The following is a 288,358-nucleotide window of genomic DNA, read 5'->3' as shown; positions in this document are numbered from 1 at the left end:
ATCCAACTCACCCAGGTCCTCCTGTGAAGATCTGTCATCTTGATCCGCCAAAGTCCTGGAATCTTCTGGCACCTGCCGGCAATTCCTGCAGCTCCCCGTATCAGACTTTGGAGAGGCGCAGAGATACCGCCATTAGTTGCATAACCTGCAAGTAAAAACCTGTACAGTGTGCCCCAGATTGTTACCTCAGATGGTTTCTAAGTGGACAGGATGATGTGCTACATGTAGATCTCCATGTGATGTGCTACTTGTGGATCTACACATGGATCTACCTGGCAAACACTGGGTACACACTGACACAGCAAACATAGGAGATGGCTGCAGCAATACCGCTGCTTTGCGAGAACCAGAATTAGGACCTATGTGCCCAAAAATGACCATGGACTGCCGGGGAGTTGAAATGAAAGTTGGACACAATCATGATTGTAAGCAGGTCTTTCTGATGTATGGAAACCTTAAGAGCAGCAGGCTCTCTTATCATTCTGCAGCTGCCCACTCTGTGTATCTGACAAAAAAAAAAAAGGTATGAGGAACCCGCACACAGAATTTTCATTACAAATGTAACAAAATATATATTTTTTTTCTGTTCTGTTCTGCTTTCTCGCGGACATGATGTGCAGTTCAGTTTTCCTGAAATATGAACACAACCAAACTTAGCGATCCAAGAAGAATCAAATCCCAGTTTGGAATCACTTTGGGGTACTAAATTTAACCAAGTCCAAGTCCCAACTTAGGTCTGTCGTGCGTTGAAAACAAAGATTAAAAAACTGAGCTCTGCTTATGAACTGCATTGCACAGGGCAGGGGGATAGCCGCTCAGTGTGTATGCACTGAGCGGCATCCCCCACCAATGATGACAGCAGTCATTGCTGTCCATACACGCTGGGCGATTTGCGATCGCCCAGTGTGTATGGACCTTTACAGACATCAGTATGAAACAGCGACAAGACAAACCCAGCCAAATTTGATAATTATAGCAGCAAAGTCACACCCAAAAGTCACAATCTATCCGTGCATGAATAAACCTGACTATTACTATTGCTATATAATGCTACATACAAGGGAATCTCTATTCTATATGAAACATCAAGATCTCTTAGAGGACATGTCCCTTTTATGATTAACAAAACACGCTGTAAATGAAAGCAATAGAAAATTATTCTAAGGAGGAAACACTTATTTGGAGACATTTGCGTGTCTGGAATTCCAGGTACCAGCTCTGTGAGACAACACTCTATGCTGTTTGAAGACATTAGTCACACAGGTTTTTACAATGTTTTTCCCATTTCCTTTCTCCCATCTCCTCTGTGGTCAGCAGTATAAGATTCCACAGAACTCCCACCTAAACACACGCTTCCTGTTTATATTCTCTCTGTTACACTCAGGTCCAGGAGGCAGTTTCCTTCAGTAATGTCACCAGTTACCATCCCCCAATTACAGGTGACCTGAACTATGTATTCTTGCATAATGTGTTCTCCAAAGAAAAGCTTGCTATAGAGGAGAGAACACAGTGTAACATTCTCACACAGCACATAAGTCAGAGCTTCCAGATTTTTATGGTCTGATGGAGAGTTGGCTACAAATCGAATGTATATGTTGTTACAAAACCATTTACAGCAAATTACACTGCAATCAGGGGTGTCACTATGGTCCTTACAGACCCCACGGTGGCTTGGGGGAGCTAGCTCCAGCTTTCCTGCCTTCCTCCACCTCCTCTCTCCTATTTGGGCTGATTTCACGGTCCAATTGGACGGAATCAGACGAAATCGACTTGCTTACTGCCTGAAATCTAGCCTGGTCAAAACTAATACTAAGCAGCACTGAAGTGTATAGACACCGTGGACACATAGATACATCAAGTCAGCTAAACCACTGGAGTTCATGGACATAGTGGATACACAAATAGGTCTGCTCAGCTCAGCCACTACAGTGGATGCACACAGTGGACGCACAGATAGGTCAGCTCAGCCTGGACTGGCATAGGTGGACACTGTGTGGAGTAAGCACAATATAGCTTTCTCCTCAGTCTTCTATGGAATACAACTGAATCACCACCACAGGTACTCACATAATGATGTTTTGTCTCGTTTTGGAAACCGGCAAGGCTGGAAATTCTGAGCAACAGCTTGGATTCACTTATACCCCTTTCACACCAGCCTAAATTCCCGGATTGGGCCCGACAAGCGCTGGTTTGTAAGGTCCCGGGACAAAATCCTGGGAAAATTTGCCAGTATTTCAACCCTGCTATGGAGCAGGGTTGTTCTCGGGTTCAACCCGGGGTCCTGGCTGGTGTGAAAGGGGTACTCACCCCGGGTTGCCGGTCCTCGGGGCATGCGGTCAGGCAAGGGATCCACACAGGTGGTGGGCGCAGATGACAGGACAGGCGGCGGATGAAGATGATGCAGCTCTCTGGCGCCCTCACTACAACCGGAGAACTGCATCATCTGCACCCACCGTCTGACCTTTCATCTGCGCCCGTCGCCTGTGTGGATCACCGGCCTGCAACGAGCACCGTCAACCCGGGGTGAGTACTGTCTACCAACTCCATTGCCATCCTACCTCCTGCTCGCCTCTTGCCTGCCTCCTTCCTGCCTCCTACCCGTCTCCTTCCTAAACCAGAAAATGCAGGGACTTTTCTGGTGTGAAAGGGGCTAACCCAGAAATGCCCTGGCATGATCCCTGGGCTGAATTCCCAGGTGCGCCTGTGGGTAGGCCTGGTTTTTTTAAAACAGTGTCCCCTCATCTCTAGTTACAATTTTTTAAAAACAAACCCTGACAAGAAGCAGGAAGTTGCTGGAGCCGTAGGTAATGGCTCCAGCAACGCTCCAGTGGGCAGCATACCATCCCAGGACCACCTGTTGCCCATTACTGTTGCTGATGATCAGGGCCCTCAACAGGGGTGCTATGGGTACAACTGTCCCGGGCCCGGACACTCTGACTGAGGGTAGGGCCCGGGTAGAAACCCCATTCACTTCAGCTGCCCTCTCCCGTGGGTCAGCTGGCTGCCATCCCCCACTACACAGCAGCAGGCCATGGGGCCTCCACATACACAACCCCCAGGCCCAGCTGGATCTTCCTGCTGCCAGCTGCCCAGAGACATACATGGGCACTGCAGCAGGTAGCAGGAATGCTGAGTGCCCGCACTGTAATGCTGGGTACACACCAGGATGACTAGGGCCCGATCCCCACAATCTAGATCCAATTCCGATCAATTGGATGTAGATTGTGTGCTGATTGGGCCCTTTTCTGACCTGCTGTGGACCGATACCGATCCGATGCGCGGTCCCGCGGGTCGGTCGGTCGTTATTGAGATCCTACCTGCTGCAGGTAGGATCTCAATAACGACCATACAGCCGGGTGCGGGTCGCCATCGGATCGGACCCGCTCACGGTGCACATCGTGAGCGGGTCGTGCCCCTCCGCGTCACCATGAGCGGGTCGGACGAGCCACTGACGACCCGCTCACGATGTGCATCGTGAGCGGGTCATCCTGGTGTGTACCCTACATAAGTCTCCACCGCGAGATGATGTCACAGCACACGCACCAAATGGAGAAGAAGGGCGAGCCTGAGGAGCCAAAGCCGCTGCCTCTGCTGCCATCCTGACTGGGCCTCTATCTAAGGGTATCAAATTTAATACACCAGAGGTGGGGGGGGAGAGGAGGGGAGGGGTCCTACAATTTCTGATGGCAGCCCTGATGTTGATGTCTACTATATTGTGGCTCTTAACCAGCTTTTACACCAACACACTGCAATTATTTTCCCTTGCACAATTTCAGGTAAGTATTTAAAATGTATTTATTTTGGTGCCTTATACCCAACTTTGTTTTTATTATCATCAGTGACGGCTCTTACATCTGCGGAGGAAAGGTGCTGCCACAATGCCGGGCCCCCTGCTTCGGCTGCTGCCACTGCTGTTCACCGCCACCTGCTGATCCCGATCCCCATCAAAGGACCGGCGCATGCACTGGTTCCCAGCCTCTATGGCCTGCTTCAGGAGCAGACTGTAGAAGCGTATTGATGGTCCCAGGTCCGGTGCATGCACAGTATCGTCCTCGGTACTGCGCATGCACAGAACCCATTTTTATGGGCAGCCCAGCAGCAGCCCATACAGAGGCATCACGGAGGGAGGGAACACCTCCCAATGGGTCTGCCTTGGGTGACTGGCAGGTCAGACTTCCAATAAGAAGTCACTTTCAGTCACAGCGAAGCCAGTGCAGTCTCACAGTCCTGCAGTCTATAGGTAAAAACTGCCACTGAATATCATTATTATTTGAGAAATGTTAATGTAGCAGAAAAATTTCCATTAATAGAAGTTAAGAACATTTGTTCTTCAGCAATAGTTAAAGCACGCCAATAGTTCAGAGTGGACATGGTATGCAGAAAGGACCTTTCTAGGTAATTAATTAAAGTCTAATGCGTCTATTAACCTTACGTGGATTGCAGACACTGCTGTTTTGCAGACATGACTTAGCCTTGTCTAGTTCACAGTGTAATTAGGAAGTAATTTGGCATGCAGATGAAGTTCCAGTATACTTTTGGCACTCCTTCAACTTGCTACTGGCAGATCCACATACAATATACTTTCCCTATAACTGTCCTTCCCTATGGTGTACAGCTCACATATACCTCTGCGGGAGAGCTGTGGTCAAGTCTGTAACAGGTCTTATGCCCATTAATCGCTATACAGGAGACAGATTGATAATTACAGCCAAGGCACGCAAAATATATTCCCCGATAAACAGACGCCGATATCGATAACACATGCGATCAGGGACTTATTCCCAATCAGTCATTAACTGCAATATCCGGATGAAGCAGCTTCGGGGATAATAGGATATCCGCCTATGAAAGCATTCAGTCACCTTGTACAGTATACACAATATAAATAGGTAGTCACAAAGAGAAAGCTGCCTAGGCTCAAAGTCTTTGAGCATCGTCCACGGTGATTGCAGATCATCAATGTAATAATTGTCTTAAGTGATCCCCAGATGGCTGAATGCAATACAAGTTCACCAGATGCATAAATAATCATTATGATAAATAAGATGATGGACAATAGCATTTGGATAAAAATAATAATAATGTGTAGTGGTAATGAGTCTTTTTAGACCCCAAAAACACCACCAGAATAATATATTACTGCAAGTTAAAACACCTGGAGGTTGTGCTGGACATTAAAGAGATCCTGAATACATGGAAATATATCCAGAACTCTGACTAGACAGGATTTGTTATGACAGGCAAAGCCAACAATGAGGATGCTCCATCAGTGCTACAGAGCAGAGCTGGGGAAATAGCAGCAACATTTGTTTGTTTGCTGTTAAGCCAATGGGTCACAGTTTCGGAGGGCTCAAATAGTGCTGATGCATCAACAAAGTCCCAGTTGAAGCTGGAAGATGAACAAGACCAGGGCTTAAAGTGGTCATGCAGAGGTGGGGGGAACTCATTTCTCTATGCCACCTAATTACCCCTCCCCCAATAAAACAGGGCCAGTGGTAAGGTTTTTGGCATCCCCCTGCAAACTAGAATGCTTTTCTGTGAGAATTACTGTGCAGGGCCAATGTGGAGGTTAAACTTTTCCACCTCACCATTAGAGGTGGTGGAACTCAGTTCCACCGCGTTTCCCCTCACTATAACCCCTGAACAAGACAATCTGGAAGATAATGCTGTAAGGTTCCACTCATGAAACAATTGTAAGAACACCTAACCAGTTTCTCAGCCCTAAGTAAACTGGGTGTAATACAGAAAGATGATGATGAATGGGTAAGCTCCTTAGTAATGGTGGAAAATAAAAATGGACAATTTAGAAAATATCTAGAGCCAAGAGATTTAAACAAAGCTATTAAAAGAGAACATTTCAAACTACCAATCAGAAATAAAATCATGTTGCAACCTGAGGGAGCAAAGTGGTAAATTGAATGCATTTTCTGGATTATGGTAAATTAAGCTAGATGAAGCCGGCTCAAAGCTGTGTACATATAATATGCCAACAGATTTATACAGATTTTTTTGCCTTCCATATAGTATGTTGCCCCTCATTCTAATTGCAGAGTGTTTGCACAGGGGACCGATGGTGAAGTTGTGCACATGCGCATATTGTCATATGTGCATGTGCAGGGCTTCTGTGTGAGCTCCCATGCCAACCTGCTGTTACGATGCCCTGGGGACAATAGCGGGTTCCAGAAGGCGAGATGATCAGGCGTGAGCCCGCAGCCAGGACCACCGGTTAGGATGGCCACAGCGGGTCCTAAACTCACTCTGTTGAGTCCCCGTGGCAGATGGCAAACCCCTGCGGAGCTAGGCTTCACCTGTGGCCGCCGCGTCCGAAGGAGCGAGTTAGGCCCGCTCCGACCCCGATGCAGCCAGGTCTTATGTAATGACATGGGGTAAGCGATCGCCACGGGGTATCCCAAGAGGATAAGCTGACTAATGGACCTAACTGGGAAAAGGCCCCTAACTGCCGGCACCAGGCCAAGACGGGGAGTGCGACCAAGTCGCAGACACCAGCAGATGGAAGGGAGTCCCCAATAACACACCAGAGGGACCGTGACTCCACTGGAGCACTTACGTGACCCACGGAAGATGGAGGCTCACAGGCTGAGGATGGAATTCAGCAGAGGAGTCCAGGGAAAAGCAGGAACAATAAGATCCACAGGAGGACACAAGCTGGCAAGCTGGGAGACCAGGAAGGCTGAAGCGGAGAACCACAGCCAGGGAATCTAGGACCAAGGACCTAGAGGACCGGAGGGAACAGCAGTATGCTGGGGAGCAATAAAGCTATAACCGGTGTCTGTGCCCAGACGCCGGCTATTTATTCAAAATTCGCGCCGCCTGACTAAACGTCAGGTGCGCGCGCTCCCGGCCGCCGGGCGGAAGTTTGGGGACGTTGCCTAGCAACGCCCCGACGCTTAGCCTCCGAGTGAGGCTTGGGACGCTGCCTGGCAACGTCCCCCACCGCGTCAGATGACGCTGCCTCTGCCGCGTCAGATGACGCTGCCGCGTCAGATGACGCTGCACCCACCGTCCGTCCGGGTGCAGGGATTCCCGGACGGCGGCGTGTAACACCTGCACTGTCCGCATGGCGCTCGCACAGTTGGAGGGGGAGGGGCGGGGGGGCGCTGGTGATTTCTCCAGCAGCGGGCACATGTGAGGGGATGTGTTTTCATAACATATCCCCTCGCATGGTTGTGAGGGGTTATGGCCGCAGGGGGTGACAATTTGACGGGGCGGCGCAAAAACTGCTCGATAAGCTGCGAGCTGCGCAACTTACCGAGAAGATAAGAATCAGGGCCATTGTCCACTCTAGAAGTATACCACAAAAGAATGCACATGATTTTTGAACATCTTCCGGTTGTAACAATGATGGATGACATTATTATCTGGGGTTCTACAAAGGAAGAATTTGTATCTAGATTGAGACAAGTGATGGAACTTACCAAGAAATTTAAAGCTAAACAAGGACAAATGTTAATTTGATGTGAAAAAAAACCCCTACATTATGGATGGCGTAGTCTCAGATCACGGTATGAAGCCTGAACCAAAGAAAATATCAGCCATAGTGAGTATAGTACAATCTAACAACAAAGATGACAGAAGAATCAGAAGATTCCCGAGAATGATTACCTACCAATGAAGGTTTATTTCGCAACTCTCAGGACGATCCAACCCTCTTATATGGATTTTGGACAAAGACAATGAATGGATGTGGTCACATAAACAGGAAGACAGGTGGCAGAAATTGAACCAGGCCATTACAGAGCAACCCGTACAAAGATTCTTTGATCCTTCAAAAAGAGTAAGGATTTCAGCAGATCCTTTGCATTTTGGCCTAGAATCTGTATTGTTGAAAGAACATGAAGGTACATGGCAATCTGTAGTCAAGAATGGAATAGAAATGAAACAAAGACAGAATGATCAAAGTGTTAAAAGACATTATACTGTGCTACTGTATGTACTCACAAGTGTTTATTTGGTATTTATCTATGATACATTGTTGTGTTTGTATCTGATTACCTTTTCCTCCTCCTTCGATTTTTTCCTGTATCCATTCCCACCCATGTTTATTTGGACTAAACTTTACTAAAAATACATTGATGAAAAAAAAAAGACATCATACTGGAAGGATGGCCTGCAAGAAAAATGCTTGTACGCTGTCTATTCATGATTATTGGATGTACCAAAGTGACTTTACTCTTGTCAATGGCAATAGGTTTGTCATACCTGCATGACGGTCCGTTTTGTACTTTTAAAGTACACATCATATCGGATTGCATGCCTTGTGCATGCCTTGTGCAACACATACTTTTTGTACCGAATAGTACAGAACGGAGCCGGCAAAAACGGAGCGTCTATGGGCTCCTTTAGAAATATGATGCTGTATAGGATACATGAAGACCATCTAGGAGAAGAAACTGTAAGTGGGGGGGGGGGGGCGCGTTAAGTGATGTATTGACCAAGAATGAACCAAGACATAGCACAGACAACAGCTACAGTACAAGTGAATTGTGTCTATAGACCGTACGCTTGCAGCAGGGCCCTCCTATCTCCATGTCTCTCTGTTTTTACCCAGTTTGACCTATCACAGTCTACAATCGTAAAGTGAAACAGAATCTGCTGCGCTATATAAGAAACTGTGAATAAATAATGTACAGACACAAGTTAAGCTGCAGTGCCATAGAGACCATATCAGTAGGTAGGTGCAGATGTGTTTGATTGTAATGAGAAGGGGTACTGTACATTGTCATGATTATTATTCTAATTACCCTGAGGTGAAGACACTACATACATTGATTAGTAAATCTGTAATCACTTGGCTGAAGTCATTCTTTGCAAGGCATGGTGGTGTGGATGTGTTCACTGACAATGGTCCTCAGTTTTCAAACGCTTAATTTAGACTAATGATTGGGAATTTGTCTATACTACATCAAGTCCCCACTTACCAAAGTCTAATGGATTGGTGGAAAGGTAATGACATCACTGTGGCAGGATATATTAAGTCACTAGTTCCCTAAAGTGATTTGCAGAATATCACTTCAGATCACAAAACAGACCCACTTTAACCACTTCTCTATAAAGATTGATTCATCTTCATAGAGTAACCAGTAAGAAAGTTGGAGCGACCGATATAGAAATAGGGAGAAAGGAAAGGATGACTCTTCTTTGTACTCAGCAAGACACCGTTTTCATACATGAGTAAGAATTATTGATGGAAGCTAATATGGCTTTTTGCTATATTCCTCTGGAGAATAGATAATGGAAAGGAGTGCTGGTAGCACAATGTCACTTTATTCGTTTTTTTTTCAGCACCGAAGGAAGGTACAGTGACTGTCACGTCCTTGAATGGAAAAGTTCCAGGTTTATTAATTATAACAATTTATTTAAAACAAGCTGTAATTTTTCCCAAGTTCAACGAAGGTGGTTTCAGCCGAAACAGAGCCTAAAATAGTGCAACGATGAACACTGGGCTGAATCTCCCAGCCTTGAAAGGTAATTTATTCAATTCAATGGTAATATTATACATTCACATCTAAATACATTTTACCATTTAATCAAACCAATGTCAATGACTTAATTGATCCATACAATACAATAGATGCAAACTACTGTATGAAGCCCTTCATGGACAAAGATTTAGCGACGCAGTAAGTGCTTCCTTCTTGGCACAGAATGGCAGTAAGCCCTGTAATCATTCTCTGCAGCTGCTGAGTGTATTAATCCGGATAAGTTCATTGTTGCCTCTCTGGGATTTATCGGAATTATCCAGTCATTTTATGGAGAGAAGGGACAGGTAAAATTTCCCTTTTTCTAAAATAACTTTAACATCCCCTGATTTGATTACATTGACTCCTTTTCCATCCTATTCCTTTTGTGTTAAGGACATTTTTGATAAAAATAGAATGGACTATTTAAATAAATTATATGGCACAAATGAAATTAAAGATTTGCTACATTTATGGCTTGTGATGCTGAAACATTTCAAGAATTATTATTACTATTATTATTTACTAGTTATTTTTATAGCCCACACATATTCCGTAGCGCTTTACAGAGAATATTTGAACATTCACAGAGCTTAGACTCTATGGGTGACATTTAATAGAATGCGATTTTTTCGTACTTTCAAATCGGCCCATTTTTGCACTTTTTAAAATTATAATTTTTTGCCGCAAATTCGCATATTTAATGAGGTGCATATTCCGGGGGGGGGGGGGGGAAGTGCGATTGAATGTGCAAATTTTAGGCATGAAAATGTGCGATTTTTAGGCATGAAAATGTGCAAATTTGAGGTAATGTGCTTGTGTTTATAAAAAAAAAAAAAAACAGCGTGAGGTCCCCCCTCCTGAGCATAACCAGCCCTGGGCTCATTGAGCCGGACCTGGTTCCAAAAATACGGGGGACAAAAAGCATTTTTGTCCCCCGTATTTCTGAAACCAGCCCCGGACTCTTGGACCGGTCCTGGTTCCAAAAATACGGGGGACAAAATATCTGGGTGTCCCCCGTATTCTGAAACCAGCACCGGGCTCCAACAGCCCGCGGTGTCATGCCACAGCCGGGGGCCACTTTTTATATAAGGTCCACCCGGCCGAAACATAAGCACCGTGGCTGGTCAGCCTTGGGAGGGGTACCTGGAGGAGTGGTGACCCCCCCCCCCAATAAAAGGGTCCCCCCAGGCTTCACCTGTCCAGGGGCTGAAGCCCGTGGCTGTCACCGGCATCCGTGGCCAGTGGACCACCATTTCACATACCTAACATTGCTTTATGCAGGAGAACTACAAGTGCCAGCAGACCTCCCCGCATGCTGGGACTTGGAGAATTACAAGTCCCAGCATGCGGGGCATTAATGGGCCCACTTGAACTTGTAGTTCACTTGTAAAAAGAATGTTAACATAAAACACACACACACAGAAAAGTATAACTTTATTTCACACACAAACACATACCTCACTTTTACACCAATATACTTACCAATCCAGGATCCAGCGCTGGTCTGTCTCCTGCATAGCCAGCTCACCCTGCACTGACAGCGGGGTGAGCCCGCTTTCTCCTGCACAACTATCACCTTCTGTAGCGCTGTCAGGGCTGAGCTATGCGTCTCCATGGAGATGCATCGGCCAATCACGCTATCAGCCTCTATAGCGCTGGGACAGCGCTACAGAAGGTGATAGCTGCGCAGGAGAAAGTCGGCTCATCCTGCCGTTTTTCATATCTCATTAAATATGCTAAAAAGTGGGGAAAAGTGCATTTTCGGACGTTTTTGGCGAAAAAAATCGCAAAAATCACATTTTCGCATCTCATTAAATTTCACCCTAAATTCCCTACCACATTTTAATCGTACACAATTTCATGCTAGAGTTAATTTTTCTTGGAGCCAATTAACCCAACCATATATTTTTATATTATAGGAGGAAAACAGAGTACCTGGAGGAAACCCGCTTAAGCACGGGGAGAATATACAAACTCTACACAGTTCGTCCATGGTGGGAATCGAACCCCATGACCTCAGTGCTGTGAGGCAGTAATGCTAACCATTACACCATCCTGCTTATCATATTTAATAGATAGAGGAGCAAGGATTTATCAGCAAAGCGCACATCCAACTTACTCAGTTTCCATCCTTAGTATACAAAACAGAGGCATGTACTAGCTAGCAGCTGGAGTCACCTTGTCTGTGGCCGAATATATGTCTGTTTCAAAACTCTCACCACTCTTTGAGCACCCTTCTTGACCCCTATATGTGTGCCCTTCTGGATTGCGGCCTACTCACCTCCATAGAACTGTGGGATCACCCTACCCATTCTGCTGGATACGCACTCCAGAACACAACTGCACCTTGGAATCCCCATCCTAAAATTATCCCATCATTACGTAACACTATTAAAGTTTGTGGCATAGCGGATTCAGTTTCTAATATGTAACTTAAATAACCCTGGAATAATTGTGTGTGCATGTACTGGTGGTATGGAATATAGATTGTAAGCTCCGCTAGGGCAGAGACTGATGTGAAAATTCAAATAGAAAAATTGTAAAGCACTGTGGATTATGTATGTACTAAATAAATAACTGGTAATAAATAAAATAAATAAACTTAAGCAGTATGTTGCAGACCTCTTTATGAAGCTGCTCCTCATGACTCCTACAGTATAACCGTCATTCTTCTGATCCTTTCTACCTGGCCACTAGAGCCTTACGGAATGCTGACATCCCCTACAAATAGGTTTTTCCAATTAAATTATTGCTCAGATTAAATGGATCCATGACCGTGGATTCTACACCTGAAGATGGTATCCATCTCCTTGTCTCCTGGAACCCGGAGGACATATCTGCAAAGGTTCCAGTCAGTGTTTGTTTTATTCCTGCTAACTGGTAGACTTTTTCTGCCAGACCTTTAACCCCTTCCTGACACAGCATGTTTTTGCCTTCCTGACAGAGCCCTTTTTTTCAAATCTGACATGTATCACTTAAGTGGGGATAACTTTTTTTTGCTTTTACTTATCCCAGTGATTTTGAGATTGTTTTCTCGTGACACATTGTACTTCAAATTAGTGGTAAATTTGGGTCGATACAGTCTGTGTTTTTTTTGTGAAAAATACCAAAATGTCGTAAAAAAATGGAAAATTTAGCAATTTGCAAAATGTTAAATTTTCTGCTTGTGAGACAAATAATCATACCACTCAAAATAGTTAATAACTAACATAGACCATATGTCTACTTTATGTTTCCATCATTATTTCAACTTCCTTTTAATTTTTTTGGACACTAGGAGGCTTACAATATGAATAGCAAATTTTCAAGAAAATTTCAAACACTGATTTTTTTAGGGACCAGTTCAGTTCTGATGTGACTTTGAGGGACTTGTATGTGAGACACCCCCATAAATGATGCCATTTCAAAAACTGCACCCCTCACAGTATTCAAAACAGCATTTTGGAAGTTTGTTAACCCTTTAGGTGTTTCACAGGAATTAAAACAAAGTGTAGGTGAAATTTCAAAATTTAATTTTTTTTGCAGATTTGCAATTTTAATACATTTTTCTAAGGAACACAGTAGATTTTACTAGAGAAATGTGACTAAAAATTGATTCCCCCAATTCTTTTGTTTTCATAAATATCCTATATGTGGCCCTAGTGTGCACGTTGACCAAACCACAGGCTTCATAATAGAAGGAGCACCTACTTGATTTTGGAGCCTCCTTTTTATGAGATTATTTTTTAGGCACCATGTAGGTTTCTAGGCACCATAAGATGCTAAAAGTTAGGAACCCCCCCCACAAGTGACCCCATTTTGCAAACTACACCCCTCAGGGAATTCATCTAGGGGTATAGTGTACATTTCAAACCCCCAGGGGTTTCACCAATTGTGGTACAACTGGGCAGTGAAAATTAAAAATTAATTTTTTTACACAAAAATGCAGTTCTGGCTCCAAATTTTTCATTTTCACGAAGAATGAAGGAGACAAAGCACCCCAAAATCTGTGCCCCAATTTCTCCCGAGTACGGCAATGCCTCACATGTGACCAAAAAATACCATTTGGGTGCATGGCAGGACTCAGAAGGGAAGGAGTGATTTTTGGATTTTGCAGCTCAGATTCTGGTGGAATGTTGGTGGGTGCTATGTCGCATTAGCAAGACCCCCGAAGCACCAATACAGTGGAACCCCCCCACAAGTGACCCCATTTTGCAAACTACACCCCTCAGGGAATTCATCTAGGGGTATAGTGTACATTTCAAACCCCCAGGGGTTTCAACAATTTTGATACAACTGGGCTGTGCAAATGAAAAATTACATTTTTTACACAAAAATGCAGTTCTGGCTCAAAATTTTTCATTTTCACAAGGAATGAAGGAGACAAAGCACCGCAAAATCTGTGCCCCAATTTCTCCCGAGTATGGCAATGCCTCACATGTGACCAAAAAATACCAGTTGGGTGCATGGCAGGACTCAGAAGGGAAGGAGTGATTTTTGGATTTTGCAGCTCAGATTCTAGTGGAATTTTGGTGGGTGCTATGTCGCATTATCAAGTCCCCCGAAGCACCAATACAGTGGAAGCCCCCCACAAGTGACCCCATTTTGAAAACTACACCCCTCTGGGAATTCATCTAGGGGTATAATGTACATTTCAAACCCCCAGGGGTTTCACCAATTGTGGTACAACTGGGCAGTGAAAATGAAAAATTACATTTTTTACACAAAAATGCAGTTCTGGCTCAAAATTTTTCATTTTCATAAGGTATGAAGGAGAAAAAGCACCCCAAAATCTGTGCCCCAATTTCTCCCGAGTATGGCAATGCCTCACATGTGACCAAAAAATACCATTTGGGTGCATGGCAGGACTCAGAAGGGAAGGAGTGATATTTGGATTTTGCAGCACAGATTCTGGTGGAATTTTGGTGGGTGCTATGTCGCATTAGCAAGACCCCCAAAGCACCAATACAGTGGGACCCCCCCACAAGTGACCCCATTTTGCAAACTACACCCCTCAGGGAATTCATCTAGGGGTATAGTGTACATTTCAAACCCCCAGGGGTTTCACCAATTTTGATACAACTGGGCTGTGCAAATGAAAAATTACATTTTTTTACACAAAAATGCAGTTCTGGCTCAAAATTTTTCATTTTCATAAGGTATGAAGGAGAAAAAGCACCCCAAAATCTGTGCCCCAATTTCTCCCGAGTACGGCAATGCCTCACATGTGACAAAAAAATACCAGTTGGGTGCATGGCAGGACTCAGAAGGGAAGGAGTGATTTTTGGATTTTGCAGCTCAGATTCTGGTGGAATTTTGGTGGGTGCTATGTCGCATTAGCAAGACCCCCGAAGCACCAATACAGTGGAACCCCCCAACAAGTGACCCCATTTTGCAAACTACACCCCTCAGGGAATTCAACTAGGGGTATAGTGTACATTTCAAACCCCCAGGGGTTTCACCAATTGTGGTACAACTGGGCAGTGAAAATGAAAAATTACATTTTTTTACACAAAAATGCAGTTCTGGCTCAAAATTTTTCATTTTCACAAGGAATGAAGGAGACAAAGCACCCCAAAATCTGTGCCCCAATTTCTCCCGAGTATGGCAATGCCTCACATGTGACCAAAAAATACCAGTTGGGTGCATGGCAGGACTCAGAAGGGAAGGAGTGATATTTGGATTTTGCAGCACAGATTCTGGTGGAATTTTGGTGGGTGCTATGTCGCATTAGCAAGACCCCCAAAGCACCAATACAGTGGAACCCCCCCACAAGTGACCCCATTTTGCAAACTACACCCCTCAGGGAATTCATCTAGGGGTATAGTGTACATTTCAAACCCCCAGGGGTTTCACCAATGTTGATACAACTGGGCAGTGAAAATGAAAAATTACATTTTTTTACACAAAAATGCAGTTCTGGCTCAAAATTTTTCATTTTCATAAGGTATGAAGGAGAAAAAGCCCCCCAAAATCTGTGCCCCAATTTCTCCCGAGTATGGCAATGCCTCACATGTGACCAAAAAATACCAGTTGGGTGCATGGCAGGACTCAGAAGGGAAGGAGTGATTTTTGGATTTTGCAGCTCAGATTCTGGTGGAATTTTGGTGGGTGCTATGTTGCATTAGCAAGACCCCCCGAAGCACCAATACAGTGGAAGCCCCCCACAAGTGACCCCATTTTGCAAACTACATCCCTCTGGGAATTCATCTAGGGGTATAATGTACATTTCAAACCCCCAGGGGTTTCACCAATTGTGGTACAACTGGGCAGTGAAAATGAAAAATTACATTTTTTACACAAAAATGCAGTTCTGGCTCAAAATTTTTCATTTTCACAAGGAATGAAGGAGACAAAGCACCCCAAAATCTGTGCCCCAATTTCTCCCGAGTACGGCAATGCTTCATGTGTGACCAAAAAATGGCAGGACTCAGAAGGGAAGGAGTGATATTTGGATTTTGCAGCACAGATTCTGGTGGAATGTTGGTGGGTGCTATGTCGCATTAGCAAGACCCCCAAAGCACCAATACAGTGGAACCCCCCCACAAGTGACCCCATTTTGCAAACTACACCCCTCAGGGAATTCAACTAGGGGTATAGTGTACATTTCAAACCCCCAGGGGTTTCACCAATTGTGGTACAACTGGGCAGTGAAAATGAAAAATTACATTTTTTACACAAAAATGCAGTTCTGGCTCAAAATTTTTCATTTTCACAAGGAATGAAGGAGACAAAGCACCCCAAAATCTGTGCCCCAATTTCTCCCGAGTACGGCAATGCCTCATGTGTGACCAAAAAATGGCAGGACTCAGAAGGGAAGGAGTGATATTTGGATTTTGCAGCACAGATTCTGGTGGAATGTTGGTGGGTGCTATGTCGCATTAGCAAGACCCCCAAAGCACCAATACAGTGGAATCCCCCCACAAGTGACCCCATTTTGCAAACTACACCCCTCAGGGAATTCAACTAGGGGTATAGTGTACATTTCAAACCCCCAGGGGTTTCACCAATTTTGATACAACTGGGCAGTGAAAATGAAAAATTACATTTTTTTACACAAAAATGCAGTTCTGGCTCAAAATTTTTCATTTTCATAAGGTATGAAGGAGAAAAAGCACCCCAAAATCTGTGCCCCAATTTCTCCCGAGTACGGTTATGCCTCACATGTGACCAAAAAATACCAGTTGGGTGCATGGCAGGACTCAGAAGGGAAGGAGTGATTTTTGGATTTTGCGGCTCAGATTCTGGTGGAATGAATGGTGGGTGCTATGTGGCATTAGCAAGACCCCCGAAGCACGGTGAAATTATGAACCTAATAATCCATAGATGTGTGGTATATTTTAAAACACTCCTTTATACATAGGCCGGGTTTGTCGGGGCAAGTGTCACACTGGAAAATAGTTTGCTTTCTTATTCCCTTTTTATAGCAAACTTTGCACCTTTTTTGTGTCCTGCCCTTTTTTCCAGTGGAGGGGATTTCATCAGGAAAATGCTGCCCTGGTACAATACGGGGGCCAGTACTAGAAGTACTGGGGCCCTCTGCCTGCTGGTTCCCAAATATTAGGCCCTTTATGACTTCCTCTTGAAAGTGCATAAATGTCCCCCTCTGGCTGGTAGAACGGAATAGCACGTAAGCGTTATACAGTGCCATCTGGATGATATACACGGCCAGCTTCTTGTACCAGATTTTTGTTTTCCGCAGGGCACTGTATGGCTTCAGTACCTGATCTGAAAGATCCACTCCGCCCATGTACCTATTGTAATCCAGGATACAATTAGGTTTTGAGGTGTGGGTACTGGTACCTCGAACAGGGACGGAGGTGGTACTGTCTCCGTGAATTGTTGTCAGTATAAGGACATCCCTCTTGTCCTTATATTTGACCAACAACATATTTTCGGTGCATATTCCCCTGCTTTCACCCCTTCTCATTACTTGGGCAATGTGCGTTTTTGGGAGGCCTCTTTGGTTCTTGCGCACAGTACCGCAAGCTGCTGTACCTCTTGAACCAAGGGCCTTAAACAGGGGGATGCTGGTGTAAAAGTTATCCACATAGAGGTGATAACCTTTATCCAGGAAGGGGTGCACTAAATCCCAGACAATTTTTCCACTAACACCTACGAGGGAGGGGGGGCATTCTGGCGGTTCAATTCTTGAATCCTTCCCTTCATATACCCTAAACCTGTGAGTGTACCCTGAGGTGCTTTCACACAGCTTATACATTTTTATGCCATACCTTGCCCTCTTACTGGGAAGGTACTGGCGGAATTTAACCCTTCCTTTAAAATGTATAAGGGACTCGTCTATGCAAATGAATTTATCTGGGATGTACATCTCTTCAAATTTGGCACTGAAGTGATCAATGACCGGCCTGACTTTGAATAGCCGGTCAAAGGTGGGATCATCTCTGGGTGGGCACTGTGCATTATCGTTGTAATGCAAAAATTTAAGGATTAACTCAAAACGAGTCCGGGTCATGGCCATACGGTAAAGTGGGGTACTGTTCAGAACATCTGTACTCCAATATTGCCTAATTTCTGGCTTTTTTACTATGCCCATATGAAACACCAGACCCCAAAACGTCATCATCTCTACTGCATCTACAGGGGTCCACCTAGCAAATGATGACGTGGGGTTTTGAGCAATAAACTGCTGGGCATATAAATTAGTTTGGTCCACCATTAAATTTATGAAATCATCAGAGAAAAATAATTTGAAAAAGTCAATTTCTCTGAGACCTGTGGAATCAAATTGGATTCCTGGGATGGCCAAAAACTCAGGAACCTGGGGCTCAAAATTGTCTGGTGGTGGGGTCCATACGAGATCAATTATTGGGGGGGGGTCTCAGCTGCTCTACGGGGGCGTCTTTGAGGGGGTCCCTCATCACTAGAGGAGGAAGAGGAGCTTAAGATGAATCCTTCAAATTCCCCGCTTGCCTCACTGGCTGTGTCAAAGTCAGAGGCAAGCATGGCATATGCCTCCTCCGCTGAATACATTCTTCTGGATGATTGGGATGACATTTGGGATGCCATTTTTATTTTTGTGTTTCTGGTAGTGAAATGTTTCAACACGTGTATAGTGTAGGGGGGGTACAAACTTTATTTCAATGTAGTATGTAGTGTGTAGTGTGTATGTAGTGCAGAAAAAAAAAAAAAGGTCCTGCGCCAAAAATTGAGCACAGATGTTGGTCAGTAACGTCCGTCACTGAACAGCGCTCAAAGGCAACAGGAATTTGATCAAAAAAATTTTATCCAAAAAAATTTAAAAAAGACCCCACAGCACCCTCAAAAAAAAAAAAAAAGGTGATCAGTGATGCGACACTGATTACCAGTGAGGGGCAGCAGGTGCACAACCTTTGGTGCAACTGACAGTGCAACTGGCAGGTATATATAAAAAAAAAACCTCTGCACCCCCAAAAAGTTGCTGATCACCTCAGATATAGTGATCAGCACAAAAGGGGGGGGCAGCAGACACAAAATATAGCACTCTCTATCACTCTCTGTCACTATCTCTCTCTATCTCTCTCTATCTCTCTCTATCTCTCTCTATCTCTCACTATCTATCACTCTATGACACTGCAGCAGCAGCACTGACAGTTATATATATAAAAAATAACCCCTGCACCCCCAAAAAGTTGCTGGGGGTGCACAAAAGGGGGGCAGCAGACACAAAATATAGCACTCTCTATCACTCTCTGTCACTATCTCTCTCTATCTCTCTCTATCTCTCTCTATCTATCACTCTATGACACTGCAGCAGCAGCACTGACAGTTATATATATAAAAAATAACCCCTGCACCCCCAAAAAGTTGCTGGGGGTGCACAAAAGGGGGGCAGCAGACACAAAATATAGCACTTTCTATCACTATCTCTCTCTATCTCTCTATCTCTCACTATCTATCACTCTATGACACTGCAGCAGCAGCACTGACAGGTATATATATATAAAAAAAAAACCTGCGCCCCCAAAAAGTTGCTGATCAGTTAATTTATACTGATCAGCACAAAAGGGGGGGGGGCAGCAGTCAGTTGCACACGCAGAACAGCTGTATATATATAAAAAATATATAGCACAATCTGTCACTATCTCTCTATCTCTCTCTATCTCTCTCTATCTCTCTATCTATAACTCTATCACACTGCAGCAGCACAAAATATAGCACTCTCTGTCACTAGCCCTCTCTATCTCTCTCTATCTCTCTCTCTCTATCTCTCTATCTATAACTCGAACACACTGCAGCAGCACAACACAGCACAGCACAACACAGGAAGTCACAAGAAGTAACAAGATCCAGGAACGCTACAAGCAGTGATCAGGTAAGTGTTTGCAAGGATCAGGTCAGTATATCGCGGCAGATAGGCACGGTGACCGCACTGCACGCAATTCCAGACCGGAATGGCGTCTGCAGTGCAGTCACCGTTAGTTTAAATCACCCTCCATGGCTGTGATTGGTTCGTCGGTCCGACGAACCAATCACGGCCTTTGGGGGCGGGTGGGGTGAGGTGGGGTGACACCAGTGTCACCCTTACACCCCGTGGTGATTGGTGCTGTACTTTACAGCACCAATCACCACCGATCCCTGTGTCACCGGCGAACGTTATTCGCCGGTGACACAGAAAACGCTGTAATTGGCTGTTCACACTGAACAGCCAATCACAGCGATCGCCGACGGGGGGGCGGCATCGCAGCCCCCCCTGGGCATGCAGGGACATGTCTGCTGTCAGGGACAGCAGACATGTTTAAACTGTCACCGCGTCTATAGACGCGGTGACAGTTTAAAGCCATGACGTACATTTACGCCATGTGTCGGGAAGTACATCCCGGCCATGACGTAAATGTACGTCAAATGTCGGGAAGGGGTTAAACTCAAGAGTGTGTTTGGGTAACTGTAATTCTAAACTTTCACTATGATCCCCCAGTTCTGCCTGGAGTGATGTAGGGCTACTGCTAACTCCACATAGCCTAATGGGCTGCCTTCTGAGTTTGGAAACAACAAAAAAAATAGAATAGAAAGTCCCAAGGCGCAATATAGGAGTCCTTGCGGCCTCAATGTTGATGGAGAATCACTGGAAATGTCTCCTTCGAAGAATACTGTAGCTAGGGAACAACAATGATGGCGCTTGACTCCAAACAATTGATAATGGTGAAACGATTGGGGTGATGTTTATTAATGGAAAAATCAAAAGATAATGTGTATAAAATATCTTCAAAAGATGAAACCAACAACTCCTTTGGGAAAGATGTAATCAAATTGTACCAAAATCACAAAATGAATCTTGAGAGCCCATATATAAAGGTATCTTTATAGGGTCACCCGTCGTGCTCAATCCTGGATTGTAGATGGACTGCATACCATACTTACTGGAATAAAGCAACTGCCTTCTGAGGTTGCCCCATTTAGCCCCACCTGAGTGCTGTTTTTGTTTTTTTTTTTCAACTCCATGGGCCAAATGTAACAGCTTCCAAATCCGGCAGCCGTGTGTGATGTGGGCTGAACTGAAGTTTTGTTAAAGGAGAAATCATTTACAAAGCAAAACTATACCTTGTAAATGATTGCCCACTTTAAAAAAAAATCTTTGAGTTCGGCAGGCATCCAACATGGCTACCAAACTCGGAGGCTGTGACATTTGGCTCCATGTCTTACTCTTCTATCCCCATTACCCCTTCTGCTGTCAAGTTTTATTTGACCATGTGTATGCCTTTTCGCATCCTATCCCCTACATGTGAGAACACAAAATGTTACCTAGGTCATTTACAATGAGATACAAAAGGATGCAAAAGCAGCTTCTGTATAGAAAATGTAATGATATAGTGTTTTCCTGCCAAACTCTGTAACAAAATTTAGGCTGCAATTACACGCACAAACTAGGCATTTTAATCACATGAAGCTGCTTCTACATCCTATTGCATCTTGTGATTTATCTTTAAAGAACAGTTGTATTCTGAAACTCAGCATGATACAATAAAGATACACATTTTGTTCAATGTGAGGTATAAATAAAAAAACAATAAAGGGAATCAAACCAATAGCCCATCAGAACTGTATTCATATTTTTCTTTCTAAAAAAGAAAACAAGTAAAACAACAAAGAAAGAAAAAGATAAAACATAAAATTGGCAAGGAAGAGAAAGGAAGAAAAAAAGACTCACTGGGATGCACGTGCATCTCACGCGCATGCGCGTCCCAATCTTTCGGCGGCGGGGCAGCGACATCCTGCCTGTCTCCACTTCAGGGAGATAGGCAGGGATTGGGGGGGGGGTGAGGGGGACCGGCGGTGGCAGCGGGAGAGGCGGTGGGTACCCGGGGGGAGATCCGTTGCCATGGGATCCTGAAAAAAGCCATGACACGCCAGCGTTTTCCCAGTCACTCCCTCCAAATGGCTACTTCCTGTCAGTCTCACTGCGAGTATATTTGCATCACATGTGCAGTTTGCCATAATGGCTCTATTGCATGAACACTGACGATTGCGTAAAATTGTGTACTGAATTAGGCCCATAGTAACTATTTTTTTCACAGCCAACAGAAGCTGTTAGTTTTTAAATTGACAGACGCGCCACATAACTATACCGTAAACACGTTGTTTTTATATTCAGCTGCCATGTTTAGTACTCATTATGCAACATCTTTATCTCCTATATATTAAATCATACTTCCACATATTGTCCCCATTAAGTGCTACTAAATTAATTGTTAGAAGTGTTATTTCCATGTTCTTACTGGCCCAGAAATCACAAAGGAAATAAGACTGCTTGGTGTTACTTTCGATATAAGACTATACTAAATAATGGGAAATGGATTCCATTCTGTGCTGGTTACATGATGAAAGACGTTGTAAATTAAGAGGATGTTTCTCCTTTGGTAAAAGTGAGTGCCAGACTCTCAGAGTAATGAATTTAAATTAAATGTAGTATAAAAATATGACCCTTATGTCTGTTAAAGGTCAGAATAGATAATAACCAAATTGAATGGCAATGAGCAGCTCTAGTTTGTCTAATTTCTCAGTACATAAAAATGACTGGAGGAATGCCAAAAATATATCTTATTCATGTAAAAGATAATAGTTATATATTATGAAATATACATAGCCACAAGAGAGCGATCCATTTCCTACATCCTAGTACTAACACACATTTTATTGTATATGATAAAGTCAGGGAGAGAAGTCAGACATAGTCATTTCCTCTTCATCTATGTGTAATGGCCCTCTGGCTGTATACTATTTAGTGCAGTGGTTCTCCACCTCAACCCTCAAGTACCCTCGACAGGTCATATTTTGAAGATTTATGTCTGTGAAAGTAGGTGGGATAATTACTGATACATCACCTGCACGTGATCAAAGAAATCACCAAAATATGACCTGTTGGGGACACTTGAAGACTTATGTTAAGAAGCACTAATTTACTGCACTGTGAGTACCTCACTAGAGCAGGGTTAAGACTTATGCTGGCCACACATCAGACCAACTTTCCTCCAACCATCCAACCAGTTGGTTGGTTGGACTGAAAATCTGTTACTGTATGGGGGCAAATGGCAATAAGCAAACTCAGGAGAATGGGCAAAAACATTCAGTTAAATTGTTAATATCAAATAAGTCCAATTGAGTACATTGAGTGACAGTTGTTGTCAATTTTCCGATTTGGGAAACAATGACTTAATTACAAATTACATTTGCTTCTATCCAGTACCAGGTTTTTATTCCATCCAACCAACTATTTGTATGGTTGGAGGAAGGTTGGTCTGATGTGTGCCCAGCATTAGTGGAGGGATTGAAGGATTCAAACGGTCTTACTGATGCATGGAATGACCCATTTATGTCTCAGGAGTCCGTTTGAATGAGTCAGGCCAATAGGCAAATTTATGTTAAAAAAACAAAGGAGGTAGGCGTACCACAAGGCCATTGTTACTGCCATCACATGTAAGGAAGGATAATTATTTGAAAATATTTTTTTTATAAAACAATATATCGCAGTTCTTGATAAAATATGATAAAATATTATCATACAATTATACTGCCCAGCAATACCATTTAAATAATTGAATAAACAAATCCTATAAACAGGATAATAAATATAAGATTATAATGGTCCCATAAAATGTCCAAAATGTAATGAAAGTGCAAAAGAATTTATACACTATAGGTTGCCAGTGGGTAAGCAGCAAATCATTTATCATATGTCAGAGGTTCCTGGCAGGAACAAAATGGTTTCAAATGAATAGTTGAGTATTAAATATAAAATATGTGACATAGCTATAGTGCTTCAATATTATGCATGGCCGTTGGGAGTTGGCTATCCAATGTTAAGCTATCCAACCAGTGTACGTGTTCTGAAAATCTATATAGAGAATATTTGCCCATTCACTGCAGTCCCTGCCCCAGTGGAACTCACAATCTATTCACCATACATACTAGGGTTCGTTTTCTCTTTTTCTTTTTTTTTTGTGGGGAGCCAATCTTCCAATGAATCTGTTCCTGCAAGAATCAAGTATGGGGTATTTACTAAAAAATTCCAATCTTATTGGGCCTACACATGGAGCGAGCTTCGCCAGCAATCTGAGTTATGCTAGATTTGTCAGATTGCTCACTAAGACCGCTCAGTACACAGCGATGCACCAGTGATGTGTGCTGAGTGCTCTGGCAGGGTGTGTGTTCACTGGTAAGAACACTGGCGATCTGACAAGATTTACATTGCATGCAGTATAAATTTAGATTGTGCCTCAGACAAGTCGGACCAGTGTAGGGGGCCGTAAGCCTGCTAGGAGCTTTACCTTTTACAGGAGACAATCATATGCAAGCTCCAGACCATGGTTATCATGAGTTGGCAAAGGATGGAAACTTGTAGATTTGCAGCTCCAGAGGGATAAATTGACAGCGGTTTTTGGAAACCCACACACATTTAGCCATTTTGATAAGGTTTTGCAAACCATCTTCATTGTTCATCTGGTTCATCTCTCTTACGAGAGTTCCTTTTTTTTTTCCTGTGGGTTTTTAGCCAAAGCTTCCATGAAAAGGCTGCAAAAACAGCCATACAATTGCTGTATCTATCAAACCAATCAGAAGAAGAATCACAATACACTTATAATGAGGCAATCATCACTGACAGGGCCCGATTCAGATCTGATCGCACAGCAGTGAATCTGCAGAGGCCAGCAATCAGGTAAACGCCACCCCGCTAGATGTCACACACCCTCCCCTAAAACGCTTGGGCATGCCTATCCTAAATGACTTGGAGAATTTCCACTATGGCCTCTACTTCCAATTTGGACAGAGGATACTGCCTAGCAGTAATCACACTCTCAACTCGTGAGTGGCCTCCCGTTCCCTCTGCAGCCCCACTCAACCAGTAATATCAACATTGTATAGCAGAGGCGTGGCCAGGATGACACAACCAGGAGCACCACTCCCCCTGTAGTGCCTCCTATCTTGGGCCCTGCCCCTGATGCTGTGCCAGTGCCATCTGCCCTCCCCCTGCTCCACAAAGCTGGCTGCCAGAGGGCAGCAGGAACGAGGGCAACCCTGGCTTAACATGCTTCTCGACCTTCCCAGAATGTCAGACTTACTGAATTAGGGATGATCACATGTGGTGCAACACAGGGAGGACATGATTACTTTCTACCCACCACAGAAAGAAACAGGGGAGACTAATTTAAAGTATGTGTGCCACATCCCACTTGTCTCAAATTAAGAAACTTAAGTGTGAAACTGGAGATGTGTGCTCCATGTGTGTAGTTTACTCTCAAGGATCTGTGCTGCATTACATAAATTGCAGCATATTTTTAATACACCGTCATGCTTATGGTAAAACATCTCATGTAAGAGGGTTCATGGGCTAAAGAGCAGACATATTGGCCATGTGTACAGGCTCTTTCTGTGGCAGATTTTTTTTTTTTTTACTCTGTCAACTGCGCATAGTTTACAAAATTCAAACACTTGGCTGAAAGCACTGTCTCCTGCCACATGTGCACTCTACCCACATTATATAGCTGTTATATAACAGAAAAGAAAGAAAGAATACACATCAAAGCTCTGGCAGTGTTTCCATAACGGAGACCTGTTGTCCACAGGGTAAAACTTGTGTTATCCATAAGGAAAAAGTATGACCTATTGGATGCCACTAACGACAATATTATAGTATTCGCAGGGGCTTCGCTTGCACATGCAACCCTGTATAACAGATTTATCTATATAACAATTAACAAACAGAGTGTTAAAGACAACAGACACACTGTCTGTAAAAATGTTGCCATAATGGCAAGGTATTTAGTACCCTGCCTCACAGCACTGTGTTATGGGCTCAAATCCAATCATGTATGATAGGTAGGACTTCATTAAATGTTGTCTACAAAGTATGCACAGGTATAATATATAAATAAGTGCAATAAATATAAATAATATGAAGTCAAATTATATATATATATATATATATATATATTTATAAACTTGTTTAGTTGGCCGGGCACGACCACTGGATGAAGTTGCTTGTCGGGTGCCTTGGTACAGACTTCTAGGGTGATGAACGCGGCACTCCAGACCCATGTCGATTCAAAGATAGACTTTATTGGGATACAGCAACGTTTCAATACTTGCATATTTTCATCAGGCTCATGGCTCCACCTGATCTTTGAGAAAACCGCCGAGACATGCAGGCGGCGAAACGCGTCAGAAGCCAAACACAGCAGTGATTATCTGCACGCCGGACGGCCGCTGCAATTCACCCGATCCCTTCACTCCACGGGAGACTGGTGTTGGGTTGAACCAGAGGATCCATTGGGGTATTAAGCCCGACGTAATTTGAAGATGGTCTCTAATCCTCTGGACTGAGTATTTATCTCTTGGCATGTATCCCATATACAGAAGACCTAAAGCACCTCCTGGAGTGGTAACTATATACACCTGAGCAATACTAAAGGTGCCCATACACGTTAAGGTGCCCACAGACGCTACAATTGTACTGTGCTATGCGTTTTTGACTGTACAATGGTTCTATACAATTTTTCTTCCAGCTTGCTATGAGATGTGCACTTGGATGCATGTGATGAACCCATGTTTGTAATGTTAAATTTCAGATGTAGTCTAAAAAGTACGTGCAGCACATACTTTTTTAGACATACAATATCGGGCTCCAGGGAACATAAACACCATCCAATAATTGTACATAAGATGCAATTTGTGCTTAAAAAGTACAAAACGCATTCGATAATTGTAGTGTCTGTGGGCACCTTTACAATTATTGTATACAATATTGTATACAATATCGCATCTCATAGCATATCGGTTTTGCGATGATATCAGATGACATGAGATCTAGTACAAAAAGTATGTGCTGCACATACTTTTTGTACTAGATCTCATCTCATCTGATCTCATCGCAAAACCGATATGCTATGAGATGCGATATTGTATACAATATTGTATACAATAATTGTAACGTGTATGGGCACCTTAACAAAAAAGCTAACTAACGCTGTCCAGGCTTCTCTCAGCCTGTTGAATCCTACTCCCACTAAAATTTAATAAGACTAACCGTTTGGGGAACCTCTAAGCGAATTATCATCTCTCGCTGGGCTAAGTTTATTACAGTCGGTCTTCATAATTCAGTGAAGTTTGGAATGATAATTTTTATCTGGACTTAAGCATTTGTTCTCAAATCATTGTGTTATAGTATTCCTTGTGTTTTTATGTACAGCTGACCGGCCGGTTATTAGCTGAATCCTATTGTAAGGAGTTTTGTGTGATTATTCATTTATTCTTATATATATTTTTCTATTGTTTTTCTTTTTTACTACTTTGCCGTTTGTCTGTCTCATTTTTATGAATAAAACTGTAACTAATTTTAGCTAAAATTGTGTCAGCTTACACTCTATTGCAGCACTACTAGCGCTGTCTCCAATTTTCTATAGATGGTTTTATGCGTAAAAGTTAAATAAAGGTCTCAAATTTGGTTCTTTGAGCCAGTGCTAGTTCCAAAAATACAGGGGACAAAAATGTAGGGATCCCCTGTATTTTCAAAAACAGCGCCCCAAACACACACTGTGACAGAATAACTTTAGTAAACATACATGCACACACTTGTCCATGTAGAAATCCAATACGGACAAATTAAAAATATGTGGAAATTTTACTGATAGGTAAACCACAAAGGTCAATTAGGTCAAATGTGTGGTCTGACTAATTTACCTTGTTGTCAGACAACACACATGACCTAATTAACCCTTTTTAAGACTGTGGGTGCCTACCTGGACCGAAGAGGAGCGATCTATACTGGATTTAGGTTTTTATTTTGTTTTTTTAATTGGATATATACTCGACAAGTGGTCCAGGGCCTACGTATCAACATAGGTAAACGTGTGTGTAAGTGTGTGCATGTATGTTTATTAAAGTTATAATGTCATGGTGTATGAGTTTGTGTTTTTATTTGAATGTGCCAGCATAACCTTTAATGTTCCTCATGCTGGTACTTGTGGTTCTCCAAGTACAAGCAAAAGAAGGCTTGCTGGACTTTCAGTTCCACAGCCAAACTAAATATTTATTCTATTTTTTACACAAATGCTATGAACCCAGCGTCCACTGCCCAGAGGATTGCCCTTGGCTTCAGCCTTGGCCCTTGGTCGTGCTGGAGGTGTGGACCCCATTTTTAACTTTTTATTTATCTTTTACACACAGAAAAACTGCACAGATCTTACTGATCCGTGAATGCTTCTGCAAAATCGGTTTGCAAAATGTGGTTTATTTCAGTTTCTTGTTTTTCATTGAATTGTCAGCCGGCTTTTCTCATAAGAATGATAGTAATTTTTTGTGTTGTCCAGGTGCCTATGGAAAGTTAGGCCAAGTTAGACCGATGATCTATTGATTCATACTTATGTTTTCTACCATGATTTTCATTTGTAAATGAGCAAAATGGGCTGATTTGACAGATTAGTACATATCCGATGTGCGATTCTTGGCTGAGAATGGGAGATTCTTACCCTTTTAATCTCATTTTATCCTAGTAAATTTCCCTATCAGTGTTTTCAATAAAGTAACATTTAATACACCAAAACATACTTATATGCTTAGGGATGAATTCACACAAGGTCCAATTGTATTTGGAAGTATTTGCATAGGTATCACATTAATCATGTGTTTTGTGCTGAATGAGAAGAAAATAAATATTACAGTGAATTTATAGTTACCAACAATAAGCCCCATGTTGCAGACAGGAATGCTAGTGTCAATACTTACAAAATCTCCCAAATACAGTATATGTTTAGTAATGTTAACTACACATCCCAGCATTTCCTGCTACAGTTTTGCTATTTGGCCATGCTAAAACTGTTGCAGGGCAAGTTGGGATCAGAGCCGGCCCTAGCCTAAATGACGCCCTAGGCAAGATTCCGCCTCTGACCCTGCTCCCCTTTCCCAGCACCATCAACCCTCATCATAGCAGTCATCATTTTGGTGCTCCCACCCACAATATTGTAAATAGAAACAGTGCACACATTCGGTGCGGGAAGGGGCATGGCCATACAATAGTACCCCCAATTCAAATTATGCCACACAGTAGTGCAACTTTATTCACATTATATCATGTGATGGTGTCCCTTATTCACATTACATCACAGTAGTACCACTTTACCTTATATACATTACTCCTCACATTATACCCTTAGAAAAAAATTCTGAGAAAATATTGTATTTTAAGCACCTCCATGGCCACACTGCAACCCAGCACAAAGCAGTGTGTGCTGGGCAGAGGAGAAGAGCTGCAGCTGCTGCTGTCACTTAAGGGAAGGGGGCCCGGGACCCCCACTGGGCCCTTCCATCAGACTTTGGCCTGGGTAATTTGTACCCCATACCCCTTTCTCTCTGCACCCCTGATAATACCACACATTAATGCCCCTTACACATGACACACATTATTAATGTCCTTATAAACATAATGCCCTTTACACATATGTTGCACATTATTACTCCCCTTATACACATGACACACATAATGCCTGTTACACATATGTCGCACATTATTAAAGTATTTATACATGACACACATAATGCCCCTTACACATATGCCGAACACTATTGCACAACCAACCCACCCGCAGACAGCACTCGCACAGCCGCTAACACTGTGACCTCTGCCTCTGCTTGGATACAGATGTTTCCTCATACATCTTGCCTCAATAGGCCAAGCAACTCCTGGCCAGTTCTGCTAACGTTGGGTGCCTTTTTTGCTGAAAATTCGACTTATTTGCACTGTTCTGTGACCAGGACACACAAGGAGCATCCAATGATTAAAATGGTATGTGGCATGCCTATATTCTGTGTGCGACTGTGGCTGTTCCTGCATACGAATGCTATGTTAGTGATTTTCATGAATACAGTATTTCATATGCAGATACAGCCTCACTCACACACAAAATATAGGCATGCTGCATATCATTTTAATCAGCAGAAGCTGCTGGTGCCCCTAGGCATTCCAAATGCCCTAGGCATTTGCCTAGTTTGCTTATGCCTAGGGCCGGCTCTGGTTGGGATGTGTAGTTCAACAACAGCTGGAGTGTCAAGGTTAGCCATCAATGAAGTAGAGTGTGACACACCCTCGACGACACTCCTGCTTCATTCAGTACATCCCGCTGTAATCTCCCTGATTCTAGTTTCAAAAAGTTGGCAAGTATACCTCAATATACCTCATTATACTGCGGATTTATAGCAACATGTTTGCCAAAACAGCCTCTTATCGATGATGCTATTTTGCTATTTTTTTTTTACATTGAAACAAATATTTGTAGCGAATGTAAATTTTTGGGTCTGCATTGCATTTTCTACAGCGGGTACCCCACAACTGAAAATATTGCTAACAAAACTGTCAGTGCAGTTGGAGACCTCAGCAGTGACTTGCGGATCCATGAACAGCGGGTATAATCACTAAAAGAACTGACACTATCCGCGTGCATTGGCAATCACAGCATATAAGCAGCAAGGAAGATATTAAATATCAAATAAATTAAAACGACACTTTACTTGTGATAAGTAGAATAAGCAGCAGTACAGCTGCACTCTACCTGTGACAATGAGAATAAACAACAAAGGGGACAGGGGACAATAGTACTCCATAAGAGGAATATCCGCTAATTGTTACTGTGTATAACATCTCGGATTATGCAAATTATCAATATGAGTGACACCTGAAAAAAAAATTTGGGATTAAAAAAACAATGTTTATACTCCATTTGGAGTAAATAGAGAGTACTCAGTTGGTACCTATCTTTCCCTACCTTCCAGTTAGCCGGCAGTGCAGCTCAGCGGCTGTCAGATTAATATTATATTCCCCGCGGCTCCGTTTCACCTTGTCACAACGGAGTTGCAGCTTCCGGGTTCTGTTCAGCCGACGTCCCGGCACAGTCTCCAATTCTGTGGCTGCTTGGTGTAGGGATAGTTGATGGGGTAGTTTCTCTATTCTCTGCTCCAACGCGTTTCATGCCGCATGGGCACTTTTTGAAAAAGTGCTACAGTAGAAGAGAACAAGCAGGAACCCCTTATCAATACAAGATATATAACACAATCAGTTGATTCACAAACAGAAATTCCTGAGCATACTGTATAGACGTGAAAACACTTATTCCTTCACTGATGAGACTCAATTAGTCCTTAAGAGATATACATGGATTAAAAGTGTCACGTAACACTGCTCACAGGACTACTACCTATCCGCTACTTAATTGATGGTGACCCTGCTTAACCTGAACAATATAATAGGACAACAGAAGAGAGACATACCCAGTAGAAATTAATCCATTGGTTATAATTAGAGACAGGATTATATGCAACATAAAAAGCTTGAAATATGCATGCAAATATGCATGAAAAATACATAAAATATGCATAAAAAGTGTTAAAATATGCTACATTAAATAATAAAAAAAGTAATTTTTAACTTATTTATTTAAAAATCAGGATACAATTAGTTGCAAATAAACCTCAAAAATAGGCCCACAGCATCTGCAGATGTTTAGTGCTGTACACAGGATTTTTTTTCTTCCTGGCTGCTACAGCAGACTGCAGCATCCAAAGCTCATCTTGCATCAACTACACGGACCCTCATCTCCAGCGCCGATGGATTAAATATGAGCATAGTGTGTGAGGGCGGCGCATTGGAAGGCTTCCTCCCTGCGCTGCATATTCACTGTGACACGGCATTTCCTCTGTGCCGCATGATGTCACAACCCTTCCGCCCACCTCCTCTGCTGCAGAAGTCTGTCTCTTGGTGTAAAGTCCCAGGCCAGGGGCAGGCAAAGGTTCAGGAGCCCTGTAATGGCAACCGCCCTGACTGACTTTTATCAACATGGATTGGCAGCCTAGAGCAGTGTCAGTGTACATCCAAGGTTCTCCACACTGTGGACATATTGCCCCAGCATGCACACTCTACCACTACCTGGCCAGCAGCAGCAGCAGGGCAAAGCAGTGCTGTAACTCGCGGGTGGGAAGAGGACGGGGCCTAAAATATGCACCATCACTAGATTTTAGGTAAAATATGCAATAACCAGTGAGAATGGGCAAAATATGCAAATGCATATGCAAATATGCAAATGCATATAATCCTATCTCTAGTTATAATAAAGGATAACCAAATGATTTGTAGGAGAAACTGACAGTTGAAAGGATACATAATATCAAATGAATCTCAGAATTCTCAACAGCCTTTGAATGTATTTAAGTTTGCAACAGTTACAGAATACCTGTAGCAATATACAATAATACAGACTGTGAATACAAGATTAGAGAGAATTCATTTGATTTCAACACAGAATACCCAATAATATGGGTCTAAGTGATAATTCATTTACACAATCCTTTTCATACATATACTGTCATATTTGTACACATTAAATAAAGAGAATATTCTTCTTCTTTGTCTCTATAGATAGGGATTTCTCTTCTTCTTTAGGACACCGACAACAAAGACCAAAACGAAAGAAACAACACACATAAATGCACACAGTTGCATATATATATAATTTAATACTAATTTTAATAAATGTTTCAATATTTCACGTAACAAAATTATTTTATTTTTCACATGAAATAAAAGATAAATCTTATCCAATAATAATTTTTCACATACTTTCTTTCTTCTTTGATAGTGCGCCAACAAAGAGACAATCTTTTCCTTTTCCTCTTGCTGTATTATTAATGTTTTGGCAGCACCCCCAAAAACAATAACTGAACACAATATATAATATTAATTGGGGGACGTCCTGGGTACAGTGAGTGCCAACCAGTTCAAAAGCTTCCAATTCCCCTTTCCCTTGACAAAGTTGCATTTTCTAGAATATGGTCCCCTTAGTCTAATGGGGCCTACACACATGCCGATTTTGTGCCATTTTCTAAGCGATTTAGCAAGGTCGCTTAGAAACTAAGCATACATCGGTGTGTGTGTGGGGGCTTAACCGATATAGATGCGCGGCCCCGCGCGTCTAAATCGCATTAAGATGAAGAATGAGCATGTCCCATCAATCTAGCAAAATCGTTTAGCAAGACCCTGCATATCGGGCACCTTTTGTGTGGTGTCAATCTGGCATGCTTAAATCGCTAAGCAGAATCACTGAGGCATATCGTTGACACATTTTGCACGTTCTAAGCAATATAGATGATTTTGTGCTCAAAGGAAATCTGCTATGCTAAATCTGGCATGCTATATCTCTGGCCAAAATCGGGATGTGTGTAGGCCCTATAAGACTATAAAATATATTGAAAACTATATTTAGTGTCAGACTCAGCGGCAAACGCAGGATTTTCATGGGGGGGGGTTTCCTAATATATACATACGTGCGTGCGAGTGTGTGTGTGTATATATATACACACACACACACACAAATTAAGCATATATATGCACTGCAAACACAAACACATATACAGCATATATATATATATATACACACACACATCATACATACACATAGCATGTACATGAACACAGAGCATGTATTGTATACACACACACACACAGCATATACACTTCACATACATATATAAACACATGCACAGCATATACACATACATAGCAAATATATACACATCTTGGACACATATCAGGGTTGACGCCTTTTTAAATCTCCTCTCCGGGAGAAGGCTGGAGAGGAGACTATCAGCTGGAGTTCGAGGGCGGGGCTTGAGTGTGGCTTCATTAAGCCCCGCCCCCATGATGGAAAATGACCCAATTTGCCGATCCCCACAGAGGGGGTGGAGCTAAAATGCCGCGATTCAGACACTTTAGCCCCACCCCCTCATCGGAGATCCACCAATCCAGTTATTTAAACAGCGTGGGCAGGGGTGAGGTAGCCCTAAACATGGGGGTGGTGCAGTGGGGGTCCCCCAGAAACCGGGATGGTTGCCCACCTTTCCGGGAGGCAGGGAGGGGGACCCGATTTCCAGGAGGGTAGGCAACCCTGACACATATGCACACCAGCATAGTTATTAGCCCACAGCCCATAACACACTTACCTGGGGATCTGAGTCCCCCCCCCCCCCCCACAGCACAAACAGCCTGTCAGCCCCCCCAACAAGACAAGATAACTGTTTGCCCCCACTCACTAGTTTGTATACAGCCCGGCCGCGGCGCCACTGATGTGCTCTTCAGTCCTCTCCCCTCAGGCTGTAAGTTACATCATCAGCCTGAGCTGCTCCCCCTGGCTGCCAGTGGCTGCATCTTCACCTCACACAAAAACGCAGCTGCAGCAGGTAGGAGGGAAAGAGCAGTGAGCACTCGGCAGGTGACCCGCCGCCCGGTAAACATTGGAACCAGCAATACTGATACATTGACGGCCAGGAGGGTTTCTAGATACTCAGAAATCCCCCCTGCGTGCACACCTTTGACTGGGGCACAAAGGGCCAGCAGAGGAATACTGTGGAATGCTTTAGGGTTCTAGCCAGTCTCCAGCCGGGGAGTGGCCAGCTGCCACGAAGGCTTGGCTAACCATTATAGAGCATATGATCTTTATAAATAAAGGTACTTGTTTCCTAGCACGGCCACAACGATCATAATCGCGGTCATCGGGGGTAAAATCGGGGCCATCGCGGGCATCGCATGCGCAAAAAAATCGATTTCCCCATAGAGAACAATGTTAAATGCCTCAATTTACCCGCGATTACCACGATTTCCCATAGGAAACAATGTGAAATGGCTCAATTTACCCAAATTATCATAGGAACAATGGTAAATGGGCCAAAAACACCCCTGAACATTGAAATGTCCCCCCAAAAGTAGTTTACGCCACCACGTGATCAACGTGAACCCAAAGCGTGGCGAGCACAGCGAGCCCGCGAGGGGCGGCGGTACGCGTCCTCCGACCTTTTCATACCCCTACTATCCACTAGGGCGTGGAGTGAGAATAGAATAGTGTGGCGAGCGCAGCGAGCCACCGAGCCCGAAGCGTGGCGAGCGCAGCGAGCCCCGCGAGGGGACGCGGATACCTGTGAAGCCCGCGAAGGGACGCGTTTACCTGTGAAGGTATCCGCGTCCCCTCGCGGGGCTCGCTGCGCTCGCCACGCTTCGGGCTCGGTGGCTCGCTGCGCTCGCCACACTATTCTGAATTGCTAGCATTGTGGGGAAAAAACATATCTAATAGCACCTGCACATATTATAATATCATGGTGCATATTATGTCACGACACATAAGTAAATCAATTTATTGACAGTTACAAATGCAGTACAGGAATACATGTATAATAGCATATGAGCAGCAGATGTTGACATCATACTGTCCTGTCTTCTTCCTGGTCTACACCACATGCTGCTGGCACAGTATGGGTTATAAGTACCTCCAGGCAAACAGGAAACACAGAAAGAGGCAAGACAGTCGAGGAAGGGGGGTCTGAGTCTGTTTTAACAACAACGAACCCCTCAAACACTTAGCAATGTTCATGTACAATTCACATTTCAGATGAAAAAAGAGAGAAATGTAAGGCTTACTATACAAAAATGCCAGTGTTTTTACGTATTTAAAGTCACATGTTCTCCTACTTTGCAAGTCATTGAAACATGTACTCCCCCGGTATAAAGACTGAATGCTTTTGTGTTTAGGTGCCAAATGGATATTTAGGGTGACATTCTATGCTTTGAGATAAATGCGCATGTTTTTTTTAGTGCACCACATAGCCGCAAATCGCACTTTTTCAAATCGCACTTTTCAGTCAAAATTCGCATATTTAATGTGATGCGTTTTGGAGGCTGAAAAGTGCGAAGTGGTGCGATTTGCGGCAAATTGGTGCGCTGTCTTTAGTCCTGAAAATGTGCGAATTTCATGTCTGAAAATCGCACGTTTGCAGGAAAGCGCAAAGTAAAAAAAAAAACGCACGCGGGGTCCCCCGCCAGAGCATAACCAGCCCCGGGCACATTGAGCCGGTGCTGGTGACATAAAATCAGGGTCCCCGACAAATAGGGGTCCCCTTGATTTCATGAAACCAGCACCAGGCTCAAGGTCCGGCGCTGGTTCCCAAAATACGGGGGACAAAATGAGTAGGGGTCCCCCGTATTTTAAGAACCAGCACCGGACCCAACCAGCCAGCAGGGTAATGCCACAGCCGGGGGACACTTATTATATAAGGTCCCGCGGCCAAAGCATTAACCCCCTGGCTGGTCAGCATGGGCAGGGGTCCTGGGGAAGTGGGGACCCCCCCAATGAAGGGGTCCCCCCCTCCAGGACTTACCAGCCCATTCTGATAGTCCGGGGCTGTCCCCGATGCCCCTGGGCGGTGGGCATCGGGCTGATGAATTGTGTAAAAAAAAAGAAGTAAAACTATTTATTTCTACTGGCGAACTATGAGTCCCAGCAAGCCTACCCCGCATGCTGGGACTTGGAGAACCACAAGTCCCAGCATGCGGGGCATTAAAGGGCCCGCTGGCACTTGTAGTTCTACAGTACAAAAAATAGTTAAAGAAAACACACTGACACCCTGAAAAATAAAAGTTTAATACACACAGAACACACACACACTGATACTTACCTACCTTGAGCCCGTAGGTTGGTCCCTGGATCCTGGGTCCGGGCTCCGGGGCTCCAGGGCAGAAGAGTCCGGTTCCGGGGCCTTGGTCCTGGTTCCGGGGCTGGTCCGGGGTTCCGGGGCTCCTGGCCTGAAGAATCCGGGGTCCGGGATCCGAGGTAGTCCCCAGGGGTACCTAAGGAAGGAAATCCTACTCACCTGGTCCCCGGCGACGACCTCGGCATCCTCTCCGGCTGAAGCGCTGCTCCCATCTGGTACCCGGCTTACAGGACTTTCACCGGCGCAGAGATGTTTCTTCCTCGGCGTCTCTAGACAGAATGATTTCTGGCCAATCAGGAGCCGAGAAAGTCGGCTCCTGATTGGCCAGAAATCATTCTGAATACAGACTCCGAGGAAGAAACATCTCTGCGCATCTAGAGCAGAGATGTTTCTTCCTCTGCGTCTCTAGTCAGAATGATTTCTGGCCAATCAGGAGCCAACTTTCTCGGCTCCTGATTGGCCAGAAATCATTCTGTCTAGAGACGCCGAGGAAGAAACATCTCTGCGCCGGTGAAAGTCCTGTAAGCCGGGTACCAGATGGGAGCAGCGCTTCAGCCGGAGAGGATGCCGAGGTCGTCGCCGGGGACCAGGTGAGTAGGATTTCCTTCCTTAGGTACCCCTGGGGACTACCTCGGATCCCGGACCCCGGATTCTTCAGGCCAGGAGCCCCGGAACCCCGGACCAGCCCCGGAACCAGGACCAAGGCCCCGGAACCGGACTCTTCTGCCCTGGAGCCCCGGAGCCCGGACCCAGGATCCAGGGACCGACCTACGGGCTCAAGGTAGGTAAGTATCAGTCAGTGTGAGTTCTGTGTGTATTAAACTTTTATTTTTCAGGGTGTCAGTGTGTTTTCTTTAACTATTTTTTGTACTGTAGAACTACAAGTGCCAGCGGGCCCTTTAATGCCCCGCATGCTGGGACTTGTGGTTCTCCAAGTCCCAGCATGCGGGGTAGGCTTGCTGGGACTCATAGTTCGCCAGTAGAAAACAATAGTTTTACTTCTTTTTTTTACACAATTCATCAGCCCGATGCCCACCGCCCAGGGGCATCGGGGACAGCCCCGGACTATCAGCATGGGCTGGTAAGTCCTGGAGGGGGGGACCCCTTCATTGGGGGGGGTCCCCACTTCCCCAGGACCCCTGCCCATGCTGACCAACCAGGGGGTTAATGCTTTGGCCGCGGGACCTTATATAATAAGTGTCCCCCAGCTGTGGCATTACCCTGCTGGCTGGTTGGGTCCGGTGCTGGTTCTTAAAATACGGGGGACCCCTAGTCATTTTGTCCCCCGTATTTTGGGAACCAGCGCCTGACCTTGAGCCTGGTGCTGGTTTCATGAAATCAAGGGGACCCCTATCTGTCGGGGACCCTGATTTTATGTCACCAGCACCGGCTCAATGTGCCCGGGGCTGGTTATGCTCGGGCGGGGGACCCCGCGCTCGTTTTTTTTTTTTCATTTTAACCGTTTTTTATTTTTTTAACACCAGAACCCTGCACAGAACATTGCGATCTGTGCAGGGTTCTGGCTATTTCGCCAAACAGAACCTGGTCTGAAATAAGTGCGCTAATTAGACACCTAAAAAGTGCGATTTGCAAATGCGCATTGCATTAAATAAGCGAGTTGTATACTGTTCTGTACGAAAACATCTGGATGCGATAAAAATGCGAATTAATCTCGCACTTTTGGTCAGCATGCATTAACGCACATAATATGCGATTTCTGTCCCTTAGCGCATCCTATTAAATATGCGTTTTGAAGGACAAATGCGATATCGCCATTTTTTGGACTAATTAACGCAAAAAAAAGCAAATCGCGGCACATAGAATGTCACCCTTAGCGTTTAGTAAGATCTATTGTACTTGTTGAAGAGAAGAGACTGATATTTGAGAGACTTGTAAAACACAATGCATGAACAAACCCTGTCATATAAGTGGCCTTGAGAAACCTTATTTAAAATGCATTCAGTCATAGGGATCATTGTGCCTTATAATAAGCCAATGCAGGGAAACGGTATTGATGATTCCATGTGAATGTATATATCTCAGATTTCTTTTTTTTTTCTCCCAAAAATGTAACCTCTGCATAATATGGGTTAGTTGAAATCAGGGAGATTGCTAGATCTTTCAGGGAGAGAGGGAGATTGATGATATTTCAGGGAGTCTCCTGAATATTATAAATTTTTTTATGAATATACAGTATTGAGTGATGTAACAAGCAGAGGTCCCTAGAGAGTAAGGGGCCTGCAGGGTCCCCTGCGTCTGATTGGATCATCAGACACTAGTGAGTTTAAGGGGTATGGCTCATTGGGTCGACCACTGATGGTCGACAGGGCTTAGGTCGACACTTGAAATAGGTCAACATGGCTAAGATTGATAGGGTCGGGGAGTCGACACAAGCATTGGGTTGACAATGGGAAGGTCAACAGTCAAAAGGTCGGCATGAGTTTTTCATGTTTTTTTGTCCCAAATGTCAACATACTGTAGTCGACGTGGACACCGAATAAGTGTACCATGTCCTCTCGCATGGCCCACTGCACTCATCATGCTTCTGGCATGGTGCCTTGCTGCGCTCGGCACACTATTTTATTGTATAAAAAACACACAAAAAACTCATGTTGACCATTTGACCTAATGCTGGTATTGACCTTCTGACCCCTATCGACCTTAGTCATGTCGACCAGATTATTATCACATACAGGGATGCTGCCATGTGGCCCACTGCTGTGTGGCATATTGGAATTTACCTTGGGGCCTAGAAGAGAGGGCGCCCATAGTATATTTTTGCACCTGTGCCCATTGTTTGTAAAATCTGCCACAGGTCACAGGTGCTCTTTACAATTTACAAAAACAAAATGTTTAATAAAACTTTTTTCTTTTGTTTATTTCAAATCTAAATACTGGGGGGTTTTATACTCTCAGACACAGTATATATAAGGGATGGACGCAATCTGCTCTGTCTATAGTTTTATTTTCTATTGGCACATGCATTCAGATTTCTGAGAGTAAAAATGTCTCTCGTAAACATATGCTCAAAGAAACAAGTAATTATAAATCTGGAAACAAGTCATTATACATCTGCAACAAAAAAAATACTTATTTTCATCTTCGAACTAAATAAATCTATGTGAAAATCAAAAAATTATGTTTCAGAATAATAAATTCTTTCTCTGAAATAATAATAAAAAAAAACATTTTAAATCACAATAACACCTTCAAAATAAATGATAAAACAAATACAAATTCTCTTGCTTGAAGGTGTTATTTTATTTTACATGCCACTGTGACAGTACTGACTGATTGTTTCTGAGGAGTATGTATTATTCTGGAATTATATATTTATTTTTAATGTGAATGATATTTTATGTTCTATGAATATGATTTTTGTTATTATAATTATTATTATGATTTTTATTAGTATTAGTATTATTGTTCTTATTTATAAATTGGTCATATTTATATTGGTATCTCTCAGATTTTGCAAGGGTGTGGACAGTTTTATTTCCACTTTAATTTCAATTTATAAATAAAGAAGTGAGTAGATTTGTTTTCACATTAATTTAGTAAAGTGACAAATTACAGTTTTGAGGACTTTATTTGAAACCTGTAGATGTGATATTTTTTTTTCTCTTGGCATTAGGGATTAGTCCTAGATACACACTATGCAATCTTTCAATGAATCATTCCTATGTGAATTGGAACAATACAGTATATCGTACACATCCCATAGTGTGTTCCTCCAATCCGTCTTTCCCATCATTCATTAAATTGGGTACTTATGTAGTATCTGGGCTGCCGATTTTTTGATTGTATGCCTTAAGTTAAGGCATACAATCAGATGCGATGCGATGCGATATCGCATCGCATCGCATCGCATCGCATGCGACCATCGGATGCGATGACCCGATTTTTCCATAGGAATCAATGTTAAAATGGACTGAGTCCATTTTAACATGGAATTCAATGGGAAAAAGGGGTCCTTTTCATACCCCTACTATCCAAGTGGGCATGGAGTTGGATATAAACCTGTGGCGAGCGTAGCGAGCCACCGAGCCCGAAGCATGGCGAGCGAAGCGAGCCCCGCGAGGGGCCGGTATTCTGTGTCCCCTCGCGGAGCTCGCTACTCTCGCCACGCTTCGGGCTCGGTGGCTCGCTACGCTCGCCACAGGTTTATATCCAACTCCATGCCCACTTGGATAGTAGGGGTATGAAAAGGACCCCTTTTTCCCATTGAATTCCATGTTAAAATGGACTCAGTCCATTTTAACATTGATTCCTATGGAAAAATCGGGTCATCGCATCGCATCGCATCGATGGTCGCATGCGATGCGATGCGATGTGCCCGATTCGACCCGATTTAGAAATCGGCAGCCCAGATACTACATAAGTACCTTAAATTGTCCCATTAGATGTGCTGCTGATCCAATGGGATGATTCCATGGACAGTACAGTTTAGTTACATGCATCATGTTATGATGCATTGTACCCCCATACTGAGCATTGTATAGTGTGCACAGCAATGTAATGTACTGTATTATCACATTGGTGGTACCATCAGACGATGTGTACCCAGCTTTAGGTGTTAGTCAGCTCAGTCTGGGAATGGCTGAAGCATGTGGGGGAGGGGCTTCATTTTCTTTTTATTATTTTGAATGATTATTTTTAAGCATTGCATTGTGCATGGGGCCTGTTTATTACAGTTGGTGAGTGCTTCTATGCTAAATGGACCCCATTAAAATAATTCACTTAAAAAAGATTTATACATACAAAACAGATGTAAGAAAGATGTTCCATTTATCACCTTATTCTAATTATTTATTAACATAAAAAGCTAAACTGAGAAGATTTTTATAAGAAAACATGGATTCAGTACTGAATCCCGGCGGTCGGGATCCCGGCGTTCAGAATCCCGACGCCGGAATCCCGACAGCCGAAATGCCGACAAGGGGGGGACGTGGATCGCCCCCCCTTGCGGGCTCGCTGCGCTCGCCACGCAGCGGGCCCGGTGCCTCGCTACGCTCGGCACGCTAATTTATTCTCCCTCCAGGGGTGTCGTGGACACCCACGGAGGGAGAATGTGTCGGTATTTCGGCGGTCGGGATTCTGGCGTCGGGATTCTGAATGCCGGGATCCCGACCGCCGGGATATTAACTGCATCCCAGAAAACATATATTCAGCTGAAGTGGGTATTGCTAAATGAGTGCAATGTTGGATGTGAAGTATAAACTTTAGCACAGCAATGCATCTTCTAAAGTTCCTGTTCCTTGCTCAGAACAGGGTTCGACTAATCCAGAAGGGCACATAGAAATCTCTAGTGGGCACCACTGCCTGGCACACCCACTCCTCTACGGAGCAGGTTCCAGACTGTGCACTTGAATTATCCATTATACAAATGTTACATTATAGTCAGGGCTTAAAGTAGTCCTGAAGAAGTGGTGGAACTTATTAATTTCCCCTGCCACTGCCCACTCCACCCAATAGGAGGAACCCATGCCACGGCCAGGTTTTATAGCACCCCTTGCAAACTACAATGTTTGTGCCCTACCTTCCATACTATATAGCCTCACAATAGGACCCCCAATTCAAATTGTGCGACAATGTAGCACATTGATATTCATTTTACACCACATGTAGTGACCCTGATTCATATTACTCCATAAAGTGCCCCTTATTCATGTTATGACACACAGAAGTGCCCCTTATTCAAGTTACACTACACAGTAGTATCCTTTATACATTTATTCCACACAGTAATGTCGCTTATAATAATATCCACAGAAGTATTGCATATACACATAATGCCAACAGCAGTAGTACCCGTTACACAAAATGTCCACAGTAAGTGCCCTTTATACACTTATCTATCTCTATCTATCTCTATCCTTCCAGTAGCTTCTTCTCCTCTCTTGTTCACTTCACCGAAGGAGACGGCATGACATCACAAGCAACGTGCCAGAAGAAAAAAGCCGCTGGGACAGACTTTTCTATTGTATTTACTGTGCAGGGCTGTAGTGGAGGTGGAACTGAGTTTTCCCTACCATTCCAGGTGTTCCACCCCACTTTAACCTCTGATTATCGTGTAATGCACTACCACAGTCCTTATGGCACACTTCTGTCACCCATACATGGTGCGATGTACAAGTGCAATGCGATGCCCGTACTTTTTTAACTAGATTGCTTCACATCTAGTTTAAAACGCACGCTGCTTTAGCCCATCACATTCATTTTGAACTAGGTGTTATGGAATCTAGTTCAAAATGCACACTCTGTGTATGGGCGGCATCACAGTCCAGGTTTAGTGATATCCATGCTTGAGCACAACTCAACTTAATACCTCAGACACTTTAATTTATCAATCTTTGTTGAAGCCTGGATTTCACTATTAGTGTGCCTGCTCTAATAGATAGCTGCAGGTGTTGAAATGAATGTCTGAAAGTGATAGAACGGTCAGTGCTATTTATCGCTCACATATTACCCAGCGTATCGGCACGCTACCTTAAAGATAGCAGCACCGATAATGACAAGGGCGCATAGTTCTCCTATCATTTGCTGGAAAGTACTGCTGTCATACATGGGGTAGAAGCCATATCAGCACTGATACTACTCCACATCTACCCCGTAGAGTGATCAATGTCTCCAGGCAAAGTACGTGGTGTGGGTGGAGCAGTGCTCGTGGCTCCATGCTACTAGTAAAGTAGCACTGATTACTCTATAGTTATATTTTTAGCAGATAAACCTTGGTGTGCTGAGATCTGTGGCAGTGTGTGTGTGTGTGTGGGGGGGGAGGGTCTGTGCAAGGGCGCAGTGTGGCTGTGTGGAGGTGTCTGAGTGAATGGGGAGAGCTGTGGGAGGACTAGAAAGCTAAATGAGAGGGAGAGTTTTGTGAGGCCAGGCACTGCGGGGAGTATTTGAGTGGGCAAAGTTGTGTGTGTGTGTGTGTGTGTGTGTGTGTGTGTGTGTGTGTGTGTGTGCAGGGGAGGGGGGTTGTGTGAGGGGGAAATCTAAGTGAGGGAGTTAGCTGTATGTATTTGTATTTATGTATATGTTAATATGGGGTCCCCAGGTGGTATATTTCCTAGGATCCTGTTGGGTCTATCTGGCTGTGTACAGTCTCCACAATTTTTTCCCACTCCACTTTCCAGCACCTGACTACTGGGGGGCTGCACCAAACTCTTTTTGACCTCATTTAACATCTTTACACATGCTGTATTCTCAACTGTACTTATACCTCCATCACTTCATACATACTGTATGGCTCCAGGATTTCTATTTATACCTCCATCATTCCTACTAATACGTATCTCCTTCCACCTTTTTGTGGTTCCAAGAGTGAAACATAAATTTATGTGAAAGGTATAAAAGATGACCATAGTCCCATCAGTGTTTTTGCTGTAAAAGACAGAGGAAACAATTATGTGAATGATAAAAGAATGGCACCTAACCGTAGTTTTTTTTCTCAAATGGAGAAACAAAATTGATATAATTAATTTACATAACTCAGTAGAAAAACTGTTCAATAAAATTATAATTACTTCAACGCCCTATACACCTTTCAGACATGCTCCAAAATCCCAGGTTTTTACACATGACCGCGTATCAACCCGGGATTTTGATATGTCTGAAACATGTTCCCGGGTCCCCCACCCTACAATTGACCTGGGTTTTTACCAGGTCTTTTTTCCCGGGTCAGCAACCCGGGTTAAGTGTGTATGACATGATCTGGGATTCTGCTCTCTGGTCACCTGAGAACAATTTTAATTGGCCAGGAAGGGTCACCTGATGTCTGCTGATGACATCATCATCGGCAGCCGGAGGGAAACAGATGCCAAAAATGAGAGGAACACAGTGCAGAGAAGTGTGCCAATGGCAGAGGGTGCCAGTGAAGAGCTTTGTTTACAAAATATATATTACAGTAAAGACTTTAACACGTTTTACTACTTCAACAAGAAACTTTGATTATGTGAATAAAAGTGTTTAAAAAGGAAAATCAGTATGGTATTTTTAGTGGTATATGATATTATTACATTCCTAACATGGAATGTAAATTATTTTACAAAGCACTCCTAGTCTATTTATGGGCTGTCCCTACCTTTGCATACCTTCATTATTGTGTGCTTGCAAACCATCCCCTTATGTTGACACTGCCTTAAAAACTGAAAGAAAAAAACCAGCTTATTTTTGTAAAGGGCCAACTCGGGCAATTCCTGGGTCTGAGGAGTAGTGTGAAAGTGGGTCTCAAACAAAAACCCCGGATTTTACAGAAAGATCCCAGGTCTGAGTAGGGAAATTCCTGGGTTGCCTGTCTGAAAGGGGTGTTAGTTACATATGTTCTACTGTACTAATGGGACAGCAGTATGTAAAAGTAATGGTAGGTTGCACCACTGTATTATGTACTCTAAACTATAGGATTGCCCTGTTCTTTTACAACTAAATCTCCTCTGGTCAAGTGGTTTTCGTGGCAAGAATACCTGACATCAGGAGATGGCACCAACTTATTACTTGATGCAATCTGATTATAAAAATCCAACTGTATTTTAGCGGATTCAAGTCATCCAAACTATGCAGTTTTTTATATATTGCCGTCGCAAGTTCAGAAGTGTCCGTGCACGCACAAAGCACATGCTAAACTGTTTTTTTTCCAACTGCTGTTCGCATGTTAAATGATCAACACTGAAATGGGAAAATGTTTTTGTTATTTTTACTGTACAAGTGCTTGCATGTAACTTTCGTTGACAGAACGTTGCTGTGTTGTTAATGACAAATAAACTATTCTATTCTATCTGTGAATAGTGACTGTAATTTGTTTTTATATTGCTAGGTCTTTTCCATTACTGTTTTCTTTTTTGCTTTTATCTTTTGATTTATATGTATCATATGTCCTATAAGCTATATGTGTCATTGCTTCATGTATATACATTGCATTGTGACGTTTGGTTTTGGACCCCTTCCCCCTATTCTCTTTTCTGTACCCTCCCCTTCCGTGTGTTTAACGGAACACAAATAAACTATTGATGGAAGATATTTGACTGGGATGAGCCCAACTTAACACAAAGTAAGTAGCAGGTTTTAAAGTGGCCTTCAATGACAAGTTATTGGGTGAAATTTAATAGGATGAGAGATTCAGACAGAGAGAGATTTGGGAAGAAATCTCCAGGTTTTTTTTTAAAGCAGCAATCATTTACACTTCTAAATCAAACTGGTTTTGCAGTGTAAATGATTGCCGCTTTAAAAAAACGGGAGATTTCTTACCAAATCTCTCACTTTCTGAATCTCTCATCCTATTAAATTTCATCCATTATGCCTTAAAGTTAGTACTAAGTAAATATTTTGTCTTATATATCCTAAAATGTCATTATAAATGCATTTTATGACGCATCTTATAAGGGAAATCAAGGCATGTCTTCCAAGCAAACTGGTTATGCAAATGATTACAACAGCCTTGTAATGAGAACAACTTCTTAATTGTTAATAAATGTGTGTGCTAAGAAAAAGTAGTGAATGTAAAGTCACCACGCAGGCAATTCCCATGAGGTTGTTTGGGTTTAAAGGACTTCCTCTTTAAATGGACTGAGTGGCAGAGGACGACAATGGCTATTATGTACATGAGTACATTTAGGAACCCCCATGATGATATGCCCTGCAGAATTCAACTCCATTAATAATCAGACCATCATTTTCTTTGTCTCCACTGCCCTAGTATTCTATTAGAATTTCATGAGTTGTTTAAGTTCTACTTGGCTAAAAGAAGAAAACAAGGGGTTTCAACACACAGTGCTAATATCTATGCATAAATGTGAATAAAGACTTATGTTACAGCTGTTTTTCCTCTATTTAAAAAAAAAATTAAATGGAAAGGATTTATGTGAACCTGTCTACTATATAAATAAATTATTCAATTAGACACATTAAAAATATCCTTCTATCCCCCTGAGTTTGTTTCTTTCGTAAATTATTAACACACATTAGCTCTCGGTTGCTGATCAATTATATATTTAATGTTCCGTGTGCAGGCAGTGTCACATACAGTACATAAAATTATTTTCCATGCTGTGTACACTCACAATTATATATATATGTATATATTACAAACGGCAATGATCTGGCACTCCTCTGCTGTATGGAAACAAGTGGAAGGAGTTAACGCACCAGCCAATCAGCAGTGTTGGAAATATGACTTCCGGCTTCCACACGGGTGCCATTACCATAGTATTGCTCCATGTGCTGTTCAAACAGCGTTTCCCACCTTTCCTGAACATGGGAGAAGCCATGTTCTTCCTAGTCACATGGCATTTCTCTGCCTATCCTGTGAGCCTCCCAGCAGTGCTAATTGCCCAGCCAATCATCACTCCTCTGCTGGGTGAGTAAGGCCAGTGGCCAGTTCTACTGATCAAATTGTGCTACCTGTACCATGTTTTCTCTCTGTGTCTCTCAGCTGCTTCCAGGTTACCAGGAAAAAAGGAATGTACCAGCGCGGGCTGAGGAATGTGAATAAAAAATCTATATATACAGAACGGTATCCTTTATAATGTAATTTATTTGTTAATAGAATTATTACTTAAAAAGCTGTATCTTTTATATATACTTGTAAAACATGATATAAAAAGGGGGGTACAGTAAAATGAATGTACATTCAATACACATCACAATTATAATGGTGAAGAGGCATACAGGTATGCATATTACCACACGGACATCTCGAATTGTGGTCCCATGATAGCAGATAACCAGGTGGCCAATATAGTCCCGAAACAGAGTCCAGTTGATGAATTAGGTTCCTCTGATGGGGAAGATGGTATGACCTGGATGGCTTGATGGAAATTCCAATGACTGCCTCGGATAATGGGTCCGGATGGGATGGTGCAATTGCTCCTGAAGAAGCTGGGAGTTTGTCCCAGAGAAACGCGTTGAGCCCCCACATTGTGGACATTTCTTTCAAACGCATCACCACAATCCGGTACAAATCCACACATTAAGGACACCACCACGTGCAATTGCACCATCCCATCCGGACCCATTATCCGAGGCAGTCAGAGGCAGCTAATATAAGCTGAAGGCCACTAATTTATCTTTTCTTAGACAGTTAGTATAGATAGATGGGGGGGGGGGGGGGGGTTGTTAGGGATCCAGGTATACCTAGGTTGGGGATAGGTCATACTTGGTTGGGTGGTTCTGTTCAGGTTTGTTTTGGGTCCTTCTGGGGGGTTTTGCTTTGGGTAGCATAGATATATAGTATAGATAGTGGGTTTTGTAGTCTGGCAGTGGTGTTTTTGACCGATGACTGTTCAGTATTATAATCTGACGGTGCGTAATGGTTATTCGAGAGATATGATGTTATACTTGTACCTCCTTTCAAACTGTTGATCATGAAAGCCCGGATGGCGCTTCTGGGTGTTGGTGCACTTCTCTTTGCTTTATATCCGCTATATCCGATGTGTATATCCTTATACTTGTTTACGTGAATATATATGTATATTCCTATGATTTTCCACTAAGTATTTGATCTCAGATATGCCATATTTGATGTATGCACCCTATGTAACACCCCTGTTGTAAGGTTTTAATTGTCTTTTCTGTAAAACCAATAAAAATCACTCAATTTAAAAAAATGAAATGATTATACATTGAACATTTAAAAAAACAATTGCGGGTGGTACCTTTAAAAAGATTATATTAATAGCACAAATATTTAAGCTCCATAGATTTGGGAAAGGCAGTTCACTGCACCAAAGTGTATATTTACCAGCAGGAGGCGTATTTCAAATGGATGAGTCTCCTTATAGTAGCAGCCGTGGTGTATTATATTTAATCCGGAAAAATGCCCAGTGAATCCAGGTTCCTTAGAGGTGCAGCGTGTTTGAAGGCAGTCTTATAGGTATAAATTACCTTGCATGGTGCTGCAAAACATTTGCTGAAATAGCGGAGGTTCTGGAAGAAGCAGATGGAAAACTGGTCTGGAATTGAAATTGGAATGCAGGCTTGTGTAGATTGTAGGCTGGTCTATGCAATGTCGACAAGTCGGTTGATGCGATAGAACATTGGTGCAGTGGAAGAAAGATGCCAATGGGATTGTTCAACGCATTTCAACATGGTAACACGTCTTCTTCAGGCTCCTGAATATAATACACCACGGCTGCTACTATAAGGAGACTCATTCATTTGAAATATGCCTCCTGCTGGTAAATATACACTTTAGTGCAGTGAACTGCCTTTCCCAAATCTATGGATCTTAAATATTTGTGCTATTGATATAATCTTTTTAAAGGTACCACCCACAATTGTTTTTTTAAATGTTCAATGTATAATCATTTTAAGAAATTCTCAGTAATCATGTTATATAATGTATAATAAATAAGTATAATTTTATTACTGGTAGTGTATCTCCTTCAGTCAGACCCCAGCACTGTATATTTTTTCTTTTCTACATTGTCCCTACTTCGGGAGATTTACACACTCCCTATACTGCAGCTTTGGCAACACCAGTGGTTCTTTCTTTTTCTTTACATTTATTTATCTACCCCTTTTAGCCCAATTTATGACTCTTAGCAAACAATGGATTTCTTGGATGGGTTGCCTGGCTTCTATCAAAATTATGCTTCTTCCTAAAATCCTTTAATTATTTCAGGACATCCCTAATTTGGTTCCTCTTAGAATAGAACTTATTAAGAATATTTTTATGTCCATTTTCATTTGGAAGAATAAAAGACCACAAATAGCCAGAACTCATTTATACAGGTGTAAGTGTAATGGTGGCCTTCCCTTTCCAAATCTTGTATTATATCAAAATGCCTCCCTACTAGACTAATTAAAATATTGGCTATCGTTGGGTCCTGTGAAACCTTGAGTAGACATTGAAAGGTATTTATGTAAAGGTTGTCCTCTCTCTGACCTTATTTGGCTTAATCCCTCTAATACACCACCCCCCGCCTCATCCACAAATCCTATTTTCCACATTCTCCTTGTTTGGGACAAATTAATTGGTGCACTGGGTGAAATTCCCCTCCCTTCTACTAGGCTATCGCTTCTGGTGATCCTGAAATACCTGATCTCTCACTACAGGGTTGGATAGAGTTTGGAATTTTAACTGTTGGTGACCTTTATGATAACTCAGGTTTCCACCAGCTCCAAATATCCTGACGAGGGATTTCTACAAATGATTACATATTAGGCATTGGCTCATGACACAGTTTCATGCCCCACTATTTCCTCCCCCACCCCCCATGTATTTAAGATTTTGGGTTATAAAAAGAGTATTTCTGGTATTCTACTGTCCTTTCCCCGCATAATGAATCGAAGCTTCCAATCCAGATGGGAGTCAGATCTTGATATCTTTTTGTCATATGATGAATGGAATACTGTCTTTTTTAACGTGTTCAAAATGTCCAGATGTATAAATCATGAATAAATGAATTCATGGACTTTATCACACTCCAGAAAGACTCCACAAAATCTGGCCTGAGTCATCTAAATATTGCTGGAGACAATGTAGGTCGGCGGGAACACTAGTGCATATATTTTTGTCTTGTCCCATCATTAAGCAGTTCTGGATAAAGATTTTTGACTTGATTAAAAATATTACTAAGGTCTCAATCCCATTGTCACCTGAAATTATATTCCTGCATCGCTTTCCCCCAGGATCCCAGAACACCATAGCTACGATGTAAGGTATGTTCTCATAGCAACTTGCTATTGCTCAGTATTGGAAGACACCTGACCTTCCTCGATTATCTAAGGTCATTGCAGCTGTCCAACGCAGTTACGAAATGGAAACTATAGGATTTAAATATTCCATGGCTCCTAACTCCCCCCCTGACTAAATGGTTTTCCTGGTCTAATTATTATGAGTCCCAAATAACATCAGCATCCATAACTTGCAATAATATAAGAAATCCCTGTTTTTTCCTGTTGCTTATAATGGTCTTCATTTGCGAACTAATTGGATCCTAGATCTATTATTCACTTACTTTTATTGGATTTTGCTATACTAGAAATTGATTTAATGTGCTAGTTTTCAATTTTTTACCTAGGTATTTTATGTTTTTTTATTTCATGAGATTAAAATACCTATTGATTTTCTGAGGTTTACTTTTGCATCGCCTCTGTCTTGTGTCTCTTTTATTTTTTCTACTCTCCCATCTCTTTATTTATTTATGCTTTTTTTTTATTTCAATGTAATTTAATTTACAGTATGCCATAGTTTTGTGTGTTTTATGTTGAATGCAGAACTGCTATTTACGTATTATTGTTTTTGTACACGTTTCTGCATATTTTGTACTGAAAAAATTCTTTAATAAACATATTCAGTTAAAATAAGAAACTAATATACTACACTAGAGGGCGCTATAGCTATCATTTGAGTCCAGCAATGAACAGCCGGCCTGTTGGATATAAGCAACCGCCCTGTAAAGAGATGTGTTTGAAGACATGGTCCTTAACCGTTCAACAAAATATGACGTAAAGGACTGCAGCTATATTTCATTGGTTACAAAGGGTGTTGTACCATATACTATTTTGTTTAAAAATATTGAAAAAAATCCAAACCAAAGAGGTAAGGAGGTACTAAGGAGGAGTCTACAGTATGTACTAAGCCTTGAATAGAGATAAAGTAGACAGAGCTAAAATATCAGCTAATCAGCCCCTAACTGCCATGTTGCAGGCTGTGTTTATAAAAGGAAAGTTAGGAGATGGTTGGTTGGTTCTTTGGCCTGATTCTAATTTACTCGGTAAGCTGCGAAGCTCACAGCTTACCGAGTCCTTGTGATGGCCCGCTGCCACCATTTCCCCTCGCAACCATGCAATGGGATGTGTTAAGAAAACACATCCCCGCATGCGCTCATAGCAGGAGAAATCATTTGATGGTTGCCAACCACTGAATGATTTATCCTGCCTTTGCAAATATAAGTGAGTGGAGACTGACTTAAACTTGCAGGCACCGTAGACTTTGTGCCACCGGCATTCCCATGGGAACATCCAGCATTTTAATGGGGATGCCTATAAAATGCAGGGTGTTCCCATGGCCCAGCACCGCCACCACCCCCGTCCCCCCCGTTCCTCCCTCGCCCAGTGACATTGTAAATTACCAAGGCTGTTCGCGGGCAGGGTTTGCACATGTGCAGAAATGCGCATGGGCAAACCCCGACCATTGGGCATGGGACGAATTCAATTCACTAAGAGTGAACCAGAATTATCCCCTTTATCTCTATCCATCTTATAACTGTAAATTTTATCTCTCTCCAAGGCTTGATACGTAGACCGCTGAATACATTTAGTCATGTGGCACAATATCTAATTCTGGTCACTTTAATTTGGGACCCTAAAACCTTTGATGTGTTCAAGAGTCAGTCTGGCTTTAAGATCCCAGAAACTTTGTCATTTTTGAACAATGATTGACAATTGGATGGGATTTACAGATTAGCGCCCCATTGCAAAAAACTTTTGGTGGCCCTTTCCCACCTCCATTTCTCAAAAAAAAAAAATTTCACTCACACAAAAAAAAAGTTAGAGAAATATTTTCCAATCCATTAATGGACTCCAGCCTAGTTTGCAAAATGAATCTTTTGAATCTTTAGGTGGAGCATTTGTGTGATATAATCTACCAGAATTAAATGTGGGATGATATACAGGAAGGCAGGTAGTGGAAGTACGGCTGTACTTGTCTTTTATTGTCTTCAACTGTAATTCGGGTGCACACTAATTCGGTGGCGTAAGTTTGTCACAGTTGCCCTGAGGCAAGATATACAGTATACTGGTGCCCCCCCCCCCCCACACACACACACACGCACACACAACCTAATATAATATGTGTCTGCTCTGAAATATTGTGTTTCATACACACACACACAGACACATATATATATATATATATAGAGAGAGAGAGAGAGAGAGAGAGAGAGAGAGAAGGAGAGAGAGAGTACACATATATATTTCAAACCTTATCTGCAGAAGGGATATCAATGGTTTTCAAATAACTGATTTAAACTAGCAGGGGAGGAGAGGTGCCCCCTTGGGAACAGGAGCCCGGCGGCAGATGACTCAATTGCCTCCCAGAGTTCTGCCCCTACACTAATGCCCCTTTCAGACCGCACTTTGGAAACGGTATATTGCCGTTTTTTTACCGTTTTAAAACGGTAATCTGTGCGGTCTGAAAGGTGCAGATCCAATTAAATGGTTTGAAAATACCGTTTTTTCAAACCGGTTAAAATGCAGGGTCCTACCCGTTTCAGACCCGGTATTTTGGGATAAAAATCGGGTCTGAAACGGTATTTAGGACCCAGCCAATGAGCTGGGTCCTAAATTCAGCGCAGTGAATATTTAATGAGCGCTCATTAAATATTCATAGCACTGGAGCCACCCGCTGCCGACCCCCCCGCGCGTTAACATTACCCGATCTCCCGGGGTAACATCCCCCGATCTCCCAGTGCAGTCTTCAGCCCCCCCTCCCCTCCGTGCAGCCGGTACCTGAGTTCGGTTGTAGATCCCAGCAGTAGTAAGGACCGATGTGCTTATAAAAAAAAGTGACTTTCGGAAAATGTCTGCCCCATAGGAAAATCCATTTTAAAAAACTGTCTTTCGTGTGGGGGCAGCCATTTTCCGAAAGTCACTTTTCTTATAAGCAGCAGGAGCACGTTTTCAAATACAGGGTCAAAGCCATGTTGTCTAGTCACTGTACCCAGTTTTAGGGCCAGATGTATCAAGCTTCAAAAAGTGATAAAATGGAGAGTGATAAACAACCAGCTAATCAGCTCCTACCGGTCATGTCACAGGCTGGGTTTCAAAAATGTCAGACAGAAGCTGATTGGTTGGTTGTTTATCACTCTCCACTTTATCACCTTTGAAGCTTAGTGCATCTGGCCCTTAGTCACTGTTTCCTATTTAGCTGAGTTGTTGTACTTGTAATTGGGCACTGCGGATCCTTTGTGCCACCATATAAATAAAGTAATAATAATAACAATAATAATGATAGCGGGTGCAAGAGGTGCCGCTGCTATGGGGCCCAGAGGCTTAGGGGAACCTAGATCCAGGCTTTTATAAAATGAAAACTTCTGTGGAGAGGTGTCTATCAAGAAGCACTGGGACAGGGGCCTCTTCAATATGTTGCCATGTGCACGGGCTTACCTAGATATGTATAGGACCCATAGCAAAAGTTTGTAAGGATCCCTACGTCCAAACTAATAAAAATATTTATATAGCATATATAATGTACACATAAAAAATAGCCCCCTTCAGCTCTGGGCCCCATAGCAGTTGCACCCCTTGCACCTATGGTAGTTACGCCCTTGGATATGTGGCCTACAAAGTTCTAGTTATGCATCAAAAAGGGTGCAATGGTAAAAACACACATTTACTAATTTCCTTGCAGCCCTGTGGCCATTGTAACTATATAGCGGAAAACCTGTTTCTTCCTATTATGAGCTCACTGTGTTCTCCTGAGAATGCTGCCTTGAGTTCTCCTTCTTTGCTCTCAGTCAGGGGCCAGTGTTACAAAGGATGGGGGAGAAACGACATACGCAACAGACTGGCAGTGCTCACCGGAAAAGGTTAATGAGCTCTACTAAGTGTATCTTACCATTCCTGCCTTCTTTTTATCATGTCACCATTTTTAATTTAAATGTAATACCAATACAGAACATTTACAAATTGGTTTCGATTTCTTATTTAAGGTTATTGCGTCAAAGATGAGAAACTCTGAAAATGATTTTCTTCCTTTACGGGAGGATATGCTGGAAAAAGCTGGACACTGAGTATTTCCTGGTTTTTGTACCAGCTACAATGGCGTGAAGGAAGAACAGTCAGTAAATACACTTTTTTACACCACAGTATAATAATGTATCTGTATACTTTGCAGACAGCGCTATAAAATATGCCTGTGGTAATGAAAGAGGGTTACAAGGGCTGCTCATGTGTAGACTATAGGCACTTGGATTCTTTTGCTGTAACAAAGTGAGACATTTCTATAGCCTGTAAGTTGCTTAAGTCTGGCTTGGGCAGAGAACTGACAAAGTTGGCACGTCTGAACTGAAAGGCAGGACTCCTCAGACACGGATACATGATGTGCATAAGTAATTGCCTGTTTCATTCAGATGGAAAACATCTACATGACAACTTAAATTCAGGTTTCAAATAGTACATTATGTTTTTAATACCTCCACCTACCACCTTATTTTATAACGTTTAAAAATACAAAGCGAATAAACGGAATTCATTTGAACACAAATTACAGTTTGACACTGCATAAATACAGCAATAGAACAGTATATTTGTAATGCAGGGTAACACAATAGTAGTCAGAGAATATAAGTCATATGATTGATAAAAAGAGTTTATTTTGCAAAGATAAAACATTAATAGGCAATATTAAAATATTTACATGAAACATTAACTATAGAATTGATAACAGGTAGATACCACAATGTGGACAACGGCCTAATTCAGGCTTGATTGCAAAGCTGTTATTTTTTTAAGCAAATGGGTAAATCCATGCTGCACTGCAGGGGGGCAAATGTAAGGTGCAGAGAGAGTTAGATTTGAGTGCGTTATTTTTGTTTCTGTGCAGGGTAAATACTGGCTGCTTTATTCTTATGGTTTTGCATATATGCTAAAAAAGCAGCTTTGCGATCAGGTTTGAATTAGGCCCAATGGCTAATTTGTAGAGCCCTGAATGAAGGGGTTTATGTACTGTAAGTAGTGGAGAATACTAGTCAAATACTAGTGCAAATGCCAACAGAAGCCTCTATTAACACAGCTATTTAAAAAAAAAAAAAAAAAACCTTGATCCTTCTTAACCCACTGGCTACTGCCCCATTTCTCTTCTCCCATTTGCCTTCAAACTACTTGAGTGGTTGTTATACTGAAATTGCCCTAGTCAAAGTCACCAATGACCTGCTTTCTGGCAAATCCAGGGCAATCCTTTCTGCTCATCCTTATGGACCTCTATGCACCCTTGACACTGTGGATCATCCTTGCATTTGACACACCCTCAGGACAATTAAACTCTCTAGCACTGTTCTGGTCTGGTTCACTTCTTACCTTGCTACTGCTCTCTGTCTGACCCTGGCTAAACCTCACCCCTTTCCATCCTTATGGTTGGTGTCCCCCAGGTTCTGTCCTAGGTCCCTTTCTCTTCTCACTGTACACCTCTTCCCCAGGTGTGCTCATAAGTGCCTTCAGCTTTCAATACCACCTCTATGCTGACGAAGCACAGTTACTACTTCTACTACTAATACTGCTCCTCTCCTGACCTCTCCCCCTCTGTTATTATCCACTCACTGGTCATCTCATGGCTCGAATATTGCAACTTTTTCATCACTGACCTCCCACCCTCCCCTCTCGCTCCTATTTAATCTGTTGTCACCTCCGCAGCTAGATTTATCTTAATCTCCCGCCTCTCCACTTCTGCCATTCCCCTTCAACAAAACTGCACTGGCTCCCATTCCCCTACAAAATACTCTTCAAATTTCCTCTACCTCCAAGCTCCTTGAGGCAGGACCCTCTTCCCTCCCGTTCTCTCTGCCTTCTTCTCTAACTCAGCAACCCGTTGCTCTTCTCACTCGTAATTGTTCATCTCTTCCAATAGCAGCCCGTCCCTAGTAATAAGCGGACAACTCCTTTGCTTTCCTACATGTCAGATGAATTGTGTTCTGAGAATTTTGTTGCTAATTGTTAAGTTGTGTGTACCCTGTATTGTCCATATGTACGGCTCTGTGGACCACTTGTGGCACCTTAACGAAAGAAAGAGCCAAGATGTCACAAATGTTACCTGAGGTACTGAATGCCCATCGAAGCAGAGTGTTAGCAAGTTATTAAACAATAGAAGCAGAGGACCAGAAAACACAACAAGGCTCCTCTGGATACCTGCCAGGGTCAAATAACTATGTTTACGTGCAGTCATAAGTACATAGCGCTTCATTCTATCACTGGCAGCAATAGACCACCAGTGGAAGGGAAGCTAAAATCACGTCAGTGGGTGTGAGGCATCAAACAGCCATGGCATGGTAAATACTGGGGGCACATCATTATTAAACATCAGTGCAGTATGCAACGATACATATTGATATTACCACAGCCACTTAGCCACCAATGATAAAAAGAGCCCTAACTGTGAATGCTCTCACAGTGCAAACATGATGACAAGTGCCACCAATTACTACATTTAAGATATTGGGGGCTATTCAATCCTGCCCGATATTTCGGATACTGAGGAATATCGTCCGGGACTTGTAAGTGCAGATTCAGCTATTTTAATAACTGAATCTGCAATGTCAGAAATGGCCACTGAATTGTCGAATCAGTGCCCGTTTCGGACTAAAAAGACCTTGATTCGCTGATCCACGTTTTTGAACTATCCTAGGCAAAAACTGACAATACTTCCGACTATTGAATAACCCCATAAGGGTAAATTTACTAAGAGGCAGCTTTTTAAGGGTGTCGTGGTTCTGGCCATGGGATTTTAAAGGTTAATAATATAAAGTGCACCCCCCCCCCCCCCCCTTCCATGCCCCATTGTGTAGTTTGTGGTGTCATGACCTCAAGTAATCATAAGAATATATCAGCTACAGCTTTTAACATACTATCCCACAGATGAAGGACAGGTTTGTTTAAAATATGCAGTATACAGTAGTTTATTGTACCAACAAAAAAATATGTATGAATGATTTTGCTGTGTAACAAAATAAGGTATAATAAAGGTATGGATTACCTCAAAGTGACATCAGCCTACATTAAAATGTATGTAATTTCATATGAATAATTTATTACATAAAATAAAGAATAATAAGTATGCAGAGTGTATTAACGGGCTGACAATAGAGGAGAGGTCACATGCGCACACATTTGCATATAAATTCCCATGTAGACCATAAATCCCTATTGATTAGGTAACATAAATGCTCCTACTGTGTATTTGTGATGCAAATCCCGGCTGGTGAGTATAGAAACTAGATTTCACTGAGTAGTTTTTATAAAGAAGTGACATTTATTATTGGGCTTCATTTATTCCAAATGAAAGTTTACAATCACAATTGTTTGAAAACCAAAAATAGAACTTAAGATGTTATTAGAAAATATTTTGTCCATTTTCAGGTCTCTTATTTCAGGTCTCTTAATAAATATACACATTGAGGATAATGGGTATGGATCATTAGGTCACCAGCATGTTGGTTGATAGTCATTAGGTCGACATGCAGGAAGGTTGACATGGGTCTTGGTCGACATGCAGGAAGGTCAATATGAGTCTAAGTCGACATGGGTTAGGTCGACAGGGTCATTAGGTCAACAGGGTCATTAGGTCGACATGGGGTAGATCGACAGTCAAAAGATCGCCATGGACACTGAAACGTAGCACCGCGTCCTCTCGCTAAGCTTCGGGCACGGTACCGCACTATGCTCGGCACACTATTTTATTCTTTCACCACGCTCCCTGGTGGATGGTAGGACATGACATACCACCTGTTGGCACATGTCGGTTAAAAAAAAAAGAAAAACCCCATGTTGAACTTTTGACTGTCGACCTAATGCCCCTGTCGACCTAGACCCAACATGCTGGTGGCCCAATGACCGTATCCTGGGGAAAATGTAGGAAAACAAAACATGAGTCCTAGTGATAAGTACATGGGTAAAATGTATGAACAGCACCAGTAACTCTTAAGCCGTGTACACACGGCAGCGATATGGGCTATAATCGCTGGAAATATGGTCGCTGGCGACCATATTGCCAGTGTTGGGAGTGTACCCCGGTAATAAATCGCCGGGTGCGCGCTCCCGTTTTCAGCCCCATTCTAATCACTGGTCACAGGACCACCTGTTGATTACCTCTGTAACCTCTATAAAAAAGTATGTTTTATAGTTGCATTTGCATTATACTCTTGTTAAATAAAGTTTGTTTTCTAGATAAATTTGATTAAATGTGTTTTTGATAATAAAATTGATGTGCAGGGTGCTGCGACTTAATGGTGTGCAGTGGGCAGCAAAATGGGCTGCACATGGGCCAGCAGGTGCCGGACGACTCACCGACAGTCGGGATTCCAACAGTCATTACCCAGACGTCGGAATACCGACTGCTCCCTCGTGGGGGTCCACGACCCCCATAGAGGGAGAAAAAAATAGGTGGCGAGCGCAGCAAGCCACTGTGCCCGCAGCGAGCCCGCAAGGGTCTTCGTTGCACTCCCCCACTGTGCAGTCTGGTGTATAACTGTTGGAATCCTGACTGTTATACCACACCCGGGCCAGCATAATGGTGTGCATTAGGCCCAGTGGCATAACAATAGCGCCGCAGACCCCATGGTGGTGGGAAGGCGCTGAGTAACGTGGGCTCCTAGCCTCCTCCTAGCTCCTTATGACAAAATGTCCCTCAAAAAATGGCTGCCCCCTTACAGCAGACAGTATTTATGATGCTAGAGGGGCAGCAGCGGCCTCCTCTAGCATCCATCAAAATGGTCTGCTGCAAGGGGGCGGCCATTTTTTGAGGGACATTTTGTCATAAGGACTCGTAGCCCGGAGGAAGCTAGGAGTGCAAAGTAGATCTGCGGTCCCGACTCCCGGCCACGAACGCAGACAGGTAAGACAGAGGGGAGGGGGGGGCGGAGACGGACAGGCGGACAGGGGGGGGGGGCGGACGGATGGGTGAGGGGGGGGGCGGACGGACGGGTGAGGGGGGGGGGCGCCAACAGTTTTTTGAGGCGGGGGGGCGCACATGGGGCAGCATAATAATGGACAGGGCATGGTCAGTGGGGTAAAATAATAGTATGCAGGGTGCAGCAGCTTAATGGTGGGCAATTGGGCAGCAAAAGGTGTGCACATGGGCCTGCATAATGGCGCACAGGGTGTGGCCAGCAGCTTGCAGAGGGGCAGCATTTTGGGCAGTGGGCCAGTATAATGGTAGGCAGTGACGGTTAAACAGCATAATCATAAGTGGTCAGTGGTGCAGCGTGCTTACCTTTTCCTCTGCCGCTTGGGAGCCCAGCAGCGTGCTTCCAGCCTCCTCTCCAGTCATGTGCACAGTGGATGAAAAAGGAATGGCCAGGAAGTGAGCAAAAATCTTCAGGAATCGAACGTCACAGTTAGAAAAATCAAATTCATACAAAACAGCATTCGGCCGCACGTAGAATTCGATAAATAGAACATAAGATCATAAGATATGAGATTCGACAGGCGTGCATGGTATACAAAATGTGCATACAATCATTTGATTTATCGAGCAGATGTGGTTGAAATTGAATCATTGCATGCTATATCTTACAATTGAATGGGCAGCATTATGGTACTGGGAATCAAGGCTGAAACAGCTAGTTTCTATTTCTAATTATTGCTTAACCCTTTGAGTGACAAGTGAATTTATCAAAATGTGTGTGAAAATTGCCAAGCAAACATTTTTATCCATTATAGTAACCTGTAATTTTGACCTTATATAGGAAATATAAACCTTTTTTACACATTTTTTATTTGAACTTATATAAAAAATGTGAGTGACTGGCATTTTTAGCGGATATCTTGCACATCGCTCACAGAGATGTTGACACTCAAAGGGTTAAAGTTAATATTTTTTATGTATATTTTTATTTATATTTAATTTATAAAGTGATATATATTTTAAACTATACAGTGTGTCATTGTGATCAGCATGTGGTAATTTACAACTACATACTAACCCACCAGCATAGTGTAAAAGTTTTTTGTTTTTATGCTGTACATTACTGCATGTAACCTACAGTAAAGTACTGTCATTTTTGTTCATTACTGCATTTTATTGGATACCTTATGCATGCGCAATGGTGATTTTCCAAAAGCGACATCTGGTGGATGAAGGAAACATTACACTCAACAGCACACATACCTCCCAACATGACCCTCTCCAGGAGGGACACATTGCTCTGTTTCTGGACTTCTCCCTTAATTAATGATTGCCATTACCTGTGTTGCAGCACCTTTCTTATCAATTAACCTGTGTGGAAACAGGTGATGGCAATCATACATATTGAGGGAAGTCCAGAAACAGAGCAATGTGTCCCTCCTGGAGAGGGTAATGTTGGGCGATATGCACTTAAACTCCTGCTCTAGCTGTGCAGAACACTAATGAGGCATGCTGGGAGTTCTAGTTCATCAACAGCTGAAAAACCACTAATGTTCTAAGCATGGCTTATTGAGTAAACACACTATAATATATAATAATGCTTTTTTTGAACCTTTTGTACTGTTCTTCTTTATATATAAATATATTGTTTTAATAATATGGCACATTTCTCAGTATACACAGGAAAAATAGCTTTAGCAGTGATTCATTTCCTGATCGTATTATAAAAACATTACACATATATATCAGCTCAGGCTAAACTCGTACAACTATGTTGGTTTAATCTTGGACTGAAAGGATTTTCCCTGAACAAGGTCAATAGCTAAACACTCGTGGCAACTGTTCCAGATCGATTCTAATGAGGCACTAATTAATTAATTATCTAAATTAACAGACCAATGAGTGCAGATGCATAACCTTCAGGCTCATAAATCCAGGTGCCAGCCAAGCAAAGAATCTCTTGAAATTTTTTGTATCAGTGATTCTAATTCCTTTGACTTTTTGCTATGACACGAGCTGATTGTCCACTTGTATTTCTCACACTCTGGAAATAAGGGGACACTGTATTCGGCTAAATCTGGAAACAATGCTATATTCAAGAGACTTCCTACACATGGAACCGGCAGCTGCAAACAGACAAGATTTCACATTGAATAATTTTTCAGTACAGGTGTTTTTCACACAAAGTCAAAGCTGGCAAAATTAAGCAAGACCTGGCTCCAAATTGAGAGCAAATTGCCAAATAGAAAAATCAATTCAATTGTGTAGTTAACAAATTTGTTAAGTGACATGTTAAAGCTTTCTGTTGTCATGGAAAGATTAGGCAAATGAATGTGTAATTTGACAAAATTTGCTCACAGACAAAATAAATAAATACTCTGTCAACAGAGTTTATAGTAAGGACATAGAATAAGCAAAAAAAAAAACCCTTACAATGAATACTATAAGCCAGGCGTGTCCAAACTATGGCCCTCCAGCTGTTGTAAAACTACAAGTTCCATCATGATTTGCCACAGTTTTGCTATTAGGGAATGCTAAAACTATGGCAAGGCATGCTGGGATGTGTAGTTTCACAGCAGCTGGAGGGTCACAGTTTGGACATGCCTGCTATAAGCATACCTCCCAACATGACCCTCTCCAGTAGGGACACATTGCTCTTCTTCTGCACTTCTGTCTTAATTTATGATTGACATCACCTGTGCTGAAGCACCTTTCTTAGCAATTTACCTATTCAACACAGATCAAGGTAATCATACATTAAGAAGAAAGTCCAGAAGCAGAGCATTTTGTCCCTCCTGGAGAGGGTCATCTTGGGAGGTATGTATAAGCCATACTTGCCTACCTGACCCTCTCCATGAGGAAGGGAAAACTGGTAGTCATTAGGACATGCCCAGCCCACCCAAACCCTGCTCCGGTCCATTCAAACCATGGCCATTTTGTGTGTGCCAAGTCCCTTTTAGGTTCTGGCCACACACTTTTCAGAAGGCAGATTTCAGGTAAGTTATATAGTATACTAGATACTTTACAGAGTGCATTTTCTTTGCATAAAATGACAGCGTGCTAAGAAATGATTGTGTCTAGATCGACTTCTGTTTTGTGACCAGGATGTGACATTAGGTATACTGGGATCAGTATGAAATCCCGGTGGTCGGAATCCCGACGGTCGAAATACCGACACTGGAACTCCGACCGCTGCAATGCCGACAAGGGGGGGGGGGGCGTGGATCGCCACCCCCCCTTGCGGACTCACTGCACTCGCCACGCAGCGAGTCCGGTGCCCCGATACGCTCGGCACACTATTTTATTCACCCTCTATGGGTGTCGTGGACACCCATAGAGGGACAAAGTGCCGGCATTGCAGCGTTCGGGATTCCGGCGTCGGGATTTCGACTGCCAGGATGTTGACCGCATCCCGGTATACTTGCCTACCCTCCTGGAATGGAGGTTATGAATATTGTGTCCCCCTCCCAGCCCCCCAGGAGGGTGGATGAGCCTCCTACATTTAGCAGGGCTCCCGCATCAGCCCCCACACCCCCTCTCTGTCAGTCAAACGCCGGAATTCACTGCTCTTTGGGGCTAAAATTATGCAAATTGCATCATTTAGTACCACCCCCTCCCTGAAGAGCAGTGAATCACTGCATTTACAGGAATGGGGGTGGGGCTTAATGGTGGCAAGCCCAACCCCCTGAAAAGCTCTAGGCTTCTTCCAGAGAGGAGAATCCTAAGGTAGGCAAGTATGACATTAGGTGAGGGCGGAAGTTGTTAGATGCCCTCACATCGTTTTATTTTTTTATTTTATCTGTAATTTACGTAGGTGTAGGTTATTTTTCTTTTATTGCAGCTGGATTGTACCCTTTCCGGCTCGCTTGGCTCACCACGCTTCGGGCACAGTGGCTCTCCTCACTTGCCACAGATTTATATCCCCCTAAAGGTACATGTGGACCCAGTGCATGATGAGAAAAGACCAAAGTCCCCAGAAGTGGATTGAGCCGCAACTGCTAAGAAATTGCTAATGTGCCGGGCATTTTCACAGTTCACGCAGAGGGGATCCTGCTAGGGTTTTTACTGATAGTGTCAAGGCACAGGATCTAACAGAAACCCTGAGTCTCCAACTTGAACGGCTGTATGGTAGTAAGCAATTCTGGTAGCCTGCAGAATGAAGCTCTCTGCTGTCCCCATATGTGACTAGTTGGAAGTTAGGTGTAATGAAGTGAGGTACAAAACCAACTGAGGGAATAATGGTCAAACACTGCTGGACCTATAAAGGTCAGGTCCCGCTGTTTTGTGACCAGGACAAGTAATTTGCAATTCAGCATATCACATTTTATTTAGTTTAAGCTATTCATTTTTATTAATTTATTTTTTACATATTACTTCATTTATATGGAATTCTGCAATACGTGGTACCTTTGCGTCTGCAGGGTTCCTGCAACTACAATTGTCTCCTGAAGTCACATAGGTAACAGGGGTAGATGTATGAAGCAGAGATAAGGGAGGAGAAGTGGCTCATGGCACTGAAGTAACATCTATAATTTGCATAATATAAAATGATACAGAGCAGCTGATTGGTTGCCAAGGGCCACTTCTCCTCCCACTGCTTCATACATCTACACCTGAGTTTAACTTCATTGCAATATGGCGGGAATAAACCATAGAACATTTTTTCTATTCCTAATTGATTGCTCACGTGTATGTAACAATCCTACGCTTTGATATACTCTTGTCTCATAATTACGGTATGTCCTTACAATTTCTATGTCAAGTGTTTATAGTTATGTGGTAATCAAATCATTATTAATTGGCAAGAAGCCTATCTATAAATTAGGAACCAGTACAATCATTAAGAGGAGGAGGTTATACTTTAAGGTAAAATATTCCGTAATCTTTAGTTTCTAATGAAACAATGCCCTACTATGTGAATTATCAGGACCGACTATAATCTATTAAGCTTCAAAAGTGATAAAGTGGAGAGTGATAAACAGCCAGCGAATCAGCTCCTGCCTGCCATGTAACAGACTGTGGGGCCCATTTAACAAACAATATTTCTGGCTAAATCCCCGAAAACACCCATTTTCGGAGGTTAGCTGCAAATATTAAGTATCCCCTGAATGTATCGAAGGGGGGCCTCAGCAGAAATCTCAGATCCCTTCTGCGGTCCCCCCTGCACTGCCACCAGCCATATCCCCCATAGGTTTCTATGGGGGATGGGAAGCTGCCCGATGTATCAACATTGGGCAGCCCGACTTCGCATCCCTGGGGTATAGCCATTCTGAGATGGCGATAGCCCATTGTAGCCTATGAGCCTATGTAGCCAGTGCGGTAAGCGGGGTCGCCGGGGGTCAGCACATATACAAAAGACCCCTTGGCTTCCGGGTCAGTGCTTTGCAGACACTGGCTCCGAAAAAGAACGGGCTTCTTTCGGAGCCCTGTCCCTACACCCTTAAAGTTGATACATCTGGGTGATATGATCGCATTTTACAATGCGATCCTGGGCAGTAATATTCCGCCCAGATCGCATTGGAGATGCGATCAATGATAAAAGGGCCTCTGTGTTTAAAAAAGGTAAGGCAGGAGCTAATTGGCTAGATGTTTATCGCTTTCCATTTTATCACTTTTGAAGCTTAGTGCATCTGGCCCAATGAACTGTCACTCCTAAGGAAGCCATAAACAGTGGTCACCTTATATAAGAGGTGTGCAAAGGATTTATTTGTGAAATACATCTTGAAACTATAGGTATAAGTAAAATAAAGAAATAAGTATGTTGTATGGCGCAGGCTAAACAATTTAGCTACTCCTTACCTGGTGATAAACACATCAGAAATCAGTTCCCCGAAAATAGATCCTGTTCACAGGAAAGGCAGTGAGGGAGAGGTGTTGTTTTTGTTTTCTGAAACTGACAGAACCTATGCGCTGTAATAGTATGACTATGACTTACTTTGCCTCCAAACAGGGGAACCTCAATGTTTCTAGGTTGGGGAAAAGGGCAAGATATAACTTCATTTTGGCACCCCTAAGCCATTGAATAACCCACCACCTTACCTACCTTATGACAGAGATAGATAGATATATCTGTGGGGCAGATGCATGAAGCAATGATAAGGGAGGAGAATGAACCAGTGTAGAAGCTGCCTATGGGCAACCAATCAGCACTGAAGCAACATCTATAATTTGCATACTGTAAAATTAAAGCATAGAGCAGCTGATTGGTTGCCATGGGCACATTCACCACTGGATCACTTCTCTTTTATCACTGCTTCATACATCTGCCCCTAAGTTCCACCACCTGCAATGGTGGGGGGAACTAGTTCCACCTCCACCACAGCCCTGCACAGTAACTCCAACAAATGCCTGTTACAGCGGCTGGACATATGTTATGTCATACCGCTACTGCAGCTGAAGTGAAGAAGGGCAACTTGATGACATGGGCCTTGTCCATGCTGAAGACAAGATAAGGTGGGCTGAAGGGACACAGGAGGGAAGCTGCTTGAGGGACACAGGTCTTGGGGAAGAATTCACTGACGCAAATATGCAGTAAAAAGTCTATTGTCAGGGTTTTTACAGCATTTTGGAATGCAATAAAACTGATTGCTGGGTAAATGTGATTGGGATTATCGCCAGCAAAAGCTGGTGATACAACATAGAAGCCTTGGGGCTTCTTATCATGACCAACGCTGCCCCACACCGACCCCCGCTGCCCTGCAGCAATGCATGTGACCCCCACCTATCACCTGAGTCCAGGCAGCCTCCTCCTGTGCTACCCAGACCAGTGACCTCCTCCCTAGTCCATACTTCCAATTCCAGGTGCAGGGAGGAGGAGCCAGTGGAGTCCCTGGCCTGCAGCAGCGGCCAGGTAAGGGAGGAGGTGGAGCCACCGGGAACTGCTGCCTCATCGCCGGCACATCACAAAGTGCAACTCTTAATACAAGAGCTGTCCTTTGCAATTGTAATCACATATGTTAGTGCATATGTAATTATTATCTTTGCGATAGCCGGAAATGTGTGGTGGAGAGGGGCTGCAGATGATAGTGCATCCCACCCATGGAGCTGCTGAAGTGACAGAGACAGATATGTATATAATGGACACTTACTGTGGACATTTTCTGTAAGGGGCATTTACTGTGGGAATTTTGTGTAAGAGGTAATACTGATGTAGGCATTATGTGTATAAGCTGCAATTCTACTGAGGGCAATTGTATATACCTAACACGACTGTGCGGCATATATGTATATGGAGTACTACTGTGTAGCGCAACTTGAATAATGGGTACTACTGTGTGTCATAACGTGAGTAAGGACCACTACTTTGTGGAGTAATATGAATTGGGGATACTATTGTATGACCACACCCCTTTATTGTGAGACCACTTTCTTTTTATAAAGTATGAAAGGTAGGGCACCAATGTAGAGTTCGCCGGGGATGCCGAAAACCCTAAGGGAGGGGTCAGTGGCAGGGGAAATGAGTTCCACCAGCTCTCAAGAACCACTTTAAGCCCTGCATATATTATAAGTATTGTAATCAAACTTAGTAAAATAAAACAGTCAGGTGCTTACAATAATCATTTATAATTCATTGAAATGGATTGAAGACCTGATTAAAATTGGACACTGTTCTTAAAACATTAGAATTTTGTATTAAGTATTTTGTATTACCCACCCACGTGTATTCTGATGGATGCAAAAACACAGTAACATTGCAATCTGCATAAACTAATTACTTGAATGAGTTTTGATACAGCTATAAAGAAAAAAAATCATAAGACTGCTAATTTTTGGAGATGCTTTGTACTGAATGCTCAGAACATAAACACAGAAGACATAACAGTGCTCTGAGCATACCCAGTGACTACTACAATGGATGGGTCTACAATGCAAATATAATATGCATTAATAATGATAATAAAAAGATCATTATTTTCATGTGGCAAAAGTTATTAAAACAAACCTGACTAAAATAACAACCAGAAATGTAAATCTGATGGTTATTTAGAAAATATTATAAGTACAGCACATTTACCTGTGTATTTAGGCATTATGAAGCAAGATACAGGATGATAATTGGGGTTGTCCCATGAAACTCTGTGTTGTGAGCAAGTATGGAAATGGTACCAAAACATAAAACTACACATTAAGCACTAAGAATACATTAAGGGGCTGCTATGTAAATATAAATAAATATATATATATATATATATATACACTGTATATATAGAGAACGGCAAAGTTTCGAGCTATTTATTGCTCGTCATCAGGCTCAGCAATAAATAGCTCGATTGCCAAAATTATGACTGTGGATGTCCTCCACTGTCTAGTGCACCACGGCCATTATCGAATACAGCAATTGGAGTGCCGATCTCTGGACATTATATATATATATATATATATATATATATACAGAGCTATTTTTCGTCAGGATCACGATTCCTGAAGCTCTTTTGCAAAATGATGTCAACAGGAATGGTGGCCCTCTGCGGCCTGCCCTGCTGTCTGTCTCCTCCGCCACTGCTGCCGGCGCTGCTGCCACCACCGCTTCCCTTCTTCCCTGTGACTGGGCCCTCAGCCAATCAGAGCTTGCTGGCTCCTGATCCTCGCTGGCCGGCAATGAGCTCTTCTCCCCTCTGAAGGGAAGCAGCGGCGGTGTCAGCTGTGGAGGAGACAGACAGCAGGGGGACACTGGACTAGGGTGAGGGCAAAAGAGGAGCGTGCTGTGCTCTCCTCACCCCGACAGCAGCAGCAGATGGCTGATCAATTGTATGTAGTGATTGATCGATTGTATGTTGTATGTAGTGATAAACGTGATGGATTTATCGTCAAGTGAATTTTGTTTGGGTTTGATTTGTAATATTGTTGTTCTATCGAGTGATGTAACTTCATCGAAGGCAGATTTGACTATGTGTTTATCATACAATTTGTTATGGAACTGTTCCATGAATTCTGTGCCTTGTGATTTGTATTCCTCTAGTTTGGAGCAGTTGCGTCTGATACGGCAGAACTGTCCCTTGGAAATATTTTGCAGCCGTGGTTTGTGATGTGCACTGGTGTAGAGGATGTAACTGTTCACATCGACATTCTTTTTATATGTCCTTGTCTGGACAAGTATAGGCACACAGAATGGACTCACTAGTGTGATTGCCACCCCTAACCGCCAATGACACCACAGTCCCCCGACCAATGGCGACACAATAGGAGCATATGTGTATCTGGCACTATTGGGTTATATGTGTATCTGGCACTCTTGGGGGCATATATGTATCATGCCCCCATTATCATCGGCTGCACCCCATATGGCATGTGGGCACACCCATTTTTTGCCATGCGCCTTTGGCACGTGCACACAGAACCACTAAGTAGTTTTTTTAGACTTGCAACACTAGCTGGGGGCATTGTTTATCTGGCGCTGCTGGGGAACATTGTGTATCTGACATTACTGTGGGTATTGGGGGCATTGTGTAACTGGCACTGCTGGTGGCATGTGTATTGATGGCATTACAGATGGCATTATGTGTATATATGGGCACTGCTGAGGGCAATGTGTATATATGGCACTGCTGGGAGCATTATGTGTTAAAAAAAAGTTTATACAACAGTTGATGCCCCACCCCTTTGTTAGCTCCGCCCGCATCATCACTCACTTCTTGGTTCTCATGATCCTACCACTTTCTTAGTTCTCATCCTACCAATCTAACCACTCTTTCAGTGTTCACTTCTCTGATTCCACCTCCTCTTCTCCTTGCCTCAAAATCATGTTACATACATCTAAAAAACATATCCAAAATATGCCCTTACCTTACACAAGATCCTGCTAAAACTCTTATACAGGCTCTCATCATCTCCCACATTTATTATTGCAATAGTCTCCTTACTGATCTTCCCCAATACAGACTTTTACTACAAAAAGCTATCATGAATGCAGCTGCGGGGAAAATCTTCCTTGCTAGATGTTCATTGTCTGCAAAACTGGTCTGTCAATCCCTCCATTGGCTACCTGTGTTCTACCGTATTCAATATAAAATACTTTTACTTACACACAAGGCTATAAGCCACACTACACCAACGTACATCTCCGCTCTTATCTCAAAATATCTCCCAGCTCGTCCTCTTTGCTTTTCACAAGATCTACATCTCTTATCCACACAAATTGCGTATTCCCATTCACAATTGCAGGACTTTCTTTATGTATATGGATTGGTGATGGTTACAGCGCTCTAATCACCTAACGATGGGAGCTGCTCGACTGAGTGGTCAAATCTCAGAGTGAGGGTAAATAAAATATTGTCAAGGGCTCACCTAATGTGGGTAATAAATATTTATTGGTAAGTGTGTAAATAAGGTAGGATGCAGTTCAGTGTAAAGAAAACTTGTTTATTAATAAACTGTACAATGTACAAGAAGTCAGTAACCAGGAAACGTGTCGACAGGTATGTCCAGTCAGTGTCACCTGAGATGAGCCCTTGTGGGTATGAGGGTGTCAACAGACCTCTTTTAACCATAAGCCCTCAATGGTTTATGTCTCATTACAGGTGAAGATACTGCGTGGGGTTGGGGAGTGTAATCAGATGGTACTTGATTGTCAATGTTGGCATTTGGTGGTTGTAAACTCCTTGTGGGGTAATTGGTATGCAAAGTCAAGAGTGGAGGAAGGGGGTGTCAGTTGGGCAAGGAGCGGCGCCCCACTCACTTGCCTCTTACCCTGTCCATGCTTTGGTGGGGCACTGCGGTTTTCACTGCAGTGCTCCCGCACCATTGCTGTCTGGTTCCTCTGGTGGGTCTAAGTGGACCTGTAAGCAGATTACGGTCTGCTCTGGGCTCTGTATTCGACTGCGTCTGTCCAACTCCTTAGTATGGCTGTGGTGTCTGGCGGCTTGGCGATGTTGTGATACGGCTGCAGAGGACTTCTGCCAGCCATTCATTTGATGCCCGGTTCCACAGATCCTGCGGCCGTGACGTGACCTCCAGGTTGCAGTTATCGCGTGACCGCCGCTGCTCCCGGAGGGACATCACCAGGGATCTGTGCGCTCAACTCTGCGCAGAGAAGACTTTGCCGCTTGAGGTGAAGACTGGAATTGTAGTGTGTGGAATCACAGTTGTATTTACCAAGTATTATAAAAAAGGAGTCTGTTCACATATAAATGTATATAGAGGCTAAGGCATATATTCACTTGATGCCGGATCCATTCCGAAATACTCTTGCCAGAATGGAATCGGCATCCATTAAACAATGCAGCAGCCAAATCCGATGTTGGATTTGGCTGTTGATTGATGCTCACCCAGCTGGTGCGGGGACCCGGTGAGCGCAGCGACGGTAGGTGGTGGCAGGAGCCGTGACGGGGCCGGTGAGCTGCTCACACCAGGCAGCGGTAGGTACGGGACCCTTCCGGTATAGGCTGTGTTTCCCTCAAAAGTAGGTGGATTAGCGGCTATTCCGTCAATCGACCTGGTTTTTGGCATGTCAAAACATTTCGACCTGCCGAAAAAAAAATATAGCATTAAATAGATCAGAACCTCTTCTGATCTATTCATGACGAAAACTGTCATCTTTTCAGCAAGACGGCAGTTTCAACATGCATTGAATATACGAAAAAGTCTCTTCAATAGATCCTTTCTTTATTTATAGGAAAGGACCTTATCAATCAGTCCCATAGTCTTATGGTGTGTACACACGTTAGATGTGCCTTAAGATCCTATCCACGCTCTGATCAGATAGGATCGTGGATAGGATCTTAAGGCACATCCGATTTGCATCCTATCTTGACTATATAGTGCAGATCTGCACTATATAGACAAGGCAGCCAAAACTTTCTGGCTTCCGATACATGAACGCGCATCGGGATCGGGATCGCAAGGGATAAAACCCTTGCGATCTGCATCCGATGTTGATCTGATGCCGATCCGATGTTGACTATATCATCAACATCGGAAAGGAAATCGGACCGTGTGTACACAGCATAAGTTTTTTTTTAGTAGTGCACAGAAAGTGTTGTTTACTAGATGCTGCTCTATACTCTGGCTCTTTTGAGACCAGAATGAGGTCCTATGGGGAATCTCAATCTCCAGGCCCAGAAGCGTGTGTACCAAAATAAAGTAAAAATAAAAAAACAGGCGTGGGGTACCCGAACCAAACACCTGAACCATCGTGAACTGACAGGAGGAGACACAGGATGTTTGTTAACATCCTGCGGCTCCTGCTCCCGAATGGCACTATTGGTCGGGTTGCGGCCTAGCGGCTCCTGATTGGCTGCTAGGCGGCCAATAGCAGCATTCAGAGTGAGAATCGCTGAATGTAAACATCCAGCACTTCTCACTCTTCACGATGGTTAGGTTGTTCAGTTTATTTTTTTGCCAAGTAGGCTGGACTACTTCAAGAATGAAGAGGACCAGATCTACGCCGGAGGAGACCAGTGAGTATAATTTCCTTTCACGGGTCCCCCTATGGATTTCTTCAGACACCGGACCCCAGGGGAGCCGTGCCCCAAATCCATCCCCAAGACTAGCAATAAGTGTCAATTTTTAGGTCTTACCGGAACCCCAAAAAGGCCAGCATAAGCAAGTCACCCCAGGGCAGCACACAAGTGAAAAAACTAAGCTAGAGGTGTGTTAATAAGAAAGTAGCAGAAGCTAGAGGTTAAAATGTGTAGTGCTAGAGAGAGTATAATATAAGTGAAAATTAAATAGTGCTAAATAAATGTTAGGGTGTGCCACCCCGAAAGCAACTCGGTTACACCAACCCGAGGGGAGCCGCGCCCCAAATCCATCCCCAAGACTAGCAATAAGTGTAAATTTTTAGGTCTTACCTTCATTGTGCCTACAGTTTGCAGTCTGTGGCTACCAGGGACCAAGCTGGTGAAATAATATTCAGATCAGGTGGGCGGGGTGCTACTCTAAGTTGAAGGAGTCCCAACCTTCAGGTGTACAGGTGTACACAATTTTAGCTTATGGGGGGGGGGGGATCTTAGAATGCACACCCAATATACATGAGGTGCTATCATGCTGGGACTTGTAGTTCTGCAAAGAAAAACATGTGGTGCAGATGCACACTCCATATTATTAATCAATCAATCAATCAATAACAGAGGTTCTTGGTATATCAATTGGCCAAGAAATATTTGCCCACCAACCAGCTTCACGGTAACCTCATTTCTGGTGGGTCCCTAATACTAAGTTTGGATCTGGGGCACGGAACCCCAAAAAGGCCAGCATAAGCAAGTCACCCCAGGGCAGCACACAAGTGAAAAAACTAAGCTAGAGGTGTGTTAATAAGAAAGTAGCAAAAGCTAGAGGTTAAAATGTGTAGTGCTAGAGAGAGTATAATATTAGTGAAAATTAAATAGTTCTAAATAAATGTTAGGGTGTGCCACCCCGAAAGCAACTCGGTTACACCAACCCGAGGGGAGCCGCGCCCCAAATCCATCCCCAAGACTAGCAATAAGTGTCAATTTTTAGGTCTTACCTTCATTGTGCCTACAGTTTGCAGTCTGTGGCTACCAGGGACCAAGCTGGTGAAATAATATTCAGATCAGGTGGGCGGGGTGCTACTCTAAGTTGAAGGAGTCCCAACCTTCAGGTGTACAGGTGTACACAATTTTAGCTTATGGGGGGGGGATCTTAGAATGCACACCCGATATACATGAGGTGCTATCATGCTGGGACTTGTAGTTCTGCAAAGAAAAACATGTGGTGCAGATGCACACTCCATATTATTAATCAATCAATCAATAACAGAGGTTCTTGGTATATCAGTTGGCCAAGAAATATTTGCCCACCAACCAGCTTCACGGTAACCTCATTTCTGGTGGGTCCCTAATACTAAGTTTGGATCTGGGGCGCGGAACCCCAAAAAGGCCAGCATAAGCAAGTCACCCCAGGGCAGCACAAAAGTGAAAAAACTAAGCTAGAGGTGTGTTAATAAGAAAGTAGCAGAAGCTAGAGGTTAAAATGTGTAGTGCTAGAGAGAGTATAATATTAGTGAAAATTAAATAGTGCTAAATAAATGTTAGGGTGTGCCACCCCGAAAGCAACTCGGTTACACCAACCCGAGGGGAGCCACGCCCCAAATCCATCCCCAAGACTAGCAATAAGTGTCAATTTTTAGGTCTTACCTTCATTGTGCCTACAGTTTGCAGTCTGTGGCTACCAGGGACCAAGCTGGTGAAATAATATTCAGATCAGGTGGGCGGGGTGCTACTCTAAGTTGAAGGAGTCCCAACCTTCAGGTGTACAGGTGTACACAATTTTAGCTTATGGGGGGGGGATCTTAGAATGCACACCCGATATACATGAGGTGCTATCATGCTGGGACTTGTAGTTCTGCAAAGAAAAACATGTGGTGCAGATGCACACTCCATATTATTAATCAATCAATCAATAACAGAGGTTCTTGGTATATCAATTGGCCAAGAAATATTTGCCCACCAACCAGCTTCACGGTAACCTCATTTCTGGTGGGTCCCTAATACTAAGTTTGGATCTGGGGCGCGGAACCCCAAAAAGGCCAGCATAAGCAAGTCACCCCAGGGCAGCACACAAGTGAAAAAACTAAGCTAGAGGTGTGTTAATAAGAAAGTAGCAGAAGCTAGAGGTTAAAAATGTGTAGTGCTAGAGAGAGTATAATATTAGTAAAAATTAAATTGTGCTAAATAAATGTTAGGGTGTGCCACCCCGAAAGCAACTCGGTTACACCAACCCGAGGGGAGCCGCGCCCCAAATCCATCCCCAAGACTAGCAATAAGTGTCAATTTTTAAGTCTTACCTTCATTGTGCCTACAGTTTGCAGTCTGTGGCTACCAGGGACCAAGCTGGTGAAATAATATTAAGATCAGGTGGGCGGGGTGCTACTCTAAGTTGAAGGAGTCCCAACCTTCAGGTGTACAGGTGTACACAATTTTAGCTTATGGGGGGGGGATCTTAGAATGCACACCCAATATACATGAGGTGCTATCATGCTGGGACTTGTAGTTCTGCAAAGAAAAACATGTGGTGCAGATGCACACTCCATATTATTTTTTTAATTTTTTTTTTTTTAATATTTCTTTATTAATTTTACATTATAAGACATTTTTCCATACATTTGACCCCCCGCCATACATAAAATACAAAAACGGATACATTAAGATCCTACACTGTATTAGCAGAGGTCATCATAAGACAATAACAATACATACATACCCACAAAGACAATAGCGCCTGCAACCCTATACCCTACGCCCACTATAAAAGAAGGAGAGAGGAAGTGGAAAACCAAGAAGTTTACCACCTCTCTTCTACCACCCTGTATACTTTCAGTAGTTCTCCTCCTCAACCAATTCGCTCTTCAGTAGCCAAATCGCAAGTAATCCTAGGTTCCTCTGCTTTACTCATATTTTGTGTACCTTAGTTGTCATATCATCTTTACATCTTACATGAGAGCTGGCTATTGAGGAAATGGACAACAGGTCTCATTTAGAGTTGTTCACATTCATATACACGATAGTATTCCTCAAGGGAAGAACATACAGATAAGGAAAATAAAAAAAAAACAATTGTGATTACATAGCGTGTTCTACTTTGTGTATATTTACAACTAAGTCTACTATTTTTCGATATAAGCACAGATACCAATCTATATACTTCTATCTACATATTGCACCTCTTTATGCATATTAATATAACGTAAAACCGTGCAAACCAGCGACTTTCCAATAGTACTCGCATATTATAAGTGACAAAAATTATGATTTCACACTTCCCCCCCCCCCACCCTCCCGCCCCTCCCTCCCCTCCCCCACCCTCCCCTTGCCCTACTTCTTCCTAAATTTTATTATGAACTTATGTGAACTAAGTATTTTAGAAAAATAAATATATGTATATTCTCATTATTCTAAATGTCGTGAAATTATTTCTACCTCAGCTAAGAGTCGGCTATATAAGATGCTCCTTTATAGTATATAGAGTGAAACCACCTCCCCCATATTAAGTGAAATTTTTTTATATTATTCCTTAAGAGAAAGACTTCCCTCTCATGATCAAAGATCATATTGACTGTGTTTATCCATTTCATCTTATCTGGCGCATTCTTTGCCATCCAGGACCTAGCAATACACATTTTGGCAATTGAACCGAGATTGATGGCCAGTTGCCTTAGTTCTGGAGAATTCCCTAAATTGTGCCAGATGCCCAATATCAGGGCCCAAGGCTCTAATTCCTGATTCGGGATTCCCAATTCTAGAAAAATGCCTATTATATCCTGCCAAAATTTCTGCACAGACTTACACTGCCACAATAGGTGCCAGAAACCGGAGCCCCCTGCTTTGCATTTTGGGCAGGAAACCCCATTTTCCCGTGAGAACTTATTAATTTTTGTGGGTGTATAGTAAATTCTGTGTAAGATATTGTATTGTATTTGTTGAACCCTTACTGAGGCAGTTGCCAATCCGGGTGTTCTAAGAGCCTTTTCCCAATCCTCTTGGGTTAGTTCTGGGATATCCCCAATCCATTTTTCGAGGAGATCATCTAGCTGAGATTTTTGTGCTAGAGTGGAGATAAATTTATAGCACTTAGATATGCATTTCGTAGTGTTTAGTTTCCTTATAAACTTTTTTATTGGGTTATCTTTAATTGATATGGGAGGCTCCTGCATATACTTCTCAATAGCACTTCTCAATTGCAAATACCGAAAGAACATATTATTAGGCACATCATACTCTTCACGTAGTTGTGAAAACGATTTAATTCTGTTTTGAGTTGTTATGTGCCCCATGTTATTTATTCCATAAATTGACCAGACAGCAGCACCCTGCTGTTTTTCTAATTCCACAAAGGAGGATAACGAAGAGAAGTTGACTTCTGGGTCTGTGTCCCTATAATCCATTTCCCTACTCAACCATTTCCATATTTTAATCGCTTGATTGAGTATCTGTGGGTGATTTTTACGGCACCTATTAGTGAGAATGGCTTGAAAAGGGGAATGGCCAGGGGTGGCCTTATTTATTAAATTTAATAGCTCGGGAGATTGAGCCTGTTCATTTATCCATTCTCGAAGATGCACTAGTTGCGAAGCCGCATAGTACATCTTAAAGTTTGGAAGAGCAAGTCCACCCTGATCTCTAGGTTGCATCAAAGTATTAAGTTTGATTCTGGGGATTTTATTTTTCCAGATAAAAGAAATTAGCACTCCGTTTAGCTTTCTGAAGATCGTATCACTAATGTAAATGGGGGAATTTTGTAGGAGATAGAGTAATTTTGGTAGTATTAACATTTTAATAAGATTGACCCTACCTATAACAGTCAAGGGTAGTTTGAGCCAGTTTTTACATTTAGATCAAATTTGCTCTATAACGGGGAGAATATTATATGTTATGAATTCAGTTGCCTCTTTCGCAATCACCACTCCCAAATAGTCAAGTTTTTCCACCCTGGGAATAGCCACCTCATCTCCACTACCCCAGAACAAATCAGTTGACTTTTCATCTATCAGCAGTTGGGATTTTTCTTTGTTAATTGTTAATCCTGAGTATAAACCGAATTCATTTAAATTATTCAAAACTATAGGAAGATCTACTTTATAGTTGACCAATCCCACCATAAGATCGTCTGCATAAAGAGAGACAAGGTTGCCCAATATACATGAGGTGCTATCATGCTGGGACTTGTAGTTCTGCAAAGAAAAACATGTGGTGCAGATGCACACTCCATATTATTAATCAATCAATAACAGAGGTTCTTGGTATATCAATTGGGCAAGAAATATTTGCCCACCAACCAGCTTCACGGTAACCTCATTTCTGGTGGGTCCCTAATACTAAGTTTGGATCTGGGGAGCGGAACCCCAAAAAGGCCAGCATAAGCAAGTCACCCCAGGGCAGCACACAAGTGAAAAAACTAAGCTAGAGGTGTGTTAATAAGAAAGTAGCAGAAGCTAGAGGTTAAAATGTGTAGTGCTAGAGAGAGTATAATATTAGTGAAAATTAAATAGTGCTAAATAAATGTTAGGGTGTGTCACCCCGAAAGCAACTCGGTTACACCAACCCGAGGGGAGCCGCGCCCCAAATCCATCCCCAAGACTAGCAATAAGTGTCAATTTTTAAGTCTTACCTTCATTGTGCCTACAGTTTGCAGTCTGTGGCTACCAGGGACCAAGCTGGTGAAATAATATTCAGATCAGGTGGGCGGGGTGCTACTCTAAGTTGAAGGAGTCCCAACCTTCAGGTGTACAGGTGTACACAATTTTAGCTTATGGGGGGGGGGGGGGGAATCTTAGAATGCACACCCAATATACATGAGGTGCTATCATGCTGGGACTTGTAGTTCTGCAAAGAAAAACATGTGGTAAACATGTAAACATTCAGCACTTCTCACTCTTCACGATGGTTAGGTTGTTCAGTTTATTTTTTTGCCAAGTAGGCTGGACTACTTCAAGAATGAAGAGGACCAGATCTACGCCGGATGAGCCCCGTGAGTATAAATTCCTTTCACGGGTCCCCCTATGGATTTCTTCAGACACCGGACCCCAGGACCGATAGACAGGGACCTACCTACGGACTCAAGATAGGTAAGTATCAGTATGTAAGGGCTATGTACGTATTAAAGTTTTATTTTTCATGTGTGTGTCAGTGTGTTTATTTAACTATATCTGTGGAACTACAAGTTCCAGTGGGCCCTTTAATGCCCCACATGCTGGGACTCGTGGTTCTCCAAGTCCCAGCATGCAGGGGAGGCTTGCTGGGACTCATAGTTCCACAGTATTAGACAATACTTTTTATTTCTATGTTTTACCACTTTCATCAGCCTGGTACCCAACTCCCAGGGGTACCTGGGACAGCCCCAGGCTTCAGCCTAGGCAGGGACATTCTGGAGGGGGTGACCCCTTCATTGGGTGGGGTCCCCACTCCCCCAGGACCCCTGCCCAGGCTGACTGCCAGGGGGACTTGTATAAAAAGTCTCCCCCTAGCTGTGGCATTACCCTGCTGGCTGGTTGGACCTGGTGCTGGTTCGTAAATACGGGGGACCCCTAGTCATTTTGTCTCCCGTATTTTAGGAGCCAGCACCGGCCCTTGAGCCTGGTGCTGGTTGTAAAAAATACGGGGAACTCCTACTCCATTTATTCCCTGATTTTTTTACAACCAGGACGGGCTCTGTGAACCTAGGGGTCGGTTACTGCCGTGAGGGGGGACCCCATGCCGTTTTTTCTTATTTATTTCTTTTTTTTAACCCTTTTTTTTTTCACTGAAGCCTGCACAGATCTGACTGATTCGTGCAGGCTTCTGGCAAATACGCCAGGAAAATGAAGTCAATTTTCCTGGCGTATCTGCCCGGCAATTATCGTCTGTTTACCGATAAGCCTTATTTTAATACGGCCGCTTAGTAAATTAGGAATCACCATTCTTTTGAATGGTGATTCCTGTCGTATTCTATCGATGGTGTATCCATTCGTATTTGTAAATACAAATACGATTGTGCCATCAATACGAATACGAATTGCTGTATTTTCGGTATGGTAAATTCCGAAAATACGAATGTGTAAAAAATAGGTGTATTTCTGGATATACGAATACACCTATTTTTTACAAATTTACTTTAGTAAATTTCCCCCTAAGTGTTAATAGTCGAACACCTGTATTTCATCTGAATCTGACCTGGACCAATTCTGCATTATTTATTTATTATTAACAGTTTCTTATATAGCGCATACATATTCCGCAGCGCTTTACAGAGTATAGCTGAACATTCACATCATTTGGCAGAGCTTGCAGTACGTTCAAATGCCACCAAACACGCCAGATTAATTTTCTGCAGAGTATGATGCACCAGCTTATATTCCTGATGTTGCATAGATGGGAACAGTTGCGCTTGTAACAGGCTAGCAGTCTCTTTATGGGCCTTAACTCGCATCACTTGTAGTTGTTGTGCAGCAGAGACTTCCAAATTAGGCTGCGTCTACACATTGCGTTTTGACAGGTCCCTTTTATAGGGATCTGTTTGGCAGGAAGGAGGAGCCTGCACATTTAAATCAAGGGCTGCGCCTACACATTGCATTTTAGCAGCATGGTGTGGAACAGGAGCTGTTTAGCAGGATGCTTACTCAAGGGGATATATACACAAGCCTGCTGCATGCTCCTAAAACACAATGGCCCTTATTCTGCTTGGTACGGTGGGACCGTACGCGGCCGGTTCGGGTTTTTTTTTTTCAACTGCGCATGCGTAGCTTTCGCTATGCGCATGTGCGGCGACCTCACACCACTCACGGACGGGTCTCTCCGTGCGAAAAAACCTGTCCGCAAGAGCACGGTCATTGTGGGTGGCATGGGGGCGTTTTTAGGGGAGCGGCCGGAATAATGAGGAAAACTGGGCGAAAACATGGGCGTACACGGGGGTGTGCACCAAAAATGTACGGTGCTACAACTGCCTCGATCGGCGAACGCACGTGCATTTTGGCTCAAAAACAGACGGACGCCAAAGATAGCTCCAGACCACCCCTAGAGATACCGCATGAGAGCGGACGCCTGGGTCTGCTAATTAACGCTGATTACTACACAAACACATACACCTGAATGTAATAAGCAATGCTGCAGGCTATTAAGTGAAAACCATTATTTCACTACCTGCAAGCCACACACAGCCCTCAAACACATTGGAAGCATATCTTTCTACACTTCAACATGTAAAGGTTGGTTTAATTTTAGGTAAGATTCTTTTAAAGACCTGCTTATATATGTCAAGGTAGTTATTTTATAACCATATACACCCATTCAGAAAGTGTTTTTTTATACTTTAAAAAGCAGGACACTCAATTCACAGAAGTCGACATGTGTCAATTTTTTCACTGTAGCACAAACATACCAGTTTTTTATATGGAAAAAGACACATAAACCACTTCTAAGAGCAACAATGATGTTTTTGGACTCAATTTCTACTTGCACTGTGGCGTACGCTCAGATATACGGAAGGTGTCGGTGTGAAAACGGACGAGACCCGTCCATATACGGTGGCGTACGCTCTGTTGTACGCCAGTTAACGGTGGCTAAGAGGAGATCCGTCCGTGCACGGTGGCGTACGCTCAAGTGTACGCCACTCCCCATTGTTTGTGACCGTCTGTGTGCGGCTGTTCTGTGGGCGGACTTTCGCTCACCGCCTGCGTACGGGAAACGTACGGTGAAACGGACCGTACGTCCGTTTCACCGACCTAACCAGAATAAGGCCCAATGTGTAGACACCAGAAACTGCATCCTGCTAAACGGGATCCTGTTCAACTGCATCCTGCTAAAATGCAGTGTGTAGACACAGCCTTAACTTGTTATCTGATTAATTGAAGCAAAGAGGAATCTTGCTCCTCTAAGCACCCCAAGTTGATACCTCCAATGATGATGCTCACTATGAGGTTTATTTATTAAGATGAGAGTTCTACTGAAGATGGGATTTTGCTATGGGCAACCAATCAGATTCTATTATCTATTATCTTGTAGAAAGTGCTAAATAAATAAGAAGTAGATACTGGTTACTATGGGCAACATCCCATCTTCATTACAATTCCAACCTTAGTAAATAAACACCTATGTGTGTCCCTATATAAAGTTGACAAGCCTAGATGCTTTGTTTGGCCTGACTGACTGCACTCTACCAGTAAGAACAGGAGAGCTAAAATGCCTTCAAAGGTAGTGGTAAGTCGGTACTCTTTACCTAGAAGGGCGCCCGCGATTAGAATCGCGGGCGTCGGGAGTAAAAAATCGCGGTCATCGCGGGCATCGCGGGTAAATCGCGGGTACATAAAAACGGGTGCCCGCGATGACCGCGATTTTCCCATAGGGAACAATGTTAAAAAGGATGATTGACCGCGATTTTACATTCAATGCTTCAATGGCCGCGATTTGGCCATAGGAATCAATGTTAAATGGGCTACAGAGCCCAAATAGGCACAATTAACACTTAAATGTCCCCCCAAATTTTTAACGCCACCCCACGATCCACGCCAACCCGAAGCGTGGCGAGCGCAGCGAGCCCGCGAGGGGCGGCGGTACGCGTCCTCCGACCTTTTCATGCCCTACTATCCACGTCGGCGTGGAGTTGAGAATAGAATAGTGTGGCGAGCGCAGCGAGCCACCGAGCCCGAAGCGTGGCAAGCGCAGCGCGCCCCGCGAGGGGACGCGGATACCTTCACAGGTAAACGCGTCCCTTCGCGGGCCTCACAGGTGTCCGCGTCGCCACGGACACCTGTGAAGCCCGCGAGGGGACGCGTATAACTGTGAAGGTATCCGCGTCCCCTCGCGGGGCTCGCTGCGCTCGCCACGCTTCGGGCTCGGTGGCTCGCTGCGCTCGCCACACTATTCTATTCTCAACTCCACGCCGACGTGGATAGTAGGGCATGAAAAGGTCGGAGGACGCGTACCGCCGCCCCTCGCGGGCTCGCTGCGCTCGCCACGCTTCGGGTTGTCGTGGATCGTGGGGTGGCGTTAAAAATTTGGGGGGACATTTAAGTGTTAATTGTGCCTATTTGGGCTCTGTAGCCCATTTCACATTGATTCCTATGGCCAAATCGCGGCCATTGAAGCATTGAATGTAAAAATCGCGGCCAGGACTAAATTTAACATTAAACCCTATGGGAAATCGTGGTGATCGCGGGTATCGCATCGCGGCCGTTAATGTACTGCCCGCGATGCCCGCGATCACCGCGATGGGCGCCCTTCTAGGTAAAGAGTACCGGTAAGTCATTCACTTTACCACACAGGAAAAGCATAGAAAATAGTAAATCTTGGAATAAATTATAGCACGCGCCATTTAAGGCCACTGGCATTGGAGAGGGGCTAGCATAAGTTTAAAAAAAGGGTTAATAGCTAATACTGAAATTAGATATTATCAGTGATGGAATTTAGCTAGTTACTGCAGGACTGCAGTGTCCCAAGTATAATCTGTCACCCGCAGGAACTGCCTAGCACTGCCAGGTAACCCCAGGTATGGGGCCACAGCTGGTTATTGTTACAATGCAATGTTTAATTTCCTGAAGAATGAAATTGTCAGTTCTATACATATGATTCAATAATTTTTCGCACATTTGAGTTTGCCACCTCAGGAGGCTGTTTCTTGAAATGTTTTGCCCCATTACTATTTGTATCCGAACAGAGCAATTTGGTCATCATCTAGTGGTAGCCTTGAGGAAAACTATTGAATTCCCCCCTAGGTGAGAAGATCCTTTTAAAATACATAATGTATTTTCATCTAGTGTTGCAAAACTGTTTATTTCAGGCATCTGTGATTAGCTGGCACCTGGGAAGAAAGGGACTTTTAACAGTACAGTTTTTCTGTAAATAAGATCTAGATTTATAGTCCACAAGTGTTCAAAAGAGGGATGGAAAAAGTATGTTATTGTCTGTATTCATTCCCCTCAATTACAATGACTATTCATGAGCTGGCAGATGCAGTGTGGATCCAGCAAACACATGACCACTATTCTGTCACTGTGAGCATTGACTCTCTTCCAGATCTCATACAAGATTCTGTCAAAGACATATTTGTTGGCTAGCTTGTATGACCTTAGGGAAAGTGAAACTATGTCTGATGATTCAGAAGATAACTAAATATCACAAATACATCCTGGCCCAATGCTGTAGATGCTAAATTTCATTTATTTCCAGCATATATACAGTATATTTATATTTCTTTATTTTTACATACACAATGTCAATAATCCTAATGTCAGCAGTTTTGATGTCATTTGCCAAATGTCAACAACAACTTTTGGCATCAAATGTCATTAATGTTCACAATGTCAAAATTCTCCACAGATGAAATAGATAGCTGTAGGCTGAGGCAGCAGAGGATTATGCTGGGTACACACCAGGACGACTAGGGCCCGATCCCCTCAATCTAGATCCAATTCCGACCAATTGGATGTAGATTGTGTGCTGATTGGGCCCTTTTCTGTCCTGGTGTGGACCGATACCGATCCGATGCGCGGTCCCGCGGGTCGGTCGGTCGTTATTGAGATCCTACCTGCTGCAGGTAGGATCTCAATGACGACCATACAGCCAGGTGCGGGTCGCCATCGGATCGGACCCGCTCACGGTGCACATCGTGAGCGGGTCATGCCCCCCGCGTCACCGTGAGCGGGTCGGACGAGCCACTGACGACCCGCTCACGATGTGCACCGTGAGCGGGTCGTCCTGGTGTGTACCCTACATTAGGGTTAGGCTATGGTAGGGGAGTGTTAGTATTATGGAGTAGCATAGCGCTGTGAAGGAACACTAGCGGGCAGTGTGACAGCAGAATTTAAAAACACTGGATTCAGAGGGCCGCCCAGTGTTTAAAGCAGTTTTTATTTAATTCTGCCACCACCGCTGAGCCCCACCGCCCGGTACCCGTCCTTCACAGCACTAAACTACCAAAATGGATGCCGCCAGTGGTCCTTCCAGCCCCCACTCCCCCAAACCCTCCCTCCGCCCCCCACCCACGAATTGCATTCGAGCGATCACACGTGGTTAAAAACCACATACAATCGATAGATATTATGTGCAGCACATACAATCTATCGATGTGACATTCGACCGGAAGGCCCTTGCATCGTGTCGAATGGTCCCTAAAATATGCATACAATCATTCGATTTATCGAACAGATGTGGTTGAAATCGAATGATTGCATGCAATATCTCAAAAGTGTATGGGCTACATTAGGCTAGGGGAGGGGAGTGTTAGACTATGGGGGGGGGGAGTGTTAGGATTAGGCTATGGGAGGGGAGTGTTAGGATTAGGCTATGGGAGGGGAGTGTTAAGCCCCATACATACTAGAGGATATTGTGATAGATATTGCTCAGAAAGGGCATTCTGACCTATATTTCTCACAGTATCATCTAGTGTGTGCGCTCAGTATCATTAATGATGCGCACTCCCGCGCATCGTTGATGAAAATAGATGTCTGCTGAACATACAGTACAAGCAATGTTCCCTCTAATTTTTGGAAGACTGTGTGCGGCAAAAGATTTTGGCTGTGCAACTTTGGAAGGAAATTTAAATGTTTGTGCGTCACTTATATATAACTGGAAAATGACATTCAGCATTTGTGTTAACTTTACTTCAAAATAATATTAAACATTTAAACATTCAAAACACAACACACAATGTAGTTAATGGGTGAAACATATTAATTGAGTCAACAACTGCAAAAAGGGACCACTGCTGCTTTGTGCGCTCTGTTGTAATGTCTGTGCGCACACTCGTCAAGTTGTGTGCGCGCGCACGTGCGCACAGCTTAGAGGGAACACTGAGTACAAGTCAATTTGGCTATAATGCAATGCCAAGGCTGCAAAGCATGTCAACAACATATACCAAACCCATATACACTTACCACAAAAAGTATGTTAGGTACTTGTTTCCTAGCACGGCGCCACCGATTTTGATTGTATCCATCGGGTCGGAAAAATCGGGTTGATCGCATCGCATGCCAACCAAATCGCATGCGATGCGATCGCCCCGATTTTTACATTGGAATCAATGTAAAATGGTCCCTGAGACCCGATTTTACATTGATTTCAATGTAAAAAGTCCCAAAACCCCCCATTTTAATACCAACCCCCCCTCATGTTTCAAATGCCCCCCTCCCCATTGTTAACGCCACCCCACTATTGGCGCCAACCCGAAGCGTGGCGAGCCCGCAAGGGGCAGCGGTACGTGTCCTCCGACCTTTTCATACCCCTATTATCCACGTCGGCGTGGAGTTGATTTTATGTAGTGTGGCGAGCGGGCTTCACAGGTATCCGCGTCCCCTCGCGGGGCTCGCTGCTCTCGCCACGCTTCGGGCTTGGTGGCTCGCTGCGCTCGCCACACTATATAACATCAACTTCAAGCCGATGTGGATAGTAGGGGTATGAATAGGTCGGAGGACGCGTACCGCCGCCCCTTGCGGGCTCGCTGCGCTCGCCACGCTTCGGGTTGGCGTCAATACTGGAGTGGCCCATTTCACATTGTCACCTATGTAAAATCGAGTTGATCGCGTTGATCCGTGCATCCGACGCGATCAACCCGATTTTCACTTTAAAAATAATTTAACATTGTTCCCTATGAGAAAATCAGGTTGATCGCGTCGGTCGCATCGCGGCCCCTAATAAGGGGACGCGATCAACCCGATTTTGTCTTTCACCGGCAAATTAGCTGGTGATTGACACAAAATCGAGTCCATCGCGTTGATTGTATGCCTTAAGTGCCTTAAACTTAAGGCATACAATCAACGAGATGAGCGCCGTGCTAGGAAACAAGTACCGTATGTTAACTCCAGGTGCCAGTTTGCAATAAATATACAGTACCCTTGTGTACCAATAATGGCAAGTGGTGCTGAGAGGGGGGTACTCACTGCCTCAGGACTGTACCAGGCTCTACTGGGATCAATAGCTACAGCTATAAAACGTGCAAGCACAAAAACCAAGCATGCATTTAACCTTAACCTTTTGCCGACAGTGTTTGGCTGTTGGCACCAAAACGAAGGACATTGGTGAGGAGGAGTAAGTATTAAAAAAATGGGTGCAGTGTGCGGAACTCAGGGGCACGTGTGCACCAATGACATTGCAGATATAGCTATACCACTGCCTCCCGTACTGCTCAGGACATTTATGACTTTATCAAAGTAATGATTCCCAAATTTGACCCTTTCGTTAGTTCCCTGCAATGGTGTTTCTTATCATGTTTTATCCCCTATCCCCCCCCCCCCCAACTATTTACTTCTGCCCCACCATGTGTTGTTATTCCTGTAAAGTGTACCTTCGCTAATTGAACATCCTGCCAGCAGTGACCTACGCAGTGCACCCCAGCTGGTTGCATCAGATGGGGGCAATGAGCTCCTACCTGTCTTTTTCAAACCAAGCCTGTAACTTCACAGTTAGGAGCTGATTGGCCAGTGATAAAAACCAGACACTTTATCACTTTACCAAGCTTAATAAATCTGCCCCACGGTTCATTGGCTGTGCTTTATCTCCGTTCACTTTAACTCCACTTTATCTCCAGTTTATCTCTTCTCCAGGCTTAATACATCTGTCCCAATGCTTGTAACTCCAAAGTCTCAATTTCCATGAACTTTAAATTTAAGGAGCTTTTCCCTTTTAAGTATCTGAACATGTATTTAGTGGTTCTCCAGTGTTCTTTTCCTGGATTGATTCTGGTTGTATTCCAACGCTTGCATACATTAAAGTTCCAATGTCACTTTGGTAGGGAACTTTCATCATTTCCTAAAATTCTGCCACTTATTGGACACATATCTTATGAGATTTTGACACATTTGCTAATTGGCATGCTGACTGGCAGCGCCTATATGATCCTTCAACCCAACTTTACATCCGCTATTTAGCTTTCTTGACTGTACATTGCAACAGGCGTGAAGATCCCTGGATTGATTTGAATATAATAATTGGCAACAAGTCCATCGGTGTTGAGTTTCTTGCAAATTACCAACTCGTTCTTTACTGTTTTATGGTCACTTGGCCTGTCTACAATGGTCAATGAGTCATTGTTGCTTAATGCTGTAAGTCTTTTATCTGATCTTCACTTTTTCCAGTTGTTGCTTGACTTGATTTTATGGAATAATGTTCACAGCAGACATAGTTTAAAATATCTTGGCCCAACTGCTTGGCCCATCTAGTATGCCCATTTTTTAATCCTTAAGGTTACCTCAACCCTAGTTGATCCTTAGTTTTTTTGTAAGGATATTCATAAGTCTATCCCAAGCAGGGGTTAAAGGGTATACGGGGTGAAACTGAGTTCCACCACCTCTAATGGTTAGGTGGAACATTTTAACTGCCACATTGGCCCTGCACAATAATTCTTACAGGAAAGCATTCTAGTTTGCAGGGGGATGCCAAAAACCCTACCACTGGCCGTGTCTCTGCCTAATAGGGGGAGGGGATGGGGTGTAATTAGGTGGCATAAAGAAATGAGTTCCCCCACCTCTGCATGACCACTTTATGCCCTGATCCCAAGCAAGTTTAAACTGCTGTAGTGCAGGCGTTCTCTAACTCGGTCCTCAGGACCCCAGACAGTTTACGTTTTCCAGGTCACAGGTGCATTCACTCATTATTCATTGACACAATTTAAAAGATCCACAGCCTTGAATCAGGCCCATAGAGTAGGAGACTCGGATTATTCCTTAAAGGTGCCTACACACGGAACAATTTGAAGCACAATGTGGGCGTTCTCGATCGTTCGGAAGGACCGCTTGTTGAAATTGTTCCATGCATCGTTAACGATGTGCGTACCTGCTGATCGTTAACATTGGTCTATGATCTTCCATGCATGCAGGAAGATCATAGAGCAATCTTTTATGAAGTGTATCAAATCATTCTGTGCGTGCAATGTTGGATCTTTTCCAGCATTGCTACGTGTGTATGCACCTTTAGGTCCATACACACTGGGCGATTTTGGCCAGCATGTATGGACAGTGATGATCACTGTAATCGCTGGGCTGAAAATCGCTTAGTGCATACACACTGAGCAATTTCCCCCCTGACCAGTGATTTCAATGCTTTGAATGGCTTTCCATAGCAGGAGGCTATAGAAAGCGCATCATTACACACCGCTCATCGCCTGCATATACATACTGGGCAGCTTCGGAGCTGAAAGCAGCTCAAGAGACAAAACTGAGCTGCTTTCAGCTCAAAGTCACCCAGCCTTGTATGCCCCTGTAAACTATTTATTTTTATTGTTTCAGCTGCAATGTAATTTTTTTCCAAACCAACAGAAACTTTTCACAGTAAAACTGAAAGTGTATTTGGTACTTGTTTCCTAGAACGGCCACAATCGGGGGTAATCGTGTACAGGGGCGTAACTAGAACCATGTGGGCCCCATAGCAAAATCTTGAAAGGCCCCCCCCCATCCCATTGTCACTACAATGTCCGTGAGGGGGTGTGAGACAGAAGAAAGTGAAAGAGTAATAAACAGAGGGTGTTGGGGCGAGAGAATGAGGGAGAGGGCTTCATAGAAATATAGGGAGAGAGATAAAGGGGGATCAAGAGAGAAAAGTAGGGGCGACTAGGAGTGAGAGATTTGCAGGGAAAGTGTGCCAGCCAGAGACGGGGAGCGAGCTACAGATGGAGGGAGTCAGTAAGAAAGATAACGAAAGAGAGAGTGCCATGAAGAGTTGGGAAGAGTTGAGGAGAGACAACGCAGGCGGCAGGTACAGGTGCCGCTGTATACCTTTTAATCACCCCCCCATCCAGTACAGGTTCTGCTATGTAGTACATAGTACAGGTGCTGCTATTTACATATTTATTACCCCCCACCTACCCAGTACAGGTGCTGCTATGTACCATCCCCACCCCTCCCAATAAAAAGGCACCTCTGTGTACCTTCCCAACCCCCTTCCCAGTAAAGGTTCCACTGTGTACCTGCCCTACCCCCCTACCAGTGAAGGCGCCGCTTCAGGACAGATGAGGATACCTCTGGCAGCTCCACCGAGTCTCACCCTGCTGGGTCTCTACACCGCACCGCCCGGGTCTCCGTACATACCTCCATGTCACCACTGCACACCGCCCAAATCCCCGGCCACAGCACACCGCCGGATCTTCTCACCGCTGCGTGGAGTCTGCACACTTAACACTGTCTCCTGTCATCGGCGCCAGAAGCTTGACCGGAGGTCAGGTGCTTTGTATTGCGCCCTGGGGCAGGTCAGTACAGTGACGTTGCGCTTCTGAAGAGAGAGGGGGAGAAGAGAGGCAGCTTCAGGAATAGCTGCTGAAGCATGGATCAGACCTTCAAGTGCTGCGCTGCCTGTCACTGGGGCACTGGACAGCGACGCTGCCAGCCGGCCAATGCCTGCATTAATAAAGTTAAAAGGGTGCAGGGAATGCTAGCTTGGCCTCGGGCCCCTGAGGCTCCGGGCCCCGTAGCAACTGCATCCCCTGCACCCTCCATTGTTATGCCACTGATCGTGTACCTTAACTTAAGGTTGCCGGCAAAGGCAAAATTGGGTCCATCGCGTCGGTCAGGTGCATTAACATGGCACGCGACGCGACCGACGCGATGCACCCGATTTTCCCATAGGGTTCAATGTTAAAATATTTTTAACATTGTAATCGGGAAAAAAATGGGAAATGGGCCAATATGGCCCATTTCTCATTGTATATGCCCCCCCCCCATTGTGAACGTCACACCACGATTGACTCCAACCCGAAGTGTGGCAAGCGTAGCGAGCCCGCGAGGGACAGCGGTACGCGTCCTCCGACCTTTTCATACCCCTACTATCCACGTCGGTGTGGAGTTGAGAATATAAAGTGTGGCGAGCGCAGCGAGCCAACGAACCCGAAGCGTGGCAAGCACAGCGAGCCCCGCGAGGGGACGCGTATACCTGTGAAGTTATACGCGTCCCCTCGCGGGGCTCGCTGCGCTCGGGCTCGGTGGCTCGCTGCGCTCGCCACACTTTATATTCTCAACTCCACGCCGACGTGGATAGTAGGAGTATGAAAAGGTCGGAGGACGCGTACCGCCGCCCCTTGCGGGCTCGCTACACTCGCCATGCTTCGGGTTGGCGTCAATCATGGGGTGACGTTGAGGGGGTTAAAATTGGGGTCAGGGGAGAATTTTACATTAAATCCAATGTAAAATAGGGTCCCAGGGACCCTATTCACATTTCAATCAATGTAAAAATCGGGACCATCGCGTCGGTCGCATCGCATGCGATGCGACCGACCCGATCAACATCGTTGTGGCCCTTCTAGGAAACAAGTACTGTGTATATATATGTCCAATGACAAACAAAGGCCCTTATTCATCTCTGTTAGCAGTAGAAATTTGTTCTCAAAATGGGCAAAACCATGTGCACTGCAGGTGGGGCAGATGTAACATGTATAGAGTTAGATTTGTGAGTTATTTTGTTTCTGTGCAGGGAATATACTGGCTACATTGTTTTTACACTGCAATTTAGATTTCAGTTTCAACACACCCCACCCAAATTTAACTCTCTCTGCACATGTTACATCTGCCCCACCTGCAGTGCACATGCTTTTGCCCATTTTGAGAACAAATGTGTACTGCAATCAGATATGAATAAGGGCCAAAGCTTTATACACACAAAAGTGCAATACAGACAATGTCAATGTTGCGCAGTCTCAATTAATTTAAGGCAGAAATCATAAAACAGGAGTGGGAGAATGAATGTTTCTTTTAGTGAAAGGGGTGGTTGTGGTAGAAGGGGGAATCAAAAAAGGGTTATTGGAAAATACTACCTTGGTGCGGAGAGATAGTGGTACAAGGACTGCTAGACATGCCCACAGGGTGGCACTAGACATGCCATATGTGGATTTGTTTTGCAAGAACATTATTGAATTATTTTTAAATAGACAATATTTAACTAATTAATTTCCTATTACAATTTTGAAGACTTTTTTTATTATTATGATGGGTACAGTTTAAATGGGGCTGACCTGGGAATAACTTGCGTATAAGGTGCAGTCTAAATGGGGACTAACTTGGGTTGGAACCGTGACTGAAAAACTTGGTCAGACATGGGTTTTTGGTGGAAAAGTAGATTAGATTGTGAGCTCTCATGAGCATTGCCCTAATATTTCATGTGCTTTTTATTCCCCTTGTTTTGTTCGCACTACTGTTTATGTACTATGGGCCCGATTCAAACCTGTTTGTTAGGCTGAGAATCTTTGCAGTCTAGCGAACAGATAAATGCCGCCCGACCAAATGCCTGACCCCCATTTGAATGCAAGGGTATGTGTACGCATACTCATCCCCTCGCATGCGGGCGCACAAGTTTTTTTTTCCTTTTTGAAAATAAAAATCAGTTTTAACTGACTTTTATTTCCGATGGAGAAGGCCAAAAAGGCGGTCAGACACCTGTCCCAAACAGGCATCAGCCCCCCAGCATTTTCAAGGGGACGTCCATAAAACACTGGCCGTTTTTCTGCACCAGCCCTCTGTAGGCCCCTTTCCTCCCCTGCCCGTGCAAATGCCTCGGCGAGTGTAATACTCGCTGTGTGAAGGCGTTTGCACAGGGAGTCTGAACATGGGCATATTTGAGCATGCGCAGACCCGCACAATCAGAAATGGGCCCGAATTCCCTTACTGAACCTGAATCAGGCCGTTTGGAAGTTCTGCGGACCTCTTCTGAAACTAGAGGATACAAATAAATGAAATTGTGTAACAGTGACATTATGTAATAATACATACTGTAATAAGGATAGATAATGGGAAATTCATTCATTCACATAGGTGTGCGCACATTGAGTCTTATGGGTGCACAGGCACCCCTAATGCTGTGCCCACCCTTATGAACACCTCCCTACCAACAATACCTTTTACCAAAGACTTTTGCTTTTTAGAACTGTATTCCATTGAAAGAAGCGCCCATCAATCAATTATGTGTGTTTTGCATTGTTACTTGTACCAGACCATTGTCATAACACTACATATCATCCATATATGTTTTTTTACTTTATTTGCATGTATTATTACACTGAGAGCCGTTTTATATTGTAGCGAGTACCAACAGATGATGGTAGACACGCCTGATTGGCGCTGTTAGACACACCCAATGGGCGGTGTTATACATGCCCAATATGTGGTGCTAGGCACACCCCTTTGACGGTGCACCCCCTAATAAAATGTGCTGCGCACGCCTATGATCATTCATTTGTATATGAAACTGATATTTGGCATGATCATGCAAATATTAAAGTATTTTTGCAATAAAGTGAGCATACTGTATACTGTAGATGTCAATAATTAGTCATGAATTTTTTTTTACACAGCTACTCGAATGGTTCTCTTCAGGACAAAGGGACCAATCTAAGCGTGAACATAGGTAAGTATGTATGTATGTGTATGTATGTTAATACTATTTTACTATCACGGTGTGCATGCTGGTACTTGTGGTTATCCAAGTACTTGCACGCAGGGTTGCTGGGATTTTTAGCTCCACAGTCAAATACAATATTAACTCTTTCTTTTACACCTGAATGCTAACTTCTCAGCTCCCATCACCCAGGGGTGCCGGGGATAGTTCGGAGTTCAGCCCTGACCCTTGAATGCCTGGAGGGGGGGTGACCCCTTTATTGGGGATCCCCACTCCCCTAGGGACTTCAGCCAGGGCTGAACAGTAAAGGATTTAATGCCTTAGCCTCAGGACCTATATAAATGTGCCCCCCTGCTGTTGCATTACCTTACTGACTGGTGGAGCCTGGTGCTGGTTGCAAAAACATAGAGGACCCCTACTTCTTCTGTCCTCCTGTATTTATGACAGGTCCAAAAGCTTGGTGCTGGTTCTTTAAATATGGGGAACCCCTATGTGATATTTGTTTCCCATATTTTGAGAACCAGAACCATCTCAAAGATAATTTGTAAATTTGCTGATGTTTCGATTCAGTCATGAATGGGATCAAACGGGTAGCAATGGATACATTTGTACCCATTTGATATTGGTCAATTTTCCTATTAGTGTATCTTCTCCTTGAAATCTCTATAATAAAAAGAAACTAAAAAAAAATGGGAAATCAATAAATGTGCAGTTCTGGTTATTGCAAGGTAACGGAGACAATTCTAGAAGATTCAATACAGTAAAATAATAACTTTACCTGAGACAACCTTTAAAATGAACAAACTCGCCAATGTGTAAATGGCAGATCCTGACATTATTTTTTCCTCTGTAAAATGAGACCATCTGGGTCAGGAAACATAGCAGGTACACATCAGACAATGGACAGTAAACATGAAACAACAGCTACAGGATGTTCCCTATAACCATGTGATGTATGAAATTCATTAAATAGTTGCAGCAACAAACTTTATCACAGGGGAAAATGCTGGCAGCCTTGGTTTAGTAACACCTAAAAAAACATAATAATCTTATATCTTATTCTTATTACCATGACCTATACTCTGCACAACCTGATAATCCGTCTCTTCGCTAACCTCCCCTGGCTTGCCAGTGCCCAACGGGATATGCTGAATGCAGATATTAGGTAACTGGCTAATAATAAAATATTCTGGCCTAGATGCATTTAGTGGGAAATCCTGGCCTGCTAAAGGCTTCATATACAGAAGTGGGAAATTCCTGGCCTGCTAAAGGATTCATATACAGAAGTGGGAAATTCCTGGCCTGCTAAAGGATTCATATACAGAAATATTCTAGTACCTAAGAATATTACACATATTTACTAATATATTGAATGCGATTATGGAGATGGAACTATCTAATGCTATCTAATTTAGGGGTTTTGTATATGCAGCATGTTGACCCTGTAGAAATGTCAACATGCTCAAAAACCACAGAGTACCGGGGGTGCAGCGATCACTTACCTCCATTCAATTCTGTCAGTGTAACGGAATCTTCTGCTTCCGGCAGTGTCAGGTGATGCAAGATTTGTGCGTTGTCATCTGATACAGTGAGTACGACTACTTCTAACTGTTCCTCGGCAGCCTATATCTAATGTCGGCATTCTGCAAATATTTTAACAATGTCGACATTGTGACTTTTGACATTTTTAAATGGGGGGTTTTTCAGACCCTTTTCTGCTAATGTGCAGAGCACTGTGATCAGATAGCAGTCCCACCAGAGTGAAATCTCTGTGCAAGGCTGGGAAAGGCTTGAAAATCTATCCATTTTCTGCTCACTCACCATGAAATTATTTTTCCACTGTGTGCAGTCTCTGTGTAGCCCAGGACCTACTCGGTGCGATAGAAATAGGCTGACGTCCCACGCCTTCCATGAAAATACCTGGGTACGCCTGCATTTTATCTGACACTCCCCAAATGCCAGCTTCCTGTGAACTTGCAAATGGCTAGCAATCAGAAAAGACGGTGGATTTTTCACAGAATGGCCTTGCGCATGTGCACTATGATGGATATGATGGATATGCATGCACTGTCGATGGATAATTTGCCAGCCTTCCAAATCAAAGGTCTATGATCAGGTCTGAATTACCCCCATTGTGACTGCATCCTCGCCAAACTTAACCAAATAGAAATATTCTCCAAGCTTCTGTATCCTCTACGGATGTCACCTTCCTTGCTTTCTGTTCAAGATGAACACCTCTTATATAATGAATTCTGATGGTTTACTTGGCAATCCTTGTTGTCTGTTACATATGGGACTTGCTGCACGTATGTGATATTTTTTGTTGATCTTTAGAGCAATACTTGATACTGATCAGATTGCCTTTCACCATTGCAAGAGATATCCTTGATTCCACACAGGACACAACAACAGGACACAGGTCAATACACCATTTACCAATGTTAGTTTCTACAAAACACAATTGTAATGCACTTTTCAAACAGAACACCTTTTGGGCAGCGTATTTGTAGAAGTCCGCAATGATCTGAATGATTGGCTGGCAGGTTCCCAAGTGACATATGTCATGTGGAAGCATGCCATTTGGGAAAGGGAATCCAGGGGCCTAATTCACAGGACACATTTGTTCTCAAATGGACAAAAACATGCTGCAATGCAAGTGGGGCAGATGTAACATGTGCAGAGAGAGTTAGATTTGGGTGGGGTGTGGTCAAACTTAAATCTAAATTGCATTTTAAAAATAAAGCAGCCAGTATTTACCCTGCACAGAAAAAAATAACGCACTCAACTCTAACTCTCTCTGCACGTTACATTTGTCCTACCGGTAGTGCACATGGTTTTGCCCAGTTTGAGAACAAACTTGTCCTGCAATCAGGTCTTAATTAAGCCCCATGTGTATATTCAAGGATTCTCCTAAATGTGTCTGGATCGTGATTTTTTTTTTAAACACCTGGGATGCCAAAGTGGACTGAAGAGTACCAATTTACACTGGATTAAGGGGTATGTTTCCTTTTTTATAGGTTACCTATGGATTTTTATTGGAATGGGGACATGAATAGCTTTGGGGGATGTAGGTAAGTATTTGTAAGTGTGAGTGAAGTTTGTAAGAGTGTGTAATAAAGCTGTATTTTCACGTCGTGAGTGAACTGTATTTGTTGTAATATTTATTTTACTGGTGGAACTACAGGTATCAGTGGACCCTTTTTGATGGTTCTTGTGGTTCTCCAAGTACAAGCATATGGGGGACACTTGCTGGTACCTGTAAAACAACATTATTTCTTCTTTTTACACCTCAATGCTATGAAATCATCACCCACAGTCCAGAGGTGGCAGGCATAGTGCTGACCCTCGGGTGCCCTAGAGGTTGGAATCCACCCACACACCTCCAGTTAACTACGTCCAGGGCTGACTAGTTGGCTGCAGAGAGCAGTATAAATGTATCAAACCCCCCCCCCCCCCCCCCATTACCGTCTTGGCTAGTGAAGGCCAAGGTTCTAAAAATTTCGGGGAACCCTATATATATATATATATATATATATATATATATATATATATATATACTTCTTTTCCAGTATTATTGGAACCAGGACCAGGTGCCCTGTTTTGAACTTTTTAAATACAGGGGACCACAAATAATTTCCCCCTTCTATTTTTAAAACTGAAATGTAACTATTTCATTTGCTTTCACACAAAGAAGCACTGCATGGATCTGACTGATCTGTGTGGACTTCATGTTTCTGCAGTGTTTGTAGTCATTACTCCTTGGATTTACTTCTACTAGGAAATTCCACTTTTTAAATTGTCAGGCTCATTTGCCTTTTACTTATTACCTTTCCCAACATTGGGGGTAATGTATCAAGTTAAAAAAGTAGAAGAGTAAACCAGTGGAGAAGTTAACCTAGATCACCTACCTGTCATTTTTATAGAATGTACTTGACAAATGCTACCTCAAATAAGACTAGTTGCTAGGGGCAATGTCTCCACTTTTTTTCTCTATAACTGAACATTACTCCTTTCCCTTTTGTCATTTCTATGCAGTCTTTTAAGCTTAGTATTAATGAAAATGTAGCACTTAAGCTACTACCTCTGCTTTGAAAATACAGGGGGTTCCAGAGATTGGGTGCTACTGATTGCTGCAAGTCGCTGTCAGCCAATACAGCGCTACAATCGCTGTCGAAATTCAATACTTTTCCATTATTTTGTAAGTTCTCATAACAAGGTGTGGCCATTAAATAATGAAACTGATGCTATCATTTATGGTTACTTATATTAAGTACATTGAAACTCTGTTCCCCTTCCATGTACTCCCCTTCTGCACGAGACACCACTGCATTCTTATTTTCCATTGGTCAAAACTGTGCTGTAGCTTATTATATGTCAACTGTCTTTAACAACTCCATCGTTTTCTTCCTTACTGTAGTGCATCTTTTAAACCAAATATCTTCTTTTAAACCAAATCAAACAAGCATCAAATCAGGGTCAGGTATTAATTATGGGGGATTTTAATTTACCCGACATTGATTGGGAAAACGAAACAGGTAAATCAGCAAGAAGCAATGGGTTCTTAAGCTTACTTAAAGACCAGTTTATTACACAAATGGAAGAAACTCCAACTCGTGATGAGGCACTCTTGGACTTAGTATTAACAAATAACACAGACATAGGCCCTTATTCTACTCGGCTCGGTACGGCCCGCGTGCGGCCGTACCGCCGATGTTTTTGTTCTGCACATGCGCAGAGGTCATTCTGCGCATGTGCAGCCCCCTTCGCCGCAGACGGATTTCGTCCGCCGCAAAGGGGGCGTATAGGGGCGTGAGGGGCTTCAGCCCCTCATTACCCTATGTGTACGCCCCGCGTTTCATGGGCGTTCCCATGCAAACGCGGGGCGTATGCATGGTAATGAGGGCATGACGCCCTCATTACCATGACATGGGGGCGGAAAGCTGACGTCGCCGGATGTCAGCTTTCAGCCCCCTTTCAAGCTCCCACACGGACGATTGTCCGTGTGGTCTGAGCTTGCGGGAGCTGCCGCGGCGTGCGGGCCTGCCTTCGATGGTCGTCGACCATCGAAGGCAGGGGGCAGCTCCCACCATGGTGGAGGCGTAGCCTCCACCATTTTTGTGCGGATCGCCAGCCGTCCGTGTACGGACGGCCGTGGCGATCCGTCGGGTGGGCGGCCCTTGGTTTGTGCGGTCGGAGCCCCGTGTGCGGCTCTGACCGCACCAACCAGAATAAGGGCCTAAGTTTCAAACACAAAAGTAATTGAACAATTAGGGAACAGTGATTACAATATGGTTTCACTGGAAATCAACTTCAGTAAATTACATCAAAAAGGATCTGTAAAAATACTAAACTTCAGAAAAGCGAGCTTTGAATTATTCAGGGAAGCCCTAACAGGAATTGGGTGGGAAACGGTTATGGAGGGAAAAAATGCAGAGGAAATGTGGGATACTCTAAAAAAGGTGCTTGATTCACTAACTATTGAATACATTCCTAAAGTAACTAAAGGTAAATTCAACAAAAAAAAAGCCACCATGGTAGGACAAAGAAGTAAGGTTAGCTATCAACAATAAAACCAGAGCCTTTAAATTCTATAAAAATAAATTGAATGAGGAGGCGTTTGCAAAATACAAAGAATCAAACAAAACTTGTAAAGGGATAATCAAAGCAGCTAATATATTATATGAAGAGTGCATAGCCACTGAAAGCAAAACCAACCCAAAGAAGTTTTTTAAATACATAAATAGTAAACGTTTAATTAAGGAAAACACAGGCCCACTAACTGATACTAGTGGTAAAAGTGTTACTGAGGACAAGGGAAAAGCAAAACTGTTAAATGAGTTCTTCTCATCAGTATTTACTAAGGGAGAGCAGACTGTGGAACGAACATTTACCACAAACTGGACAAATAAGCCAGATCTCATTGTGGATTTCACGCCGAAGGAAATAATACTGAGGCTAAGCAAACTCAAAACAAATAAATCACCAGGGCCAGATGGGATTCATCCGAGGGTATTAATGGAATTAAGGGATGAACTAGCTACCCCCCTACATTATATCTTTAGCAAGTCACTATCGTCAGGTATAGTACCAAAAGATTGGAGAATAGCAGAGGTAGTGCCAATATTCAAAAAAGGAAAAAAGGAAGAGCCCGCTACTTACAGACCCGTTAGTTTAACATCAATTGTGGGTAAACTATTTGAAGGATTTTTAAGGGATGGTATCCAGGAATATTTAGACCATCAACATCTACTCAGTACTAATCAACATGGGTTCGTGAAAAATCGTTCATGCCAAACTAATCTACTAGGGTTCTATGAAGAGGTTAGCAAAAACCTCGATAATGGAAATGCTGTAGATGTGATTTTCCTAGATTTCGCTAAAGCATTTGATACTGTCCCACACAAGAGATTGATTAATAAAATGGAGAACCTAGGATTGGGTGAAAATATCTGCAGATGGGTAGGGAATTGGCTATGTAATAGAGAAGAAAGAGTGGTTGTGAATGGCGCCGTATCAGATATGATACCGGTACTAAGTGGAGTGCCCCAGGGTTCGGTTTTGGGGCCCATTTTGTTTAACATTTTTATTAACGATATTGGGATAGGGTTACTCAGCAATGTATCCATCTTTGCGGACGATACAAAACTTAGCAAAGTCATCAAATCATCAGAAGATGTCACCATGCTTCAAAATGATCTTGAAATTCTAGATGAGTGGGCAAAAAAATGGAAGATGAGGTTCAATGTAGATAAATGTAAGGTTATGCACCTTGGGAGACACAACCAGTGTGCAAGTTCCAACCTTAGCGGAGAGGAACTGGGTAATTCCATACTTGAAAAGGATCTAGGAGTCCTAATAGACAGCAAACTGGGATGTAGTGCCCATTGTAATGTAGCTACAAAAAAGGCCAACAAAATTCTGGCATGTATTAAGAGGGGAATGGAAACTAGGGACTCAAGGGTAATTATGCCACTGTATAAAGCATTGGTGAGACCTCACCTCGAGTACGGAGTGCAGTTCTGGGCCCCACACTATAAAAAGGACATCATAGAATTAGAAAAAGTCCAAAGGCGAGCAACAAAGCTTATTAGGGGAATGGAGAATTTAAGCTACGGGGAGAGATTAAGCAATTTGGGACTATTTACATTAGAAAAGAGAAGTTTAAGGGGGGACATGCTCAACATGTACAAGTATATCAAGGGCCAATATAAGGAACTGTCACACACCCTCTTTTCTACTAGAAAGGAATCTAGGACACGAGGGCATGAGTATAGATTAGAAGAAAAAAGATTTCATTCAGCTAGTAGAAAGAATTTCTTTACGGTCAAACTCTGGGACTCTCTTCCCAGAGAGGTGGTAACGGCTGGCTCATTAAATGCGTTCAAGGCAAAGTTGGACAAACATTTACTGGAGAAAAACATCCATGAGTAATTTGTCTGTAAAATATCAGAACCTACCAAATCAGCAATGGATATCTATACCAGGTTGAACTAGATGGACGCAAGTCTTTTTTCAGCCTTACCTACTATGTAACTATACATGATGCAAAACGGTTTCCCTTGAGTACTGATTTGACTAGGTAAAAGACAGAAGTCACAAGGTGCTAGATCTAGCGAGAATGGAGGGTGTTGTAGCACTGCAATCTGTTTCTTGGCCAAAAACTGCTTCACAGAGAAATCTGTGTGGGCTGACACACTGTCCTGATAGAGATGAAAATATTTTTCCACAACGCTGGCCTCTTTCTTCTGAACCTTTCCAGCAAAGTTTTTACAGCGTTTTTATAGAAATACTGATTCACTGTTCTGCCTTCTGGTACCCAGTCTGTTAAAATAACACCATTGATATTATAGAAAACAATTAACATAGCTTTGCAGTTGGTTTTGGTTTCATATGCTTTCTTCATTCTTGGTGATGATAGCGCTTTGTTTCAAGACTGTACTGGAAGATCCATGTTTCATCACAGGTAATAACTTTATTTAAAAAAATGTGCATCTGCTGGAATTTGTTCCAAAATGTCTGATTTTCTTTCTGCTCAGCGGTGAGAATCCTTGGAACGCCTTATCACAAAATTGTGCCAGATTGTGATGCAAAACTTGGCTAACAGGATATCTATCATATCTGTGGATATTTATCATATCTGTAGACATTCAATTTGATCAATAAAAAAAAAAAATTCCCACAATTTTATTTGCTTTGATGTGCATGACCTTCCGGAACGTTCATCTTCACAACCATGACTAAATCTTTCGTGCACTAAAATACAGGCACATGTGACATGCAATCTGCCCCATAAGCCTCAGATAACATACAGAAACATTCATTGGGTGTTTTGTTCAATTTAACTAAATATAAAGTCAAGATAAGTTGCTCAACTTTTGAACTAAGCATTTTTACAACACAGGAAACTGAATGTTGTCACAACAAACTATCTACATGAGAGGGGTGATACTTCAAAATGCTCCCCACTCCCTGTTAACTCACGCAGAATGGTTTATTACAAGCATGGTCTCGTTATTTAACATCCACACCTACTTGGAAACCTTTTCTCACCATTTTCCTCTTGTACATTAGTTTGTAGCATGGAACTATTTTATAATATACAGTATATAACAGATGATACCTACCTCCACGGTGCAGTACTGCAATGACAACATGCTATGATATGGCTTATGTTTATAATTTGTGGGACATCTAGTGTGGAAGGAAACTGAGTATCGTCGTGTTCTCTGAGAAGCAGTGTAGGTTCGGCTACAAAGGAAGTCTTTGGCATTGTTGGTTGGCTTAAACATACGGCAATATGTGGAATTAACAGTTCCCGGAGGGTGCCCACAGGGCCGTATAAACCTATGGTCAGGCCCCTAGGCTTTCTGGTATTTTTAGCTTCTTCTGGGATTTCAATCTCTCACCCCACTATAGCTGTAATGTAAGAAGCAGAACTTCCTAATTTACAGTTCCAGTATTCACATGGACACCAATACCAGGTTGAATTGTTTTTTTGTAGAAATGCTTGCAGGGAAATAAGGTCTATGGAGATAAAGTACCAACAAACCAGCTCCTGTCATTTTTTAAATACAGCCTGTAACATGACAGTTAGGAGCTGATTGGCTGGTACTTTACCTCTCTCCAACACTTAGCACAAGTGCCCAATGGCTGCTGACCCTCTTTTATCACAATGATTCTTCCTTTTCCTTGTCTTGTAACTGTGCTAATGCTTTATTGGTCTGATAACCCCCCCCCCCCCTCATTTTCTCAAAACAAACCTTTAGATGACTAAAGGACCGCATCCACTAGTGTGATATGGCCGCTTTTTATCAGATTCCGACCTTCTGGAATGAGGGATCGGATGAAAAGTGTCCATGTTGAGGGGCGTTCCATTGCTTCTGGGATTGGAGTCGCATATTATCATCGCTGCCATGAATATTTATTGTATTCTGCGGCCATGACTGGGATTTCATACAATACATTGTATGCAGGAGCTGCCAGGTGAGTTTGGGGGTATCACACACGAGGAATTGCATGTGATACCCCACTAGTTGATGGAGGCCTTAAGAGTGCAAAGTGCCAATAACCATTGAAGCTCCAGGGCACAAGTAACTGAGTCTGAGCAAAAACAAATTGATGGGCCCCTAATCCCTGCTGGGCCCCAAGGCTTCAGTTTACTCAGCATTATGAATTAAAGTCCCTTGGCACCCATCAGCAATGGGCACCTTTTCAATCCAATTGTTGCTCTAATTGGGCGTAAGTGCTACACGCGCACACACTTCTTCTCAGTCTGCTGAGGTGACCAAACCAGGACTTTAGACATGTTTATCAACATTCCCCCGAAACTTTTGTGTACGATAAGCATGATAATTAATGAGCGCCTAAAACAATTCATATGTTCCCCCTTGATTTTAAATGGAATATAGTTTGAAGTGTAATAGGTGAGTGGGGAGAGAGTTCAGCACTAAAAAGGGTCAGACCTATTAAGCGTGAGTAAGTGCTACTATGTCGCACTTACAGTAACTCTGGATGTGCTGATTTTTGTTTGTTTATATACTGTATATATATATATATATATATATATATATATATATGTCCACCTAAAACAAATATATATATATATATATATTTAAGAACCCAAAACAATATGTACTCTATGTACATATAACATCTATATGTTCATATATTATTATAATTTATTTTCACAGTTGCTATGCAGGAAATATTTGTCTTGACACCTATATCTAGATTAGATTAGAATTTCCTTTCACAAAATGACTAGGGTGCTTAACTCAGCCACCAAACATGCATAGAACCTTGGCACTTAGCTTACCTGAAACTACCATTCTAGAATGTTGATTTTGCCAGCACAAATACAGCAAATGACAGTATCCACTGTGACAGAAGTAAACCGGCCTCACAGCTACCAAATTTAACTTAGGTGGTTTTGGGGACAACCTGATTCAACAAAGATCAAACATAAAAAGGAATGACATACTGAAACCAGAAGAACACAGATGTTCACACCATGTGCCTGTAACAGCACTGAAATACGTTGAGTTCGGAAAACAAATGGCACTGCTAAAATTGCACATTTGCAAAAACATATATGTATTAAAGTATTAAAACAAGAAACTATAGTTACCATCTAACCACTGTATAATAATAGCACTGAATACAAGCGTTTGTGCATCTTTTATCAGAGGTCTTTCCTGTTTCAGGTTGACATTATGGTAAAGCAATGTTGGTTTAACTTACATGAAAAAGTATATATTATTTATGCCCAGCCCTTATACTATAAAGTTGTAGATAGCTGAAATTTAGTTCATATTCCACTTATTTGCAAACAGGTAAGCCCGCTCAAAGCAAAAGCTTCGAAAGCTAGTATGCTACCTTCTATGTTTATGCATGTGTGAGAAAGAGATGTAGTTTATAGCCTTATACTATAAAGTTGTAGATAGCTGACATTTAGTTCATATTCCACTTATTTGCAAACTAGTAGTTTATAGTGAAATGAATATCACAAAGTGTACTAAGAAATCTGCAACATTCTGTGTTTGTGCATGTGTGAGAATGAGATGTAGTTTCACACTCTGCCAACAGATGGCAGTGCTTTGGAGACTCACAGACACTAGACAGAAATATATAGATGATAGGTCCAGAAACAAAAGTATCTCTATGGTCTAAGATTCTAGATCAAGATCTAAAACAGTCTTTATCTGAATATGTTTATAGTGAAATGGATATCACAAAGTGTACTAAGGAATATAAGTTTCCAATAGATCCAAACTGGAGGCACAGTAGGTCATTCTCTAAGGCTTGTCTCCTCCTGTAATGCAATAGGAAAAGGTGCAATACTTTACATGGAGCTGTAAAAGCTGTAAGTGCTGTTCTCCTGGCAGAGAAAGGGTCAACAGTTTGCAATTTCAACCTGCTCATTTGCTGGTTTCAAAACAGTTTACATTGCTTTCATTCAATTAAATCTGATTAAAATATGTGCGGTAAAGCAGGTGCTCTTTTATATCTGACCATTATAGTACATTGCAGTGACAATAGGTATGCTAATGAATTTACACAGTGCAAGAGGGGAAAAAAATCTCTATAGTCCATAACCTGCTATCTCTGACATAGAGAACAGAAAGCTGACCTGGAGCCACCAATTCCCCCCAATTATCTATTTATCTATCTATCTATAGATCCACCCATAGAGATATGCATACAAATATACAATAGATAAAACACCTAAAATGCCCCCACTGGTTATTCTGCAATGAAGCGATTGTTTCCTTTTTGCATATGTTGTATTTTCCATTTGTTGCAGCTCTGTTACTACCTCCTCGCTCACATTACTTCCTCTGCCTGTGTGCGTGGAAAAGCAGTGATGATGACCCTGCTCCGGGGGAGGCTGCAGCAGCCCGGGAGACCCCTCCCCACCTGGTTACGTGTCTGGCAGGTGGGCTGAAGCTCTGGCAGAGGATGCTGAATAGACACGATGCGACGTTTGGCAGCAGCAGCTCCTGTCACATTGTGTCACTCAGCAGCAGCAGCAGTAGGCTAGGGTAGGAGGAGAGTGGGGATGGGAGGCTCCTCCTCCAGCATACCCTAGTGAGCCATCAGACCCATAGCTGCTGCTGCTGCTGCTGCTGAACAGTGTGTAGTATATGTAATGTGTATGGGAAATGTTGACATGAATAAAGTGGCCCCAAACCACAGCACAGGAGATGTCCTATGATAAAGGTTTATTATTATTATAATACTGGACAGGACTGATGTCCAGGGCAATTATATCTTATTATATATGAGACACTGCCATTACAACTTTAGTGACAGCTTTCTCACTACACACGTAATGTTACGTTGTTGCCTACACTGCAACCATGTTACCACTTAATTGGCTAATATTTTTTCAAAAATTGTCCCCAAAATTGTTGATAAAAAAAAATTATATAATAGCTATTTAAATTGGATTATATATGATTTTATTGTCAGATGTGTTAAAAAGTATCCTATGTAATAAAAGGCGAACAGTGCTTCTCACCTCTATTGGGGGAATTCAATGGGTTTGCGCATTGGTGCCCACTAGATGGCGTCCAACAGAGCAATTTAAGTGGTGCACCTTTCAGCGTGCACAGCCCCCGGTTCTCACATCACTGTTATGTTGCTCTGTCATTTTGATGGGCTGGGAACTAGTACTGAATAAAAGTTAAATACCTCTTATTTATTTATTTGGGGATATTTTTGGAAACAATATTAACCAAATAAATGGTGTTTTAGTAATTAGCGATCCCTCTATTGCCCCCAATTGCAGCAGGTACCGGCGAATCATGCTGCGGTCCCTTCTAAATACATTCAGGAGGTACTTAACATTTTTGTGGAATTAGCTGCAAACATTGAATGATAAATGAGGAACAGTACCGTTGAGAAAGCCTCAGTGTGCGGGTATTCCAGGAGGTATGGCCACACCCTCTAATGAAATAAAAAAGGAAAACATTATGCTTACAACAGAGTGGCTGCTATTGGCTCCTCACTTAGAGCCTCCATATGCTCTACCAGGTTACTACTTTCTTCCCTACAGCCAGCATGGCCAGTGATAAACACTGAGGGATACATTTGCTAAAATGGGAGTTCTATTGAAGATGGGATGTTGGCCATAGTAACCAATCAGATTCTACTTCTTATTTATTTAGCGCCTTCTAGAAGATAATAGATAGAATCTGATTGGCTGCTTTGGGCAACATCCCTTCTGCAATATAACTCCCATGTTAGTAAATTTACTAGAGATGGCGATGGCGGTAGCCCATTGTAGCCTTTGGGCTACAGACCGCACTGCCGCCGGGGTCATCGGGAGGTGAACACTGACAGTGCATGGGCAGATTTCCGGGCACCCAGCTAAGCGCATTGCAGGGACGGGGATACATGCCCATGATAGGATGGCATATTACAATGTGTTCCTGGGCGGTAGTATTCAAACCCAGATCGCATTGTATATGTGATTCATAATAAATGGGTCCAAGTTGCAGCAGCCAGCTGACTGTTGATTACCATGCTATCTACCTCTACTAGCCCCCACCTTCTCTGCGTCCATGGGGCCGATCTTGTAAGCATAGGTGCCGATTCTGTGGGTGCTCAAGGGCCCGAGCACCCACGGAAATTGTTGAGCACCCACGGGCCCGAGTCCTGCTGCTGGGCCGCCATATTAACTTGCTAATTTGCAGCTGCAGCACCTACAGAGTGTTTTCTGTCCACGGAGTACCTGCACTGTAGGGGCATTTATGTACCTTCACGGTGGGGCCATTTTTGTACCTGCACTGATGGGGCATTTATGTACCTGCACTGTGGGGGCATTTATGGATGTGGAACTTTGTTGCCGTAATTTGAATATTGGAGACAACTGTGCTTATATAAATTGGTATTATTTTGTGGCCACACCCCTTCCCCATGAAGCCACTCCTCTAAATTTTTGGCTTGAGCACCTCCCAGCAAAAACATAAATCGGCACCTATGTTTGTAAGTTTCCTCCCTAGTTTCACAACTGTCAGGAGTGGTCTGGGGAGAGGTTGCAGCAGCAGCAGCAGCAGCAGCAGCAAACAAGGGCCCCGTCGGGTAGCCAGAGCCTGGAAGCTGCTCATTCCAGCAGCCACTGGCACTGCCGCAGCGGGGGTAGAGGAAGCTAATACTAAGGTGTACATTTACTAAAGCTTCTAAAAATTTAGGGGCCCATATATCATATAATATTTGCAGCTAATTCCCTTAAAAAAATGGTCGGGGGTTAGCCGCAAATATTAAGCATTTCCCCGCCCAGATCACATTGCATATTACGATCCTATAATAAATGGGCCTATAAAGAAGGTGAAATTGCCCATAGAAACCAATCAGATTCTGTCTGTCTAGGATACAATAGAGAAATGATAGACAGGATCTGCTTGGTTGCCATTGGCAACAGCAGCCTTTTTTAGTTTTTAAAAGCTTTACAAAATGGACTCATTACCTGAGCCCGAGTCTGATAGAGGGCCCGGGCAGGGGTCTGCAGCTGCCCCTTCTCCCCTAACCTGTCAGCAGCAGCTGTTTATATACACAGCCAGCAAATGCTTTTGTTTTCTGCCTGAGTTGCAGTGTGTGAGTGTGTTAGGTTTAGGTGGGAGATTGATCACACTGGCACCCCACCCCCCCCCCCCCCCCCACCCAGATTTGTCCCTCCTTGCTGAGGGGCACAATTATTTTTATAGGGGGGCATGGCCACGCTTCCGATGATCAGGCCATTCCCCTCACAAAGTACCTGGGCCTGGAACACTTTTATGGTGACATATATCATCTTATAGTGAAATTCCCCATTATCCAGCGACATACTGTACATCGCCATACAGTGACACCCTGTCATACAGTGACATTCCCCCATTGTCCAGTGACATGCACCGCCACACAGTGATACCCTATAATACAGTGACATACCATATCTTCCAGTGACATACACCACCATACAGTGACACCCTGTCATACAGTGACATACCACATCTACCAGTGACATACACCACCATACAGTGACACACTAAAATACAGTGACATACCACTTCTTTCAGTGCCATACACCACCATACAGTGACACCCTATAATACAGTGACATACCACATCTTCCAGTGACATACACTGGTACTCAGTGACATACACCACCATAGAATTACACCCTATAATACAGTGACATACACCAGAACTCCATGACTTGCACCAAACACACAGTGAAGTACACCTTCTTAAAGTTGCATGCACCAACATACAGTGAAACACACAAACACAAGCAGTTATTCTTTCTCATGTGTGATTATGCCAGAATTCAGTAGCACTTGCCAACTCAGACCACCCCACTCCCTCCATGCTGTCTGGGATGGGCACTCAGAAATGCCAATCATCACAGATCCAAACTTTACTTTTCACAGTACAACAGCAGCTACTAGCAGCCCTGGCATCCTCACATCCTGATAATGTAATGCCACCCCCAGCCAGTGCCCCACACCCCCATAGGCAGTGCCAGGGGCAAGTCATTTGTCATTATCCAGAACAGTAAATAGCAGTGTGGAACTTCGTATAGTTGCCAATGTACATATTTAGTACACTGGCCCCATCAGGACCACCAGCCACCAGGATAGCATGCTGGGACTTGTAGCACTACAACAGGGAAGATGGTGGTATATGAGAGGTAAACATATTAGATGTACACATATGAGGTGTATGCAGGCAATGACACTCCTGGCTAGGTATATCCCCTATACACCTCCCCCCCCCCTCCCACCCCCACCTGAACCCCGGCCCCTGGCCCATACACCCATGGGGAGGAGACCCCCTAACTCCACTGAGGTGCTGAGGGCTAAGGGGGGCTTAGGTGATGTCGTAAACGAGGAGTGTCGTAAACCAGGTGCGGACAGAGGCAGCAGCAGGCAGGGAAGGGGGGTGAGAGGAGAGCAGGGAGGGAGGGGGGCAGAGGAGGGGCGGGGAGGGAGGTGACTCCAGCATTTAGACACAAGAACGAGAGGATCATGGCGGATGGCCCCAGGTGTAAGCGCAGAAAACAGGCGAACCCGAGGCGGAATAACGGTGAGTGGCCAGAGGGTGAGGGGCGGCCGGGGCTCTGAGGTCCGGGAGCGGGCTCCTGGGTTGGCTGGCAGGCGGGGGCAGGGGCTCTGGGCCGGGGTTGTGTGTACCGTTACATTACCTGCTGCTGCTGCTGCTCAGGCTCCTCCGCCTAGCGGCTCCCTGGACCGTTATCCGCATCTGATCACATGCTAATATATGGGGGCAGCTCATCCCCCCCTGCTCCCCCCATCTGTCTCCCCTGTCCCCCCCATAGACAAACTTCCTCAATACCCCGCTCCCCCCTGGGGCAGGTAACGGATCAGCAGCGGCCACGTTATGGAGGAAGAGGTGGGTGCTGTGTGCATGGCTGCCCCCCTCTCCCATGGTCATTGTCACTTGCTCATTCCTAACGCCCAGTAAGTTAGTTTATTGGGGTGTTTGGGGGCAGTTGTCACCTGGGCGCCAGGCAGCCGGGGCAGGGACCCTCCTCCGGGGCAGGGGCAGACACTGTTGCTGCTGCAGTGTATTGATTGTATGTGTGTGTGTGCTGCTCTCTCTGCATCTACATACAGCTAGGTGCGAGCCGCACTCTGCCACACGCACAGCACAGGTATCTCTAGCCATTCATTATTATTAGTATTATTATTATTAGTATTACTCTGCCCATATTTCTTGGCATCAGTAATGTCACATAGCTATCCTAGCCCCACTCCCTCCCTGAACAGGTTATACGTGGAGGTAACACGCAGCTGCTGCAGAACCTCTTTGGATGCATAACTATGAAATGCATATTGGTGCCAGCGGGACCTGAACTATGCAGCAGCAGGGGGCGGTGATGGGTACACCGGTTTGCAAAGAGGTTCCGCAGCAGCAATAGTGTTTTTGCTCACTCTTTACCGCAATGTCAGCTTTGATTGACAGCCCATGGAAAGTCACTTTGAGAAGTGCAGCAGCAGCATGCCCTGCTTCTCAGTAGTGGGTCCAGGTCTTAAACTAGTTGCCGCTCTAATGGGCGAGTGACCTTAAATGGTGGCCTTAATGGGAAAGGGGGGGGGGGTGTTATTTCCCCCCCCCCCCATTTCTACATAGTGACGCCCCCTTCACCGATTGGCTTAACCCCTTGGTGCTGCATAGGACCCTGCTGAGACTTTGCCCATGGCAGAGCTGGTGCTGCAGAACTGTCCATACTCAGCCAGCAAGGGGTTAATGCAGCGCAGCTTATTGCATCTTATTTCCAGCCACTTTGAAGGTAATGTTCCTGCTTGCAGTCACTGGCTTGTGTACAGGTTCCCATCCCCAGCTTAGAGCTCTCTGTAGCTGAGCCCAGTCCCCTGTAGCTGTGCTGTATGCAGGTACATAGGTACTGTTGGACATTCTGACCTGGGAGGGTATTTGGGTTGGATGTTTTCTAACGGTAGGGGGGAGTACTGCTGCTGCTGGTGATGATGAATTTGGGTGCGGTGAAGGGAATGGCCTACGCTACGTTAAGTAAAGTTTTTTTTTTCTTATTACTTGGTCATCTTTCCCCTCCTTCTAGCGAGAGGTACCTGCCTGTCTACAGAGGGGAGGTGTCTGGGTGCAGGAGGGGGCCCTGCTCTGTCCAACAGCGGCTGCTGCAGCCTATATAAGGGAAACATTTACATTTCACACTCACTCAGTCTCAGCCAGGCTGCCTTTTATTTATATCCCCCCTCCTCTCCTCTCGCCCCTCTCTCATTAGCTACAGGAAGATATTCAGGAGTTCCATCCCAACACTGACAGAGGCTCACCCCCAGCCTCCTGCTCTGAGACCCCCCTAGAATCCCCCCACCACCAACACCAGCCCTAGAAATGGGTTCAAATAAAGATATATTGTCCCATTCCAGGAATACACAGATGAAGGGAGGGATACTTTGTTTTGTGGCACATCTTCTGCTGTGTACATCTTGTAACCTTTATCTTTTTGTTTGTACATTATTATTGTTATTACTACTATTATTATTATTATTATTATTATTATAATTATTATTAATCTGTTTTTGGTTAGGGGAGTGTATTGGGATTTCCTGTGTTGGGAAGGGATTGTTACTGCTGATCTAAGATGTTACATGTATACTTTCCATGTATACCTGCACCCTGTGTTTAACCCTTCCATGCCCACAGCCCCCATAGGGCATTAGGCATTAAGGATTAGTTAGTGCTGCACACGTTACCCCCCTCCCTCTCCCCGGAGCGCTGCGATGCTGGCAGGAGTATTAGGGGGCACTTCTTGCTGCTCCTGCCGCTGCTGACGACATGCGTGTGACATGTGGGTATGTGCCACCCAGCGCCTGTGCAGGAGCGCTGCAAACATGTATTACCTGCGCAGGGAGGAAGGAATCCTGGATGCTATGGGAAATAAAAGGATGGTCCATCTGGAGTCTGCGGCGATGCATTAACCCTCCAGGATCTCTCCCAGCCTATTGACATCTACAGGAAAGCGCTGCGCCAAATGGCAACTTGTGCAGGTAGAGGAATAATAAGAAGCTGGTGTTTAGCCCATTCCTGCATTGCTCCCTCCTGCCTTGCCTGGCAGCCCCCGCCTGCCTTGCCTGGCAGCCCCCTCCTGCCTCCGTCCTCCAGGGAAGCATCATTTACCTCTGGCGAAGGTTTCTCCCCCACCCACCCTGTAACCAATCTGTAGAAGACGTGGATCCGGGGCTGACACATGGACGGTCTGCATCCAGCTGCCGCCCACCCAGGACACAAAGGTGCACTGGGCAGGGGCAGCAGACACACATAATACCTCTCCACCATCGTCATACCTTCCATCACACTGACACACCCTACCTCTCTGACACACCGGGCTATTGCAGCCTTTTATCCCCTTAAGGTGATGTGAGTTTAAAGGGGCTTATATTTTGTCATACAAGATTTAGTGATGGATTCAGTGAAATAAAACACATTTTGATACTTTGATATGGATATTGTTTAGTGTGTGTGTTGGAGGGTGGGGGTGTGTTTATTTGCGATGTAGCTTGGCTGGTAAATGTGGATTTGTATTGTAGACCTGTAAATAAAAGACATGATTTTGGCAGCCTGTACATGTGATGTGTGACACTTTGCAGTAAGGTGCATTGCAGGAGGAGGGGCTGCTAGGCTACTAGGTAATGGAAGTTGACAGCCTGTAAACTAATTGAGAGCAGTTGGCTGGAGCGGCCAAACTGTATGCATTCAGCTTCATGTTAATGCTATTGCTCATGCATTATAGAGCTGCATTACAGATACTGTTTTATTACTCATAAGGCTTTTCTTTCCATCTGACTGTATGTATGGAAACAGAATTCTGATAAGCTTTTAAGCCCTTTTGTGGTGTGGTGCTGTACAGTGATACACTGTTGAAGTGCAGAATTATCTGTCTGCCCAGTCTAGTTACAGTCAGGACAAATGCTATTAAAGGTCTGTACAGATACAGTGGGGGAGGAGTCCGCTCTTAAGAATGACTTGCTATTTTCTCCTTTCTAAAATGTCATTCAGTGGGTGAGGTGATGCTGACCTCTAGATTCAAACATGTCATCTGGTCACAGGAGAACAGCCAGAGGTGGTCTTGTAGGTGATCAAAGCAAACATATAGAACTGCGCGGGCAGTACATGCACAAATATTGAGTGAATTAATGAATATATATATATATATATATTTATATATTATTTATTTATTAACAGTTTCTTATATAGCGCACACATATTCCGCAGTGCTTTACAGAGAATATTTGAACAGTCACATCAGTCCCTGCCCCAGTGGAGCTTACAATCTATATTCCCTACCACATATACCAATTAGCCTACCTGCATATTTTTGGTTTGTGGGAGGAGACCAGAGTAGCCAGAGGAAACCTATATATATATATATAGCACTTTTCTAAATCCAATTGAGTGCCGCCTCCTTCCTGAACATGAATGTGTATAAGAAAACCCTGCTATATATATATATATATATATATATATAAAATGTCTTCATAAAAACAATACACAGTCAAATTAAGATATGTAACAATAAAAAATATTTATTTAAAAAGTTCTTCCAAGTGATGGTGAAATGCCAACGCGTTTCGTCAACACCTTGACTTCATCAGGGGCATTGATAGCTGTACAACATAGTAGTATCGCACCATATGGAATCAATTATTTTGCACAGCAGATAATCTTATAGGATGACGAAGAGTCACAATATAACATATGGGGTATTTATTAAAGCTCAGAGAGAGAGATAACATTATGACAGGTAATGTACTGGCCAATCAACTTCTACCTTACAATATACATGCTGTATTTGAAAAATTATAGTTGCTTGTTATAGTTGACAATGACAGTAGGAGCTGATTGTTAGTACTTTATCTCTCTTTGATAAATACTCCCCATAGTGTGTATCTGTGTGTGTGTGTGTGTGTGTATATGTGTGTATATATATATATATATATATATATATATATATATATTCCTATGGTTAAGTGAAATTAGTGAAATTTGCACATATTTATTAAGCAATTATTTTCCAATTTCATATTCATATTATCACCTTGAATGTTTCCTGGTCTACATGCAAGTATTGATGAGACAGGCAATCATGGCACATGTTTTCTTAACTTACAAAACCAGCAGTATACAGTATATGATAAGAAAGCACACATTGCACTGTTCCTGTCTGCTATCTGTACCTCCCAGAATAAGCCTTGCCACAAAATGTGCTTGAGTCCGTTAACTTAAAGGTGTTAACAAGTGTCAGGATGTCAGGTGGCGCTGACGCCTGGGATACTGCATTCTTTGTTACAGTGTCCACCCCCATTTTTACTTCTACTTTCAACCTGGTATCATGTTCACTCTAGCTGTATTTTAAACTTTCATTTGGGGAATAGAGGAATTCGGCCTAAGTTAACATTCCAGGCTCAACGTGCACATTATAAGGCCAACTAATTCTCTGGTTTGAAAAGAATGAAAACGTAATGAAAGTGAGAAATAACATTTCCTCCTTGGGTTTATTTGAATACAATGCAAATGCTGATTAATATTAGAATAAGTCACGTCTTCTTCAGAATATTTTCCATCCATGGCTAATTTATGCCTGCACTACACTAGCAAGTCGCACAGGGCTAACATTGGTTTTGTTATGATAAAATACACTTATATTCTTCAGAGAAAAAAAAAAAAAAAATATATATATATATATATATATATATATAATCTTTTTTTTTTGTAGTGCTGTGAATAATTGGATATCACTTTTGATGACCTATTTTGGCAGTTGAAGGAAGCTTTGTACTGGACTAACTTAAGTCTCCCATATAGTCATTGCTAACTTTAAAATTATTTTTTTTCTTCTCTACCACTTTGCTATGTAATCTCTGATCTCCAAATGTTGCAGAAGAATTTGTAAGCACAATACTGTACATATATATTGTACATTACTGAGCTACATATTACACCTGAAATCAATGAAGATCTTAAATTCAATGTAATCTGTCCAACAGGCTATCTGTCCTATGATGTAATAAGTAGGTATGGCCATCGACCATCGATGATTCGAAATCATCGATGGTTCATGGCCGATGTCGAATACTTTTGCCATCGATGGGGGAGAACCAGATGGTTTCCCTCCATCGATGGAATAGCAAAACAATGTTTTGCTTTTTTTTTTTTTTTTTTAAAGTGCCGGGACACGGAGCATAGCTCCGCCCCGACACCCACGAAGCCCCGCCCCTGCATTTTGATTGGCCCACAGGCCAATCAATCAAACACAATGGATGACCATCGATATGTAAAAATATCGATGGTCATCCATTGCATAGTTAAGCACTATCGATGGCCAGTTGCAGAATTGCCATTAATGGCAACGATGGCCATCCCTAGTAATAAGCAGTGAAAAGAATAGAGAAAAAGATGCCCATACCAACCAATTGGCTTCTACCTAATATTTTATAAGATGTAAATGATAAATGCTACCTCCTAGCTAATTGGTTGCTGTGAGCAGCTTGCCCATTGGTCCACTTCTCTTCTTTTTTCACTTCTTGGTACATAAACTACTATGGGGTACATGTATTAAGATGGGAGTTCTTTTGAACATGGGATGTTGCTCATAGCAACCAATCAGATTCTACCTATTACCTTCTAGAACAGGGGTGTGCAATAAGTGGCCCTCCAGCTGTTGATGAACTACACATCCCAGCATGCTTTACATCAGTTTAAAAGAAGTAGAATCTGGTTGCTATGGGCAACATCCCATCTTTAATAGAACTCCTATATTAGTAAATGTACCCCTATGTGTTAAAGGCAAGGATTCTCTACTTTGCGCAGCTTCGAAGTAGTACATAACATTTTCTTTGAGTTACGTACTTGCAGTCTCCCATTTAAGATAAATGCTTTGTACTGCTTGGTAGATTGGTATACAGTAGCATTGCAGGTGATGTCACAGTGAATGTAACTGACATACTGTGCTATGGCTTTTGTACTTTTTGCTCTTTCTAAGCATGTATCTAGTCAATGTCTAATGACTTTGGGTTGCGTCTCATACTGTTGTGGAAGTACAAGTAAGATAGCAGTACATTTTACATTCATTCACCATACATGAAAACTTTTATTTGTAGATTTAGTTGTCATTTAAAAATACCCTAGTGCATTCACAAGATCTCAAGACTCAGTAGTTTCTGTGTAGGTGTGTTTCAGTTGCACCCTCCTGTGGCATAGCCAAATAGCATTAATTTAAATCCACCGGCTGTGCTTGCGTTCCAGGAATAGCAACATACCGGAGACCAGAGGACATATTAAAAATAGAACAGTGATGGAGGCAATCAGAGAGGAGGACAAGTTTTCTAATGGCTGCTTATGATTATTCATTCCTATACCTCAACGTGCTGCACGTGTGATTGGACTCTTATTTTTGTTTTCAAACATTTGCAGTGTGGACACCAAAGACCTATAAACCTGTCATTCACTTTGATTGACACAGATTTTGTTAAACTGTGCTGACAGAGTAAAGTAGATTTCCTCCAATATTTTAGCATGGTTGACCCTAACTCACTCCCAAAGAGAATGCCAAAACTTTGTTTGCATGTCTTTACTATAAACACGCACACAAAGATTTTAAATCATTCATAGTTCTCCATGAGTATAAGGCACATAGATATAAATGGGTCTCAGGGATGGCTTGTCTGATCATATTATTAATCTGAATATATGCCTATTCAGTTATGCTTCATTAATGTGAATTATTTGATACATGTCCATTATTGCAACCAAGTGATGTTGTACTAAAGCTGCGGATTGCCACCATTTTGCTCAATTACATAATCTTTTATTAAATTAGCCTGTTAACTAACATGTATACACACACAGAGGTGTCAGTGGACAATATGCCATACCGCCAATATTGCTTATTTAGTAGAAACCACAGTGAGTGAGTTATTTCCAAAATCTTTAGTGCATTTTGGTCTCCAGGAAAATGTCTGCCAGTCATCTAGTGCTAGACAAATTGAAAGACACACATATTCTGACCTGAAACTGATGTTCTAGCAAAACTTTATTTAGCAACCTTGTGACAGCATAATGAACAAACCATGGGTCCTCCTCACATCGCTTCACACAACATCAATTGCAGTCTCTCCTTCAGGGTGCAATTGGAAGGTGGAATCTGGCCTAAATTTGTATTATCGCGTGTGTGAGCATACATGAGCATACCTCGCAACATGACCCATTCCAGGAGGGACACAATGCTCTGTTCCTGGACTTCCCTCCTAATGTGTGATTGCCATCACCTGTGGAGAAACACCTTTCTTATCACCTAACCTGTTCAAAGCAGGCAATGGCAACCATACATTAGGAGGGAAGTCCTGGAACAGAGCATTGTGGCCCTCCTGGAATGGGTCATGATGGGAGGTATGTGTGAGTGTTGTGTTGTATGAAGGAAACCTCATATAATTTTTGTTAGAATTTTACTAAATTATATTAACATATCTAGATTACAGATTAAAATCAATTTAAACTATTCCAATCCCAGACAGTCTCTGATCATTTAGCTGTGGAGCACTTGCACTGTGTGCATGTAACTAATTATTCAGACCTGTTAGCAAGGCTCCAATTGTTTGCAATGGACAAAATGCTGCACTGCAGGTGGGGCAAATATACAGATTTTTTTGTCCGATCTGGCTGGCTGGAACAAAAACTTGGTAATGGATAAGAGCAAATGACACTTGATCATTTGCTGCGAAATACTGGAAAACTGTCACTCATAGATTACCAGGGTTTTCGGTCCAACCAGCCAGATCTGACAATAAATATGTAGCTTTATGGCCAGCTTTACATTTGGGCGGGGTGTGTTCAAACTGAAATCTAATTTGCAGTGTAAGAATAAAACAGCCAATATATACCCTGCACAGAAACAAAATAACTCTGTCTACACATGTTACATCTGCCTCACCTGCAGTGCAGCATGGTTTTGTCCATCTGCAAAATATTACAGCCCTGCTGCCAGATCTGAATCAGGCCCTAGATGCATAGTCACACACGTCTGGCTACATTGCCTTTATTCATCCAATTGCTAAAATAATCAGCACCGTTATCAGCATACACTGAGGGGTATTCAATGAATCCTTGCCTGTTCCCTGAGGTTAGGTGGAAGAGGCGAGTGTGGCCAAGAAAATGGCGAGGCTTGTCACAAAAGGGTGACGGACTCGCTGCATTTGCGGCAACTCTCGCCATGTAAGGGGATCCTCATCGGCCTCTAACGGCGAGGATTCAGCACCGACTTTGAAAACAGAAAGGGGGTTTCACTGCGAGGATGGCTTATTTTCAGCGACAAAAAGCCATCATCGCCGTACAAACCCCCTCGCGAGCGACACTGAATTCGGCCCAATTAATTTGCTCCCACGTGTAGCAATTACTTTGGGGGCCTGTAAAACCAATTGAATCAGTTTTTTATTCATATTTTGCCTTCTCATAAATTCCATGTTGATCATACAAACATTGTGTATCTTAAGCTGGGTACACAGTACACGATTGTTTGGGTGATTTGTGGCTCAGCAACAAATTGTATCAATAAATTATCAACAATGTCCATACTATTATTCCCGTGAGTCATTCATTGCATATGTTACTTGGCCCGGCCTACATGCTGCTCAATCTGAGGATGTCGTTAATTATGTTTAGCACTACCTACACTTGTACCTGATATATCGTTAACAACTAAACTACCAAATGACACAGAATATATTGTTCGGTTGTTTGTAAGATTGCACGGTGTGTAGCTACTATGTAGTCTGGGAGTTTGTGGGAAATCAATGATGACATTGCATCATTTGCCCGTCGTCTAGTGTGGAACCAGTTTAAGGGGAGTGAATTTAGATGCCTTGTATGTTTTTTGTTTTTTTATTATTATTTTTTGGGTACTTGTTTCCTAGCACGGCCACACCGATTTACATCGGGGTGGTCGTGTCGGAAACATCGGGTCGATCGCATCGCACGCGACCGACCGATTTTGGACCCGATTTTTTTTTTTAATGAAATGTAAATCGGGTCCCTGGGACCCGATTTTACATTGAATTCAATGTAAAATATTCCCAACCCCCCCAAATGTCACGGCGTACACCCCACCCCACGATAGACGCCAACCCGAAGCGTGGCGAGCGCAGCGAGCCCGCGAGGGGCGGCGGTGCGCGTCCTCCGACCTTTTCATTCCCCTACTATCCACGTCGGCGTGGAGTTGAGAATAGAATAGTGTGGCGAGCGCAGCGAGCCACCGAGCCCGAAGCGTGGCGAGCGCAGCGAGCCCCGCGAGGGGAAGCGTATAACTTCACAGGTATACGCGTCCCCTCGCGGGGCACGCTGCGCTCGCCACGCTTCGGGCTCGGTGGCTCGCTGCGCTCGCCACACTATTCTATTCTGAACTCCACGCCGACGTGGATAGTAGGGGAATGAAAAGGTCGGAGGACGCGCACCGCCACCCCTCGCGGGCTCGCTGCGCTCGCCACGCTTCGGGTTGGCGTCTATCGTGGGGTGACGACGGGGACATCTATAATGTGAAATGGGTCATATTGGCCCATTTCACATTTTTCACATTTTTTCAAGATTTCAATGTTAAAAAATATTTTAACATTGAAGCCTATGGAAAAATCGGGGGCATCGCGTCGGGACCAATGTTAATGGTCCCGACCGACGCGATGCCCCCGATATTTTACCTTTCCCGACAAGATTTCAATGTTAAAATATTTTTTAACATTGAAGCCTATGGGGAAATCGGGGGCATCGCGTCGGTCGCGTCGGGACCATTGTTAATGGTCCCGACCGACGCGATGCCCCCGATATTGTCTCCTAGCCGGCAAAATGGACCTGATTTCAAAGGAAATCGGGTCCATCGTATGGATCGTGTACCTTAACTTAAAGGTACACGATCCATACGATTGTGGCCGTGCTAGGAAACAAGTACCATTTTTTGAAACTGTATTTACTATATTGACTCCAGATTTCTGTTTAAAAGTATACTCCTTGCTACATATAGTAAAAGATCAGGGGTGAGATTTAATGGGGTGAGAGATTCAGAAAATTAGAGATTTGGTGAGAAATCTCCAGTTTTTTTTAAGCGGCAATCATTTACACTGCAAAATCAAACTGGTTTAGCAGTGTAAATGATTGCCGCTTTAAAAAAACTGGAGATTTCTCACCAAATCTCTCATTTTCTGAATCTCTCATCCCATTAAATCTCACCCCAAGTTTCTAGTGACCTCATAGGCGGGGTTCTGACAAACATTGGTCTATCCCACAATGTGGCATTTTCACATGGTTTGTAAGCTCTCACGAGCAGGGCCCTTTCTTGTCATGTGCTTTTCTAAGATTATATCTGTTACTTTTATACTTGTATCAGTTTCCGCTGCTGCAACTACCTTTTACTTACCATGTGCTTGTCCTTACTTGCATTTGTACTGTAAATCACTATTTTTTTTTTTTTTTTTTGCTCATCATGTTTTGTCAGGGGCTGCGGAACCCTTGTGGTGCCATATAAAATAACGATAATAATAATTCCTTATAACTACATATTTGGAATATTTTCCTTTGCCAAGTTACAGATTACGATTATTTACGGATTTGGATCCAACTTGCCTAAAGTGCATGTGTGGCAATTGCAGATGTAAATGTAACTGGTACTGTACAAGGATTCAGTACTGAATCCCAGCGGTCGGGATCCCGGCGTTCAGAATCCCGACGCCGGAATCCCGACAGCCAAAATCCCGACAAAGGGGGGACAATGGATCGCCCCCCCTTGCGGGCCCGGTGCCTCGCTACGCTCGGCACACTAATTTATTCTCCCTCCAGGGGTGTCGTGGACACCCACGGAGGGAGAATGTGTCGGGATTTCGGCGGTCGGGATTCCGGCGTCGGGATTCTGAACGCCAGGATCCCGACCGCCGGGATTTTAACTGCATCCCCTGTACAATAGCTCTTCGAAAGCTAAGCTTTTACAATCTCAGTAAACTTGAAATTTTGCTGTCCCATAGAAAGTTGTTGAGATGAACGTCAGCAGATACCCCGTTGTTAAATAGCCTTGATGCTCTAAAATGCATCAATCCTCAGAAAACAGACATTATTTTAGGTTTAGTAAATCGGTCCTTTAACCCGCTAATTAGCTAAATTGACACATATATAATATTACTTTGTTTCGTTATTGCTGGGATGTAAGGGGGTCAAAGTGTGAGCATCCTTGTATGGAAATGAGGAAAGTATGCACAATGTTTATGCTGGTCCATGCAGGCTTTCAAGTGACCCTCCAGTTAAACTCATTACATTGTATTGTGAATTCTGATCTCATCCAGGTCTAGTGAGCCATCTGCTATGCTCAGCCGTCATCCAGCTTATGCAGGTCACAGTACATGGCGAGTCGATGCTACCACAGCCATTGTACTCTGGATTTGTTTATCCTAAGCAGAGAGCACCCGTTTAGGTGTTGTTTTATAGGAAACACGCACCAAATAAATATATAAACATTACAATTCATAGCTGCTACAAATTACAACCCTAAGCATTGTCTAAGAATGGCCAATGATTGTAATTAAATAAAGGTTAATGTTGGATGCAGCTATAAACTTACCATACACTAATGAGTAAATTTACTAATGCTTGTAAAAAGTGGTGATGTTGCCCAGAGCAACCAGCAACCGGCACATGTCGGCACAACCAGATATCATTTTGTAAGATACATTAGAGCAGGCATGTCCAACGTTGGCCCTCCAGATGTTTTGAAACTACACATCCCAGCATGCTTTGCAATAGTTTTAGCATTCTCTTATAGCAAAACTGTGGCAAAGCATGCTGGGATGTGTAGTTTCACAACATCTGGAGGGCCAACGTTGGACATGCTTGCATTAGAGAAATGATAGCTACTGTAGAACCTAATTAGTTGCTATGGGAAACATCTCCACTTCATTTGGAAAAGCTTTAGTAAATGTATGTCTAAGGCTGTCTGGAGAACATTATTTAACTTCTTTAATGGAATGTTTAGTTTAAACCAATGGTAAGTTCATAAATTAGACTTGCGTTCATATCTGTGTCATTACGAATGACAAGACCGTTAAGTGACTTTCAGAGTCACTTGTACTAAAACACCTGAAATCTCCACAGAGATCACTGATTTACACAGAGCTGGCAGAGATTAAGAACTCCTGTTGCTTACAAATTATTGCTTAACTGACTTCAGCCGCCCGCCTGTGGTAGGCATCGCCCCGCCCCTGTATCCATGGGAATGCACAGCGTTTTCATGGGGACGCCCATAAAACACGGGGCGTTCCCATGGGCCCAAAATGTTTTGGTCCTGTCCACTCCTTCCTCCTTGCAACGAATGGCCTGGCGAGTGTGTAATTCGCCAAAGCCATTCGCTGTCAGGGTTTGCACATGTGAAAACCCGACCATTGGGGCTGAGGCCAATTTTGGATTGCAACAGATGTCAATTTAGAATGACAAGTTTATTGCTACATAATTATTTCCATATTTGTGTCTTGATTTAATCATCCTCAGGATTTTATCCTAACCACCTTTAGATGGACCGAAGAGGTGGCAGTAATATATATTCTGGTGCTTGGAGTATTATTATTCTTAAGTTACTTTTATAGTGCACACACGTTCTGCAGTGCTGTACAGACAATATTCAATAACTCACATCAGTCTCTGTCCTACCGGAGCATAACATTCACACATATCACATGCACACACAGTAGGGTTAATTCCTTTTGAGAGCCAATTGACTTACTAGTATTTTTTTGGGATTGTGGGAGGAAACTGGAGTACATAGAGGAAACCCACGCAAGCATGGGGAGAATATACAGTACTTGTGTCGTTTCACGGCAGCACTTCCCTGCTGATCGCATCGTATGCAAGTCGCATGCAATATTTGCACACAATTTGCATACGTTTCGATCCGCGATGTGATTTAGCTCACCCCCACTATCCACGTCAGCCTGAAGTGCGGCGAGCATAGCGAGCCCCGTGAGGGTACCCGGTACAAGTCCTCCCGACCTGTTCATACCCTCACTATCCACATCGGCGTGGAGTCGACTTTATAAAGTGTGGCGAGCGAAAACGAGCCGGGGACAGCTCAGCTTGGTCCCCGGCGCCTCCTCCTCCCCCCTGCAGCCGGAAGGACGTCCGGCTGTGTCACTAGGGGGAGGAGAGGTTTACCTTCCAGGGTCCAGGAGGACCCTTCAGGAAGATAAGCCAGAGGGGAGGTCGGCGAGGCGGCGGGTTTGAGGTGGCGATACCCTTCACTGCGGTATCATTTTTGATACATAGGAAAATGCGGTAAAACCGGGGTTTTACCGCATTTTCCATTTGATACATCTCGCCCTATGTCTTTCATTCGGGCGACTCATTGGGTATGCTCAAGATATCAATAGGCTCACAAGATCACATGTGCAGCCCAGTGCCGGCAGATGCCACAGTCTGGGACAGAGCTGTCCCTGCTGCGGTGTTTGGGCAAGGACAACTGTCCATATTGATAGTTGCAGGTATCAGAATAGTCAGCGCTACTGACGGTTCATACATTGCGCACCGCATCAGCAAATTACAAAGCTGTGCGGTCTGAAAAAAACACATGAGGGTTATAATTTCATCTTCATATTGCAATACATTTATTTTGTATATTAATGTGATGTTATTGTGAGTCTCAAGCCGTTTCTGGGTGCAGCCTTGAGTTAAGTGCCCATGCTGGCTCTCAACTGATTCAATGAAATTACTTCTCTGTGAGGTGGATTATCCTTAAAACCAAGACTGTTAGGGGTCCTCAAGGAATGTATTGGTGGACTCTTTGTATTCCTGAGATGAGAGTTTTTTCTGCTTTGAGTTACAGGCATCCCCTTATTTGCTGATCCAGGTGTCTGACAAATGCTTACAATAGAACAGCTATATGCTGTGTGGTTTTTCATATGGAAAATTACCTGTAAATCCAGAGGATTCTCTCCGTAGTTTATCACACAACTATTACAGCATCCTGTTCTGTGTGCCTTGTCATCATTTCCTGGCCAAAATGGGTGAGGAAAGAGCATTTCCTGCTATTAGCCATACCTCTTGGAAACAGAGGAAGCATACAGCATTTGTCTACATAAAGGGCAGGTCAGCTATATCAATAATATATACCTGATAGCTGCTTAACAAGGCTCACACCATGTTATGGGCCAACCAGCAGCAATGAACATGCAGCCAATCACTGTGAGCTTGTTATACTATTGTGGTGCATTGTGTTTATGATTTCCTTACTATTTTATTTTGCTATGTCAGCGACATTGTTTTTTTGGTAGTTTCACGGCGGCAGTTACGTAGTTAGCGTAGCGCCCCTGTCAGAATCAGCGTAGTGTTCCCGCGGGCAGCATTGTCAGCGTCCCTGTCAGAATCAGCGTAGTGTTCCCGCGGCTGCAGCCGTTGGGCTACGCTAACAGCATAGCTTAAACTGCCGCCGTTAAACTAGACAAGTAGTCAGTCAGGCGTCCCTGTTAGTATCAGCATCGTGTTCCTGCCCATTCGTGGCCAGCCAGAGCTTACGTAGTTAGCGTAGTCAGTCAGCGTTACGCAGTTAGCGTAGTCAGTCTGCGCTTATTACATTGTGTGGGAACCATTCACCATTTTAACCTGCCTGACATGACAGGTGTGACTGTGTTCCTGAAACACATCCACTATCCACGCCAGTCCGAAGCGTGGAGAGCGGATGCGTTATGCGTCCTCCCGACCTGTTCATACCCCCACTATCCACGTCGGCGTGGAGTTGACTTTACAAAGTGTGGCGAGCGCAGCGAGCCACCGAGCCCGAAGCATGGCAAGTGGACGCGGAATACATGTGAAGTAATCCGCGTCCCCTCGCTGTGCTCGCCACACACTTGCGGCGGAGAGGGGATCATGCGGGCGCCGGCGCTGTGTGAGAGGCGCTCAGTAGGCTTGCCAGGGACGCCGGCAACAGAGCTGCAGCTCCCATGGGCAGTACGGTGACTACGCTAACTACGCTGGGCTGCTCCGGAGACACTACGCTAGGCAACCATTGGGCTACGCAGACAACGTAGCTTAGGCTGCCGCCGTGAAACTACACAAGTAAGGCAGCCGTTGGGCTATGCTAATAACGTAGCTTCAAATGTAGCGTAAGCTGCCGCCGTGAAACTACACAAGTACCGTTTTTTTCCTTGCAAAATAACACCAGTGTGTGTATTTGTAAAGTGCAATGGAATATGCTGCGCTATATAAGAAACTGTAAATAAATAAATAAATTTGTGTCCACATGATACGGGTAGAGATTATAGGCATCATTGTAGCAGGGTCTGATGTGAATGACCTTATATTCTATATAAATCTCTGCATAATATGTCTGTGCTATATAAATAACTGGTAATGCATAGGCCGGTATCCTATCAGCAGCATTAACTTACTACTGCTAATAGGTTTGCTGGGGCACCACGAAGCATAATCGGAGCAACAATATGGGGGAAATTTACTAAAGGAAATTTGTAAAAAAATAGGTGTATTTGTATCCAGAAATACACTTATTTTTGACATTTACTATCCCGGAAATACGGCAATTCGTATTCGTATTGATGTGCTATCAATACCAATACGAATTGCCGTATTTTTGGGATAGTAAATGTCAAAAATAAGTGTATTTCTGGATACAAATACACCTATTTTTTTACAAATTTCCTTTAGTAAATTTCCCCCATAGTATCAGGAGTGTATCCCAGATCTCATGTGTTATCACACAAAATGGGTCATTTTCTGGCTGATAAAAACTAGCTATAATTGTATAGCCTGAAAATAAAAAATTGTAATAATAGTTGATAAAATTTGATTTTATATGTTCTCACGATTAAGACTATTCAGAATCTATGAGCCTTAATACATTTTATGGAGAAGAGTTAACGCACAGCAGACAGCAGATAGACATGCCAATGCACTGTCAGTAAAGTTGTATATTTTGTATTAACGGACGACGTTCTAGCAGAAAAAGAGAACACTTGAAATTTCATTTAGAGTTTTCTTCTGCACTGCAAGAGTTTGAAGATGCAAGCTAGGGTCACATTCTCCCCCCCTCCTTCACTCTTCCCTCCCCCACTTTGCAGCCACATGGGATGCATCAGATGGTTATAAAGCAGTTTTTATTTCAGTTGTAAAAGAGGTAAACTGATCAGTAGCAAACACCTAGAGCTATTTCTGCAGGGCTTGTATTATATCTGGGTTACGGAAGGACGGGGATTTTTTTTTTCTTTTTTTTTTTCCATAAAATACTTAAAGAAGTTCTGGAACCCACAATCCCTGTTGAGTGGATTTTCTCCTCTGCTGCTGAATTCTTACATCTCAGTCTCTAAGGACTTGTATCCACATGAAAAGATATCAAAGCTTGCAGTCTAAATATATTAGTTCTCCAGCACTGAATCGGTTTCCGTGTGAATTTTTTTTTTTGTATTTGTTCTTGGCAATCACTAGTATCAAACCACCGAAGTTTTCTTTCTTTCTTTTTTGTCCCGTGGATTCAAATGTAGCAGAGGTGGAGTTGTGGAAAGACCTCAATCCTTGTATCCCACTTTTGCCTGTCGGAGTGACAGCTGGGTCCTCCCTGCTCCTTTGTGAGACCATCATTCCCAGCGACTGCAGACATGGAAATTGATGCATTTGTTGTCCCTCTAGCACCCTCCCCCAATGCGGTCACTCTTGGTAAATTACCAGTCATCTTTCTCCCCTTTACAATTCCGGCTTGGTCCAGCCATTCATTGTTACAGCCAGCAACTCTGCATGGGGATTATTTTGAACTATCAGAAGGTTTTCATTGCAAACTAGATTGCGTTAATCCAGTTCTTTTATTTTTTTATGGACGGGACTGTTTGTGCAGTGATGCAACCTTATGATTTAGATGGAAAATATTTAAATGACGTAATATTTAATAATACCAAAAATAAAAGCATCACAGTATTTGGTGTCCAGTAAGCATGTTTTTTTTTTATTATACATACTTTCATTGTTATCTGCTGACCTGGCTATTAGTGAAATAGTCACTAATATTTCATACAATTTATATTTTGTACTGTGTTTTTTTGTTGTTGTTTTTTATTACCTCTATATAGCGCTCTCGCTACGTCTTGAGAAACTATCAATTAAGACAAAACCCCAAAACAATAACTTATATCAGATATAGATGAGTAAACAGGATTACTGACTGTTAAGGATATTAAAAGAGGAAAGCAAAATCTGTGTATAAAATGATCTCAAAATATTTTAAAAGTCTATCGCTGTCATTTTTTTTTTATTATCGTATCGCACTTTTGCTTTTTTACTGTGTCTAAAGTGAACGCATGAAACGTGCTCATGTTCTAAGACCTCTCAATGGGTGGAAATAACGCACATGAAAGGATTAAAGATATAGCGTACAGCGTTCTAAAAATGAGGTTCCTGGCAGTATTATGGCTTAGATCCCTTTATGGATAATAACTTAGCGTTTATCTAGTTGAAATAGATTAATACTAATGGCTGCACTTTCCAGATTACTTAGGGTTTGTAGATAGTAGAAACATGCATCTGCTGTAATATAATTGCTGTGAATGTAACTTATTTGGTGCCTATTGTAAAATAAATTGCTGCTTCAATGGGAAGTATTAGTATACAAGTTGTCACAGATATTTCACAATTACATTTCACCTCAAGGTGGCAATGTCACCATAGGATTCAATGTGGGTAATTAAGTGTAAATGTGTAGTTACCCATAGTAACCCATCTGCAGATTACTTCATAGATCCTCAACAATAAAAGGATAATGCTGCTCCTCCCCTCTATGGGGAGAATTCAAGTATTTTGCCTGTCGACAGCCACTAGATGGCTCCCATCAGAGGAATTCAAGCGTTGTTCCGTTCGGTCGCGCACAGCTGATAGTGCTAACAGTACAGTGTGCCGAGCATAGCGTAGCACCGTGCCTGAAGAATGGCGAGCGCAGCGAGCCATGCAAAGGGACGAGGTGCTAACATTCAGTGTCAATGTTGACTGTGTCGACATTCCGGACAAAATAAAAGTGAAAAACCACATGTTGACTGTTTGACTGTCGACCTTCCCCATGTTGACCTAATGCATGTCGACCTAATGACCCTGTCGACCATCATGCATGTTGACCTAGTGGTGTCGACCTAATCCATACCCCTATTGATGTATATGACCAATATAATAATGGCTTGTTTATGTGTAAACAGAGTGTTTGGCAGCCAGGTAGAACATATTTGCTCAGGTTTCATGACTTATAACAGTTTCTGTAAATTTGTTGCTCAAACATTTGTCCTTGAAAATGCAGATAGATGCAAGGGTTGGCAGACTTGTTATAGCCTCTTGTCACCTACCACAAGGACAGACAAATGCTTTTTTTTATCATGTAATATGTACGACTCTCATTTTACCCTGATGAAGAATTTATGGAAAGGGAAAAAGAATATTTAATTTGAAGGCATGAAATGTTCAGTGACTGATCTACAACCCCTGAGAAGCATTGCACATGATATCACTCTTGCTAAGTCCCATGATGTTATTTCCTTCAATAAATCAATGCATTATTTCAAGCCTGACGTTCTGGTCAGGAGATGTGATATTTTTTTTAAATCAAATTTCTGTTGTCTGTTGTTGTCAAGTGCTAACATTAATGCTTATTTTAATGAAAACTGATACTATGGGGTCAATCCAATTTGCTGCGATGATCTTACAGGTGTGAGTCATCGCGGCAGTATACTCGCTTTACGGCGGCCGAGATTAACACTAAAGTGTATGCTGGTCCACGGTACATACATTACTGGTGTCACAGCAAGGATAACATAAATGCTGTGCTTTATCAGTTCACCTTTTTGCAGCAATATTGTATAAGATTACATCACTAATGGCAGGGCCTGCTTTACTTTCCACCTCATAGCTTTGGATGTCATATGTGAGTATTGTGATCTAATCAATGGGCCTTATTTTGGTTCACTTGGCCGGGCGTGAATTTTCCCCCTTGTGAGTCATCCAGACCCCGCCGGTCGAATGGTGGTACGTCCGCCCCCATTCGTATGCTGGCTTCGTTTCTCTGGCACGCAAATTGAGGTTTTACATAAACACCCATTCGCATTGCCAGTGGGAACCTCCCCCATCTTTTGATGGTCACCGACCACTCGTCCATATTAGGGAAGAAATGCAGTGATATGGGTGGGCAACTGACATTCAGTTATGTCAGCTGGCCGCCCCCCGCACGTGCGTCATGACCACCTTACCATATGTACGCCCAGCATTCTCTTGGGAAATATTGGGCGTATGCATATGCTAATGCCCCTGGCCAGCACCCCACGCCCCTCTCCACCCCCCAGCTCAAAAGGCAGGGAGCGTGCGCTCGGTGAACATATTTTACTCCAAATTCGCACGCTCCCATCGTATGCACATGCGCAGAAATGCAGCTGCGCATACGCAAAACATCGGACCCCGTGCAAATTCGTGCCCAACCGAGTGAACCAGAATAAGGACCAATATGTAGTGTTACCTCTTTATTTGATGCTTTATAAGGAAGAATTATGTTTATGATGCATCTAACTTTTATATCTATTATCAGTAGTCAGTTCAGCTGTGGAACTACAAATCACACACGTCCTGCCAGCCTTTGTTACCTAGAATTATTGTTATATAAACTGGAAATTTTTGCAATCTTTGTATAACTTTTTATATTTTTGGGTACGTACAGCTGTCTAGAGCATACTGTAGGCCTCGTGGCATGGCCACTAATGTTATGTGTGGCTGTTTTTCTCCCCACACCCACATGTGTCTACCTAAGATAAAAAGTAACAGTAGACACAAAGAAGTGCCACATCTAAAAGTTTGTCTTCACCAGGTTTGGTGAATTCTTTAATGAGCTGTTGTGTCAAAGAAGTGAAAACCTTTTACAAAAGACCCTGTTACCTATACAGTTTGCTCGTTGTACCTCGTAGAATTTTATTGTTGAAGAAAAGCTCTATTCAGTGCCCGGTGTATAAAAGCCAGTAGCCTATTCATCTGGGTTTGTGGGAAACTTCTTTCTAAATTGTATACTTTTTATTTTTTGAGTATCTCTTAAATTTTTTGAAAAAATTCTAATTTACGGAAATTAGAATTTAAATTTTTTTTTTCTAATTTACGGAAATTAAATACATACTTTAAAGACTGTACACCTATATTTTATTTAACTGCAGATAAAATATATAGACATTTTAACCTTGATCTACCTTCCTGTAGATTATTTTTGTTGTTTTAAAGATATATCGATAGTGGTTATTCGCTTAGCATACTGTTGATCAGGATGCCGGCAGTCAAAATACCAATGCCGATGCATCCCGATTGCAAGTTTGCCGTGTAGGTTAGGGCTAGGCCATGGGGGGTGGAGATGGGTGGTTAGGTTTAGGTTGGGGTGTGGTAGAGTTAGGTGCTGAGAATCAGGTAACCTCACCTTCCCAGCACCTAACCCTAGCCTACGAGGGGAGGGTTATGGTTGCGTAGTAGTAAGGTTAGGCCATGCGGGTTGGGGATGGGTGGTCAGGTTTAGGTTGGGGTGTGGTAGAGTTAGGTGCTGAGAATCAGGTAACCTCCCCTTCCCAGCACCTAACCCTAGCCTACGAGGGGAGGGTTAGGGTTGCGTAGTAGTAAGGTTAGGCCATGCGGGTTGGGGATGGGTGGTCAGGTTTATGTTGGGGTGTGGTAGAGTTAGGTGCTGATAATCAGGGCCCTTATTCTGATCGGTGCGGATATTCCCGAATTCTTACGGTGCGGTCCGCACGCCACGGTGTGCTGCCGCGTGCGGCCATCGTCCGTAGAAACGCCCACGTGTCCTCCGCATTCGGACGGACTCACTCTTTAAGAACAGGGCGTGTTTACGGACGAAATACAAACCATACGTGTGCGGGTGAAACACTCCGATTCTGCACGGTATTACAGAGTATGCACGGGAATCCCGCATCCAAACGGATGGCAAGCGGTGCTTCCGCACGGAAGCGGTGTATTTACGCCAAACTACAAACTATTATGTCTATTCTGCAATACATCACATGACCCACTTATTCAATTACCTATCCTCATACAAAAATGCCTGTTTGGAATTGGAATCAATTAGATGCCAATATATCCTTACAAGCATGCCTAACACATGCATTGCACACATTAACCCTTACAGCAATTGAAGTGCAATGGTTTCAATTAAAGCACTGACAAGCGTCCTATTAGTGAGTAATGAGTAAAGGAGTCGATTGTATTGGGTTCAGGTGTTAATGCTTGTAGTCATTAGGCGTTCCGTTCGGCTACCGCAAGACCGAGTGGTTTCCGCAAAGTAATACTTGACTTATGGACACCGCACATTTCTATCGGTTTTGGTCGCGTGCATTCGGAGTGCTATCCGAATGTACGCCCCCCAACATAAGTGTACTCCCCCGTGTCCGCCCATGTTTCCTCCCAGTTTTTCCCACTTTGAAACTACGCCCATGTCTCATTCCGCATGACGCCCATAATACGCCCATATTTCAAGACTGATTGCGGGGCACAGTTTTGTACGGGATTTGCACGAACAGGTACGGAGTCAATGCGTGGCACATGCGCGTGGCGTTCTCCACGCATGCGCAGACGCCGTAAAGACGCTATCCGAAAGTATGCGGAAAAGTACGCATCAATCAGAATAAGGGCCCAGGTAACCTCCCCTTCCCAGCACCTAACCCTAGCCTACGAGGGGAGGGTTAGGGTTGCGTAGTAGTAAGGTTAGGCCATGCGGGTTGGGGATGGGTGGTCAGGTTTAGGTTGGGGTGTGGTAGAGTTAGGTGCTGATAATCAGGTAACCTCCCCTTACCAGCACCTAACCCTAGCCTATGAGGGGAGGGTTAGGGTTGCACAGGGGTAAGGTTAGGGTTAGGCACTAACAGGGAGGGTTAGGCTGCAGAGGGGGGAGTTTTAGGCTGCAGGAAGGGATAGCTGGGGGGTGGTGGCAGGGACAAGGTATCTATACTTATTGGACCACTATTGGTATACTCTCCACTGTCAGGTCTTCTGACCGCCTGCATTCTGTCAGGCAGTCATCAGTATGTATTCTGATTAGAGGCCCTGATGTGGGGTATATGTAGGAATTTAATTAGGGGTGACACATGGCATTTATACACATATCATATAACGTAAACATTTATGTTCCATGCATAAATCACGCACACACACAAAATATATAATTGTAATAAATCCTGACATGGGTTCAGGGAGGGGTCGGGAAGTCGGCATTCACTATACCGACGCTGGCATCAATTAGGATGCTGCCACTGGAATCCCTACTGCCGGAATGCCAAACCCAAGTACTAGGGCGGGTTAGGCCGGTCCAACAGGGGTTAGATTTAGGCGGTAGGAAGTTTGATGACTAAGGTTTATCCTGAGAGTGAGGTGGGAGGTTAGGGTTAGGATACTGGGAGGTTTAGGCTGCTAAGAGGGAGGATTAGGGGAGTCAGGGGCAGGGTAAGTATACTTATGAGAACCCGCGTCGGGATTCCCTTCTTTGGGATACCAGCATCTGTATTCTGACTGCCGGCAGTATTCTACAATAAAGGAGTTCAGAAATGAAGCAAGTCATGACCGCCCACCTGGTGGTAAGGAGAAGTACTGCAACTGCCGTGCTTGATTTGTTTTATGAACAGCCCTGGTAGCATTGCGGGTTTAAGGGGGATTTTAAATAGGGCTATTTTAATTTATTGCCCATGTTACAAAATATGAATGTACAGTTTCCCATCTGTACAAAAATCTAATATTCTTAAGATTTCTGGAACCCCTTATGTATCATGATTTTGAATATATGGAAAGATGCCTTTACATTGATAGTTATAAGTGGATTCTTTATATCGCTCCACTTTATCTCTCGCCTTGCTTTGAAACACCCCCCCCCCTCCAGGGTATTACAAAAGTACTTGCGTATGATGCCTTATAGACCCCTTTTTCTCAATATATTGGGTTTCACATTAACCAAATCTGTTACTTACAAAGTGGCATACTAGCTCTTATCCATTATCATACAATCATATGAAGCTGTTGGGGATAACATAGAAAAATATAATTACAATGTTTGAACTCTTGCAAATCTACAACTCCCATCGTGAAAGTGGCTGGGAAAACATGGGATAACAGCTTGAATGCATCGCAGTGTGATCGTGTCATTTTACGCTAGCCATTTTGACCCAGAGAGCCTGTAACTCTATATCTCGGACACGGTCTGGATTTTCAGCTCTACCTGAGCTTCTCAACATATGGTTGAAGTTAGAGGTGGCAGCTGCAAACACAATCAAAGATGACTCATAAAGTGTAGAGCATGAAATTCCCCAGGAATCAGTTCAGTTCCATGGCCCAGAGTTCTGCCTGTGTGTAGGTGTGGTGTTAAAATGCAAATCCTCAATTAAGCCTTTTTTCTTTAGATGTTTCGGAAAGAAAAGTTCATCTTTTCCTTTGAGAATTGTGTTCGTATTACTGTTAGGAAACATAAAATAGTTTGAAAACAGTATTTTATTTAAAAGACCCCTTTATCTGTTTACATTTTCCGTTGCCTAGTGTCAACTGAGGCTCCAGTGAACAGACTTTCAGTAGACTTGCAATAGGTACAGTGACATAACTTAAATTCTTATGTGTTTGATACATATATATTGGCTAGCAGGTGCCTGGTTATTTCCACTGTCTCGCTTACAAGCTATATATCCAGCTACTCACAATCATTGACTGTAGGTAAATGCTTCGCCGAGGGATATCCAATCATCTCCGATAAGCTGGCGCAAGCGTCGGCTTACCGGGAATTTTGTTTCATCTTTCTCTGTTAGATAAAAACCAAATCCATAGAAAGTAGCCCCGTTTCTCGCTACGGCCGGTGAAAACAAACAAGTTTTACCGAACTTGGCTGTTTTTCGTGTTTAAATGTATGTTTTTTACAGGTAATCTAATTAGATAGAAAAGAATGAAAAATGGTGAAAACTGCGAATGTTTTACCAATGCTAATTGGATACACCGCGCAGGCTGCCTACACTGAGGGCTTCAGTATTGAGAAGTTGTCTGCAGTCTTACCCCAGTGATTATACATTTTTATAACACCAATTTCACACCAAAAGTCCAAGCCCAGCCCACGTCACTGAACACTGGTTTCACGCCATGTCACAGTGGCTTTAAACCTGTTCACATCACAGGCTGGTTGTTGCTGAGCCTCTCCTTTTTCTACCGCTTGGAGGTAACATCTCCAAGCATTGGTGAGCCGGCTCTCCATAGGTGGTAATGGGTTATGGCTCAGATGACCTGGGTCACCTATTCACACTGCCCAATAGCTCTGCTTCTTCCCGGGACCAACCAAAATTGTAGTGGTGTGACAACATTTATTTGTGTTTGATTGTGAATTCTGAAGCTTGGTTTTTCTAATACTGGGGAAGATGTATTAACCCTGGTGAAGAGATACAGTGGAGATAAAGTGGAAGGAGATAACGCACCAGCCAATCAACTCCCAACTGTCATATTTCAAACACAGCTGATTAGCTGGTGCGTTATCTCCTTCCACTTTATCCCCAGTTTATCTCTACGCCGGGCTTAATACATCTGCCACATTATTTGATATGTTGCAGCTATATAATTTCCCATGTTTTCTGGTATCTTTGATTCTTTATTAATCTCTAATAAAGAGATTAAAAAATTGCATCGCTTCGTCAGGCTCAGGTGCCCAAAACACAATTGAATTCCACCCTAAAGGGGCCTACACATATAGCGATTCCCAGGTATTTTTCTAAGCGATCTAACCACTTTACTTTAACTGTCTAATCTGCATGAGATTGTTAAAACAAATACAGGACAGGTCTCTCTTATCCGTGTATTCCAAATACCAAATACAGGTTGAGTATCCCTTATCCAAAATGCTCGGGACCAGGAGAATTGTATTGTATCTTGCATTTATGCTGTATAAACACATAATATACACACAAATATATTTTATTACCACATAAAATACACACAAATATATTTTATTTGTTCAAAAAACAAGGTTTCAAAACGTGAAACAAAATGTGTGTACTATCTCAGATATTGAATTTGAATGCCAAGCAATCATTGTCTTGCACATATATAGTGCCAGTTACATATCATGTCCCCAGTGATGCTGTTACAAATGTGAGTTTTTAGCAAAAAAAATATTTTTTTTTCACTTTCTGGAATGTCTGGTTTTCGGAATAATTCGGATAACGGATATTCGGATACGGGATACTCGACCTGTATTCCAAAAAAAAACCATGTTTTTCAGAATATTTTTTTTTTTAGTTTCTTAGCATGTGGAAACAAACATTTGATGATCGTTTGCTCCCACACACTGCCATGATCATTCTGTCCAACCAGCCATCTGGAATGATGTCGTTCTGACGTATGACCAGCGTAATGTTAGAATCCTAAGCGATAGGTAATACCACTTGTCTCGCCGTTTCTAGATATATCAGTGCTATCAGTAGCTGTTGCTTATGCAGTTTTGCACTTCAGAATAAATAGTAGAATATCTTCATAGCCTGAATTGGCAATAACCTTTTCAGCTGTAAAAATTCTCAGTACTGGCTTTATAATCAGGCATGTAATCTAAATAAAAAGAGCCTTTAAAAATATGTAAAGTTGAATGAGAAGATCAGGGTGTGACATCTGCAGTCCATTCATAGTCCTGTCATGTGACTGCACCATGATAGTCACACTGGGCTATTCTGGCAGGAGAGGTAAGATCCTGTGTCACATGACTATTTCCTTGGAGTTATACATCTACAATTATTATTATTATTATTTGCTCTGCCTGAAAAAGCCTTTGCCTATAGCAGTTGTAAAATGGTAATATCTATGGGGGAAATTCAACGTGAGCTGCTGATGGCAGCCTACATTGGGCAGGATGTACCAAGCAATGGCGGTACATTGTGCCGCCCATCGCAATGATGCTCATTGCAAACGTACTACCATATGCAATGAGCAACGCAAAGGGCGGCTTTTTTGATAAGAGCTGCTCTTTGTGATCAGCACCGGTGTCTGAACTTCAGGGTCTGTTACCGCTGGTTGCCAGGGGATTCCTCAACCAGTGGTGCAGATGAAAAGCCCATAGACTACAGCTGGCCTTACCCTCCACAAAGGAGCCCCGCTGGAGGGGGCTTTAGTGCATTTGAAATAAGGGCTTTTACCGCATTTCCTCTTTAGTACATCTTTGCTGATTGTGCTTTTTCTGTCTATTATTATAGGCAGATTCTGCTCACAGCTCTTTAGGGTGCCAGTGGAATCTGCCTTCTGTAGTGAACATGTGGAAGCTGAAGGAAGGGCTCTGGTGGCTTTCACGCTTAATTGATGCTGTTCCTGCTGTATGTGGTACGAGGTAAAGTGATATAAAATAATGGCTGAATTGCAACCAAAGGGTCTTGTTTCTCTTTTCTATACTCATCTAAAAGAGTTATTAAGGTATCTCTTTTCTATCAATTACCAATAAACAGGCTGTACCCATTTGCAGAATGAGTGTCTGTTATTTATATATACTCCTCACCTCTGAGGTGAAGTACTGCCAGTGACCACTAGAGGCCTCTTGATGGACCAATTACTCTTTAACAGAAAGTGAAAGCAAAATGATCTCTTTTAAACTTGCTCGATATGGAGAGAGGGAGCTGTGAAGACAGACATTGGAGGTAGGAGCAGAATGGCCTTAGCGTTCATTTTGACAGGCTTTTAACTGTATTAATGTCTAAATAGCGGCTATTATTTTTTCAACAGCCCTATTTCTAGGCTTACCATACTATCGGGTTTATTCAATTAAATGCGAAACCATCCTGACATTCTTTTGTCTAAATGCGGATCCCTCCCTCCCTTACCCGGCGCTGCTGCTGCTGCGCTGGGCACTCCTCCTCCCTCCACCCGGAAGAGGATTATAGTGCAGGGAGGAGGAGGTCACAGGTCCGGGCAGCACAGCTCTGTGCTGCCCGAATACAGGTGAGGGGGGGGGGGGGGTTCGGTGCGGGGTGGCGGGGGTAGGTTGTGGGGCGGTGGTGGGTTTGTGTTAGAAGCCCATAGGCTTCTATGGGGCATTGCCAGATTTTTCTGGCGATGCGCCCGCTGCGGTAACCTGGCGGGGGATGCTTAGAGCATCCAAAAATGCGGTAAAAACCCAGATAACAGGGTTTTTACCGCATTTTTAGTTTAGAGAATCTCCCCCACTACCTTTAAACCAATAGGCCCTGTGGATGATTTTAACAGGTGATATTCAGGCTTAAAACCAGTCAGCCATATAACCTGGTTAATCCTGGATTTAAAAGCCAGTATGGTAAGCCTACCTATAACCCCCTACTAAGTTATTAAATAAATTAATGTAATATTATATCAAGATAAAAACATGGCAACCTCTTATCTTAGTATGGTCACATTAAATCTAAATTATTGTTTTACTGATATGAAACTACTGGTGACATTAAGAGATATAAAATGCTATTGTCATTTGAATAGTGTGACTAATTGGTTCCAATACTCCGGCTTCAGATGTGTTAGGCTCAGCCCTTTAGCTTTACACCTTGTTCTTGAAGGGTTCCGGATGACTTCCCAACAGGGAGGATCCTGATGGTCAGCATCCTGACATTGGAATCCCAGCTGCCGGTTCTCCAACAGGGGGATCCCAACTCATAGGGTCTATTCTCCCTTGTGGGGGTCCACGACCCCCATAGAGGGAGAATAAAACTTGTGGCGAGCGAAGCAAGCCACCGAGCCTGCAGCATGGTGAGCGCAGCGAGCCCACAAGGGGCTTCTTTGCACTCGCCCCCCTGTCAGAGCACCGGCAGTCGGGATTCTGATGTTGGGATGCTGACCGTCGGGATCCCCCCTGTCAGACCACCATACCACACCCATTTTTGAATGACAGGAAGGATTGTGTACATAGCAGGGGCGTGGAGCCGGACAGTAGTGAAATAGCCGTAGATTAAGCTACACAGCCCTGGTGATCCAGACATATTCCTAGTGAATCTTTTCTGCTATAGTTTACCCAAGAAAAGCAAGCTCCTCATTGATGTGTGTCACCTGTCTTACACTGTTACTTCTGTATTAGTTTTCAGAATTCCTCCAACACATTTTTGTTATTTTTGACTCAATCTGCGGGAAAACACTATGTAATCACTGTAAAATGTACGATTGTTTCCAATTGTTTAAGCATTTGTAATATCAGAACAACTGCTCATTTGGAGTAAGCACATTATCAGTAAGTGGCCTAGGTTTCTATGTCATTATATAGTATCTTTAGTCACCAATTACTTTTAATTACTTTTACTATTGTAAAGCGCAACTGAATCTGCTGCGCTACATAAGAAACTGTAAATAAATAAATAAGGACATGTTATGTTTGTAGGACATGCAGCAATTAACTTTGCTAATGAAAGGGGTAAAAATGGCAAAATAAAAACAAAATAACTAATGTACCCTTTAGACCTATATTTTACTGATACATTTTTTAACACACATCCAATGTATTTTTCCTACTTTGCGCTTTTTGCTAATGTAGTCTATTGTAGTGATTGCACACGTTCATACCTGAGTAATGGCTAATGCAGTTTTTTAATAGTTTCAGAGTGCCATCAATATTTTAGAAAGCAGAGTGGGAGCTGGCCCATAAGAAACCAGTCATCCTAACTTTAATGTGTTTTTGAGTCATTAGCTGCGGAAAAGCTCACCAATAGTGTATAGGTTTGAACAAGTCTGAAGTTTGTACTTAAAGTGTATGATTTGATTCTAAGGGGCTGGTTAGATTTCTTTTAAAAGAGGCCGTTACCTTATATTGTTGGTTTCCACTTTTTATTTCCCATACCTACCAAGGAATAAATGTATAAAATGCTAAAAGATGTTGCTGAATTGCTATATTGTTGGCGATACGATTGATTTAGGGCCTTATTCAGATCTGAGCTCAGTACAAATTTGTTTGGAAAATGGCCAAAACTATGTGCACTACAGGAGGAGCAGATGTAACCTGTGCAAAGAGAGTTAGATTTGTGTGAATTATTTTGTTTCTGTGCAGGGTAAATACTGGATGCATTATTTTTACACTGCAATTTAAATTTCAGTTTCAGCACACCCCACCCAAATTTAACTCTCTCTGCACATGTTACATCTGCCCCACCTGCAGTGCACATGGTTTTGTCCATTTTCCAAACACATTTTTACTGAGCTCAGATCTGAATAAGACCCTAAGTGCAGTTCCATTTCTTTCTAGTCCCCAGAATACATCTTGCCCACCCAATGGATGTGATGTGATTTAGGAAAATGCAACCGCAGCCTAAGGGCGAACAGGGGCTGGGATTGAGGGGACATTGAGACAATGCTGTGGGGGCATGGTGGAGACAATGCAGGTGTGTCCGGACCGTTTGCAGGGCAGGCTGTGGCTGCTGTGTGACTTTACATGCAGCAGATGCCACCCAAACATGGTGGCCCGGCAACTGGTTCCTAGCTCTGCTGCACAGCCACCGGCCTACCCTTAACTTACAAGTGACGGCTTTGCCCTGTGCTGGGCAGCCCACTCGCATGTTGCTGCCGATTACTTGCTAAACTACAACTCATTCTGAATTAGGCCCCTTGCCCTGACATCTGAAATAACAGGTAAAGAGGTAATCCCAGGTTATCGCCTAGCCCGTATGCATGGATAACACAACACTTGGCGTAGTTTACTGTATACAGAATAATTCCCTGTGTAATAAGAGTATATTTGAGTGTCCTGTTAAAATATTTCAGCATGTGACATAAGGTAATATTATCAGGTGCCTTTAATAGGATTTACTTGCAGTTGGTAAGCCTGTTCATTCATAGTGAATAGCACAAGTGCACTAAACCTTATAGTTATTTGTAAAAATGAAAGCAAAGTCATGTGTTGCACTAAATACAGTTTATCACATCAGCCTGGGTCACTACAGGCACTTCACTGTGACACGAGGAGGGCTCACAAGTGTAGTCACTGATCTGTAAATGCGTTGCACAGCAGCACAGACATCACAAACAAGCAGGGGCAGACACCTTGCTACACACAGCAACATCCAGATCACTTCAGGAGGCTGCAAGCTGAAATAATCGAGTGGCGTCTGATCTGCAAATCATTGACTAGCCACCATTAAGTGCCCATGTCGCCCAAACGTCAGTTGAAATCCCCCATTGTGAGATGGGAAACGTATGCATGAAACTTAAAAATGATTTGAATTCATCAGTGAATTGAATGATATTTGTATGTAATCAGTAGCACCCTAGTGATTGGAAAACATTCATGCACTCTGCCGCCAGTTAGCTGAATAGATTTGCTGGTGGCATAATGAAGAATAATCAGATCCATGGAAAAAATGGCTTTGTGTAACCATTGTACATTGTAGCTTTAGCTGCTTTTTTGGGATTTATGCATACATCTCTTAAAGCCGCTACAGTTTTGCAAGGTTATGCAGAAAATGGATGCTTGCTACTAATGGGGCCTACACACGGGGAGATTTTGCCGAGTGATGCTAGATTGCTCAGCACACAGCGATGTGTGTGCTGAGCGATCTGTCAGGGCCAGTGTTTTTCGGTGAGAACACTGGCGCTGCCCAGCGATCTAACTAGTTTTATCCAACATGCTGGATATTAATCGCTGGGCGTTAGTGGCGCGTGGGGCCGCACATCGCTATTGCTGTATCCCCTACACATGGAGCGATGTAGGGGGATTTTCTAAGCGATCTAGTCAAATTAAATCAGATCGTTTAGAAAATGCCCTGAAATGGCCCAGTATGTAAGCCCCATTACAAACCATACGCAGTGCTTCCCACCCAGAAATATCTTCATTATCTTGTTTTTAACAGTTAACAAATTCATACTAAGTTATCATAATTGGAAAATAAGTGTGAAAAGCAGAAGCAGGATTATCTCTGTGAAAAGAAGTCATGTTGGCACTGTTTTACGACCGATACATAAAATGTCCTTTTTTTTTTGTCACATCTAAATTAAAACTTTATTGTTCCTAATATTTATTTTCATAGTAATCCTATATACTATGATATACTGAAGCACTAACTATCAACAGGCTTAATTTACCTGCTTGGATTTCTCTTTCTGTCCATATCATTTACTCTAATGTGCCTTATACAATATTAGAAACCCTGGAAGTTAGGGAGGATATCACCCATGCAAGCAGCAGAGCCTATCTTCTATTGTGTGGCGGAAGGTCTGGCATTTGTGGACACAATTACTATAGAGGGTGAGGACTTCCTGCATTGTTCCTGGCTCTAGAGTAGAGCATGCTGGGCCGCGTGATGACTTAGACTAAACTGCACGCACAGCCGGTGGAATGTATACATGTGTATACAGTATATGCAGTGTGCATTTGTATTGCCGTTACCTGTGTTGAAATAATTAGTGAGGCACAAGGTTTTAAAACAGCTAATTCGCCTATAGATACATTAAATTAAACCTAAAGTTTGGCAATTGTAGCATTTTGTACCGTCTAAAAGTAGACATTTTTGATATTGTGTGTGTGTGTGTTGATAATATGTGAAATATAACATAAATAAACGGAAATATAGTGCTATAATTCATGCCTGAAAACAACAAAAGCACTCTCCTTTATTGTATATACATGATGCATTTTTCCCCTCCTCCCCTTTATTGGACCCTCCCTGCATTCATTAATGTATATATTCTGTTACAGTAACTAGTATTAGACTGTTAACCAATCACATTCTTCCTTTTGTTACTAGTTCACTATCCTCGGCCTGATCACTACAGTGACATATAAAAAGTCAGGGGAGAAATTGCCTGTAGCCAGTGGTGTAACTCCCAGATGCAATGGAGTTGCCTCCCTCTGGGCTCCAAACCCTGAAGGGGCACTTGTGCGGCTCACAGTGGGATCCAAATGTGACCGCTGCTCTTCCAACGGAATGCCACAGAGTTAATTGGCTCTATCTCAAGAGCCCTGCTAACATCTGCAAAAGGGAACATCCTGTTCCCTCCCTCCACCAGCCATTTTCACATTGCGTGGCTTTAGCCCTGCAAACATATTGTGGGTTCAGAACACACACACAATCTTTGTTTTTTATTTTTATTAAAGGGGGTTAACCAACTCCAACTTGCCCTAGGCAATTGGGATGAACTTACGCTTTTTTTCTGAAGCCCCATACCTGCTGATTCACACCACATCACACCATAATATTTTATTTATTTTGCCCTTGAATACAACATAAGACTGTTCTCTGATTCCAGTTATGGACAGTGAGCATAGCTGAACTATATTGTAGATGTAAACAAAAATGACATTGTTCAAATTGAAAAAGTCAAATTCAAGAGACCATAAACTGTCGCAGGGAAAAGTGCGGAAATTTGTAGCATGACATCAGCAAACTCAATCACAGAAAAGTCGGTGTGGAACAGAATGGTGTGTTTTTTTCTGATTCATACAAATAGCCCACATTGTCTTCTAGCAGCTCAGAAGACCACATGTGTAAAAAGGAAAGCCGCAGCATCTAACCACATAGAGGCAAGACTGAGGCCTGTTGCTATGCCATTAATGTTTAATTGATATGTTATTGGTATCTGTAGAAAATGATGAGAATGTATAAGTGGCTGGAACATTAACTTACTATTTATAAGGAAAACAATTGATTCTAATGTGGTGGTCAGATGTAGTGGTCAAATTGGAATTTTTGTGAATTTTTTTATTTTTTTTTTACATAAAATTCCCCTGAGTGTTCATCTCTGCTTGGGAAAGATTCACCCTCCTACTTGTTCAGAGACCCTATTCTTCTTCCTCTTATTACTTATTTTTTCTCATATCTGATTATGATTTTCAGGTACACGTCCCTTTGCTGCTTTACCACACTTACACATGTGCACCTGTGTATTAATATGCTTGGGGCGGGCTGATAATGTCACATGACCTGCTCGTTTACCTGCTCACTAGACAGCGAATATAAGCAGCCTAGGGTCTGAATTACCCCTGTATATGAAATCCTGTTTAGCATTAAACTAAGTGCATTAATGTTGTCAAAGTTATTGAGCCTCCAGTTCCAGCTAGGAATCTTCTTTGCAATTCACCCCTAGCCATCTGATAGAGGCCCCTCTTCCTTCTCCCCAGTGAGAAGCTGAACAGATTTCTAGTGTTCAGTGAGTACATGTGTACAACATTTGGTTTATAGCAGGAGTGGACATTGCTGTTGTTTCGGTCCTCCCCCCAATTCTTCCTTCAGCTGCCTCCTGATTGCACACCTGCTCCCACTTGTCAGCACGACACACACAGCAACAACAGGAAGGAAAAACACAGTTTTGGCTTTTTTGTGTAAAAAACTTATTCAAATGCAGAAGAGACATGGTCACATTTAGGATGTTCCTCTGCTTTCAGTCAGTGGATGCTGTCGTTTTTTGGATCTCATGTGTTCATACCATATGTCGTTTTTGGATCATTATGTTGTAGAATTTTTTGAGAGCATTAAATGTTTTTTTTTTCTACTTGCCTGTTTTAAATTGATTTCTTATCATTTCATCTACATTCAGTAGGAAAATATTGTCATTTTGTTTAGTTTTAAGTATAGTTTTTTAGTTTCTATGGGCCCACTTAAATACAAATACAATTTCTTAAACTACAGATTATAAAATATTTTTTTATTTGTGTAAACCACCCTGATTATAAGAGCTTGGGTAAAGTTGATACAGAGCGTGCCCAACCAGACATTTTGGTACCCTGTGCCAGAAAGAGCTCTAGTGACACCCTTCCCCATATTTAGTATAAGAACAGTGTGTACCAAATGGTTTCAGCCAAAAAGGGGTGTGGTCTCTTGGGGAAGGGGTGTTGTGACACAATCGTATCCCAATTCAATTTGCTCCACATAATTATGCAACTTTATTCACAGTTTGCTGCAAGGTAGTGCCTCTTATTGATATTCCCTCACACCCCTTATTCACATAATGCCACACAGATAGTACCCCTTATTCACATTATTTTACACAGTTGTGTCCCTTACATATGCCACACAGAATATAAGATAATAAGAGTTTCTGCTGTCACAGGATGGTACAGAAGGTTTAAGAGAGAATGGGGCTGTTACTACGTGCATGGGGGAGACACAGGCTGATCTAAAGGCCCATACACACTGTGGGATTTTGTGCTGAAAGCAGCTCAATTACACTGTTTAAGATGCTTTCAGCACAAAAGCTGCCCAGTGCCCAGTGCATAGGACACCCACAGCCTCCTGCTCTCACACAGGTCACCAAGAGCTCTCTGCACTCAGGCACTCACACAAAGGAGCCCGAGTAGCGCCCTCACCTACTCCATACGCAGACTGCAGGAACCCCACACGCACATGCGTGACATTACCGTGTGTGCTGAGTGGCAGCATGGCATCGCCGTGTGAGATGCTGATCCCCCACAGTGTCCGTCGCGCGCCGGGGCTGGCCACCGCACCCCTCACTCAGGCAGATCCGTACCTTTCCCATGAGTGCGCACTGCTCAGGGTGCGCAGTGCCGGTGCGTGAAGTCATGACGCACGGCACCGGCCCGCGCATTGCACAATTGGGAACGCCGGGTGAGGGGGATTCGGACGAGAGGGGAGAGCTCAGCAGGCGCAGTCGGTCCAGGCAGCACACGGAGGCGGGGCCAGGAGGAAGTTTATACATGTGGCGGCGCACAGTGGTGAATGTGAGTCTGACCGCTGAAAAAGCGGTACATTCGGTACAATTTCAATTTACCGGTACAGACTGTTAAAAAACGGTACTGTATCGGCAAATTTGGTACAGTTGGAGGTATGTTGTATGTGTTCTACTTGACTCGTGAGGCACTGGTGTAGTTGTTCGGGAATTTGTGGTCTCAGTGTTACAGGGAGGCTTTGTTGCTAATGTTTGTGTAAACTGTATGGTCTTGCACAGTATGACCAAACTGATTCTGTGTGCAGTGGTGTCTGGGAAACTGCTATGATAGTGTGTGTGTGTGTGTCTGTGCACTTATACCAGGCAGGGAAACACACTTGCTGTATGGAAAAAGTTTAGGTACTTGTTTCCTAGAACGGCGCCCATCGCGGGCATCGCATGTACATCGCATGCCATTACAATGGCATGCGATGCGACCGATGCGATGTCCGCGATTTTACATAGAAATGCATGGTAAAATGTAAATCGCGTCGGTCGCATCGCATGCGGCCAAAAAATTGCATGCGATGCGACCGACGCGATTACCGATTTTACATAGGGAACAATGTTAAATGGCCCAATTGACCCGATTTCACATAGGGAGCCCCGCGAGGGGACGTGGATACCTGTGAAGCCCGCGAGGGGACGCGTATAGCTGTGAAGGTATCCGTGTCCCCTTGCGGGGCTCGCTGCGCTCGCCACGCTTCGGGCTCGGTAGCTCGCTGCGCTCACCACACTTTCTATTCTCAACTCCACGCCGACGTGGATAGTGGGGGTATGAAAAGGTCGGAGGACGCGTACCGCCGCCCCTCGCGGGCTCGCTGCGCTCGCCACGCTTCGGGTTGACGTTGATCGTGGGGTGGCGTTAACAATTGGGGGGGGGGGGCATTTCACACTTCAGGGTGGCTATTTGGGGTCTGTGGGCCATTTAACATTGTTCCCTATGTGAAATCGGGTCAATTGGGCCATTTAACATTGTTCCCTATGTAAAATCGCGGTAATCGCGTCGATCGCATCGCATGCGATTTTTTGGCCGCATGCGATGCGACCGACGCAATTTTTTTCCTTGCGATGCCTAAGATCAATATCGTGGGCGCCGTTCTAGGAAACAAGTACCAAAGTTTACATGCATGCAGCATGCATCTGACATAATTGTAGTATATAAATCCAATATATATTTCATAGGTGACCTGGGAACTCCAGGACAACTAGTCAAATATAGTGGCATCTATCCAATGCATGATGGGGGAAGGGTGTCATCACTTCTGCTATGCTACTCTTCCCATCATCTGTTTAATATAAGTGATTTTCTTTGAAATTTATATTAGTCATTATTATATTTTGATAACGTATTATGGATCACCCCCTGTCACTTTACAGAATGGAAACAGGTAAACTTCTTAAATTTCATTTACGTTACCCAGATACAGCCAGCTGCACATAGCAGCCGGCCTACCAACAAGTACAGGCCAGTGTTTGCTTTACAAGCAGCAGCTGGTTTGTGAGCAGGCGAATATGCCCGCTGTTCCAGGTTCACTCCCATTGTCACTGACGGACATGCCTATTTGTGTTGCCCTCATGCCATGTGCTCTCCTAGTAAATTTATTGTGACTGTTCTGCTGTGACATATGGGAAATTTGACAACTTAATGAAATACGCTACATCATAACTTAGCTTTCCATCTTGCATTAAAAATACTTGTGACTTCTAAATATAGTGACATTCTGTGTTGTGAAGTTTAGAATTTTTCTTTTTCGATTAAAAAACAAGAATTCATTGCTGAGAGTTTTTAAAGCCCAGAATTACAGACTACATAATGTCATAGCTTGGAGTGGTGGGAAAAACTCTGTTATATTATGGTATTGGAACTTGTACTTGTCCAGAAGGTAAATGAACTTTAACATCACCATTTTACTGAGCTTTATTTTGTATGGGACATGGATAGACCTATATACTTGCAATATATGGGATGTAAAGGCATGGGTCGCTGAGTTCAATGCTTTAATTGCAAACATACCATTTCTGTCTGTTTATGTTTTCCTCCATCACATGTATCAGCCATCCTGTGCCCACCATCACACTGTATCAGCCCTCATGTGCCCACCATCACACTGTATCTACTGTGCCCACCATCACACTGTATCAGCCCTCCTGTGCCCACCATCACACAGTATCTCCTGTGCCCACCCATCACACTGTATCAGCCCTCCTGTGCCCTCCGTCACACTGTGTCAGCATTCCTGTGCCCTCCATCATACTGTATCAGGCCTCCTGTGCCCACCATCACACTGTATATCCTGTGCCCACCCTTCACACTGTATCAGCCCTCCTCTGCCCTCCATCACAATGTGTCAGCTCTTCTGTGCCCTCCATCATACTGTATCAGGCCTCCTGTGCCCACCATCACACTGTATCTTATGTGCCCACCATCACACTGTATCTCCTGTGCCCACCCATCACAGTGAGTCATCCCTCCTGTGCCCTCCATCACACAGTGTCAGCTCTTCTGTGCCCTCCATCATACTGTATCAGCCCTCCTGTGCCCTCCATCACACTGTGTCAGCCCTCCTGTGCCCTCCATCACACAGTGTCAGCTCTTCTGTGCCCTCCATCATACTGTATCAGCCCTCCTGTGCCCTCCATCACACTATCTCCTGTGCACACCATCACACTGTATCAGCCCTCCTGTGCCCACCATCACACTGTATCGGCCCTCCTGTGCCCACCATCACACTGTATCAGCCCTCTTGTGCCCTCCATCACACTGTGTCAGCCCTTCTGTGCCCACCATCATACTGTATCAGACCTTCTGTGCCCACCATCACACGGTATCTCCTGTGCCCACCCATCACACTGTATCAGCCCTCCTGTGCCCTCCATCACATGATGTCAGCCCTCCATCCCACTATCAGCCCTCCTGTGTCCATCATCACACTGTATCAGCCCTCCTGTGCCCTCCATCACATGATGTCAGCCCTCCATCCCACTATCAGTCCTCCATCCCACTATCAGCCCTCCATCCCACTATCAGCCCTCCTGTGCCCTCCATCACACTGTATCAGCCCTCCTGTGCCCTCCAACACATGGGGGGAAATTTACTAAAGGAAATTTGTAAAAAAAAAGGTGTATTTGTATCCAGAAATACACTTATTTTTGACATTTACTATCCTGAAAATACGGCAATTCGTATTCATATTGATGTGCTATCAATACGAATACGAATTGCGGTATTTTCGGGATAGTAAATGTCAAAAATAAGTGTATTTCTGGATACAAATACACCTATTTTTTTTTACAAATTTCCTTTAGTAAATTTCCCCCTTGGTGTCAGCCCTCCATCCCACTATCAGCCCTCCATCCCACTATCAGCCCTCCTGTGCCCTCCAACACATGGTGTCAGCCCTCCATCCCACTATCAGCCCTCCATCACACTATCAGCCCTCCTGTGCCCTCCATCACACTATCAGCCCTCCTGTGCCCTCCATCACACTATCAGCCCTCCTGTGTCCACCATCACACTATCAGCCCTCCTGTGTCCACCATCGCACTCCTGTGTCCACCATCACACTGTATCAGCCTTTCTGTGCCCTCCATCAATAAATGATGGATAATAAGGGCCTGCAGACATTCATGTTTGTATGGAATTGCACAGCCACAAGTGGATGTACAATTAATTGCAATTAAAGTGCAGCAGGAAGTGTCTGTAGTAGATAGACGCATGCATTCGTGAGATCCAAGTGCTCTGTCTGATTTTGCAGCCTGAGCACAGTTGCCCCCTTTTGTAGAATGGAGATTAGTGTAATCTTCCAAATGCAGCTACATGACAGTCATGCTACCACTGACAGTGCTGTTAGCGTCATTGCCAAGACAGGTTCTGCACATGTGCAAAACACATCTTGCGGATTTCTAATTAGAACACGTTTACATACAATCTGAGTTCTACCTGCAGTTTGGCAGCCTGTGTCAGTAATAAGGGCTGCCATGATATAATTTCCATCTTGCTATATGGACTTGAGTTTAGTGCCCTTTAAAAGTAGATTACGCACTAGCATTTTTAGTGAGATATAACATTGTTAAGTATTTACTGCATCTTACATAGAAGATACATCACCTAATGAACTCATTTTAGCAGATTACACTTTTCTGTGTACATACAGCAACACTCAGGGCCCCAGTCATATTTTCTTATTTTTGAATTGTTGCCTGTTCTTTATCCCAGTACGTATTACAATAGTTACTGTGGCTGCAATGTCTGCCTCTTATCACGTATCGCGTGACCCTTGGAGGTAGTATAGAAGGCACATTCCTCCATGACTCCCTGCTGCTCCAAACATTAGGAATCCAGGAAGACAACTGCTGCATCCTGTTCTTCTGCTCTGTAATCTCAGTAGGCAGATCAGACTTGGTTTCTGAAATACAGATGTGTCTTCATTCACTATTGCTGCAGTTGCACCAAACATCCCTTCTCAATGCGCCAGGTCCCATGAGACTAGGCTTGCACCAGGCTTCCTTTTCATGCCAATGTGTTCCTTAGCTGAAGTCTGAATATGTATACAAAGTACTGCTATGCAGGGCCCATGGCTTTTACTTCATGCAAAGTTCTATTTTCCTTCTTATACAGATTCAGACTAGGGGCCAAATGTAATAGGGTGTGATAATCAGAAAGTGAGAGATTTTGGGAGAGTTTTCCTATTTTTTTAAAGTTGCAATCCTTTACACGGCAAAACCAGGTTGGTTTTTGCCATGTAAATGATTGCCGCTTTAACAAAGAAAAGAAAAAAAGGGATAACTCTCCAAAATCTCCCACTTTCCGATTCTCACGCCCTATTAAATGTGACCCTTTGTTGCAATCAGATATATTAGTGCAGTCTTGTGATGCAGTGTTGTTGCATCACATTGCTATTAAGATGCACATTTGTGTGACAAAGGCACTGACTCGCGCCATAAGGTGTATTAAGGCTAGATGTATGAGGACACATCTGTAATATTGTTGGGGCCTTTTAAACCTGACATAGAAAGCAAATAAAGAGTGATGGTTGTAGAGAAACATAAATATGCTGCATTCTTATGATCACTGGTCTGTACCACAAAATGGCTGCCTGTGTTGTACATGTAGACACACGTCAACTTGTCTCATTGAAAGACTGGGACATATTAGGCCATGCTCCTGTACCACCAAAACTGCCAGTTACTTTAAGTGAGGCCAATTCCTTAGTATTCTCTGGCAATTGTGACTGCTGCTGTGCATGTTGTAGGGATAGATACACCTCAGCCACTATGCAGGTTGTGTGAGTAATGTGTGCTTTCACTTTTGTTACTTATTTATAATTTATTTTACTGTTGTCTACAAAATGTCTTACATAAAATATAGAGCAAAATATAGGAATAATTTCAAATTAAGGACTAAAATATAAAAACTGGAAAAAGACTTTATTATTAATAAACAAAAAATGTACACGAGTGACATTGTGACCCATATATCGGGCCACGGCCCTCAGGAATGATTTGTGCCATAATACTTTAATATATATGACTGACATGTCGTAATTAAATAGTAAAGTGTAGTATACAGTATATTCATATTGATGTCCTAGGGTTCTACATAACAATACGTTTCCATACTAGAATACTATATTTAGAATGGAGTCCAGGACTAACTGGAGCCCTTTGATTATATAGACATACTTGCATGAAGTCCTGGTTTTATTGTCTTTCAGGTGGAGTAGAAATGACAGGAAATATTTTACTTTATGAAACCGCATCTATTAAGAGCCAAAATAATATATACCATAAATATAGAGCTGTCAATACGTTCCATAAGCAAAAGTAGTGGGAATATTAAATGAAAGCTGTCGTTGTCACTTGTTCATTATTATTATGATTATTTATTTTCTTATCTGTCATTGTGTTAAGAGCAAGTACAATTTTGATTTAATAATTTGCCTTCATTTTTATTAAATGTGGTTAAACTTTTTATAGTTCTGTTACTAGCAATTTTTTTAAGTTAATGTGAAGACAAAAAAGGTTAGCAGAAGACGACAGTTCCAAACACACACACACACACACACACACACACACACACACACGTTCTACATAACTAGCCATGCATAGATGTTCCACTACTGTTCCACCAGGCGGTCACACCAACATCTATTGTTATTGTAGCTGCTGTGCGTTTGCAGTTTACAGACTAATTACTGTAGTGGCATCATTAGTCAGTCAGATGAACAAGGTGATAAGTATGCATTTAGTGTGAGGAGAAGCAGCTATTTCAGGGTACATTGCAAGACTGTCCCCAGTTGACTAATGAAGTTGATTATGCTGTTATTGTTTATTTTATATCTCCATTGTGTGGCCTCTATTATGCTGCCACTGAGTAAAGCAATGTAAAGGAAGTAGGTGTAAGGAAAAAGGAAGTACTTTTTGCAGTCATTCTGTTGTTATTACTAATGGTGTATATTGTTTGATAGGCTTTATGATGTGTTCCTTTTGGGGCAAATAATGCAACGTTCAGACGTCATTGCTTACCAGTAAAGAAGAACCTGACATTAATTAGTTTTAGCAGGTCGTAAAAGTCAGTCTTCATATATTAAGCAGAGATGGCATCCTGCTGGCCCCCTCCGGGAGGTGTCCAAGCTTACAACAAAGTGATTGTGAAAACACTAGTAGCTTTTGTACCTGTAGTATCTCACATGCAGCTGCAAGCTTTAAGTTGTTTTCTAAACCATTTTTGTAAATGTAGCATGTAAAGAAAATCTGTATCTGGTCAGTCTGTCTACAGATCGCTACCATTAAATGCTGACAAATATTTAATGCCTTTTTATATTATTATTTTACCTAAACATTTTTTAAATATAATAGTCTCCTCTGCATATTATCCATATTATTATCCTATTCTCACCCTTTTTAACCAAAATATTCACTCACGGGGTGAAATGTAATAGGGTGAGAATCAGAAAGTGAGACATTTGGTAAGAAATCTCCAGGGTTATTTAAAGCGGCAATCATTTAGATTGCAAAACCAGTTTGATTTTGCAATGTAAATGATTGCCTCTTTAAAAAAAAAAAACATGGAGATTTCTTACCAAATGTATCACTTTCTGATTCTCTCACCCTATTAAATTTCACCCTGTGAGTGAATATTTTGGTTAAAACGGGAACCATCTTGGGAAAACTAGCACATGTGGGAGGCCTAATTGTCAGCCATTGCCTCTGTGATGTTATTGGTTCTAAGGAAATTGATAAGCTACCTTCTGGTAGAGCCCACAAAATAGATGGGAGAGTTCCAGGTTTCATAGATGTGTGCTTTTAGTAGCCCAATTTTTCGGTTTTGACTAAAAGTGCTATTTCTCTTATAATATATTTTGAGTGTTTACTTTATAACAGTCAGTAACTGGGAATTATTTTAACAATTTATTAACTATGGGAGAGAGGCCAAAGACTGTCGAGGGTATTCAATCCTGGATCACAGACTGTCAGAACATTTCGAATTCTGGCCTTTTTTCGACCATATATTGACAGGCGGAATTCAATGTTCCACCTGTCCACTGTCAAAAGGGGGGCATTTCGGTGAAAACAGTCGTGGATTGTCGAGATCCACCCATCAATACGACAATCCACGTCTGTTTTCGACAAACCAGTTCTGACTGGTTTTAAAGTCGGATCCGTTTTGTCGAACTCCGCCTTCAATGCTGTCGGAAATTACAGCATTGTATAGGCGAGTGCCGCTATTTCCCCTATCGGAAATAGCGTCAGGGATTGAATACCGCCCCATGCTAATACCTGATGTTAAGTACTAGATTAATGTGTACTGTTTCACAATGCTCAACACTAGCTATAAATATGCATCAGGTGTGTAAGGGACAACTAAGACAGATGTATTAAGCCTGTGATAGTGATAAAGTGGGAGGCATTAACGCACCAGACAGTGAGCCCCTAACTGACATTTTTCAAACTCTGTGAACTTTCAGGACTCTGAAACTGAGGTTCCCTGCACTGATATTTACAAGGCAAATGAAATGGCACAAATTATTTTTGTATCTTGCAGGTATAGGGTCTCATTCACTACCCTCAGTGGGAAAGTGGTCAGAATGCACCATTTTCTGCTATTTTCATGTTTGTGTGGCTTTGATCTACTTGACTCCATAATGAGGATGACAGTGATGGCTAACCTTGACACGCCAACTGTTGTCGAACTACACATCCCAGCATGCCCTGCATCAGTTTTAGCATGGCCAAATAGTAAAGCTGTAGCAGGGCACGCTGGGATGTGTAGTTCAACAACAGCTGGAGTGTCAAGGTTAGCCATCATTGAGCTATGACAATTACAAGTAAAAATTAATATTTATTTAGTCAGAATGAGCATGGCTGTACATGCTGTACATTTATTTATGTTCCCATCCGTAGGTATTAATGAGCACTAGTAGTCATAACTGAATAAAGGTTTTTGGGTGCTCAAACTTTTGCGTTGTGCCCTTTAGTTTACAATGATTTAGCCACTTTGCAAAAAACAACAACAATTGAATCGCCCCAATTGCATTAAAAGCTTATCCAATCAAAACAGTTATCTCAGAGCCAATGCCTTACCATAAGTTTAGCTCTGCTGATAAATTAGCATATTGCAGACTGTACGCGTACCCATGAATTTGCCTATACTGATTCAGCAGTCCTGAAAACCAGAATAATAGTATGTGGCTTTTCCATTATGTGTTCCAACATGGTGTGAATAAAAAAACCTGCATTTGTTTTTTTTTTTAATTATTTGTTTAATTCACCACAAATTACCCCTCCCTTGCCCCACCTGAGCTTTTCAAAGCATAACATATCTGATGAAGGGCTTTGTAAAAGGATCACAGTGTAAAGAATACTAGGCACCATCTGTGGCCCGTGTGAGCCTTCGGGTGATACGTTTCATGCTCAGCCTGGCATTCTTTGCGCTGGTTGTTTGGATGGGTGGCACATTGCTAGGCGATCGCTTCAATGCAAGAGAGTTATAATATCCTTCATGGGATATGAGGCTGGAAGTGCTAATAAAAATATCGCCACAGAGCATAAGTAGCCTAGAGAATTATGTTGCTTGTGACTCTAACCTCATCATAACTTTGGCCTAGAAATAACTTCAAACTGACACAACTTATCTAAAATAAAGACGCAACACCAATAGCTCAGTTTAAACGGTCATAGTTATTTATTAAAGACCAAGAGAAACTGGTATAACCCCTTTAAAAGGGGATGGCAAGGACCAGGCACCTGAGACCGAAGACCGTTCAGGGGTGTTACTCCGGGCAACGACCAGGTCGCTCCCAACCTCTTAAACACCCCTTACCAAAGGCACAGCCCGCCCTGCGCGGACATCCCCACGCCTCTAAGGCCTGACGTGAACATCTTCGCCTAAATGTTCATCGCCCACCGCATTGAGTCGAGGCTCGTCCGCCCTCCTGGCAAGGCGAGGGGTAATACCGCGCAGGGACCACCTGACGCCCTTCTAGAATCCTGGTCGAGGGTGCCGACCCACCAATTCTAAAATTGCCAATTAGATCGAATTTTTAAGGCAAGGCCTTAATGCGTAAGGGAAGGGAGGGTGGGGATCAAAATTCAAGGAGGGCTGTTATGGATTACTACTTTGTTTATATACCCTAGCTCCAGGGTGCCACCCCCCAGGACTCCCATTGGTGGGGCTTCCCGCCCTGAATAACCCCTCCTTCTATGCCTGGTCACTCTTAAACAACTTTATTTAAACCAAGCTCAAATTCACAGTCTCTTAACTACACTTGGGCTTATACAGCCCTCGTTCCACCTAAGTAGCCTAGAGAATTATGTTGCTTGTGACTCTAACCTCATCATAACTTTGGCCTAGAAATAACTTCAAACTGACACAACTTATCTAAAATAAAGACGCAACACCAATAGCTCAGTTTAAACGGTCATAGTTATTTATTAAAGACCAAGAGAAACTGGTATAACCCCTTTAAAAGGGGATGGCAAGGACCAGGCACCTGAGACCGAAGACCGTTTAGGGGTGTTACTCCGGGCAACGACCAGGTCGCTCCCAACCTCTTAAACACCCCTTACCAAAGGCACAGCCCGCCCTGCGCGGACATCCCCACGCCTCTAAGGCCTGACGTGAACATCTTCGCCTAAATGTTCATCGCCCACCGCATTGAGTCGAGGCTCGTCCGCCCTCCTGGCAAGGCGAGGGGTAATACCGCGCAGGGACCACCTGGCGCCCTTCTAGAATCCTGGTCGAGGGTGCCGACCCGCCACAGCAAGTGGCACACTAACCACTCATCCTCAAGTGCCAATTGCCCCGCCATCCCCTAACAAATCTATTAGCTCAAATAACTGTTAGCTTAATCTCTTAAGAATTCCCCTCAAAAAGATAGCCATTCCTTCCTCAGACAAGTGCACCCCATCAGGCCTGTAAAGGTCCGGATGTTCTCTTGTAATCTCGGGGTGCCTGACAGCCACTCCCCCTTTACACACCACGAACCTGCTTAAGGCGTGATTTAGCTTTCTCCTTGCCCTTTCTATTGCCTCCACGTTCTGAGCTCCTCTCCAGGAGAACCGGGGAATGATATCCGACCATACCAGCCGTATACCCTGCCAACTCTTCAACAAAGCTGCTAAATCCTTCTCCATCATGATTCTCAAGGCTATGCCAGTAGTTTTTGCTAAGTCATTCCCTCCCAGATGTATTATCAAAACATCGGGCCTGTCCCCTTTGCTTGATTCTCTCTGTAAAAGGCCTGTCAAGTTCTTCCATAGAAGGCCCCTAACTCCAATCCATCTCACTGCTTTCGCAGTGGCCAGCACGGGCGAACTCCTAGCTACTAAATGTTTCTCTGCCCAGAATATGTAGGAGTGCCCTACTATCCAAACTACCCCCAAGGGACCGAAGGGAGGGGATGGGGCTGCAAAGGAAGGAAGAAACCTAGGTGTTAGTATTCAAGCTTATACTCTAATATTTCACAACTTAGAAATGACATATCGCTAGGGTCCAAGTGGAGTTGAAAAACTTAAAAAACCACCAGAAAGGCCTGTAAGTGGGGGCCAGATTGAATTAGGCGCATTCTGGAGGAAAAATCAAAAAATTCACCCCACACCTCCGATTGCGGAACGCTAATCGTTCCCCAACCGTTTGTAAACTTGACGTTTTTGGACCCGCGCAACAGGCGCATACTATACTTAAGCTAATACTTAAAATTCTAAACACTCTATATTAAAGCATATTAACTCTCACATATTTCTTAAAGCTGTCCGACTTCCATCTGCCAACTGCTTTGACAGCCTCAGGCGGCAAACCTGCCACCGTTGCTGCAGTGGCTGCGCCAATTCGGAATGAATGGGTTCCAAAATCGTCTGGACGTAGCCCTATTGCCGCTAAGCCCTTCTTCATAACTGCAGCAAATTGAAATTTTGTGAGCGGTGACCCGTTAGCGTGGGCCAAAAATTGAACCGCCTCGCTAGGTCTTACAGAGGCATATTCTAGAGTTAGCGCAACCGGGCAAATGATTTTGTTAGCGTGTGGCTTAAGCGTAATCCAGGTGCCCCTGCCTTGCTGGTCAGTCTTTGACCTCCTTAGCCTGCATAGCACCTGCTCCTTGCTTACCACCACGTCCTCCTTAAGAATCCCCGAGCTAACCCTTTTATTGCGCGCTGTTAATTCGCTGACTCTGAAAGCCCCGTGAAAAGCCCAAGCGAAAGCCACCCTGAACAGCGCTACCTCCGAACCATTATCTGCAACATTAGTTAACACAGCCAATAGTTCTCCTAACTTGGTTTCATCCAAGGGGCGCCTATTATCCTGTTGGGCCGGCTGCACTCGCGACCAACCCCTCATTGCTTTACTGATGATAAATGATTTAGTAGGATCTGGCACCCTGCGCAATTTGCTGTGAAATGCTATCCCGGCCAAAGCCGCCGCCATAGCCGACTTGGACCGTCCGTTGTTAAAGTGTTCCCATACAAAGGCTAGGAGGCAGTCATCCACTGACTTACCCCTGGATTCCGGTTGCTGTTGATAATTACACCAATCCTCCCATGCCTTTCCATAAGATCTGCGGGTAGCAGGCGCTAATGACCGGCATGCTAGCTCTGTCATGCCGGCTCTACTACCTGCCAGACAGATTTAGGACATCTTAGACCTGTTTCCGCTGCTGCTGGCGCCAATTCACGAAACCTAGTAAACTGAAATCGCGACAAAGCGTCTGCGATATCGTTTTCGACGCCTGGTACATGTCTGGCCCTGAAATTGATGTTGTTTTTCAAGCAAACTAGAATAAGGTGCCGCAACAATCTTAGTGCCTCTGGGGACGAAGCCCTTTGATTGTTAACTGAATGCACAACCCCCAGGTTATCGCACCAGAAAACTATGGACCTGTTCGCTAGCTGTCCTGCCCATATTACCACAGCCACAATAATGGGAAACAGTTCCAACAATAACATATTTCCTGTGAATCCCCTGTCTATCCAAGATTGAGGCCATCTCTCACAACACCATTCCCCTTCAAAGTAGGCTCCAAAACCTAATGACCCCGCTGCGTCTGTAAACAGCTGCAGCTCCCCATTTGAGGCAGCTTCAGTTTGCCAAATCAGATTATGATTAAAGTGACGCAAGAATTCTTGCCAGACACTCAAATCGTCCCTAATTTCCCTACCCAAACGAATAGAATGGTGAGGATTCCTAACTCCGGCTGTGGCCCTTTCCAGTTTCCTACAAAAAACCCTACCCATAGGAATAACCCTACAAGCAAAGTTAAAAGAACCTAACAAGGACTGGACGGTCCGCAGCTGCACCCTGCTCCGAGCCCTGCAGTCCTGAATGACACCCTGAAGTCTCTGCACCTTGTCCGCTGGGAGCCTGCAGCACCCTACCCCCGTATCAATCTCAATACCTAGGTAGGACAGGACTGTTACAGGCCCTTCTGTTTTCTCATGGGCTATGGGCACACCCAATGACTCAAAAACCCGTAACGCTACGCCCAGCGTCTCCCCACATGCTGCCTCGCCTCCTGTTCCCACAATGAGAAAGTCGTCCAGATAATGAGCGACCCCCTCAGATCTTGATTCATTTTGAATGCACCATTGTAAAAACGTGCTGAATCTCTCAAAGTACGAACAGGAAATCGAGCAGCCCATGGGCAGGCACCTGTCAATATAGAACGCCCCTTCCAGCTTGAAACCCATAAACCTAAAAGAATCCGGATGCAGAGGGAGGAGCCGAAAGGCCGACTCTATGTCTATCTTGGCCATCAGTGCCCCGGGGCCAAAACTTCTAACTAAACCCAAAACTTCGTCAAACAACTGATAGTGCACGCTCGCCAATTCAACTGGAATGGCGTCGTTCACTGAATTACCGGGGGGGTAAGAAAGGTGCTGTATTAGCCGGAACTTTCCCGGGTCCTTCTTTGGCACCACCCCTAGGGGTGAGATGCACAGCTTCGGAATGGGTGGAACCTCAAAAGGCCCCACCATCCTACCCAGACTAACCTCCAGCTGCACTTTTGCCTTTACCACCCCCGGAAGTTCCCTGGCTGATTTAAGATTCTTATTTGTGGAAGTGAAGAAATTATCGGGGATAGGGAGGCGGAAACCCAAAGAGAAACCTTCTAACAAAAACTTAACATCTAATTTATTCGGGTATCCTCTTAAATAGTGTTCCAACTGTTGCAGTTTAATGGGCGAATCCGCCTTACTTAGCGCCAGATGCGCCTTCTCCTGCACTAGCCGCTTTGCCACTTCTGCATGTTTTAGCTGGATGCCCTGCTCCACATATTTTGCACTCATGCTTGAACCTGCATTTTGCCCCCTTGTCACATTTTCCATCGTTAAAGGCGAAACATCGCCCTTTCCCCCCAGACTTCCCAGACGCTTTCCCACCTTGAAAGGACTTCTTCCCCGCTGACTCTGTCATGGGTTGACTCTTTCCTATCACCTCCCACCAGATCTCGACGTGCTTAGAACCCATCGGCATAATTTGTTTACCCTCATGACAAAGACGGAATTTTTCATCATATTCCCTCCAAGCCGGACCTTTATAATTCATAAAAGTCTCATTAATGAGATGAAGGTAACTAATGACGTTCTGGTATTCTGTCGGCCTGGTGGTGAGGTAAGATGATGCAAATGCCAGGAAACCCTTCAACCAATTATGGAACCCTTTGAAGGAGGCTTCGCCACTGTGCGAATCTTTTTTGACCTTGTCAAAATCCTTCTTCATCTCTGTAGTGATTGTGAAAAGGTCAATAAATTTGCCCTTTCTAATCTTTTCTTTTACCCCTTTTCTAAGCCCCCTGGCTACTGCTGTGTTGGAACAATGCGATGCATCCCCAGCCGCTTCCCCTGTCGCTACGGGACTATTCTTACGCCTGCGTTTCTTGCCCCTAACCGCCTTGGCTACTTGCTTAGCTACCAGCTTGGCAAGCTTGCGCGGCCTTTTCTCTGCGCCCGATTCGTCACTATCGCCTGATGACGCAGAAGACGCTGACTCACCAGAAGAGGAATCCTCCTCGTCGACCACCTCCATCTGAGGTGCGTCACCCCTTTCTTTGGCGGTTGCTTCCGAACCCGTTATCATTTCTTTCGCGGGTGTTTCGCCTTCCTTTCTGGCCGACTGGGAGGCTGGTGTGACTTCCCCTGTCGTCAGTTGTGCTGTAGTCGCCACTGCTGGAGTTTCGACCGACGAACCTTCCCTCCGCAATCGCGGTGATGTGGGACGTGTCTCCGACACTGAAACAATACAACTATCATTAATGGACTGGCTGGAAGTTATCACCGCTTGCGAACTCCTTTGTTGTGTGTCTGACGCTACATGTGCGTCAACCAAAGGAGCCCTTTCTCTCTGAAACTCCCCCGCCCCTTCACCTTGCCTAAATGGGAGACCCTGACCCCCCGCGGGGTTCTCCCGTGACGGGTGAGCCCAGCCCCCGTATGCCTGCACAGGATAGTGTGGAAGATTGTAGTGCCCTTGCGGTGGAAAGTGGCCATATTGCTGCATCCCCTGGTTCATGGGATGGCCAGACCCCGATCCCCAGTACGGGTAATGGGGGCCGCCGTAACTCCCACCAGTTTGTGCCTGGTTGGGCCACTGCCCATGCCCCTGCTGACCCCAATTAAAAAATTGCGGGAATGTATTAAGCAGACCCCCTGGTGTCGTGTTAAAGTAAGGGCCTGGAGGCACTAGAGGTTGATTCTGCGGGCCGTATCCCTGAGCCCAGGGAGTAAAAACCCCGTGCTGTGTCTGCCCTCGCTGTCCCATCAGACGGTGATCATATAAAGGCTCACCCAGCTGCTGACGAATTTCACCCGGCCTGCCTGCACCCCTTATTTCGTAATTCATCTGCCTATCCCAGTGTCTGTGTCCACTGTCCCTGATACCACCAGCAGGGGGGCCTCCTGTGATATGAATCAGGGGGCTTGACCCCCTGCCTTGCTGGCTTTCTCCCACACCCCCTTGTGTGTGACCCTCCTGTGTGTTAACATTGGGGACACCTGTCCCCCTCCCTTCCTCTGCGGCCAAAATGGCTTCAGCCCCAGAGCGGTCATCGCCAGGGGGGGGGTGCCCACTCCCCCCCCCTAGTCCTGGCTGAATATGTACCCCCTCGCTGGTATCACCTCCGTTCGGCCGAACGGAGGTCCCAGCGTGTACCGCGGGTCCCCCCTCTCCCTGCGGCGGCTCCACTTCAGTGGACGCCGCCTGAGAGAAATCCCCGGCTCCCGCCGCTGCCCCTGACGGCGCCTCGTCAGAGACGCTACAGTGCGCAGACACGGAAGGGAGCGGGAGAGCCTGTCCAGGCTCCCCGCCCCCCGCCAGCACCGCCCGACTCGGCGTTCTGTCGCCGGAGCCTGGCGATACCCGCCCGCCGGAGACAGGCACCTCTCCCCCGCTTGCTGCATTAGCCGGGGGGAGAGCAACCATATCCCCGCTGCCGAGCTGATTAACCCCCGCACCGCCGCTCGCGGCCGGCGAGGTAGGCCGCGATCCCGCGGCCCCCACACTATAGGACGCCTGACCACCCACTCCACCGCCCCTGCGACCAGGGACATGGCTGAGCGGACGAGCCGCATCCGCCAGCCAGCGGGGTGGTGGAGCTGATCTTTTAGGACGCCCAGACATTTCAGGTATAGTAAATAGCAGCGCTGCACTTATCTCTGATACACTTTCCTCACAGGATCAAAATTCAAGGAGGGCTGTTATGGATTACTACTTTGTTTATATACCCTAGCTCCAGGGTGCCACCCCCCAGGACTCCCATTGGTGGGGCTTCCCGCCCTGAATAACCCCTCCTTCTATGCCTGGTCACTCTTAAACAACTTTATTTAAACCAAGCTCAAATTCACAGTCTCTTAACTACACTTGGGCTTATACAGCCCTCGTTCCACCTATTCCCAGTAGCATGACAAGATCTGGCCAAACTGTAGGGAGATGCAGCGTTTTCAATAAGCAGAATATATTGGGAACAAGTATATTGGCTCAGAGGACTAGTGGTGTTCCTGTTATTCTGAGATATAAAGTTCAAGCTCGTTACACAGTGGTTGGAAACCACTGTGTATGGTACTCCTTTAATTTTGGGGTGCTATATACCTGGTGGAAGGTTTCACTACGTTATATAATTTACATACTACACTAGGAGGCGCTTTACATATATAAACATCCATATAGACCCAGCAGTCAGGACCGACACTCGCGGAGACTTGTAAGCAAAATAACGTTTCAACACATGTAAAGTCCCCACGAGTGCCTGTCCTGACCGCTGGGTCTGTATTGATGTGCATTATTTCTGACTTGGTCACCGGAAGCAGCTGTTCTCCTACCATTTGGGTGCTGGATACTTCTGGATTGAGATATATATTATATATTTAAATCCGCCACTAAATAGACCACTAGAGGCCAGTTCACAGACCAAATTACTCCTTAACTGAAGGTGAAAGCAAAATGATCTGTTTCAAACTTGCTGCCTATGGAGAGAGGGAGCAGTGAAGACAGAGATTGGAGGTAAGAGCAGATAGGGACTAAGCCGTAATTTTGATGGGCTTTTAACTAGTAATTCATATTGATGTACCCCACACAATGGCTGCCCTCCTATATGTCTTGGAAACAGGTGCGTTTTAAATCTGCTTAAATAGCTGCATCTGCAATAGCTGGCATGGCTTTGTTATTCAATTCCGTCTTCTTTCCTTCGTGCTTGGTAAAGGATTTTTTTTTCTCTGTCCCAGACATGATTCTTTCTCCAGTCCTGACAGCTGGCTGTGAGTATTTTGGCTGTTTGTCTCCTGCCAACAGGTGCTAACGTTGAGCAATCTATATATTCCCACAGTAGAGCTGACCATTTGCTTCAGTCCAGATGGAAGTCTTTTCCTGAGAGCCTGCTCCCAAAGTGACAAAACTCTGCAGAAACTTCAGCAGAGAACAATGAGGATTGTGCAGCTCTCAGTTGCGAGTTATAAGCATGTATCTGCTTTCACAGCAGGATTGTATACGAGTTTCCACCCAGAAGTAACATGTGTCAGTATGTATAATGCGCGCTGCTAATCTTGTAGTTTGCAAAGTTTGAGAATAAACAAGAAAATGAATTAAGAAAGGAAGTTGTGTAGATCTATACTTGAAGTGAAAGTGTCGCATCCACACAGCAGAGGAAACATTTTGTTGGCTGAGTCAATATAAATGGGAACGTTACCGATCAATACACTAAGAATTGGTACTTCCCAACATGTTATACCACAGAGGTACTTTCCACTTCCTTGTAAACTATAGTAGACAAATCTTAGGAACCAGTTACCAATCACCGGCAGCAGGGTTTGTAATATGTCTCTGCACCTCTGTTATCATTAATCTTACATCATTATTCTGGCTTTTTTAAATGGAATATAAGGTTTCCCATGAGAGGTAGGAGATTCAGAAAAACCTACACACGTAGCGCCTGTCATTCTTGCAGGGGCTTGCGGTAGATTTGCCAGCCCCTGCCAGCCACCTGAAGATGCGCATGAAACGCACGTGCGTCCCCTTCGTACAGAGCTCCCAGCCGGTCCCCGCCACCCGATTCCACATCCCCGCTCCCCCCCAACCCTGCCCGTTTACCTGAAGCGGAGACGGGCAGGGTTCGCGTCCCCCGCCGACAGGAAACTGGTACGTGCGTGCCGTGTGGGACAGTCAGACGGAGGACCGGTTCGCCAGATGGGGTGGTCTGGTGAGCCCCAGCGCTGAATGAAGGGCGCTCCATATGTACTGATGCAGGTCACCATTAGGACATTCATAGAACAGGGATAACCTACAGGTGACAATCTGGGAAATAGTCCCTCTTCTAGCATTATCACTGGTACTATGGTCATTAAAAATCATGTAAATGAGTCAGTGGTCAGTGTTTTCAGTAGCCTGAAAATAATAATATATTCTGATTACACCAAGCACCCATATTAGGACAGTTGTAATGTTAATAGACGTGGCAAATGGTTGTTTTCTTACGTGTTGAAGTAGAAAAAAAAAGTTTTATTCCAGAATTTGTTCCTAGTTACCGTGTCTTGTACAAATAAATACTCAGAGCTCATTCCTTCTGGTGCAGGAGTTGGACTGAGCAGATGTACGATAATGTTTTGTGCATTGTCATAGTATAAGTATGTCCCCCCCTCCTAATATGGCACAATTTTAGTAATGGAAGATATCATACCTAGTGATTAAACATCAAGAACCGGAGCTCTATGATTCAGAGATTACTAAACTGGAAAACAGCAGGAAACCATTCCTAAAATTAGCTGCTTATTTTCCCAGCATCCTGTGCATCCCTGTGATACACTCTACAGCTCCCCCACCTGTTTCTGGATTACTTTTTCTAGGACTGTGTTAGGTACAGTTACATGTATAGAAATGTAAATAAGGGCATTTACATTAAAGAAACATTGAATCATGACATGTTTTAGTAACAAAAGTATTCTCATGTTTTAATTTTTTAACTGTTTCCCAGTTAAGCTAAAAGGCTAAATATAATTATGTATAATTTGGCCACTAGGGGCACTGTTCCATTAGACTATTGCAGGGGTCCTCAAACTATTTTGCTCTGGGACCCCATTAGACAAAAAAAATTATTATGGGACCCCAGCAAGTGACTGCAGAAGGTCATCACATCACATGTGTGGTCAGCAGACGGCACATGCATGGCAGCATTGTGGAGGCACAGAGTGATGGGAGGAGTCTAACATAACAGACCATTCAACAGCTTTTACAGTCTCCTTGAATCACTGACTGAGATTAGAAAAGTCATCAGCTTGATGAGCAGCAACATGGAGTCGCGACCCCATACTGATAAGATCGGGACCCACTTTGGGGTCAGGGCCGCTGGACTATTTCAATAGACCAGGCATGTCCAAACTATGGCCCTCCAGCTGTTGTGAAACTACAAGTCCCATCATACCTTGTCACAGTCTTGCTATTAAGGAATGCTAAAACTATGGCAAGGCATGCTGGGATGTGTAGTTTCACAACAGCTGGAGGACTATAGTTTGGACATGCCTGGTATAGACTATTAGGGGTTAAATGTACTAAAATGTGAGTTTTTAGAAGTGAGGGATGTTGCCCAGAGCAACAAATCAGATTCTACTTATTAATTACCTAGCACCTTTTCTAGACGATAATAGCGAGAATCTGATTGGTTGCTATGGGCAACATATCACTTATAAAAACTCACACTTTAGCAACTTCACCCCTTAGTCTATTTATATTATATGTGCGTTTAAATGATAAAGCAGCACTAATATTAAATGCCAAGCCCAACTTGCTTTGCATTTACTATTAGTACCGATTGACATATTGAGGTCAAAGCAGCCACTGTAAATATACCCGCCTGAGTTCAAACCTTCAGAAAAAGACAAGATGTTATATACATTGTAATGACCAGAATATTCCCTTGTTCCATATGCTTTTCTTCTACAGGCTCAGTTATATATGTCACCAAGGAGTATGCTACAGAGATATAGGTAGATTAAAGATGAGGACACATGGTACGATTTGCACTATCGATTTTGACTATATTAGTCAAACTCGCATAGTACATAGTGCAAATCTATGCAGCACCTGATCCCGATTCAATCCCAATGTGTGGCCCTGCGGCATTGGAATCGAATGTAGAACTACTGTAGACTGTGCAGAACAGTCTATTTCTACTATCTCAGAACAAGGGCCATGCTGCATAATGCTTCCCCCGCCACGCGGTCCCTCCCTCCCTGCCGATGCCGGCACCCTGCTGGGTCAGATTGGCCCGTGTGTCAACAGCATAAATTTCAAATCAATAAAACCACTATAAGAAATAGTAACATGGTACTTGTGTATTTTGGCGGTGCCCATCGCATCATATACCATAACACATGCGTTGGTATGCGATGCGACTCGATTTCGTTGGTTAGTGTACGATGGCATACAATTTTCAAATTGTATGCCATTGTACAGGGCATACAATGCCATACGATGTGATTAAACATAGTATAAGCACCCTAATGGGTGCTTATACAATGTTAAGCACCCTAATGGGTGCATACAATGTTAAATGCACCCCCACGCCCAGCCCCCCCCCCCCCCACTATAAACGTGAACCCGAAGCGCGGCGAGCCCGCGAGGGGCGGCAGTACGCGTCGTACGACCTTTTCATATCCCCACTATCCACGTCGGCGTGGAGTTGAGAATAGATTAGTGTGGCGAGTGCAGCGAGCCACCGAGCCCGAAGCGGGGACGCGGATACCTATGAAGCCCGCGAAGGGACGCGTTTACCTGTGAAGGTATCCGCGTCCCCTCGCGGGGCTCGCTGCGCTCGCCACGCTTCGGGCTCGGTGGCTCACTGCGCTCGCCACACATTTATCTATTCTCAACTCCACGCCGGCGTGGATAGTGGGGGTATGAAAAGGTCGTAGGACGCGTACCGACGCCCCTCGCCACGCTTCGGGTTCACGTTTATAGTGGGGGGGTGGCGTGGGGGTGCATTTAACATTGTAAGCACCCATTAGGGTGCTCAAAAGCACCCTTTAGGGTGCTTATACGATTTTTAATCGTATAGGGGGTCAAAATTGCATCGCATGCCATCGGGTACATGGCATGCGATACGATACGTTCATCGTACGATGTACATCGGGGGCGCCGCTATAATACACAAGTACCAGTAACATCACTACCCTAGATGTAAAAGCAAAGGACACAAAAACATCTTACGGTAATGCCACTTTATAGGCTGTATAAATGAAAGGTCTACAGTTTATCCAGGACTTGTATAATCATTGGAATTCAAAGTATTCATAGGCTACATGAGGTAGAGATGCCAATTATGAGTGCTAAATTGCAATGTCAATTTATTATATAATTTATATAATTATAAAATTCATGAATACAATAAAATACTACTACTACTACTAATAATAATAATAATACAGTTTAATCTCAAGCAGTTGTCATCTTCATTTAACCTATGACTATTTAGTATTACAATTGTTACGTAGGTCCTAGACCAGGGCTGGGCAACACCGGCCCTCCAGATGTTAATGAACTACACATCCCAGGATGCTTTGCATTAGTTTTGCTATGTGGCCATGCTGAAACTGATGCAAGGCAAGCTGGGATGTGTAGTTCATCAACATCTGGAGGGCCGGTGTTGCCCAGCCCTGTCCTAGACATACTGTAGACCTTAGTCAGCACTGGAGGTTTTATATATACACCTAGTCCTAAATTTAACGTAGAAGGGAGCATTGGAGTTCATATGTATATTGATTTTGGACTTTTTTTGACCAGTGTCAACCCATATTCAAGATCCATTATACTTTAAAGGCTGTACATGTTTTTAGATTAATATTTTTTTCTCTTTTGTCTATACTTGGATTTGCCCTTGTTTATGCTATTCAGTCAAAGCATAACCATTGAATCTTGATTTTTGCTGGGTTTGTTTCATTAGCTCGGCAGGACATATAGATTATTTATATTCTGATACATACAGGCTGAATGCATATATCTTAATAAAGCGCCAATTAATTTCCATTCTTATTGATCATTGTTTCAAATCCATCAAGATGCCCTTGGCAAGAGATTGAAAGCTTCCGGTTTGCTTTGACCATGTATTCATTATGTGACTTGGATATAAAGCAGCAATGCTTAGTCATTTCCATTTCTTGGACCTGATCACTGTATTATTCACCACGTAGTAGTGATGTAGTTTGTACAGTATTTATTGTTTTAAAGGGCTAGTCATGGAAGAAAAATTGGTGTGTTCTTTCCATATTAGAAATAGGGGGGCATATGATGTTGGGTCCAAGGTGCGGGATGCCAGCATGACTTGGACGCTTTTTTAAAGCAGCGATCTTATATAGGGCATACCTGTGGCCATCATCCCGCACCTCCGGCAAACTCTGACCCTATTATATATGCCCCATCTGATTCTAATGAGCAGATAGTGGTAATGTGGAGAGATATAGCACCAATCGATCAGCCCCTATCTGCCATGTTACAGGCTGTGAAAAATGACAGGAGCTGATTGGCTGGTGATATATTTCTCTCCACTTTATCTCTCCCCAAGGCTTAGTGATACCCTTTCAGACCGTACTCTCAACCCGGGTTATTACCGGGTCATTACGTCACCAACCTGGGTCGAGGTGCAGTGTGAAAGCGCCTATGCAGGAGGCAGTGATGTCCTCTCAAAGTGCTGCCTCTTACCCCCCCCCCCCCCCCCCCCCGATGACATGCCACCACTCAGACCCTCCCCTGAGTGATGTCATACGCGGAGCTTTCAGACAGCAAATGCCGGTTACTTCCTGGGATGGACCCGTGTCCTAATCCTGGTGCGACCCGGCAATTACCATCTGAAAGGGCCCCAAATATTGTAATCTTTTATACAGTGTATTTATTGTACAGTGGAATTTGTAGACCATACCAGAACAGAATTACTATATTCTTTGTGTGAATATTGTGAGTTGCTTTGTACAGTGAATGCTGCCCATGAGAAGCTCTTGTACTGCATTAGAAGTCTCTTTCTCACACCTGAAATCACACCAGAGATAAGTCATACAAAAGACACACGTGAATGTATTTAGAGCTAGGGACCAGCCACGAATAAACGTTTTAAAGCATCTGCGCATGGCATATTTCTCAAACAGACATAAGTGGCTATTTCCCTCTGCCTGACTCTAACACCTACTACCTTGCTGCATTCACATAGTGGATTAATGTAACCTGACATGAGAAATCCTTGTTGAGAGATGCAGCCTGAAACACTCTAGCAGCTGCGAGATCTGAAACACCTCTTGGTTACACATGCACCGAGCACTTAACTTAGTCATCAATCTCTACCTCGTGTTTTCTTATTTATTTTTTTCCTAATGTGCATCACCGTTAAACTCCTGCTGCTGTTCATTCCGTTCTCGGCTGCTTTCATTATTGCACATTTGATTAAAGGTTATAAACCTTCCGTGTGGCATCAAGTCATGTGATTCTGTCCTTACAGTAGTTGGAGCCACGTAGATCTCTTCAGAGGTACACGTTTTCATCAGAGTACAGAAATACTGGAGGAGCAAAGCTCCGCATCTGTTCTGTATCTTGCTTTACTTGGTAGATAACAGGCCACCTGTAGTACTAAAAACTTACCACACACTGCAGGAAGCCATTGACCTAAGATGGCCACATATTCTCAGGATGCCTGTGAAAAATACACGTTGCACATTGCACCTAGCGTCCATGTTGTTCTCCAGTAACCAAGAGTTTGGTGAATCTGACAGTGTATATTTATACATGACATGAGGCAAGATCCCACATTTCAAAATGAGGTAGCAATATAATGAATCTTATCGGTATATGAAGGCAGTAGTCATTTTCTGATTTGTGAAAGTACCTCACATGTGCACAAAGTTAGACATAGCCTCAGGTTCATTTGTGTTTACTGGGTTGCAAAAAGAGGCTTTTTTAATTGGAGTAATTTGATGCAGAGCAAATGCATGGAAAATATGTGTGTACAGGTGCCTTGGTATGGCGGAGTTATGTGCACGTAAGTCTAATGTTTTGACACTTTAGACAGTCTATTTGCTTGGATAGTTTATTTTAGAGAAGTGTTTTACAGCCATACTTATACACCCTTCAAAGAATGGAATGGAGTGGAGCATAAGCGGAACAGGGTTTGCTGCAGTCAGCAGCTAGCGGCTGTGTGATGTAAGCAGTAGTTGTGTGATACAAGCAGTAGTTGTACAGGATATTGGAACAGCAGTAACTGTAGATAAATCTCCAGGATTCTTAGAGCTAAGAAGAAGAAGTCCGTCTCCCGTCATGTCACGCTATTACGGTGTGTACACACGCATCAATTTACTTTCGATTCGTGTTCGATTCAATTTGCTTTTGATTTACCCAATTCCACCCCCTTTCGATTTGGCCTTTGCTTTTCGTTGGATTTCACATTCGATCTTCACTTTTGCATTCAATATCGATTTCGATATTGATTTCGATGTGAATTCAAGTCACAGTGTACACATTCGATTTACTGGAACGAATTCGATATCTCCTTGCCTGCACTGCCTATTTTTTTGTTTTTGATATAGAGAAAACGGGAGCACACATCGAATCGAATGCAGATCGAAAACCTCTTAAAAACAATTCGATTTCGATTTGGTTTTGCTTCTATAAGCAAAATCTAATTGAAAACCTGTCAAAATCGAAGCATGTGTACACCCCTTTACGAGGTGGCAAGATGGCTCTGCACATGCACAGTACTATCTATAGCGGCCATCTTGGTAAGCGAATGAAGTCTTTCCTCTAGAACTAATATGGAGTATGTGCAGTAGTACACTCTAGTGCATGTGGGATGACATTTTTATATTCGATAAAGGGACACAGAGAGCACAGTTAAATGTAATTATATAAGAGGACAGTCAGTAGTCAAGTAGCAATGTAGGAAACACATACATAAATGCCTTAATACTTTATAATAGATTCAACTTATTTGTAGTTTTCAATACTACAACCAATAATTGTATTTCTATAGTTCTTTTCTCCTAGCATAAAATTATCATGAGATATTAATTCTTACATATTGTTTAATGCACACACTGGGGGAAATTTACTAAGATGTGAATTAGACTTTACATGTGATGTTGCTGTGGGCAACCAATCAGTTCCTGTGTACTATCTTCTAGAGGGTGCTAAATAAATAAGAAGTAGATTCTGATTGGTTGCCCATAGCAATATCACATGTGAAGTCTAATTCCCATCTTGGTAAATTCCCCCCCTCTGTGTTTTCATGTAAATTCGGGTAATTTTTTATGGGCAAAAAAATGAGGTGTAATTAATTTGCCCGATAATCACCATCAGGCAAAAATCGCAGTAACTCCCATTTTTGTTCTGCGCAATTGAGTTCCCCCCTGCACAGTAGTAAGGTTTTTAAAGCCAATTCTACTGTGTTTGTACTGTAAGCATGGTCACACAAGGTAGGTGTTATAGAAAACTGTAAGCATGATGCTTTACCACCACGTTTACATTATGCTTTTGACATTTTCACTGTTCACCAATCACCACTGGGAAATTGTCCAAACTAGCAAAAACAAGTAAAAACCTTAGGATAAGAGCGGTGTATTTGCTAGGGAGATGCCATTTATCACAATATCTATGCTATTTTTCAGTTAAATAATGGCTTTTAAATATGAAGTTAAAAACACTTTGGTTTGGTAATGGTTATTTCTTAGTGGAATGTACATAAGTGCCAGGAATAAGAAATTGCCAGTTTAGGCTTTACTGATTTATTTCTAAACATGACAGAGATCATCGCAAATGAGGAATTGAGTTTAAATGATATAATACGCTCTTTTTTTAATGACTTACGGGCAGAGTATTACGTAACGCAATTCGTAGTGTGGAGTTGTCCACTCCATCATACATGGCACTACACTTGTTCTCACTAAAGGATTGTGCTCTCTAATGGAACTGTAATCATTAAATATATGTTTTTATTTTGGTTGCTGCGCAACCCGCTACAATACACACTGTACATCTCAGTCGTAACCATTTGATGGGTGGTCGCTGATTGAGAACAGGTTTCTTCTGCATTCTAACTTTCCTTACATTGTAAGGGAGGGAAATCATGTCATTAACCCTTGTGTGCTAAAGTTTTTAATGTACTCAGTAACAGTCAGTGGTTTGTTTTCCTGGTGTAATATTATTGCAATATATACTTGTATGATTATATTTGTTGAGACCAGTGAGTTATTGTATATTGTGAACTCGAACATGGTCAAACCGTTCAATTCTCTCCAAAATCAGCCAACTTATTTTATGGTTCTAAAGAGTGAGACGGTCCACTGACTTTTTAACTTATACGAGGAACCTACTTGAGCATCTTTAACAATGAAGTATCTGAAAATAGTGCAGTGTTCAATATTACTGACATGGTGCTGGACCAGAATAACTAGCGGGTGTTAACAAGCTGCCACAGACTCAAGGGTTCTGCAATTGATGATCTCCAGAAAGGAACAGAACAGAATGGACCAGAAACACAAACCCTAGACTTATTGGGGTACTGGGGAGCCCAGAAGAGGCATATCGTGGTAAACTATGTAGGGAAGGTAAGAATGCAGTAGGCAGATTATGCCTTGCTGTATAGAACAAATATAATTGTGGGTTCAGGTGACCAGGTTGTCACACGTTAGCTGGTTCCTGAGTGGCTTATGGATAGCCTGATGTGCAGAAACCTGTAGGTGTAATTATTGTTACAATATTGCTAATGCATAACATTGTAATTGACTTCTCATTGTTTGTCAGTCTGCATGATTACATAGACAGTGACATCAATGGGACAGTTTTCAATCCATTAATACTTTATTAAGCTATCCACTCGGGTAAGCTGCCAGGCCAGAGCTTTGGGCTTAATAACAATCATGTTTTATGCTTAGAATCTAGATGATTGATCTAAAACCAATGAGAATTTGGACACTGGCTTAAAGTTGTCTTAATGACAGACAGGTAAAGACTGATGCATCTTATTAATAAGGACAAGTCGCATCTCATTAACCACATTGTTCTTATTAACAATATACGGACTGATGTGAAAAGCAATTTTGGAATAGAATTTAAATAACCTTTCTGGATACAGTCTACGGTAGTTAACCCTTTGTGGGCCTATGTTAAGAGTGCATTATTTCCATAGCGGAATTTGCCTTAAGTATTTTATTTGCAGAATGAGTACAGGTGACACAGACTGATATCAAGAAACACTCCAGCTAGGACAGTGTCACTTACCGGCTGTGTCCACTGTGACTACAAGGCATGGGTAGTGTAAGGATGGGCACACACCTCGAAGATTCACAGTGTCTGTCCAATCTGTCCGGTGAGTACAGAAATCCAGCAATATAAAGGAGTCAATCATTTGCTCCAAAAAACTGGAAAACTAGGTAAAAATTATTGTTCAGATAACTTTGTTAAATCAAAAGGCTTTAACCAATGACTCTAGTGACCATTTTCTGTTTCCAGCATTTGGGAACGGATGTTCAGTTCTCTCATGCTCCCATACATCACCAGATTTTTGGTCGCACCAGATGGAAGGACAGAAATCTTTAAGTGTGTATCCAGCTTTCTACTTTGGAAATTGAAAGCAGAAACTGGGTGAGAGCTGTGCTCTGTTGAGCTATACGTATGCAGCCATGTCATCCCAGGCTGTGAGGTTTCTATAACACCTACAATATACTTGTATTATCAAACCTTTCCTCTAACATCTTCTGACTTTCCTAACCTTCATCGTATCATTTACAGATAGCAGAATGTCATGAATTGTCACACTGTTTCTGCATGTTCTAGCACTGACCAACCTGTTTTATTCTGTTTAGTTTATATTTGAGGGGGAATCAGTTTATTTTTAATGTTTATATGATTTACCTTTCCCCTAATACAGGGGTGGCCAAACCGGTCCTCGAGATCTACCAACGGTCCATGTTTTCCACATCACCTATCTGGTGCACAGCTGCAGTCATTACTAACTGTCACATTTTCAAACCTGCTGCATTCATTCCTACTATAGATCCACAGGTGGTCTGAAAAACATGCACCGTAGGTAGATCTTGAGGACAGGTTTGGCCACCCCTGCCCTAATATATATATATATCACACACACACACACCACACACCCAGTGGCAGTGTCTCACCCAGTGCTACATCCCCACCCACAGCATGACCCCCTCCTGCTGCCCCTCTAAACCCCCCTGCAACCTAATTTCCCCCAGGGTCAGGTAAGCAAGTGTGCTATAGCCTGGTGAGTGAAATGCCACAGCTTCACAATTCGTGTTCCAGCCACCTCCCCAGCTGACTAAAAAGCATACTCTCACCATTTTATTTCATCTATGTGCAATTTTTTTTTCACTTTGTAAAAAATGCAGCTGCAGCTGTATTCATATTTATATATGTCTGTGCAATTGTATTAAAACAAATTTCCTCATATGCAACAGAATTAACCAGACACCTGAAATGTATAATTGGTATAAATGAGGCATGATCATTTCGGCATAGATTTAACCTAATCACCGTTATTTAATTTGGCAGCCCAGTCTGTAAATGATTGCTGACTTGTTTGCTTTAGAGTAATTTAGAAAGAACACGTATTAGGTGTATAATGTTGTTACACCTTCTCTCATACAGACATGTTCTTAAATGTTACCTTATGAGTGGTTCCTACTCAGCTGAAATGGTGAATTTTTCCGTGGCACTATGATGTCATCAGTGGAAAATTAGAATGTAATTAGGTTCTACATTTCCACCTGTGGTGATGGAAATAATGCTCATTGGCACTTAACGAGAAATTCCCGCAGATAACAGAAAGACAGACCAATTAGACTTTGGATGCTGTGATTAAATAAAAACTTGTACCTTGGGAAAAAAAAAATTGTAACTATTCTAATACTTTTTGCCCTTTTAGTTTATTTCTGCTTCACTGAAGCTGCCATCTATTTCTTAAAGATTACTTGTGTAACTTATACCATAGAAATGACTGTAGAGACATTCAGTGAGGATTTGCAACTCCTACACAATGAAAGTAAAAATATACTAGCTAGCTGTACCCAATAACATTTCTTTTTGTCTGATAAACGTGAAGGTTATTTATGGTTTACTGTTAGTAGAGATTAGAAAATCAAATTGAAACCTTTTGGTATTGGCTGGGTTGCTCTAGTACCCCACGCCTCAAACTTTCTGAGTGGCTGTGCTCTGAGCTGATGGGAGTGGTTAACATTCAGCAAACCTTGATCAGCAACTGGGCAACGTCTACACTGATACACTGATTCACTTATGACTCATACACACTGGGCGACTTTGAGCTGAAAGCTGCTCAAAACAGCAACTTTGAGCGGCTTTCAGCTCAAAGCGGCCCAATGTGTATGGCCCGGCGATGAGCACTGCAGCGCGCCCCCGCAACATCGCCTGGAAAGCCGTTCATCTGCTGGTTATACCAGCAGATGAGCGGCTTTGCATAGGGCTCTGCAATGCAACGCCGTCCTCACCGTCAGCGCCGGGCAGGGGGAAAGCCGCTCAGTGTGTATGCACTGAGCGGCTTTCCCCACAGCGATGAATAATATCATCGCTGTCCATACAGACTGGGCATAGTCGCCCAGTGTGTATGGACCATTAAAGATTTCTGTCCCCCCATCTGGTGGGACCAAAAATCTGGTAATGTATGGGAGCTTGAGAGAACTGAACATCCGTTCCCAAATGCTGGAAACAGAAAATGGTCACTAGACTAATTGGTTAAAGCCGTCTGATTTAACAAATTTATCTGAACAATAATTTTTACCTATTTTTCAGTGTTTTGGAGCAAATGATTGACTCCTTTATATTGTACTCACCAGACAGATTGGACAGATACTGTGAATCTTCTAGGTGTGTGCCCATCCTTACACTGCCCATGCCTTGTAGTCACAGTGGACACAGCCAGTAATTGAGACTGTCCTAGCTGCAAGATATTACCAGCAGATGAGCGGCTTTGAGGACAGCTTTGCATAGCGCTGCGCTATGCAAAGCTGTCCTCCCCCATTTACGACGCTGAGCAGTGTTTATGCACTGAGCCGTTTTCCCCCAGCGATGATAGTGATCATCGATGTCCATACACGCTGGGTATAGTCATGAACCTTTATTCACTCTTTTCACTGCTTGATACATCATCTCCATACCTGTGATTCCATGTCGATTTCATCCATATTTTTGGTTTATAATAATAATGTTTATTGTTATATGTTGTGTGACAAAGGAAAAGCAGTGGAGACTTCTAATGGGGCCTACACAAGTAGCGATGTGTGTAGATGAGCGTTCTGAGCGATGCTAGATTGCTCAGTACACAGCGTTGCACACTGATGTGCCAGCGATATATGCTGAGCGATCTGTCAGGGCCAGTGTTCTCCAGGGAGTACACTAGCCCTGACTGATTAATAACAGCTATCCCTATGGCCCCTACACATACAGCGATGTAGGGGCATTTTCTGAGTGATGTAGTTAAATTAAATAACATCGCTGGGAAAATGCCTGTGTATCACTACGTTTGTAGGGCCATAGCGGTAGAGCATCGACATTTATGTTTTCAGTGACCATACTTTGAAACTTTGCATTTACTGCATGGAATATGGCTAATACTTTGGGTACAGGTAAATTTGTATTCAGTTAAATAGGGAAGTGCTATAGGACCAGCTATTTCTATATCTGGTGTTTCAGAGTTGCTCCTCATCCATTTATTATATCTGGATTTCTTTAGGGTCTAGCTAAACAGACCATGGGGTTTATGTACAAAGTATGGTTATGGGGAGAAACGTTATCAGCGCTGTTATCTGCGAATGATACAGCTTCTCCACAATTGAGGAAGGAGAAGTGCAGTGTTACAGGACCGTTATCCGCCTCTGTCCTTATCGGTGCCCTTGTCTACAACACAGCACGCTGACAGCAGGGAGCATTATATTAACGGTCAGTAAAATGGCCGTTCCAACACCTGTATTATCAATAGTAACAGCAGCAGGTGTCTTTGCCCATACAGCAGAACAGCACTGTCCCTGGCTGCAGTGGTTGCTGGCTCCTAAGCTGCATGCGAGATGTTGGGCATGCCCAGTAAGTTGGCCAATGAGGAGACACAGTGCATTAGCACAAAGCTGATGCGCTGTGGGGGGCCTGGCAGCGGTCGCCGGAGGGGTTTAATCCCCTACTTTGGCATCCTGCAGCTTCCTCAGTAGAGAGGCAAAGCGAGAAATGTTTTACATTTACCCCATAATCATATTTTTGGGGCTTATGTGCAAAGCCTTGGAGAGAGAGGTAAAGTACTTGAGCCAATAGATTGTCAAAATGCCAGGAATAAAGTAAAAAGAAAAAACTATACTAGTAATGCAAGTATTAGCGAAGGATGCAAAGCATATGAAGAATTAGTAATCACTCGTAGTGGCACATTGGACCCTGGTAACTAGTGGGATATGTAGAACAAGAAGATTTGTGGCTAGACTCTTTTTGTTGTGAAATCCGTCACTCAGGCAAAACCTCTCCTATCTGATGCTACAGTCCTTGGGTTACTACGATAGATGTGGAACGTACTGGCTCTGCAAAACTGGCTGCTGATGTGCAGATAAAAATGCTATTGCACTGCAGAAACCCGTGTGGCGTTATCCTCTTGTTGTTCTCATTTTTAAACAGTTTAACTTTCCCATACGTTCTTTTTAATGTTTAAAAACCACACTGAAAAGTCATTCAAGTCTTTATTTCAACATATTTTGTAGGGAAAGCATTGTAGGTAAGACAGAGCCATGGATAACTAATCTGAAAGCTTCACATTTGTGCAGTAATATTAATAGGTGTGTTACAGTAATATGATTCATACCTGTGTTCACTAACACACGTGTCAGGGGGATATATGAATTTAGGGGTTATTCAATGATTCGATCTGCTGCAAAAACGTTGAAAAAGCCTCCTTTTCCCTAATTTGCGGTAAGCAACCTGAAAATTGGAAAATAGGTGGATCCATTTATTTTCTGGGGAAATGGATGCTAATTTGGGATTTTAGCGGCTGCTCTGTGAATGCAGGTTCGGGATCTGCAAACGGGAATTCTGGATGTTTTTCTGGCGGAAATGGCTGGAATTGAATAGCGAAATCTCTTTATTTCCAAAAATTGGGTGAAAGATTGAATAAATCTTTATCAGAAGTCAGGACTGTCTGTGTTCTGTAGATGATAAGTAGCCTTTTCTTTATGCAGACCAAAAGCCTCTTTCGGTGTAGCATGAAGCTCTCTCGCATTGACGGCCCCAACAATAGACATACCTTCATTCCACTCTCACACATGTTTCATGGGTTCTCTTCTGGGGGTAAATTTAAAGCTTCTAAAAATGAAGACGTGATGTTCTCCATAGCAACCAATCATATTCTATCTATAATTTCTCCATTGCAAAATTATTTTTCGTTATGGGCAACATCACCTCTTTTTATTTTTAGAAACTTTAGTAAATATCCCCCCTACAGTATTGGGTGAGATTATCCTCCCTAAATTGTCTGCTCCACTCACTTTGATCTCCACCTCTAAGATGTCATGGAAACATCTTTGTAAAAGTGAGCATCTGACTTCAAAATGTGCGGAGTATTTGCGGAGAATTGCTTCAGCCACTGCCCTCTCTTTAGCGACAAGCACACGTTCAATTCTACCTAAGGTATTTGAACTGTTGTCTATACATCTGGGAATGCTACACAATTACTTCATACTGGACCAGGCTGCGTTTTAAACTCAATGTGCCTTTATATGTACATACAAGTAAAACGTAAAGCTTGTTATGCAAGAAGAATAAATCTCCCTGATTACCCTAGTCAGTGCCAGATTAAGCCTTCGGAGGGCCCGGGGTACTTTATACAGGGGGGCCCCCTTGCACTTGTCATTACTGGCCGCAAACTGCATGGGGGAATATTACACTGTCAAAGCACAGAGTAAAGGCAGTATAATGGGTAACTTCAGGGGATATATATATATATATATATATATATATATATATATATATATACACACAAACACATACATACATATATACCACATGAAAAGCCTGTGTTTGTCCCTCTGCACCTTACTCTGTAGGAGACCTCACAGTCCCAGGGCTGCCTCTGATTAAAAACCCTCCCATGACTAGGCTGCTGCTGCTGCTGTTATCCATGGGCCTGAGAAGCATGTAATGAGCTCCACCAATCAGAGCTCAGCACAAACGTCTCAGCCTCTGCCCTCTGGTGCAAAGTGTCATGGGACTTAGTCAACTCCCAGTAATGCACTGCACACTTGGCTCCCAATGCTCAGCACCATTAATCATTGTCACATTGGCAGATAGGTGAAGCTGCAGCACTACCCCACTCCCATGCACAAAACCTTTAGCTAAAAATAATTTTTTTTTTTGAAAAATACATGCCAACCACAGGGGGCCCCTAGCTAGAGGGGAGCCCAGGGGCACTGACCCCTTGTGCCCCCATTATAATCCGGCCCTGACCCTAGTACCCTCACCTGTGTCCTGTGTAATGCTGAAAATAGAGCTGTTGGTTCACCTTTGCTTTCAGCTGAAGGTAGGAGATGCCTCTATAACTATGTGCACATTTTTATGTTGATGTAAATCATACACTGGCCATGGCGACGGTATCTGTCCAAATAGACTGTGTGTACCCCATAAATACCTAGACAATGATAACATCCAGACTACTAACTCGCACCATACCTCACAGCTAATAGAAAACACCAGCAGCAGAGCACGTTTTAGGGAAGGCCGGCTGCCACAGACAGTAACTTCATTCTGGGCATACACCCTGGATGGCTCAGCCACATCTTATTATCCTCTGTGTTTATGTCAGGCTTCTTTTGGAATTATATACTTATTTGCTGTGCTTCCCTAATACTATTAACGGGTCATCTTTATTTGCATTGTGCTCGGCTTTTTAAGTTCAGTTAAAATAAGTGTTTCTTTATGTTGTCCTGAAAATATTCCCTGAGTGACTTGGGATCATAGCTGTCGTCGCAGCCTCCTACTGCCGTGCCCATCACAGAGCTTTCTCTGTAACTACGGTTACGTGATGTAACGTGACCTATGATGTCAGAATTTCAGCACATTTACCAGTCACCTGAAGCTGGAAAGCCTCTTTAATGTTTATTCTTCCCACTTATTTCCTCCAGCTGATCACCGTAAAAATTAGGATGTTTCCATTTTTTTTTTTGTTAACTATTAAACGGTATCAAAGCTATCTTGTATATGTGTATTTATAAGGGTTGGGGTTTTTTTTTGCATGTACTTTTCTCTAAAACAGCTCTTGTACAAAAAACAACAGCTAAACTGGATAATTCTGCTTCTCCAATACCCCTTTCAGATCTCATCTATAACCCGGGTTGTTGCCGGGTCGAGATGCAGGGTGAAAGCAGCAAAATGAATAACTTGGGATGACCAACCCAGCAATTCAACCTGTTTTATAAGAAGGGTAAACCCAGGTTGCCCAGCATAGCGATCTGGAAGCGGTATTAACTACGTGATGGACATAGGGCCTGATTCTGGTTCACTCACAAAAGCAAATTGTCTCTCTAATGGACAAAATCATGTGCACTGCAGGGGGGGGGGGGGCAGATGTAACTTGTGCAGAGAGAGTTACCTACAAAATAAGGGTGATAAGTCACCGTCCCCGAAATGGCGCTGCAGCTTTTGGCATTGTGAGTGAGATCACACCAGGGATGCGCAGTACACATCCTACACATCAGGTTTATGTGCACCACGGAATGCTGCCCTAAGTGCCTCGTTCGTTCAGGGTAGTACAAGGGATAGTTTCTCCCCTAATAGTTCATATAAATTTTCAAATGTGCACCTGGACATAACATGCTACCTTATTTCCATGCAGGCTAAATACTGGCTGCTGCTGCATGTAGCCTGCGATGCTGGACAGCTGTGTTGTTACACTGTAATCTACATTTCCCAAACTAATCTCATCTCTCTCTCTGCACTTGTAATTCTGCTGCATCTCTAGTACAATATGGTGCTGCCCTGGTTCATAGCTACATGCTCTTGAGAAACTCTTTTAGTTATACTTTCTCTTTAATTTTTGAAGTTTTGACATTTTATTGGATCAGATAGTCTTTGTTTTCATGCTTATTTTAATTAATGTTGTATGAAAAAGACCTACAGTACAGTGGGAACCTGACAGAATCCGTACACAACCTAGTAAGTATTTTCGGTACTTGTGTAATATCTGGGTGCCCGATTTTTTCATTGTATTGCATCGCATCGCTTCGCATGCAATATAGTGGCATACAATTCATGCGATGCGATTTTTAATTGTAAAGACCGATTTTTAATTGTATAGTCACCCATGGGTGATTTCATACCCCCACTATCCAACTACGCATGGAGTTGATTTTATATAGTGTGGCGAGCGCAGCGACCCACCGAGCCCGAAGCGTGGCGAGCGGATGCAGAATACATGTAAAGTAATCCGCGTCCCCTCGCTGAGCCCACCACGCCAACTCCATGCATAGTTGGATAGTGGGGGTATGAAATTATCCATGAGTGACTATACAATTAAAAATCGGGTCTTTACAATGAAAAATCACATCGCATCGCATGCCTTAAGTAGTGGCATGCGATGAAAAAATTGGGCGCCCAGATAATACACAAGTACCGTATTTTCTCCCTAATTATATCCCTATTCCAAACCCATCCACCCAGCAGCCTAACCCTAACCTCCCGCTGCCTAACTCTAACCCTCCTCCCCACATTCTAACCCCCGTTGCCAACTCCTCCTCCTAGTGCCCGAACCCCAATCCCAGTACTTCTCAGATGTGTTGGGATTCTGGCCATCGGGATCCAGACTGCTGGTATTTTGCCTGTACCGCCTCTTAATTAATTTTTGAACATATGTAATGTAGGTTAGTTGCCCGCTACCTTTAATTTCTAAGGACCATCCTAGATTTATAGGATACGCCTGTAGAAAATGAAGTCCTTAGTCCCTGTTATACTAACTAACTGCACAATTACCTTCGTATTCCTGTATTTTTGCTTTTGGCTTTTAGAAAAGAGATTAGACATGTAAATAAACATGAAATGAAATCCAGTCAAATTGAGATTATGGGGATTGTGGTACCATGCCAATTTGTGTAACCAGATAGGCATGTGCTTAGGCATTCAGGTAGTGGTTTTCACAGCTCAGGGTATGATTCAGTGAATATTCAGATAGGCATATATCTGTGTACTGATTTTACTTATTATAATGTAGGAATGTTTAGTAGCACTGCAATGGGTCAGCAGTCACTTTGTGCCTTATGTTGTTTGATGCACTAGCTCTGCATTCTGAATTCTTTACAATCTTGCCAGTTAATGAGTTAATGAATGTTGTAGAGATATCATGAAGGCTTCATATACCTGTCCTGAGGTGCAGCGGTGTCTCCGGGTTTTGCCGGTCTCCTGGTCTGTGGTGCTACAGCTCCCGCCTCTCTGCAGAGAGGCGGGAGCTGCAGCAGCAGCACAGACCCAGAGACCGGCAAAACCTGGAGAAGCCGCCGCATCTCAGGACAGGTATATGAAGCCTACATGATATCTCTACGACAATCAAGATATGAAAACTACGGTGACTCTATATCCCGTGTTTTGACTTTTTTTTTCCTGGTGCATTATATTTGGAAAGTTGGTGACTCTCCCTGGGTTTAGAGCTGCACTCTTTATTTGGAGCGCAGGTGTTCCACGTTTTTTGTATCTAATGAGTTTATGTACATTACGTATGTCATGTATGTTAGTCATACATGCCTACTCTACTAAGGGAGTAGGCCAGCTGCCTAAACGTGTCCACTTCTCCAGAGAAAAGAAAGTCTATCTGCCGATTCTTCAGGGCTGTAATGCCCACCATACTGTCCACTCCCTCATCTCCTGCACTGCTGGCAAGCATTATGTAGTGTATATATCACGATTCACTATTATAGACAGTAATGGGGCCTACGCACGCAGTGATTTGCGGACATAGTGAGATCGCTGAGAAAATGTCCCTACATCGCTCTGTGTGTAGGGACGATAGCAATTTGAGGCTCCGCTATCGCCCAGCCATTAAGATTCAGCATGCTGGATAAATCTAGTCACTTCATTAGTCAGGGCCAGTGTTGTCACCGGAGACCGCTGGCTCTAACAGATCGGTCAGCACACAGCGCTGACACATCTCTGTGCGGAGCTATTTGCTGAGCAATCTTGCTGAGCGATCTACATTTCTCAGATTGCTCAGCAACATCCTCCCATGTGTAGGCCCCTTAAGTCATGGAGGCAGCCATGTTTTTTGCTGAAGTAACATGGTGGCAATGCTAGGGGAAAAAACTGATTTATTTTAATACTAATTTCATCAAATGTAATTCTGTGGACATAATAAATAAAAGTGCAGAATTGTAAACCACTTGTTCATTTGTATTTAACAGAGTAGCTGCTGCACTAGCATGGTGCACTATGGTTTCTGCATTGCCTTGTGTGTTTATGAGGCACACTGGCCGAGGGCCAGGGTATAAACCTGCACTGTGATTCCTCATAGTAGGTGCTGCATAGTGTCCAGGAAATTTATCTTTACCTTTCTTTTCTCTTTGCTGGTTCCTGTGTGGCCTGGAGCTGTGTTAATCAGCAGGCCTCCCAAGTGTGTCAGGCTGCCTGCTCCTTACCTTTTATAGCCCGTGGTTTCCGGACTGGTATAAATACCTCTGCAGCCCAAACCTGGCTTTCCCCTCTTCACTCCACTGCTTTCCTAATTGGTGGGACTCATGTGTCTGTTCTGGGCATTTAACTGTTCCGCTTCCTGATTTTCTTTGTTTTTATCTTCGTTACACTTGTTCTTCTGCTCAACGACTGTTTACTAGTGACCACAGTGTGTAAGGGGGGCTTGTTCACAGACACTATCTAAAATGCTTTCTCCTAGGTTTCTGTAAGAGTTAAATGAAACCAGTTTACTAAAATCATGCATGTTACTAAAACAGGTCTCAGTATGAAGAATGATGTTGACATTTATTATTTTATTTATTTGCAGTTTATAGAGCAGCAGATTCCGCTGCGCTTTACAATAATAGACAGTGATAAAACAAACTGGGTAACAACGGACAGACTTGGAGGTAGGAGGGCCCTGCTGCAAGCTTGCAATCTATAGGACATCAATATTTGTTCTCACAGATTCAGCAAGAAACTAGCAAAAATACCTTTATATCCTACTAATATAGTTTATTTGTTAAATGTTTCTGGGTGGGATGCACCAAAGTGAAAATGTGGTAAAACATGCCCTCATTTTCCATTGCACTGAAGCCGCTCCACCGGGGTACCGTTGCCGGGGGTATCGCGAGAAAAATCTGATGATACACTATAGAAGCCCATTGGATTCTCTCTGCAGCGCTAGGGAATCCCGGCCAGCATATCCTACGGCCGTCACTGCGCTGAGTGACTCCCTGGTCTCAGACCCAGAAGTCTGGAGCCACATTGCAAAGGACAGCTCTTATCGCAAGAGCTGTCCTTTGCATTGATAATCGCATATGTTAGTGCACATACGGTTATTAAGAATGCGGCAGCCAGTGAATGCCGGCAATGTGGGGCGGCGGATGATAGAACATCCCGCCCTCTATGTTTAAGATACAAAAAGAAGGCATTCAAAGAAAAACTCCAGAGTGGATAATTCTTTCAGTAGAGGCCACATTTGACATGTTCCTGAATGCTGAAAACGAATGCGTCAATGAGCTTTTTACATTGTTCTTCAGCTTATAAGTTTTTTACTTTCTCCTCCCCTCCCCCAGTTTACAACGTAAGTCATTTTGGACCTAAATAAGTAACGATCTTCCCCAGAGTACTCGCACCAGGTACTGATGTTTTCGCTCTTCATATGCATGCACATGTGGAGGGCCACTGTGCGGAGGAGTTTGAACGGGGAGGAGGGACGCGACATGGAGGGGGTCAGGGGGATGGCAGAAGGAAACGTCCAGTGTTTCTTGGGTCTGGCCACAGAAACAGTGGGTGTGCCCAAGAAAACGCTGGGCATCCCCATGCAAACACAGGTGGACCAATGTCTGCCGGGGGGACGGGCGGCTGTTGTCGCATGACGTCAGTGCCCATCCTGTTCTCGAGTCAGACGCCGCAAATATAGGTCAGCCAAGGGGAGAAATGATTCGCCCCGTACGCTCTAGTGCGAATGGATATTAATGCTAAACATCCATTCGCAATGTGGCGGGAATGTTTGTGGGGGGGGGGGCCAGCATTTGCTCGCCCGACGTGCAACGGTAGATGGCTCGCTAAGCAGTGAATTTATGCTGCTTAGTGAGTTATCATGAATCAGGACCTTTATTTGTGCTCCTCCTGGAACCTTGCAGTTTGTTCAGGTCAGCATGACTGCAGGGCTTCATTCTCAGCTGATCAGCTTTTGCAACGGTGGCACCAGTAGGAAGGAAAGGTCCACGATCCTGAACAAAGTTATGAAGGTAAATGGCCAGCTGGTTGTCACATCTAGTCAGGTACAGTACATTGGATCCTAGATGCTTTACTGAAGCTGGCCAGCAGAGGTCCCTACTGTCCGCAAGCAGCAGAACCCTGATGAACTGAGCATAAGGGTCCCAGGGCAGCATATCTGCCACGTATAATTAAGACACTGTATTGTTACATATACTTCCCTCTGCTGTACAATACAAATAGTACTGTTTGTAAAACCTCTGTTCTACATGAAAAGACTGCTGCAGATCTCCCTAAATCATAATAAAGGTTTTGTAACCCCTTACCACACTTCATAATTTTATGTTGTTGTTATAAGCCATGATTGCTATAAAAAGAAAAGCGCAATAAATCCAATTTTACAGTTATAATTGATACTACTCTCAATGCTAGAATAATCACCGCTAGTAAAGTGTCATCAACTGTTAAATGATTTCGGGTCCTAGGTCACCCTACTCAAATCTGTCTGGCTAAATTGGCCATCAGTAAACTGGATAGCATAAATAAACATTCCATGTAATTGTTACTCATACAGTAGCCATTTATACTAGAAACAGCTCAGCCCTTTTTTAACGTTTGCCAGTTTTTCAGGACACAGAAAGCATAATTAGTCGCGGCTCGTTGAACCATGTGATCATTTACTTACAAGCATTTGTTGTGTTCTTTTGTATTTATTACAATGGATTTACATTAATTGCCTGCCAAGTTTCAATTCTGCCAGCCACTTTAGGACCAGAGTACTTGGTGATAAGGAAAGATATACTACTACTGTGTTCAAAATAGTTATTCAGAGTGAACGAGAAAATATATATTTATAAAACAAATGCACATTGGATGAGAAAGAAGCATTCCTCAATGAAAATACTCAATAAAAGATTCTTTGCACCTGATATCGTAAGTCTACCCAGATATCCATCTTTCTTTAGCATAGGTTTGTTATTAAACTAAGGAAGGATCTGCCTGCATGCCGCAAAGTACTGATCTTTGCGCCAGACCCGTACTGAGCATGTGCAGTACCAGTCTGTGATGGCAGATGCAGGATGCCAACATACTGTCAGTGATTGACAGTATGATGCCATTTGGGGGCAGGGAGGTGTTGCGACGGCCTACGTTTCTTAAAATGGAGGCATAATGCTGGTGTTGTGGAGGAAGAGGTCAGGATCTCGATCAGAGGATGGATATGTAATGGCCTCTGTGTAGCAAATGCGGTGGACGACTTGCATTGAGGGCAGATGTTGAGGTTAATATAGTAGCCATAGGATCCTATAGGCACACCATGTTCTGATGGCATTAGCTATCTGGCCAAGATTTGTAATTCCGACTGCGTAGCATCCCCTATAGACACATATGTGGGCTATTTTTGCAGTCAGAAGCTGAGGGACCGCGGCAGATACTGGAGATGAGAGATACCAGGTTCATAAACTCCATGGTGCACCAGTTTTAATTTTTCAAACTGCACAAGAGAAATGAAGATATTTTTGGTCACTATGGTTACAGTGTAATATATATATATATATATATATATATATATATATATATATATACAGAAGCAAAGTACCAAAGCAAAAGCATATATATATATATGTCTATTCTGAAATGTAAGTGTTTTATATATATATATATATATATGTATATACAGTATAGAGAGAGAGAGAGAACACGTATATGTTTCAGAACTCTGCCACATAAACTATATTGACTGCTTTCAATTAACAGATTTAAACTCGCAGGGGAGGAGAGGTGCCCCCTTGGGAGCAGGAGCCCAGTGACAAATGCCTCGATTGCCCCCAGGGTTCTGTCTCTGGTTCTTCCCGTAGTTTGACAGAGAAAATAGACAGAAAAATAAAAATAGTTGCCTGTATTTTGCAAACATTGATATACTAGGTGGATTTCTTTCAATAAAAACCAATTGTCAGAGTATTGACATGCCTAACTCTCCATGTCCACCGGGTGAACTATTTATTTAAGGGTTAAAGGATTACTACTGAGACGCCTTAATTCCATTAGAAAGACATTCTCTGGTAAGTTTCCCCGTCTGCATCTGGGGAGTTGTTTATGATGTAATGTTCTAGCCGGGGAAGTTATGACAACGTTCCAAACAGCTGGCTTCCAGTGGGTAATGGAAGAATGGAGGTTAGCTTAGACAGGGCCACATCACCAAGCAGCATGGGTGTCATACGTCTGCAGAGGAGAACAGATGCCAATGTCCTCACAAACACACACATGTAAAATAAAACCTTACACATCTACGGAATATGCTGCAGAGCCTGCTATATAAAATATATTTAAACTGCAAAACACTTCTATAGTTATTTATTTATTAACAGTTTCTTATATGGTGCACACATATTCTGCAGTACTGTACAGAGAATATTTGAACAATCAGTCCCTGCCCCAGTGTAGCTTACAATCTATATTCTCTACCACATGTACACGCACACACAGACATTCTAGGGTTAATTTGTTGGGAGCCAATTAGCCTACCTGCATATTTTTGGATTGTGGGAGGAAACCGGAGTACCCAAAGAAAACCGATGCAAGTACGGGGAGAATATACAAACTCTGCACAGTTAGGGCCATGGTGGGAATTGACCCATGACCTCAGCACTGTGATACGTCCTGCTCTGAGGGCAGCAGCTGGCAACGGCTCTCAGGGTACCACAGCCTGTGGTGCCCACTCCACATGCCATATCAGCATGATGAGTATGCTTTCCTGCTCCGTTGCCCGTTCCGCTAGGCTATCCGTTCCACCCCCCCACCCCCCTGGGACGTGGGGATCCTGGTCCTGCTAGGGAATGTTGGGAAACATAGCTGCTGCTAAAGGGGGCGGGACTTGTGAGTCTCACCGGGTCCAGATGAAGGTCCTCTGTGGGGCTGTCCTCTTGGACGCTGTCGCCAGCCGCGTGTTCCACCTCCTCCCGACTTGACTCCTCCAAGCTCATGAGCGCCGTTCTCATTATGCTTACAGTCGCTTTTAAAGGAATATCCACACCCTTTTCCCGACACACGATCTCGAGGTCGTCCTTCGACATCCTGCTGAAGTTCGCCATCTTGCACATTCTCCTGCGCTGCAATTACTCTTCCGTGAGTAACTTGGCTTCTCCAATCGGGTGACCGAAAAGCCGACTGGGATATCCCACCGTTTGCCACCAATTTCTATATTATAATTACCACAAACAAATCCTATTTAGCTGTGCATAGGTGAAAAAGCAGCTGTGCAAAGGTGAAAAAGCTTCCCCCACAATAAAACTTTACATCAAACAGCTACAACACTAATACTGTACATTTCAGCTCCGAAAATATTGATGCATATATACTGTTTTTTTATAACTTCTCCTCTACAAGGCATATATTCCTAGTAATGAAAGTTTAATTATTTTAATTAATTTACAGTCTGTCTACTCATGAAGACCTCTGACATCTGTGTGTGATCAATCTGGCATAACCATTCCCATTTTTGGGAGAGCGATTGCTATTGGTTTAAGAGGTGACCTTGGCAAAGACATGCTATAGATGTTAAGAAGAACTTGTTTCATTTCTTTTGTTGATGGGTTTCCTGATTTGCTGCAAAGATTTTTAATTAGCAGGTCCCGCTGGATTAATATTCAGCTCGTACTAGAACCATGATCATCTCTGTTCACGCTCAGTTCTGTACTGTACCTTACTGCATAGATGCCAATATAGTTGGAAGGTGAAAACTTAATGACCCAAACTCAAAGCATGCATCTACTATGCAAGAACCATGAGAACAAAAGGAGTGCTTGCATTGATTGAAATGAAGGAATTGAATCCATTCCTTACCACATAAACTAAAGCATAAGAATTAAGTTTTAAATGACTAAACTAGTAATTTACCTGGCTCTATTGGAGTAGGGAGAATTGAAATAATTGGCTTACATCCCTCTAGCTGTTCAGATGTCTCTATTTTTCCATTGGCACTATTATCTGTTCAAAGCAGGAAAATATGTGTTGAATCTCTGAATTGTACAAATTACTTTTTTTTTCAACTGTACACATTGGGCCTTACTCAGGGAAGAACTGAGAGATTATCAGCAGACTGTGCATGTGCTACCTGCATCGTTTGCATTGCCCATGCATCAAGGTGCCGCTGTGTACCCATACACAATAAGGATGCCTCCGCAAAGTGATTGACAGGAAGTGACCATTTAGGGCTGTTTTCGGGGCATTAATCTGATGCCAATTGCAAGGCCTAGCAAACAAATACATGGCTACTTCGTTGTTATTTCTGCAGCCAGTCTGTGTAGCCATAGACCTACTTTGAGCAGTCAATGATTCTCATTCTTTTATATAGGCTGCGTATGCATACCCAATTGCGAAAGAGGTGCGGTCGCTCTTGTGAATTCATTCAGATTATCTTGCAGATAGCAGCTCTGTTGCGGAATAAAACGCACATGCAGCTGCATAAGCGTCAATCTCTGAATCGGGCCCATTGTTCAATAAGAATGACATTGAAGAATAATAATATTAATCAACTCTAGCTGGAGATTACTGTTTCACATCATCAATGGCCTCTGCACAGTGAGACTCGGGCATAGATGAATGCGAATGCAGATATTTCTATTGCACATGCCCACACAGAAAACAGCAGCATATATCCACAAGAAAATCTGACACATGACAGGCAATTTGCCAAGAACAAGGGAGGTAAGGGGCAACTCAGCCCAGGCTTAAGAGCTTCACGTTGACTGAGCCAGAGACATAGATAGGTCTGTCATTAGCCGTACCACTTGTTGGTGACCCAAGGCTGGTGTAATGCAGCCAGCACTAACTAGAAGCTATTGACTGCCAATTTATATAGCAGCTGTTGGGGGCTTCTTGGTTTTCCACTGATTGTGCTTATATTATATGATTCAAAGGGTGAAATGTTTGCTTCTTGCAATCGTATATTTTTTTGCCTTTATCCAAATTAATATAATTGCAAAGTCCAATTGTACATTTTCTGCTGCCACCTAATGAGCCCAGGGCTATGCTTGGGGTCCTAATATCATCAGGGGCATAGCCCATGGAAGCTAAGTGTTGCTGCCAGTCATGATCATTAAGTACCCGTGGTCAGACACTGCCCTGTCCACTGTGGGTGGTAATGCCTTCTATGGGGTATTCCTGGTGTACACATGACACAGTCATCTTCCTCATTTATGAATTGGAATTTCCCAACCCTCGTGCAACTTGCCGGTGTTCAAACTGACTCATGTCCAATTACAGCTAATGTAGGTCTGGCCGTTTCCAATCAATCATAGTATAGTAGCGCCACCTACCATTACCTGCACATACTGCTATCCCATGCCTTTTGGCACATCAGTATATACCTCTTTCTGATACAAATCAGCCCTCTTGCAGCTGACCATCTAGTCTGTCTCCAGCCTGTCCTCTAGCTTGTTGGCCTGCCTTTGTTCTTTGCTGACCCCACCTCATAGGTACGGCCACTCCAGTTTTCAGTCTTGGGAGGGGTGATCCTGTTACAATGAAAATACAGTGAAAATACAAAACAAATTGTAATGTTCTGGAGAAGAAACATCGGGGTGATTCTGTACCGCTCGCCACCCAGCCGAACAATCACCCCCATGAGGTTTTGCATTAAAATTTGCAACAAAGGAATAAAACGTTGTACTGCATCTTCTAAAGCTTGTGTATAACCCCAAGCAGACCTGTCTCTGCTATTATGAGCAAAGTGCGCATTCATCTTAGTCTTTAGGTTTGTTGGCACTGAATTAAATTAAAATACAATTTAAAAGATAAACCTGTAATGCCTGTCTGACAAATGAGTCCTTATCTCATATTTACTCCAGATTGAGTCATCTCATAGGCCTAGGTTTACAAGAGATTACCCAGTCAACTGTCATTACACATGCTGCATTCTGGGGCAATATGAAATCTTGTTTAACCTGCAATCAAATTGACAGCATTTCCTGCACTAATGTACAAACCGAGTAGTATGCGTATTGTAATAAGCACACACAGATTCAGGCTGTGTTTGCTAATGATATTTCCCTGCTTATATAAAGTTTCTACATTACAATATAAACTAGTGCAAATCCTAGGATGGCACCCATGTTTTACTACTACCACATACTGTAGCTTATGAGGTTCTTTTTGGGGGGAATTAATTGGTTTCATGGCCTTTTGATGTATTTTACAGGCTTCTTTATTCCACATATATTTGACCACACCTGTTTTAATATTTTTAAAATCATAAAAAAAATAGGTTACCATTTCATTAACCCAGCGAATCAAATGCAGGGTGACCTTTAACTGCAGCTGTCTAATTTATTCAATAATACTAAAAGCAACAAGGGATCACCACCTCTGTCAAAGTTTCATTGGGGGTAACCACAGGATTACCACTGGACATTACTATATTTACAAGCTGCAGACATTAAACTCTCTCTCTCTCTCTCTCTCTCTCTCTCTCTCTCTCTCTCTCTCTCTCTCTCTCTCTATATATATATATATATATATATACAGAGGGACCGTGTATTATATTATATAATTGTATATGAGAGTATTTATAGTGTTTGTTTATATTAATCTACATTCCTTTGTTGGTCCTGAAGGACTAAAGTCATGCATTAGTAGCTACACGTTCTCTTTCTCTTCTTCATTTCTGCTGTTGCATATATGATTACATATATATTACATGCAAAATGATAATATTGCCTGTTTGCCTTCCCTTGTGCTTCAGATTGCATAGTTATCACAAACTGAAGCCATGTAATTCTGCTTAATAGACATTTGCTTTGTAAACATTAGTAAAATAGGACAAGATGAAGGAAAGATTGAGAGGCAAAGTGATTTATTTTATGTCAGGATCCTATGGGAACTACTTAGGATTTTATAAAGCCACATCATTAAATCCATCATGAGCGGACTCAGTGAATCATGGTGGAAAAGTGATTAGCATTGCTGCCTCACAGCTCCGGGTCAATCACCTATTGGCTGGCGCCTGTATGTTCTCTCTACACATACATGGGTTCCTTAACGGTGCTCTGGTCTTTTGCACAGTCCAGAAACTGCTGTTTATTGCCTACAGTCTTATTACCCCATTTCCACTGCCACAATAATCCAGATTATTGCTGGGTTCACTCGCATCGGGGCTCAGTGGAAAACTGTAAAAGTGCAGTGTAAACATTAAAAGCCTATTAAGATCTTGATCACTGGCTCCCATGACATCCAATCGGCTTTGGGGTCAAATTTGATCACATTATTTGGTTGCTATGGGCAACTTCTACATTGGGTAACTTCTCTGTTTGTTTCCCTGCTTGATCAAACCGCTTTTGTCACTATAAATAAATTTAAATTATAATTGATACAGTTTCATTATAAATGTATAATTATAAATGATAAATTATAATTATAAATTTTCAAATTATAATTATAAATTTTCAAATTATAATTATAAATTTTCAAATTATACAATTATAAATTTTCATTATAATTGTGCCTTTCTTACTATTTTATACAAGTCATTAGTATAAATTTCTAATTTGAAACTGAATTAGTTGACAGCACCTCAGTTTTACTTCTATTTCAGGTTTAATTCATGTTTTCCTACTTCATTTCTATACATTGTATTTGTTTTTCCTCAAAAGCTTCAAATGTGTGGGAAAAGATAACATTTTACGTTCACTTATTATTTCCTTATAGTACGAATGTAATTGTATGTGATGTGGGATATTGGGTAATATTTTTGTTGATAGTAAATCACTATGCGTTGGCCAATTACAGTTTTTTGTTTATGTGTATACTAATTAGAAGTAATTCCCAGCATGGTCGCAAGAGAATTGCTTATTGTTGCCACTCATTAATTTGCCACATGATCTCGTTATAGACGCGGCTGCTGTAATGATATGTTCGCTATAAAGAGTTCTCTCCTTTTTCTCCTGCCACAGTTACCAATTACAACAGTGTGTTAGACGCAAATTCTGACTCAGACGATGAAGACAAACTGCACATAGTGGAAGAGGAAAGTGTTACAGATGCGGCAGATGGCGAAGGCAGTGTGCCAGAAGACGACTTGCCAACCGACCAAACAGTATTAGCAGAAAGCAGTGAAAGTGCGAAACAAAGTTGCTGGGATGATGAAGGTATTCTGCTTAGTTCTTAAAGAGAAAACCTATATTAAGTATAAGTGGGCTTGTTTTTTGTTTTTAAATATTTCTCTGGAAATGTGAATTCAAATATTTTTGCGGGTGTTATTCCCCTAAAAGACCTTCTACTTGAATGGTTTAACCCTTTGAGTGCCAAGAGAATTTGTGAACATAGGTGTGAAAGTTGCCAAGCAAACATTTTTATTTATCATAAGGTTTACCTTATATAGGAAATATAATCTTGCTCCCTGGATCACTAAACTGGTGCCAGTGACCGGCATCAACTATTCAGTCAACAAATGTGCAGCCAAAGTGTGACATTATCACGTTAGCATGGGACAGGATCTCCCAGCATTTCATTAAATCCATGCCAAAAAAAGCTTCAGGTTCTCCTGAAAGAATCCAGTACAACAATGGTCTTCCTTATAAGTAGCCACTGTGCGCAGAATATCCTCGATCCACAATAAAAACACTTCCCAGGCTCTTTGTTTAGTTTCTCCAGTAACTACAATAATCAGACACATGTAATATATTCATATATGTTGGTAAGAGTCACAGCAGCAGCTTTCTGATCTCACTGCACTGCGGTGGGGTTGTGTGCATGTGCAAACCCCCAGAGCGAACGCCTTCGGCAAAATGAGTAACAGGCAGGGGGCGGTGATTGGGGTCCGCCCAGCATTTCATGGGCACGCCCATAAAAATGGTTGGCGCGCACATGGAAACGCTGGGTGGACCCCAGCAAACATAGGCTTGGCCCTGCCTGCTTGGGGCGGGCAGATGACATCATGTGACGTTAGCGCCCACCCTGAATTTGGCGGAAAGTCTACTCTTAATTTTCATAATGAACAGAGGAAAAATCATTCCATGGGGCTTAACCATCGAGTTTCCTTAGTGGGCGCTTGCGAGTGGATGTGTAAGTGTAAACATCCGCTCGCATTGTAGCGCGGGGATTCGGGTGGACGTGCGTTCAACATGGTGGTGTTTACCTGCTCGCTAGGCAGTGAATATACACAGCATAGTGAGCAGGTCTGAATTATGCCCTTAATCTGCAAGTGAGCTTAGTAAACAAGCACAGTTCGTAATTTCATGCAAATACATTGCAGATACTGTATCAACAGATCACACACACAGACACACACACACACACACACACACAGAGGTTATTAGCCTGTAATCAGCAAGCACTTGGAATGCCTTTCTCTGTAATGGAGCCCTAATGATCAGAGAGTGGCAGCTGTTAGCTGTGATGTGTGGCTATTACCCTGACATGCACAGGTGCTTATCTGATACTAACATCTTCCATCTACTGTACAGTATAGCATACTGGTGAGCAAGCTGACGGAATGTAAAGGCCACGTGTTTGGCACTCTAACACTTTTACGTTTATATACTGTAGCACCATCAGTTATGCAGGACTTTTTCCATTTACATCAATAGGTGGACGGTCAATAGGTTGAACACTATTTTGTCTACAGTCAAAAGGTTGAAACAAGCAAAAGGTCGAAATAGGGTACTTGTTTCCTAGCAGGGCGCCTACTAAACAAATTGCTTAGCGGGCGATTCTGTGTAAGAAAATCGCATTGCATGCCGTTTTTGCAATCGCATGCGATGTGATTTTCCTATGTAATTTATTCACTGCTATTTTTTCCTCCCGGCCGGTGCGATCGCATCGCATCACATGCAATCGCATTGCACCACAAAATCGCATTCGATTGTATAGGGTGTGATGCCATTTACTTTACTATACAGTTGTATGAGATGCAATGAGATTGAGGCACCCTACCAGTATCCACGCCACCCCAAAGCATGGCGAGCGGCGGCGGAACGCGTCCTCCCGACCTTTTCATACCCCCACTGTCCACTTCGGCACGGAGTTGTTGTCATATAGTGTGGCGAGCGGACGCGTATTACGTTACATGTATTCAGCGTCCCCTCGCGGCGCTCGCCATGCTTCAGGCTCGGTGGCTCGCTGCGCTCGCCACACAATATAAAATCAACTCCACGCCGACATGGATAGTGGGGGTATGAAAAGGTCAGGAGCTCGCCACGCTTCGAGGTGGCGTGGATACTGGGGGGTGCCTCAATCTCATTGCAACTCATACAACAGTATAGTAAAGTAAATGGCATCGCACCCTATGCAATCGCATGCGATTTTGCGTTGCAATGCGATCGCACCGCCCGGGGGGAAATAGCAGTGAATGAATTAAATAGGAAAATCGCATCGCAAGCAAAAACACACATGTGATGCGATTTCACTACGGTACCGTACGTAGTGAAACTGGGCGCTCTGCTAGGAAACAAGTACCTGAAATAGTTTTTCGTGTTTTTTTTTTTTTTTTTTTAATTGTGAAGCAGTACACTTATACTGTGTCTATGTCAACTTATGTCGACATATACACCAAAAAACAAGAAAAAACTTCTGTCTACTTTTTTTCATGTTGAACTTTTCCATGTCAGCGTATTGAATTGCTGATCACATTTAGGGGGACGTCCTCTTAGCTGCAGTAATTTACTGCTGCTAATAGGTTTGCTGGGGGCTATCCAATTAGCCCCGACGCTGGCGTCCTTTTATCCCCGATGGTGCTTATCGAGCATTATGCCTCAGGCACCCAAAACATAATCCGCAATAAGCATCTGACTGGGACGCGGGAGCGTCTTATACGCACGCGCGTCACATTTTTCGGGCGGTGGGGTATGGGAACCCTGCCCGTCTGCGCTTCAGGGTTGGGGGGGGGGGGTGAGGAGGCGGTGGGGACCAGCGGACAGTGACGTGGCAGGGACCGATGGTGAGCTCTGTCGGAAGGAGACGCGTGAGCCAGCGAAAAAACACCAAAACCCCGCTGAATGAGCCCGGCTCAATCTGTATGTGTTTTTATTATATGTACTTGATGTATTATGTTTAACATATAAATGTACTACAAATGCTGATGTATTGCTTATAAAATATCAGCCTTTTCTCACAACTAGAAATATGTAGTGTATGTGACAATCATACCCTGGCAGGTTTTGCTTGTATTCTTTTAAAGTCAATAAATAATAAGAAACATTGATATCTCCACCTGTTGGGGAGAGAACGCTGCAGGAACGACACAGTCTGCAGCTATCAGCTCATCTCTCTCAGCTCCCACGCCTTGCTGGAGGAGACAGGTGTGCGAGGAATCAGTTAGACCATTAGACATACACAGATGAGACCACAAGAATTAAAACTGTTCTCATGAAAATATTTAGCATTTTGCAAATTTGGTAATGACTGGCCTCCATGCATGTATTAGGTTATCAGCACTGATATCATAGTTTATAGGAGTTCCGCAGACACTGGTCACTTTATTTGAATCTTGACTGTATTATTATATTGTTATTTGTTAGAGCCATCCATTATGTTGCTTTAAGGTACAATTACGGTACAATTATTGTATGCAATTTGGACTAGATCGGATTGCATACATTTTGCAATGCAATGAGATGCAATCTAGTACAAAAAGTATGTCCAGCATAGATGTGCGATGAGATGTGTGACGGGAGTGCGCATCTCATCGCACCCAGCAATTGTACCATGTATGGGCACCTATACAGGGATCCTGTCGCGATCTGGCACGTGCATTTCAAAGACACCGCTGCACAGAAAACGTAAGGCATCGCTGCACCTGCTTAACTGGTAACATGCTTGATCTACAGGGCAACGATGGCAGCATTTGCAAAACGACACAGGCAAACACATGTGTATGCATATATACAAATATTTAAACACCCCACACAGGTATAGGCACAAAAAAAGTGGTCATTGTATGTGTTCTGAAACTGATAGGGAACATGATTTAAAGTGAGATGGACTGAGCAAACATGGACACATTCCGTTCCCATGCAACATTTTACATGGACTGATTCAGGGGTACATCAGCCCTTGTAAGCAAAGCAAAAAAGCAATTCGGCAAAACCATGTTGCACTGCAGGTGGGGCAGAGAGAGTTCCATTTGGGTGAGGTGTTCAAACTGAAATGTAATTTGCAATGTAAAAATAAAGCTGACAAATATTAGTGAGCTATGGGCCTAATTCAGCATGGCCGGCGGCATCCTTTTTTGGTACAGTAACGGAGTGTTCCAGACAATGGAGGAGTGTCCGGACCATTGGGGTGGGGGGGCACTGTTGCTACGTGATGCCTGAACCAAAAAGATGGCAGTCCTAAACCTGGCTTCGCAGCTGGCATACTAGTGTTGCAATCGCAAAATTTTGCGTTTGCATCGTGGGATGGAACCCGGCATGCGGAGCAGCCTTGCCCTGTGTTGGGCAGCCCCTACATGCGGTCGGTGAGAGTTGTAGTTTTACGAATCCTTGCAAAACTACAACTCAAGCTGAATTAGGCCCTATGGGCCAAAGCAGCCAGTATTTACCATGCACACAAAATAATATAAATGTGTGTTCTCCCCTGCATGGCAACATGGTCTATTCCAGACACAAAGGGACTTGCTTTTTTGCTGTACTTACATACATGAATCATGCTCATAGTGCTTAACCTCTAGAATGCTACGTCCAGTAACTCGCTTCTCTTTCCAGCCATGTTACCATACATTGCCACCGCTCTCTGGACACTTTGCTTTTTCCACTTGTGTCATCAAGATCACATGAGGTAAAGTTAATGCAATTAGAAAAATAGGGAATATACTCAAAGTTTGTGTCATGCTTGTCATGTATGCTGTGTTAGGGAATATAGAGAAAACTGCGGTAATATAGCTCTCTTTTCCTGATGCTGACTACAAAATTGTACCTTTGACCCCGACATCAGAAGAAGCATTTATGGCAGTAGTTCCCAAACTGTGTGTCGTGTCACCCTGGGGTGCCTTGGGGGACTTGCAGGGGTGCCCTCGGTTGGTGGTCCAGGACCAATTCAAGTTCTTTATGTCCATTATAATAGTCAAATTATGGACAAACAGAGGTGAATCCTGTCCATTACCACATAACTGATCCTAAGGATGAGATATAAACACAATTTATTTAACTTCATATATGTTTCTGACTTTCTCAATGAGAAATTTTTAAGCCTAAGATTGCCGCAAAAGCATTTCTGATGCTTCGCGGTGCCGTGATTCAAAAACTTTGGGAACCCCTGACTTATGGCCTTGTTCTGAGTTGTACATTATGCCAATATGAGTACAGTTGGCCAATGTTTTAAATACTATGCAAGCCCCCGGAGCGAACGCCTGCAGCAAGTTTAACACAGGCAGGGGGGCGGTCGCTGGGGTCCTCCTAGCATTTCATGGGCGTTCCAATTCTCACAAGAATGGCCAGGATGAAACTAAGTCTAGGCTTACTTTTATCTGCGAAAAGAGGAGAAATCAATGATTTCTCCTCTGTGCTCATGCAACGTACACATCCGCTCCCATCATATTACAGAGATTCAGTCGGGGGGTGTTCGGCGGGGCTGCGTTTACCTGCTCTCTAGGAATATATGCAGCCTAGCGAGCAGGTCTGAATGAAGCCCTTCGGGGTATGTTCAATGAGTGTTGAAACTACCTTCTTGCTGAAAAAGACGTCAGTTTTCAACATGAATAGATCGGAAGGGGTTCCGATCTATTCAAGGCTATCTGTTTTTTTTTTTGGCAGGCCGAATTGGTTTAACCTGCCGAAAAGCAGGTGAATTAGCTGAATAGCCGCTTATCCACCTGCTTTTGATGAAACTGAAAGGTTTTGGCTGTATTTCCGTCAATCTCAATCTGACATAAAAAGATGCTGGATTGAGGCAGGAAGGATGGCACCGGGTGAGCAGTAGCAGCTTACACGTCTCCCGACCTCCTGTCCGCCGCACTCTTTTGCCGACACCCGCCTACTCTCGTACCCACCCGCCGGCTCCCGTTCGGCCCTGTCCCGGCACACACTGCCTCCTGCCATTGCGCTCACCCGGTCCCCACGCCGGTCGGTGAGCATCAATCAGTGGCCAAATCCGACATCGGATTTGGCTGCTGCATTGAATAATGGATGCCAGATCCATCAATTTTTTTATACATCTTCCCCTTTTTCTTTATCAACCTTTTCTAAAGTAACATGGAATGAATGTATAAATCTATGGCACGTGGAGGAGCTGCTTGAGTTGGTAAAGGCAGCTAATCTTAGATTGGGTAATTCCCCAGTACGTCTCATAAAAACAGGATGTCTGGTAGTAAACTGATCCAAGTTTAGAGCACGAGAAGGCTGTATTAAGCTAACGAATTTGCATGGCATTACAGAAAGGCATTTTCCCATGGTAGAGGCTTGATACCAGACTTGTAATTCAAAGGTCACTTGGAAAATGTAATTGCATTTAAACGATTTTAACAAATGTGTAAATATTTTTAGCTACTGCTAAATGCATTTTTTGTACGAAAGGAACCAGCTTTGTATGCATGGGTGCATGTCTATGAATAGAAGAAGTATAGCAGTCTGTTTCTCAGGCATTACTCCCATGATGTCAGCAAAGTTTAACCGAGTTGGGAAATTTCATTGTGGAATAAATCTGGACACGTGTTTTGCCTGGCAATTTGGTTGGTTCAGATTTACGGTTTTAAATAATGATTACCATGCTCGCTCAGCAGGTCTGATCCGATATGATTTTGTTAGGGTAAAGAGCCTGGCATGCAGTAGTCGGAATAGAGTATTTAGCATGTAGCAATAACATTGTGGCCATCTGTGCTGTTTGTACAACTTGTTTGCAGATCAGTCAGACCTGGGATAATTTAATGTTTCCTTTTCTTGTAGATTGTTAATTTTAAGCAGTTAAACCAGGACAGAGTATAAATTAGTAATATCCCAAACCTTGTAGTTCCTTCCAGGGGGTCCAATTTACTTTAAATTAGGCAAGTCCAACCTGCGGCCCTCCAGCTGTTGTGAAACTACACCTCTCAGCATGCCTTGCCACAGTTTTGGTATTAACTATGGCAAGGCATGCTGGGATGTGTAGTTTCACAACAGCTGGAGGGCCTTTGATTGGACATGCCTGCTTTAAATGAAGTACCGTTGCTGTAAGCATAATGTGGTTGAATCCCAGTGGACACCTTCACTCTGTAATTGTTTCACCTTAATAGTTACCAGTAATCTGCCCACCATTGACAAATCATTGAGATGTTTTTAATAGCATTCATTAGTTAGATTCCAAAAACATGCCAAAAATAACATGTGTGAACAAGTGCAGCTCTTAAAGGTGCCTGTTCCTTGAAATATTTTATTACAGGAACCAGGGGCACATTTTGGGGTCAGGCCATAGGGTCATAACATATGACCCATCATGTCACTGCCCTCTTTATGTCATGGCCTCCTGACTGCCAAACAGCCCCAACCTCACTACCCCCTCCACCATAACAATTTACAATCCATTGCCTACCCCCCACACATACACACACACACACACACACACACACCAGTTCAAATAAAAAAATAAGTTTTAATGACTGAAACAAGAAAACAAAAATATAGTCACCTGGCTTCATTTGGGCAGTGGCCTATCCGATTTTCATGCAAGGCAGCTTAGTGTCTGTCCCCCCCAGCAAGTGTCACCACTAGACACATGCCTCACATGTCCAATGGGAAATCCACCTTCATTTTATTGTACACTCCTTACTTATGGGCATCGTAAATGACATGTCCCCGTTCTTGTTTTACAGATGGGACAGATGGAAATGAAATCCTGGGGCCTGAAGCTGAGCTGGGCGATATTGCATGTACAGGTACTTGTTACTTTATTTCAATTAGCAACATGTAAACATGGGGTAATTTTTATATGAGTAAAAGGTACCTAATAATACTAATAAACTATGAGTATATCGTTTTGTATATGGTTATGACTTACATAATAACTAAATAAATAATACATTAGATTTTTGGTGGAACCGCACTAAAGCTGTCCATACACTTGTATGATCTGGGCCCCTTTAACTCGATTCCGAGGGATCGGACTGAGAAATCGGGTGAAAAGTGCCCAAATTGTAACCCCCGATTCCAATCCGCGTTCCCATGCTCATTGGATCGGATCTGGAGATTACAAGTGCTGCACATAAGATTTCTCAGATCCAACAGGATCCGGCAGCACTTGCTGGGGGTTGCACATAATATAGCTTATGCTAAAGGACGACCCCAATGGACTTTGCAGTCAGGCTCATTTGCCGGTTCCCACCATAGGACTCCATGTTACACTTATAACATAGAGTCCTATTGTGAGAACCGCCCATAGACTTACATGTTAATTTAATAACATGAAAGCTTATGGAGGAGCGCACAGCCTATCAGGTGGGGAGCTCCCCTGGAGCACTGCCCTGATAGGCTGAGGGGAGTCCCATTGACTGACATCAACCTGATTCCCCTCATTATCAGGGAGGAGCTCCTCAGTCCGGTGGTTTGGGTCAGTATTTTTTTATTTTACCCCTGGATGCCTACATGGATCTACATTGGAAGAGGTGAGTATACATTTTTTTCCACAGGTCCGCCGTGGATTACTACTGGACAAGTGTATGTATGGATGGTGTATGTAATGAAGTTGTACTTTATTAGGTTTGTTTATGATTTTTGGGGGGTGTTGGTCCTGCTGTGGAACTAAAAGTCCCAGCGGGCCCATTAATGTCTCACATGCTGTGACTTGTGGTTCTTCAAGTCCCTGCATGCAGGGACTTGTTGTTCTACAGCAGAACCCAATACTTTATATTTAACTCTTTACATTTAATACACTAGCAACCCGGCATCCACCTTACAGGGGTTCTGTGGATAGCCCCGGGCTTCAGCCCTGTGGGACACACACACCTTTATTGTGGGAAGTCCCCACTCCTCCAGGGACAGCCAGGGTGTCAATACTTATAGATTGTAAGCTTGCGAGCAGGGCCCTCCTACCTCCATGTCGGTTTGTATCTACCCAGTTTGTTTAATCACTGTTGTTTCCAATTGTAAAGTGCAACGGAATATGCTGCGCTATATAAGAAACTGTAAATAAATAAAATAGTTTGGAGATGGGGGAACTTATATAAAAGATCTCCCCCGGCTGTGGTACTAAACTGTTTGCTGTTGGAGCCCAGTGCTGGTTATAAAAATACGAGGGACACCTACTCTTTTTGTCACCCCTATTTTATATCCAGGCCCGGTTTATGAAATATGGGTGAACCTTATTCATTTATTAATTTTGTCCCCCGTATTTCAGAAACCAGGACTGGCTCGAAGAGTCCGGAGGCTACTAATTATATTATTCATTATCATTATTTTTGAACTTTTAATACAGGACCCCGTCAGTCACTTTACAGAATGGAAACGTGTCAACTTCATTCATTCATCCACATTACCCAGATACAGCCAGCTGTACATAGCAGCCGGCCTACCAACAAGTACAGGCCAGTGTTTGCTTTACAGGCAGCAGCTGGTTTGTGAGCAGGCGAATGTGCCCGAGGTTCACTTTCATTGTCAGTGACGGACATGCCTATTTGTGTTGCCCTCATGCCATGTGCTCTCCTAGTGACTATTCTACGAGGATAAATATGACAATGATCAATTTAATGATACAGGCTAGACTGTGACACCGCTTACATAGCACTTTTACTGAAATGAAACTTCCTGCCTATAAGGCTGTATGGGAGTCCCTCACCCCCACCCCAATTCCCACTTTCCAGACCCTTAAGTGAAAGTGAGGAGGTGGTATCCTTAGAAGTCCCACAGCCGCCACCTGCATTAAGTACAACAAGGATGTCTTTCTAAAAGACTTCCTTAATTTTTGTGACAGGCAGAATTGGTGGCAGCACCCCAAACCCCAGTGCCCTAGGCAGCTTGGGTCCTCCAGGACATGACTCTTCATTAAATCTCCCCCATAGTCTCATGTTATCCTTGTGTGTAGGATATCACACATTAAGGGACCTGTATCCGCCCTCTCTGTGCCACTTCTCTGAAACATTCTCAGCCCATTCCTGTACTGACCACCTCCTAATGATGTCATAACCCACCTCCTTGATCTCACATGTGCCTCTTGACATTTACCTTTTAATATATATATATATATATATATATATATATATATATACAGTATATATATATATATATATATATATATATGTGGATAGTGCAGGACTGCATATATACTGGTTGCCATTGTAGTTTAAAGCGGTTTCGTGAATTAGAACCGACAGTATGTGACATAATTGCCCAGGAAATATGCTCTATTCCGTTCAATTATTTCTTTTGGGTGCCAATCAAGGAAAACAGATGCATCAGCCTATTCCCACTTGTCCTATTGATTGGGATATTAGGATTCGGAATTATGAGAAAATGAGAAAAAATCATGAGTTCATTTTTTTGTGACTGTTCTGGGAGAACATGGGAGCCAAATTCAATGTTGCTATTGGGTTCAAAAATGTCTAATTTCACTTTGGCAGCAAAATACATTTTGTATTGGTGTTGGCACAATATATAAAGTGAAGGTGTGCATAATATCATCAGTAGCCTGTGAATATTCTCTCGGCAATGCCACATTTCTCAGTATAACACAGTCCCATCAAATAGGACATGACCTACACTTTCCCAGTTTCATCAGGATGTTGACTTGTATGTACTGCATATATAGAGGGGATATTTTGACTATGGCCTTTATTCAGATCTGATCGCAGTACAAATTTGTTTGGAAAATGGGCAAAACCATGTGCACTGCAGGTGGGGCAGATTTAACATGTGCAGAGAGTTAGATTGTGTGAGTTATTTTGTTTCTGTGCAGGGTAAATACTGGCTGCATTATGTTTACGCTGCAATTTAGAATTCAGTTTCAACACACACCACCCAAATGTAACTCTCTCTGCACATGTTACATCTGCCCCACCTGCAGTGCACATGGTTTTGCCCATTTTCCAAACAAAGATCTGAATAAGGGCTTTTGATAGTTGTTTGGGGGGGATGTATCAAAGCTTGCAAAGAGATAAAATGGAGAGAGATTGGGAGATAGTCGATAAGGGAGGTATCCAATAACGACTGTTAAAAAATTGGGAGAGATCAACGGACGTTTTTCATTTTCCCAATGTTTCGATGTAATCGGGCCGATTGTTCTTATAATCGGGCCGATTGGATCATATGATAAAAAAAAAAAAAAAAGTTTGTCAGCTAAAATGCACAGGTTTAGTGAAACCAGTGTGTTTTCACCCGATGCAGCTCCATTTTCACTGGGACCCTTTTCCACTGAGAAAAATCGCAGGTTGATGGTCATTCGTGTGCAAAAATGACCGGGTTTTTGAAGACAGTGGAAAATGAGTATTAGGTTCAAGAATAGCAGGTTTTCACACTTTAACCCCCCGTCCCCCCCCCCCGTCCCCGTCCCCATATCATGATCAGTGTTATGGAGTTGGTAGGTTTGTTTCAGGTGCTACATGTTGCACAAAACAATAAATATTTGTCAATTGTATGTAAAGGTATTTTTTTCAGTTATAAGCAGCATCTCATTCAGAATGCAAATCCTTTTACCTGCTCTTCATTTTCTATCAAGGGTCATTTGAGTCCTGGCATTTTTCTGTGCACTAAACATGAAAGAAGACAGGGTCATGACTAAAATGCGATGAAATATCAACTATTGCTGTCCAGCCAGACGGTTCCAACTTAATTAGGTTTCCTAGTACATAACTGCTGTTTCAGGAAGACAGACTTTCACAGGATGGGCAGTATTTTATTATGCATGTTTTTAGTGGCTGCAAAGCTTGATAAATAAGCCCCAATATGAGTTTTTGAAAGTGCAGATTAAAGTCGTGGTGGGGCATAAATCAGCAGCTGGACAGGCTTCCCTGCTTTAAGTGGATCTGTGAGTAAGGGCCAGATGTATGAAGCTTCAAAAAGTGATAAATGGAGAGTGATAAATAGTCAGCCAATCAGATTATAACTGAGCCACAGGCTGGGTTTGAAAAATGGCCGGTAGGAGTTGATTGGCTGGCTGTATTTCATTCTCCATTTTATCACTTTTTGAAGCTTGATACATCAGGCCTTATCTCATATATGTGGCCACATTGCGTTTACAACCCATACATATTTTCAGTCACTTTTTCCTCTCACGCATGCATGATACGTACGGTGTGCATGTATGGTCGTTCGAAAATTGCTAGTCTTCAGAATTCTCTAATAAGTGATCCTTGCTGAATCCTTGACTGACAGGAAGCCGACGTTTGGGGTGGAAGCCTTCTGTTTTCTGGGCATGTCTGAAGGAACACAAGCATGCGCAGGCGTTTTTGAGGTGGGTCTGTGACATCAGCGCTGCCCACTTCCAGCCTGTCTCTGTTGCAGTCTAGTGGAAGCCTTAGACCCATTCACATTTGCACAGGCCGCAAAGTTTCTTCGATGTTTCTGGAATTACGTATGGATTTGCGTTGGCGATCCATTCTCAATTCATTCACATTTCTGCAAGGTGCGTTCTTTCTTCTCCACAGCGATCCCTGCTGAATTAGTCCCAATGTGCCCATAAATCATACTAGCTAATGTATCTAGATGTACAGGAGTGAGATCCCTTTTTATGATCACAATATATTAATCATATGCAATACAGTACATTTGGTTTTATACTTTTGAAAAATCTTTTTCTATTACGGTCTTTCTTTGGAGTTATTTCCTCCCTGTGCCATTCACACATAGCAATACATGTATGACTTAATACTGCATTATGAGAAAACATCATTGTGAGTATGGGCACCTACAGTGGCAGGTTCCATTGATCATTTACATTACTGGGCTGCTGCTTCTTCTCATTTGCATACTGCAGCCATTGGCATTAGACAGAAAATACCAGCAGGAAAGGGGGCTACAGGCTATAAAAGAAATACATACAAAAAGTGAGCTGCTCTGAAACCTATACTAATTACAGTGTACCCATATATATCATGTGTATTTTCATATGCTAAGTATTACATGCTATTGGAACTGTTTATTTATGGCAACAAGGGCACTGTAAGTTCTATTAATGCACAGCTTATTATAGTGTACACTGACAACCTGTTAATATCATGTTAGTTCTGTCATATTTTAGTCACTCTGTAGTGTACTCCAGTTTTTCATGCAAATTCCGCAAATATGCTCTAGTAATTTATCTTCACTAACCTACAAAATATACCAGGAATTCATTAGGGAGATATTTCTAACCTGTGCGTTGCTTCATGGGAATCTGCTGCTGATCACAGACCTATCTGTGATCAGCAGCAGTGATCAGGATCCTTATACAACTGAATATATCTGAAATAAAGTTTGCAGTGAAAGATTTCTGCTACGTAGAATATAGCAAACTTCTGTCTGTATAAGCCGCAGGCAGCGGATCTCTCAGGCTGCAATGGCTGATAAAACAGAATGATAACTTGAACTTGCTACAAATGTAAACACTTGTCGACGGTCCCAAGGCCGGTGAAGTCATGGGAACGGTTCTTCTTGTCTTGTGTATGGTAATAGGAGATCTCAATACAGACCATTTCGACCTGATGCAGAGAAATGAATGTAAATCATATACTGTATACATTGTTCAACAAAACTGTAACTGTAAGAAATTCATATATTTGTCCATTTGCAGAGCTTAAGATGTAACCGCCTCTATAGCACATGTGCCTTGTTTGCTACAAGCGCACTTGTACCTGTCCAATATGAGACGGGAAACAAAAAGCATATTTTCACTTATGTCTAAAGGGTTAGATTTACTCAAGCTTCTAAAAATGATAACTTGTGCTGTTACCCCTAGTATGTAGTCAGAATATTGCTTTCATTTCTCTATTGCATCCTAGAAAAATATAGAATCTGATTAGTTGCTATGGGCAACACCACCACCTTTTTTTTTGTAGCTTTGGTAAATCTTAATTTAACTCTACGTGCCCCCCAGATAACTGTGCTTAGGGGCCTATTTATTAGAGATGTGCAGGTCCGGATTTACTCGGATTTACCCGGAAGTCAAAACGGGATCTTATTGGCTATATGTAGTCACATGTTTTTGCTCCAAAACATGTGACTGCTGGATAGCCAATAAGATCCCGTTTTGACTTCCGGGTAAATCCGAGTAAATCCGGACCTGCACATCTCTACTATTTATCATGTAATTTTTGCGGCTAATTCCCCCAAAACACCTTCTTAAATAGGACCCTATGTGGGGGAAAAACCCATCATAACCCAGTTTGCGTAAATTTGTAACACGTAATCTCCATTCTCTTTATAGAGCATGATGAAGAATGTGATTCAGATGTAGAAAATGAACAAAACCATGATCCAAATGTGGAAGAGTTCCTCCAGCAAGGTGACACGGCTGTCATTTATCCGGAAGCTCCAGAGGATGACCAGAGGCAAGGCACCCCAGAGGCTACTGGCCATGACGAAAATGGTAATTATATGGCATGGGAAACGTTCCAGGCTTTGTTTGTGAGAAAAAAAATTGAACAGTGCTTAAAAACCGCTTGAGGCGATAGGCCCTGTTATCATAAACATCTGAGGTGCTCCATCAGATATTTACATGAGCAGTTGGCAGCTGCGCCAGGTAGTACAACCAACGCTATACAAAGCCTTCACGGCTTCTTGGTTTGATTTGTTACATAAAAATTATATTCTGTGATAGGAGGGCATTTATCAATTGTTTGATAAATACCACCCATAGTATGTGTATATTACATAATAACATGCCTACATCAAATAATACTGCTTATTAGTACTGCAGAGAAAAACTTGCAAACAAGAACTAGCTACATACTGTATGTATGTTTTTGCAACACTTGTAAGGGAATATATTATAGGTACTCTACAGAAAGGCAGTTTGAAAAAAAGTTATTGTCTGTATTAATAAAGCAAATATTATCCGTGTGATTCAGTGATCTCACAGTTCCTAATGAATTTGTGTGCTGCTTTTTTTAAATTCAGTTATGATATAAGGGGGCAGCGTCACTATCCTGTGGATTAGATCTTTATTTGGCGAGAGTTAAGCGGGGTACACACGGTGCGATTGCCTTGCTATTCAATCCCTTTTCAATCAGGATCGAATCACACGGCAAGCAAAACATGTTCGATTTTCACTATATACTGTAGTACAGATCTGTACTATATAGTCTTTTTTTCCTACTCGATTTCGATGCTGCAGGGCTTTGTATCGGGATTGAATCGGCATCAAATGTGGCTGATGTCAAATCAAAAGCTAGTCATAATCGCCCGGTGTGTACTGGGCATTAGGAGTTATGTCAAACATCATTATGCCCCTTCAATGCTGAATATACCAGGGGCAGGTGCCCACTGCATTAACCCCTTCAGTGGTGTTTTTTTCCCATGTTTCAAGGAACCACGAGGCCCAACCATCCTTATTCAACGAAATCTCAGTCCGGTTAAAAATATAGAATAGCTTCTTTTGGAACATCTGTAAAGAAGGCGGGGAAGTCAAACTCCAATTCTGTAATATTGCTTTCCGGGCAGCAGCATCAATTGCTAAAAGCAGTTTCCTACATCCCTTGGCTGTTCACTCTGTGGGAGGTATCATCCCAAATATTGCCCATTCTGCTGTAAACGGAATATAATTGACTAAATGGTCTATGGAAAAATTCCTAACCGCAGACAGAATTGTTTTAATAAAGGGCAAGACCAGAAACAATCAAGAAAATCCACCTGAGGAGCTTAGCAATGGTAAAAAATGGTAAAAAAAATTGTAAAAATGGGTTAATTGACTGACTTTAATTGTCTATACGGTACCGTATTGATGAACCAGCTGGTGTAGATATGATGCGGGGATCTTTCATTTTAGTGTCACTGAATTGCCTCACTGGTATGTGGCTGTTAGAATAGGTGTCGAGAGTCCCAGTTGGTGACCTTTGTGGAGGATTTAGAACCCCCTATAGTTTTTCGCGGCCCAATGATGTAAAGGAAGTACAGCTTGACATAACTACTAAAAGTTTTTGCGCCTCCACTTGATAACTCTGTTATCTTAACCTTCTTTTTTCATTCCTGCCAAATAGAGCCTGTGAGGCGTGAAGTATGGCATATGAAAAATATTATAAAACATCTTGTTATTGTGCCACTGGCAATAATCTACATGAGCTACATAGGTTTTTTGTCAAATCTTCACATGTCAATGAAGGAAAAGAGGATAACCACTGACTGACTCCTAACATAACTCACTCATTGTCCATTTGCTTTCTCAGAAAAGCATGCTGCAATAAGATAGCCATCCTTGAAGGTGGAATGGACCTCAGCATGACATCAATCGTGTTCTGCCAATCTCAGTTCAACAAATCTCTAATAACCATGCTTGCATAATGTTGTGCTTTTACAAACAAATTGCCTTAGTACCAGGTAGGAGATTATTATTGATTTTAGATGACGTGGTAACTCTGACTTGTTGTCCTTATTTATTAATGACCCAGAAGTAGAGGGAGTTGCAGATTTTACATTATTAGGTATTATTATTTCTGATGATTTATCTTGGTCTTCCGATATTACAGCTATGGCTAGAAAGACATAGCAGCACCAAATTTGATCAGGTTTTATAAATAAAGAATGAAAAGAAAATATACTGACATATTGTACTGCTGTCTGGTTTGGGAATAGTACTAAGAGAGATTGTAAGAAATTGGAGCATGTGGTACATACCACCTCGGGTATTATTGGCAGTGATCTGTCGTCAATTGAGGACATTTTTATTAGGAATTGTCGTCAAAAGATAAACAGCATTGTTCAGGATTATTATCATCCGTATAATAACATATTTTCCTTCTAAAAGACATCTCAGGTGTATTAGGTGGAGGACATCTCGTTTGAAGAACAGTTTTTCCGCAATTGTCGAATTAATCGAAATTGTTAATTTGCAACTTTTTGTGACCTGGATTGAAATTTTGTTGTTTCTTTTAGCAATGGCAATAAAGATTATCTGATATTATTTGTCTTTCGCCTGGGAAAATGTCAATGGACATCTAGAAGAAGTATCTGTGATACTTCCCATATCTATCACTCCTTCACTCTATCATAACGTCAAAGGAAAATACCCAAGGACATTTTGAATATCTAAATTGCACAAAAGGATTTTTACAGTATGCCTTCCAGTGACATTGTTTGCAGGTTTTGAGACTGCTGAATATTCTATAATTGTTAGATAACTCAGCGGCGATGAATATAAATAAAAGTAAATCACATGAATTAGTAAAGAACCGTGTAAGTACAGTCTACTACAAAGCACAACAGACCTGATTCAGATGCGATGCAATGCCAATATTAGCATAGTGCAGTGATTATCTTTCGACTGTACATCGTGATTGCACTATGCATGGACCAAGGTAATGGTTCACAGGAGGAGGGATTTGCTGGTGTCTGCCTACTTCTGTGATTTAGTACCCATAGAACATGGTGGCAGTATCTCGGTTACCACAATCAATGTGCGTGACCTTAGAGTCACTCAGGTGGTCCACAGTAGGTTAATAATATTGTTCATATTTGGGGGTGGGGGTTGGCTTCTTACAGGAAGCTAGCTCTTTACCTATTGCAGCCCGGACTGGCAGTTCCGGAGTGGGTGACTGGCAGGTAGGACTTCCAAAGTAATAATAATTATTACTGTTATTTATATAGCGCACATATTCCGCAGCGCTTTACAGAGAATATTTGAACATTTGCATCAGTCCTTGGCCCACTGGAGCTTACAACCTATTGCCTACAATATATACACACACACACATTAATACTACCTGTATATTTTTGGATTGTGTAGGAAAACCGGCATACCCGGAGGAAACCCACGCAAGCACGGGGAGAATATACAAACTCTGCACAGTTAGAGCCATGGTGGATATCGAACCTATGACCTCAGTGCTGTGAGGCAGTAATGCTAACCATTACATCATCCGTACTGCCCAATAGGAAGTCACTGCCAGTCACAGTGAAGTCAGTGTAGTCTCACGGACTGCATCTGGCTTCACTAATGCAGTGCAGGGTGGTGGGTTTTACTGTTATGTCTGCATACACTGTGGCTTCTCTCATGCCAAACGGCCCCTCTCATCTTGCAAAGTCCTAGACGACTTGGCCTTGCTGTGCTTCTTTTTGGCTCAGAATGTGCATCTTGATTGCTACTATAAAACAACTGGATTACACTGATCAATTTGATGTGCAACATTTGTACATCTATGTGCCTGAAGCACAGAAGCACGCATCTTAATAATATTGAGTGTCCACACTAGACGATATTTTGAAGCCCTTTTTTGAGTGATATTGTTAACAATATCTCCTAGTGTGTATGGGGATTTAATTTGTGTACAATGCTATGCCACATTATTTTGTACTTCATCTGCTCATGTATATAACTATTTCCTGTGTGCCGAAAGGAGCAGCCAAGTGTCTCTGGTGCACTGTGAGTAGCCTTTGGCATGCCCGTAGAAAAAATGGGGTGAACCCGCCCCAGTAGTGGGGAAGGGATCTGGGGGGCGCTTGGTAGGAGTGGCTTCTCAGCAGCTGCTCAGAAAACAGGTTAGTTAGGCCTGTATACGTGTACAAAAAAGGAAGAAAAAAAGGGATGGTAGCAGCGCTCAAAATTAAAAATGAACAAATTGGATGATCTTTACATAATATACTTTACTGAAATAAAAACAATAGTATGGACAAATGTATACATAATAAAATCAATAGCATAAAATTTGCATTAAATTGATGCCCTGATTCCACAATGTGGTGGTTTAGGAGAGTCCGTTCCTATTAGACCCAGATGAGACAAATTGAAGATTTTATATTTACCGCTCCACACGCTATATTGCGAATGTCCTGGTGTCCACGTGGTCGGCCCAGAATGGCATAAATCACCGGAATCCACTGGACAGATGAAGGACAGATGGTAAAGTTCTCAGGTACCTGGGTGTTGAGATGTGGGGCAGTGTGGTAAAAAAGCGGTGTCACGATCCGAGCTGTCAGACAGACTTTCTTACCGGCTAAGTGCCTCCGCAGGTTCAGCTTGCGGTCCAGACGTCATCTCTGCCGGCGTCCTGTCTCCCAGTGACAGTCCCCAGTGCACGGCAATCCACCTGTCCGCCGCCATTGCTCCCAGTATCCAGCATGGTGTGCACAAACACACTTTCCCGCCATAGCAGACATGGGGGCTGCCATGTTCTTTCCAGTCACATGTCTGTGCTGTCCAATCCTGTTGGTTCTGATCTCCCTGTCATACTTCCTCGGCCAATCCTGGCCACCCAGTGGGGATAAGTATGCTGGGAGCTCTCAGAACCATTGCTAGTGCTTCAGTTGTCTCCAGTGTATGGTCAGCTGTCCTTGTCTCAGTGCAAGTGTATTTCTCTGCTGGTGTTGTCTTCCATGCTGCAGTGTGTTCCAGGTTGTTCCATCTCCTGTGAAGTCCAGGTTATTCCATCGCCTGTGATCCTGCCTCGTCAGCCCAGCGACCAAGCCTAGCTCCGGGACTCTGGTCCTTCCGATGCTCCAGCATCATCCACCATCGATGTTTCATCGCTAGTCCGATATTCCGGATCTCCTGCTTCTGTCCGTCATTCCGGACCCACAGTCATCTCCCGTCCGTCATTCCGGACCCACAGCCTTCTTCCATATCCGATACCCGGATCCGATGTTCCCACATCATCATCGATAGTCCGATATTCCGGATCTCCTAACCAAGCTTCCGTCCGTCATTCCGGACCCACAGTCAAGCTCAAGTCTTCCGTCCGTCATTCCGGACCTACAGTCTTCACATCCGATGTTCCACCATCGATTCCACATATCATCACATCTGTAAAGTATTGCAATCTGCATGAACTGTCATTTCTCCTGCATACTTTACTGTCTGTTAATATTACAACCATCTGCAAATAAACTCAGGTTGTATTTTACCTCTGACTGCTTATTAGCTCTGGGTGCACTGTCGCGCAGTCCATGCGCAAGGGTCCTCTCCAACCTTCCCGGTTCAGGTACCGGTCCAGGTCCCCACCAGAGGTCTCAGTCTCGTCGACTAAGCCCCCTGGTGTGACAAGCGGTTTCCAAGTGATCCAATTGAATGGTATCAGCAGATGGTTTTCCTGGGCTGGTCCGGACTACAATCCCAAATAGTGATGGTGGAAGAAAAGGGCAACAGCACTCCTGACGCGTTTCGCCGCTACAGCAGCTTTATCAAAGGTTTGATAAAGCTGCTGTAGCGGCGAAACGCGTCAGGAGTGCTGTTGCCCTTTTCTTCCACCATCACTATTTGGGATTGTAGTCCGGACCAGCCCAGGAAAACCATCTGCTGATACCATTCAATTGGATCACTTGGAAACCGCTTTTTTACCACACTGCCCCACATCTCAACACCCAGGTACCTGAGGACTTTACCATCTGTCCTTCATCTGTCCAGTGGATTCCGGTGATTTATGCCATTCTGGGCCGACCACGTGGACACCAGGACATTCGCAATATAGCGTGTGGAGCGGTAAATATAAAATCTTCAATTTGTCTCATCTGGGTCTAATAGGAACGGACTCTCCTAAACCACCACATTGTGGAATCAGGGCATCAATTTAATGCAAATTTTATGCTATTGATTTTATTATGTATACATTTGTCCATACTATTGTTTTTATTTCAGTAAAGTATATTATGTAAAGATCATCCAATTTGTTCATTTTTAATTTTGAGCGCTGCTACCATCCCTTTTTTTCAGCCTTTGGCATGCACCTGCGATGTGAGTTTGATGCAGTATGTAAAGAAAAAGGCGGCATGATGCTACATCTCTTGTGACTCAGTAGCATCGGGTATCTGAAAATACAGAAAATTTTATTGTTCAATTACACATATATTTTTTTAAAGAAATAGATTGTATTGGTAGCTGATGCCCCTACATAGGTATCGATTTATATGTGTTATATTTGTTTTAGAATTTTATTGTTGGTAAACCATGAGTTAATGACAAATACTGATTGTTTGCACATACAGTACTTGATGTGTAATGGCATACTGTCATTTACAGGAACTCCAGATGCATTTTCCCAGCTCCTCACTTGCCCATACTGTGATAGGGGATATAAGCGATATACGTCATTGAAGGAACACATTAAATATCGGCATGAGAAGAATGAAGATAACTTCAGTTGTTCTATGTGCAGCTATACCTTTGCTTATAGAACCCAGCTTGACCGTCATATGACATCACACAAGTCGGGAAAAGATCAGGTACGTGTACAGATCCTCGTTATTTTGCTTAAATGTTTATTTTAGGACATCTTCTAAAAACCATGTAATAAAAGTATGTCAGATCTCCGGTGATTGTATCATTCTACAAATGTCCTGGCAAAATAATCTGTACAAAACTGGTGAACCAGTATCAACTGTGGTTCAGATGTCTTGTGCTTAAGAATCTCTCTGCACATGTTAAATTTGCCCCACCTGCAGTGCACATGCTTTTGCCCATTTGAGAAAAAAATAGTATTTTCATTCATCTCTGAATCAGGCCCATAAGGTCCCCATACATCTGAAAGACATTGCACCCAATCATACAATCTCAATGGATTGTCAAATGAATTGTATACAGATTGTGTGCACAGTGGGGAGTGCCGGGGAGTTGAAGATTGGACACAATCATGATTGTAAGACCGGTCTTTTTGATGTATGGCCACCTTTAGTCTTTTTGTCCAGGTTCTATAATTTAGAAACAAGTGGAATACTTGTCCTGTTCCAATCTTCCTCTGAGGGTTTGAGTATGCTAGTTAGAAAGTATTTCAAATGTTTTTGTTTTTGTATATTACGGTTTTGTTTTTGTAGGAAAATCATTTTGATATCGGGATGCTGGGTCTATGAAATTGGCCAAAAATAAATTATTGATCTCAGTTGTTGACTTTTCAGTCTTTAATTACTTCTCTCTTAGGAGACGATTCGAGTCTGAATTCCGGCCCGTTTTTGATGGTGGGGGGTCTTGCAAATGCCTTCGGCGAGTTTTACACTCGCGGAGTTATTCGCAGGAGAGAGGGGCAGGCAGGATCCAGCATCAGGGGAACGCCCAGTGTTTTATGGGAGTCCCCATGAAAATGCAGATCGATGCCTGCTTAGGGCAGGCGGCTGATGTCACATGACTGACTTTTATTCCCAATGGATAGAGAAATCATTCGATGGTCAGCGACCAATGAATGATTTTTCTCCTCTTCGGCTGCATGCAAGGGGATGTGTTCTTGTATGAGGATGTAGGGGGGGCGTGTGGCGGGCGGAGCTGACCTGTTCGCTAGGCTGCGAGTATATATGAGGCTGCGAGTTCAGGCCCTTAGTTACTTTTACTTACTATAAAAAAACGTTCCTTTTAAGTTTCATAATTTGAATATCACCAATTGAAAGGCATGTGCCGTTTTTTCAGCTTATGAAATTGTCCTTCTGGAATATTATGTGCCTATTAGGATGACGATGATTTCTAGTTGCAGGTTGTATTGTATCGCTTTTATATAAGTTTTGATTTTCAAGGAGGCCCCTTCTACAAATATTTCCAAATCCAGTCAAATTAGTTTCTTCTCACTGTTATGTGAACAGAATTCAGGGGCAGATTTATTAAGCTCGGTTAAGTGATAAACGTTCTGGTCTTTATAACCGGCCAATCAGCTCCTACATGTGAAGTTACAGGCTTGGCTTGAAAAATGACAGGTAGGAGCTGATTGGCCGGTGATAAAAACCAGACACTTTATCACTTCACCGAGCTTAATAAATCTACCCCTCAGTTTTGTTTAGGTTATTACAGTTGATGACTCTAGGACAGGGGAAGCCAACTCCAGTCCTCGAGAGCTACCAACAGTTAACATTTCTCCTCACAGAATCACAAGTTAAGTAATTATCTCTACCTGTGGATCTTTTGTAATTTGGCAGTGAGTAACGAGTGCACCTATGTACCTGCGAGGTGGTCTGGAAACCAAGTACTGTTGGTAGCTCTCGAGGACTGGAGTTGGCTACCCCTGCTCTAGGGCCATCCCAGATAAAGGGCCAGATGCACTAAGCTTTAAAAGTGATAAAACGGAGAGTGATAAACAACCAACCAATCAGCTCCTAACTTCCATGTCACAGACTTCTTTGAAAAAGTCAGGCTGGAGCTGATTGGATGGTTGTTTAGCATTCTCCAATTTATCACTTTTAAAGCTTAGTGCAGGCATGTCCAACATTGGCCCTCCAGATGTTGTGAAACTACACATCCCCCAGCATGCTTTGCAATAGTTTTAGCATTCTCTAATAGCAAAACTGTGGCAAAGCATGCTGGGATGTGTAGTTTCACAACATCTGGATGGCCAACGTTGGACATGCCTGGCTTAGTGCATCTGGCCCAGGGTAAAATCTTCAAAGAACTTACCTCTTATGTGGCTGAGAAAGTTGATGATTCCCCATATGGTCTTGTTTTCCCACTTAGCCACAAATAGATTCATGTTGACTTGGGTTGACATGTTTTGTTTAGGACAGCGGTTCTCAAATTGTGGGTCCTGACCCCAAAGTGGGTCCCGACCATCTCAGCATGGGGTCGCGACTCCATGCTGCTGACCATCAGGCTTATGACTTTTCTAATCTTAGTCAGTGATTCAAGGAGTCTGAACAATCTGTTGCATTGTCTGTTAGTTTAGACTCCTCCCATCATTTTGTGCCTCCACAATGCTGCCATGTATGTGCTGTCTGCTGACTACACATGTGATGTGATGACCTTCTGCAGTAACTTACTGGGGTCCTGTCATTATTTTTATTGTCTGATGGGGTCCCAGATTAAAATAGTTTGAGGACCCCTGGTTTTGGAAATCCTTTATTGAGATGGAATTCTGCCCATAGTAATGGGATTCTTCATGAAATATTTATTCAAACATCATTTTTTAAATAAATTTATGAAGACTGGCATATTTATTTAGAGGAGATTGAAACACATTTATTCAGAAAGTAATAAGGTTTACAGCACAATTGATCTTCTTATTCAGTAGATCCAGAAGATGGTTCATACCATTGTCTTTACCTGTATTTTCCAGAGTTCTCCTACCCTGCATAGGTAAGCGTCTGCCCATCTGCAGTCCTATTTATCCCATGCCAAGTTTATAGCTGCCGATGTCAGCAGGCAGAGGTGTGAAAGTGCTAGAGCAACATATATTCATTTAGGGTTGCTTGCCTAGTTAACTTTTCCTCACCCAGCCCTGTGCCTGTGATCTTGGAACATTTTTTAAGTCAAAAACCAGTGCTGTCCATTCAGACATTTGTGTTCCTTGTTTTGAGGCTCTTATGTCACCAGCTGCATAGCTGGTTGAGCCCAAGGATAGTAACCTGTCCCTGGTAAGAATCAGACACACATTAGACTGTGTGTGTTAGATGACTCACCGACCGTCGGGATTCCTGACGTTTCTCCGACATCGGAATCCCAAATGTCAGGAGCTCGACAGTGGGAATCCTGACTTACAGGGGATATTTTCCCTTGTTGGAGACCACATCCCCCATAGAGGGAGAATAGAATAGGTGATGCTCTCCCTTCTGTTGGGCTCCTGACAGTCTGGATTCCATTGTCAGAGAAACGACCGTCAGAATCCCGACTGCCGGTGAGTTATATCATACCCATTAGACTTTATGTCTCAGGTAAGTCCCTGGCACAGATAGCTCCCATCCATAGCTTCAGCTGCACTTCCAGCTAGTGATCTTATCCTGAGTAACACATTATGCGACATCACTGTGGTGTAATTATATGAAAAAGTATATCTTGGCCATATTTAATTACAGCAGACATATTTAGTCACAGATTCCTGCGCACTATTATCATTTTCTCATTTAGTCGGAGCTAACATAGTAAATGATTCCGGCTACATACAGTAGACTTCTGATCTATCATCTTGTTTATTTAATCATACCACCACCAGTTGTGTGTTATTATTCCCCATTTCAAGTCACGTACTCTGATGAGCGCAGGGTAGAATAGTGCCTTTTCCAGTACTCGGGAGCCACAGATTGTTATGCAAATATTATATAAAATCCACCTGTAATGGTGCTAAGTGCTGCATTACTGAGCTGCTCCTGAACGACTTCCCTTCTCACCCAAGCATACACTAATATCTAACATTATGATCAAACCTGAGCTCCTCATCTAATCTCTCAGGTTATTATTATTGTTTATATAATACCACAAGGTTTCCATAGCAGCATACATAGGAGTGAAACATACAACAGTTTACAAGGGTATAAACTAATTCAGACAAGAATATTATTTTAAAAGCAAACATAATTACAGTGCTCTAGTCACATTGTTATGCAGAGAATATAAACTGGAGAGAGAGCCTTATTCGCAAGATCCTACATTCTAAGGGTAGAGTATAGCGCACCCGCAGTCAGGATTCCGACAGTCATTAGTCCGACTTCGGAATCCCTGGGACTCAGACAGCAGGGCGAGTTCAACAAAGCCAGTTACGGGCTCGGTGGCTTTCTGCGCTTGCCACGCTTGCGATGTCGTTGCAGTGACTGTCGTAATTCTGACTGTCGGGAGGCCATCCGGCACCCTTCTAACGCATTGAGTACACAAAGAGGAAGGAGGTTGCAAAGGGTGTAGAGTTGAGGAAAGCATAGGCTGGAAGGTCAGCAGGATTGGTGGTAAGAGGGAAGAGATGAGTCTAAAGGGCATATTTAACCCTTTAAATGTCAAGTGAATTTGTCAATATAGGTGTGGAAATTGTCCAGCAAACATTTCACCATAATGACATGTAGGGGGAAATTTACTAAGATGTGTATTCTACTTCACTTGTGATGTTGCTATGGGCAACTAATAAGAATTTACTTCTTATTTATTTAGCACCCTCTAGAAGATAGTAGACAGGATCCGATTGGATGCCCATAGCAACATCACATCTGAAGTAGAATACACATCTTAGTAAATTTCCCCTGTAATCTTTACCTTATATATAGGAAATACAATCCTTTTTTTTTTTTTTTTTTACACAATATTTTTTATTTTACTTTATATAACAAATGTGAGCGACACTGGCATTTTTAGCGGATATTTTGAACATCTCTCACAGAGATGTTGGCAATCAAAGGGCTAATAGATGGGAGGTTGGAGGGAAGTCTAACTGGGTGCAGGTGAGTGTGAGCATGTCATAAGGGAGCAGGAGATGATCATCAGCAGCGGGAAGTGGGTGGCACAATATGAACGGACATGTAGGTAGAAGAACAGTGGTTAAGGGATTTGCAGCTGAGTGCAGGGGAGTTTACATTTACTATGTAGGGGATGGGGAGCCAGTGTAATGATTGGTAATAGCGATGAGAGAGAAAAATTAGGTGAAAAGCAGAGTTAACGATAAAATGAAGGGGGTAATTTGGAAGACTATAGATGAATAAATGACTATATATAGATAAGAAATAATCAGGGTACGGGTGAGGATTATAGTGGCTTCTCAATGTGAAATAAAAGAACCTGAAAATAGAGATATTACGGAGGTTCATTATTGGAAGAAGGAATTGATGTGTTTTGAGATCAAGAGTGCGGAATTGAGTATGACACCCAGACAGTGAACTAGGGAAGTAAAGGGAAGTGTTTAGAACACACAACGCTACTCCTTCCCTACATTCATTTGTAAAAGTAGTAAGCTGTATACCAACCGATATGTTGGAAAGTTTAAAGTTTCCTACATCTTTATAGTTATTACTGTTTATTTATTTGGTGCCACAAAGTGTCGGTGGCATTGTCCAGGCAAGTTACAATACAACACACAAATGAAACAATATGTTCTGACAATATAGGCTTGAAACAACCAGTTGTGCTATCTATACATAGCATAGTTCATACATACTCACACGTTACCAAATGTCTTCACTGTCTTCCCAGATGACATCAAGAGATCAACCATTGTCTTTAAGGTAAAGATGTTTAGCTCGGTAATTGTGGGAAATATTCAAAATTTCCTCCTTTATATTTTGGTTATGGTAGTAATGTGAGTAAAACACACCCACTATTTTTGATTGACTGATTCAGCACCTATTTGTATTAATCATTACGTTGCTTATAATTGCCATGTGCTCCTCCAGATCAGTGTATGTCATAGTTTCCAGATTGACATACTGGCAAACATCTCTGTTGCTGTTGGATTGCAAGCATTGATGCCTAAATATTGCATAGCTTTTAGTGATCCATGTTTTTTATCTCACAGAGACATGTAACACAGTCTGGAGGAAACCGTAAATTCAAATGCACTGAATGTGGAAAAGCTTTCAAATACAAACATCACCTAAAGGAACACTTACGAATCCACAGTGGTAGGTACTCTGATAACTGGATTTGTGTTTGCCATTTGTTGATAGTAGAAATGTAGGACTACGGTATATAATATGGTTGTGTAAAGAATCTGCATGCAGTGTGTCTCTTTATATAGATAAACCGTGACTAGTATTAACATGTTGCAAGTTGCTAAACATATGCTCTGTGAATATAGAGATTAGCATTATTCTCCCAAAAAGTCATAACAAGCAATGCAATTACCATTTAAAAAGGGGCACTTAAAATGTCAAAGCAGAAAGGGCAAGTTAGGTGTAATTCCCACACAGTCAGAAGTGCTAAGGCTATTAAGCAAACTTGCATTGTTCTGAATAACTGTAGTAGGAATATGCTTCATTGCCTTATTATAAGCCTGCTGGTGTGTAGTGTGAACTGTGGGCCCGATTCTGTAAAGCAAAAAAAGTCATTTTGGGGCAGATGTATTAAGCCTTAACAAGAGATAAAGAGGAGGGTGATAAAGGCCCATACATACTGGGTGATTTTGCGCTAAATGCTCACTTTTTCCGATTACCGCATTATTGTCGGCCACTGCCGCTTATCTGCTGGTATTACCAGCTGAGTAGATGGCTTTCCATAGAGTCTAGATGGGTGGCAATCGCTCGGTGTGTATGGACTGATCGATTTTCTATTTTCGCCATCATTGCTGTGCATACACACTGGGCAATAACGCCCAGTGTGTATGCACCTAAAGAGTGATAAAGTACCTGTCAATCAGCTCCTAACTGCCATGTTACAGACAGTTTGATAAATGAGAGTTAAGAGCTGATTGGCTGGTACTTTAACGCCCTCCACTTTATCTCTTGTTAAAGCTTAATACATATGCTCCATAGTGTCTGCAACAAACCGTGTTGCTATGCATTTCTAAGGTTTCTCTGCATTGTAAATACAGTCTGCTTTTGCATGTAGCCCACAGATGCTAGACCACACTTCAGTTTAGATTCCAGTTTGAACACATCCCACCCACATCTAAATCTCACTGCGCACGTTACATGCAGTGCAACATGGTTTTGCTCATTTGCATGCTTTTTTGCTTTTTCAAATAAAGCTGAATCAGGCCCTTGACTAGAGGGATTCCCTCAGTGGTACGTGATGCACATATATTGGCTGAGCTACTGCTGTTCCTGTGGGGGGTGGAGTTGGTGGTGGGGGTGATGGGGACACTGGAGATGTGCGCCCATCACCCCCAAGGACCATGCTCTATCTTCTAAGCTGGCCAAGGGCCAGATGTATCAAGCTTCACAAAGTGATAAAATGGAGAGTGATAAACAGCCAGCCAATCAGCTCCTACCTGTCATGTCACAGGCTGGGTTTGAAAAATGTCAGGTAAGAGCTGATTGGCTGGCTGCTTATCACTCTCCATTTTATCACTTTGTGAAGCTTGATACATCTGGCCCCTTAGAATCTACAGTACATTTTTCTATGGGGCTTGGTGATGGAATGTTTCACCCCTATGCACCAGAATAAAGCATCAACAATAGCGTAAAGATCAGATAATTTAGAATTTTTAAATTATTAAATGTTCTGACAACTGAACATTTTCCGATGGTGTCAGCTGCGGGGGGCCAAGCTTGGGAATACTTCTGCCAGCATTGCATCCCCCAAAAAAACCTATAGGAGTTGTGGCTGCTTTTGGGAAGGGAGGGATACCTGCTGTGATCACATTATCATACTGTACATGCAGGCGATACTAAATATAAGCTGCAAAACTTTATAGATAAAATGAATAGTACTGTAGCATTTGCAGTCTATTAATCTGCAGATATACCTACAAATGGATCGGACAGTGTGATCTACATAAAACACACTGCCCTATCTGTCCTGACTGATGTCATAACTGGGTGGGCACATTTACATGCAAATGCTAAGTTGAGCTGTCAATCACCGCTGACTCCTGGTGCGGGTAGGTTGGTGTCGTTATCCACATGTAACCTTTTGTATTTAATAAATACTTAAAGTAAGTCCAAGGAGTGCCACCCGCCTGTTTCTACAAATGCTGCGGCTGCTGTGGATATATTTATACATATACGTGTAGCAGGGCCGGGCACAACCTCCGAAATCAATTGCTGATTCGGGTGCCCTCGTCAGGGTGGATACAGACTTCGACAGGGATGTACGCGGCACTCCAGGCTTTCGTGAACAACAAGTTTTCTTTATTGAGTGAACAGCAACGTTTCAATGCAACAGCATTATCATCAGACTTGAGTCTGACCTTGGGCCTTATTCAGATCTGAGCTCAGTACAAATTTGTTTGGAAAATGGGCAAAACCATATGCACTGCAGGTGGGGCAAATGTAAAATGTATTGAGAGAGTTAGATTTGGGTGAGTTATTTTGTTTCTGTGCAGGGTAAATACTGGCTGCATTATTTTTACACTGCAATTTAGATTTCAGTTTCAGCACACCCCAACCAAATTTAACTCTCTCTGCACATGTTACATCGGCCCCACCTGCAGTGCACATGGTTTTGCCCATTTTCCAAACAAATTTGTACTGAGCTCAGATCTGAATAAGGCCCCACGTCAGTCTTAGTAAAACCTCTGTCCTGCAGAGGTATAGGACTTCAATAAGCCCAGAATTCTGTAAATCGTACTCCTGTGGGTGTGCAGCTCGCTGCACACCCACAGGAGTACGATTTATGTCTCTTCCAAATTGTATGTATAACAGCACATGCACTGAAGAGACCCCTGTTTTGAGCAGTTATTTTTGCTATTTCAAGCGATAATCGGCAGAATTCCGGGCTTATTGAAGTCCTACACCTCTGCAGGACATAGGCTTTACTAAGACTGACGTGGTCAGCGATTAAAAAAAAAAAAAAAGGTTGTTGGGAGAAATTTATTCCTATGGTACTATTCATATTGGATCCATATCTCCCCCTGATGAAGTCCTAACGGACGAAACGCGTAGGGTTTCTTACCAAAGAAAACTGCTCTTGGATGTTGGATCAATTGACATTTATCTGAACAAATTGCATTTGAATGTGGGATTACCTAGTGAATCATGTACCAAGTTTTTATTGAATTTTGTCTTTATTGAATTTTGTCTTTGTAAAAAATCTGAATAAATACAGTTTTTATACATATCTGTATGATCATTGATATACAAAAGTGGTGAAATATATAGAGCGATCTTCTTCTTTGCATATATATATATATATCTTTGGGATTGCAAAGCTCTTGTACATAAATGCTTTAATATATATATATATTTCACTTTAAATGTAAATGTAAATTAGTACTTACTGCAATACTTAAGGCATTTATGTACAAGAGCTTTGCAATCCCAAAGCTTTTTATGATCTACTGGATGATCCGTTATACTGTGCTTTTTACCAGATTCCATGCACATCTATTTGGTGCATTTGGTGAAAATTTTAATAGTTGTAGCAGGCAAAAAAATACAGGACTCAATAAACATTTCTTAACAATATTACATATGTTTTTAGGTGATAAAATAATATGTGAGCAATGTTTTTTGACATATTAACTTTTCTATTTAAGGAGAAAAGCCATATGAATGCCCAAACTGCAAGAAGAGATTTTCCCATTCTGGGTCATACAGTTCCCACATAAGCAGTAAGAAATGTATTGGAGTAATTCCAGTTAACGGTCGAGCGCGTTCTGGTCTGAAGACCCCTCAGTGTTCTTCTCCATCACTTTCTGCGTCCCCTGGGAGCCCAGCACGGCAACCCATTCGACAGAAGATTGAGAACAAGCCTTTACAGGAGCAACTTCCAATTAACCAAATTAAGACTGAACCTGTGGATTATGAAATTAAACCCATAGTGGTTGCGTCAGGAATCAATTGTTCAGCCCCTCTGCAGAATGGGCTCTTTAGCGGTGGTAGCTCTCTTCAGGCAACCAGTTCTCCTCAGGGTGTGGTACAAGCTGTTGTTCTACCAACTATGGGCCTGGTATCACCTATTAGTATTAATCTTAGTGACATTCAAAATGTTTTAAAAATGGCCGTGGATGGGAATGTAATCAGACAAGTGTTAGAAAATAACCATGCAAATCTTGCATCCAAAGAACAAGGGACAATTCAGCAAGCGGGTCGTTCTGTTATTTCAGCTATTAGTCTTCCTTTGGTTGATCAAGATGGAACAACCAAAATAATCATAAATTACAGTTTAGAGCAGCCGAGCCAGCTGCAGCTTGTTCCGCAAAATTTAAAAAAAGAAGCTCCAGTGGAAATTTGCAAAACTGAAAAATTACCACAAGATCTGACTATCAAGACTGAGAAAGACACAAAGTCCACAGAGGAGAGCACTTGCATGAGTTGTGATGATCATCCAGAAGCCCCTAATGCACTTCAAGAACTTAAGCACTATGATCAGAAAAAGAACGCTCTGCTTCCTGACGTTAACAAGCCTGAAACCATTAAGTCTGAGTCATCTTCTGTGGATTCTACAGATGGGAATCTTACTCCTAGCCAACCACCCTTAAAAAATCTCTTATCTCTCCTGAAAGCTTACTATGCGCTGAATGCACACCCAAGTGCTGAAGAGCTCTCCAAAATTGCCGATTCAGTAAATCTACCGCTCGATGTGGTAAAGAAATGGTTTGAAAAAATGCAAAGTGGACAGGTATCTGTTCAGTCCTCCAGGTCATCGTCTCCAAAACCTGAACAAAATGGTATTGTGCCAGAAGATAATACTAATGAATCAGGAGATGTTAGCATCATTGAAAATGGTGTGAATGATTCAGAGAACCTCCCCAAAAATGATCTCTCCCAACCTGTGGCTGCAGATGTTTCAAAAAGCAGCACAACTTCTCCTTCACCACTAAACCTCACTTCTCTGAAAAATTCTGATGAGGTGCAAGGCGACCAAGAGAATCAGTCGGAACCTCTTGACTTATCCTTACCAAAGCAGCTTGGAAATGTGTTGGAGCGACCTTCCATAACTAGCGTTTACCAGAGCAGTGTTTATTCTCTTCAAGAAGAACCCTTGAACTTGTCTTGTGTTAAAAAAGAGCCAATGCAAACAGACATTGTCACAACATCAGAGCCAGCTCTTATTTTAAACCCAAGTGCCAATCCCATAAACATTGCTATCCCTACACTCACTGCCCAGTTACCCACAATTGTTGCCATTACCGATCAGAACAGTGTGCCCTGTCTAAGAGCAATAGCTGCCAACAAACGGACTATCTTGATTCCTCAAGTGACATATACTTATGCCACCACTTCTACTCCTGCAGTTCCAGAACCTCAACAAAAGAGCCTCCAGATTAATGGAAGTCAGGTAATTGTACTCATTATTTTTGTATTGTCTCCTATGTAACAAAATAATTAATTTGCTCATGTGCAAAATAGTTTGCCCGCTGGAATATGGTTAATATGGCTATTTAGTTTGTTACTTTTTTTATGTGGGCTGTCACTGTTTTTGTACAGTTAGAAGTAGTTTGACATATTCAAATTAAATTTAGAATAAATTAAGTCTTGTCATTCTGCAATATTTACTGCAACAAACTCTAATGGGGATATCCAATTAGCTGCGTTCCTTTACAGCAGCTAATAGGTTTATCAGGGGCTAACCTATTAGCCCTGATTCTGACTCTTATCCTCCAATGCCGGCTCTTATCGGGGGATTTGTTTGTGCCATCCTTAAGCTGGCCATACATCTACAGATTGATTGTCAGATCTGTCTGGTTGGAACAAAAACCTGGTTGTATCTGAATGACGGTTTTTGGCAGTTTTCCAGCATTTCAAAGCAAATGATCAACTGTCATTTGCTCTCATCCATTACCAGGTTTTTGTTCCAACCAGCCAGGTTTGACAATAAATCTGTAGATGTATGGCCAGCTTAAGGCAGGCAAAACTGAATCTGCGATAAGGTCCTGTGTTTTATGCGAAGAGTCCAATTAAAATACGTAAGCCTATGGCTTTTCAGGAGATAAACCTGGACATTTTTCGAACACAAAAATGGGGCCCTGTTTGGGGGGAAATATGCTGATAAAAAACAAAAAGGTCACAAAAAAGCCCTGTCTGTTCTAGCTGAATTGGATTCCAGCTTAACACGCTCTTAGAGGGTAAATTTACTAAGAATGGAATTCTATTGAATCAATCAGATTCTATTTCCTATTTATATTGCACCTTCTGGAAGATAATAGATAGAAACCCCACAGTCTCTCATATTTTATTTTGATTTAATCATTTTGACTACCAGATACCCTAGGCCTCTCATTTGCAGAGTATATTTTGTGAGTTCTCGCACTGTGTATGCTTCAGAATTGAGTGTGCGCGAGTACGGGTGATGCGGGGTCGCATGCATTTCAGTCACATCTGCTGTTGCTGAGGTATACCTGGGCTGTAATGGGGTGTCCACAAAGTTCAATGAGGGCATGAAATGCAGAGATGGAAACAAGCATAACTACGCATGTTTCAAGGTGTATAGATTGCAACAGTTCCAGCGTTGTTCAAGTCTGCCATGATGATGCCAAGTAGCACACTGAGGGGGTATTCAATCTGGGGTCACGGCTGTCGAGCTTGCTCGACAGCCGTGACCCTGTCCCATTCTCGGTCAGCTCAACCGAGAATTTGCAGGCGGGATTCAATGTCACATCCCAGTGGGGCGAGAAGGGGGCGTGGCCGCGAGTTGCGTCCGGGAAGAGGCGAGCTGCAGCCGAAAGCTTGTCACTTCCCGACCGTTCTCAGCAGAATGAGCCCAACTCCTTGTGAAGTCAGGCTCATTCTGCCGAGCTCCCCTGTTCAATGCTGTCGAGGAAGACAGCATTGAATAGGGCCCGGCGGCCATCTCCCCCGTTGGGAGATGGTCACCGGTGATTGAATAACCCGCTAAGCATACATATCTGGTGCTGACACTAGACAAGATGCGGACATGTGAATATACGCATAGGTTTTTATCCTATGTGCATATATGTGGCATTCAGATTCAGTTCTCCTGTGCAGGCACCCACTTGTTTGCCACATATAGTAGTATTATATGACACATAATGAACAACCTCTCGGAATATAAAACAAACTTCTAATTATTATGTAATAAAATGTGTATTTCATTACCATTATGCATTCCTGCCAACATTTTGGCAATCTCCATCCTGCGAATGCACATTTGGAAACAGCAGCAGAGGGATTGCTAGATCCCTATCCTGGGAGAATGCCTTTATGGGCACAGAGTGGTTATAGCCATCTTACAGTAAGTTGACATTTTCCTATTGAGAATAATGTGGAATGGGATCTGGAGCATTAATTAGCCCTTTGCTTGAGATTTCTGTATTACCTCCTGCATTAGACTATAGCTTGGTACTAAAAAATTTGTGGAAACAACCATTTCCATGTATTTACGTAAAACAGGCCTTATACATACCACCTAAGTCACCTGTTCTCAAGCATAATTATATTTAAAACCATTGCTTTTGTTAGATTTTTGAGGACCACGTTTGGAAAACACTGTGTTAAATCATCCACTTACATAGGCACATTACATGACTACTCTGCCCACATACCACGTCCTTATACATAAACACACACACTGGAATAATTACTGTTCTTTGATGTCTTTAATTTGTCACATCTTAAAAGTGCTTACTGTGCTTTTTATTATCTCTGTGGATATCACACAGTGTTTTTTTGCAGTGTGGGAACATTTCCTAGTGAAACCACATCAATGAGTATCTGTTTTTTATATTATATCTAAAGTACTGTATTTTTAGTGCTTTGGGTTCTTTAGCAACATACGGTGCTACCTGCTTAAAGCCTGTATGTTCTCTTCGTATACAGGCAGATGTTCTTCCACAGCCCAATGATATGCTAGTATATAATTACTTTTGGTCCAAATTTATAACTCCCAACATAGGAACAGACAGAATCAAGAGCCAGTAAGCCCTGTCCCATCTGTCTCTCCCATTTCCTCCCTCATATGCCCTTTGGCCTAAGATGAAATGCAGCCTATTTTCATAGTAAGCAAACTCCTTTTGTGATCATTATTCATTACTGTTCAGACAGAAGAGAGGTGTGTAAACTAGTGCTGGTCTGTATTAATATTTATTATTAATATTAGTACAATGATTATTGGCATACTTTTTGTTGCTCCTCTCCTGGAGAAGGCTAGAGAAGAGACTTTGAGCACTTGGGGTAGGGGTTCGTGGGGGACATGACTATAAAGTCAAGTCCCGCCCACATTCCAATACCACGATTCGTGGGTATCCGAGTAGTGGGCTGGGCTAAAATTACAAACATTACTCCAGTTTTTCCCTTTAAGCTCCACCCCTTTCCGGAATCAGCGCAATTTCCAGATTTTATCGGAGGCCAAGGGATGTGCAGAGGACCAGGCAGGATGCAGGGGACTTTCCCACCTTTCTGGGGGAGCTGGGAGGCCACTCGATTTTTAGTGGGATAGGAAAGTATGATTATTGTTTTATGTCCAAAGTAGTCTTAGGGGGTATTCAATCCAGGATCACGGCTGTCGATCCCTCCCAACAGCCGTGATCCTAGCTCATTTGCGTTTTGATCGACAGGTGTACGACAGGCGGGATTCAATGTGCCGCCTGCCGATCGGCGCAAAGGGGGCGTGGCCCTGAAACCGGCCATGAATTGATCTGCAGCCGGGATAACGACAATCCACGGCCGTTATCGGCAGAACAGGTCTGACAACTTCTAAAGTCGGGCCCGTTCTACCGTGATCTCGCTAAAGACAGCATTAAATAGGGAGCCGCCGCTATTTCCCCATTGGGAATAGCGGCGGCATATTGAATACCCCCCTTAGGCTGAGTCTGTTGCGTGCCTGCGGTTCCAAAATTAGAGCCTGAATAATGCCATTCTTGGGAGTTATGAATATAGAGTGCTAGGCAATTCAATAAAAGTAAAATACAACTAAATCTCTGTGCTGCCTTTGCTTATTGTTATAACTGCGAGTTGGATATAAGTTGGTATTGGTTGGTAAAACTGCTGTATCTGGTTGCAATTGTTATTTTAGGAATTAAATTTATTGGATAAAATGAAATACAACAATTTCTTTAGAAAATGTTACTGTTTGATTTTAATTGAGTGCAATATACTTTTAGCCAACAGGTGTCACTGTTGCAGATGCTGATTCTAGAAAGGATTTGCTCTCTCAGGGGTAGATGTATGAAGCAGTGATAAGGGAGGAGAAGTGATAAAGTGCCTGGTACTTTATCATCGGCCAATCAGCTGCTAACTGTCCTTTTTTAAACCCAGCATGGAACTTAACAGTCAGGAGCTGATTGGCCGGCGATAAAGTACCACTTTATCACTTCTCCTCCCTTATCGCTGTTTCATACATCTACCCCTCAGTGCAGGAATGGAGACAACAACCATGCTTTGAATCTGTGTTGCCCCCTGCTTGCTTCTTTTTCTTCCACTGTTCATTGGATAATCTCACAGCCCTGGCTGAAAACCGGGATACTTGGAAGAGAATGGGAGACAGAAAATCGACGAGAATCCAGTGAATTTCAGCATCTTATTAATACTTCCACGCCACTCTTCAGCTGCCAATAAATATATATATTTATGTAATGCCTCATTAATATTACTTTTTTATGAAATCACACAGTTGAGATAGTACTACAGTTTCTCCGTTGTGTTGTTTGAATCAATCATAAATTTACTTTAAATATACTGGAGGCTTTTAAATTTCTGTCAACATTTCCTGTCATATCAACATGTAAACTTATTACATCCTTTTTCTGTGGTAGCACAACTTCAGGAGAAGTTAACTTAAGATCATAAATGAATACAGACGTAACGGGTGGCATCTTCCTTTAATGTTGCTGGTGCAGTTGGCAATAAATTGATGAAAGCCAACCAGTAATTTAGAATTCATCCTTCCTCTAGGAGTATTTCTTTTTGCTGATGTAGTACATATACATATTTTCAGAAACACAGAGATGACAATATCCGTGAGCTGTGTCTGTATGATTTGTGTGGGACTGAATTTATTGAACATTGTGTTCCAGAGAGAATTGTGTATAATGCAGAGACTGATCATTGTTGTGACACCTGTGATGAGACTTCGCTATGTCATCAGTTTATAACTGACAAATTCATGTCTGCTATTTGTTACAGAAAGAAATGGGGGCAAAGATTCCTTCTTTTTACTCTTTAATCACACAGAGATTATTGTGTATAGGAGTGTACCTCATTATGGAGTTGGTTCTAAGTTAAGGTGCCCATACACGTTACAATTATTGTATACGATATTGTATACAATATCGCATCTCATCGCATCTCGGTTTTGCGATGAGATGAGATCTAGTACAAAAAGTATGTGCTGCAGATCTCATTTCATCGCAAAACCGAGATGTGATGACAAGCGCAAACACAATAGATTATGCAGCTAGGGTTCACATAAATAGGGTGTTTTGTCAATAGATGATACATTAATGTCCTACATAGTATACAGATTTTAAGATAAAGCTGTACATACAAACGTTAACACATGTGCACTCTAAACATACACAGAGGAAGCCATACTTGTGCACCTTTATTGAGTTTCATATATCTCAAGGTAATCAATAGAAGTAGAACTCCGGTTTTGATATGATCCTTAATAATTATGTATGCGTATCAAGGGCCCGATTTAGAGTAGGTTGTAGTTTAGTGAGGGCTCGCTAAAGTTTAACCCATGGCGGTAGGCTGTGGGGAGGCTGCCCAGTACAGGGCAATGCCACCTGAACGCTGGGTCCTGCCCGCTGATGTGGCCACAAAGTTTTGCAGGCACATCACTAAAGTGTGAGCGCTTCGTAACACAACAAAGCACTCGCACATCACCGGCCTGCCCCTAACTGTGCAGCCAGGGGCAGGCTGTTTTGGGTGGCAGTGTTGTCCGGACTACTCCCACAAAATGGTCCACCTCCCAGTGGTCAAATGGTCCACCGCCAAATGGTCCACCGCCGCCCAACAACCCGTCATTGCCCCCTGGTCGCAACTTAAACTGCGGTCATGGTGAGATTGCAGTTTAATTGCATACAGTATCTCTGAAAATTGCCCAGCTGCGGTTTTCGGAAGATCAGCTACGGAAAATGAATCAGGCCCCAAATTCTGTGATAAATTCAGGCTCATAGCAGTGTCTTTCTCTGCTTTCCTCTGTCGTTTTTGATAAATGGGGGAAACAAATGTGATAGTGTAATACGTTTCAACAGGTTTAGTGAAGTCATACATAAAACACTAAACTATGGACCCGTTTAATTTATAATATAAAGATATAAGAACTTCCTCAGGGAATTTGGGAAAAGGTGTGGTTGCTCCATTGTAGCACTTCATGTAAAGATTCAGAGACTGAGTTGCACACAGATATATCACAATTAATCAGCACAGTATCGTAGCGCATCTTAGTCACAACGTGATAAGGATACATTTTCTGTAAAAAAAAATAAAAAAAAGATGCCCGGAGCTAGAAGATTCTCATACAACCTGGTGTGTTTGTGGCTTATTTATGAGGACACATCTGTATTATGTGGTAGCGTTCCGATACAGCTTGATAGTCCCTGTACAATATTTATATCCAATATAATAATAATAAAATGTCATCCAATTGTAATATTCTTCTTTGCGGTAGTCTAAATGGAAGTGGCAGTTAATGTATATAGATTGCCACTGCTTGGTATATGTAGTAAAGCTGCAATGCTAATGAATGAAGTACTATCAGCCAGAGAGTTTAATACACAAATCAGCCATTGGAAGTGGCTAAAGAGTGCTGTCGATAGTAATCATCACAAATTGCTTCATTATCCCTATGGTACAGGCAGGACCAGGACATATGCCTCCTAAGATGCATCCATGACAGATAATTACATAAAAATTGCCTTCTTATTCATAGCTTTTGTGTGTCCATCCCTGTTCCGCTAGTCCATGTGTAAGGGAAAACACATAAGGGGAAGGATGTGTGTTTCACATACAAATCTAGATATGGAATTTGTGATATGCACGCACAGTACAGAAATGGCCATTTTATGCCAAACAAGTTATTTGCCCTTAATGAGGCCCTTGACCTATAATCTGCATACTGCTGTCACTAACATTTTGTGAGACCACAACACTTATAGTACATATCTCAATCTGCCAAGCAAACCATTGACTTGTTTTAGGAAAATTGCAAAATGTATCAGCTGAAAGTAATCATGAGATTGTATAAGGTCAACTACAATTAGTAACTTGTCATCAGCATTTAATAATACCTTTTCCTGCCATGAACCATATACAAAACCGTTTTTGGTACTGGACCAACTTTTAATAATTATAGCTGGGGGCTTTCTTGGGGAAAAATTGATGATGATGATGGAGAACCTTGCTGAATTCCCCTTTGAAGGCAGAATGAGTCATATAAGCATCCGTTTACTATGTGTGACCTGGGTCCTTGGACATCTGTTTAGTATTTCTACTCTTTTAAAAAAGAACTGACACCAGAAAGAAATGTCTGCACCCAATCCAATGGATTATTGCGGCTCTGAGGGTCAGCTTTTCACAGTATATGCTTCGCGTGTGTAAGGAATCGGAAGCCTAATTCCTGATAAGTTCCGGCATCAGGGGAGGAGCACGGTGCATAGCTGCTACTAGGAAGCCCCCTATGGCCTCTATAGTAGGAAAAAGACTCATAAGGATTGATTTGTTCAGGATAAAGCCAACCTAGTTCATGTGTATAACATTAGACTCAACACTAGATAGACTAATAGATAAACCCTCTGCTAGCGGCAAGTTGTGGAGCGCACTAAGGTATAATAATAAAATATTGGAAAATAAATATAAATGATCAGTTGGGTATCACATAAAGATATATAAATTCATTTAATTGATCTCATATAAGAGATGTAATAATTCATTTGTTAAAAATACACAGACTATAATAAAAAGTATTGCACTTGATGAACAAATGTAAACACATTGACATACAGCAAGCCACTGGGGGAATGGGAAGTGGAAGGACAATGGAGGATACTTATGTAAGTCCCGCTTGTTCCTGAAATGTGCTCTCCTCTCGTTGGTTTTTGTAATCCAATATGGGGTCCGGAATAAACTGGTGTAATGGGTATCCGTATACCTTGCTGGAAGCCTTGCTTTGCGAATCCACTGGTGGGCAAAAGATGGTGATACCTCACTTCTCGGATTGGCTCCAATAAATAAGCAGGTGGCGGCTTCCCAATTTGTATGTCCAGTATTAGGGTGCCGGAATATGGTAAATGGGCCCGTGGGGGAAATGAGAGGGAGAGCTGGTTCAAGGTGATGTAGTTGGTAGTGTCCAGAGTCCAAAGACAAGTGGTTCAATCTGACGTGTTTCGTTGTGCTAAGGCAACTGCTAGCATTTAGATCTTGAAACTTAGTAAAGAAATGGGTCTGTACCAATGACAACAGTGACCTTGGCCAGGCTTAGACAAAGTAGTAATGACTGCATCATTACTGAAATCATTTCCAAACTTTCAAAGCCCTATAAACAATGTAGTGTACCCTCCTAATTAAGCTTGAATATTGTTATATAAAAATATGGTGACCTACATTTAAGTAATCATGTGCTTACATTTCCTTAAAATAACGAGGACCTCAAAGACACAGGGCCTAATTCATCATGGATCGCTAATCGTACTCTGCGCATGCGTGAGGGGATTAGCAACTGATAATGCGTATGAATCATAAATGCAATGTAGCTGCAGTTTGACTTACAGGATGCCGGCATTTGGGGGTGGTAACCTTCCGTTTTTCCAAATGTGTGTTGAAAAAATGCAAGTATGCCCAGGTGTTTTTGAGGAGGGTCTGTGGGGTCAGAGATGACCACTTACAGCCTGTCTCAGTTGCAGATTAGTGAAAGGCCTGAGACTTACTCACATGTAGAGAGACAGCAAAGTCTCTTAGATGTTTTAGGATATGCAAATGGTTAGCGGTTAGTGTACCCTGATGGTAACCCTGGTCCTGGATCAAATGGTATGTAAAACGACGAGGAACAAACGGCGGCACTCGTAGGTTTAGTTATAAAGGAGTCACATGTATTGTGACATCAAAGTGACCAACCAATGTTTCAGGGTTTTACCCCTTTGTCAAGGCCCCTTCCACTCTTAAATCACCCGTCTAGAAGCTTAGTAGTAGCACTACTGACTGCAGGGTTCTTGCCTGGAGAGTCTCTTGGATGCTCTAGGAAGCTCGGTAGTAGCACTACTGGCTGCAGGGTTCTTGCCTGGAGAGTCTCTTGGATGCTCTAGGAAGCTCAGTAGTAGCACTACTGACTGCAGGGTTCTTGCCTGGAGAGTCTATTGGATGCTCTAGGAAGCTCTGTAGTAGCACTACGGGCTGCAGGGCGCCATTCCAGCCTCCCTCCAAGCCATATGCAGGTGCCGCAGGGCAGCCATTGCACCGCTTGCACACCCATGGGTACGGCCCGATTCTAAGCATATAAAGCTGGATACACACTAGATTATAAATTGTCTGATCCAGCAGATCAAAGCGACATATGGCACAATGCATTCCTCCCGATATGACCTTCTCCAGGAGGGACACAATGCTCAATTCCTGGACTTTTCTATTAATTTACGATCACCATAATCTGTGGTGAAACACATTTCTTATCACCTAACCTGTTCAAAACAGATAATGGCCATCATACATTAAAAGGGGAGTCCAGAAACAGAGCATTGTGTCTCTCCTGGAATGGGTAATGTTGGGAGGTATTACATCGTCTGGTGTGTACCCACTATGTTGATGATGATGCACGTTTCCACACATCATCTTCGACATTCCCTTTTGGGCCCGCAGACATTACTAGGAATTGCCTTGGAATGCAGCATGGGCAGCAAACCAGTGTAAGCTGCCCCACCATCTCCCCCCCCCCCCCCCCCCCCCCCCCCCCCCCTTGTAGCCTAACGGAATTAAAGCCTGGACAATGGACCTTATTCTAATTCAATTGGGGACTGATGTTTTGCGCAGGCGCATTTCTGCTTCCCACACATTTCTGCTTCCCACACGGCGTTCGCAGATCAGAAACATCATACAGGTGTCTCTCTGTTCTGCGAGTGCTGGAGAAATCATTCAGTGGTCATCGACCATCTAATGCTTTCTCCCCAGCAGCGAATGGATGATTATACAAATCATCCATCCACAGCTGTGCGGGGGATCGGCCCATGCAAAGGGGGGGGGGGGTGTCTGGCATTTTTAGCACCCGTGTGTATGCGATATCTGACAATAAAATCTAAAATGGTATCAGACTGACATAAAGAAGTAGTGTTAGAAAAGGAAGGAGTCCAGCTAATTCTGTTTGATCTCTGGGATAAATCTCTACCTATTGACATGTCACAGCTGAGAGGATTGACTCTCCTTCCTACATCAGGGTTTTAGCTTCCAAACATAGTTCATAATCCTTTAATGTTTCTTGCTTTCCTCCAGTCTGGCATCCTGAGTGATACAAACAGTGCAGATCACCTGCCATCACTTCCACCTGTCATTAAGTGATTGCACTGAGCTGGTCGGCAGCTCCCTGGCTATTATTAGCACTGGCAATAATATCTAATAAAGCACCGAGCCCTCTGCCAGGAATGCTGCACTATAATAGTCAATTGTTCTTTAGCATTTTTTATCCTTTATATAAAACATACACATGATCTGTGCATTAAACAAGCCAACAGCGGGTGTTGGACAGATGTTTCAATATTTATGAAGCATTTTTCAGCAGGGCGGTAACGCTGGCTCTGGGAAGTAAGGGACAGATTCAGACCCATTCATTATGGGACAAATTTGTCCCCGTCCTCTATGTTCGGGGTTTGCACATGCGCGCTTATGAGCAAAAGCCGTTCGCTCCAGGAAGGGGGGGGGGTTGGTTATATAGATAGCAGAGGTGCACATGGGCGGTGCATTAGATTCTGGCCCTGGGAAAATGGGCACCAGACTGATGGAGAGGTAAGCATTATTAAATGGGTTTTCGGTGTGTGGGTCCCCCTTCACCCCTGTGTGCAATGTACAACTTGCAACCATTATATATATGATAGGGATAAATTAAGTATTTGCCTTTGTAATCAGATGTATAAAATGATGTACTTGCTGACTTTGTTTTCCTCCAATCCGGGAGAAGCCCAGAGTGGAGATGAAGCCGACAGATTTGGGGTGGATTTTAGGATTCATAGATCCATGTGGAGGAGGCGGAGCAACATGATGCAAACACCTATCCCCCTCCCATGGACCTGAATTTCCCGTTGTACAGTATGCCTATTCTGACCGGTTCATTATGAGGCCAATGGGGGCATGATTCAGATACTGTAGTTGAAGTTGCTGTCGCTGCTGCTTGTTTGAATGCCCAATTATTCACCCACATGCAAAGATAAAGCATTTACAGCTGTGTCTCTTGTTAAGGGCATTTTGACTTTAACACATCCTCTGAGCCTATGCTTTCAGTAGGACGTCCGTATCACTTCCCAGGCACACCTCATATGAGAAATAGCATTTTTAGGCACATTTCAACCACTGTAATAAAATCTTTTAAACACACAACGGAACCTAGCTCTGAGCAAAGTGTCGGGTTCCAGTGAGGAATAATGCTACAGTGCTTGAATGACAGGCGTATACATAATCTGAAGATAGCAATTATGTTAAACCAGTTCTACTGGGGATGTAACAAGCATTAAATTGCAGCACTCATTAATCCCAATGATTACGTTAGCCATTTGCTATGTGGTTCATGCTGTTTAGACTGCTGTTTGCCGTTCATGACCAAATTATATTTATAACTTTCTCCATCTTTCATTTCAGGATGAGAGGCAGGATACAAGTTCGGAGGGGGTGTCAAATGTAGAAGATCAAAATGATTCTGATTCCACTCCACCTAAAAAGAAACTGAAGAAGACGGAGAACGGGCTGTACGCCTGTGACCTCTGTGATAAAATATTTCAGAAGAGCAGCTCCCTGCTGAGGCATAAGTATGAACATACAGGTGTGTACACAAATGCCCCATGCCTCTGATCTACTGAAACCATCATCATTGTCCTATAGACTGATTACTAATGCCTTTTTAATGCTGCTTTTTTAAAAACAGTAGGGACATTTCACTATGGAGTGTGTGTATATATATATATATATATATATATATACATATACAATGGAGGCGGCACTCGTCAGGCTTTGCAAGTAAAAAGTAGTTTTATTCTGACAGTTTCTGGGAAACCAACCCCCCCCCCCCCCCCCTTCGTCAGGGCAAGCAGTACACAAATGCACATATGCACAAAACTGCATTAAATACAAGTAGCCATACACACCCTCTGAGACCCCACACCCAAGAAATCAGGACAATATGGGACTCACCTGCTAGAGCCTTAGCTGCCATGAATCCGGAAGGTTTTGCAATCCCTTCGTCATTACAGCGGCATCCAACAGCCGGGCGGGTACCGCATGACGCCCACTCCCACGTCTCTACCGTTGTTAAGGAAACGGGAGACGCGAGGTGACGTCATCAGTATTTGCCCTGGAACTCCAGAATACTTACATGAATGGATACTTCTCCACAAGGAAGGTACCGCAGCTCAAGAAACTTGTTTACTGTAAGGAGTGCCAGATTGTTTGGTTATTTATATATATATATATATATATATATATATATATATGGTCCTGCTTTCCTAGCACGGCGCCCAAGATCTAGATTGTATGTTTGGGGCTGATATCTCAAGCATCTCATGCATCTTATGTGTTTGTGCGGCATAAGATGCATGAGATGATGCGATCGACGAGATTTTTACATTGGAATCAATGTAAAAAGGCCCCAAAACCGCAATTTTAATTGCTAACCCCCCCTCATGGGTGAAATGGCCCCCCCATTGTTAACGCCACCCCACTATTGACACCAACCCGAAGCGTGGCGAGCCCGCGAGGGGTGGCGGTACGCGTCCTCCGACCTTTTCATACCCCCACTATCCACGTCGGAGTTGAGTTGATTTTATATAGTGTGGCGAGCGCAGCGCCACGCGTGGGGACGCCACACTTCGGGCTCGGTGACTTGCTGCACTTGCCACGCACTTGCTGCACTTGCCACGCTTCGGGTTGGTGTTGCACTTGCTGCACTTGCCATGCACTTGCTGCACTTGCCACGCTTCAGGTTGGCGTTGATAGTGCTGGTGGCGTTAACAATGGTTATTGGGGGCTCACGATTTTTTATCTCATGCATCTCATGGATCTCATGCATCTTATGGATGCATAAGATCCATGAGATTAAAAAATCGGGTCCATCGCGTTGATTGTATGCCTTAAGTACCTTAAACTTAAGGCATACAATCAATGAGACGGGCGCCGTGCTAGGAAAGCAGTACCATATATATATATATATATATAATATATACCCAATGGGCCTTTGGGGTGCACCAAGTCTCATGCAACTCAGATGCAACTTAATGTAGATCTGCACTATATAGTCTTGCCTGCCCTCTCTATCTGGCTGCCGATATGCGCTCACACGGGAGCATGCGATTTGCATGTGATTTGTCGGGAACATCGGAAGCCAAATCTTACCGTCTGTACACACTATAAGATGCAAATTTTACAATATTGCTACACTATTTGGCTCACTCACACAGCTATGGATAGAATAGACTGCCAGAGAGATTTATAATTATACAGAAATTAGAAGAACTGTGTCCCTGACTTCTGGACATGAGGGAAGTCACTTACCGTGGGCCAGATGCACTAAGCTTCAAAAGGGATAAAATGGAGAGTGATAAACAGCCAGCCAATCAGCTCCTACCTGTCATATTACAGACTGTGTTTGAAAAATGTCAGGGAGGAGCTGATTGGTTGGTTGTTTTTCACTCTTCATTTTGTCACTTGTGAAGCTTAGTGTATCTGGCCCTGTGTCTTAGTAAGGTCTTGCGAAGCCACAAATATCTGGAATACACTGAGGACATACTTGAGCCTGCACAATTATTAATGTACATCGTGCGATGTTTTTATCGCATCGCATGCCATGCACCCGATGGCATGCAATGCGATTTTTGCCCCCTATGCGTTGAAACTATGCTTTTAAGCACCCAAAAGGGTGCTTACAATGTTAAATGCACCCCCACGCCACCCCCCTACTATAAACATGAACCCGAAGCGTGGCGAGCGCAGCGAGCCTGCGAGGGGCGGCGGTACGCGTCCTCCGATCTTTTCATACCCCCACTATCCACGTCGGCATGGAGTTGAGAATAGAAAGTGTGGCGAGCCACCGAGCCCGAAGCGTGGCGAGCGCACGCGGATACCTGTGAAGCCCGCGAGGGGATGCCGATACCTGTGAAGGTATCCGCGTCCCCTCACGGGGCTCGCCACGCTTCGGACTCAGTGGCTCGTTGCGCTCGCCACGCTTCGGGCTCGGTGGCTCGCTGCGCTCGCCACACTTTCTATTCTCAACTCCACGCCGACGTGGATAGTGGTGATGATGTCATCTCCAAGTGTTGGCAGAAGAGACTGCCCCCATGTGCAGTGTAAATGGCACCGAACCGGGAATAACCTGTGTCAGAACCGCAGTCTGAACCTGTCTGTCCTGGGTTATAAGTTAATGCTGAAGGTCTTACCTTTTTGAATGTCATTGTTGTTTCTCTTCTGAGGTTACCATGTCAAAATTCCCTCGTAATGAACTTACTCTTGAACTTTATTTTTGTAGGCAAGAGGCCGCATGAGTGTGGAATCTGTACAAAGGCATTCAAACACAAACACCATTTAATTGAACACATGCGCCTCCATTCGGGAGAAAAGCCCTACCAATGTGATAAATGTGGCAAGAGATTCTCACACTCCGGATCCTACTCGCAGCACATGAATCACCGTTACTCATACTGCAAGAAGGAGGCAGAGGAACGTGACGGCATGGAGCAAGAAGAAAATTTGCAAGAGACCCTCAGCAATGAGCATGTAGATTCCCAAGCTTCTCCGTCTCAGATAGACTCTGACGAACACGAGAGCATAATACGGGAAGATGACAGTGAAAAAGAGGATGATGACGAAAAAGACACTGATGATGGACAGGACGAAAAAGAATGTGTTATAATGCATGATCTGGAGGAAACAGAATTAGGGGTTGAAGCAGGACCATTGGAAGGTACTCTGAAGGATGAAGAATGTGTAGATAATAATCAAAATTTGGAGCCAGAAGTCACAGAAAATCACGTGTCTGAAAATGACACAGAAAATCACGTGTCTGAAAATGACACAGAAAATCACGTGTCTGAAAATGACACCACCCTTCCTTAGCTGGCCTCTTTTTTCCCCCCAATATGGAAATATCTTTTGACGTTCTAATGAAAGTTATTCTATATTACACATGCTTTTCTCTGAAACACAGTTGTGTGTATACTGTGATTTCTATTCACTACTGTGTTTAAAAAATGAAAAAAATCCAGGTGTGCCTGAATCTCAAACTTAGAAATTTTTCACGCAATTTTAAAATTTAGGAAAACGAGTTTGTTACATGCAACGTCAAAGATATATATAGTAAAGAAAAAAAATGACTCCGAAGTCAAAATTAATCAGGTTTTAATGAACCTACCCATCCAGCTCATTTACACATCTGGAAACTTATTTTATTAGTATTACATTTCTTTATTGTGTCAATTAGTTTGTACATTTGGGAGAAATGTTTATCTTTTATTTTATTTTTTTGTTTTTATGTTTTTATTATTATTATTATTATTATCGTTACAGACATCTACTAAATCTGCTTCAGTATTTTATTTTATGAAAAAAAATGTGAGTATAACTGCACTACAGAATTCCTTTACAGATAAGTCATATTTTAAATATTACTGCTACCTTGGTATGTCCAAGACAAGGTAGAGTTTTATAGATAATATAGTTTGCAGAAATATAATTTACAGCATATTTTTAGCCTTAAGAAGACAGCAGTGTGGGAGTCAGTGGTGTTCTTATCTATGAGGTTAAATTGTAATTACGTTTTCATTAAGCTCCTACTTGCAGGGACTAACAGTTTATTCTGGGGAAAAAACTGCAAAAATCAGTGTTGTATTTGCTTGAAATTTAGTACATATATGAAGGATTTAAAGCTATGTATCTCCTCTTGGCCTTATGCAAGACCTTCTGTGCTGTAAGTGCCATTTTCAGTATTTTAAGGGCAGAAACTTGCCTTTATTTAATGGTGGTCTGTAATCACTAGCATTTGTAGTATTGGTATTTTTTCCTCTTCTGCCTAGCTAAAGCCAACAACCTTTCTAAAAAATCGAATTACATTCTTTATTCGTTTAATGTGTTTTCTTTCTATTTTGACCGCTTTTTTTCCTCCCTGTTAAAAGTACATTTAAGTCTTTAGTTTACCTCTCTTTATTTTGTATTAACACGGCCTTTCCCGTGGGAAAAAAATTGCCAATATTTGCTCCAAAATGCTAACTATTATAGACCTTGTTTATTAATGGTGTTAGCTAAAATTACCTATCAGTATTATTTTACGTTCTTTTAGTATAGGCCTGTGCAACGTTTTTTTTGTACTGTATGTCTTCAAAACCTGGCAGTATTAATACCCTTCTTACTGACCTGTACCTTTTAGTTTTAGAAAACTTTTATATTTATGTGTCTTATTTTTATATTTCTTTATTTATTACACAGTCTAGTGTATAAAACTGTAGTTTGTATTAATACAATAATATATTTTAGTATGAAATTTTGGAAAGTTGATAAGATTTAAAAGTAGAGATACAAATGGTTCTTTTGCATTGAGATTTGATTTTAACAGTGTTATGTTAACATTTATACTTGCCTTGGACTGTAGAATAAGTAACTTGAGACAGGAATGTATTAGACTTACACTTACAATCAAACTCTTGTACCATTATCTGGATTTTGATATGTAAAACAAAGTTTTGAAATTCACTGTGAGACTTGTGGCCGGATGCCAAGCGGTTTATTTCAGATTATCTTTAACCACCACAATTACTGTCCTTAGCAAGCCAAATTAGACAACTTTACAAAACAGTGTTGGGAAGTGGGAACAAAGTTTAACATTTTTGTGCCAATTAGATCCTGTATTCATGTGTTTTGTTTTATTGTTTGTATTTTTTTTTTGTTTTTGTATGTTTTTTTTTTTGGCTGGGAAAAAACAAACAAAACATACATTTTTATGTTCATTGTTATATCATAGTCATTTTCTAGTTTTTTACCAAGCTCCCTCTCTCACAATAAAAATACATCAACAAGTATTTGTGCCTCTGTCTTATTTCCTTACATTGGATATATACTATGCTGCAAGTGGATACGGTATTTTTATAGCGGCAAACAAATCTATCGTTCTAAAATGACAGCGGTGGAATGATTGAAAACAGACATTAGTCAATCTGTCATTATCATTACCTGGAAATTATCTCGTCAGCTGAAGAATTGCCGTAAAGTCAGTGTGTGTTATGGTAGGTTCTAGTGATGAAAATCTAAATGTAAAAGTTATGTTTTAAGAGTAATTATTAGTACACAAAAAAAATTATTTTTATTTTGAAGCACTGATAAAATATTTTGAGTAGAATTTGGAGTTAAAGCCCGTCAAAATAACGGCTTCTGAAAAGTACTTTTACTTTGTGCAGTGACAGTTTTAATTCCGCAAACTCTCCACCCAACCCCCAGTCCCTATCTGCTCCTACCTCCAATCTCTGTCTTCACATCTCCCTCTCTCCATATCCATCAAGTTTGAAACAGATCAGTGTTCCTGAGAAATGTCTTTATTTGTTCTTTTGAGTGCCCATTAGTGGTCACTGGGGGTAATTCACCTCATAGAGGTAAGGAGTAGTTAGCCTTGTATATACATAGATACATATTCAACTGCCATTTTTGTGCCATTTTTTTTCTTATGTGCATGCACAAATGGAAAATGTGCGGTGCTATCGATGCTGGACTTTGGGAAGGTAAATACACAGGTGCAGGGTGTATGGTGTGGGCCCGTGTGAGGCTGTTTGAGGGGGGTAGACTAAAAATTTGCCTAGGGTGCCGTGACACCTTGCACCACCCATGCTTATGCTATCATGTCTTCTTGGTTTGACTCTTTGGTGCATAATGCGCATGTGTGGCTGTTTGCCAGCACTTGCATGTGGGAGGGATTCTCTGTATCCCTCTCCAAAGGAAATTCTTATGCAGTAGATTATAGGCTACTATTGGTTAAGGCCATCCTCAGATGTTTAGCTATTGTCACCAATCTTTCGGCATATTTACTAGTTTTTGTGGGAAATCCCTGTAAAACAGGTTTATTATTGAGCATTAGTAACTGATACACCATTATTAAGTTGAAGGCAACCACTTATACTCTTTCTCCACTGATAACAAATTCCTGGATTATTACTCGGGAAACTGGGATATCTGTTGGTGAAAATGGCTTAAGCGGGGTCCAGTGACTAGGGAACCCACGGTTTTTCCTGGGAAGGGGCTGAGTAAAGCTCAGTGTAACCTGGAAAGCCAGGTCCCATTTACAGCATAGGAAGAGCTTGTGCTTGGAGATGATTTGAGCAGTGATGTCACCGGCCTGGCAAAAAGCCCAGGCCAGAAGCCTGTATAAATGGCTCTCAGTGGGGTTGTATCCGATTTGGAGCCATCTACAATATACCGGGTTTGACCCAACATCCCAATCTAAAAGTGGTATTAGGCTGCAAACATTGTCATTAGTAACCTTCATCTTCAGCCAACATACAGTCTATCTTACATGTGCACATAGATAGAATGATGACAATTACAGGCTATCAGTGTATGTAGGTGTTCATGCTCAGATATACAAAATGTGAAGTATATACCAGCATATTGGAGAAACGGAAGCAGTCTCTAATTATGTCTCCTTGGAAACTTTTCTATCCTGTGGAGAGAAACAGCTTAGCTCTATTTGGTTATAACAGACACCAGATTAGGCAAATGACTGTATAAATACTTTGTGCAATGAGCTGACACCAAAGGCATTGTAAGTGCGTACATAACATATGAGAACAAGTAGCATGTTTCAGTAAAAACAATGCTTTTAAAATAACTTATAGTTGCTACAATGCAGAGGCTATGGGCAATAATCTGTTATAGGTGCTGAGAAGATTGAAAAGAACATAGAATTCTTTAGTGTGATTCTGGACTAAAGCAAAACTGAGGGTTTTTTTTAAAGTAGAATATGAAAGATCAAAGTAAGGGCCGTATTCAGGGGACACAAACAAACATAATCACAAACTGCATCCACAAACAAGGTCACATGCAGGGCCTGAACTACTATGCAGTGCAGGGAAATGCCAGGCTGGAGAGGTGCTCTCTTTCAACAGACAGACTTGGAGGTAGGAGGGCCCTGCTGCAAGCTTAAAATCTATAGGGACATAGGAGGGAAACACAAGGACAGGCACCACTAATAGCATAGCAGTCCCACCAAGTTACAAGTCCAGAATGGAAGCTATATAATACATAAGTGCCAGAGAGGGTTATGCGTGTAGAACTTAAATATGATAGATATAATATATGGAAATGTAATAACATTACTTCAAGAGTATTTACCTGGTGCCATTCTGCTTTGTGACACTATCGCAGTTAATTCTGCTAGTCAGGGCCAAACTCCAAGTTCCAGATCTCCGGCTGATGGATACAACAACATGGACACTGTTTTAAAGCAGCCAGATATTAATGAACAAGATAAAATAGGTGTACTACAATAAAGAGTCACTTTTCTATAATGAGCTATCTCCCCAGCTCATCCCTTATGTGTCGTCAGCTCACTATATAATCCTCTGTTGTGCCCCAATCATACTATACCAACACTTGTTCCAAGATCACTTTGTGCATGCCCTTCCTTCGTCCCAATCACACTGTGCCAAGCTCTCCTGTTTAGTTCTTAGCAGCCAGTATAGTGCACTCTTCCTATATAACTAGGACCTATTGTATTGCTGTACTTCTTGTCTGTAGCCATCATTGTTCTGTAATGCTTCGTTTCATTTTACCAAATGAAGATAATATCCTTTCTGCATGCAACATGCACCCGTTTCTCCTGCTTTCCGAAGAATATTATATTTGTTTCAAATGTTTAAGAATTCTTTATGTCAGCAATCATTTTTTCCTTCAACTATGACCATGTAGAAATGTCACATTTATATACCCAGAATTCACATTTCACTAAAACCATTTCTTATATGCAAAACCATTATCCTGAGAGTTCAGAAAGCCACATTTTCTGCCATTTTAATCCTTAACTTTCATGAGCAGAGAAATGTCACAGGAAGTGTGTGAAAGGACATTTTTAAATGTTTAATTTAAAAAGGTTTTATCCACAGGGCTCCAAGGCAAAAAAACACTGACATAAAAAAACCAAGCCCAAGTATTCTTTTTAGTCCATATAATCATAGTGATTTTATTAAAAGGAAATTCATTGATTTGAATAACATTTTTGTAGCTCATTAACAGGGATGTACAATAACCATTCTTTAATCAGCAAGAGATATTATTTACCAACACTTTTACCGAGCGTGTCACCAACATCCCCTGCTACTCGCACATGTATTGGCCGACAGCCGCCCTTGTCCATAAGTAGTCTCTTGTCATAAAACATTGCAAAGGACAGCTTTTATTGCAAGGGTTGTCCTTTGTGATTTTAAACTCAATTCTACATGCATACAGAGTTACTAAAACGCTGCAATGCATGCAATCAATGTCAGGATATCTCACATTTAAAATACAATGCTTAATACATCCCGTCCCAGAAGTAATTTCTCTGTCTTCACCATCCTAGAACTCTCTACAGTCAAAGAGGAAGAAATTGGAGACAGCTAAATGATGTACTCTGGATTTATGTTAATAGAAGTAGGAAGTCTATGGGACAGACTATGGGGCCCTCAGTGCAAATCTGTACACTATCAAAACAGTGGTGCACTCCATTTTAATCTCTCGTTTTAGCTATTACAACCCTCGCTTGTATCTCTCATCTAAAATCTCCCCTTCCAAGGCCAGCCTTATCTTTGTTGCATGTCACTACCGCTGCCAATGTTTGAACTCGCTCCCTTTCCCACTATTAACCACATCTCAGTCCCACCTGCAAGACTTGTCATGCACTGCCCCTAAACTATGGACACTCTCCATCACACTCTCCCCCAACCACTATTGCAGTGTTTTTCAACCACTGTGCTGTGGCACACCAGTGGGCCCTGAGCTGTTCTCAATTGTGCCACCTGATCTAGAGATATCCGCAACAGTTTACAGTCACCACCACCAGTTCAACCGTTATTCAATGGTCTCTTCTTTTCATGTGAAGACAATGTATTTCTGTTACCTGTGGGAAACAGTGTGATTGTATTTTTCATATGGGGGCCAATGGGTTTGGTTTTTTTCCTGTGAAGGGGTCTGATGGTGTGCCTTGACAATTAAGGTTGAAAATCAATACTCTATTGCTTCAGTCGCCGCCCTCAAAACTTACTAATACAGGTCGATTTGTTTTTATTTTTTTCTTGTATTACTGACCCAGTAGGGACCTGCACCATCATCTCAAGCTGTATACACATGCTGCGATATATACTATGTTTTCTACTGATATGGTCTATATAGACTATATCAGTAGTTCAGATAGCACCGTGTGTATGCCCTATTAGGTTTGCAATGAACAGAACATCGTCTTACAGCTTTAATGGTCAATCTATAATTGGTCATATAATGTAGGCACAATACATTGAATTTATGATTTATGTGTATATATTATTATTAATGTTTATTTATATGGTGCCACCAAGGTTCCGCAGAGCCGGATACAGAAATGAGCAGAAACTAATAAGGAATTACAGTACAAGACAATTTAGGACAAGTACATTGTAAATAAGGATAGCTGCATCAGGGGACAGGACACTGAAGCACTTATCAGGGTGGCAGAGACATATATATAAATATATGAGAAGAGAGGGCCCTGCTCGTGAGAGCTTACATTCTTAAGGTGAGGGTTAGACAGACAGGAGTGACACAGAAGGGGTAGAAGTGAGCATAAACAGAAGTTAGGATGAGAGATGTTTAGGTTTTATTCCGCTGATATTGCAAATCGCCATGGCAGTTCGCAGTCGCACATCCCGACCATCAATTTCCGTTCACTGTGAGTGAACCAAAATCGGCCCCCAGATGCACCTAGCTTTATAAGGGGATAAAGTGAAGAGTGTTAAATCAGCTCCTACCTGTCATCTTTCAGCCTGTAACATGACAGTTAGGAGCTGATTGGTTGGCAGTTTATCGCTCTCCACTTTTATTACGTTCTGAAGCTTAGTGCATCTGGCCCTTAGTCTGATCTAACAAACATCTCTGGCTTGCACGAAGGGTTATTGAGTTATGAAAAACAGGGAAAGAGAGATTGTATCTAAAGAATAAAAAATGAAAATAAACATTTCAAATATAATTACGAAGATTCCACATGAACATGTACTAATCACTTTAATTCTGTTCGTGTTTTATAATCAGTAAAGGGCATTCTCATTCCTGCCATTTTATGATTATCTTGCTCTCTTTATTTCCTGCCGCCTCCTACACACTGGCATCAAACTCGTCTCCTGATTGGCATCATGTGATCATCTAACAGCACAAAATTCTTAGCAAACTATTTTAACAATGCTCGTGTAATACCTGGTGTGAAAGATCCAATCTCATCATCAATTGATTGAATCAGCCCTGCATGAGAACAACTGGATATGAAGTTCCGCACCTTACAAATACTTTTATGTTCCATAAATGTATTTTTATTTTTAATGAGTTACATTTATTAGAGAATGAAAGCAATGTGTGCCTTATATCTCAAGTATGTAACTAATCCCCTGGTGAATTCATAGACTAAATATATGAGGGCTGAATGAAAAGTAATGCGATGCCTCTGCTTTTCTGTTCCGTAGGAAGATGTGCTAGGCACCGCTAAATGTTTCTCCACCGCGTGCTTGCCATAACATTTCCCGAGTTTAATTTACACTTTTTCCAACTTTAACATAAAATTCACGATCACATCTCTGACGTAATCTCATAGACACATCTTCCCTATCCGCCCTGGCAGGGGCATACAGAGAGATCTTCTACTCATTGTGACCAAACAAGGAAAACTAAGGCAGTGAAACCGCAGGTTCAGACACATTGATGCATGACCTTCTCAATAACGAGTTTTTTGCCCCTATGCCTTTAATTTGCACCATTATGCATCAAAGTATATACTTACAATCCACTTTCGGGACACGTCTCACAAGCCTGGTGGTTCCCCTAGGCCAGGGGTGGGGAACCTTTTTGTGCTAAGGGCCGTTTGTATGAGAAAAAAATCCTTCGGGGGCCATATGTAAAAATGTATTTTACAAGTTATCCTGCTGTAACCGTCCCACGCCCTGGGGCTGCCGCTGAATAGGACTGACAGTCTTCTGCTGCTGTTGATTAGGAGGAATCTTACGAGAACTACCCGCATACGGCCCCCGGGCCTGAGGTTCACCACCCCTGCCCTAGGCAGACAGAGGGGCAGGAGACTTTGAAGAGATGAACTATGAAATATTTAAGTGTTACATCATTCCTCCTACCATTATAATTCCTATATAAAATGCCCGACAATGCATCTTCTACTGAAGTACTCATGGAGATGGATGTTCAACTTTTCCTGAATAATATGAGACCTGAAAACCACTAGCTCTGAACCATTTTGCAAAGTGGCAATGACCTCTCTCCTATCCATTCTGGGGTGCACAGTGGACACAAATTTGATTGTGTACTGCACAGTGGACAATTAATTGCGTAAATTACTTCCACAGTTTGCTTTTTTTCCCCTTAAATATACATTTTATTAGAGATGTCATAAATTCAGAGAATAAGCACAACAAAGAAACCTACTCATTAAAAAAAGAAAAAAGTATTAATAGGTACATTTACACATATTATATAGACAACTCTTTTGTTTTTAAGAGATTATTAAATAAAAAAGTAATGAAAAGTACTAAAGTAATATAATAAACAATAAGCAATAGTAAACAGTTTGCATTTTAACATTTAAGTAGGTGAAATATATCCGTCAGTTGACATTGGGCCTAATTCAGAATTGTATGCTGACTGTGTGGATGTTACCAGGGGAGGATTCTGTAGAGAGATAGAGTGTGTTCAGAGAAAGAGTGGGTTTCAAGAAAAAAGAGAGAATAAGTAAAAGGAGTGAGAGAGGAGAAAGATAAAGGGATGAGTGTGTCAGAGAGACAGGTAGAGGACCGAGGGAGAGGTGCAAGCTGGAGTGAGAATCAGAGCGAGAAAAAGAAAGAGGGGAACGAAAGATATAGAGTGTCAGGGAGAGAGAGAGGGTTTCAGAGAGTGTGGGTGTCAGAGACAGATATAGAAAGACAGTGCCAGAGAGAGACTGTGTCATGGGGTGAGAGTGTCAGCCAAAGAGAGAAAGACAGTCATGGAGAGAGAGACGGAGTGACAGTATCAGGGAGAGATTTTGCCAGGAAGAGAGAAAGTGTCAGGGAGAGAGGGGATGAAAGACGGGAAGGGGAGCGAGCATGAAACACTGCCTGACTATAGGACCGGATGGACAGACAGAGAGAGCATTATATGGGGGCATAGATGGACAAATGGACAGACACAGCACCATATGAGAACATACCAAAAACTTGAAACAGAACACAAACATCAAGCAGCAAATCAATATGAGGACCAGTGTAGTCAGAATATGGGAGCTGATTCAAACCCGTTCGTTTGGGTCCGAATTCACCCCATGTCTGAAGGTGGGGGGTTTGCTCATGTGCACGCATGAATATGCGCAAACTCTGGGAGTTAACAGCTTCAGCTAGTTTCACACTCGCCGGATTGTTGGCTCCAGAGGGACGGGCAGCAAGAAAACGCTGGGCGTTGCCCTGGGAACAAAGGCGGGTCGATGCCTGCTCCGGGTGGGCGGCTGACATCACATGACATCAGCGCCTGCCCCGCATTCGGCAATCAGCGATGGAAATAAAAGTCAGTTCATACGTATTACCGAAGAGTAGAGAAATCATTCGATGGTCAGAATGCCCAACCAGCCTATAGTTATTATTTTGTTGTTCATTTTTTCAGATGCACCTTTTAAATATTGCCACATACCACATTCATTTCTCCTACATCATTTACAGGGTATACTATCTTAGCTATATAGCAGAGGAGCAGTAGTGCAGTTAAAGGAGCAACATTGGCCCGGGCCTCCTTTACTGAACGTCCCAGCTAGAATGTTTGTGTTTGTTCAATTCCTCTTCATAAAAGGGCAGCACAACGAACAATCGACCGTTCCTTGAAGGCCAGGCACCTAAGCTGCCCTAAAGGAATGTAGCTCCGCCTACTCCCCTCTGTTTTCTTTAAGGTCCCTGAGCACCAGCTTTTACCCAAACCAGCATAATGTAGAAAGACAAGAGGCCACTGTCAACACATACAGAAGGGCAAAACATTAGACAGTAAACAACCACAAATAGTTTTACACAGCTCCTAAAACTGTGTCTACTGTATGTAAACTACTGTACAGAAACTACTTGATATATCACCTCAGTAATCACAAAGCTTCTGCACTGTGTCTGCTGCATTACAAACAGCCCTTTTTATTATAGTCTGTGTAATATTGGGGCTTTATTCACTAGCTTTGCGATCTATGAGGAATATCATTTTATTGAACCTCTGGGCAGCTCTGATGTGAGACTGAATTCACTGGCTGCAATTCTATGTCATATAAAATATGTTCTTTAATTACATTTTGTGCAGACACAAGCAGAAGCTAAGTTACATGTCAGACGGAAAAAAACAGTAAACTCTCTGCTTACCATTATTTACAGTTTTGTGTACGGCGCGGTGGTGCCAGGGATATTGATTGCTGCGCTGCTAAATTATAAATTGTGTTCATGACCAGGAAAACATTGATTACTGTACATTTAGGTAAAGTGATTTTGGTTAGTTAGCAATCCTTACTACCCTGCATCGCTGCTGGCTAATTTATATTAAGTGATCAATATTTTATGGATGTCTAGGTCAATAGCTCACCGACGATGTCTAGGTCGACTCTCAATAGGTCAACCCCAAACGGCCAACATGCACAAGTCGATACTGGAAAAAGATCGACACAAGAAAGAATTAGACAGGGAAAAGGTCAACATGTGAAAATATAGACATGAGTTTTTCACATTTTTTGTGTGTCAATGTTGGCACTAGGGATGCCAATCCCAGAACTCCTGGAATCCTGGGATTGGCCTCCCTAATTAAAAGAATGCCCTTGCGCCCCCCCCCCCCCAAATCTGCCACCCTACATTTACTTACATAGGCATGCAGTGCATCCAGGAGTGGGGCAGATCGCAGCGGTGCTGAGGTGTGGTCGGGAGAGGGTGAGCGGCAGCCATGCCAATGGCTGCTGTGGGCGGGCTGCACAGCGTGAACTTTGACCACTTCATGTTGCGCAGAGCCACATGCCAGGGTCAGGAACAGCCAGATAGAGTCTGACATTGTCCTGCCTCACATTTTTCAAACACAGTCTGTGAAGTTAGAAGCTGATTGGCTGGTTGTTTATCAATCTCCATTTTATCACTTTTAAAGCTTAGTGCATCTGGCCCTTTGGGCGGGATGTTGTAACATCCGCGCCCATTATCGCTGGCTACCGCATTATTAATAACGGCATATGCTGTAATATATGCCGTTATTAACGCAAGGGACAGCTCTTGCGATAAGAGCTGTCACTTGCGATGTGGTGCCGGCACTGGACTTCCGGGTCTGTGACCCGGGAGTCCATCTGCGCATGCGCAGACCCCGGCGCCGGCCGCAGGGCACGCTGGGAGGGATCCGTGGCTGATCCCTCAAACAGCGCTGCGGTAAGAAGCCCATAGGCTTCTGCAGCGATTCGCCAGCTTTTGCTGGCGATTCCCTCCGCAGCGCTGGCACTGCGGAGGGGGCATATAGCATATAGAAATGCGGTAAAAACCCCGAAAACGGGGTTTTTACCGCATTTCTGCTTTACAGAATCTCCCCCTTTGTCCCTTAACTTCCCTTTAACTGCATTCAGCAATGACTCACAATGGCACTGCAGTCAGAAGCAGAGATGGTGCCTCTACTAGCTGGCAACTTCTTGCAATGGTTGGATTCACCGGACAATGGTACCTGGGTGTGTACAAGGTAAGCCAAGACCTTGATAAAGCCAGGCTTCTGGCGAAACGCGTTGGTGGACTAGGAGGATTACCCTTATCCAGTTCTGAACCCTGCCACTTTTCCACTATCGGATCTGGACCAGTCTCCATATCCACATCTTGTTTACAATCACCAGCAACTACCTAACCCGGACGGAGGTGATACATGACAAAGGGAGAGTGATGCTCCACAATTTACCTACCGCAGGCCATCTTGGACACATTGGTTACAACTAAACAATCAGGAGACACTATAGGAACGGACCCAGCAACTAGTGGAATCTAATAATATGGTACTGTATGAACTGGACTATACTGTTGCAATCCCCTTTTTAAAACCACTCCGTCCCCCTCCCCCCCCCCCCCCCTTTTATAACTATGGCATTACTTCTTTTATGTTTTTAATAAATAACTTTCACCCATTGGCACTATTGGTAATTTTATTGTTTAGCGCAGTGTATCCCCCTGTTTTTTCAAGACAAGATGAGAGGCTGGCATTGTTATGTTGAGGACGAGTGTAAGGGGAGAAGGGGCCTCTGGCATATAAAGGGGCATTTGGAGGATGGGACAAATCAACTAAGGGACATTTGGAGGATGGGGGAAATTATTTAAGGGGCATTATGGGGATCTGTCATCTAAAGGTACATATGGGGTAGGTTGTGCTAGGAGCATGTGGAGGATCCATATAAAATAGCACTGGCATATAAATATGCATGAGGGGGATTTGATGGCATATAAGGTGCATATGGTCCAAATGGCATTTAAAGGGGTATTTGGGGGCTGAAATATAACTATTGAAAGGATTGTAATTGGGTGTGGTACAGGGGTCCGACATTCGGGATCCCGATAGTCATTAGCCCGACTTCGGGATCCAACTGTCTGGACTCAGACAGCATGGTGAGCGCAACTAAGCCCCTTGCGGGCACGGTGGCGAGCGTAGCGAGCCACCTATTCTATTCTCCCTCTATTCTATTCTCCCTCTATGGGGGTCGTGGACCCCCACGAGGGAAAATAGCAGGTGGCCGTCAGGAACCCAGCTGTCTGTGTTTTGACAGTCGGGATCCCGACGTCGGGTAAATGCCTATTGGGATCCCGACTGTTGGGACCCCATCCGGCACCCTTTGTAATTTGGCTGTGGTTTTGTCCTGGCACTTGACTGCTGCAATATCAGTGTGTATAGAGGACCCTGCCCCAGTTTAGGATGTTGTGTATGACGTTATGTACAGGAATAGCATGCAACACAGGCATTGCTGCTACCTTAATCTCTGGTAACATTGCCACTTTCTCTGTAGTATGTCCTGATGCTGCCTTTACCTTTGAGAACTGTTGTATTCTATAAACCTCCACACCTGCTAAAGAATAAACTACTTGGCCTCAACTCCCTGTGGTAATTGTGCTGCATCAAGAGACACTTGATTTTGTGTATATATTTATATACCAATAAGGATATAGTTGGGGATATATATATCAAACCTTGTAAAGAGGACAGCTAGAGAAAGTTGCCCATAGCAACAAACTACAGTATATACAGTACAGGCCTGATTGGCTGAAAGCGTCTCCATGTAGACGCATTGAGCCAAGGACGTTAGCAGCCTCTATAGCACTGGGGCAGCGCTATAGAAGCTGTTACCAGCACCGGAGGAAGCCGGCTCATCCCGCTGTCAGTGCAGTGTGATCTGGCTATGGAGGAGGGAGGCAGCTCTGGAAGCTTGTGCGGTAAGTATGTTGGTGTAAAAGTGAGGTGTGTGTATGTGTGTATGTAATAAAGTTGTACTTCTCTGTGTGTGTGTGTTTTATTTTAACATTCTTTTTACAGGTGGACTACAAGTCCCAGTGGGCCCCGTAGCCCAGGGCTGGTTATGCTCTGGAGGGGTGACCCCACACCATTTTTTACATTTTTTTTTTAACTTTTACACATTTTTAAAGACAGAACCCTGCACAGATCTCAATGATCTGTGCATGGTTCTGTCAAATTCACCTGTCAGAACTGGGTCTAATTTTTTTGTGATTTTTGGTAACGTTTAGCAAAAAATTGCACCCTATTACATGTGTATACTTTATAATGGGAAAACATATAGATGCGAATTGAAGTGTGACTAAAAATCGGCACTTCAAAATGTGCGATTTCGCTGCAAAAAGTGTGATTTTTTTTTACCGCAAATCGCATGATATTACATGTGCGATTTTCGGAAAATGTGCGATTTCGGCAGTTTTTGTGTCTCTCAACTCAGGTATGCAAGTACCAGCACCAGGTCATTACTTTAGTTATGCAAGGTTATATTTTGCTTGGTCAATAATTATCACACCTGCTTCCATAGTAAGAAATTCTCAAAACGTTACCTGTTGAGGTTGAAAACCACTGCAATAGATAAATTATAGGTAAAAAAATAAGTACAATGTAATTGGTTGCTATGGGCAACATCTTGACTTTTCCTCTTTAGGTTTGGTACATCTCCTTCATAGACTGTGAATGAAAGTGTGTATCTCGTTATATAAATTCGATGATGGGTGATACTTGACAGTCCCTGTTCAACAACACTTCAACCCTCTACTAGATAACATATTGTCCCTCTCACTGTCCCAGGCTGCACCACCTGCCCGCCAATGGAAGTAAAAGTGCTGGGCGGACATCTGTATGTGGGGGTTATGGTATACATGCATCATAGACTGTCTCATCATAGACAGTCATATGGTCGAGCACTAATGGTCGACAGTCACAAGGTCGACAGGGTCTAAAGGTCGCCATGGTTATATGGTTGACGTGGAAAATGTCGACATGGTCAAAAGGTCGACATGGAAAACGGTCGACATGCGTTTTTAGGGTGTCTATGTCGACATGGACACTGTCTAAGTGTACTGCGTCCCCTCGCATGGCTCGCTGCGCTCGGCACACTATTTTATTCTCCCTCCAAGCCTTAGTGGATGGCAGGGCTGAAAATGTAGTAAAAAAATGCATGTCGACTTATTCCGTGTCGACCTTTTGACCATGTTGACCTATTGTGTTTCTACCTTTAAACCCTGTCATCCTTTTTACTGTCGACATTTTGACCCTGTTGACCATTAGTGGTCGACCATATGACTGTCTATCATGAGTCCTTCTATGATCAGTCCGGACACCGGGGTGGGGGATTTGGAAGTTTGAGGGAGCCCAGTCGTGGGAATCCCGGGATTGAACATTTTTCAATCTCGTATCCCGGGACTGAAAAAATGCCCCAGGATTGGCCTCCCTAGTTGCAACCTCTCACATTATACAAAATGACGAAAGCAGAAGTCTTTCATTCCATTGTCAGGATCTTTGGCAAATTAGGATACCATCTTTTTTTTGCAACTCCATTCAAGGTCCGAGTCTTAATCTTTGTCCTCAGGATTTGGACCCAAGGATAATTACTTATGTCCTTCCCATATATGGATTTCATCCTGTTTTATGCCTTTCTCCCTGCAGCCCTGCTGTTGAGGGACCTTCACGTGTACCGAGTATAAAAAGTGTATTTTCTCATTCTGGTATATCATGCCTGACTGTCCAGAATCTGGTTTTCCTTAATCAGCCAATAAAACCCAAGTTTTCCCAAGGATTATCCAGGCAGTCTTTTTAGGGGAATACAGACCTCATTCATTCAGGTGTTACCACAGTGCAAGTAGACAGTAATATTCTTCAGCTCTTAACCAATTCTAACCTTTTATCATCAGGGTGTGGTACGGGACTCCGACAGTCGGGATCCCGACAGTCATTATCCCGACGTTGGGATCCCGACTGCCCAGAGTCAGACAGCATGGCGAGCGCAAAAAAGTTCCTTGCAAGCTCGCTGCCCTCGCCACACTGCGGGCACGGTGGCTTGCTACGCAAGTCACCTATTCTATTCTCCCTCTATGGGGGTCGTGGACCCCCACGAGGGAAACTAGCGGGTGGCCACCAGGCACCCAGCTGTCTGTATTTTGACAGTCGGGTAAACGACTGTCGGGATCCCGACTGTCGGGAACCCGTCCGGCACCCAATCATCATAGCTTCAATGAATGAGTCTTTCAGACTCACGTACTATGCTATCATAATTAAGTTTACCATCTGGAGAGCTTCATTCATTGGGGAAATTGAATAAAATGGGAGTTCTATTTCAGATGGGATGTTGCTCTGGGCAACCAATCAGATTCTATCTATTATCTTCTAGAGGGTGCTAAGTAAATAAGAAGTAGATACTGATTGGTTGCCCATAGCAACATCCCTTCTAAAATGGAAGTCCCATGTTAGTAAATTTACCCCATTATCCCAATCTGGAAACAGATTTCATTGCAACAAATACATACAAATTGAGTTTGGCTTCAGCCACAATATGCTCTATTGACATTGCCCTAATCCCTATTCTTAATAACAAGCCTTACAGGTATGAGCTTTTTTTATTATTGTTTTGTGACTGTCATGAACACCAATTTTACCTCTTTTCAAGAAAGCATTACCCTTCTACCACTAGAAGTGGCAAACGCAGGTCCTTACCCGTGTCCATGCTTTCCCTTAGACATGAAACATCACCTACTGTAAGCCTTCCCATCCAGAAAGACTGTCTGGAATCTGGGGATAGATCGTTACATTGTTATGGCCATGATAGATCTGGAGATACTTAAATCTTAAAAGGTAATTTACTATGCAGTGCTGCCACCACTACTGTAGCTGTAAAAGGGTTTCCATTACAATTACAAAATGTAGGCCACCAATTTGTATCCCAGAGGCACTACTGAATAACTACCAATCTTCAAATTATCAAGATTCTTACAGTAACCATCAGGTATAGGGTAGTCTTCCCACCTGCTGTTGATAGTTGGCAAGCCTCCCGATCAACAAACAGTGGTTTGCAGTAATCTATTACATGTAAACTTTCTGTTCTAGGAAATAGGATTGTCATTCAGGAATTTATCGAGCTAGGTGTGTTGGTTTCTGTTGTTTTTAACATATGCTGTAAGGGATCACAAGAAAGTTCAGTTGCAGCCAACCAAAGAAGTTAAATAACTGAAGTTCTTTTAAGTTCTGATACTGCTCCACGGACTCTCCTCCTCCTGAATTTCTTTCATTGCCCATTTTTAGTCAAAATTAAAATTATTAGCAAACACATTTTATGTTGCTTACCATGTGCTTTGTACTCTCTCTTAACTTCCTATTCTTGTTTTTATTTGGGATTACTGTCTGTATTCTGTCCTGAGCGGTGGATGTTAGTGCACATGTGACTACATGCTACTTCCTCTGCTTAAGTATTTTTTTTTTTCTTTTTACTTTATCCCAGTATAGTTAGGAGGTTTGAACACCTACCCACATGCTGTTGCTAGGTGGCAATATTATTTCTGTAACAGAGGTTCTCAACAACTATGTTCAAGTACTACTAACAGGTTATGGTTTGTGGACCATGACCATACTCTGGGTGAGTATTTTACCTCTACCCTACCGCTCCTGCAGCCTAACCCTGATCATCCCCTCTCACAGTCTGACCCTAATCTACCCTACCCCTGCAGCCTGACCTTAACCCTCCCCCTAGGGCCTAACATAAACCATCAAGCTCACCTCAGGGATCTGTCTGCATTCTCAGGATCATGATCACATACCGCTTGTACGTGATTAAAGATATCCTCAAAACATGACATGTTGCTGGAGCTTGAGAATTAGAGTTCAGAATCATTGGCCTACACAAAGGTTAATTTCTACCTTTAAAAAATAGCCATTTTAAATCCTGCTACGAACATTACTCGTCATTACTTCCTGACATATCTATAATGGATGTAGGGTGGGAGTTACACACAGACACCTGGGTCCAGGGAGGTCCACACTGCACATCCTGCACCCATTTCCCCGATACCTACCGTTCCAGAGTCCCACATTGGCAGCAGCAAAGCTGCACAAATTTCCAACATTTTGCACATGTGTAATAGGAAGATCATCAGGAAAATGGCACAGTGGTAGTAGAGTCCCCAGGATATACTAGTGCTCAATAGAGCACCGCCAGCTATAGAGGTAGGGGGTCCAGATTGAAGACTACCTGCGGCCCTGTCCTCCTAATGCACCCTAGTAATTACCCCTTACAGTATATTGCTATAGACATACAGGATATTCCAGGTCAACTCCTGATACATCACACATTCACTTCCTGTTCCAGGACTATACAAGGCGATTCAGGATGAGGCAATGAAGAGTTCCCATATCTCTATCTTGCCCAGCTCAAGTGAATTTAATCCTGAATGTCCTTCACTGATATCATAGGAACATACCAGGTGGTATTGGGGCTCAATACTGTGTTCCAAGTGGAATGGGACATATATATTAAAACAACATAATTATAACAATGAATTTTATTGCATTATGGAACAATTGTGAATGTGATGCAAGGTAGAGCGGATAAAGGCCCTTATTCTGATCGGTTCGGAAACGGCCGCATGCGGCCGTTCCGCCGATGTTTTCGCTCTGCGCATGTGCAGAGGGCACTCTGCGCATGTGCAGGCGAAATCGCCGCACACTTCTTTTGACCGCCGCAAAGGGGGCGGATAGGGGCGTGAGGGGCTACTTAGCCTCATTTCCCTATGCATACGCCCCGCGTTTCATGGGCGTTCCCATGCAAACGCGGGGCGTATGCATGGTAATGAGGCCATGACGCGCGTGTAGGGGGCGGGCAGCTGACATCGCCGGATGTCAGCTGCCCGCCCCAATACAAGATTTCACACGGACAAGTGTCCGTGTGGTCTTGTGTTGCGGGACCTGGTGGAGCGTGCGGCCCTGCATTCGATGTTCAGCGACCATCGAATGCAGGGGCAGCTCCCAAGGTGGAGGAGGCGTATCCCCGTCCACTTTCATACGGATCGCCACATATCCGCGTACGGACGGAGGTGGCGATCCGTACGCAAGGCGGGGATTCGTCTGTGCGGTCGGAGCCGCATATGCGGCTCCGGCCGCACCGATCAGAATAAGGGCCAAAGTGTAAAGGAAGCGTTCATGAAACAGATTGTTGGCTCTGTCTCTTGCTGGTAAGTAGCTATTTGGGTGACAAGAGTCAGTAATTACATGAGTCTGTTTCACAAATGCCTGTTATTATTGGGACTTTAATATAAATTGGTCCCAGAAACATAGAACAGCAGCATAGAACAGCAATGACATAACAAGTGCTAGAGGAGGTTTAATTACAAAGAATTGTTTCTTCTGTCTCGTGTTGGAAGAGCAAAATTGTAAGTTATCAAAGCAAATGCAAATGAACAAAGATAAGACAAAAGGATGCTCTGTAGAACATGATTGTATAGTATAGAGCTGCGGAGTCTGTCCTGGCTGCTTCGCACAAACACAACTGATGTGCACTAATTATATGTATAGTGCATTAAGACACAAGGTTGATTGCCTTTTAATCTGCACAAATGGCAGGATGCTGACCGGCCAGGGAGCTCAGCCAAGCTGATCAAAATGAAGAAAGATGTCGTCTCTCTTTCAAATAATCCTTTGCCTGTGAATTTCTAGATACAATAAACTGCTGGAGTTAAGTCTGTCATTGTAACAGAACGAGGTATTACTGATCTCTTTAGCTTGTTACATGTATCAGGATGAACCTCCCATGGGCTTTAGATACAGTATAACTGGCAATAGTTCCCAACGTACGATAGAAATGTTCTTTATCCCAGCGGACTCTACTCTTTTCCATCCACTGATGCATGAAATATGATTCACAGAATGACAGTGCAGCCCCAGTGTATTACGGAGATCTACAGTGCCATTTATGTAGTTTCTTCCTGGTACACAGCAGATGTACCAACCAATTTTGTGGCCTGATGCAGAGCAAAATAGCAACAACAAAAAAAGTACTGTAACTCCTGATACAGGGTACTGTCTGCTTCTTATGTTTACACTTAAGGGGTTATTCTGGTTGGTTTGCAAAAGCGAATTTCTTCTTTAATGGACAAAATCATGTGCACTGCAGGTGGGGCGGATGATGTAACATGTATAGAGAGAGTTACATTTGGGTGAGTTATTTTGTTTCTGTGCAGAGTAAATTCTGGATGCTTTATTTTTCCACTGCAATTTAGATATCAGTTTGAACACATCCCACCCAAATCTAACTCTCTATGCACATGTTACATCTGCCCCACCTGCAGTGCACATGGTTTTGTCCATAAAAGAAGGAGTCGCTTTTGCAAACCAACCAGTAAAAGGCCCTTAGATTCTCACCTAGGACACTTTCCTCCTAATTCTCTGCATATTTTAATTTGAAATCTCCCCCACCTGTAGTGCAATCTGTTATTTGTTCTGGAGCAAAACTGCTACTTTATTATTATTATTATTATTTTATTATTATTCTCAACGCTGCAGCAGCCCCTTCATGTTGCAGAATGAAATAAGACAGAACTGTGGAACACACTTACTCGATTTTTTATATACTTTTTTACATTAAAGAAATTCTTATTACTGGGCGCCACTTCAAAAACATATTGGATTTGGACAAAATCCTCCTTTTGTGAGAATACAATTAGCTGATGGGTTTGCCACATGGGACAAAGTTTGCCCAGAGCTATTCAATAAAACACCCAGGGCAAACACGGCATTAGCATAGATCAAGTGTAGTATCTGTTCTTATCAGTTGGTATGGACTGGCCTCTGGCAGAGAATAGAGAAAGGTGGGACTGAGTAGCTGCTCTGATGGGCGGAGGGTGTGGGACCCCTCTGTTTTTTCCCGGGAGTAGTGAAAAGTCTCACTAAGTATCTTCACCTCTGCCAGTGGTAGGAGGCTCCGTAAACCCACTGGTAGGAGGGGGGGAGAAACACTGGGCTTAGTAGTTTGACTCTCTTGACGGGGTTCGTAGCCCCCGAAGGATGAGACAGCGAAAGGCTCAGTCTAGTATCCATTCCCAGGGAGCGGAGAAAAGCTGAGACCGAGTAGATTGGTCCAGGTTGGGAAGGATCCAACCTGGGCACAGCGAAAAGCTCAGCCTAGTATCTTAACCCTGGGAGCGGAGAAACACTGGGACTGAGTAGATTGCTCTTCCGAGGGGGGTGCAGCCCCTAAGGGAGTCTTTCGAAAAGCCCAGTGGAGTACCCATTCCCATGCCGGGGGCTGGAAAATGCCTGCTGGTGAGACGGAGAAACACTTGGTCGGACGCTGACTGGCTGGCTGCCTGGAGTCCGAGGCTGCACTGTGCCCCCGGGGAAACTCGGGGGTGCCGGACATGCACGGGTGATCCCAAGTCACCTTGCACGAATGGCACTTGCACTGCGCACTTCCCTTTAGGTTAGCGCTTCACGTCCTTACCCTGTCCTTTTGGATGGGGTAGGACAATTTTTCACACCCCCCCCCCCGGCCTTTTGGCTAGGGCCTTATTCTTTTCTTTTTATGATTTGCACGTTTTGCACTCCACGTTTTTCGTTAGTTTGTCACGTTTTTTCATTTGGGTAGTGCGGCTGTCCCTAACGGGCCTTCCGTTCCCCAAACGTGACTGGGACTCTTCACCTTTTGGGGAGAGTCCCGGTTCCCTCGAGGGCAACCCCGAGCCGCAAGGCGGAGGGAAGCCTAAGCGGGTCCCTCCAAACCTTCGGGTGCGGAGGACCCACCGTCCGAAACCCTTCCGGGGGTGGAGGAAACGCGGGTCCCTCTGAGCTTCGGCGAAGAGGACCCACTGATCCCTTTTTTCCCTTCCTCGGCCTTATGGTTGAGGGGGGTTAGGGGAACCATGGGGCTTTTCTCCTTTGGGAGAGGGCCACAAGTTCTGTACGGCTGCCCCCTGTGCACGCGTTTAGTCACGTCACTGGTGGTGGTGGGAGCACACCTCGGGCTCCCTGAGTTTCTTCAAACTCATTAGCATGTGCTAACTAACTGATTCTGTGTTAAATGCAAAATCAACGGGTATCTCTGTGCAATAAACCTCAGAGGGTCCCTTTTACCATGAACTCTTTTTCGCAGGGAAAATCCGCCTGTGTGGTTTAGGGCCTTATTCTACTGTACTTCCAGAACTTCTGGCCACGGCCGTTACGCTGTCAAGGCAATAAGATTGGCACTCGCAGCTGTGATTGCTTCCAAATAATCTACTGTCACAACTAGTATGCTTTTGAGTCTCGATGATAACACAGCATTCAATATGGTCTTTTGACCACATCTGACTGCAGTCTTATTAAGGAGGGGTTTTGAAACAAAATTTCTGGAGTTTGTCCGCTATATTTACCATATGCCCTCAGCTTCCTTGTTAGTCAATGGGACTATTTGCCCCCAAATTTTACCTTGAGAAGGGCACACATCATCCCCTTTTGTTTAATTTAGCCCTTGACCCCCTTCTGCCTACCCTTCAAATTTTTGAGGATTCCAAGGCATCAAAATAGTTAGGCAGGAAATAAAACTCTCAGCTTTCGCTGATGATATCTTATTATATTTATATCAAACTCTCTCCATCTCATTCTTTATCAAATAAACCAATTTGGCTCCATCTCAGGTTTTAGTATCAACCTAGACAAATCCAATACAATGCTACTTAACCCCTTCAGTGTCAATCCCGAGAATTTTCCAGGCTGTGCCTCAGTGTCCAGTCTGGCAAGCCCGGAAAATTCTCAGGATTGTTTAGAGCCGGGCTGCTGAGTTCAATCACTGAACACAGGCTGCTTCGGCGTTGCCCGGCTCCCTCCCCTCCGCCGCGCCTCCTCCTCCCCACCCTCCTCCCCTCTCCCCTCCGGGTTTTCTATTGAAGTCCCTGGCCCCGGCTTATGACAAGCCGGCTGGCGGGGACAGGGATGGGATGCGGGTGAGCAGGTCCGGGCAGTTGCTGATTGACAGTTCAGCGGCACTGCCCGGACCCAGGGAGGCAGTGATGTTTTTTTTTTTTTTTAAGGGAGCGCATCCCATACAAAACCAAACCCAGGGGGGAGCACTCCCAAAAAAAACCACCACTGAAGGGGTTAATGGACGGACTACCCCTTCGGGTTGGACGATCCAGTCTTCCTGAAATTGGCTACTGACTTTATTCCTTATTTGGGAATCAAAGTCCCCCCAACAATTAATACCTTATATGTATTAAATGTAAAAGAGGCTATTTCCACCATGGTAAAAGATATTAAAAGATGGGAAAATCTTCCCTTATCCTACTTCGGTAGAGTAAACCTATTAAAAATGGTGGCTAAACCTAGATTATTGTACCCACTTAAAACACTTCCCTTATTATTAACAAAGGCAGATATACAATTAATAAACATGAAACTCCGTAAAATTATTTGGTGAACGGGCCCGGATAGCCATGAGCAAATTGATCCAACCAGCCCCAAACTCTTGGACCGGTCCTGGTTCCAAAAATACAGGGGACAACAAAACTGGGGGTCCCCCATATTTTGGAACCAGCACCGGGCTCCAAAAGCCTGCGGTGTCATGCCACAGCCAGGGGACACATTTTACTTAAGGTCCCCCGACCGTACCATGCTCACCGTGGCTGGTCAGCCTTTGACGAGCTGCCTGGGGGAGTGGGGACACCTTCAATAAAAGGATACCCCCCAGGGTTCACCCGTCTAGGAAGGCTTCACTCGGCTAGGGCTGAAGCCTGGGGCTGTCCCCAGCATCCCTAGGCATTGGACGCCGGGCTGATACATGTAAAATTAAACAAAACAAACATTGCTTTTTACAGTTGAACTACAAGTTCCAGCAAGCCACCCCCCCATGCTGGGATTTGGTTAACCACAAGTACCAGCATATGTGGCATTAATGGGCCCCCTTGGACATGTAGTTCTCCTGTAAAAAAAATGTTCAAATAAAAACACACACACAGAGAAAGGTATAACTTTAATACATACACTAATTTTACATCAGTATACATTACCATTCCAGGCTCCAGCAGTGACTCTCTGCTGCAGCCTCACCCCGCACTGACTGAGCAGGCTTCCTCCGCACTAATGACAGCAGAGATTCCCGCTGTCATCGTGCTATAGAAGCACTCAGCTCTGATTGACTGGAGGCACCTCCATGAAGATGCTTTCAGCCAGTCAGGGCTGAGTGGCTTTTCCTTATTGGCTGAAAGTGTCTCCAGGCGGGTTGCCATTATGGTCCGAGGGGACCCGGACCCAGAAGCAAGCAGCTGCGATGGGTCCTGTGGAATGGTTTCTGACTCGGTGCGGCTCTCACAGCGCAGGCTGGCAGGGGCTGAAGCTGTATGCCTATACTTGTCCTCTGAAGTTATAAAAGTAATAAAAAATAGAAGAGCTAAGACCTGAGGATACCAGCTCCCTCAAGCACATTTCTAAAAACTGAGGATGCGAAGGGCAAAGATGGGAAAGAGCAGTGACACTTTATAAATTTCTAAAAGTGCAGGCTGAAGTACCTTTTAAGGAAGACGGTGCTTCTGCTTGGCTTCGGCTAGAAGGGTTTAAAAACTAGGGGTGCTCTCTTGTGGCTCTCCATGTCTGGTATTTCATAAGGACTGGGTGGAACTTCGCACCCACTCTACTTCTTTGCCTAAGTTGGTTTCCTCGGTTCACATTAAACAGCCCATTGTGGGACCAGTTTAGTCAGGGGATGCGCCATTATCGTGTTCTTTGGATTTTGTTTGGGCTCTATGGATCTACATGGGCCGGCTCAGTTGAAGAGGTCAGATGGTTTGTTCATCCGCTATGATGTCATTAAGCAAGGTTGCCTGCTTCTGAGCAGGTACTTGCGCACTGGAACCATTCGTCAGACTTATCTAGCTGCTTCCTGTTCTCTGACGTATAACATTTCTGCATATTCCACTCATTCTGTTGGTTGCTCCTGGATGGTGGCCAGCGGAGTTTCTTTTTCCAAGTTGTGTTGTGTGCCACTTGGTCCAGTACACACAAAATCAAACCTTTGTTTGAGTTTACTGCTTTGTGGCAGACAATTCTCAATTTTGCCACCGCTTTACAGGTGTCGCAGAACTCTTCCTCCTGTGGGTGCAGCTTTGGGACATCCCCACTGCCATGAACTCCAGTGTCCCCTGTTAATGAAGGAGAATACAGGATTTCTGCAATTGGCTGCTCTGTGTTGCTATCATCAGTTCTATTCCGCTTGTTCCTGTTTTTCCTGCCTTTGCAGCAGCCCATGGAGGCTTAATCAGGTTCCAGAGTCCAGCACATGCGCAGTGTCATCTGCGGTACTGTGCATCCTGGAGGCAGGGAACCCCTACCAATGGGACTGCCTTGAGTGACTGGCAGGTCGGACTTCCAATAGGAAGTCACTGCCAGTCACATTGAAGCCAGAGCAGTCTCGCAGACTGCATCTGACTTCATAGGCAGAGAACATTGGCGGATTTTACCTGGGGGGGCTGCAGCCGTGCAGCCCATAGGTAAAAAACGCCACTGCTTGCTTCTTAGACACCCAAGGGCAGCAAGAGACAATAAGTTACTAAGAGACAGAAGCAGAGCACTGTCTAGAGCAGGCACATCCAACCTGCAGCACTCCAGCTGTCGTGAAACTACACATCCCAGCATGCTTTCCCATAGTTTTGCTGTTCGGGAATGCTAAAACGATGGCAAGCCATACTGGGATGTGTAGTTACACGACAACTGGAGGGCTGCAGGTTGGACATACCTGGTCAGGATTTCCAGGAGGCTTTAGTAGTGCTACTGGCTGCGAGGGTGCCTTAGGTTGTGGTCTAGGTCCAAATCAAATTCTTTATGGTGAAAGTGTTAGGTAAAACTAGCGCTAATGGCTGTCACTCATAAAACATATGGATAATCAGAAGCACAACTGTATACTACCAGCACATACCTAAGGATGTCAGGTAAGCACAATTTACTTCATTTAATTTTTTTTATTTTTTTATTTAGAAATGAAGAACTTTTACCATTGGGTGACATGAATAAAGTGCTGATACTCTAGGGTGCCATGATTCAAGAAAGTTTGGGAACCACTGATCTATGCAATATAGGGATGTAACTGTCCAGCTGAGATATAACGCTATATCAATCTACACTAGTATTTACTTCTACTAAAATAAAAGAAGAGCTCTGTGCATTGATGCATTGCAACTGCCCCAGCAGCTTAAAAGTTAAAGCTATTAATAATGCATTAGAATTTTGCATATTATTTTAGCATGATGCTAAGAGCAGAAATGTCTTTACAGCATGTTATTAGTGTTAAACCTCCTGTCATGGGAAATGATGACTATTGTATTCAAATGCATTGTATCACATTAGATATTCCTCTTCACTGATCTTCCTACAGACTGTGATTATTCTGTCTCGGTATGCGCAGCACTATTGCATCCCTTATGCATACCTCTGTGTAGTCATCTGCCTGCTTCAAGGCATTCTCTCAGCCTCAGTCTTCTCTAGGTAAGTGATAGAAGCCCAAGCTTTCCAATTATTTCACATTCTGCAGTATTTGTAGACCTGCCAGATCATGCGTTTGCTTCAAGTGACATTGGACATACTAAAACGCCACAAGATGACCACAGTTCATTAGCCAGTAATGTGACAAAAAAGGCTGGGGCATGATGACACATACAGTTCCACAACAGGTGAAGTGTGAAAAGTTTCCTGACTCAGAGCTCTTAGATTCTGCTTGACAAGAAGGGACTGATTCAGACCAGATTGCTCAGGTCTGAAATCGCTCCCCCGGCCAAAGGTGGAGGTTTGTGCATGTGCGAATATGCATATGCTCAAGCCCCCAAGCAAACACCTGCGGCGAGTTTCACACTTGCTGGGTCATTCGCTCAATGGTGATCAGGAAGGGGTTGTTTGCAGGGATACGCCCAGCATTTTATGGTTATGCATCCTTGAGGCAGACAGCTGACATCACATGACGTCCATGTCCACATCCTATTTGGCGGATAGCGGCCATCTGAAAGTAAGTATAGACTTACTCTCCTGAGCGAAGGCTGGAAAAATAATTTGATGGTGAGCATCATAGTGGAATCACAGACATTCTAGATTTAATTTTTTGGGAGCCAATTAGCCTACCAGTATATTTTTGGATTGTTGGAGGAAGCTGGAGTACGGGGAGAATATACAAACTCCACACAGTTTACCTCAGTGCTGTGAGGCAGTAATGCTAACCATTACACCATCCTTACTGCCCGTCAGTTAGTTGGGGAGAAAGCTTGTTAAAGGGTATATTAGGGTGATTTAAATAAATCTACTTTCCCTTTGGAATCTTCTGGAAGCCCAACCTCCCTCCCCCTTCCCTGTTCATGTGCAAGTGAGTCCTGCCTTCGTGTGGGGACCTTGGACACTTCTTACTGGAGTGTCCTCACCAATGCCATAGTAATGGGTGGTGAGACCTTCACAGCGCAGGTTATGCCTTTAGTTACATGCAGCATTTAGTTGCCACCATGATACAGTTGGGACATTTTAGTCACCGCCATTATTTAACAATTTTTGATGTGAGCTGATCTTAATTCCACCTTCCTTCCCATCCCTTTACAAATAGAGTCATACCACACTAATAAATACTCTATGACATTTTAACTTACGCAGTTGTGTCCTGTGTTTATTTTATTGATAAGCTAGCTTAAATTAAGGTAAAATCAATCGCAATAATTTGGTAGAAGCCTTAAAGGGACAGGTACCCACATGAGCCATACTTCTTAATAAAACAATACCCATATCCCTGCATGGTATCTAAAGTGTATGATGTTACCATGCAGGCAGGAATAGTCCCACTTTTATTTTATTTTCCATAATTGAAGATTTTAATGTATTTAACTATATATTTTGATTTGTCTGGAAAGATACAACAGTACACATTTTATTCATTCATTCAAAGCAAACTTTGTAAATGTTTATGAAGATGTTTTATGGGTTAGGGATGGAAAAATATGTTCTCACAGTCAGTGTCCAGGGGTTCAGTCATAGAATCATCTGCTAGCATAACTTCTTCACACTTTCGTCTGCCAGCTCTTCCATTACTGATCCCAAGTTGGCCATTAAATGTCATCTAACATGGAAAAGAAACCTTCATCGGCGGCTGGATTCCATGTTACTGACTTTTGATGTTGCTTTTTATAAAATGAAGATGAATTGCTTTGTCATTTGGGGCCAGATGTATCAAGCTTCAAAAGTGATAAAGTAGAGAGGGATAAACAGCCAGCCAATCAGCTCCTACCTGTAATTTTTCAAACCCAGCCTGTAACATGAAAGGGAGGAGCTGGTTGGCTGGCTGTTTAGCACTCTCCATGTTATTCATTTTTTGAAGCTTGATACTTCTGGCCCTAAGTGAGCATTTCTGCAATACGTTCCATGTTAGGGCAGAACAGTGGCGCAATATGAGCTTCCTGACTTACAGCGCTGAGAGCTTTGATTCCCACCAAGGCACTATCTCTGTGGACAGTAAAAATTAAGGTTAATACCCAGCAAATGGACGTTCCCCTTTTTGGGCACACAACAGTATATAAATTAAACAATACTCCCCTCTATTCATTGTCTCTGTGTTGTTACATCAATTCCTCAGCATAACGGTGGTTCCAGATGATTGAAGTGATGAATATGTGGCAGTAAAGCACATAAGCATACATGCAATGGGTGTGTCTGAATGATTACTTATGATCAGCAAGATGCGTACCAAACTCACATGAGTGATGGTGTAGTAACATGTAGAAAGGTATATTTTTTTTAAATAATGGACGGCGTACTGTACTTGAAGCAAGTAAGGATTTTTATTGTAATACACGTGTAGTAAAAACTTTAAAAAAATAAAAATAAAATAGGTTGAGGCCACACACTGAATATGATCAACATGTTTCGAGATGTAGAATCTCTTCCTCAGGATCCATGTTCAGTGTGCTGGAGATGTCCTCTTTTATGTGTGTATTGTGGCTCTGCCTCCGTACTTCTGGTTTCCAAAACAGGAAGTGCTAGTTCCACCATTCATCATATCCCCAAAATGTAAAGTTAAAGTTATAAAAGTTATAAAGGTGTTACCCACTCACAGATACTACAACCGGCCCCCCCAACTTTCAATCACCATGCTCCATGTGTTTTAGACGATCCGCCTGCGGTCACGGAACCTTGTGGATATGGCTCAGCGTGTTACTTCTGGTTGCGGCATCCTTGCCGCTCCACGTGGCTCGCGGTTTCCGCCCATCAGTAATGTTATTTCCGGGTCTCTGCGTCTACTTCCAGTGGCGGCTGTTTGTGTATGCACCTGGTCTGAAGTTCCGGATGACAACAATCACGCTTCCAGGCTGGTTGGTTTCTCTGGCCACTCCTCCTTCAGATCACTTGATACACATCAACCAATATCTTAAGTTTCTTTATTCTCAGTCATTTAGAATGTGGGGGATGGGACATTCTAATATATTATGGTTCTCTTCTGGATAAAATGTATTCTTTGGTTTGTCTAAGAATAAAGTTTTAATAAAATGATGTGAGCTGGGGATATATCCATTGTTTGAACACTTCTTTAAGAGATACATTTATCTAAATAATTAATAAAAACGTATATGCAGAAATAAAATAAATAAATAATAAATACGATTGGATGGTGGTTGTCACCAAAACCATTTGAGTTCAAAATCTAGATTAAGACCCAATGGAGTAAGTGTTTCGAATTTATGGATTAATTTAATTTCTGTTCTTGCTAAATTATTTTCCACATTTCTAGTTACTGGTGATTTTTCTTATTCCTACAAATCTTCTAATTTGATTAATCGAACAGTTATGCTGGTCTTTGAAATGGTTTGATAGATGATGGGAAATTACCATATATACTCGAGTATAAGCCTACTTTTTCATAAACATTTTTATGCTGAAAAAGCCCCCCTCGGCTTATACTCGAGTGATGGTCCCACTTGAGTCAATAAGTTTTACCATTTTGTTTTGTTGTAAAATGAGGTGCCTCGGCTTATAATCGGGTCGACTTATACTTAAATATATACGGTAGTCCTTTTTTAATAAAATTTACATTAAAAGCTTTGGAAGGGGTCGCCAGGATGTTAATGCCAAGATATTGCCAATTGTATGGGTAATGGGCTTGCAAGGAAGGAGATATAGTAGTACTATTTATGGGGAGAGTGTCCATTTTTGTTGTGTTCAGCTTATAATAAGAAGTTCTGCTATAGTCATCTAAGATGGAGTGTATATGTGGGAGTGTAGAAGTGGGATTGGAAACAAACAAAAGGACACCATCTGCGAATAGGCATAATTTATGGTGGGACTTATCCCCCATTATCCCTGGAAAGTGTAAGTCATTACGGATCCTAACTGCTAAAGGTTCGATAGCCAAAACTAAAATTAACTGAGATAGGGGACAACCCTGTCTGGTTCAATTGAAAATTGGGAAGACATCCGAGAGAAAGCCCTGGCTGAACACAAGGGCCGAAGGGGCCAAATATATATATTTGAGAATATGACCACTGAATCCAAATGTATGAAGGACCTCTATTATATATGACCAATTCAGACGATCAAAAGACTTCTCCGCATCCACAGATAGCAAACGAAGGTCCTGATCTGGGGTCAATGAGTCTATTAGATCGAAGACTCTCCTGGTATTGTCAGTGGACTTTCTACTAGGGACAAACCCAGTTTGGTCCGCGTGAATCCGCAAAGGCAAAATATTAACTAGAGTGGCAATAAGTTTTGCAAATAACTTAATGTCTCCATTTATTAAGGCTATGGGTCGGTAGTTTGAACAATAAGCATGGTCCTTGCCTGGTTTGGGAATGGATAAAATTTGTGACTCTAATAATTCCTGTGGGAGAGAACCTATTGTGGAAAATAAATTGAAAAGTTCAGTCAATAAAGGCGTCAGGGTTTCTCGGCATGTGGTGTAAAACTCATCAATGAAGCCATCAGGGCCAGGGACTTTACCTTTGGGTAAGGATTTTATAGCTGTACTAATTTCTACATTGGACCATGGAGCATTTAACATGTCCAATTGGTCTTCAGTAAGGGACGGTAAGGGAAGCGTATCCAAGAAGGAAGAAATAGATAAATTGGAAGATTGGGAAGTTGAGGGATCTTGAGAAAGATTGTAAAGTTTAGAGTAATATTTAACAAATTGATTTGATATATCATTTGGGGTTAAATATTTTAGTATTTGTAGGAGAGAGAATATGTTTAATTCTGCTTCTCGCTTGTTGCGTTCTAAGTTTTAGGGCTAGCATCTTACCTAACCTGTTTCCAAATAGATAACATTTTTGTCTTAATCTATTTAAAGCAGATTGGGTCTGGGCCATAAGCAGTTTCTTTAATTGGTGTGGATAGCAGAGAGTTTCTTTCGTAGAATTTTGCTAGGAGAAGCTTTATTTCTATCATCTAGGTCTTTCAACCGAATCTCTAAGTCACATTGGAACTGAATATTTGCCTTTTTAGGGTGGCCCCTGCTTGTATAGCAGAACCACGAATGGCAAATGTAAATGCGCAACAATGGGTCAGGATAGAAGTGTCCTGGGGGGGGGGGGGGCGTTTGTGGCCATGTATGTCTCTATACTATCCGAAATAATTTTTTGGGTCATGGTGTCAGATAACAAATGAGGAGATAAGCCCCAAGGTCTGGGGGGAAATTGGTGTGGGTTGAGATCCTAATACCACAGTAGGGGAGCGTGGTCCGACCAAGTGATAGGGAAGATTTCTAGTGATTTAGAATGTTGCAGAGACCATTTATCGCCTAGTATCCTGGAATATGTGTTGTGAACAGGGGTAAAAACGTGTAGCTTCGCCCAGTCGGATTTACTATTTTTTTAAATGATGATTAAGATGTATATTTAATTCTTAGAATATGCGATCCTTAGCTTTTCAGATGTAGGAGGGGCTGCATACCATCTCCTTCCTGCATTTGCGATTGCTAAAACTGAGATGTGATCATTAGACACGATGTTCATCTGCGACTGCAGCCTGAGTAAGTCAGACCTTATTCAGTCTTGCAGTCACAGGGAGCAATGAATGCGGGGATTGCAGCTGATATGGGAGCCAGAGCTAAGAAGAGGTAACATGTGCTATATACATTTTTGGGATGCGGTCGGCAGGTCGACAATAAAAAGATCCACAGTCAATATGTCCACCACTATTGGTCGACAATCGCAAACAAAATGAAATACACAGATTATAGTGCTGTTCTGTCTTTATAAAACACCCATGGAACTTCTTTTTGTTTAGATGAAAACACCTTTTCAACTCGAGTCCTTTAATTATTCATCCGGCACTCTATATCTCCGCACTGACCTGGTGATATAAAGTGCCGGATGAATATTCGAGGACTCGAGTTGAAAAAGTGTTTTCATCTAAACAAAAAGAAGATCCATGGGTGTTTTATATAGACAGCACACAGTGGCGTAGCTATGAATTGGGCGCCCCCCGCCGTTAAAGGGGGGGCGCCCCTCCCCCGCCTGCACCCCCCCTCCGCACCCCCTCCCCCGTCCGCAGCCTTACCTGTCTTGCTGGTCCCGGCTCCCTTGCTGGCTTCATTCTTCTGCTATGGAGACGGACCAACACAAAGTGTCCGTCCCCATACAGCAGACAGTTTCAGAGAACTGTCTGTTATATGGGGCGGACATTTTATTGTGGTCCGTCTCACTAGCAGAAGAATGACCACCCCTGAAGACAGGTAAGGCTGCGGGCGGCGGGCGGGCAGATGGGTGGGTGGGAGGGGGCTAACTATAGCACCGCAGCCCCCCAGCGCCCCCACATGCACAGCGCCCCCCCCCCCCCCCCACAGGGGCTGCGGTGCTATAGTTACGCCCCTGACAGCACAGTGCTATAGTCTCTGTATTTTATTTTGTTTGTGAATGTTGTACAGGGTGTTGTATACCAAGAGATGCACACGTTAGTTGCGGTCATATGGCCGCAATTATTTTCTGGAAAAATTTCAACAGTCTGGTTTAAATGTTTCAATTAATTGCCATCTTTTATTTTTTTTTATTCAAAAATGGTCTACATTGTATGTTGAACAATGTTAATGTTCTTATTTTAAAGTGGCTCACCATTGGATCTGCTACTAGCGCTAGGGCTGTTGAGTATGACTAGATGCTGGACCTGAGAGGGTTAATACAAAGGAACCCTTATAAACATTTGCTATAAGGCATTGCTAGGACAAGTAAAACTGCTTTGCAAACACAGTACTTGGCCTCGCCATGGCCAGAAAACAGGGGCAACCCTTTACTTGTAAACAAAACAATACAATATAATACTTTAGCAAATAAACTATTTTTATTATACCAAATACACCAGTACAAAAGCTCAGTTTCCTGTACAATTTCAGAGAAACACTGTAACTATATTCAAAAGAAGAAAAGCTACACAAACAAGTTTGTTTTCCTGTCATTCAATAGGAATTCATTTACAGCGGGCCGTGGTAAATAACAATTTTTCATAAATATTCCATTTTTGCAATAAACAACTTTACAACTATAATTTGTTGTTTAAAGCATTCTGGATAGAGGGAATGGCTATGACATTCACAGAAACCAAATAATGATTCAGATAATGACTGTTATTGCTTCATAGTAGCTTTTGATTTTTTCCAGATTCTGACCTGTTGGTGTTTCATTTTGTAAGAATTAGAAATGAAATGTCATGTTAGCGGCTCCTGCTGACAATCCGTAAGGCTTGTAATCTCCCTCTCTCCAGGACATAATGTAACCGGAAGAGCTCAATGAATAACTCAGCACTTAGAATAAAGAAAATCTTCATTTTTACACAAGATTTTTTAAATTAGTATTTGTATACATTAAAAGATTGTCTACAAAAAAGATGAATTAGCTCCATTCAAATAATGTTCTGTTCTAAACACATTTAAACCCTTTACTCTTTAACAGGGTTTACAGTACATAACCCAAATGCAATATGCAAATAAAATCATACTGTGGGCATACAAACCTGCTGCAACTTGAAGCAACCAATCAGATGTTTTCTTTCATTTAAACCGTCTAAAATGGTTTCAATTAAAAACGTAGCTGTGTTTGATACCTTGGTCATTAAGCAATGGACCCCTATGACAGAATACATTCTGCAGCCTCATATGAATTATGAAATGCATCCTGCTTATCGACTAATGATATTATGTAGTATGCATCAGATCTTGAGGGAGATTTATCAAAGATCTGCATCTATTAGGGAAACACTAAACCATCTGGGTAGAAAACTCTTATTAGTTGTGAGGATTTATTTCCTAGTGCTAAATAAATTCTAGAGTTAGAGAGGCATTATTCAGAGTTGTACCCAGTTCTGTTTGTTCCCAAATGTTCCCACTGTGGGGGTCATTCAGACCTGATTGCTGCTATGCGATTTTGCAGATCCCTGCAATCAGATAGTCGCCGGCCAGACAGAGTGAAATCCCGCCCTATACATGTCTGTGAATGGCTTGTGAAAATATTGCAGATCAGCAGCCAGCTACGAATCCATATGCTAGTTACTTACCATTGAATGATTTTTCCAGTGTGGGCAGTCTACCTCAAATATGGTTCCTTAAATGCCATATAATAAATAAAGCAGTGTATTACCAGTCCTTTGTCGAGGCGTGGAAATGACAAGTTAACTGCAATCTCCATACTAACACTCTATTCTAAACCAACACTCTATTCGTACCAGCACTCTATCCGAAACCAACACTCTATCCGAAAGTGGACAATTACCAGCACCTTTGCCTAAGAGCCAAAACCACTCCATACCTCTGGAGATTGCAGTCAGCTGTTAATCACCAGACCATTATAAAGTACTGGATATTGTGGCCTCCAGCACTCTCCACAAGTGGACAACAGCTAGCTCTTTTGCATAAGAGTATCTGAACCGCTATACATTCGGAGGTTGCAGTTAACAAGTCATTTGCATGCCTCGACAAAGAAGTGGTAATACACTGCTTTATATTATTATACAGGTATACTAGGAACAGACGGTCTCCACCATTGTCTTGCTGTACAGTGGCAAACACAGGATTTTTAGAATTTCCAAATGTTATCCAAAATCTCCCACTCTGCAGTACATTGGAGTAAGTACGGGAGTTTGGGGAAGCGGTAACAGTCCTGAAAATTGGTCTTTTTATACAATGGATACTGTATGGAATACAGGGGCAGATTTATCAAGCTTGGAGAACAGATAAACTGGAGATAAAGCGGAGAAAAGGTAAAAGGAGATAAAGCACAGCCAATCAGCTGTGTTTGAAAAAGGCAGTTGGGAGTTGATTGGCTGGTGCTTTATCTCCTTTTACCTTATCTCTGCTTTATCTCCAGTTTATCTCTTCTCCAAGCTTGATAAATCTGCCCCACAGTATCAATATTTAGCAGTACAGATGGTCTATAGCAGGGGTGTCAAACTCAAATTCATCGGGGGCCGCATCAGCAGTTTGGTCACCCTCAAAGGGCCGCTGTATAATAATAATGCAATGACACCACAGGCTGCTCCTGCTGTATAATAATAATGCAATGACACCACAGGCTGCTGTATAATATAACAATAGTAATGCCATGACACAAATTATTATACAGGGGGAGCAGCCTGTGGTGTCATTGCATTATTATACCGAGGGAGCAGCCTGTGGTGTCATGGCATTACTTTTATATTATACAGGGGGAGCAGCCTGTGGTGTCATGGCATTATTATTATTATACAGGGGGAGCAGCCTGTGGTGTCAATGCATAATGCCATGACACCACAGGCTGCTCCCCCTGTACAATAATAATGACACCACAGGCTGCTCCCCCTGTATAATATAAAAGTAATGCCATGACACCACCACCAGATATATTGTTTTTTTTATGTAACTTACTGTATTTTATCCTTCAGGCTCCTTTACTGCTGCTGCTGCTGCTGCGGCTCCAGTAATTTCAATTCCACTCTCTGCGCCGCGGCCTGTCCTGCTGCGGCCCCCCGACTCGGCCTGCCTTCCTTCCTCTCTGCAGACGCGTGGGTGGGAGGTGTCATCGTCATGACGTCCCCACCCAGCGTCTGCCACTGCCTCGATAAGAGGGAACAGGCTGCCGGGCCCTCCTCCACGTAGCCGTGGAGGCCGGCGGCCATGTTCCTGTGGCCGCAGACATCTTAAAAGACCACAGGAACATGGCCGCCGGCAGTGCAAAAAAAAACCTCTCAAAAAAGAGAATAAAAGGTGAAGGCTGGCGGCGGCTGCGCGGGCCACATGACGAGGTCTGTCGGGCCGGATTTGGCCCGCGGGCCTTGTGTTTGACACCCGTGGTCTATAGTATAGGCTGTTTCAGACATTTAAATAACATAAGTGGTCAGGGAAAAGTTAAACATATCATAATAAATAAATAAATACACAAACATAATAGAACCAGTACTGCACTTTATAAGCTCACAATCTCCCACTTCATGGTAAGGCTCCTGTCTCTTCCTCCTGGCAGCTACTCTCTGGTCCATTGTGATGGTTGAGGGCTCAGATCCACACATACAGTAAATGTGGTAGAAGAAGCTGGTACACTGGGCATGTGCAGCAGCTTTGCTATGTCCCTTACACTGCCCGATGTTGTGGCAGCTCTATTGCTCATATTATATACCAGTGCTATTGTTGTCATAATTTAAGGCACTTGCCAAGAGGAGGGGGTTTCCGGGCAACCAGACCCCCCCCCCCCCATATGTTTGTCTATGCTGTAATAACAGATTAACAAATTAATCCAATCCTTATTTAACTTTTTTTTGGCGCTGCTCTTTTACCTGTTCTTTTCTGTATTAATTATACAGGACTAGCAATCCTGTCTCAAGCAGCAACAGACTGGAAAGCGCCTCCCTCTTCCTCTTTTGAGGTAAATTGTTACATGTATGAGGACACGTTTGTATATAAAAGAGATGGAACGTCATTAAAAACTAATATACCAAAAAAAGTCTATTCTAGTGAAATATATATATATATATATATATATATATTTCACAGTACATTACAGATTACTTAAAATAATTGACATTCTTTTTATTTTAAGAAGCATTATTAGTCCACCAGAATATATCACAAGTGACAAACCCATCAGACTTTTCTAAAACTCATTCTGCTTGAGCAAGCTGAACTGTTCAGCATTGGGGCATTGTGCCTGCAAGCTTTCATTTGGAAGTTCGCACCTTTACAAGTATGTGCTGCACTCCTGGATAAAAGCTTCACACTTCTGCATGGTTTCTTAGTTTTTGTGGAAAATACATAGAATAAAAACGAACAATGCCTCAAATTTATAAACATCCACAGTAATTACAGAAATTCAGCCAGGGATAATTTCCAACGCTCGATTCTTCCTTTTTAACACCTGGAAATTTTAATTGCCATCTATTGTATATGTGAACATTTTATTTCATTAAGAAAACCATGGTAACGTGTTGCTGCAAGCTGTGAAATGATCACATCTCACACGTACGCCCTGTATCTGCACACCTTCCTTTATCTGTTCACAATATGTAGTCAGTCATTTGAGCAAGCAGGGTTCTTTATATACCGGGAGGTGGTCTTGGGCTCTGACTGTTAAATGAAGATGAGAAATTACAGCGACAGCGGAGTGTACTGCTAGTACATTACCTGGGAGGTTTCAACTATAATCAGGGCCGGGATCTTGCCAAATATATTTCATATATACACATAGGGTAAACCTTCTGAATAACAACAGCATATGGGAAGTGTTGGGAAATGTTGGCATATCATAAACTATATGGGGGATTAAAGAACTTGCCAACGCACATAAGGAGGTAAGCTGCCGTTCCAATGACTCAACCCCCTCGCGGCTTGGTCAAAAATGGTCAAAACCAGCAATACAGTAAGTGCAACATATAACCACACTTATGGGGTGGGAACGTAGCTTCATGTTAAATTCCCCCATATGAATGCAGATAAAATTCCTGTATGCTTAAATATTCTTAAAGGCAATATATTGACACTAAGTAAAAAGTAATAATGGCCCAGTGCAACCTCTAGTATGGTGGATAAAACATCCAGATAAAAAAGCATCTAACAATATGTGCTCACATTTGACAAAACCCCCGACGTGATTGAACGCCAGCAGGGAACACAATAGAATAAAAACAAAAGCTTTTCCCCTGACACATAAGGCCAAATGTAATAGGTGTGAGAATCAGAAAGTGAGAGATTTTGGGAGAGTTTTCCCCCTTTTTTTTTAAAGCAGCCATCAATTGCATGGCAAAATCAACCTGGTTTTGCAGTGTGAATAATTGCCGCCTTAAAAAAATGGGAAACTCTCCCAAAATCTCACACCCTATTACATTTGGCCCATATTGTTAGATGCTTTTTGTAAATATACTTATATTATGGATGGCAACTGATTAATTGTGTATACATTTTTATAAGGAATGATTAATCCGCATTTATTTTTAGAATTTTATATATTTATTATAAACCAGACCACTAGCTAAAATCACATATGAGAGACTGAGTAGGGGGATAAAAGGACCAGCGTACACTAGCCCAGCACACAAAGACAAAGGCTCATAGAGCCAAAATGCTTTGGAAATGAGGAGGACAGAAAACCTGTATCAGGACAGGGTGGATTTCTGGTCCAATAGGGCTCAGGGCTTCCTGTAGGCTCCCACCTGCCAGTGCCAGGGACCACATCAGGACAAGGCAATGAGGGAGTGTACTCACCACCGCTGCCTGAGTGCCTCTTGCTGATTCTCTCCTCGGAGAGCAGCAGAGGAGCATGTATGGAGTCCTGATTGTTGGATGCCAGAACACACGTTCCTCTGACCTGAGAAATGGGCGAGCTGCAACTGCAAAGAAACTGAACCCGGACAACACCCTGAAACGCCGGAGGGTGTCCTTTCCAGGGTGTGTGTTTGTCCGGGGGGGGGGGGGGGTGTCTGTGATAGCTTTCACCAGGGACATGGGAAAGGGGAGATTACGGTCTCTCTGTGTGGTCCGGACCATTCCTGTTTTTGCTAAATGCCCGGACCATACAGGGAGGCTGTATTCTCTCTCTCCTCCTCTCCCTGGTGACAGTTGTCAAAGGCAGCCCCCCTGTACACTACACCTCTGGACAGGCACCCCCCAGACGGGACAGTACAAGCTCCGAAATTACAGAAACTGATGAATGGAGCCTGTCCGGTCTGGCGTTTTGGGGTGCTGTCCGGTTCCATTTTTTACCCATACCCATACTACTCTTGAGAAAAGACTGCGGGATTGCAGGCAGCATGGAGGAGGGGGAAGAGGGGGAGGAGGGAAATGCTGTGAGCTCTGCAACACGGGAACGGGGAAACACTACAGCGTACAGTAGCACAGTACTGACGTTTTTTTGCCCCACTTTATGTGTGACCTTGCCTATATGTGTGTGTGTGTATACATGTAACCCTACATGTATGTGTTTCTCTCCCTCTCTTTCTCTCTCTCTCTCTCTCTCTCTCTCTCTATATATATATATATATATATATATATATATATATATATCCCAAGAACAGACTCTCACCACTACAATCCATTTTAAATGCTGCTGCTAGGCTGATCTTCCTTGCAAGACGCTCATCATCTGCTGATCCGCTCTGCCAGTCCCTCCATTGGTTACCTGTATCTTACCGTATTCAATACAAAACACTTCTACTAACTTATAAAGCTATTAACCATACTGCACCAGCATATATCTCTCTACTTATCACAAAATATCTCCCATCTCGACCACTCCGCTCTGCACAAGATCTGCGTCTCTCTTCTGCACGGATCACCAGCTCCCATTCACTATTACAGGACTTTCATCGGGCTGCTCCCATCCTATGGAATGCCCTTCCACGCACAATAAGACTCTCCAATAGCCTCCAAACATTCAAGCGTTCCCTGAAAACTCACCTCTTCAGGCAAGCCTATAATGTTTAAGTTCTACATGCATAACCCCCTGAGGCACTTATGTATTATATAGCTACCCTTCTGGACTTGTAACTTGGTGGGACTGCTATGGTATTACTGGTGCCTGTCCTTGTGTTTCCCCCTATATCCCTATAGATTGTAAGCTTGCAGCAGGGCCCTCCTACCTCCAAGTCTGTATGTTGTTACCCAGTTTGTTTTATCACTGTCTACTATTGTAAAGCGCAACGGAATCTGCTGCGCTATATAAGAACCTGTAAATAAATAAATAAATAATAAATATATATATATATATATCTTGCTCATTGAGAGGGAAGCTTGCAGACTTAAGTGAAGCTTGATTACTTAAGTGACTTGTGAGTTGGAAACTGAAGCAGTAGTTCCTTGCCTGTTACCTTCATTCTTACTCTGTTTTCTACCACATCCTCGCAAATCTACTACAGACGCTGTCTGTTCCCCCAAATCCCTCTGTCTGCTTTCACTAACCTACCCTCTCACCTCTGGTCCTCATGGCTGTTAATCTCTCAACTTCACTTTCTCCAACCGCTACTCCCCCCTCCCATCCCATACCTATCCTGACCACTCGCCCCCGCACCCCCACCCTCCCAACGACCCCCCCTCGCTTCTGCAATCCCAAAAACCTTATCCACATATACACAACCCACCCCCCCTCTTTCCTGTGCACTATGAAATGCCAGATCCATCTGCAACAAACTCCCTGCCATCCATGACCTATTCATCTCTAGAGCATTCCACCTCCTCGCTATCACCGAGACCTGGCTCTCCACCTCTGATTCTGTCTCTCCAGCTGCTCTCTCCCACGGTGGCCTCTCTTTCTCTCACACTCCCAGGCCTGACGGTCGCCAAGGTGGCGGCGTGGGTTTTCTCCTCTCAGCCTCATGCACCTACAGTGTCATTCACCCTGAACCCTCTCTCCTTTTCTCCTCCTTTGAGTCTCACTCTATCCGTCTATACTACCCCTACCACCTCCGTGTCGCTGCAATCTACCGCCCCCCTGGCCCTATCTCCCAATTTCTTGACAACTTCGCCACCTGGCTTCCACACTTCCTCTCCTCTGACCTGCCATCTGTCATTCTTGGTGATTTTAACATCCCCTTGGATAACCCCGCTGATCCTGGCACCTCCAAACTGCTCTCTCTCTGCTCCTCTCTTGGCCTATCTCAGTGGACTACCTCTCCCACCCACATCCAAGGACACTCCCTCGATCTCGTCTTCTCTCGCTCTTGTTCCCTTACTGACTACACTATCTCAGCTTTTCCTCTTTCTGACCATCACCTCATCTCCTTCTCCCTCACTGCTTCCCCCTCTCCCCCCCCCCTCCCAAGCGCATTGTCTCACGGCATAACATCAACACACTTGATCTTGCTGCCTTCTCAAACACGCTGTGTCCTCTTCTCGCCCCAATCGCCCTCATGTCCTGCCCGAACCTCGCCGCTTCCCTCTATAATGACACCCTATCTTCGGCATTGGACTCTGCCTGCCCTCCCTCCTCTATCCCCCTTCGATGCTCCAACCCCCAACCGTGGCACTCGCCTATCACCCGATTCCTTAAAAAGTGCTCTCGCACTGCTGAGCGCTTCTGGAAGAAATCACGCTCCCTTGCAGATTATCTCCATTTCAAATTCATTCTTTCCTCCTTCAGCTCTGCCCTTGCTCTGGCCAAGGAATCCTACTTTAAGTCCCTCATCCTTTCCCAATCATCCAATCCTCGCAGGCTATTCGCCACCTTCAACTCCTTGCTCTCCCCCCCTCCTCCAGCTCTTCCGTCCTCCATCGTAGCCGCTGATTTTGCTACCTACTTTTCAACCAAAATCTCCTCTCTCAGGCCTGCCATCACTGCTGCCATGACCTCACCCTCTCCCTCCTCCCCTCCTACATCTCCACTTCCCTCCTTCCAACCCCTGTCCTCATTTTACCCCACCACTGCTGCTGAAGTCCACTTTATACTTCAATCCGCTTCTCCCTCCACCTGCCCGCTCGATCCTATCCCCTCCAATATTATCCGTCATCTCAGTCCGTCAGTCTGCTCTCACCTGGCTCACCTCTTTAATCTTTCCCTATCCTCTGGGATCTTCCCTTCCTCCTTCAAACACGCTCTTGTCTCCCCAATTCTCAAAACACCAAATCTGGACCCCAACTCTCCATCCAACTACAGGCCCATCTCCCTCCTCCCTTTTGCCTCCAAGCTCCTAGAATGTCTGACCTATAATCGTCTCCTAAGCCACCTTACTGCTAACTCCATTCCAGACCCCCTCCAATCCGGGTTCTGCCCTTTACATTCCACTGAAACTGTTCTGACCAAAGTAACGATTTACTATCGGCTAAATCCAAAGGCCTCTTCTCTATCCTCATCCAGCTTGATCTGTCGGCTGCCTTTGACACTGTTGACCACCCTCTCCTGCTTAACACCCTCCGCTCCTTTGGCATCACTGGCACGGTCTTCTCCTGGTTCACCTCATACCTCTCCGATCGCTCCTTCTCCGTCTCCACTCCGAGCTCCTCCTCTCCTACTACCCCGCAGCCAGTCGGTGTTCCCCAAGGGTCAGTCCTTGGCCCTCTCCTCTTCTCCCTCTACACCACCTCTCTGGGCACCCTCATCAGCTCCTATGGTTTTCATTACCACCTTTATGCTGATGATACCCTAATCTATCTCTCCTCCCCCGACCTATCCCCATCACTCCTGTCCAAGGTCTCCGAATGCCTCACGGCCATCTCAGCCTGGATGACCCAACGCTTCCTGAAAATAAACATGGCAAAAATGAACTTCTAATCTTCCATCCCCCGAACATCCCCTCTTCTCCCACTATCTCCATCAGCATTGGTGAAACCGAGATCACCTCCACCGACCAAACGCGCTGCCTCGTGTCATCATTGACTCCTCCCTCTCTTTCACCCCCCACATTCGTGCTCTCTCACAGTCTTGCCGCTTTCACCTATGCAACATCTCACTCATCAGACCATTCCTCTCCACTGACGCGACCAAAATTCTCATTCACTCTCTTGTCATCTCCCGCCTTGACTACTGCAACATCCTTCTCTCTGGGCTACCTCTCACCCGCCTCGCACCTCTCCAAACCATTCTTAACGCTGCTGCTAGGCTCATCTTCCTTTTCCCATCGCTCTACCTCCGCCTCCCCCCTCTGTCTATCTCTTCACTGGCTCCCCATTCCTTTCCGAGTTCTCTTTAAACTCCTCACCACCACCTACAAGGCTCTCTCCTCCTCCACCGCTCCTTACCTCTCTTCACTGATCTCTATCCACACTCCCTCCCGTCCTCTTCGCTCCATCGCTGACCGACGACTGACCTCTCACCTAATCACCTCCTCCAAGACTTCTCTTGCGCTGCCCCCCTGCACTGGAACAACCTCCCGCCACCCATCAGGCTTTCTGATTCCCTTACCTCCTTCAAGCGCTCCCTCAAAACCCACTTTTTTCGACTAGCCTATCCCTCCTCCTAACCTCTTTTGATCCTCCTATCCTGCCTCCGTTCCCCTCCGTTCCTACTTATCCTGTTGTTTTTCGTTCGTCCACCCACCTATTTTTAGTATGTTAACTCTTATGAGTAGGGTCCTCCTGCCTCACGTACTCACCCTACCACTTTACCTCACCTGTCCTCCTGTCCTGTTCTTCCCTTCCTCTACTTCATCTTCAGTCTCCTCGACAATTTTGACACCTACTTCTGAACTGATGCTGATTTTATTTCTACCAGCTATACCCCTATTTATACTGTATTTTTCAACTCACCCTGTACGTTACCTTGTCAGTTGTTTTTTGTTTGCTATATACGGCGCTGCGGACACTTTGCGGCGCCTTATAAATAAACGTACTACTACTACTTCTACTACTATATATATATATATATATATATATATACTGTATATATATATAACCCTGCCTCTCTCTCTCTCTCTCTCTCTCTCTCTCTCTCTCTCTATATATATATATATATATATATATATATATACACATATATATATATATATACTGTATATATAACCCTGCCTGTATGTGTGTGTCTCTCTATATGTAACCATACCTGTATATGTGTGTCTCTATATGTAACCATACCTGTATATGTGTGTCTCTATATGTAACCTCGCCTTTATACACTTTATGTTTGTTACTATATGTGACTGCCTGCATATGTGTGTCTCTATATGTAACACCGCCTGTATATGTGTTTCTATATGTAACACAACCGGTATATGTGTGTATGACTATATGTAACCCTGCCTGTATGTGGGTGTCTCTATATGTGGCTGCCTGTATGTGTGTGTGTCACTATATGTGACTGTATATGTGTGTATCTATATGTAACCCTGCATGTATATGTGTGTCACTGAAGGGGTGTGACCAGCAATTGGGTAGGTGTGTTCATACACTGGATGGGCAGGGCCTTCCTAAAATGGCATAATATGTAGTTCTACAAGGAAATAAACATACAGTGCTGATGCACACATTGGGGGAAATTTACTAAAATATGAATGGCTAACAATTTCCGTATTCGTAACCATTCGTACCCGTATACGGCCGTAACTTCATATTTACAAATTTACAAAGGTCAGTATATGGGTATTTGTATTCTTTTCCCAGGCATATTTATATGTGTATTCGGGAATACGAATGCATACGCCAACGAAAGAATACAAATTGAAATCACCATTCATTCAAGTGGTAATTACAGATTTACTAATCAGCCAAATGTAAAATACGGCAAGTTTTAAGGCCCCCATACACTAGGGCGACTTGTCCTTAGGACAAGTCGCCCCCGACTTCCCCCTGAGCTTCCCCGGCTGCTCCCCGGGGGAGCTTGATTAGATTGGCACTAGATGTGCCATTTTTTACATGTGATAAATCGTCTCGATTTATCACATGTAAAAAACCCGGGGAGCAGGGGGGGGGGGGGCTACAGAGCAGGGCTGCTGGTGGGAGCAGGGGGGGCTGGGGACGCTGCGGGGGACACAGGCGGCATAGAGCCGGGCAGAGGGAGCCGGGAGCTGTCAGTGCTAGAAAAAAAAGCCTATACAATGAATGGGCAGCCTGTGATTGGCTGAGCGCTCTCTCAGCCAATTGCTGACTGGCTGAGAGAGCGCTCAGCCAATCCCAGGCCACCCATTCATTGTATGGGCTTTTTTTTTTTTATTCAGTACTGACAACTCCCGGCTCCCCCTGCCCGGCTCTATGCCGCCTGTGTCCCCCGCAGCGTCCCCAGCCCCCCCTGCTCCCTCCACCGCCGCGCCGCCCCACTAGGTCCCAAGTCGGGTGGTCGGACGTGCAGCAGGTCCGACCACCTGACGCAGATCCGATGCGCACGGGACCGCGCATCGGATCTGAGGGGACATCAAAACTAGCCGATTTTGGTCCGATTTCGGCCAGATCCGACTGATCTGGCCGAAATCTGACCAAAATCGGCTAGTGTATGGGGGCCTTTAGAAACTCAGAGGGACTAAAAACTGGGGGTCCACAAGGGTTCTAAAACCAGCACCAGGATCATGGGCAGGTCCTGGTTCCCAAAATATGAGTAGGGGTCCCCTGTATTTTGACAACCAGCACCGGGCCCAAACAGCCACCAAAGTAATGCCACAGCCGGGGTAAACTTTAATACAGGTATAAAATGCCAAAGCATTCACCTCCTGATTGGTCAGTCCAATATAGGGGTCCCCAGGATAACCCCAGCCCAGGGATGTCCTCAAAGCCCCAGGGCTGATTATTTGGTGTAAAATTAGAATCAATAAACTATTGGGTTTTGTTGTGGAACTACAAGTCCTAGCAAGCCTCCCCCACATGTATGGACTTGGAGGAACACAAGTCCCAGCATGCGGGGCACTAAAGAGCCCATTGGTACAACTTTAATTCATACTACAATTACTCACGCATACTTACAGTACCTATGGATTCCACAGTAGGCCATCCCTTTGTCCAGTAGAATCCAATAGGGTACCTGTGGAAATAAATTATACTTACCAACCAATCTGGCATAGATCGCGTCCTCTTTGATCCATGTAGGCCACCAGGAGGTAAAAACAAATGCACACCGTACCACCAAACTGGAGAAGCCCCAAGTGTTTATTTATACTAACTGGGGGATTGGCTGGTGTCGTCAGACAATCATCAGTGGGCTCCGGGGTTAAATATGTAACATAGGCATCTATGATGGGAACTGCCCATAGTAGCCCATGTTAAACTTTAACATGGGATTCATATGGAGCCGCTACTAGCCAATCACCCAGTGTCTGACATCACCTACCAATCCCCCAGTCCAGGGGAGGAGCCCCAAGTGTAAACAAACACTTGCGGCTCCTCCAGTTCAGTGGTACGAGACTCCTCGGTTTGTTATTTTAACCACTGGGATGCTATATGGACTGAAGAGGACATGATCTACGCCTGTGGCCCTAGTGAGTATAATTTGCTTTCACAGGTACCCAATTGAATAATTAACCTTAGAATGTCTCAGTGTCTGTGTGTGCGTGTACATGTGGTAGGGAATATAGATTGTAAGCTCCACTGGGGCAGGGACTGATGTGAGTGTTCAAATATTCTCTCACTGTGGAATATGTGAGTGCTAAATATGCTAACTGTTAATAAATAAATAAAACTAGGTTAATATTCTATTTTTACACCAAAAATCAGCCCAATGCCCACTGTCCTGGGGCACCGGGAACAACCCCGGTCTTCAGCCCAGGCTAGGGGTTATCCTGGAGGGTGGACTCCTTTATTGGGGGTTCACCACTACCCCAGGGTCCCAGCCCGCGCTGACCAGTCAGGGGGTTAATGATTTGGCCTGCGGAACTTGTATTAAGTTTCCCACAGCTGTGGCATTACCCTGCTGGATGTTTGGGCTGTTTTCAAAATACGGGGGACCCCTTTTCATTCCCCCCCCCCCCATATTTTGGGAACCAGGACCGGCCAATAAGCCTAGTGCTGGTTTTAGAAATTCTGGGGAACCCCAACTTGTTTGCCCCCTAAATTCAGGACCAGTTCAATGAGCCCTGGGCTGGTATATCCAGGTGGGACCCCACGTTGTTTTGTAAAGTTATATTTTACACATTTCATACACGAATACTAATAGAAACGACCAACTATGACATTGAAAAATACGGTACTTGTTTCCTAGCACGGCGCCCATTGAGTCCCATCGCATACCTTAACTTAAGGTATGCGATGGGACCCGACGGACCCGATTTTCTTGCTTTTTTCGAGGTTTCCCGACAAATGTAAAATCGGGTCCATCGCATGCCATTATAACCCGATTTTACATTGTAAGCATTGTATGTAATGTTAAATTCCTATGTAAAATCGGGTCCATTGTATGCCATTATAATGGCATACAATGTGACCAATGCGATGGACCCGATTTTACATAGGAACCAATGTTAAATGGCCCCCCATACCCAATTTTTGATTGTATACCCACCCTGATGGGTAATTTCTATGTCAAATGCCCCCCCCCCCATTGTTAACGCCACCCCATGATGAACACCAACCCGAAGCGTGGTCGAGCGCAGCGAGCCCGCGAGGGGCGGCGGTACGTATCCTCTGACCTTTTCATACCCCCACTATAAACGTCGGTGTGGAGTTGATTTTATGTAGTTTGGCGAGCGCAGCGAGCCACCGAGCCGGAAGCGTTGCGAGCGCAGCGAGCCCCGTGAGGGGACGCGTAATACGAGTAATACGTCTGAACTCACTGTGCTCGCCACGCTTCGGGCTCTGTGGCTTGCTACGCTCACCCCCACTATGTAATATCAACTCCACGTGGATAGTGGGGGTATGAAAAGGTCGGAGGACGCGTACCGCCACCCCTCGCGGGCTCGCTGCGCTCGCCACGCTTCGGGTTCACATTTATCATGGCGTGGCGTTAACAATGGGGGGCATACAATGAAAAATGGAGTCTGGGGGGCATTTAACATTGGGGCCAATGTAAAATGGGGTCTGGGGGGCATTTACCATTGGGGCCAATGTAAAATAGGGTCTCAGGGACCATTTAACATTGGTTCCAATGTAAAAAATCGGGTCGGTCAGGTCAATCGCATGGCATGCAATTTGGTTGCATGCCATGCGATTGACCCGATTTTTGCAACCCGATTACATACAATTAAAATCGGTGGTGCCGTGCTAGGAAACAAGTACCAAAAATACAAATCATGTAATTATGGCAGATTAGTAAATCTGCCCTATTCAAGATTCGTTTTTTTCCTGAACTACGGCCGATGTCGGTCGTATCCATTCGTATCTGGGATCAGCCGTATTTCAGTTTCTTCATAAATTTACCCCAATATCTATTTTTATTTATTTATTAACAGTTTCTTATATAGCGCATACATATTCCGCAGCGCTTTACAGAGGATATTTGAACATACACAGATGGCCGAGCAGGCAGCAGGAGCACTGATATGATTTTATAAAGTGTGGCCAGCGCAGCGAGCCCGAAAAATATAGTTTCTTATATAGCGCATACATATTACGCCGTGCTTTACAGAGAATATTTGAACATTCACATCAGTCCCTGCCCCAATGGAGCTTACAATCTATATTCCCTACCACATGTACACGCACACCTCTTGAGAAAGGGGTGAGAACCCCGAAACGAGCTGTGTTGTTCCTGGTATCGTGTTGTTCCTGGTATCTGGGAATCTGGTCGTTTATCTTATCTCAACAGAGTGCCGCCTAGGACGAATGTATGTATGCCACCCGGAATACGGGTCTGAGCAGAGGAGGGCACCTGATGCAGCTTACATTTGCACAAGCAACGGAGTGCCGGCTATTTTCCTCTATATATATGTGGGTTGGCACACTCCTTTTCAGCAAACGCCTGGGGTGTCCATCCAATGGCTTAACAAGCCAACAATATATATACAGCAGGTATTTCACAGATGCACTCACCAGGACTTCAATAAAAGACATTTATTATCTCACATGGGTCACAGCGACAGGTTCAGGTCATGTGTCAACGTTTCGAGGCGCCAGAGGCGGCCTTTACAAGACACCACCAGTATCGCCACCAACAAGCAAGCCCTTATAGCAAGCCCTTTATATATATATATATATATATATATATATATATATGTAGTTGTGTGTGGCGGCACTCTTGGTCTTTGTAGAATTAATACGGTATATGCAGCTTCAACGTCTCGGTTTATTACAACCTTCATCAGGAATCCTACATACAGTATACACTATGACCAAGGCATAAAATATGATATTTTTCACATATACGATAGTGTTCTTCTATAGTTGGACTGGATGGGGTTTATTTATTAAGATCAGAATTAATTTATTTTTTATTTAGCAACTTCTGGAAGATAATGTTGCCCATATTAACATCCCATCTTCAATAGAACTACCATCATAGTAAATAAACCCTGCTGTCTCCATTTTTTTATTTAACCCAGTAATCCTGTCCTAGTCAGGAACCATTTTGAATTTTTGTGGTAGAGGGAAACTTCAAAGGATAGAAGTGAGAGATAAATGTCGGGACTGGCAACTTCATTCCTTTTAAGATTTTCATAGTTCACATATTTTATTGCTTCTTTCCTTTGTTTCAGATCCAAACTGCAATGTCCGTTATTTCCTTTATAGAATTAAATGAAGACTGTAATATTCAAATATGTCTGCTGGGCTCCTTTCGTATGACTTTGCAGTGCCGTCATTAACCTCCAGAATGTCTATTACAGTTTCCTGTAAGTAATAACTTCCAAATATTTTAAATGTGTCAGTAATAAAACAAAAAGTGTCTGGCATAAGAAACAATGAGCATTGTAATTAAGCAAAGCTTTGTCATCTCAGCAGAGAAATGTATCCTGGCTAGATATAGAGGGGAACATTCCTGTACAATTCTGGGGCTGCGGAGATCTGATCTGGGGCTGCTTGGTCAAATCTCTGAATGGGGGCATTTAAATCAGGGTTAATACACTTTTATCAAACACTTTTAGGGCCTGATTCGGTTGGCTCGCTAGGCAGCTTACATTCGCTGTCTAGCGAGCCGATAAACCCCACCGAATACCTGAGTTCGCCCCCCCCCCTGCTGTCCAATCCCCTGTGTACGTGAACACATCCCTTTGCATGCGGACGATGGGGAGAGAAATCATGTGATGTCGCTGACCATCGAATGTTTTCTCTCCCTTTCTTTAATAAAAGTCAGTCTATACTGACTTTTATTTCCGTCATTGTTTGCCAAAGATGGGTGCTGACGTCATGTGACATCTTCTTCTACAGGGGAACAGCCAGCATTTTTATGGAGACGCTCATAAAACCCTGGGAGTTCCCCTGCTTCTGCTCCCTGCACTCCCCCGCCAATGTGTAACTCACCGTAGCCATTTGCGACTGGAGCTTGCACATCCGCAGAAATGCCCATGCAAAACCCGACCATCGGACCGATTCCTGAATTGGCCCCTTATTGCATTAGCAATGTTGATAAAATAACTGCTGAACTTTGTGTCTCTTTTCTGTGATATCAGCAAGGTTTTGACATTATTAAGGCACAGATGCGTTTTTATGCTTTATTTAGTTACGTCTGTCCTATTCTGAGCTGGACACAATTGGGCCAATCTGTCTCTCCATGAAAAAGGGTATTTCAGAGTGGGAAATAAGCATCATCGTATGTAACCACCCGGACTTGTGGAGTATCATGCACCTAACATGGGGTTGGATATTCCAGGGGCATCTTAATACAGGAGAGGGCCCATGTGCAGGCTCCATGCAGAACCCCTCCTAGAAACACAGTAGACTTGGTGGTACAGTCTACTGTGCAGGACTCCGAGATCATGGCGCTATGGGGCCTGCCCCGATGGTTGGGGGTTGCGCATTATACTTACCTCTGGAGAGGTAAGTATAATTATATGGGTACAAGTTGTGCAGTGTGAGCCCCCCACACACCCAACACCCATTGTAGCTAGTCCTATGTGATATTTACATAAGCATAAAGTAGTAAATTAGGCTGCAACAGCTTCAATCTATTGCCTGGGCCAGTCTGCAAAGCCATAGATTCACTCCGGGAGTCGATTTTCCTCATTGCTGCATTAAAGTTATT

General features: G+C 43.2%; 1 protein-coding gene and 1 long non-coding RNA gene across 4 annotated transcripts; one reads left to right on the top strand and one right to left on the bottom strand.

Annotated features, from left to right (window-relative positions):
* Positions 1 to 101,957: 101,957 nt before the first annotated feature.
* Positions 101,958 to 108,043, bottom strand: LOC146081013 (uncharacterized). The gene is made up of 3 exons (XR_014475048.1): positions 107,953 to 108,043; positions 104,664 to 104,714; positions 101,958 to 103,077 (listed from the first exon to the last, which is right to left on the bottom strand). It is a non-coding gene; the product is annotated as an uncharacterized LOC146081013 (long non-coding RNA).
* ZEB1 (zinc finger E-box binding homeobox 1) lies at positions 107,736 to 239,749 on the top strand. 3 transcript variants are annotated; one of them, XM_083188875.1, is made up of 9 exons: positions 107,736 to 107,834; positions 190,275 to 190,469; positions 198,101 to 198,163; positions 204,619 to 204,780; positions 211,357 to 211,559; positions 217,511 to 217,616; positions 221,132 to 222,876; positions 234,333 to 234,513; positions 237,208 to 239,749. In XM_083188875.1, exons 1-9 carry the CDS (start codon positions 107,777 to 107,779, stop codon positions 237,792 to 237,794), a joined length of 3,300 nt encoding a protein of 1,099 aa, XP_083045001.1. In that variant the 5' UTR covers positions 107,736 to 107,776; the 3' UTR covers positions 237,795 to 239,749. The 3 variants fall into 3 exon arrangements, with proteins under 3 accessions (XP_083045001.1, XP_083045003.1, XP_083045004.1); XM_083188877.1 differs by lacking the exon at positions 107,736 to 107,834 and adding an exon at positions 108,974 to 109,062; XM_083188878.1 differs by lacking the exon at positions 107,736 to 107,834 and adding an exon at positions 110,080 to 110,299.
* Positions 239,750 to 288,358: the final 48,609 nt, after the last annotated feature.

Source organism: Crinia signifera, chromosome 5, assembly GCF_055691185.1.
Source record: "Crinia signifera chromosome 5, ASM5569118v1, whole genome shotgun sequence".
Classification (NCBI taxonomy): Eukaryota; Metazoa; Chordata; class Amphibia; order Anura; family Myobatrachidae; genus Crinia; species Crinia signifera.
Note: the sequence above shows the minus strand (reverse complement) of the source record. Positions and strands in the feature narration are given on the sequence as shown.

Excerpts from the sequence above, each read along its gene's own strand:
- ZEB1 (XM_083188875.1), top strand. The coding sequence starts at position 107,777 with ATGGCGGATGGCCCCAGGTGTAAGCGCAGAAAACAGGCGAACCCGAGG. Across the intron at positions 198,164-204,618 it reads GGGCGATATTGCATGTACAG|AGCATGATGAAGAATGTGAT; the intron begins GTACTTGTTACT and ends TTCTCTTTATAG. Across the intron at positions 204,781-211,356 it reads TACTGGCCATGACGAAAATG|GAACTCCAGATGCATTTTCC; the intron begins GTAATTATATGG and ends TGTCATTTACAG.